This window comes from Lissotriton vulgaris, chromosome 9 (assembly GCF_964263255.1).
Source record: "Lissotriton vulgaris chromosome 9, aLisVul1.2, whole genome shotgun sequence".
In the NCBI taxonomy this organism is placed as follows: domain Eukaryota; kingdom Metazoa; phylum Chordata; class Amphibia; order Caudata; family Salamandridae; genus Lissotriton; species Lissotriton vulgaris.
This window is the reverse complement of record NC_141697.1, coordinates 607,014,457-607,302,814: the sequence shown is the minus strand read 5'-3', so window position 1 is coordinate 607,302,814 and position 288,358 is coordinate 607,014,457. Positions and strand designations below refer to the sequence as shown.

Sequence of the window (288,358 nt, the reverse complement as noted above, 5' to 3'; positions counted from 1 at the left end):
ATACTCTGATACCGCCAAGAAAGGTTGACTGGGATAAATTGACCGCTTGCCGGCAGAAAAAGGATGAAAGTGTGTCCGACTTCTTCACTAGGTTCGAAGAAGTTTTTTATTGATTTTAGCGGACAGGATTTGGCAACAGAAGGTGGAACTAGATTGTTCGTGAAAAGATTTGTTACGAACCTGGCTCCAGAAATTTCTGCACGATTAGAGGCGGCGGAAAGTACCTGGACTACCTCTACCCCTTCTGTGATTTTAAGTATGGCCCAGTACTATGAACATAGGGAGAACGACAGTAAAGAAAAGGTGGAAAAGAAGGCCAGAGACCTTAAAACACGAGTATTGCTGCAGCAGGTAGTCCGGGGACAAGGAGGGGGAAGAGGAGCCAGAGGGCCCATGTCCAGAGGGGCGGGTGCAGGCCGAGGCACGGGCGGGGCTCCGACTGTGGGCTTGAATCAGTGTTCCTACTGTAGAGAGGAGGGGCATTGTGGCGTGCCACAAGGATCTTCTCTCAGCCCCACCCTCTTCAACGTATACATGAGTCCCCTCGCGACCATCGCCCGCCAACACAACCTCAACATCATCTCTTACGCGGATGACACTCAACTAATCCTTTCTCTCACCAATGACCCCAGCACCGCCAAAACTAACCTACATGAAGGAATGAAAGAAGTTGCCGAATGGATGAAACAAAGCCGTCTGAAACTGAACTCCGACAAAACAGAAGTCCTCATCTTAGGTACATCCCCCTCTGCATGGGACGACTCCTGGTGGCCGGAAGCCCTCGGAAAGGCACCCATCCCGACAGACCACGCACGGAACTTAGGCATCATACTGGACTCTTCACTCTCAATGAATAGACAAGTCAGCGCCGTATCCTCTTCCTGCTTCAACATTCTTCGCATGCTTAGAAAAACATTTCGCTGGATCCCCACCGAAACAAGGAAAACAGTCACCCACGCTCTGGTCACGAGCCGACTGGACTACGGAAACACCCTCTACGCAGGCATTACCGCTAAACTCCAGAAGAAACTCCAACGAATCCAAAACGCCTCAGCCAGGATCATATTAGACATCCCACGCAACGAACACATCTCCGGTCACCTTAAAGACCTCCACTGGCTACCCGTCAATAAGAGGATCACTTTCCGACTGCTAACCCACGCACACAAATCACTCTACGACATCGGACCAGAATGCCTCAACTCACGACTGTCCTTCTACACCCCCTCCCGCCAACTACGTTCTTCCAGCCAAGCCCTCGCCACTGTACCTTGCATCAACAAGACCACCATGGGCGGCAGATCCTTCTCTTACCTGGCTGCTAAAACATGGAACTCACTCCCCGCTTACCTTCGCCTTACCCAGAACCACCTAGCATTCAGAAAGCAACTTAAAACGTGGATATTTGACAAGTAATCCTCCTCCCCTCTCTAAGCGCCTTGGGACCCTCTGGGTATGTAGTGCGCTATATAAATGCTGTGACTTGACTTGACTTGAATGCACAGTGTCCGTTGTTGCTTGCCCAGAACAGAGCAATCTGAGGACGAGGAGGCCCCGACCGGAGTGATATGCGTATAGAAGAGGGATCAGGCAAGTCTGAGCGAAATCATTTTGATAACCACCAGGGCAAGCAGTACTATCATGATGATTACAAATACGAAGATCAGGATGCATACATACAAGCATAGGACAGCCAGGGACAGAGTAGGGGCCAAGTGTCGATCCCGGTCAATCAAAAGGGACCTTATGTAAAAGGGGAAGTGATGGGGACTTCTGAGAATTTCCTAATTGACACGGGAGCAATGAATAGTTCTGTTGCTCGATCATTGGTTCCAGGGGCGGCTCTGTCCGGGCAAAATAATGTCTCAGTGGGGTTCTCGGGAGTCCCAGTTGTCAGTCCCATCTCCAAACCTCTCCCCTTCTCGATCGGTCCCGCCACCATTGACACTCCTCTTTTGCTGACCTCACATTGCGGAGAGAATTTGCTGGGCTTGGATATGTTAAAGAAATTAAATGCGACAATACATTGCTCTGCTGACGGGGTCTATCTAACGATACAACCCTACGCTGACCACATGAAACAATGTTTCGCTAAAAATGAACCCCTTCCCCAGAGTTTGATGGCATCCCAGCAACGCTTTGGTAAACAGGGGATGCTGATGTGGGTAAGTTGGATATTCCCCCGGTTCACATTACGCTGAAACAAGGTGCGAAAATGCTGCGTATCCCGCAGTACAAAATAGCACCCGCGGGAGAACGGACTTTGATGTCGATTATCCAGGACCTGATTGATAAAGGGGTGGTGGAAGAAACAGCTGCTAATGTTTGCAATAGCCCGATTCTCCCGATTTTAAAAAGAAGTTCTGATTCTGGTGAACAGGGTCAGGGTGCTGCTTACCGCTTTGTGATCGACCTTAGAGCTGTCAACAAAATTGTGGTACCACAGTACCCCGTGGTGACCGACATCACCATGATCCTTACAATGATTCCGCCAACTGCCCAGTACTTTTTGGTCATAGACCTGAAAATTGCTTTCTTTAGCATCCCTATCCATCCTGATAGCAGACAGATCTTCGGATTCTCGTTATCTGGATGAAGCTTCCGCTTCTGTCGCGCACCTCAAGGCTATACTGAAAGTCCGAGTATATATTGCCAAGCCCTTAAAGCTTTACTAGACGACCTGGACTTGCCAGAAGGCAACGTCCTTTTGCAATATGTGGATGACCTGCTCATTGCCTCGGACACGGAAGAGGGATGCAAAACAGCCACTGTTAAATTGCTGCACCATTTGGCTGCTAAAGGTAACAAGGTATCCCTGTCTAAATTCCAATACTGTCGACAGGAGGTGTCCTACCTCTGTCATCTACTATCGAAGGAGGGTAGACGACTAACACCTGAACGTATTACTACTATTTCGAAAATGTCTGTACCTTGCACGCAGCGCAAAGTTCACGCTTTTCTTAGCATTACCTCTTACTGTCGCCAATGGATACCTAATTTTTCCCTTCTTGCTAAACCTCTGCTGCATCTGACTACTTAAGAAGTGCATGAACCCCTCCCCTGGACGGATGAATGTCAGCACTCTTTTGACTCTTTAAAAACTGCTTTATGTTCTGCTCCTGTCTTGGGCACTCCTGACTACCGTAAACCTTTTGTACTATACGTGCATGAGGTCGACGGTTGCTCACTTTCGGTGTTAACGCAGGACTTTGGTGGTAAGCAAAGACCTTGCGCTTATCTGTCAGCCACACTGGATAATGTCGCCAGAGCACTTCCTAGCTGTCTGAGGGCCACAGCAGCTGTTGCAGTGGCAATCCGGCAGTCAGAAGGACTCGTTCTAAATTCCAATCTGACAGTGATGGTGCCGCATGCTGTGGACACATTACTAAACAAGACAAAAACATAGCATCTTACTAGTGCACGCCTCACTGGATATGAACTAACGTTGTTTGCACCACATATCACGATCACTCGATGTGCAACACTAAATCCTGCCACATTGTTACCACTCCCTCCGAGTGAACTTACCGATGACACACATGATTGCATTTATCGCACCGAAGATGAAACTAAGGGCAGGATCGACCTCACTGACACTCCTCTAGATGACCCTCAGGGGGAGTTATTTGTGGATGGGTCTTGTTTTAAGCTAACAGATGGAACAACAACAGCTGCATATGCAATCACCACTCTAAAGACAGTAGTCGAAACATTCCGAGTACCTCACCGGTCAGCCCAAGCTGCTGAACTTATGGCCTTACTGCGAGCCTGTGAGTTGAGTGAGGGACTCAAAGTCAATATCTACAAAGACAGCCAATATGCCTTCGGCGTGTCCCATAGCTTTGGGCGGCTGTGGAGGGAGCGGGGTTTTCTTACTTCCCATAGTCAGAAAATACAAAACGGTCCCCTGGTTTTGCGGCTGCTAGAGGCCCTCACCTTGCCCAAGAAATTAGCCATCATCAAATGCAGTGCGCACAAAGCAATAGTGGATGAGGTGGGGGAGGGAAATGCTTCCGCGGATCAGGTGGCCAAACAGACGGCACAGTCCCCAATGTCGACTTTGTTTGTGAACTCTTCTGCAAGATGGGTGGAGGAATCTGAATTGTTTGATAACACCATGGAGAGTGTGAGACTATTACAAAAGGAAGCTACACCCGCAGAATTAGAGAGATGGGAAAAGGAAATAGGAAGACTGGATGAAAATAATTGTTGGGTTGATCTGACAGAAAAGCAAAGATGGTTACTGCCCAATGCACTAGTACAGGCCGTTGTAACTATGGGGCACAGCCCTGCACACATAGGAGCAAAAGGTATCTGCGGGCTCCTGGATCCAGTTTGGAACAACCCTAATGTCCAAAGGACGGCTGTCCGGTTGGTCCAATACTGCATGGTCTGTTTACAACACAATCCAAGGAAGGGAGAAAGTGTCCTGAGTGGGAATTTTGCATCCCCAACGCTGCCTTTTGAGGTACTCCAAATGGATTACATTCATATGGAACGTGTCAGCAACTTTAAATACGTCCTGGTGGTGGTTTGTGCTTTTAGCAAATGGGTTGAGGCCTACCCCACTAAAGAAAATACTGCTATGGCTACAGCAAAGGCCCTTCTTAAAGAGTTTGTACCCCGCTTTGGTTTGCCCCGTTTGATCTGGTCGGACAATGGGGGGCACTTCCATGGGGCCCTTGTCAAGCATATCTGTGAGGGCCTACAGATTAAACAAAAGTTCCACGCTGCCCGACACCCACAATCAGCAGGGCTCATGGAGAAATACAACGGTATTCTCAAGTTAAAGATGGCAAAGATTCAGGAAAGCACAGGGATGAAATGGCCTGACACCTTGCCTTTAGCCCTTATGCCACTACGTGTTACCCCACACACCCGATCTGGTCTCTCCCCGTATGAAATAATCTTTGGCAGGCCCGCAAATGTATGGGGGGTACCCAGACCACGATCCTTTTCTGACATTGAATATCCTATGTTGATCGATTACCTCTATGCTTTGACTAAAGACCTTCGTTCTGTTCACCAGCAGGTAGCCTCCGTACTGCAGCCGCTGCCAGAGGGCCCCGGACATCGTCTACAACCCAGCCAGTGGGTTCTGGTTAAGAAGTTTGAACGTGACACCAGCTTGGCTCTAAGGTGGTCCGAGCCACAGCAGATTCTGCGTGCCACCCGGACGACGGTTAAAGTGGATGGGAGGAAACACTGGATCCATGTCTCCCATCTGAAGAGGCTGCCGCTTCCACTTCCCTCTGATCAGCAACACCCAGGGGGAATTCTGACGCAGGAAACTGAGAAAGCTGTTGCATTCGTACCCTTCTCCGATGCCTGTGAGATCGAACCGAGGCTAGAGGAGGGAGTGAGCAGATCAGATGACTTGGTCTCCGCTGAATCTGCAATTGCTTTGAATCCAGTTGTCAGTACCCCGGCAAGCGAAAGTTCTCATGTCCGAAAGGTACCTGGTGTACTATTCTCTGATCAGGAAGTTCCGGGTCATATGCGATACAACCTGCGACCAAGGAAAACAAAAAACGGTGCCTCAGACCCCAACACTAGGAGATAAGGAAAGATTCGATTGAATAGATAGGGTTTGCTAGCTTGTTGGTCTGAGGTGCTGAGCGAGACACTGGACTGAACACGTTGAGAGCTGGAACTTTGATCACTGTGCTCTGTTCAGAAAGAAGATCGGCTATTGTCAACGGCCAGGTTGCCCCGACAAAATAAAGTCTGATCACCACTCTTCTATTTGCTTGAGATGAACGATAGGAGTCTACCTGTGAGGCTCTGACGGACACAGGGAGAAGAACCCTCTGGCAGGACGGACTGCTAGGCCCGAGCTTATTTTTGGACTTTTAGCTAGGAATGTACCCTTTTGGCCGTATCATTTTAGAAGAAGAATTTCCAATTACACCACGACACATACCGTTTTATGAGCCTATGTTTTCCACATGGCCTACGAGGGTCAAAGTAGCATTTGTAGTAGTTATAGCCTTCATTATTGCTGTGTTTATGGGTTTGTTTGTATACTTGGAACATAAATACCCTTTGCAGAATTTTCTACCGTCCACTGTTGCCCCCTCTGAGCATTTGCTGTACACTTTAGCACCCCACAAAGAACGACATCGCCAGACCTATGCTAAAAATGTATTTGTTGAAATGCTTCATTAAACACACAGTGTTACCAACACTACTGATTGCTGGGTGTGTGGGCTTCTGCCATCTGTGGTGCATAACCACAATTTGTTTCTCTCACTACCTTTGTCCTATCTAGGAAGCTGTGAGGCCTGGTTCAAACTGTTTTCAGCTATATACCGTCATTGGGGTGAAACTCGCAGAGATTTCGATATTAATGAACACAATATGGTTATGGATTATATTGATGCGCACTATGGTTTTGACCAAAAGGGAAATGGGGGACGGGGGACAATAGACCCACAGGCATGCATGCAGCTGTACATAGTGGCTAGGAACGATACTTGGTTGCAGGAAGAACTTCATGACTTTAGAAATTTCAATGCTTCTCAATATTTCCAACTTTTTATCGAACAAAATGTTACAAGAGACCCTGTTGTACCCATTCCTATTTTGAATGTTTCCTCAGTATTCTGTGTGCAAGGAATAGGCCGTATACAGGTTGGAGATAGTATCTGCAATTACACCTATCGTCTAAAGAAACGCATCAGCCCCCGTTAATTACGCCACCCAATGTCTATTTCGTCTGTGGAGCAGGCAGCTTATTAAGACCGAAGTCGATCAGACCGACACCGCCTAACAGCAATTCATGGATTTTTTAGCAAAGGTTTAGTGCCATTCTGGGGACCCATCTTTAATAGCAGAGAAATAAGGAGATTGTCCAGGATAGTGGAAAATGTCATTAACATAGCTACTGACATCCTGGCCAACTTAACTGATGAGCTTCAGGCGACCAGACTTGTTGTGCTCCAAAACCGTATGGTTTTGGACGTTATCTTGGCTGATCGAGCGGAGCATGCCGCGTAATCGGCAGTTCTTGTTGCGTATATATGCCAGACTCCGCCCCCTCCGTTCACCTAGCCATTCCAAAATTGCATCGCATTGCTTCTGAAATGCACACTGATAATGGGTCCTGGTCATTGTCGAGTTGGTTCTGGGGGCTCCTGTCCACTTGGGGATGGAAGTTGTTATTGATTTTGGGAGGAGCCACTGGCATCATCTTCACCTGCTGCGTCCTGATGCAATGTGGACCGGCCTGTTGCTCTTATTGTGCCTACCGAGTTACTGTGTGTGCCTACCCCAGTCCCCGCCAAAATTTAAATGCTGCAAAAGGAGATTCACGAATTGATTGCCATTAATGAAGACATTTTTGAGGACTAATGCCTGCCTTTGTATTTAGCTACACCACGCTAAAAGGACGGTTTGAGGAACCGGAATCGATTTTCGGTTATACAACACATATAATCGATACTTTAAGATTAGCTTGATGTATCTAAACGATTTAGCATATGCACCCAAACATTAGCATAAATCCGTATTGCAGTATTTTAGATTTCTAGCTTGTACCACTTTCTGCATTTTTCACTCGCTTGACTCGACCGACGCCATTTTGTGGCCTCGCTCGAGTCGTACATTAGCAGACCCCATTCATTCCTTGCACCAAAGTTGTTCTCCTGAGAAATAGCCCAACTGTTGCAGAACTGCTGTTTCAGCTCGTTAGGCCCGTCAAGGTTGTAGGTAGCAGGAGAAGGCCTGATAAGCACATTCCAGAAGGGGTGCGGGCGGGCTGTCTCAGAGCTGGCAGAAGGGAGTCACCCGTTCGACCTTGCTAATCTAGGATGAGCTAAACCAAGAGTCCTTTGTGTGCCATATATGGGCTTTCCTTTCTGTACCAAACTGTAACAGCTTGTATTTTTCCATCTTGGGCCATGTTTCTGCAAATGCAACTGTATATATGTGATGTCCTGACAGTGTGCCAGCAGTCTTCTTGGCAGACCTCGTGGGGTTAGGTCGCAAGGAGCTCCTCTGGCAGAGTTTTGTTTGTCATAATAAATGCTTGGACCTTCTACACTGCCAACCGACTGATTATTGGTAATGGGAAAGGGATTGGTTGTGAATATAACTATAATTGGGAGGTGGTAAATAATTTTCGGTACTTCACTTCTCAGCTCCTCCCTTAACTGAGTCAGGAAGGCTGAAGACAAGACCACCCCTTGAAAGCAATTGTCGGGTATGATCGGAACAGGTGTAGCCGTTGGCGTGTTCTGTTCGTCTTCTTCTAGACGGGACAATGCATCAGCCTTGGCGTTCTCCCTGCCGGGACAGTATGTAATAATGAAGTTGTATTCATTGAAAAACAGGGTCCAACTGAGTTGTCTGGCGGTTAATGCACGGGCGGAGCGAAGGAACTGTAGATTCTGGTGGTCGGTATAGATGGTCACCGGGTGTTTGGCGTCTTTTAGGTAGTGGCGCCAGACCTCGAACGCTGTTTTGATGGCCAGCAGCTCCCGATCGGATATAGCGTAGTTTCTTTCAGCTGGTTGCAGTTTTCTGGAGTAAAAGGCCACTGGATGTAGTAGACCTGTTGTGACATTTCTTTGCGAGAGCACACCACCCAAGGCGTCTTGCGAGACATCTGCTTCCACCACATAGGGCTGTCCGGAGTCTGGATGTACAAGGATCGTTGCCGTAGTGAATCTATTCTTTAGGTCCTGGAATGCTTGCTCCGCGTGGTATCCCAACAGAACCAGACACCCTTCTTAACAGTCTGGTGATGGGGCTCACAATGCCGGAGAATCCTGTGATGAAATGACGGTAGTAGTTTGAGAAGCCCAGAAACCTTTGGACCTGCTTCACTGTGGTCGGGGATGGCCATTGTATGATAGCCTCCACCTTCTTATTGTCCATCTGAATTCCTGCGGGGGTGATGATGTGTCCTAGGAACTCAACAGCCATGACATGGAAGACACTTTTCTAGTTTTACCTATAGACCGTGCAGCTCCAATTGTTGTAGGACGGTTCTGACATGTAGAACATGTTCGGCTGTGGTCTGTGAATTGATCAGAAAATCATCGATGTACACGATGCAAAATTGGTCGATGTATTCTCTGAGCACTTCATCGATGAAGAACTGGAACATGGCTGGGACGTTGCAGAGTCCGAAAGGCATGACCTGGTACTCGAACAACCCATATTTGGTTCGGTATGCAGTCTTCCATTCGTCAACCTTTCGGACTCTGACAAAATGGTAGGCGCCCCTCAAGTCCAGCTTGGTATATATGGCGGCGTTCTTCACCTGATCCAATATGTTCGTTATCAAGGGAAGCGGGTACCTGTTCTTCATGGTGATGGCATTTATGGCTCTAAAGTCTATGCAGGTCTTCAAGTTGCCCTCCTTCTTTGCCACAAAGAACAGAGGAGAGGACACCGGTGATCTACAGTGTCGTATGAAGCCATTACGGAGACACTCGTCCAGGTAGGAGCGGAGGTGTTAGTTTTCTTTCTCCGTAAGGGAGTATATCCGACTGCAAGGAAGCGTGGAGCCAGGAATCAGGTCTATCCTACAGATGAAGGAGAGATGAGGTGGAAGGGTGTTTGCCCCTTTCCTATCAAACACTGCCGCATGATCCAGGAAGTCGTCCGGTATCTCACCATGGGATACCGCTGCGGTTCCGGTCAAGGGCAAAGCATGAACCCGTACTATTTTGTTCCTAAGTGATTCTGGCCGTGTATAACAAGAAGAAGCGCATACCGCAGAGTCCAAGGACATAAGTCCAGATGCCCAATCGATCCGCGGATTATGGTGCACTAGCCATGGAAGGCCTAGTATTACTCAAAATTGGGGTGCGTCAATTACATCAAAAGAGATGTTCTCGGACTGATGGTTCTCAAAGGACATGGTCACTTCCTCTGTCTGATATCGAATGAGGCCGGAGGTGAGATCCGTACCATCCACAGCCTTGACGGTTTCTGGCTTGGCCTTTTGTACGGCACTCATTCCCAGGTTCTTCATATACCGGGTATCAATGAAGTTACCAGTTGCTCCTGAGTCCAGAAGCGCGGTGACACACCATTCCTGGCCGTTCAATGCTCGCAGGACAACCTCCACACCCAGATGCCAAGTGCCTTGAAAAAAGGCATGGGTCGCGGTCTCATTGAAGGAACAACCCAGTAGCTGCACACCTTTGTCTAATGGGTTTCTTCGTTTCCCGGCTTAGCCCCCCGGGATATGGGCAGCGCAAAAGGCCGCCAGCCTCTTGCTCTCCCTGGCTTCACTGGACATTCTCTCACAAAGTGACCGCTTTTGCCACAATACAGACACTGGTACTGTTTTCTTCTTCTTTACCTCTCTTCTGTGGTAATGGGCCCCCAATACCACCTATTTGCATAGGTTCTGGTGTGTCGGTAGAGGACATCGTTTCTTTCTTAGGCTTTTCTTTGTACGCCAGAAACCGGTTGTCACTTCCTTTTGCCTTCTCGGTTTTCCGTTCCTGTAGCCTGTAATTCACTTCAGGACCAGGTCAATAAAAGGCCCGATTTCGTCCGGTGGATCGGGCATCTGGGCGATCAGGTCCTTCAGTTCGTCGCACAGTCCTCTGTAAAACACGGACACCTTCTTGGATTCGGGCCAAGGTGCTTCAATAACCAGTCTGCTGAAGGTGGTGATGTAATGGAGTAGTTCCATATTAAGAAAAACAAGTAGGGGGTCAAAGGGGAATTTTTAACGACCACAGTAGCTCCAACCCCTATATCAAATTGAGAAACAAATGGGAGTTACCTGGTCCAATTAGTTGCCTACGTGTTGTGTCATGCCTAAAAACCGCTAAACCAACATGTCATCACAATGATAATACTGGGTTTGAAAACATTCCCATCAGCCCACCATTGTTGGCGGAGTGTCGTCATGTGGGATGCAAATCATAAACCTTGATCTCTCCCAACGCACCTAGTGATGATGCGGAGATAGGTTTTGAAAAGTACTATTCTGAACCACAGTATTTCAAAGGTAGGACCGATGGAGTGCAGTGCTCGTGAAAAAGAAAACAAAGTGTGAATAAAATTGGCTCCTGTGACAAAAAATATGTTTATTAGGTATTGTCCCAGGGTCGAGAGTAAAAACAGCGCCTTATAGTCTTAAAGAATAACTATATCATGGCGTAGTGCATAGAGGTCGACATGTTTCAGCTTGTGTGGACAAATCGTCCAAGCTTTCTTCAGGACCAATTGATGTTACGCATCTGCATTATGTGAAAAAAGTAAAGTATATTAACGTTTTGGATTAATCCTACCAGGATTTGGAGCCCAAATATTCTCTGGTGTTTATCCAACTAATCGTGATTCTCCTAAGGAGGAAAAACAACAGAGTGTAAGAGACGCATGTGATATATTGGTGATTAAAACCACAACACAACAGAAGTAGACAAGGCGACAGAAGACTGTTCTTCGCCTATCAGAAGCTATATCAGTCTCCTGATTTGAGACTCGTTGACTAACAGGATTTACAAAATATTAGTTTGTCACATTTTTACTCACCCAGCATTCTGTGGGAGAACACCTCACCTCACCCGGCACCCACTCGGGAAGAAGGAGGCCCGCTCTGTTAGAGATGGAAAAGTAAAAGACCTAAAAAGACTATATGAGGTACAGAGTAAACATACTCCACTAATCCATTCATATATACTAACAAATACCAGTTAATTAAAAAAGGGGACTCAACCCTAAAAGAGAACATAGTTATGACCAAGCATGGAGGTGGCACTGATTGTTGAATGACTATATAGGTTCAATAGTAAGGTAGTAACCAAAAGAAGGCTTATCTGTACCTAGATAGAACAGTGTGTTAATTAAGAGCATGGTAATAGTGTGGCCAGAAGAATGGGTTAATGCATAAAGGACAACCAAATATCCAGTCTATAAATAATGGAGAGCAACAAAACTCTAAGCATATATCCCTTATTGCTAGACCTTAAATATCCAGGGAGCCATACCTGTCCGTCGGTACCTCTATGGCCAGCGTCTGAGCGGGAGTGGAGGTAGTTTGGGCTGTGCTTACCTCCTCTTTATATACCCGCTCTAATTGGTTGATAGATGACAGCTGACTTTTAAGCGCGAAACCTGCGCTTTATTGGTAGGTATATGGTTGTTAGTAGGCATGCGCCGCCTGACTCTTGTATATGGGATAGTGATTCGACATTCACCGCGCATGCGTTATTGACACTCTCAAATGCGCTCGTGTTTGTATGCTGGCGCGTTGTGTATAGAGCTGCAAGTAGTGTCAAGAAATTAACGCATGCGCAAAAGCACCGTAGTGAAACGCGGTGCGCATGCGCGAAGCAGAGACGTCGCTCGCGTGTGTTTACTCGCTATTCCAACAGTACTCATATTTACGTAGTAACCACTTTGCTGAATTGTAGCCCTCAGATGGATGTGGCGGTATTAAAAGGGAGGGATTGACAAGGGGACCAGATATGATTAATTTGGTGTACTGATAGGCAGATCAGGTCTATGAGTATGAGATTTCGTTAGAGCTGAACAGAGATCTCGTGTTCAGTATGATGCATCTGGGCATTGACTTCGCTCTAATTAGATGTAGAAATTTAGAGTTCATAAGGAGGGTAAACAGTGATCCTAGTGTACACTAATACGACTGTGTCTATTGATAACTATTTAGGATGTAGTCGAAGAATATATTAAGACACTTAGTGTTGGGAATACAGATAAGTCGTTTAGTGCCTAGTGCAAAGGTGGTAGTTATAAGGAAGCCCATGGTATGTCATCATTGAGCCCCTTAGAATCACTTTGTAGTTGAAAAACCCACTTCTGTTCTTTTTTGAAAAGAAATTTTGAAACATCACTTATGTGGGTAGGGATATAAGGATGTTTTAAAACTACCCATCTCATGTCATCTGCTGCAGAAACCGGTTGTCACTTCCTTTTGCCTTCTCGGTTTTCCGTTCCTGTAGCCTGTAATTCACTTCAGGACCAGGTCAATAAAAGGCCCGATTTTGTCCGGTGGATCGGGCATCTGGGCGATCAGGTCCTTCAGTTCGTCGCACAGTCCTCTGTAAAACACGGACACCTTCTTGGATTCGGGCCAAGGTGCTTCAATAACCAGTCTGCTGAAGGTGGTGATGTAATGGAGTAGTTCCATATTACCCTGCTTTAGGTTGAGCAGTTCATTGTCTGCCGCCTGAACAAAGTTCTGACGAGCGAACATTCGTCTCATTGTCTCCTTAAATACAGGAAGATTGTACAGCATAGGGTCGTCGTTCTCAACCAACGAAATGGACCATTGAGCGGCGTCTCCTCCCATGTAGGAAAGTATAAGTGCTACCTTGGAAGCGTCATCAGGAAAGGCCGCTGCACACGCCATGAAGTGGATGTGACATTGGTGGATGAAGACGCTATACTTGGTGCTTTTGCCATAAAAGCGTTCGGGTGGCGCCAACTGGACAGGGTGTGGTGTCAGTACCTGGATGGTGTTGTCAGGGGTAGCAGGGTTGGAGGCACCATCAAAGGTAAACGTGGGAGGACAGGTCAAACCTTCTTGCCTGACTCTGGAAGTGGAAGGCGTACCCCAAGGGTTAGCAGCTTCTGCAGCCACCTGTCCTTGCAGGGCTACCATGTCTTGTCAAAGGCTAAGGTTTTCTACCTGGATCCCCGCTAACAAGGCTGCTATGTCCTACAGCGTGATTTCGGGATCACTCATGTTGCCCGGGCAAGATGTGTTATGTGGGCTTTGGATTCTGTCAAGGGCCCCACAAGTCTTACCTGTGACTTGTAAGGAAATCCTGCAGAGACAACAGGAGCCACTACCACCGCACCCACCTTAACTCCCAAGCTGGCTATACACAGGTTAAGGACGTTGATGGGCACGGGGAAGAAAGCCAAAAAGAACGCTGGGATGAACTAGGTAGCTTGATACTGAGTCTCCCTCTGTTTGAGGACCACCATGTACACGACCACTGTATAGGGAAAATAAGAGCCCCCTATTACTACAAGACACAAGCATACAGTCTAATCCCTTGCTTGCTTCTCCCTTTGTGTACATATAAGGAATGGTCAAGTACCTGTAGTGGAAGTCCTTGAGCGTTAATCAGATATCCACGCTCCTGCGTAAGTAGGAGACAACCAGCATAGAAGCTCCCAGCGCGGTTTAAGAAAAATCAGCAAAGCGCCTATGGCGCGGAAAGGAAATAACTAATGCGCTCCTGCGCGTAAGTGATGTGGCCTTAACAAAATCAGCAAGGCAATGGTAAACAAAACAATGCGCTCCTGCGCGTGGGTGATGTGACCCTAAACAAAATCAGCAAGGTAAGGCAAATGTAAAACAATGCTCTCCTGCGCGTAAGTGATGTGACCATAAACAAAATCAGCAAGGTAAGGCAAATTTAAAACAATGTGCTCCTGCGCGTTAGGGAAAACAGAGAATAGGTCTACACAGGTGAGTGTAGCAAAAATCAGCAGAGCGCGTGTAGCGCGGAATGACAGCAAAAACAGTCGCCCCCGTGAGCTACGGTGTCGCAAGAACACCGGTTAGGGCAGAGCGTACTAATGAGTGGTAATTCCAAGAAAAGGCTCTCTAGCGCTAGCGCGACTCAGAGCAGTCGGGTACTCACGCTTCCTGCAATGGAGAGTCCGAGAGAGCCAAGCACAACAGCGTTAGCGACATCAGGGAGATGCAGGCAGGAACACACTCTTCGGGGCTCAAACGCTGAGGAATCCTGAATCCAAAGCGCAGAGCAGGCGGAAACCACGGGTCTTAAGTGGTTCCCCCGGAAGCGCTTCAGCGATGCCGGCAGCCTCCGGAGTACAGCTAGACTGCTGACTCCCTCAAACCGGAAGTGCAGGAAAGCATACATCGCCCAAAGTACGGAGTAGCGTCCTCTCCGTATGTACGCTGGAAACGCTGCCTCCCGGTAAGGACACCCCCACGAAACATGACAGGTTCACTATCAATGTGCCTAAGTCACACCAGTCTTCTTCTCAGACGCTGGGAAAGAGATTCCAGGACATTCAGGCTTCAATTTCAATCCTTCAGCCTCGGTCCTGGAGTTTAATGAGGTCGACTCTGGGAATGATCGCTCTCTGCATCCTGGTGGTCGAGCATGCGAGGAGGCATGTACGGGCTCTGAACTCCCAGTTTGCCCAACATCAAGGGGACCTCACGGAGCACATCCAGATCTCAGAGGAGACTGCCAAAGAACTGCAGTGGTGGCTACTGAACTGTGAGTGGTTGAGGGGCAGACCCAACCTGTTACTCACCTGCAGCAGACAGGGGTGACTGATGCACTGCTTCTGGGTTGGAGCAGCCATCTGGTAGAGGTAGAGATCAGGGGCTTCTAATTGCCGGTGGAGTCTCGACTCCTTGTCAACCTTCTGGAGCTGAAGGCCATCCGTTACGCACTGCAAATCTTCCAGCCATCCATCAAGTGGAGGCAGGTACAGGTGCTCACAGAAAACACCACTGCCATGTGGTACTGCAACAAACAGGGAAGGGTTGGAGTCACAGATCCTGTGCCAGTAGGCCCAGTGCCTCTGGAGATGACTAGACCACAGAGGAATTTTCATAGTGGTGAACCAACTGGCAGATTCTTTAAATGTCAGGGGACACCAACTTAGCAATCAGCACCTGGTGGGTCACGAATGATAGCTACACCTGGAGGTGGTGCAAGGTATTTTCCATGAATGAAGAGAATCTTCGCTCGATCTGTTTGCCACCACCAAGAGTGCGCTATGTCAGCACTTCTGAATCTGCCCTCTGATCAGTCTGCTCCTTCGGGAGGATCTGCCATTGCAGTAGAATAGTTGTTTACTTCATCCTCGTATTTTGCAATCTCCATATTCATGCATGGAGATTGATCGACGCTAGCTGAACAACAATGACCTCTCTCCATAGTTGATGTCATCCTGGCAGCCAGGCGTCCCTCGATAAAAATTCTTTGCGTCGGTCATTGGTAAAACATTTGTGGTTTGTTGTGGCGCTCGCCAGATTGACCCACCTCTTGTGGTACTGCAAATCCGGACCCCGCTGTTCCACAGATATCGAGGTCCAACACTCGTGTCACAAAATATCGTCGTACCATGACGAATTTGGTATCTACGGACCGGTAATGATTAGGACATTATCCCTATGCATTTGCGTCACGATTGAGTGATGCTAACACCCTTAAATCGTAGTTTCCGTCCCGAACCCTCAGACTCCATTTTGTAAACGGCATCCATCTTATGGCTTGCCCTCATATAGTCAATTGATTAAGACTGAGTTTGATCTGAAAGGACACGTCCGCCGTAGCTGACTTCCCCATGACCTGGCCGAAGCTGACTCCACTGCCTCTAGCCCAACCTGTTTTGGCAGCTCCTCGCCCAGTGGCCGAGTAAGATATCATCAAGGGTCAACATGCCATAAACCATTCACTACCTACAGACCATGTTTTCCATACACATACACCTGTCCATGATTCTTGTTTATGACCAGTTTTACGATGGGAGGGTGCCCAACCTTATTGGTGTTTCATCGATATCTGATGGGAATTCTGGATCTGGAGGGATAATCCATCACAAACTGGACATCTAAAATATGTGCTGACCAGCATGGCTTCGCTCTTTGTATTATTGTAGAAATATGTGTCTAGCCATATCATAAACCCAAGAATTCTTGCCTGCAGCTGTTATTTATGTATATAAGGAGAAGGCTTGTTCTGTAAAAACGAACAGTCTCCTGAGAACTTACGGCCCGTGCTGTCGTACTTCTAGGACGCATGTTACTTGGTTGCAACCAATAAAACTCGATCTCTGACTTCAACTAGAAGACTCTGTGTTTCTGTAAGTCCAGAACAGGGAGAACTCCGAGGTCTTCGGGTGTGGTCCCCTGGCACCACCAGGTCTCTAAAAACCCGGCACCTCAGTTGGCGCCCAACTCGAGGCGATATCAAGCGGTGACGGTCCAAGCCAGATGTTCGTGAGGAGCTTCGTGTGAAAATTCCGGAGGACGGCCAGCCACTTCAGCCACCCCTGCATGTCGATGTGGTTCCGAAGGTCTTTGCTGCGAGGTTCCCCGCGTCCCGACGGCTACGAAGGACTGCTGCCCTGACTATCGCCCTGTTTTGGACCCAGTGATCCTTGGTAGAGCGAAACGATAGAAGAGTCTTCTAGTGACGTCACCGATCTTCAATATTCAGTTAAGTATAAGTGGAGCGTCTCCCAGTCCTTAGTTTGGTTCTTAGTTTTGGTATCCCAGAGATACGGTTTGTATTGGTTCTTGCAAGTACCAAAACCGAGGGATTCGTGTATTCACGACAAAATCATAGTTAGATAATCCCTTGAAGTTTGAAGCTGGACTAGTGAGCGAAGATGCCTGGTCTTAGCAGACTTGGAAACTTGTTTTGTCTTGGTTGTAGTAAGGACTCCCGATTAGAGGATTCGTGTCCGGTTCCTCCGATTGGAACTCCAACATATGAGTTATATATAAAGCATGGAGTAGGTCCTATCACGTATAACGAGGTATGGATAAAATACACCCGCAAGGATGGTGTTTTAAAATGGCCCCAATATGGTAGTTTTGACTCAGAAATATTAGACAATCTCAAGGTCAAATTGTTCAAGAAGAAAGCCCGGCCGGCGATGTTTGACTCTTTTCGCTTATGGCGCAAAGAAGCCAAACAGAAAGAAATAAAATTAGCAAAGAAAAATAAAAGAGGCATGTCGATGGTACAAGCTGCCATCGCATACAGGGATAATGAGGAAGAGCAGGAAAGTGAACAAACGCTCAGAAGCAAGAAACTAGCAATAGATAAATGCTACCCGATGTTACCACATGAGGGACGAGACTCAAAGGGAACATCCGAGAAAGATCCATTAATGTCCCATTTATTGAACTCACCACCCCCATATACATCGAGTATTGTTGGACCACCGAGGCGTATTGTTATACCGCGCCCTGGCGCACGAAAAGCAGCTCTTGCACAAGCACCAGCTCCTCTTCAGCTGGTTCCTACTTCTCTGGCGCAGCCTTCTCAAGGGCCGCCGCCTTTGCTACATACTCCATCTACTTCTACGACTTTGCCTACTGCTCCAACTATTCACTATGATACTACGTCTGCTACTGCCTCGACTTCCTCTGCTGTTGCTTCGACTTCCTCTTTACATCAGCCTGTCTTTTCTGGCGCATCTGCCTCGCCGCAAGCTTCTCCTTCTGTCAGACAGAGAGTGGCAAGTACTGTCACTGGTCCATTCTCACCCTTCTTTGGGTCGCCTAAAACGACCCCTAAAACGGGACGTAGACAGTTGCGTAGCCAACTACCCGACTACGAGGAAAGAGAGGTACTAAATGAGTTAGCACGCAAATGGGTTACTGACACTGCTAAATATGATGTTCAGTCCGTTATGGAAGTCTTCCGTCAGTGGGATGCACCCACTCAAAGATATGTATTTGAAGAGATGTGTGTATATCTGTGCGAAGATTTGGAGACAAATGATCCCAAACGCAAAATGCAGGAATTATTTCGTATGCGCTTTAAGTTCTATGAAGGTATAATTGTAGGTGCCGATGTTGAAAAAGCGATAGGCCTGTTATTGTCCTATAGGAGTAAGGGAAATGTCTCTAGATCATTGTATGAAGATGACGTGTCAGATAGGAAAAAGGCGCAACAGTACCCCATGAGAGAGGTTCCTCCAGTATGGAGGGAAGGTGATGCGAATGCACAACCACCTGTTCCACCGCATTTCCAGTGTGTATGGGTACATGTCCCCTGGAAAAGATCCGAAGTTTTAGCACTCAAACAGACACTACCCGATCCCCGTAAAAACCCAGCAGGATATTACAAGGAATTATCACAGACTGCCAGCTCATGTATAATGAATTTAGCAAATATAGACATGTTGTTTGGGAATGTTGTTCCGCATCCTTTATGGAGTAAAATTCGTCATGCAGATCATGATCAAGAACTAGGTGACTCATGGGCTAATATTACAGCTACTGATGCTAGACAAGTTGGTGGTTCTAAACCCGAGCCTTTAATAGCAGATCTTCCCGGTAGGATTATCGCGTACATGAAAACGTTAATGCCTGAATTGCGCGTGAATTGGGACAAGCTGTCTGCATGCAAACAGAAGAAAGATGAGAATGTGTCTGACTTTTTCACGAGATTTGAGGAGACTTTCACCGATCATAGTGGTCAGGATATGGCTACCGAGGGTGGTCAAAGATTGTTTGTAGACAAATTTGTACATAATCTGCTTCCTGAATTGTGTAATAAATTGAAAGATTCAGAGAGTGCTTGGGCTGTTTCCACTTCAGCGCAGATTTTAGCCACAGCCCAGTACTACGAAAATAGACGCAAAGACGAGCTAGAAAAGGCAGACAAGAAGACTAAAGAACTAAAAACTAAAGTCCTTCTCCAGCAAGCCTATCCGCCTCATACTCCTAGTCAGCCCAATTACCAGCAACCACAGCAGTATTCGAGAAACGCGCAAGGAAACGAGTTTTCCCATCAGCGTTCTCCGTATTGCCCGAATCAATGTGCATACTGCAAAGAAGAGGGTCATTTCAAAAGTAACTGTCAAGCTCTTGCGCGATGTTTGAACGGTGTTTCCGGCGCAATAGGTAGAGGTGTTCAACAGGCTCCTAGAGGTAGGGGCCGTGGAACTTTCTCCCAGAACACCATTTCTTTTCCGCCTCAGAATTCTATGAATAGCTTTGACCAACAGAATAATGCGTCTTCCAGGACAGCTCAGTACTATGCAGATGACTATTATGCAGAGAACGAGAATGAGGGTCATAATTGCTAGGACAGCCATGGACAAAGAGAGGGAGTTGTTTCAGTTCCAGTAGATCAGAATGGACCTTATGTCGAGGTGATTACTTCCGGAGTGTCGGAACCATTTCTGCTGGATACTGGTGCTACAAAAAGTTCTATTATGCACTCAAAACTTCCTGGCGCACCTTTGTCCGGCGAAATGAATGTTTCAGTAGGTTTTTCTGGCGCCCCTGTTAGAAATCCGATCTCCAGTCCCATGCCCCTTTCTGTTGGCCCATGCGAATTAGAAGCACCCCTCATTCTTACAACAGGTTGTGGCGAAAATTTGTTAGGTTTGGATTTGCTGAAGAGATTATATGCGACTCTGTACTGTTCTCCTTCGGGAGTACAACTCACCCTTGGTAGGAAAGTGATTTCCCCGATCTATTTGTCAAAAGAAAGAATTCCGACTGAATTGTCATCTCTTCCAGATGTACTTTGGGCGAATGGTTCTAATGATGTAGGTCGTTTGGAGATAGCACCGTATGTCATAACATTGAAAGCTAATGTTAGGTTGCCACGTATTCCCCAATATAGAATGTCAAAAGAATGTGAAAAGGCTTTGTTAGAGATAGTCTGCGATCTAATTGCGAAAGATGTCATCGAAGAGACTACAGGCAACATTTGTAACAGTCCTGTTTTGCCTGTTTTAAAGCGTACCGATCCTTCACAGCCCCCTGTGTACCGATTTGTGATCGATCTAAGGGAAGTGAATAAGATCGTTGTACCGCAGTTTCCAGTCGTCCCCAACATTACTGCCTTATTGACAATGGTTCCAGCCTCAGCCAATTGGTTTTCAGTGATTGACCTGAAGAACGCCTTCCTCAGCATCCCGATTGCCGAAGAGAGCAGAGATATCTTTGGCTTCAATTTAGGAGGACGAAGTTTCCGCTTTAAACGCGCTCCTCAGGACTACTGTGAGAGTCCATCAATATTCAGTCAGGCTCTGAAAACACAACTCAATACGATTGTTCTACCTGGTGGCGCGACTCTGATTCAGTATGTAGACGATTTACTGATCGCTGTAGATACTGAAGAGGTTTGCAAGCAAGCTACGCCGTCACTGTTGCGTCATTTATGCGACATGAAACACAAAGTCTCGCTTTCCAAACTGCAATTTTGCCGACAAGAAGTAACCTACTTAGGTCACATCTTATCGAAGGAGGGAAGGAGACTGACCCCAGAAAGAATACAGGCAATTGCAGAATTGAGTGTCCCAAGGACACAAAGAGAAGTGCATGCCTTCTTGGGCATTACATCGTACTGTAGACAATGGATACCGAACTTCTCACTGTTGGCCAAACCCTTGCTGGCATTAATGCGTAAAGACACACCCAATCCTTTGCCTTGGTCTGAAGATTGTCAGGCGAGTTTCCATGAGTTGCGTGAGGCGTTATGTTCGGCTCCTGTGTTGGGCAACCCCGACTACAGCAAGCCTTTTACATTATACGCCCATGAGAAGGAAGGTTGCGCATTATCAGTCTTGACGCAACGCTTTGGGGACAAACAACGCCCATGTGCGTATTTCTCCGCGACTCTAGATCCTGTAGCTAAGGCATTACCAAGTTGCTTGAGGGCTACTGCCGTAGCGGCTGTCTGTATTCGACAGTCGGCTGGGTTAGTCATGAACAATACTCTGACCGTTATGGTCCCACACGCAGTAGATATCCTACTAAACAGGACGAAAACGCAACATCTAACTAGTGCTCGACTATCCAGCTATGAATTGACCCTGTTAGCAAGTCACATTCACATAAAGAGATGCGATACACTCAACCCTGCTACGTTATTATTATTATGTTTCTAATATAGCGCCTGAATCGACCCCCGAAGGGGTATCTCCGCGCTTGCCTTGGGAACCCGTCCTGGCTTTTTCCTGTGAGATAGCCCCTACAGGGCATCCCCAAGGTGAAAGCCAGGCATCCCGCCGCGGGGGCCGTTGTGGAGATTAAGCAAGCTTAATGCCCAGAGTTGCAGAGTGTGAACCCATGATTAGGTCAGGCACCGAAGCGAGAATTATCGAGTCCATGGACATTTGAGCTCAAGACCCTACGTTACTACCCATTCCACCAGCAGAGACAGATGAGGTCGACAAACATGATTGCTGTTTTAGGACAGAGGAAGAGACAAAAGGGAGAGTAGACTTGAAAGACACTCCCCTCCCTGAATGTAATGATAATTTATGGGTTGATGGTTCATGTTTCAAGTTGCCAAATGGTGATACGACTGCAGCATATGCCGTGACAACATTACACACGATTGTAGAGACAGCTCGCATCCCCCAGAATTCTGCACAAGCAGCAGAGTTAGTCGCACTCACAAGAGCGTGTGTGTTGGCGAAAGGAAAACGAGTGAATGTGTATAATGATAGTCAGTACGCCTTTGGCGTAGCCCATAGTTTTGGAAGATTGTGGCGTGAACGTGGGTTCCTGACATCACACGGTGCGAGAATTCAACACGGACAGCTAGTACATGACCTTCTCGAGTCACTGACCTTGCCCCTACAGGTTGCGATTGTGAAGTGCAGCGCGCATAGGAAAATCCGAGATGATGTTGGTCGAGGCAATGCATTTGCCGATGAGGTCGCGAAAGAGACTGGAAGGAACACAATGAGTCGGATATATGTTGTAGGTCCTGCTAGATGGACCCCTGATGTGGGTATGTGTGAGGACACAATCGCAAGCATGAAATCTATACAAGCTGATGCTACTGAGAGAGAGGTGAATGAATGGAGAGTAAGCAAGGGTAGGTTAGACGCGAATGGTTGTTGGGTCGAACTGTCAGAACATCAGCGATGGTTGTTACCTAACGCCTATGTGCTCGCAGTGGTAACGATGGCCCATGGAATAGCACACATCAGTGTGAAAGGAATATGTAAGCTGTTGGCCCCAGTATGGCAGAATAGTGGTATCCCAAAATGTGCAGAGAATCTGGTCAGAAATTGTATGGTGTGTTTGAAACACAATCCCCGTAGGGGAACCCCAACCCCAGCTGGTCATTTTGCACCTCCAACGTATCCGTTCGAGGTCTTGCAACTCGATTTCATTCACATGGAGAGGTGCAATAACCTGAAATATGTCCTTGTTGTCGTTTGCGCCTTCTCCAGGTGGGTAGAAGCGTACCCCCTTAAGAACAACACTGCATTGTCAACTGCCAAAGCCCTTGTCAAGGAATTCTTCCCTAGATTTGGCATGCCTAGAATTGTCTGGAGTGATAATGGAAGTGAATTCGTGGGACGAGTGATGAGGAGAGTGTGTGAGTGTCTAGGCATCCACCAGAAGTTCCATGCTGCAAATCATCCCCAATCGGCAGGATTGGTAGAGTGCTATAATGGCACGTTAAAATTGAAACTGGCCAAGATCCAAGCCAGCACAGGTCTCAAGTGGCCAGACGCCCTGCCTTTAGCACTCCTGTCTACCAGGATGATTGTCCATTCCAGATTAGGACTTAGCCCACACGAGATCGTGTTCGGGCGCCCAGCAAACATATGGGGAATACCGAGGCCTAGAAAGCTCAGTGAAATAGAGTACCCTGCACTGTCTGACTATTTGCACGAACTGACAACTAAACTGCATGTTTTACATCAACAGGTCCACAGCTCCTCTCCACCGACGTTTGACGATCCAGGCCACGCCATCGAACCTGGCTCCTGGATCCTGATTCGGAATTTCAGACGAACCATGAACGAGGAGCCTCGCTGGACCGGACCTTTCCAGGTTTTGCTGTCCACCCGCTCTGCAGTACGTGTCCTCGGGAAGAAACACTGGGTGCACGGCGCCCATTGCAAAAGGGTCCCGTTGCCCCTTCCATATGACCGATGGGTCCGGCAAGGAGTCGCTGACTCCGAAACTGAGTCTATACCTCGTTTTGTCCCCTTCAGCGATGCACGATTAAAAGGAACTGGTACCGACAAAGAAAGCGATTGTATTTTGCAAGGATCTGTGCCACCGTTGATGCAGTTGGACACTACAGAACCTGAAACATTGTTTGAAGATCACACCGTACCTGGGAAAGAACGATATAATCTGAGGTCAAGACCAAGGAACTGATATAATCGAATTAGTGCGGTTTCCCCCCTTTTCCCCATGAACTATTTTTGATTTCGCAGCTCTCTCGCCCAGGGAACTAGCTCATTTTTGATTTTCGAACCGCCATCCGGTTCTGCTGCTAGGGCCGCGGTTGAAGTCTGAGGAGTGCAACCGGGGACGCCTAGGTCAACGGTTCTGGTCAGTCTGAGGGAATTACCCCGGACTGGACAGAGCGCACATCTTGGCAGAAGCAACCTCCCACCGCGGGCAGCAACCAGAGGATAGAGTTTCCAGGGGTAGAGAGACCTGCTAGACACATGACCTTTGAAAAGAAAATATGTACTGTAATGACAAAAAGACGAACTCTAGTGTTAAGCATCTCAATGTTGTGTAGTATAATAATGTTTTTAACTGGCTATGCTCTGTCCGTTTTTCGAGTTCCATTCATGCACAACACACAACACACAGCTCACACCTTCTCCTACTGTTCCCACACACTCCTTTCACCCTCTACCTGAACATGAGTCTGCCAGAAGACTAGAATTCGTAAACAACTCATTTGTCCAACTCCTCCACCAGCACCAATCTGTGATGAACACTACGAACTGTTGGATATGCGGACTCATGCCACACACTACAGATAAGGGCATCCCTTACTTCATCCTACCATTCAGCTATTACGGTTCTCTATGGGCTTTCCAGACCATGTTCCTGTTCGCCCTAGAACCATACCCGCCCCGTTCCGCGGAGAGCGATTCCAGCAACAAGGCACTAGTGGTAGGAATAAGAAATATGAGTAGGGATGTTGACACGTATCAAATGATTCCTAAAGATGAACTCACTCCCTACGGCCGTTGGAACGTGACTAAATCCGGGATCACTTTGAGTAAAAGCCAGAAAACAAAGAAATCCTCCCCAGTCTGGATAGTGCCCCACCGAGGTCACTTATGTCTGCAAGGTATTGGCAGGGATCCCAAAGCACAGTTGGGGAAGAGCGTATGCACGGAAACATATGTGTTTGCCTCCCGAACTTCCCCTCCATTCTTGGCGGCTAAAGGCACCTATTTCGTCTGCCATGACAAAGCCTACACATGGTTGCCCCCTGACTTCTCGGGCACATGTTTTATCTCGTTTCTGCTGCCACCCACCTACACGGCCGGGGCAGATTACCATCGGACAAGGACAGTTAGGGGTGTCGTGAGTCAAGACGACACTGCGGGTCAGGAGTTTGGAGACTTCGCAAAGGGTTTTCTGCCATTTTGGGGGCCCATGGTGAACAGCAGGAACATTCGACAATTGACGAGAATAGTTGAATCCGCCGTGACTGAAACGGCCGGTGCCCTTAGCAACCTGACAGCTGAGCTTCAGTCAGATCGACTTATGACCCTTCAGAACAGGGTTGCCCTAGATGTCATACTTGCAGACCGTGGTGGTGTATGTAGAGTGATCCAATCTAGTTGCTGCATTTTCATCCCCGATAATGCTCCAACAGTATACCAGGCCATCTCCAAATTACACAAAATCTCTGATTCCCTTCACGTGGAGAAAGGGGATTGGTCCTTGCTAGGGTGGTTCTGGGAACTGATCTCTGCCTGGGGATGGAAAACTCTGATCTTCATCGGGATGATCTTAGCCGTTCTGTTTACGTTCTGCCTGTTTGTGCAGTGCGCTCCTGCAATATGTGGCCTCTGCGCCACTTCATGTGTAAGGAAGCCTGTATCAAGGGACGAATTGAGCAACAGAATGATGCTACAGCAGCATCTCCATGAATTCATCAATACAGATTTGGACTCAGATTAGCGTGAGTTATTGCCTAATATGAGGGCAAAAGGAGGGTCCGTGGTACTGCAAATCCGGACTCCGCTGTTCCACAGATATCGAGGTCCAACACTCGTGTCACAAAATATCGTCGTACCATGACGAATTTGGTATCTACGGACCGGTAATGATTAGGACATTATCCCTATGCATTTGCGTCACGATTGAGTGATGCTAACACCCTTAAATCGTAGCTTCCGTCCCGAACCCTCAGACTCCATTTTGTAAACGGCATCCATCTTATGGCTTGCCCTCATATAGTCAATTGATTAAGACTGAGTTTGATCTGAAAGGACACGTCTGCCGTAGCTGACTTCCCCATGACCTGGCCGAAGCTGACTCCACTGCCTCTAGCCCAACCTGTTTTGGCAGCTCCTCGCCCAGTGGCCGAGTAAGATATCATCAAGGGTCAACATGCCATAAACCATTCACTACCTACAGACCATGTTTTCCATACACATACACCTGTCCATGATTCTTGTTTATGACCAGTTTTACGATGGGAGGGTGCCCAACCTTATTGGTGTTTCATCGATATGTGATGGGAATTCTGGATCTGGAGGGATAATCCATCACAAACTGGACATCTAAAATATGTGCTGACCAGCATGACTTCGCTCTTTGTATTATTGTAGAAATATGTGTATAGCCATATCATAAACCCAAGAATTCTTGCCTGCAGCTGTTATTTATGTATATAAGGAGAAGGCTTGTTCTGTAAAAACGAGCCGTCTCCTGAGAACTTACGGCCCGTGCTGTCGTACTTCTAGGATGCATGTTACTTGGTTGCAACCAATAAAACTCGATCTCTGACTTCAACTAGAAGACTCTGTGTTTCTGTAAGTCCAGAACAGGGAGAACTCCGAGGTCTTCGGGTGTGGTCCCCTGGCACCACCGGGTCTCTAAAAACCCGGCACCTCACTCTAGGCAAACTGTCTGATATTTTATTGTTTGCGCTGTCTCTTGCACAGCAAGACCTTACTCTGGAACAGTTTAAGATTATCTTTCGGCCCTCTCTGCCTTTTTAGGGTTGCCTGGTCAGCCCTTTTTATTTAAAACACCTGTTGTGAAACATGTTTTGAAAGGGCTGCAACATATGTTTCCCCCATCTCCATAAGTGATGTCCGAATGGGACCTCAATCTTGTCCTTACATATCTGATGTGTTCTCCATTTGAGCCGCTCCACAGGTGTCCTTTACAGCTTCTCACCATCAAAACTGGGTTCCTAGTCGCCATCACCTTAGCATGGAGTGAGTGAGCTTCAGGCTTTGTGTGTTCATCCTCCACCCTCCACCTTCTTACCCAACAAGCTAGTTCTGCGTAATAGGGCATCCTTTCTCCTGAACGTTGTGACCCAGGCCAATCCTTCACTCTGCCGGCATTCTATGCTCGCCCTCACCCCTCTAAGAAGACGGAGAAGCTTTATCGCTTAGATCCTAGGAGAATACTCAATTTCTACAGCGATTGCAACAAAGCCCACCTGGTGGACGATCACCTCTTTGTGGGGTTCGCTGGATTAAAATATGTTACACACTTGCAAAGAAGCAGCCTCCAGAAGGACTGCATGCCTATTCAACCTGGGCCAAAGCTGCTACCACTGCATTAGTATGCACCATCCCTGTCCTAAACATCTGCCAGACGGTTACGTGGGTGTTTCGCAATGTGTTCATGAAAAACTTTTGTTTAGACAGCCAAATCTGCAGAGGACACTGTGCCCTCTCGGTTGTGCATGACTTTCTGGTTTGAGTCCATCCATAGCCTACCTCCCTTAGGTACTGTTTTGGTATCTATTCAACAAGTGAGGAATCCGTGGCTATAAGTCTCTATCAGAAGAATAAATCACTTTCCTTTGGTAATGCTCTTTCTGGTATGGACTCTAGCTAGCCGCGGATTACTCACCGACCTTCCTATCCTCCCAGCCTGTGGTGGGACTCTACCATTTAATAAGAACATTGTAACAGATCTGCAGACTAATAGATCAATTTGCTCTAGGGATCCGCATCTGGAGAAACAGTCAGTCTTGAAAACAACTGTCATCAGCGCCCAGGAGTGGCAAATTTATAGGCCCCACACATCCTTTTGGAGCAGAATGGTGTCAATGCAGAGCTGCACAGTGCCACCGTCTGGCATGTAGGGGTACTACAAAATAGTTTGCAGATCCAGTCGGACACTTAGGGAATATTCAAAATGCGACGAATCTGCGGCTGAATCGAGTCTGTACCAGAAAGAGCATTACCGAGGATAATTAACTTGTTTATCAAGCATGTTAGCTTGTGAATCTATGAAAGATACAAAATGTGAAGTATTGTAATTACAGAATAAGGTTTTCTTATTCTTAACTCTGAGGACATCTGGTCATTTTTAGTGATGCATGTTGGTTTAACGAATGCCCCAACAGCATTCAAAAGGCAGGAGAACAAGGTTTTATCTAGTCTGGAGAGCTTATGTGTGGCATACTTGAATGAAACCGTAAACTTGGGAGCCACTAGGATGCAATTCAATTCAATTCAATATTGCTTTATTTCGATTTTGGTTGCAAATCATAAAAGAATACAAAAAAAATTAACATATATATGTGCATAAATAAATACAATCGAATAACCATTTATAAAACAATTTTTAAAATACGATATTTACAGTTTAAAATGTTGAACGATTGGCAACCAACAAATTGAATTCAGTTAAAAAACTTGGCGTTACTTATTACAGTATTAAATTTCAGATTTAAGTGTTATGAAATGTACAATCTAAAGTCATGCGGTGGCGGACAAGACATTTGAGAAAGCTAGCCATTAAAAATACCAGCCGCTCACCCTGTAGCAGTTGTAGAAAAAGCAATGCTGGACGATATTGTTTAAAACCAGTACTCCTTAAAAGAGGTATAAACCATTTTTTCCTAAGTTTACAATAAAAGTTGCAGAAAAAAATGGTGTGGGAAGTAGATTGGGAAGAGACACCGTCACAAGGACAGGGCGACAGCACTTTTGCCCAATTGTTTCTGGAGGGAAATGCAACCAATCTATAAAAGGAATTCATCCTGAACCTTACAAGGAGATGACGCTCATAACTTGTGGTGTTATAGGTGAGATACGGCTGTATAGTGGGTACCGCTTGTATAAGCAAGGTATGAATAACAGAAGGTTTGGTGATCTCACTCATCAATCTCAGATCCTCTAGATGAGCCAGGCGTTTCTTTTTTAAAACCTTTCTTGGTACCTCGCGAATTAGGGAGGGGTTTAAATAATATTGATCCCACCCCAAATCATGGAAAAACCTCGCTATATACCGCAACCACCTTGAGTTATTAGCGTTATCCATTTTCAAGCAGTCAGAAAGAATAAGTTGGGTGAAGGTTGCCTTGTCTGAGGTCCAAATCCTATGCCACAATAACAAGGGTTCAATTTTTGCTAGGTCCGTTACATATGCGAGACCCAGCTCGGTGTGACAAGCAAAAGTACCCGAGCTGCCAGGCACTCCAAGAAGGAACCTTAAAAAAGAGTTTTCTACCCTTTGGCTACTATCAAGGGCCACAAAGCCCCAAAGACCAGCCCCATACAAGGCCACAGATAGACATTTGGCTTTGTATATCATGATAATTTCTGGGGGAGCTCTCTTTCCCAACTTTCTGGTGAAATTAATTAGGGCTGCTGTGGTTCTTAAAAAAAGCAGTTTTCGTGTTTCCACGGCTGCTGTCCACGAGAGTTTGTGGTCTATTGTTATACCCAAGTAAGAATATTTATCAGTAATCGCTATTTTTTCCTTTTTGAGGTAGATCCCCCTCATTTTATTTTTACGACCTGAACCTACCCTCATGACAAAGGTTTTACTGATATTTATTTTCAGATCCAGACCTGCCATAAACGAGGAGTATCTGTCCAGGTTCTTTTGAAGTTCGAGGGGGGTACGGGCTAGTATGACTGTGTCGTCAGCATAAAGTGCGGGAATTGGGTGATTGCTCACCATTGGAAGATCCTGGCACCCCTTCAGCATCTCTCTTTCCAGCCTATTTGTATACAATGTAAAGAGGAAGGGCGCCAGGACACACCCTTGCCTCACCCCTCTTTCTACTGGAAACTCCGCCGTCAGCTCCCCCCCATCCCATAGTGGACTTTTGCTGTGGCGTTTGAGTAAAGTTCTCTAAGGAATTTTACTTCATTCGATGGTGCCCCCATGTCGATCAATAAAGACCAGAGTTTGGAGTGGGCGACGCAATTGAATGCGGACGATAAGTCCACATAGACTATGTACAGGTCTCCTCCTCTGATGGAAACATATTTATCAATCAGGAGGGAGAGATTTAAGGCCTGCTCGATAGTCCCTAAGCCTTGACGAAACCCGTATTGTAGGTCTGAAATGATTCGGCCATCATCTGCCCAATCTTGTAGTAGTTCTAAAATAACTCGACCAGCCACTTTACCTAGGGAGTCTAAAAGAGAGATTGGGCGATAGCAAGAAACCGACCCTCTGTCCCCTTTTTTAAATATGGGAACTAACACGGACCTCGACCAGGATTCCAATAGACCAACGTTGCAAGTTGCATTCAGAACTCTGGTTAGAAGGGGGGTCCAAAGGTCCATTTGGGTTTTGAACAGATCGTTTGGGACACCATTGGGACCCGGCGCCTTCCCATTTTTGGTAACTTTCAGAGCCTGTTCAATTTGCATTGGTGTAAACTGTAGGTCAATAGGATAAAAGCTGGGTGAATCATTGAGTCTGGGGTCCTGTGGGTTTTGGGGATCCGAACTAAGAGAAAAAATTTAGAGAAGTGTTGAACCCAATCTTTCGATTCTATTGCTACCTCTATTTTTGGGAGCTTGTTATTGTCGGTTAAAAAGGGGATTTGACCACTTGCCAGAAGGCAGCCGAATTCTTGTAAGTGCAGCTTTCGTGCAATTGGTCCCATAATTGTTTTTTTAATTCCTGTTTCCTAATTTAAAGAGCAGAGTTGTATTTCTTCCGTAAATCTTTTACCTCTTGTGGGATCCTAACTGATTTCCTCAAGGCTGTTTTTAAATTAGAATAGGCAACCGTACAAGCATGGTTAAACCAGCCCTTTTTCTGTGTGGATTTATATTTTACTTCGATCCACAAAGCCTCATTAATCACTTTTATAATTGCCTCGAAGTTGGTAATGATTTCTTGATCTGTTACGTCCAAGCTAAGACATTTTGTGAGGTAAGGGAAGGCCCTTACTACCACTTGCTTTGTTATTTCTGTGGGGTCTATTTTCCCCCATATCAAAGCGTAACCGTTTATTCTGTTTAAGGCCAAGTTGTTTTGTGCTAAAATGGAACTATAACCGCTCCTTGGATTCTGGGACAATGGCATTGAGATGCTAATTGGAGTGTGGTCACTTGATGCAGTTTTATGTGAAGTGAACACTGCTTCTTCCGACATTTTGCCATTTGAGACCAGGATATAATCTATGACTGTTTGGTGTCCCCTCCCATGAAATGTTGGAGTGAGTAACAAATCTGCCTTGTTAAGATTATTTGCTACAACTAAGTCTAATTCAAACATTATTTCGTTGAGGTGATTACCTAAGGTGGAATGCCTGAAGTGTGTGATTGGATTACTGGCTTCATCTAGGATACCACAAATGTCATTTCTTCCAGAAATACATGGTCCCAGGTTGAAGTCCCCCCCCCCCCCCCCCAAATAATTACCTCCTCCTTGACTGCCTTTCTCTTGCGAGCTAATATTATAGAGCGAATCAGGGATCCCACATTCAGTGCTTCGAGATCTGACAGGTTGTTATAGAAATTTACTACAAGGAAGTTATCCTTGTTATTGAAGCATAGCCTTAGAATCTGAAAATTTGGATCTAATTTAATGGGCACAACTTCAGTTGTGTTGAGGAGGTTTGCAACAAATTGTTAAACCTCCTTTCGCTCTGCCTGAAGTAGATGGTTGGGCTGGTGAGAAATAAGTCTTAAAACCCTCCATATGTATCACATCACATGCCCAGGTCTCCTGTATTGCTATGATGTCAAATTTGGGAATGAAGTCCACCCATTTCTCGTTAGTCACTTTGGCCCGCTGCCCTGCCACATTCCAAAACAGGACTGTGACACAATGTTTTTTCTCAGCCCCTTTATGTCCACCAGTGTCTGTTGTCAGTCTATTAGTAATTTTAGGGATTAAGTCCTGTTCAGAGGTGGAAACTACGGAAGAATGGTTCTGACCCGCGGTCAAAGTTGCGGGATCAATCACTATATCCTGCAAACAGGTTTGCTTTGGGCATTGGGTGAGTGAGATGGCATTAGGGGATTGTTCTATAGTCGTAAACGGCACCTTTTGTGGACTGCCAGAAGTATTGTTAGGCAAGATCCCAGAATCGCGTCAGTCAACTCCCTCCATGCCTGAAAAAACAGCATAACGATTGTACACGGGAATGGGATGGTTAAATTGCTGATGGGAAAAGAACGTAGAACAACCTTCCAGATTTAAAAGTGGAGGCCTGAACCAGTCATTCTGGTTCCGAAATGGGGGCCCTGTGTGGTTACTCTGGGGATGAAACAGGGGCCTGACATTGCCTACAGGGGCCATTGAACCTCTGGGATAGAAGTATGTCAAATCACGTGCAGTAATTACATTACTGCCATTTTGGGGAATCCAATTGATGATGTGTCCAACAACTCTTTCGTCTCTAAAATTTATTACTATAATATCCCCCTTTATGCCTTTTTTTCTTTTTCCTAGCCAAGGAAGATGTCTGACATACAGAATTTTGCCGTTTATATTTGGAGGGAGTGAGCGATTCTGTCTTAGCCAAAATATGACTTTGTTTCTCAGTTGGTATTCGGCTTCTGTGCCACCCTCCTCTAGGGGTGGCACACCAGTAAGAACCACTACATATGGGACTGCTTCCGGCGGCAGTTTTACTATGAGCCTTTTAGGTGGGATTTCTCTCACAGCATTTTCTTGGTCATTCACTTTTGGAACACTCCGAGGAGGGTTCAATTTTCCACTCACTAGGGCCCCCTTCTCTTTTCTTTTTAGGTTTAGGTTTGGCTCTGTTGTTTTAGGGGGGATTGATTTTGTCACTTTAATTTTAGGTGGATTCGCAGTTTTTGTTTCTTTTTGAATTGTGATATTAGGGGCTGGGACAGATATTGGGGGGGCTGGTGTGAACTTTTGTAGGTCCTTAGTGGCCTCTTTGATTTCCCCGATGGCTTGTTCCAGCTTTCCCAATTGTAGGGCTATTCTTTTCAGCCTCTCTGCTAGTGGCAATATGAGGGATCTAATTAAATGTTCCATATTGCCCACTAGATCAGTGGTGGACGAGTCTTTTAATGGAACATGTGGTGGTGTAACTGCTACAGATGATGGGGATGGATTATCTTAAGAGCTTTTGGTGTTCCCCAAATTAGTATGGGTGGTCTTGTTTTTGTGTGAACCACTGCCCCTCTTTCTCCTTTTTTTCGGGGGCGGACCTTGGGCTTGATTCGATTTATGTGTCTTTTTTGCTTTTTGAATTGTCTTAGCTTTAGGTAGAGGAGTGTCTAACAGTACTTCGAATTCTGGGGTCAGGTTAGAAGATGTTGAGACATTTATTGTCAGGTGACTAGATTGGATTCAGCACAGCCCTCCTTTTCGCAAATGGGACTAGGGACGGGTGAAATAGCTCGCTGCAACGTGCCCAGAGACGAACTCTTATGAGCTCCACTGAGCGGCGTCTCTCAGCACGTCGCTCTGCAAGCATAGTTTCCCTGTCAGTTTCTGTGCCAACCCTGAAAATGTAATTATCGAGTGTGCCTCGATTAGTTCCTCCAGGCAATTGTGATTTTTCCTTTTGAGGGGACGACATTATAACAATCAGTAGTGGCTGGGAGAGCCTAATTAAAACACGCTTCAACTCTAACAATGATCTCAGACCAATCTCTAGTAAAGCATTTTAGTACAAGGAACCATTTACAGTTTTTTTAGGTGGATCTGCTTACTCAGTAATTGTAGTGGAAGTCCTTGTGCAATCATGGACATCAATATGATAACGGAAAGGGAAGGGGCCCAGCCCGGCCTCTGAGGGCCTGAGAGGGCCCGCCCTTTGCCCGGGCTTTGCCCGGCGCTCCCGCGCAGCGGCAGACAGTAGTCAAGATATAGGGCGGGCAGGTCCCAGTGGCCGGGTCTCGCTGGTAGCGCTGGACCAGGTGATGACAATCAAGCAGGGACTCTTGGGAGATTGAGTCCCTGCTACACTGCTCCTCAAGCCTCACAGCAGACACAGGCGTTCCTGATTGTTGGATTCAGCCGCCCAGTACCGCCAAACCAGGTAGGGAAATCCTTAACGGCGCAGCGGAACCCGCGAAGCGGGTGCGGCAAGATGTAGCATTAAAGCGTCAAGCCAGTCCTTTTACAAAAAAAAACAAGCGTTCCTCTCCTAGTGAAGCAATCTCACAAGGTGTCCCAGGGTCAGCAGGATAGCGTGGAGCTTTTGACCCGTGCAGGCACCAGTGGGCGGGTCTCGCTGGTAGCGCTGGACCAGGTGATGACAATCAAGCAGGGAATCTTGGGAGATTGAGTCCCTGCTACACTGCTCCTCGCGCCTCACAGCAGACACAGGCGTTCCTGATTGGTGGATTCAGCCGCCCAGTACCGCCAAACCAGGTAGCGAAATCCTTAACGGCGCAGCGGCACCCGCGTAGCGGGTGCGGCAAGATGCAGCGTTACAGCACCAAGCCAGTCCTTTTACAAAAAAAAAACAAGCGTTCCTCTCCAAGTGAAGCAATCTCACATGGAGTGCCAGGGTCAGCAGGGTAGCGTGGAGCTTTTGACCCGTGCAGGCGCCAGTGGGCAGGTCTCGCTGGTAGCGCGGGACCAGGTGATGACAATCAAGCAGGGACTCTTGGGAGATTGAGTCCCTGCTACACTGCTCCTCGCGCCTCACAGCAGACACAGGCGTTCCTGATTGGTGGATTCAGCCGCCCAGTACCACCAAACCAGGTAGGGAAATCCTTAACGGCGCAGCGGCACCCGCGAAGCGGGTGCGGCAAGATGTAGCGTTAAAGCGCCAAGCCAGTCCTTTTACAAAAAAAACAAGCGTTCCTCTCCCAGTGAAGCAATCTCACAAGGTGTCCCGATGTGAGTGTCCACAGGATGCAATTCAACATCTACTTTCCAGTCCATAAAGCTATCAAAAATTAGCTATCATTTTTCAGCAGAGCAAAATGTAAAGGAAGACAACCACCACTTTTAAGAAAGCTGAATTCAATCTTCCATTACAGAGGGGGCGTGGTTAAGGCACCGATCAAGATGACCGCCTAGTGAGCTTTCTCCGTCTCACCGGGAAGTCTCGGATCTTTTAAAATGCCCTTCCTGACATTTTAATTGTCACATCTCCTCTCTATTGTGCAGCGGAATGTGAGGAGCCTGCGGTGAGCATTTTTCTTCAGTTACCGGCGTCTACATGCTTGGTTTATATGCAGTACCTTATTTATCTCAGACCGACCAACGCCGCCATTTCAGATGCGAGCGTTTCTTCACGCTTCTGGCTGCCTCTGCTTCCACTCTATGCACGCCGTTTTTGATAGCCTCGCAATACTGCACTTGTGCGCTGCAGCGGTGACTATGGCTGTCTCCTTTTTTACTCATGCTCGTTTGTGAGCCTTGCTTTGTTTTTTTATGCTGCTCACAGTGTTTTCCTCACGGCGACATCTCGGATACGAGCATCCTTGCTCTCCCGTTTTTTAGGATGTGTTCTGACTCTGCACTCTTCATGCCGCCTCTGCCCTTACTTCACCATCGCATCTGCTATGCCTCATAATATTGATTTCTGGACATGCTTAATATTGGTCTAGTGCTAATTTCTGCAGATTCAAATGCCTTTGATATAACCTGCACTGTTGTACATCACAGCGACCCCATTTTAGGATTACTTTGACTCTTTATCATATATGCAGCAAGTTGGAGACCGACTTTCAAGGAATATTTCTGTATACTATGTTACCTGATGGAAGTCTGCCTGGAGTGATTAATTTGTAGTTTCACATGAATGATGCAGCGCTCTGCAATCTTCTTTGACAGACCTTTTCTTGGTTTCTTATCTTCTCAGGACTGAGTAACTTGGGAGATGCTGTGCTTTTGAAATTTTCCTATGCATATTGTTTTTTATTCCTTGGCAGGTCTGCTCTACTAGAACATGGCACCTTTTTGTTTTTGACACCTCTGTTTTGGTGGAATTTTATGCCATATTTACAACTTGCCGTTCTCTATACCATTTTTTGGAGTAGTTTATAGACTGTTCTGCTGCATGTCAATATTTTGGAGGTATTTTGTCATCTATGGTTTGACTTCGTAAACCACAATTTGTTTTTACAGTTTCTACAACCGTTCGAACATCCACCTCTTCAACTCATACTCCTACTATTGCATCATCAATAGCTGGCGCTGCTCCTAACCGTTCTACAACTTCCCAAGCCACTTCTAGCAAATCTTCTCCTCCTAATATTTCATCTAAGCGCCTGAAACATGATCCTCCCTCCCCTGACAAACCTGCCTCTCCTATCTCCATGGAACTCATTTTGGAGGAAATACGGGCATCGAGTCCTTTTATTGAGGAAAGCAATAAGGACATGCAACTTTTGAAAGAGAATTGGTCGACTATGGATACAGGTATTGGAGATACATACCAACGCACAGCGCATATACTCTCTAGGGAAGTCTGTCCTCTGCCTGCAACAACACACCGAGGACTTAGAAAATAGAAATAGAAGGAACAACCTCCGTATTTACGGTCTTCCGGAATCCCTGGAGGGGGGCGACCCTGTAACTTTTTTCAATCCTTCCTTCCAAAGCTTCTGGATATGCCGGCCACCACATCTCTTAGTATTCAAAGAGCTTACAGACTTGGTCCCCGCTCGACCACTTCGACGAAGCCCCGTGGAGTTATTCTTCTTTTTCTGAAATTCACAGATCTACTATCAGTTCTTTCAGCGGCTACAGCGAAACGGCAGGTGTCCTGGCTTGGCCAACGAGTTTTCTTCTCTCAAGATGTTTCCAACGCCATCACAGCACGAAGAAAGGAATTTTTATCTCTACGTCCTCCTTTACGTTCCCTTGGAGCTCGATATGGCCTGTTTCACCCTTACTCATCACAATCGAACATGGACTTTTCAGGATCCTGGTGAACTCAAGAACTTCATTCCCATCCAATCTAATGGTGGCATAGACACTTCTAATCCTCCAACTGGTTGATAAATTTGTCTTTAATGCTGTTGATTCTGTAGATGTCCTTTATTGGAATGTTCTAGTTGTTGTTCTCTAGTTTAGTATGTTTCTTAAATTTTCGGAGTACTGTTCTACATATGGTTCTGTTTGTTTCTATTGCATATTTCTCCCGCTCCGTCTTGTTGACAGTTTTCTCTCTATTCCCTTATATAGAGTTATACCGTCTACCCTGTACTTCATGTGACTCCCTCACTGTTGTCTTCAAGACCTGGTGTGATCCGATTCCTGCTGTTCGTGCGGTCCGTCTTGTTGCGTGTCACCACTACCCCACTTCCCTTTGTATTTTCCCCTCAGGTATGTTTCTAGCAGTCGTCCTTTTGGATATGTACTGTCTATTCTCTTTTTTCCTTCTTTTCCTCCGAATGCTCTTTTTTCTGCTCCTCCTTTCTCTACCCGGTCCTCTTTTTGCTATTGCTACATACTCTTCCTTTCTTTGCCTCTTCTTTTCTTTCTTCGGCTATATGCTGTATACATACTGTTTTGTATTTTTGGATATAATTGACCTCTTTTCCTAGAACATTTAGAGTTATTTCTTGGAATGTGAAAGGTTTTGTTAACCCTATTAAGCGACAGAGTTCTTTCTCACTTAGCCTCCTATACCCCTGATATAGTCCTTCTACAAGAGACTCATCTCAACGGCCTTGAATCTCTTAAACTAAAAAGGAATTGGGTTGGTACAGTTCTATTTTCCCCCCTCTAATAATAAGAAGAATGGAGTTTCAATTCTTATTCATAAAAAATTGAAATGTAAAGTTGTGTCAGAAGAAAAAGATACTGAGGGAAGATGGATTTTTGCTAAGCTAATAATCGATTAGATTCCTTTGACTGTTTTTAATGTATATGGCCCTACACAACTTGATTGTACATGTTGGCCTCTAATCACGAACAAATGTATACTACATAGAGATGACTTATTTCTCTTAGGTGGTGATTGTAATGAAATTCTGGATCCATTTTTGGATTGTAAATCTGCAGTGCGATTTATTCCCCACAAGACCCATAAACAGTTTTTAGATACCATCCAACACTCATATCTTACTGACTCTTGGAGACTCTTACATCTGGACATTTTAGATTATTTTTTTTTTCTCCTCCTCATGCCGTTTTTCTCGACTGGATTATATCTTTCTTTCTTCATTTTTATCTCAAAACTTACTGTCTTCCTCCAGTGAACCTATTGTTATTTCTGATCATGCTCCCATTGTGACAGACCTAGATTTACTTCCACCTCACACCAAATAATCTCATTGGCGCTTCAACTGTGCCCTCCTTTCTGAACCTAACTTCTCTTCCTCTTTCCGCTCTTTTGCTAGTGAATTCTTTCAAATTAACTGTGACCCTACCACTCCCAAGCACATTCTCTGGGACACTTTTTACACCATGTTTTTATTGGTTTTACAACATGGAAAGGAGCAGCTGTCTACATATCGAAAAAGATTCAATATCATTTTCAGTACAACAATCCGGTCACGACTATGTCCTTGCACATTCTAATTTCTGTTAAATATTAACAATCTAAGATTCGACAATCCCATCCCCACCCGCCTAATCATCTCCGGAGTCCTCATCATCATGAACTATATCAGTAATAGGCTCGCATATGTCCCCCCTATAAGTGTTCCAGGCCACCCACAACTTTGTCCATTTCCCCGGGCAATTCCTGTTTACATATACTGTTCTTTCCGTGATCATTGTGGCATCCATGTCCCCACACCAAGACTCTAATGATGGTTGGTCAGTGGCTCCCCATTTTTGTGCTATGTTACGTTTTGCAACCATGAAGCCCTGTGCCGCCCAAGTTTGACCATGTCTCGTCAGATCATTTGGTTCCCATATGTTGAGGAGGCATCTTCTCGGCTCAGGTAGCAAAGAGACTTGTAGGGTTTGGGATATCGTACGCAGGACTTTACGCCAATACTCCACTATAAATGGACAGTCCCAGATCGTATGGAAAAAGGTACTCTCCTCCCCGCAGCCGTCTAAACAGTAAGGGTTTTGTGCTCTGACAATTTTATGTAGTGTATGCCTAGTGAGGTAGGAACGGTGAAGTATTTTTAGTTGCACCAACCTGAGTCTAGCTGGGATTCCCACCTCTCAGGGCAAGGCCAGGGCCTCCTGCCATTCTGTCTCGTCCAGGTCTTGAACATTCGCTACCCATTTATCTTTCAGGGATGTCGTGGGATCAGGAATATTGCTGAGCAACTTGCGGGATGTGAGTGATGTGGCATGTTGTTGCATGAAGTCTGTAAGGAGTCTATCCTCCAAGGTGGAGGCCTCAGGCACCTCAGTGCCCGGTGGTAGGTGTGTCATGAGAGCGTGGCGGATTTGTAGATAGCAAAATGTTTCAGTGGGTGCAAGTTCGTACTGTTGCTGCAGTCTATCGAAGGGAATGACCGTTCCTCTTTCCCAGAGGTCACCCACTGTGGAGATACCAATGGCATCCTAGTGCCGGAATCCCTTGCTATTTCGAAGTGTGCCAAACTGTTTCAAGTCCCAGAGTGGGGTAAGTTTGGTAATGACACACTTCCAGCCAAGACGAGCCTGCGCTATGTACCATAATGTGACGGTGTGTCGTGTTGGGCCTTCCAGCGACTGCACACTTTTTGGGTTGTATAGGGCCGCTAACATAGTGTCCGTCCAGAGTTGCGCTCGATTGGCCATGAATGCTGAGTCTGTATGGGGGCCGTGAAGCCATTGGTTAATGATCTTAAGATGAGCCGCCCAGTAGTAAAATTGGACATTGGGGAGCGCTATACCGCCCATCATACCAACCACGATGAAGCCTCTGGGACTCTTTTAAAGCCACTGCAAGGGGTTTTATTATCGATTTCGTTTCCAGGAAAAAACTACAATTTCTTCAGAAGCTCAAACTTTCTCTAGCACTCATTAAACGTTTGGAACACCAATTTTATACATCCTCTGACAAATGTATATCACCAGAACTCCTACGTTCAAAATTTGACTTTAATAAACTCACTGCTGATAATGCCTCATCCATTCTTCTTCGCAGTAGCGTACGTTACTACGGTGGCCGTAATAAATCTGGTAAGCTCTTAGCTAATTATCTCAAATCTCGTAAAGAACTTACTTTTATTGACTCCATTTATTTCTCTGATGTTCTTCTCCATAAAGATAGAGACATATTAGATCAATTACAATTGTTTTATCAACAGCTTTACACTCCAGAATCTCCGCCTTCCTCTTCTCTTATTCAATCCTGCTTTGGAAAATTACCCAAGCCTGCTACTTCCCATCTCAATTTCCCAGCTCTTGAACTGGATCTCTCCTTACAAGAACTTTCTACGGCTTTATCTTCTCTTACTAAAGGTAAAACACCTGGTCCTGTTGGCTTTCCTGTTGAATTTTATTTACATTTTGCTGACCTCTTATTACCTAAACTCCTCTCACTTTTTCAAGCATTTTATTCCTCCGATAAAGCTGAAGGCTCCTTTCAGGATGCTACCATTTGCCTAATCCCAAAAGATGGCCATGACCCCAAATATTGTAACAATTACCATCCAATTTAATTAGTTAATGTGGATTATAAATTGTTTGCCAAAATACTTGCCATACGCTTAGATCCCCTTATGCCTCATCTTATTGGAAAAGAACAGTGTGGTTTCGTTAAGGGTCGACTCGCCTCTGATAATTCCTTGACTCTTTCTTAATGTTTTAAACAAAGCCCCTTCTCTTTCAACTCCCTTAGCTGCTATATCTGTTGATGCAGAAAAAGCTTTTGACGGAGTAGATTGGTCCTTTTTGTTTGCTTCATTACGCTGGCGTGGTTTTGGCCCCAAATTTATTTCTCTCATCTCTTTGTTATACTCCGCGCCTAATGCCTTGGTCCTTGTGAATGGTCAGCTTTCTACGTCTTTCACTCTTCAAAGAGGTGTGCGTCAAGGTTGTCCTCTTTCCCGGCTTCTCTTCATTCTCGCTCTGGAACCTTTTCTTTCTTCCATTCGGAATAATACATCTATTTTTGGACTCCCCTATGGCGATGATCAATTAAAACTCTCAGCATATGCGGATGATATCCTTTTGTTTATTTCTAATCCAGAATTGTCTATTCCTCCATTATTATCCGAATTTGACGATTTTTCCTCTGTCTCGGGTTCTAAGATCGATTCCGATAAGACTGAAATTCTTCCTTTGAACACCACCTGTCTTCCGCATATGTTCTTTTTGACTGGATTTGCTTGGAATAGTACAAAGATCTAATATCTTAGAATTTGGTTTTCTAAATCAATCTCATCTTCCATCTCATTAAATATGTCTGCAGTTTTATCCAGAATCGATTAACTATTTTCCTCCTGGAACCCCCTTTTCCTCTCCTGGTGGGGCGGTCTTGATTCCATCAAAATGATGGTCGCTCCTATTCTTATTTATACTTTTTCTATGTTACCTGTTCACATCCCTGATCTCTATTTTAAATGTGATGACTCCTCTCCCTAAAAATTTCTCTGGAAAAATAAAAAAGCTAGAATTTCTCTGACTGCTCTTCGCAGGCCTAAGTCTATGGTGGTGTCAACTTTCCAAACTTCCGCCTTTATCAAAAATCTTTCTGTCTGCGACAAGCTTCCCGTTGGCTTTCCTCCATTTCTTCCCCCTTTTCTCCTCTTTGGCTCACCATCGAACAAACTTTATTATTACCCTTTTCCTTTGAAGAAGTTTTGAGCTTCTCTACCAAAACCCCTTATACCTCCCCTCCTATGTTTAAACATACTTATTCTCTCTTAAAACCTTCATTTTTTCCGCATGTCAATTCACAAGAATCTTTTTTAAACACTCCCATTTGGTATAACTCACTTATACTTTTTAACAATAGGCCCATTTGTTGGACTTCTTGGAGATCAAGAGGCATTATTTGGGTTAATTATCTCTTTGATGGTGTCTCACCTTGTTCCTTCCCCAATTTCAGCTTTTGTTTCACGGTCCTTATTCTTTCCTACATACATTTACTATTCTCATGGACACAATTCTTGATCGCTATTATTCTCTTCCTTCAACTTCCCCAACTCCCCTCTCCTTATTGTTCTCTCTACTCTTCCTAAAGCTTCCCTGATTTATAAATTCTTTTCCTCTCCTAACTCAGATCGCCCTAAAACCAAAGTGGAACTTTTTTGGGAAAAAGATTTTGATTGTGTTTGGTCTGTTGCTCTTTAGGACAAACTTTGGTTAAGATCTTTAAAAATATCTCGCTCTGCTTCTCTCATGCAATCTTTATTTTTTCTATATCACAGACTTTATTTTATCTCTGTCCTCTCTCTCTATCCCATTTTTCTTCCTCCTCTGACTCTAAATGCTGGACCTGTGGCTCTTTACATGCTGATCTCCCCGATTTATTCTTTTTCTGTCCTTCTGTATCCATTTTTTGGCACAGAATTTGGTCTTATCTTTCTCGTATTTTCACTCTTTCTATTCCGCTTTCTATCACTTATCTTTTTCTGGGCAGTCTTTCAGAGCCTTTAGACCTTCCCACACACTCATATGGTCTCTTTGATCTCATGATTGCACTTGCATTTCAACATATTTCCTCCAATTGGAAATCCCTTACAAAAATGTCAATACAATATTGGTGGAACTCCCTATGTCATTTCCATAGACTCGATGTTGCCTTTGCTTCTTCTTGTAAACCTAACCGCAATGTGGACCTTTATTGGTTACCTCGTACCACATATTAAGACCAATTAGCTCATAACTCCCCCATTCATACCGCATCAGAGAACTTTAAACCCCCTTGAAGGACTTATACTCTCTCTCTTTTGCTTATTTGATGTTTATGCAATTTGACTAGTATTTATAATTTTATACAATGTATGTTGTTGTATGGTCGACTGTTTTATTCTAATTTCATTTTATTGCCGCTGTTCTTTATATCATTAATCTGTTGTAGCATTGCCTTTTCGTTCCCCTCCCCCTCCTATAATAATTTTGAAATCACATAAAATGCTTTTATTTCTATGATCTGACATTAGCAGTATTAATCCCTTCAGTTTGTATTGCTTATATTCTCTCTTTTATTGCTGATGTCTATTGTTGATTATCACTTCTGCTCTTCAATAAAGCTTTCAAACACAAAAAATCTTGCATTACAGGTATATCTTTCCTTCAATCACGCAACCATTGTGGTTCACACAGAATAGCGTGATGCATTCCTACCAATTCATCATCAGCATAGGGACTAACAGGACCCATCCCTCCAGGGATGATGACCGGTTCATACCACCCATGTCAGGCCCAAACTCCAGACGCACTGTTTCGATCCTCTTGGAAATCAGCTTTTAAAGTATCTCAAGATTAATTGAAATCCACTGGAAAGTTCAACTCTACTATGCACACGCAGTCAGCCAATCAGAGAACTGTGCCAATAGTAGTCCTACAAGAACCCATTATCTCATGAGCTCTTGCGCCATCTTTCCTCCCTGTTATTCTCCTCTTAGGCTACCCAAGACAGGCTTGCCAGGTGCTCTGCTACTTGTGCACCAGCTGCAGTCCTCAGGTTTCCATATGCAGATTCACAAATACCTGTAGGAAAGGTGGCCCAGAAATGGGAATCCAGGCAGTAACGGCTAGTGGTATATGTAAGTGGTGGGGCGAAGAGCAGCAGGTCTTGGGGCTCATGGCAAGTTCGACAACAACTTAAAGACCCTCCACCCCGACACTCACCCTCGTCAAATTAGTTAACCTGTACGTTTGAATGAAACAAAAACAAAAGTACTTACATTTCAGGTGCAGGAAAGACGCCGGGGTACCGGGACTATCGTCCAGTTGATGTCTTCAGGGAAGACACTCTACTGCTGAAACCACGGAGTCTGAGTCGGAAGTAAAGGGCCAATGACTCATAACCACTCATAGAGCTACTCTCATGCCGTTTGCAGCATGAGAGTAGTGCCATGATTGGTTAGAGTAAGTTGACACAGCGCTCCTTTTCAGAGTAGGAGCCTATGCCTGCTGTCTGCCCACCTGTTATACAGCTGTTACTGGTGTGGGCTGAAGTGCGCATGTCAGGCTGGCAGTTGCAAGACGGCCGGCCAATCCGTCATGTGCACTTTAGGTTTTAAGCAAGTCATTCCTGCTGTCAATCAGCAGCAGGAATGGCCCCATCCCCCAGACACGGCACGCACTTCACGAAAATGGTCATGTCCATTTTTACCATTTTATTTACATGATGTTTTGCTGCAGCTGCTACGCTCGCAGCAGGCACAGCGATGTTCCTCTGCCCTCGAGGAGGAAACAACAGCTGAATCCAGGGGAAGTGTCATTTGACCATAGTCAGATGTAGCTAGTCGACCTGAAAAGTCTGAGTATTGGTGGTATGATCTAGTAGAAATGCAAGCTCCCAACATGCATAGCTACCATGAAGCCTTGGTAATGATGCATGTGACCTATACAAATGTTGTTGGCGTGCATGTGACCTATACAAATGTTGGTGGCGTGCATATCAACTCGAATATTGCTTTACAACACATGCTTCTGCTCAATATCGTCTTGACTATTGCCATCTCTCGACAGCTCTTCTTGTTGATTCTTCCATATTGATCCTCTAGGAGCTCACCTGTAGAGTACATGCTGTTGTTTACAACGTAGGGCTCACCTCGTTTGAGAACTAGTAAAACCGTACACATCAGCTGTGCACATAAGCTATAGCTATATCTTTCCATCATTTGAAACCCCGACAGGTGTTCACCAAATGTGCTATAGGAAGAGGAAGCCAATGAGAGGGGGAAGACTAGACACTTCTGAGAAAATAGTCAAACGGAACGGGTCTGTCCAATCACAAGGGCATAAGGCATTGACTTCCTTAAGAATTGGCCGCCTGACTCACAAAGGGCAGCCTTTTAAATTTCTGGATCAAGATTGTGGTATTTGCTTTTCAAAGAAAATCAGCAGTATGAGTAACTAATGTATGGTAAAAAATAAAATCTGAAAAAATGGCGGATATTAAAAAGTGTGTAAGAAAGAAACAAATGTACGTCAGACAATCTGAAATACAAAAATATCATCTAACAAGTATTGTGTCCCAAATACCATTCACAAAAATATTGTCCCATTGGATGTAAATTACTTAGTAATTACAATGAGGCCTTGTGCTTGCCTCGTGTTTGCTTTGTTCATCCTAAATTAGCAGGGTATGCCCAGACATGGGTCCATGGCTCACTTTGCCACTGGATTCAAGCTAGCCTGGCTGAGGGGTGAAACCCCAAAACCGGTCCTAGGATGCTTGTTTCCGGTCCAGGGAAGACCTGGCTTGGCAGTTCGGGCTGGACTGTTCCATGAGGAACAGGGTCAAGACTGATTTGCATATGGCTGGGTCTGAACTGGGGTGGCGAGGTGAGCTGAAGAAGATGGATCAAACTCAGATCTGTGACTGGGGCTAAGTGTCTGAAATGTTTCAGTGCTCCGTCCATCATCTTCTTGTGTTTGCTTAAGTTTTGTAAACATTACTTAGGACATAATATGTTTGGTGGACATTACAACATACCAACAACAATGCAAAACAACCACGTTATAACAACGCATTTAGCACTAGTGAGGCAAGTTGCAACTAATTGGAAAACACATATAAGTGTTCTACTTGTACGGTGGTTGTAGGGGTTTGTTTAGATTTCAGGAATGGGAAGCGTTCAGGGGTAGCAATGGGTTTGTACGATTCGAGAATGGGTATTGCAAATGGGAAGGAAATACATTTTAGGGTTTATGCATGGGTAGTGTTGATGAGTAAAATGGGGTTTCCAGGTTCAGAAGGGATAGCATTAAGGGGTGATAAGTGGTTTTAGAGCTCAGAGATAGGTTAGGTATATGGGTAGTAAGGGGTTAGTAGTGTTTAAGGATGAGAGATGCAAAGGGGTAATAAGGAGTTTATAGGATTTAGAGAAGGGTGGTATAAAGGGGTAGTAAGGTGTTTAGGGTGCATGATTGATGGTGCAGAGAGCTGGTAAAGACTTTTTAGGATCAGGGATTGAGGAAGAATAGGAACAGTTAGGGGTTTTATGGTCAGGGATCAGTAGCGCTGGGGGTATTAAAGGTTTTTTCTGTTTAGTGAAGGGTAAAGATGAGGGTTACTAAGGATGTTTCAGGTTTTAAAAACGTGTAGTTTCAGGAGCAGTACAGATTATTTTTTTTAATATGTATATGTGATATATTGTGCCTTAAGGTGTGGTTGGAGTTGTAATGGTAAATGCCATTGTAGTGAATGAGAATGCTTTTTAAGTGTAGTAGTTGTTGTACATGTGTGGTAAGTGTAGTGTGCTGTGTTGGTGAGGCCCATTATATCTCCCGTCCCGTATTAGTTTCTGATTTTTAGCTGGGGCTTTGAGGGATGTAATGTTGTATGCAGTCTAGTAGCTGGGATGGGAGGAGCTTCGGGGTGGAGGGAAGAGGAGGGGCGAGCACAGGAAAGGGGCAGTTAGAGTAGGGACAGGGTCAAGAGAAGAAGCAGAAATAAAGCTCTGATATATATATATACTTTGTCTGTCGTTATTGCTGCCACGACATGACAACTGGCGACGAGGGTGGGATTCAAGCAACCTGCCATTCCTGCTAAAGAACAGTAACAAGAACTGCCCTGTGCCAGACACCAGCAAGACGAGGTCGCCGTCGCGACGTCTGTGCCTTGAAGTCACCGCCGCCTGCAGTCCGAGGCCAGCGGTGGAGGAGTTGTCCCACGACCAGGAGATCGTGTGGAATCACTCGGGAGCAGGGGAAAATAAAGCGCTGCCCCTCCGGTGTCTGACGCGACTTCGCGCCAAAATCGGGAGTGTGTCTGGAGGACTGAAACCAGAAGGAAGGAACTGGGAGCCCACCCCAGCCTTCCTGAAGTGACCTGCCCGAGTGAGGAGCGCGGCGGGAAGCAAGTGAGAGCTGCGGAGGCACCGGGATAAAGAGCCAGATTCACGCCGGCATCGGGTCTCATCCCCGATGCGTGAGGAACGGCACGCGGCAAGCACGAGACGCTGGAGCTCGCCCCTGGCCTACCTGAATGGTGGAAAGTGGCCTAGAAGTGGAGAACGAAGTTGCCACGTCCTTGCTGATGAAAGAAGAGACCCTTGGCGAGTGCCCGAGAGACTGAGTGTGACCGATGCTGTTGAGAAACCCAAGCCTCGTGGGTGACTGGGGGCGGCCATTTTGAGGTCAGGCAGTTGCGAAGGACACCCCTGTGAAGTGAATGGGCGGCCATTTTGGAGTCAGGCAACCCCAGAGTAAGACCAAAACAAGCATTGAAAAGACAAAAACAAGCATTGAAAAGACAAAAACAAGCATTGGCAAGTGCAAGTACAAAAGCAAACAAGCATTGAAAAGACAAAAACAAGCACTGGCAAGTGCAAGTACAAAAGCAAAACAAGCATTGAAAAGACAAAATAAACATTGAAAGGTGAAACAAGCACTGAACGTTGCAAGAGCACACTCCAGCCAAAATAAAAGTGTGACATTGACATGCCAATTCAGCCATGGCACCGTCACCCGTCAGGAATGGAGGTGATGCAGCAGCAGCTGCGGCTACCCCGGTCGTGCCCATCGTCTCACATCTACGTCCCCCGAAGCCACTAACCTTGGTGGCGGGTGGAAGCATGGGCCCCCGGTGGCAATAATGGCTAGAGGACTTTGAAGACTACCTAGAAGGGTCGAAAGTCACAGGAGACAGAGACAAGCTAATGGCACTCCACAATTTGGTCGGCAAAGAGATCGGGAAGGTCATCAAAGAACTACCGACAGACGACAAAGGGACCTATGATAAGGTGCACGAGGCACTCAACAGAAAATTCGTGCACAAAAGAAATGTGGACTATGAAAGGTATGTGTTTCATCAAGCGAGTTAAGACAAAGACGAAATGATGAGCACGTTCATCGCATGCCTGCGCCGCCTGTCACAATACTGCAACTTTGACTCCTTCTCGACTGAAGATGCCATCTGACTAAGAGTCATTGAGGGCTGTCATTCAGAGACCCTTCGCAGGCGCCTATTACGGAAGAGTCATAATCTGGACGAGATTGAGGAGATGACAAGAGTATACGATCAGGCGGAAGAACACGCCAAGAACATGGAGACAGGCCCGGGCGATTGGAAGGAACAAGCATACTGGACGCAAAGCTTCAGCAATCGGAGAATACCAGGTGATCACCAGAGAAGGTCTCGTCCAGTGTCCCGACGTGGCCATCAGAGTCACCGACGACACGAATCCAAAAGGAGAGAAAGGAAAACGGACTACAACAAAAAGCCTGAACGTCCACGGAAATGTTATAGATGTGGGTATGATTTCCCACACACAGACTCCTGTCCCGCGATGGGCCAACAATGTCGAAAATGCGGGCGCATGAACCACTTCGAAGTAATGTGCAGAGTCTTCAACAAGGAAAGGAAGAGTGAAACAACCAGATCCCGACCGGAAGGAAAGCGACACTACGCGAAAGCCGTGCAAGACCGAGCACCGTCGTCGTCCGGGTCGTCACACTCCAGCAAAGAATCACGCAGATCCCAATGGACCAGAAGGTCATCCTCGAGGGAGTCTAGGTCGAACTCAAGAGAAACGACATACACAGATGAATACATATGCATGGTAGCCGACACAGACCAACTAAAGAAGTACCCTCTGTTAGACATTAAGGTGGGGACTCATGCCACCAAATTTGTACTTGACTGTGGGGCATCACTAAACTAAATGCCCGTGACTCAATACAGGAAGATGAAGCCGCCGCCAGCCTTGAGCCCCGCATATGTCAGAGTGTTCACTTGGATGGCGAGAAAACCACTCCCCTGTCTGGGCAAGTTTGCAACAACGCTCAAACATGAATCCACGGCAGTACCGGCATACATCCATGTCATTGAAGGACCTGAGGCTGACTGCCTCCTCAGCCTGCCCACAGCAGAGAGACTTAGACTAGTAGAGATACTCTATCGAGTACATGACAACCCAGACATTGTGCGAAAATTTCCAAAACTGTTCAGCGGGCTTGGCAAAATGAATGAATGTTCTGACTCCGTCAGAAGCGGTCGCTCCCCACAGCCACTGGCCCTTGCTACAATCGTTGTGCTGTGTACATAGCGCCATTACCTAAGACTGCTCACCGCTGCCTGCATTTGGTATCGTACTGCTGCCTGCATTTGGGAGCGTGCTGCTCGTGTTAGCATTGTTTTACATAGTAGCGCCTGCACTACCACATTACAGCATAAATTAGCCGTCTCGCTTAACGCTCGCCTTATTTGAGAACTTGTAGCATTAATTGATGAAATTACTGTGATTGTGCCTCTGCCCACGAAGCTTTCACTGTTGTTGACCCTAACCGGTTCCGGTTTCGATTCTGTAGCCATTTTGTTGTTGTTGTGCCTCGGAGCCCGTCCCCTCCACCCCGCACCCGCCTCCCAGCTGACCCTCCTACGCGCAGCGTACACGCGCAGCAGTCGCGCCCCATGCGCGCCAAAGGTAAGCCCGTCTGCGCCCGTCCGCGCCTGGAACGTGCCAAACCCCCTGGTCCCCGCAAACCGCACTCCTCCCGCTTAACTTATGACGCCGCCACCCTCCTAGCCCTGAGCCCCAGACGCACACCACAATGTTACGAGGCTACCCCAGGACGTACCCACGGTCCCTTCACCTGCCACTCCTGCAAGTTCTCCTGCATCAAGACCCACACCAAATCCACTAACTCCAAACACAGCTCCGACTCTAACCACATGAAGTGCATCTTGCTGAACACCCGCTCGGTTCACAGACACGCCACTGAACTCTGGGACCTACTCGACACTGCTTCACCGGACATCGCCTTCCTTACAGAAACCTGGATGAACACCTCTTCTGCACCCGACATCGCCATAGCCATCCCGGACGCCTACAAGATCATCCGAAAAGACCGCACCAACCAAACAGGTGGAGGCATCGCCATCGTCCATAAGAACACCATCAGAATCACGACCAGCCTCGACGATAACCTTGTAACCGCCGAACACCTCCACTTTCAGATCCACACCGACCCCAGGACCACACTTAGAGGCACCCTCATCTACAGACCACCAGGAACCTGTAAACAATTCAGCGAAGACATCACTGAATTCATCAGCCCACATGCCCTCGCCTCCGAGAACTACATTCTACTGGGAGACCTCAACTTCCACCTGGAAAAGAAAAACGACAGCAACACCACCACCCTTCTGGACAACCTGGCTAACCTTGATCTCAAACAACTTGTTGACATCCCCACCCATGTAGCCGGTCACACGCTCGACCCAATCTTCACCTCCTGCAAGCACATCTCCTTCGATTACACCACAACTCTCCACTGGACGGACCACAGCTGTGTTCACTTCAGCTACAAAACTACCCCGACCCACAACCCCCCACAATCTATTCCACGAAGAAACTGGAACAAAATCACCCCCGACCAACTCCTCACATCGCTCAAACAAAACCCTCCCGCCCTCTCTTCGGACCCAAACCAAGCGGCCTCCAAACTCAAACAATGGATCACTCACAGCGCTGACGAACTAGCACCCTTGAAAAACCACCAAACCAAACAGGGTAGCAAAAAGGCCCCCTGGTTCAACGAGGACCTTAAGAAATCCAAGAAACTATGCCGTACTCTCGAGAAAACATGGAGAAAAAAACCCAACCACTGACAACCTGACCACCTTCAAGACAGCCACCCGCAAACACCACCAACTGATCCGATCCACCAAGAAATCAGCATTCAAGGATCGACTCGACATCAACGCCCAAAACAGCAAGGAACTATTCAACATTGTTAAAGAATTTACCAACCCCACCGCAGCCTCAAACGACATTACTCCCTCCCAAAACCTCTGCGACTCGTTATCCTCCTTCTTCTACAACAAAATCGCCGACATACATAACAGCTTTGAGATCATTTCCAAAGAACAGTCCACTCCACCCACCTCTGAACCTAAATCGCCCTCTAACATCCTTAACGCCTGGAACTCAATCACCACTGAAGACACCATCCACCTAATGAACTCCATCCATTCAGGTTCGCCAACTGACCCCTGTCCCCACCACATCTTCAACAAAGACTCCATCATCGCACCCCATCTCCGTGATGTCATTAACTGCTCCTTCAACTCCGCTACCTTCCCAGAAAGCTGGAAACACGCCAAACTCAGCACCCTCCTCAAGAAACCCACAGCAGACCCCTCTGAACTTAAGAACTACCGCCCCATCTCCCTCCTCCCATTCCCTGCCAAAGTCATTGAGAAAGCCGTCAATAGACAGCTCGCCGCCTTCCTCGAATCCAACAACTCCCTCGACTCCTCACAGTCTGGCTTTTGAGCCAAACACAGCACCAAAACCGCCCTTATTGCAGCAACAGACGACATCCGAACTCTACTGGACAACGGAGAAACAGTTGCCCTCATCCTACTCGACCTCTCCGCCGCCTTCGACACACTCTGTCATAGCACTCTCATACAACGCCTCAACAACATCGGCATACAAGGAAATGCCTTGAACTGGATCATCTCGTTCCTCGCTGGGAGAACCCAAAGAGTCCGACTCCCCCTTTCAAATCAGAGGCCAACGAAGTCATCTGCGGAGTACCACAAGGATCATCACTCAGTCCCACCCTCTTCAACGTTTACATGAGTCCCCTCGCATCCATCGCGCGACAACACAACCTGAACATCATCTCTTACGCTGACGACACCCAGCTGATCCTTTCCCTTACCAAAGACCCTAACACCGCCAAAACCAATCTTCATGAAGGCATGAAAGAAGTAGCCGAATGGATGAAAAACAGCCGCCTAAAACTTAACTCAGACAAAACAGAAGTCCTCATCCTAGGAACATCCCCCTCTGCCTGGGACGACTCATGGTGGCCATCGGCCCTGGGCACGGCACCCATACCCACAGACCACGCACTTAACCTAGGCTTTATCCTAGACTCCTCCCTCTCGATGACCAGACAAGTCAACGCCGTCTCATCCTCTTGCTTCAACGTACTTCGTATGCTCAAAAAAATCTTTCGTTGGATCCCCACCGAAACAAGAAAGATTGTCACCCATGCACTGGTCACAAGCCGACTGGACTATGGAAACACCCTCTACGCTGGAACCACAGCCAAATTACAGAAAAAACTCCAACGCATCCAAAACGCATCAGCCAGACTCATCTTGGACATCCTGCGCCAAGCTCACATTACCGGCCACCTGAAAGACCTCCACTGGCTTCCCGTCAACAAGAGAATAACGTTTTGTCTCCTCACCCACGCACACAAGGCCCTCTACAAACTAGGACCCGAATGCCTCAACACACGACTGTCCTTCTACACACCCACCCGCCAACTAAGATCCTCCAATCAAACCCTCGACGCAGTTCCGCGCATCCATAGATCCACCATGGGAGGAAGATCCTTCTCCTACTTGGCGGCCAAAACCTGGAACTCTCTCCCCACTCACCTACGCCTTACCCAGAACCACATCTCTTTCAGGAAGGAACTTAAAACCTGGCTTTTCGATAAATAATGCACCCCCTCCCCCAAGCGCCTTGAGACCCCCTGGGTGAGTAGTGCGCTATACAAATTCCTGAACTTGAACATTCGGTTACACATAAATTATCAGGTGCGCCCTGTTGCTCAACACCCAAGGAGAGTACCTTTCCACCTCCAGCAAGCAGTGGAGGACGAGATCCAGGAACTGCTCGAGGCAGACATCATCGAGAAGACAGATGGCCCCACACCATAGGTATCACCAGTCGTGATCGTTCCCAAGAAAGGCACCCCTGAGAAAGTAAGGCTGTGCGTGGACATGAGGCTTCCCAACACAGCGATAGAACGGGAAAGACATCCAGGGCCACACCTGAGCGACATGATAGCGGCACTAAATGGGGCCCGAGTATTCTCGAAACTAGACCTCAACAAGGGCTACCATCAGCTCGAGTTACACGAGAAATCACGATGCATCACAACGTTTGCAAACCACCTGGGCCTCTTCCGCTACAAAAGACTAAACTTCGGAATTTCCTCAGCAGCCGAAATATTCCAGGAGGTCATACGCCAAACCATCAGGCACATCACGAACTCACTAAATTACAGTGATGACATACTGGTTTATGGTTCTAACACCCAAAAACATGACCAAGCCCTAGACCGAGTGTGCCATGCTCTCCTGGAGGTGAACTTAACGTTGAACAAAGACAAGTGTGAATTTCACCAATCCACTCTCAAGTTCTTCAGTAATATATTTTCAGGGGCAGGAATGAAGCCAGACCCCGAGAAAGTCACCGCTCTCAATACCACCAAGAGCCCCCAAGACGTCAGTGACATTCGATCATTTTTAGGAATGGCCAGATACTGCTCCAGGTACATCAAGGACTACGCGACCATTAGCCATCCACTTCGTGCCCTCACGAAACAAGGACAACCATTCGAGTGGACCCCCCAGTGTGAGAGAGCCTTCCAAGAGATCAAACAAGCAGTAGAATCAGCGGACAATTTGGCCTACTTCAACACCAAGCAGAAAACAGAAATAACAGTGGACGCAAGTCCCGTGGGCCTGGGAGCCATTCTGGCCCAATATGATGCCGACACGGAACAGCGCCACATCGTGGCTTATGCCAGCCGAAGCTTGTCCGACACCGAAAAGGCCTACTCCCAGCCCGAGAAGGAAAGCCTGGCGGTAGTGTGGGCCTGTGAACACTTTCATGTGTTTATCTTCGGCAAGCACTTCACCATGATCACCGACCACCAGGCCCTGGTCACCATTTTTGGCAACCCCAAAGCCAAGATGCCCCCCCGCATTGAAAGATGGGGTCTGAGACTGCAGGAGTACACGTTCACCATCATTCCCAAACCCGGGAAGGGTGAGAATCCAGCGGACTATATGTCCAGACACCCGCAGGCATCTCATGAGTCACGTCCCTCGATAGCGGAGGAGTATATCCACTTCGGGGTAGACGTAGCCCGACCACCGGCAGTCCCCATAGACGCCATCAAAGATGCAACGGTGCAAGACAATATCCTGCAAAAGGTAATGCGCCGGTTGCGCACACACCGTTGGAGACAAGAGAGTGGGGATGAAGCAAGCGATCCTCAAATACGCCAAGAAATGCAAGCCTTCCGACACATCAGTGATGAGTTGTCAACCACCTTAGAGGGGCTCCTACTGAGAAACCATTGGATTGTAATTCCAAGACAGCTACGGCAAGGGGTAATCAACCTCGCACATGAAGGACACCGTGGAGTAGTTGCCACCAAAAGAGCTTTGAGAGAGAGAGTGTGGTTCCTGCAACTCAATCAAATGGTTGAACTCACTTTGAAAGACTGTCATGTCAGCTGGTAAGATCCGGAGAGCCTCCAGCTCTTCTCCAAATGACTCCATTGCTAGAAGGAGTATGGCAGGAACTGGCCATGGACTTCTTTGGACCCCTCCAATCAGGCCAGTATGTGGTAGCCATCATCGATGAATATTCAAGATTCCCAATAGCTCGGTTTGTACCCTCCAAAAATGCATCCAGCACAATTGCCGTGCTGGATGAGGTGTTTGCTGCGTGGGGTGTCCCCAAGGAACTCAAAACAGACAATGGTCCGCCGTTCAGCAGTCATGAGTTCCATGAATTTGCAAAGCATCTAAACTTTCGACACCGAAAGGTTACGCCATTGTGGCCGCAGGCCAATGGCACCATCGAAAGATTTATGGCCACCCTCAAGAAGACTTTCCAGCAAGCCACGCTCGAGAAAAAGGATTTGCAGACGGACCAAAATGAAGTGCTAAGGGCGTACAGGACCACCCCACATGCCACCACTGGGAAGTGTCCTGCCACCCTCATGCTCGGGCGACCCATCAGGACAAGGATCCCGACATGGGAAGGAGCTCTAGCGCCGGTGTCCCCAACTCGCACCCATCAAGAGACCGCGAGAACTGATCAAGCAGAGAAAAGCAGAATGAAGACGTATGCAGACGCAAGACGGCGCGCGAAGTCTCCCTCTCTCCAGACCGGGGACTGGGTACTAGTGAAACAGGAGCAGACCAAGAAGACAGACTGTCGATTCAAGAATGAGCCCCTGTCTATCACTCAGCAGAAAGGTACCATGATCACTGCAGAGTCTGGGAAAAGAAGGATTACTCGGAACGTGTCTCATTTTCAGAAGTGCACACCCGGCTTGAAAGAAGCGCTTGAAAAGGACACAGCACCACGCGCTGGTAGCGGACTAAGTCAATCCAGTCCCATTCCAGGATGTGAAGGGCCACCGGAGAGTGCGCCTATGGACTCTGGACCAAGCCTCAGACCACGAAGAGACATAATCAAGCCAAAAAGATTAATTGAGGAAATGGACTAGGAATACTTCCAATTTCTTTATTTGTTATTAACAAGGGGGGAGATGTAATGTTGTATGCAGTCTAGTAGCTGGGATGGGAGGAGGTTCGGGGTGGAGGGAAGAGGAGGGGCGAGCACAGGAAAGGGGCAGTTAGAGTAGGGACAGGGTCGAGAGAAGAAGCAGAAATAAAGCTCTGATACATATATATATACTTTGTCTGTCGTTATTGCTGCCACGACATGACAAGGTCTTCCGATACTTCTCTGGCTGTTTCATGTACAATTCGAACCACCCAGAGTGGGGGTTGTGGGTTCTCCTTTCTTGCTCATAACTATTGGGAAAAGGTACCTGTTCACATCCCCTCATGTATCGCCTTTCTGCTTTTAAAAAATCAAATTATAACATGGCTTTTTAACATCTTTTTGTAAAGGTCAAGATGAGACTAGCTTCTGCCTCCTCTTTTAGCTGTTAGCGCCAGGATAAACCGTACTGAAAATGCTATGTATTTAGGGAATTGCCAAGATTTTGAGATTCCTTAATATTACCCAATAGCGATTCAGTAAATAGTGAATCACCATTCGGTAATATCACTCCATTTGTTCCTATGGGCTGTAAGGCACAAAGGTGCAAATGGTTTTACATTAACTACTTTGCGATTACCTAATTTGTAACCGTAAATTATATAATGCAAAGTCAAGGCTGTCCGAGGGCCTAAGGCCACCCTGAAGCACCCCCAAAAAAACATAAATGTGCCCCTGCAAAGCGCTTGCACTACATGGTACTTTCAAAAATTCAGTTTTGTGCATTTTTCAAAGTTTGCACATGGTTACCATCAACATGAAGTCAATGGTAATTGCATTTTCCTAAACGCACAGTTTGCATTTGGAACATGCTACATACATGTGCTAAGGGAATCGCAATTTGCGACTCACTACTTGTAGTTGCAATTTTAGGTAACTGCAATTTTTGCATTTACCAAAAAATTGCGACTACAAAGCCTTTCATACATCATGAAAGGCTATTTTGCATTCGCAAATGGACGATTTTACCAAATCGAAGTTTGTGAATGCAAAAAAACTTTCATACTTGTGGCCCTGAGTGAGCTGTGTTTTGCGCTATACTAAATCCCTATAACATAACATTTATATCATATGATATTTTTGTATGTGATATTCTGACAACGAAATGTTAGTACCACACAGCAAGAAGCATATCGAAGGTGGTGGTAGTGTCACTTTTAGTAATTAATGTCAAACAATCAATTTTCTGAAAAAGATAAATTTATCAAAGATCATTCTAAAATGTACAGATAAAAATGAAAACGGTTATGGAGCATGAAATTCTTTAAGAGTAAGTTAGATAAAGAAGCTCGTCATTTTCGTGAATGAGGAAATAGAAGTCTGTCTCGTTAATGGAGGTTTACAGTTATAGGCTTTTCACTGGTCCCAAACCCTTCAAACATACTGAGCATTACCGCTTAGACAATCGGTTGCAAAAAGCAAGCACTTGCGCATCACAACTCAGAGTTTCATAAAAAAACACTATTCTGTTTAATTCACCTCAAAACTTCGGGTTCAGAGTCCTTTTTTTATTTTAACATGTAAGTACCACAAAATTAAGCTTCGCCGGCACCAAGGAGTTAAAACGTTGTGTTTATTGAAGATACGTAAACAAGAAACACATTCAAAATACATACATATCATGTTACTACTAAAACACGCCCATCTACCATATATGTGCTTTTATACTTTGTAGTTGTAAAAAAAAAAAAAAAGTATATATTTTTACAAAAATAAAGTTCACATGTTAAACAATTTTGAGCAGGGTAAGGCTGCTCAATCGTTTTTCGTGTGAATATGGCTAAACTAACCTTTCATTTATTTTATTCTGGAAATCTTGAAAGATTTTTTTGCGTTGCCCTGGTGTAAAATATAGCGAATGCTTGATGGACAAACCATTTAAAGTGCTTTCTCAGGCACAAAATCATACCCAGCCCCCTACTTTACATAGGCTTCACAGTATGGATCATAGCACGAATGGTCTGGCTGGTGGACGGAAAGTACAAAAATGAGATAATTTACAGATTAATAAAAAACATTCAGTTGTTTAAAATAAAATAAAAAAAGTTTCCTTAAGTCAGCGAGGATTTGTACAGATACAGAGGGTTCTGCCTATAGTGGCACTGCCAACTGCTATTGGAAGGCTAAAATGTATACATTTCACAATACCAAGAGACTGGTGGGCATAAAAGCTCACGAGGACCAACACAGTCCCCCGGCTTAAGGCACTAACAAAATGGTGAATTTTTAACTTGTTGCAAGCAACCAGAAAGACTAATAGGTAAAACTCTGCTCTACCAATAGGCAATTGGGCTTGAACACCACAGTGCTAACACACGGATGGGTAGAAACATCCCAGTACCAAGAGATGAAAGTGTAGGATTATGCCAGTACCAGAACACCAATGGGCACCAAGTCTGTGGCACTAAAATACTTATGGGTACAAACTTCCAAGCCCAATTGCATCCAGAGGTCCAATGCTGCTCCTGATATCAATAGATCAAGCATCCTAGTATCAGATACTAATAGACACAAACCTACCAGTATAAAGAACCATCTGCTGGGTACAAACTGATCTTTACAGTCAGAAGTCTGAGTGCAAACCCAGGAAACTAAGCGTAGCTCTACTGGGAAACAGCACATCAGCAAGACTGAAAATGAAGAGTCAGAAACAGAAGCTAAGCGTTCTCCATCTACACATCAGAACTGTATGGGTCCTCCTGCAATTCAGGAAGAAACTGAGCATTATTCCCATTCGATCAGAGAAATCCATCAACTGCCTGCCATGTAAACAACTGCATTGTACCTCGTGGTCCTGCCCCAGTTTAGCGCTCTGCTGCTTCTTAGCTAGTCCATATAAACAAGTATCACGACATGCATATCTACAAAATTGTACAAATTGCCATTTATGGGCACAACACCTTCTGCGCCAATGCTTTCCACAGATAGGTTTGCTACATTTATTCTGCCAAAGATTTTTAGTTAGCCCAGCAAACCATCATAACTTATCAATTTTGCCAGATTTCATGTTTTTTAATATAGCCTGTTTTAGGGGAAACTACTAATTTGTTTCTAAAACGGCTGTTATGAAATAAATACCCCTACAATATGTTTTCTGGGGCCCTATTAATTTAACGCTGGGGCAGACCTGAGCTTTCTGCTGAGAAAATTACCACTCTTGCACTCAGCCTGGAAAAGCCAAACTGAATGTATTATATGTATGTACTTTTATGGACATGATTTACATGTCTCCGAATAAAGTTTTTGACTTTGACTTTGAATTATGCATTGATGATGAAATACTGCCCAAAATACTGAATTACCCAGTTAAGACCAGCCATGCCAAACTTAGGGCCAGATTTAATTCTTGCCAGTAAGGAAACTCTATCATGAAGGACTATCCTTACTGCCAAGAATGCCATCCGCCAGCCAAATTTATTTGCAGGCAGGCGGTAGGATTAATCACAGCGAGGATCACTCCGTCTCCACCATGATTTGCCTATCACCGGAAAACCCTAGTGCTGAGGAACAGTGAAAACTGCTAAATGCTCCACTCACCAAGGAAGAGGACTTCTATGCCAAGGGGAGTAGTTTATTTTCAAACAGAAAAAAATGACTGTTTGGTGCAGAGCTCCTTCCCACTGATGAAGCCCTGCACCCAAAAGGAAAATGCACTGATGGGAGCCTCTGTGGCGGCGGGTCCTGCCAATGCTTCATAAATGACCAGCAGGTTGGCGGTCATTTATAAATTTAGAGTGCAGAGTCGTCTCCACCTGGTGGATGTAAAGTCCTCCGCCTGACCAACAGGGATTACTCTGTACCCCAAAATAAAAATCCGGCTCTAAGTCTGCAATGAGGACTACAGGGTCAGGAATTTGACTACCAGGGCTCTCATAAACAGGAAATGCCAGAAACCACTGTTATGTGGCTATAGGCTCACAGAACCACACAGTAACATAAGAAAACACAAAGTCTAAGCTTTAGATTGTCTCAGAATTATGATTCCCTGGTCAAGCGGGCTCTAATATTCCATGTTGCTTACACTCGCCTTTATACTGCACGGTTATCACCCAACAATTGACCCTAGCTAATAATTCTAATTTTTTTTACTCTGAAGAGTAAAAACTTGACAGAACAGCCCTTTTCCTCACCTAAGAACGCAGTCAAATGTGACGTCAAAATCAGACGCTTGCAAAATGGAGGAAAAAAATACTAAAAACAACAATACTGTTTATATAACGGACTGGCCAGACTATACCTCTCAGCTTCAAAAGTTAAAGTCGTGCTTTTTGTTTCAAATAATAAAAAAATATATGTTCTTATTTTCTATTTACTGCTGTTCATATACAAATAACCAGCCACGTTGGTGGAATGCTTTGCGGAAGTTCGCCCTTGAGTGTACATATTTGAAAAGGGAACAATTTCACACATTAGAAGGGACACAGTGATCAACCGCTGAGTCAAAGCACTCCCAATTTAGAATTGAAAAACTGGTAGATGAAGTCGTTTCCCAAATATTACACAATGGATCACTAAAGAAACAAACTTTAAAGCATAATTTCTATATACAACGTGAATTTTTCACAAGACTGCTGTACTGTACTTTAAAAGACCAAAGATGACAAAACACACGCCTACTTTAAAATTATTTGAGTTAACCCACTTTTCACAGCACGGTCTCATCTTTTTTTCTTTCTGCCTGCTGTGAAATATCTATCTTGTCCAAGAGTTTTGTTGATGTGTCCCCCCCAATGGTCCTGTGATCCTGCCTTTTCCATCTGGTTCGACCACCAAATGTTCGGCACCAGAGCCAGATAGACCTCATCTCTTTCAGAATGTCTTGCTTGATATTTTCGCTGACAAAGATGTTAATGAATGGATCGAGAGCACTGCTGAGGCTGGTCAGAGCGAAAGAGATGCGGTAACCAGGACGGATGCTCCTCTCGATTTGGCAGGTGCATATGTCCTTGTCGCTGATGTAAGAGCGGATGAAGAGCACCACATGGTAAGGAAGGTAGCTGACCACAAATATAATGGTCATTGTCAGAAGAAGACCGGTGAGTTTCCTTTTTTGTTCAGGCTTCTGACTTGGACTGTAATGGATCACCCGTATTATGGAGCAGTAGGAAAACACGAGGAGGACAAGAGGAATCAAGAACACCACAAAGATCCGGAAGTAGTTGACATGAGCAACCCACCGATCCATAGGATACTTTTCATAGCACAGCTTGACATTCTGGCTTGAGTTAAAGAGTTCTTCCCGGCCAAGGAACACAGCGTGAGTCCCAAGAATGACAAGCCAGACAATAAGACATACGATCATGGCAGCTTTCATGCTCCGCACTACCCTGGATTGAAAGGGGAAGGCTGTGGCCAAGAAGCGATCCATGGCAATGCAGCTGAGGAAAGTGATGGTGGTGTAGAGGTTGGCATTGAAGAAGAAGCCCACAATCTTGCAGAGGAGATCGCCGAACTTCCAGTCCTCAATGGCAGTGTAAGCGATCCAGGTGGGGAGGGTAAAGATGTACATGAGGTCCGAGGCACAGAGGTTTGCCAGGTAAACACTCACGACATTCTTCCGCTTGATCTGCTGGACAATGACCCCAATCGCTGTCAGGTTCCCAATGAGGCCAACGATGAAGACCAAGCTGTATATGATGGGAAAGAGGGTGGTTTCATACGCATCTGGGTAGGAGCACGAAATGTCTGCACACCCCATAAGTATGTCAATCAGTTATTCATAGACCTGCAAAGCAAAAACACATGAGATTTAGCACAATAGGCAAACTTGAGTCAGAAAATTATGGCACAGAGGCCATCAGCAGAACACAAATATTTATTTCCTTCTTTAATCTTTATTCGATTTTCCGAAAGCAGATAATAAAAGATACACAGGTAAAAGCATACAATAAAAAGACAAAAGGATTACAATTTGTACAGTAAGATTCATTAAACCTTCCACTTAAGAGTGTGCGGATATTGATTCAGCAGCATAAGTAAATAGCAGCATATAATACACAGGGGCTCACTACTGACATATTTATATTAGAATTAGCCATCTTTCCGAATGTCATTGCACAACATCAACTCTGCAGAATTTAATGATACATAAATCAAAATTCGTCATCTTAGTAGAAGACCAGCAGCTCAAAGTGCAATTATATATACAAACACTATATTTAAAACAGCATACGTGTTATAATCATTAAGTTGCTGAAAAAAGAATAAGGCGGCTTTGCACTAAGAGAATGTATGCCTACACAACAGCGTCACATGGCCAGATACCGATGTCAGCAGAGGAATATTGCACGAGTGGAAAACATAACAGCCAACATATGGAGGCTATCCTAAATCTAGCCAGTAATGTTCTCTCATACACATTTGTATTATCTCTAACCAGAGGTTTGGCCACTTCCACGGACTCCTTAGTTGTCTGCCTATGCTTAGCGCAGATATCCTTGACCCATTATTTACCCTTTTTAGGTCGAGCCTAGGCAGCGCGCATGCGCTATCTGGAAGACCTGGTGTAATGACTACACAAAGTGCAATCCCGCCCGCTGCTTGGGATTGGTTCACTCCTGCATCCCCTCTTGCTTGCTGGCTCTTCATTGGTAGGTGCTTCCTATACATAATTTCGGTTTACCGCCCAGCAGCACCGCCCAACTACAGTTTCCATACACCGAGTGTTTCTATACCATTTTGGGGGCTACTTCTTTTTTTTCTGTTTGTTACACTGTGGTTGCTTCTTTCTGATACGGTGTGCTACCCTTTATTTCATCATAACAGTGCCCACATCACTTCACAACCCGCCCGCGCTTACCTTTGATGTACACAGACACTGTGCTTAATGTTTGAGCGCGGGGCCCAGGTTTATATGCGTTTTCTTGTGTACTGATTGTGCATGATCGTTTGTGACGTGGGTCCAATCGTATAGCGTCTACATGGTGGGAGCATGTGCGCAAATTACTTGGAAAAAGAAGTGTTTTGTTGTCTGTCTTGTTAATGTTGTTACATGTAATGCTATCCAAGCGACCGGCTCCATGCCTACGGACACCCACGAAGTTCGGAAATACAAATACTTGCCTTTTCCCTCTGTGCTGCCTGCGTGCAGCTGACCCAGCCTGTGCTTAAATTCTTCTGCAAGGCTGTCCATGCAGCCATTAATTACAGTGCAGAGGGCTCCAGGGACAGGGAGGAGGAGGGCAGGGGAAAAGACAGGAGTTGGGGGGAGGCTGTAAGTTGAGCCGCAGACTGCAGGGTACTCGCACAAGTAATTCTGCCACAAAAGTGACCCAAGAGATGCGGCCTAAAGTGAAACCAAAACAATTAAATGTATCCCTTTTTATAGTCCGCTATGATAAGAATTTCAATTGTTAACTCTCAGCTGAAGCACCAGACTCCTCTACCGTTCCTCTCACACAGACATGGGGTATAAAGGTTCAGTTCAGTTCAAGTAAGCTTTATTCGGCTTCTGAATTTAAAACCATAAAAGCAGCAGAGAAAAGATACAAACATACAAAGAAATAGTCCAGCAAATCAAAGCATAGTTAAAAGAAAAACAGACTGTTTAGGACAAGCTAAAACAGTTTGACGTATCAACTATTCAAGATCATAATCCAAAATACACAGAATCCTCCTTTATCATCAGGTATGATAGTAATTTGGTACACCGGGGCCAGGATAAAAGTCATGCAGATCCCAGATACGGATGGAGCCATCTCCAACTTTGTGTTGGGTAGAACGTAAAAAGGGGGCAATGTGTCTGTCTTTAAACTTAATTAAAATCAGATCTCCTGGAACATTTTTGGGCAGAGAACCAAGCCACCCCACCCTCCTGACGCTCAATATCCCGCCGTCTAAAACAGATGGTAAATGTCTATGGTTTTTAAGCCAGAAAATGGCTTTATTCATTAGGTCCTGCTGTAGTTCACGTTTACCCGGGGTGAGTTCAGGGACCCCAGAAAGCACGGTAACGTATGGCGCGGCTTCCGGGGGTAGGTCCATTTGATGCCTTCTTTCCGGAAGTCTGTGAGGGGTATGTTTTAGATTAAGAGGAGCGTTGCGACCACTTAGAGTGGGTGGTATAGGAGGGGGGTCACAAGTGGGAAGTATACTGGAAGCATTGTTCATAGGCCTTTCATGGATGTTAGTAAGGGTAGAGCATGTGGATATCATGGTGTTGGCATTTGGTGGGAGGGACCTTATTACAGTGTTTTCGATCCTGGTCAGCCTCTCCCCCAGATCATTAATTGTTGCGACCAGTGGTGATAGAGCACTGTTTAACATTCGTTCAATTTGGGCCAGCAGGGTCAAGTGAAGGGGGGATACGGGGTCATTTGATCGAGTCTCCGCTTTATCCAAAGTTAGTGAGACAGGGTTTGGGGCGGATGAATGGGGGCTGCAGAAAGTTGGTTCGGGGGATGCGGGGGTGTGAAATTTGCTTGTTCAATGTCTCTGACCACTATAGGGGGAGTTAATAAATCCTGGGCATAGTTTGTACCGCACATGGCATTCAATTCTTCCCAGATTGACATCGTGGTTAGGAGACAGGATACCGAGGGCAACAATGTACAGATCAAAACAATAGAGGGGGAAAGGTTAGCATCTGACTGTATTCAAAATCAAAAGAGACTAGCTAGGTTTAAGCAGGAAAGACTCAAAAGGAGTACGTATGTCAAGGGAAACCAGTAGGTTTTATTTGAAGGCCCTCACCCACCAACCTAGTTGGTGGCATGCTTCATCATCGGGCCCCACCGCAGTGGCACCTAACGTGCCCCGGGTGTGCTTCGACGCCAGGTTACTGCGGAGCTGGTATAATTGCTGAGTGTGCAATGTGGTGAGTATGAAGGTGAAAATCTAAAAGGCCATACAGAAATCCCAGCACCCGAGGGTAAAAAACTATTTTAATAAGACTGGGTATCTGTTGGCTCGTTAAAAAGGCAGACGGACACAATGGAGTATGGATTATGACCTCCAGTGTCCTGTGTGGTCTACATGTTTCAGCCTGGCCTTTCTTAATTTGAAACAGGCTTTCCTCAGGACCAAGTGAGTATGTGTGGGGGTATTAAAATAAATTACAGTGAGTGTGTTTCAGGTTCTATGTGTAGCACACACTAAGGTGCTATATGGGTGAGAAGGGGATTCCCTCTCGCTTTGCTACATATAACATAGAGGGGGAGACATACAGACGTACAGGGTAGAGTCATATTAGCATATTGTTGCCAAAAAACACAGTCGTCATTCCACCGTCTTGTAAGGTGAGTGAGCGAACTATACATGGCTAAAGTGTGGTCTTGTCAGTGGCAAGACTCAAGTGAAGGTTATCTAGAAGCCGGTTGTAGTGGTGGTCTAGAAAACGAACATATCAATGTGAGGTCCATGTAAGTGAAAGAAAAACAATTATTATCCTCACACAGTGTTTAGCTGATCAAAGCCTCCTTGGGTCGCCTGGCAGAGAAAGAGACCCTAAAAGAAGGTGGTATTGGTTTTAAATAATTATCCGACCTGTAAGGGAAAACCTCAACACCTTACCCCAACAGTAGCTGTAGTGCGCAGCCTCATTTACTCACGAAACTGTCGATCTAGTTCCTCCCTGGACCTGTAATCCTTCTGCGGCGCCCGGATGTGAATGAGGGCTGGCCGAGCCTGTTTATTTATAGGTTCAGTCATTGGTTACACCTGGTTTAAGGTAGAAACAGAGGGAGGGGTAGCCGCGCTGAAAGCGCCATGTCACGCGCGCTCTGCACATGCGTTAGGAGAGTAGCAGTCCCTGTCCGGCGCGTGCGCCTACTGGAAATGTCTATCCGCGCATGTGCGGGTAGTTCGAGGCTACCGCGCATGCGTGGAAGGTGCCGCGCATGCATCGAAGGATGTGTTAGCGCTCATGGTAGCGCTAGGATGTATTGAAACCTTTTATGAGGGGCAAAGGATGTCAAAAATGATGGTGACACTTGAAGGAGGCAAAGGAATATTATACAAATGTGAGAAGGATTAGTTTGTGCACAAAAATAGAGAGGAAGGAAGTCTCAGACATTGAGTGTGGGTAAAGCACAGAGAGGAAAAGGAAGACTCAGTTATTGATTGTTAAGCGAATTCCAAGGTATGGAATCATTAAGTCCCTCAGTATGGGTTGATAGACGATAAATCCAACGCTGTTCCTTTTGGAAAAGAAAATTTTCATTGTTTTCAGTTATGGGGAATTGCTCAATCACGGTCCAAGTGAAGTCATTGGGTGTGTGATTGTGGGACAAGAAATGGTCAGTAAGTCTACTAATGTTTTTACCACATCGGATGGTGCTGCGATGTTCAGTCATTCTTGTCCGTACCTTCCGGGTAGTCATACCCACGTACCTTAGGCCACACCTGCATGTCATGAGGTACACCAGGTTAGAGGAATTGCAGTTGGTAAACTGGCGTTGTGTCCATACCTTGCCCGGTTCTAGGTCCAGGGTCTTTGAGGGGGATGTAAGGTGGCACACGCTGCAATTATTGCACGGTTGGTGTCCCGTAAGTTTTGGTAAACCCCAAGCATTGAGGATGGTGTTGTCATTAGTGGCACAGTTCGGTCTGGGTCTGGTGTGTACTAGAGAGTCTTTCAGATTCTTAGCCCTTTTGTATGCGAATCTGGGTTTTTCCCAGTTTCGGTTGCCTGAATTGATAATCTTCCAGTTCTTGGTGATTATGTTGGAGACCTGATTAGACACGGTATTATAAGTGGTGACGCATGTCAAAGTGGGTTCTCCAGGGGGCCTTGTTGTTGCCTCAAGCAGAGACTCCCTATTTTGGTTTCGAGCCCTCTTGCAGGTGGAGTTCAGAATCCTGGTGGGGTATCCCCTGTCTTCCAATTTGTGGATTAAAGTGGCTGATTGTTGTTTGTAGTCCTGAATTCGGCTGCAGTTGCGTCTCAGTCGTAAAAATTGACCATAGGGGAGATTTTCCCGTAGAGGTCTAGGGTGGAAGCTGTCGAACCTCAAAAGTGAGTTCCTTGATGTAGGTTTGTGGTAAGTTGTGGTTGTCAAGCCGTCCGTACCTGCTTTTATGGTGAGGTCCAGGAAGGCTAATTCGGAAGCACTACTAGTGCAGGTAAACCTCAGGTAGTTGTCACGAGTATTGAGCCACATGAGGAATTGATCCAGGGATTCCTGATTTCCTTCCCAGATTACCAGAATGTCGTCGATATATCGACGCCATACATTGATGTTAGTAGCGTAGGGATTATTCACAGATTGTATGTGTGTCTTTTCGAAATGGGCTACGTAAAGACCAGCTATGCTGGGAGCGAAAACGCTCCCCATGCTTGTGCCATTGGTCTGTAGGTACAGCTTGCCATCATACTCAAAATAGTTGTCTTTTAATGCCAGAGTGGCACAATCCATTATGAAGCTGCGTGGAGTATGGTGGTTCCAAACAGTTTCAGTTAAGACTTCCTCCAGTACTGCCAATGTTGCGTCCTGCGGTAAGCTGGTGTAGAGGCTCTCAATATCCAATCCGACAAGGAGTTGGGTTTCCGGATTGTAGTCGGTTTCCTTGATTACATTTAGAAGGTGTTTCGTATCCTTGATGTAAGAAGGTGTGAGTTGTACCAATGGATTTAAGAAAAAGTCGCAAAAGCGTGACAGGGGCTCTAGGAGTGATTGGTTCCCAGACACAATGGGTCTTCCCGGTGGTGGGGTTACTCCTTTGTGTATCTTTGGAAGGATGTAGAAGTATGGGATTCTTGCATTTTTGCAGCACAGGTAGTCGGCCTCCTGTTTTGAGATGTGTTCTGCGTCCCGGGCATTTTTCACCAAGATCTGTATCCTCTGGCTTAGTTCCTCAGTAGGGTCTTTCCTGAGTGGTCTGTAATTCCTGGTGTCACTGAGTAGTCTGAGACATTCGGTGTCATAATCTGTTTTATCCATGAGCACGATACCTCCCCCCTTGTCGGCAGGTTTTATGACAAGGGCAGGGTTAGCCTGCAGGCGTCTTATCGTTTCACGTTCCCGGTAGGACAGATTATTGAAGGTGTTTCTTTCTTGTATGTTCTCAACCTCAGTGTAGACCGCCTGTTCGAATGCAGCAACCTCAACAGGTATACTTGCAGGTGGAGGGATGAAAGTGGATTTTAATCTGAGGCCTGTCTCGTTGGGGACTTCCTCCTGAGGGTCGTTGGACTCGGTTTTCTTTTCAAAGAAGGCTTTCAATTTTAGTTTTCTAAAGAACTCGGCCAGTTCCATATGCAATTTGAAATGGTCCAGTTTGGCTGTAGGGACGAAAGATAGGCCTTTATTCAAGACTGCTGTCTCTTCTTCTGTCAATTCTGTGCTAGAGACGTTGAACACCAGCTGGTCTTTTGTTCTTACCGCTGTTACTGTTTGCTCGGTCCCGCCTGTTCCTTGGTTTTGTTCCTCGTATTCGAACTCACTGGTTCCGCTTCTGGTGTCCAGTGGACCTGTGGTGCATTTCTTCTTTTTCCACGATTCCTGCGGCCCTGTGATAAAAAAGGATATCTTTGGTTTGGATTCCCTTGAAAGTATGGCATCTGTCCTGGTGCGTACATTGGAGGGAAGCCATAGAAAGGAGGTGGTATTGGTCCAAATTGTGGGGGCCCAAAGTTGTGGTTCTGTGGTGGACCCTGCCAGGGTTGCTGCCAGTGTTGGCCTCGTCGCCCTCTTCCTCTAGATTGATTGGATTGATTGGATCCGGTGCTGGAATTGCTAGAGACCGAGCTATTGTCCCCGGAGTTGTCGGAGTCTTTCCTGGCTGGGGTATAAGTATCATCCGAATAAGGGTATGTCTTAGTAAAGTTGAATCTCTTCAGGTCTTTCTCAAAATTTTTAATTTTTGTCTGAGTTAAGTATTCTTTGTAGTCAGCCATCTCTCGGTTTTGATCTTCCAGTTTCTTCTTAAAACCAGTTAGGGTGGTCTTGAAATGGTTCTCAGTTGCCTGGATTTCGATCAGGATAGCATCGGAGAGTCGCTTGGCGGTTTTTATGATGAGGACGAGCCAGTCCCTGGTGCAATGCCAGGCGATCTGGGCCCAATCCTTCCTGAAAGTGGCGTCATCTAGGAAGATCCTAGGGGCATTGGTGACTATGAGACCTCTTGGAGCAGTGTTGGTGCGTAAATACTGTGCTAGAATTACGCCATGCAGGATGGTTCGTATTTTGTTCCTTTTCTTCTCAGTCAGTGCATCCCAGTCAGAGGACTGTGCAATAGTTGTGGAGACATTGAAGTCTGCCGCAAGGGACGGGTCGGATAAGATTTCACTGATATCATCTTCAGTGTAAGTTAGACCAGTGTTTTCTGCCATGTTGATGTGTTGTTTTTAGGAAAGTTGAACTCTCACAGCTGTGCGCTGCCTAAATATCACTAAATCAAAGGAGAGAGGGAGGACTAGGTAAGCTAGTCTGGATCCCCGTTTTTATATATTCAAAATCAAAAGAGACTAGCTAGGTTTAAGCAGGAAAGACTCAAAAGGAGTACGTATGTCAAGGGAAACCAGTAGGTTTTATTTGAAGGCCCTCACCCACCAACCTAGTACAGCTAGGAGAGTTCTCAGCTGTGAGAGTTCAACTTTCCTAAAAACAACACATCAACATGGCAGAAAACACTGGTCTAACTTACACTGAAGATGATATCAGTGAAATCTTATCCGACCCGTCCCTTGCGGCAGACTTCAATGTCTCCACAACTATTGCACAGTCCTCTGACTGGGATGCACTGACTGAGAAGAAAAGGAACAAAATACGAACCATCCTGCATGGCGTAATTCTAGCACAGTATTTACGCACCAACACTGCTCCAAGAGGTCTCATAGTCACCAATGCCCCTAGGATCTTCCTAGATGACGCCACTTTCAGGAAGGATTGGGCCCAGATCGCCTGGCATTGCACCAGGGACTGGCTCGTCCTCATCATAAAAACCGCCAAGCGACTCTCCGATGCTATCCTGATCGAAATCCAGGCAACTGAGAACCATTTCAAGACCACCCTAACTGGTTTTAAGAAGAAACTGGAAGATCAAAACCGAGAGATGGCTGACTACAAAGAATACTTAACTCAGACAAAAATTAAAAATTTTGAGAAAGACCTGAAGAGATTCAACTTTACTAAGACATACCCTTATTCGGATGATACTTATACCCCAGCCAGGAAAGACTCCGACAACTCCGGGGACAATAGCTCGGTCTCTAGCAATTCCAGCACCGGATCCAATCAATCCAATCAATCTAGAGGAAGAGGGCGACGAGGCCAACACTGGCAGCAACCCTGGCAGGGTCCACCACAGAACCACAACTTTGGGCCCCCACAATTTGGACCAATACCACCTCCTTTCTATGGCTTCCCTCCAATGTACGCACCAGGACAGATGCCATACTTTCAAGGGAATCCAAACCAAAGATATCCTTTTTTAACACAGGGCCGCAGGAATCGTGGAAAAAGAAGAAATGCACCACAGGTCCACTGGACACCAGAAGCGGAACCAGTGAGTTCGAATACGAGGAACAAAACCAAGGAACAGGCGGGACCGAGCAAACAGTAACAGCGGTAAGAACAAAAGACCAGCTGGTGTTCAACGTCTCTAGCACAGAATTGACAGAAGAAGAGACAGCAGTCTTGAATAAAGGCCTATCTTTCGTCCCTACAGCCAAACTGGACCATTTCAAATTGCATATGGAACTGGCCGAGTTCTTTAGAAAACTAAAATTGAAAGCCTTCTTTGAAAAGAAAACAGAGTCCAACGACCCTCAGGAGGAAGTCCCCAACGAGACAGGCCTCAGATTAAAATCCACTTTCATCCCTCCACCTGCAAGTATACCTGTTGAGGTTGCTGCATTCGAACAGGCGGTCTACACTGAGGTTGAGAACATACAAGAAAGAAACACCTTCAATAATCTGTCCTACCGGGAACGTGAAACGATAAGACGCCTGCAGGCTAACCCTGCCCTTGTCATAAAACCTGCCGACAAGGGGGGAGGTATCGTGCTCATGGATAAAACAGATTATGACACCGAATGTCTCAGACTACTCAGTGACACCAGGAATTACAGACCACTCAGGAAAGACCCTACTGAGGAACTAAGCCAGAGGATACAGATCTTGGTGAAAAATGCCCGGGACGCAGAACACATCTCAAAACAGGAGGCCGACTACCTGTGCTGCAAAAATGCAAGAATCCCATTCTTCTACATTCTTCCAAAGATACACAAAGGAGTAACCCCACCACCGGGAAGACCCATTGTGTCTGGGAACCAATCACTCCTAGAGCCCCTGTCACGCTTTTGCGACTTTTTCTTAAATCCATTGGTACAACTCACACCTTCTTACATCAAGGATACGAAACACCTTCTAAATGTAATCAAGGAAACCGACTACAATCCGGAAACCCAACTCCTTGTCGGATTGGATATTGAGAGCCTCTACACCAGCTTACCGCAGGACGCAACATTGGCAGTACTGGAGGAAGTCTTAACTGAAACTGTTTGGAACCACCATACTCCACGCAGCTTCATAATGGATTGTGCCACTCTGGCATTAAAAGACAACTATTTTGAGTATGATGGCAAGCTGTACCTACAGACCAATGGCACAAGCATGGGGAGCGTTTTCGCTCCCAGCATAGCTGGTCTTTACGTAGCCCATTTCGAAAAGACACACATACAATCTGTGAATAATCCCTACGCTACTAACATCAATGTATGGCGTCGATATATCGACGACATTCTGGTAATCTGGGAAGGAAATCAGGAATCCCTGGATCAATTCCTCATGTGGCTCAATACTCGTGACAACTACCTGAGGTTTACCTGCACTAGTAGTGCTTCCGAATTAGCCTTCCTGGACCTCACCATAAAAGCAGGTACGGACGGCTTGACAACCACAACTTACCACAAACCTACATCAAGGAACTCACTTTTGAGGTTCGACAGCTTCCACCCTAGACCTCTACGGGAAAATCTCCCCTATGGTCAATTTTTACGACTGAGACGCAACTGCAGCCGAATTCAGGACTACAAACAACAATCAGCCACTTTAATCCACAAATTGGAAGACAGGGGATACCCCACCAGGATTCTGAACTCCACCTGCAAGAGGGCTCGAAACCAAAATAGGGAGTCTCTGCTTGAGGCAACAACAAGGCCCCCTGGAGAACCCACTTTGACATGCGTCACCACTTATAATACCGTGTCTAATCAGGTCTCCAACATAATCACCAAGAACTGGAAGATTATCAATTCAGGCAACCGAAACTGGGAAAAACCCAGATTCGCATACAAAAGGGCTAAGAATCTGAAAGACTCTCTAGTACACACCAGACCCAGACCGAACTGTGCCACTAATGACAACACCATCCTCAATGCTTGGGGTTTACCAAAACTTACGGGACACCAACCGTGCAATAATTGCAGCGTGTGCCACCTTACATCCCCCTCAAAGACCCTGGACCTAGAACCGGGCAAGGTATGGACACAACGCCAGTTTACCAACTGCAATTCCTCTAACCTGGTGTACCTCATGACATGCAGGTGTGGCCTAAGGTACGTGGGTATGACTACCCGGAAGGTACGGACAAGAATGACTGAACATCGCAGCACCATCCGATGTGGTAAAAACATTAGTAGACTTACTGACCATTTCTTGTCCCACAATCACACACCCAATGACTTCACTTGGACCGTGATTGAGCAATTCCCCATAACTGAAAACAATGAAAATTTTCTTTTCCAAAAGGAACAGCGTTGGATTTATCGTCTATCAACCCATACTGAGGGACTTAATGATTCCATACCTTGGAATTCGCTTAACAATCAATAACTGAGTCTTCCTTTTCCTCTCTGTGCTTTACCCACACTCAATGTCTGAGACTTCCTTCCTCTCTATTTTTGTGCACAAACTAATCCTTCTCACATTTGTATAATATTCCTTTGCCTCCTTCAAGTGTCACCATCATTTTTGACATCCTTTGCCCCTCATAAAAGGTTTCAATACATCCTAGCGCTACCATGAGCGCTAACACATCCTTCGATGCATGCGCGGCACCTTCCACGCATGCGCGGTAGCCTCGAACTACCCGCACATGCGCAGATAGACATTTCCAGTAGGCGCACGCGCCGGACAGGGACTGCTACTCTCCTAACGCATGTGCAGAGCGCGCGTGACATGGCGCTTTCAGCGCGGCTACCCCTCCCTCTGTTTCTACCTTAAACCAGGTGTAACCAATGACTGAACCTATAAATAAACAGGCTCGGCCAGCCCTCATTCACATCCGGGCGCCGCAGAAGGATTACAGGTCCAGGGAGGAACTAGATCGACAGTTTCGTGAGTAAATGAGGCTGCGCACTACAGCTACTGTTGGGGTATGGTGTTGAGGTTTTCCCTTACAGGTCGGATAATTATTTAAAACCAATACCACCTTCTTTTAGGGTCTCTTTCTCTGCCAGGCGACCCAAGGAGGCTTTGATCAGCTAAACACTGTGTGAGGATAATAATTGTTTTTCTTTCACTTACATGGACCTCACATTGATATGTTCGTTTTCTAGACCACCACTACAACCGGCTTCTAGATAACCTTCACTTGAGTCTTGCCACTGACAAGACCACACTTTAGCCATGTATAGTTCGCTCACTCACCTTACAAGACGGTGGAATGACGACTGTGTTTTTTGGCAACAATATGCTAATATGACTCTACCCTGTACGTCTGTATGTCTCCCCCTCTATGTTATATGTAGCAAAGCGAGAGGGAATCCCCTTCTCACCCATATAGCACCTTAGTGTGTGCTACACATAGAACCTGAAACACACTCACTGTAATTTATTTTAATACCCCCACACATACTCACTTGGTCCTGAGGAAAGCCTGTTTCAAATTAAGAAAGGCCAGGCTGAAACATGTAGACCACACAGGACACTGGAGGTCATAATCCATACTCCATTGTGTCCGTCTGCCTTTTTAACGAGCCAACAGATACCCAGTCTTATTAAAATAGTTTTTTACCCTCGGGTGCTGGGATTTCTGTATGGCCTTTTAGATTTTCACCTTCATACTCACCACATTGCACACTCAGCAATTATACCAGCTCCGCAGTAACCTGGCGTCGAAGCACACCCGGGGCACGTTAGGTGCCACTGCGGTGGGGCCCGATGATGAAGCATGCCACCAACTAGGTTGGTGGGTGAGGGCCTTCAAATAAAACCTACTGGTTTCCCTTGACATACGTACTCCTTTTGAGTCTTTCCTGCTTAAACCTAGCTAGTCTCTTTTGATTTTGAATATATAAAAACGGGGATCCAGACTAGCTTACCTAGTCCTCCCTCTCTCCTTTGATTTAGTGATATTTAGGCAGCGCACAGCTGTGAGAGTTCAACTTTCCTAAAAACAACACATCAACATGGCAGAAAACACTGGTCTAACTTACACTGAAGATGATATCAGTGAAATCTTATCCGACCCGTCCCTTGCGGCAGACTTCAATGTCTCCACAACTATTGCACAGTCCTCTGACTGGGATGCACTGACTGAGAAGAAAAGGAACAAAATACGAACCATCCTGCATGGCGTAATTCTAGCACAGTATTTACGCACCAACACTGCTCCAAGAGGTCTCATAGTCACCAATGCCCCTAGGATCTTCCTAGATGACGCCACTTTCAGGAAGGATTGGGCCCAGATCGCCTGGCATTGCACCAGGGACTGGCTCGTCCTCATCATAAAAACCGCCAAGCGACTCTCCGATGCTATCCTGATCGAAATCCAGGCAACTGAGAACCATTTCAAGACCACCCTAACTGGTTTTAAGAAGAAACTGGAAGATCAAAACCGAGAGATGGCTGACTACAAAGAATACTTAACTCAGACAAAAATTAAAAATTTTGAGAAAGACCTGAAGAGATTCAACTTTACTAAGACATACCCTTATTCGGATGATACTTATACCCCAGCCAGGAAAGACTCCGACAACTCCGGGGACAATAGCTCGGTCTCTAGCAATTCCAGCACCGGATCCAATCAATCCAATCAATCTAGAGGAAGAGGGCGACGAGGCCAACACTGGCAGCAACCCTGGCAGGGTCCACCACAGAACCACAACTTTGGGCCCCCACAATTTGGACCAATACCACCTCCTTTCTATGGCTTCCCTCCAATGTACGCACCAGGACAGATGCCATACTTTCAAGGGAATCCAAACCAAAGATATCCTTTTTTATCACAGGGCCGCAGGAATCGTGGAAAAAGAAGAAATGCACCACAGGTCCACTGGACACCAGAAGCGGAACCAGTGAGTTCGAATACGAGGAACAAAACCAAGGAACAGGCGGGACCGAGCAAACAGTAACAGCGGTAAGAACAAAAGACCAGCTGGTGTTCAACGTCTCTAGCACAGAATTGACAGAAGAAGAGACAGCAGTCTTGAATAAAGGCCTATCTTTCGTCCCTACAGCCAAACTGGACCATTTCAAATTGCATATGGAACTGGCCGAGTTCTTTAGAAAACTAAAATTGAAAGCCTTCTTTGAAAAGAAAACAGAGTCCAACGACCCTCAGGAGGAAGTCCCCAACGAGACAGGCCTCAGATTAAAATCCACTTTCATCCCTCCACCTGCAAGTATACCTGTTGAGGTTGCTGCATTCGAACAGGCGGTCTACACTGAGGTTGAGAACATACAAGAAAGAAACACCTTCAATAATCTGTCCTACCGGGAACGTGAAACGATAAGACGCCTGCAGGCTAACCCTGCCCTTGTCATAAAACCTGCCGACAAGGGGGGAGGTATCGTGCTCATGGATAAAACAGATTATGACACCGAATGTCTCAGACTACTCAGTGACACCAGGAATTACAGACCACTCAGGAAAGACCCTACTGAGGAACTAAGCCAGAGGATACAGATCTTGGTGAAAAATGCCCGGGACGCAGAACACATCTCAAAACAGGAGGCCGACTACCTGTGCTGCAAAAATGCAAGAATCCCATACTTCTACATCCTTCCAAAGATACACAAAGGAGTAACCCCACCACCGGGAAGACCCATTGTGTCTGGGAACCAATCACTCCTAGAGCCCCTGTCACGCTTTTGCGACTTTTTCTTAAATCCATTGGTACAACTCACACCTTCTTACATCAAGGATACGAAACACCTTCTAAATGTAATCAAGGAAACCGACTACAATCCGGAAACCCAACTCCTTGTCGGATTGGATATTGAGAGCCTCTACACCAGCTTACCGCAGGACGCAACATTGGCAGTACTGGAGGAAGTCTTAACTGAAACTGTTTGGAACCACCATACTCCACGCAGCTTCATAATGGATTGTGCCACTCTGGCATTAAAAGACAACTATTTTGAGTATGATGGCAAGCTGTACCTACAGACCAATGGCACAAGCATGGGGAGCGTTTTCGCTCCCACCATAGCTGGTCTTTACGTAGCCCATTTCGAAAAGACACACATACAATCTGTGAATAATCCCTACGCTACTAACATCAATGTATGGCGTCGATATATCGACGACATTCTGGTAATCTGGGAAGGAAATCAGGAATCCCTGGATCAATTCCTCATGTGGCTCAATACTCGTGACAACTACCTGAGGTTTACCTGCACTAGTAGTGCTTCCGAATTAGCCTTCCTGGACCTCACCATAAAAGCAGGTACGGACGGCTTGACAACCACAACTTACCACAAACCTACATCAAGGAACTCACTTTTGAGGTTCGACAGCTTCCACCCTAGACCTCTACGGGAAAATCTCCCCTATGGTCAATTTTTACGACTGAGACGCAACTGCAGCCGAATTCAGGACTACAAACAACAATCAGCCACTTTAATCCACAAATTGGAAGACAGGGGATACCCCACCAGGATTCTGAACTCCACCTGCAAGAGGGCTCGAAACCAAAATAGGGAGTCTCTGCTTGAGGCAACAACAAGGCCCCCTGGAGAACCCACTTTGACATGCGTCACCACTTATAATACCGTGTCTAATCAGGTCTCCAACATAATCACCAAGAACTGGAAGATTATCAATTCAGGCAACCGAAACTGGGAAAAACCCAGATTCGCATACAAAAGGGCTAAGAATCTGAAAGACTCTCTAGTACACACCAGACCCAGACCGAACTGTGCCACTAATGACAACACCATCCTCAATGCTTGGGGTTTACCAAAACTTACGGGACACCAACCGTGCAATAATTGCAGCGTGTGCCACCTTACATCCCCCTCAAAGACCCTGGACCTAGAACCGGGCAAGGTATGGACACAACGCCAGTTTACCAACTGCAATTCCTCTAACCTGGTGTACCTCATGACATGCAGGTGTGGCCTAAGGTACGTGGGTATGACTACCCGGAAGGTAAGGACAAGAATGACTGAACATCGCAGCACCATCCGATGTGGTAAAAACATTAGTAGACTTACTGACCATTTCTTGTCCCACAATCACACACCCAATGACTTCACTTGGACCGTGATTGAGCAATTCCCCATAACTGAAAACAATGAAAATTTTCTTTTCCAAAAGGAACAGCGTTGGATTTATCGTCTATCAACCCATACTGAGGGACTTAATGATTCCATACCTTGGAATTCGCTTAACAATCAATAACTGAGTCTTCCTTTTCCTCTCTGTGCTTTACCCACACTCAATGTCTGAGACTTCCTTCCTCTCTATTTTTGTGCACAAACTAATCCTTCTCACATTTGTATAATATTCCTTTGCCTCCTTCAAGTGTCACCATCATTTTTGACATCCTTTGCCCCTCATAAAAGGTTTCAATACATCCTAGCGCTACCATGAGCGCTAACACATCCTTCGATGCATGCGCGGCACCTTCCACGCATGCGCGGTAGCCTCGAACTACCCGCACATGCGCAGATAGACATTTCCAGTAGGCGCACGCGCCGGACAGGGACTGCTACTCTCCTAACGCATGTGCAGAGCGCGCGTGACATGGCGCTTTCAGCGCGGCTACCCCTCCCTCTGTTTCTACCTTAAACCAGGTGTAACCAATGACTGAACCTATAAATAAACAGGCTCGGCCAGCCCTCATTCACATCCGGGCGCCGCAGAAGGATTACAGGTCCAGGGAGGAACTAGATCGACAGTTTCGTGAGTAAATGAGGCTGCGCACTACAGCTACTGTTGGGGTAAGGTGTTGAGGTTTTCCCTTACAGGTCGGATAATTATTTAAAACCAATACCACCTTCTTTTAGGGTCTCTTTCTCTGCCAGGCGACCCAAGGAGGCTTTGATCAGCTAAACACTGTGTGAGGATAATAATTGTTTTTCTTTCACTTACATGGACCTCACATTGATATGTTCGTTTTCTAGACCACCACTACAACCGGCTTCTAGATAACCTTCACTTGAGTCTTGCCACTGACAAGACCACACTTTAGCCATGTATAGTTCGCTCACTCACCTTACAAGACGGTGGAATGACGACTGTGTTTTTTGGCAACAATATGCTAATATGACTCTACCCTGTACGTCTGTATGTCTCCCCCTCTATGTTATATGTAGCAAAGCGAGAGGGAATCCCCTTCTCACCCATATAGCACCTTAGTGTGTGCTACACATAGAACCTGAAACACACTCACTGTAATTTATTTTAATACCCCCACACATACTCACTTGGTCCTGAGGAAAGCCTGTTTCAAATTAAGAAAGGCCAGGCTGAAACATGTAGACCACACAGGACACTGGAGGTCATAATCCATACTCCATTGTGTCCGTCTGCCTTTTTAACGAGCCAACAGATACCCAGTCTTATTAAAATAGTTTTTTACCCTCGGGTGCTGGGATTTCTGTATGGCCTTTTAGATTTTCACCTTCATACTCACCACATTGCACACTCAGCAATTATACCAGCTCCGCAGTAACCTGGCGTCGAAGCACACCCGGGGCACGTTAGGTGCCACTGCGGTGGGGCCCGATGATGAAGCATGCCACCAACTAGGTTGGTGGGTGAGGGCCTTCAAATAAAACCTACTGGTTTCCCTTGACATACGTACTCCTTTTGAGTCTTTCCTGCTTAAACCTAGCTAGTCTCTTTTGATTTTGAATATATAAAAACGGGGATCCAGACTAGCTTACCTAGTCCTCCCTCTATCCTTTGATTTAGTGATAGCATCTGACTGTACCTCCTCCTGTAGTAGAACCAAGTGTAGTGGCCCGTCCCGTCCTCCTCTGGCCTCTGAGGGCCACAGAGGGCCCGCCCTTTGCCTGGGCTTCGCCCGGCGCAGTCCCGCGCGCGTCCCGCGACGCGGAGGGAGCCTCGTCCTTTTTCTGCGCCTCCAGGCGCGTAGCTACCGGAAATGCCCCTCACAGGCTGCTGGGAGCTGTAGTCTGCCGGCGGCCGTGCAGGTGGAAAGCTACGGCGGCGTGCAGCACTCACAGCATGTGGGCCCCAGCAGCAGCAGCAGCGACGGAGTGTGCCTGGTGAGTCCCGGTGAGTCCCTCCTGCTCCGTGACCCGTGGCTCTGGTCCTGGACTGGAATGCGTCCCCCCGCTCCTCAGTGGGAGCCTCGTCCTTTTTTCTGTGCCTCCGGGCGCGTAGCTACCGGAAATGCCCCTCACAGGCTGCTGGGAGCTGTAGTCTGCCGGCGGCCGTGCAGGTGGAAAGCAACGGTGGCGTGCAGCACTCACAGCATGTGGGCCCCAGCAGCAGCAGCAGCAGCGACGGAGTGTGCCCGGTGAGTCCCGGTGAGTCCCTCCTGCTCCGTGGCCCGTGGCTCTGGTCCTGGACTGGAATGTGTCCCCCCGCTCCTCAGTGGGAGCCTCGTCCTTTTTCTGCGCCTCCGGGCGCGTAGCTACCGGAAATGCCCCTCACAGGCTGCTGGGAGCTGTAGTCTGCCGGCGGCCGTGCAGGTGGAAAGCAACGGCGGCGTGCAGCACTCACAGCATGTGGGCCCCAGCAGCAGCAGCAGCGACGAAGTGTGCCCGGTGAGTCCCGGTGAGTCCCTCCTGCTCCGTGACCCGTGGCTCTGGTCCTGGACTGGAATGTGGGGTATAAAGGTACTTTACAACAGGCTATTTCAATGTATACTTAATAAACATTATGTGTGTGATAGTCATTGGGGAGTCGGTTTTGCAAACGCTACAGAACGGGCTGACAATCATCCCCCTCGGCTGCCGTACAGTCATAGAAAAAATAAGGACCAGTTACATTCCACAAGGTCACATTCATTTTTGGTATGCACAGGGAGATGAAGTGATTTGCCCACAACCACACAATCTATTTCTCTTGCTTCACTGTTCTCTCTCCAACTTTAACAACCTACCTCGAAACACTCTCTCTAACTCTACCTTTCTCAAACTCTCTTTCACTCTCATGCTTTCTTTCTTCACTCTACCCGTCACGTATATACGAAAATAACTGTTCCTCTAGATACCATCTCTCGCTTTCTATCACTTTTGCTCTCACGCACTCTGTCTCACATAAGTAAATGAAAAAACATCAATTACAGCACCAATAGCTCAAAAGAATGCGAGACCTGTTGCGTTGCAAATCCTAGTTCATAATGGGCTCGGGGTGCTCTGTCGCGATCACGGGTACACATACAGGCACCCATCCTCACCTTTCCCGGTTTCGCCTGTCACGTATGAATGAACTACGTATCCCACAAGGCTTAGGGGATAGCAGAAGGGCAGGAAAGAGTGAACACCTAATTAAGCCTCCTGGAGGATCGGTGCTTGACAAACTGCCTGCGGAGCCCGAGACCTGTGTAGCTGTTTCTATGTTTCCCCCAGTGTTCATGCCAATCCTTCAGAAGCTGCCGGAATTGGGAACACGCTGATGTAAGCGCAAGCGTGTTTTCAGAACCCTTTCGCACGTTTCCTTCGTGTGCGGTGCTTACCGCGGGACCGGATTAGAGCCTGCGTCTCTGTTCACAGGAGCTGAACAAGAGATGCTGAAGTATGCGCGCTGATTGGGAGCGTGGCTGAACACTCCCTTCAGGCGAATCACTGTCAGACCAGAAGCACCTTGAATAGACGGGTGCTGTTAGTCCCGGTTCAGGAAACGAACCGAGGAACTACGTTTGTGTTTGATTAACTTTGTTTTCTGGATCCTGGTTTTGCGTTAGGTAACCAAGGAACTGCAACGCCTCTTCTCTTGTGAATGCGAGTTCACCCTGAGTGCAGTGAACAACGTGAGAGTCGGAGACTGCGCATAAAGGTGCTCTCCTCTCACAGCACGCGTGGATCCTCCCTGCAGTACTCCGCCAGGAACCTTCCAACCTACGATATTCAGGTACCCCTCGAGAGTCGGAGACTGCGCATCAAGGCGCTCTCCTCTCGTGGTATCCTCATTCTTGCCTGTATTTGAAAACCTAAGGGAGTGCGTACTTTAATGGGCACACCGTCTAGTCCTCTGGAGAGAGACCTGGGAAGTATATCCTGTAAGTGTGTTAGGGGTTGTTTTCTACCGTACGTTTGTGGGAAGTGTGATAGAGGTACCTCTCATTCTGATCTTGTCTTCCTCTATATACAGGGATCCCAGAGGGTGAATAGAAGACGGTTACCTATCCCTGTGACGAAACAGGATTTCTTTGTTATTTTGTCCCATTCCCCTTTTCCCTTGAATACTCCTCTACCCATAGTGTGGTGATAGCATTGTGGTGAGAATAGTGTTTAGGGGGCATTGGGAACTGCTCTTCACGGCATCGTTCCTGCTGGCCGTACTTAAGGTTAGTGGTATTTTAGTCTTGGTGCTACTGACTTCTGACAGCTCTAACAAATGTACACAACCAATGGCTAGAAAGGAGTCTTTAATAAATTTTAGCCGTGGAATTGTCAAGCCACAGATGCAAGACAACAATCTCTAATGACCGGTTAAGCTCTGCTTCCTTGTTTGCCCAGGTTGAGTACCAAAGGACCAGGGTGCAGCATTAAAAATGTCTTGCACATATTCCACACCTAGCTCCTAGTGCAGGGAGAAATGCGGTGTCGAAGGGGGAACTCTGAGGAGCCAACGGCAGAATCTGTTCTCTTCTGCCTGCATCCCTCCCACTAATCTACATCCCCAGATACCCATGCCGTATGTTACAATTGGCAAAAATTCCGGTTGTGGATATCTAAAAATTGGAGCAATGTTGAACAATGTCTGGCCTCATAAATCTAAGACTACAATTGCGTTTAGATGTAGGTGTGATTCGAATGGATAAAATATTAAGTGGCAAAAACGGCAGTAATAATAAAAAATAAAAAAAAATCTCTGCTGTCCTCCCAGAATGAACACATTAAAAGGACTCCACTTCTGAATTTTGTCAGTTGTCCTGATAAACTTTGTTTTTTGCCTTACTGACACCCACTTGGTGGGTGCTTTATGCTTTATGCTCCAAGGGACTTTGTATCCAAGTGTAGGCCTGGTCAGCCATTTTACACGGCTGAGGGTTTGCAGCAGCCTCTAGCGTTACCCATGCAATGGCCTCATTCATCAAAGTGCCAGGGGCAACGATTGCAAAAACATCCACCTTTTGGGTTCTGAGGGCTATAAGGAGTTTGGTCCGGAGATAAAGAGGGCCATTGAAATATTGGGCGCAGTGGTAATAACTGAGGACTTTGAACAATGTGCACAGAGCAATTGGGAAGCAGTGGAATGTAGCTAATTACTGAGAGGTAGAAATGCCGCCTTGAAGGTTGTAAATAAGGCACACCGCGCCATTTGGAACTATCTGGATTTGGGAAAGAAGGTCTTCCGAGAGACCACAGTACTGCAATTTCCATAATCAAGGCGAGAGAGACTAACAGCTTATACCACAATTTTTCTGAACTTCAAAGGTAGAAAGTAGTCCATTTTGTTGAGGAGCAGAACTTAAAAGAAGCATTTGGAAGAAGTCTTTGAGATTTGAGGGCACTGTCGCAAGTAAAGCCAAGATTGCGAACAGAGGCAAAAGGAGGGATCGAAAAGCTTGAGGCCACCATGAGGAAGGGCACGTGGACAGAAAAGGCCTCACTGCCAGCAGCTCTGTTCTGTCAGCATTCAATTGAAGGCGGTTAGATTCCATCCAAGCAGGGACATCTGAAAAGCACTGGCGAAAGTCCGGTTGAGAGTGCAGGAGATCACATGAGTCACATAGTCATACAAGTTGAGCCCTTAACCCGATCCTAGCACCTCAACAGCAGTCTGTTTCCTGCTGAGGGCTTAGAGGAAGGCCTAGGTGTAAGCTTTAAATGCCTTGTTTATTTTCTAATTCTGACACCGCCTACAGGTTCCAAGGACAGTCAGGGATACCAAGTGGGAGAAAATCTGAAAAAGATACTATGCCCAAGCTCTGTAAAAGAAAAAAAGAGAAGAACAGGATCACATGGTTATCTAATAAACCCGCAGGTTTCTTTGTTTGTGGTTAATGTGTCACTTGTCAATATGGCCTCAACAAAAAAAGAAAATGTAAATATAACACCAAGAGGTAATATGATATTCGTACATTCATCAATTGCAATACCACATATACTGTATATGCTTTAGGTTGTGCATGCATCAAAGTATATATAGGTAGCAGCATTAGGAGTTTAAAAACCAGAATACAGGAACTGCACTTTAAAATATACAGATTCCCACAAGGGGCGGGAATAGGGAACTACCTTTAAGAATCTTTAATCTTTAAGAAAAGCTGAGGCGGGATGGATCTGTATATTGAGGACTATGACTCATGGGTTGAACACCAATAATGAATTGAATCATTTCCTGTAATATTGTACAGTAGAAAAGAAAAATATTACATGGTTTCCCCAAAAAACCGGCTGGATTTTTTGTCTGTGGCTCATGTGTTGCTTGTCAATATGGACTCACTAAGAAAACAAAATTCAAGTATAATACTCAGAGGGAATATACATCTACAATAAATGTTCTAGGTCCTGTAAATTTTGAGGTAGCTAAAAATAGCGCAAAAACTGGGACACTTGGTTCTTTGCAATTTTGCAACTTTTGACATTGAACCACGGTTACAAATCAGTGCATTATGGATATTATGTTATTAGAAATAAAGATAAAATCGACTTTTGCACAAATTATTTTAACAACGCACTCGCGCTAAATCAGACTGTTTCAAAATGGCGCGTGTTTTCGGGTAACATAAAAATGTAATATTGCAGGCTAAAATACCGACCCAAATTGCACGTTTCTTCAAAAAAAATTACCAACATAGATATAGCCTTTACATAACAAAATACGCAATCATAGACTAGTACATATTGTCCGTAAACTCATGAGCGCAGAAAAGACTGCTTCAAAATGGCGCGTGTTTTGAAAATCTACATTATTGGACATTAGACCGACCTAAAATGGCGTGATTTAAATACATTGCGAAATTAGAATACCAACTCTTCTAAAGTGATTATCCATTAGTCGAATAAATAGCGTAAATAGAAAGTAATTTCAAACGTGGGTGACATTATTAAAATAAAAAGAAGCACCATGTATAAACATCGATAAAATAAACTAATTCTTGTTCTTTACGATGTAATAATACGTGGACAATCGGCATTGTATTATAAATGAATTTTGCAGAATAATTTTCCTTTTTAACTTAATTTTCCCTTTACCAAAACACAATATCAGGGGAATTATGTAAAAAGTGGACTTCCAAAATTGTGCCACATTAAACCAAAGAGGTATACTGCGGCCGAAAAATTAAGCACAGGTGAACAATGTTGATCAATTAAACTTAAGTATAAAAGGCGGCCCGTTTTTTCAGGTTGTGTGCTACCATCGAAGACGCCACGCTATGGAGCCGGCTTAGAACGAATTATAAGTGAGTACTGCGGCGATCTGTTAGATTTTGCTTTCCTGATAGGGATAGAGGCTTTCTTACTCGGTCCGGGCAATTTTTTAATTTTAAACATCCAAAGTGGCCTTAGTAATATCTCTTTTGGGGAGAATTGTAAAATACACAGACTTTCAGAATGTATGCCTTTTTTACAGAGGTAGACAATGAGACTTCAGTGATATGCTATATAAGAAACCACAACATTGCAAAATGGCGGCCATGTATGATATAGTGTTTTTTATAGCCATGAATATGACCCGTTATTTATGGCCTGCACTAGATTTCTATTTAACGCCCACAGCATAAACTTTTGAATCTCATGAAGAAATCCGGTCATGTGTGGCATTTTTTTTATAACAAAATGTTTTATACAAAAAGTTTTAAAGAGGGCACTAACAACTAAGCAAGCATTCATGGAGAGAATGCTTTATATATATCTATACTACTATTATAAAGGAAGAACTTTGAACCTTTGAGGCGGGTAAACTCGGGAACCACAGCGCCAATCCACACACCTGATACATCGTTGTAATTGTCAGGGTGTGCAGATGGACATAGGCTATATAAAGTTAAAAAATATACGTTATTTATAAAATTTAGCGAAAAAAATAAAGTAGTCCCGTGGAAGAAGCGCCGGCCGCGACCTGCGTGCTGACGTCAGGAGTGCGGGTAGGAGTGGCGTCCAGGAGCGCGAGGAAGAGCGGCGGACATGGCGCGGGTAAGAGCGGCGGACAAGCGGGGAGGAGCGGTGACGAGCGGTGGACAGGCGGTGAGGAGCGGAGGACAGGCAGGGCGGAGCGGTGACGAGCGGCGAGGAGCGGCGGAGCGATGAACTGAGGAGCGCGGGGAAGGAGCGGCAGCTGAGGTAAGGCTCTGGGGGCCCACAGACAATGTCGGGGCAGGTGGGGGTCGGGGCGGGCGGGGGCCGGGGCCGGAGGGGGCCCTATACACTCATGGCGGGGGACGGGGCGGGCGGGGGCCCTGAACACTCATTTCGGGACAGGCTTCTATGTCGAGGCGGGTGGAGGTCGGGGAAGCCTGATTGCTCCCGGACAAGGTCGGGGCGGGCTGCTAGTATATATATATAGTGAATGTTATGCAAGAATAGGTAATTAAAGTTGGCCCTCAGTAAGACTAATACACTAGGACATAGCACCCGGTTTTCTTTCTTTCTGTGACATAGTGCTTCAATAATTGTCTGACGCCCAAACGGGAACATTTGGAAAATCGATTATACAGCGCTTTATTAACCAAATAAGAATAACACTAGTTGAAAACAGAGGAAGAATTTTGCAAAGGTATGTTTAATTAGGAACAAGTATCTGTTGACAGGATAATTTCCCTATTGGATTAAAACAACAATAGACTAAACTAAGGATATGCTCTTTTTATCAGACACTTTAACCAAAACTGGATTGGACGGAGGATACCTTTCCACAGATTTAACGTTAAAAGAAGAGTTCTTTATTTTGGTAAGATGATCCTCTTGAACTTATTAATGACCTATATAGTCACTCATGCCAGAAACCCACCTACAAACTGCATAGCTAATAGATCTTCAAAGAAGGCCCCAATGTGTGTTATCTCTTGTCAACTACTGACCATTCTTTATTTTATGAGACATAGTGGTAAAACTTAAAACTTGAAATGCCAGCAGAATCAGTATAATGTCAAAGACAATGGTCAAACCTTTACTTGATTAACTGTGCCGACAATGATTGTATATAATGTATAAAGTGTTTAAAAGATGGACATAAGGGAAATATGTTTTAATTGTAAAAATTGTATATATTGTATATTTTGTGTATAATAATTGACATATGTTTTATTTGTAGTCCTGAAGAAGTCCGTGGAGGACGAAACGCGTTGGCTACAGTGTTTTATGAAGATTAAATAAAGTATGAACTTCAAAACATCACTGATTCTGCTATCAAATTTTTCACTATTGTGCTTGATAAACTATGGGTATTGTTGCATAATTGTAAAAGAAATTTGTGTGCTGGATCAAAATTTGTTTAAATTGAAAGTTAGGACAACTTGTGTCCTGGGAGGTTTAGGGGATATTGAATCTCTGATCCGTGGCACCAACAAAACTAAAGAAGGCAATACTTAGGATAGGTGCAATTGTGCTATACCCCTTTCCCCAGTTCTTTTGTTCATAATTGTTCTTTGGGTGTGATTAGCACTATCCGCCAACACTTGTTATACAATAGGAATGGATTTTGACGATAAACGTGAGGAGATGTTGGGAGATCTATTTAAATCAAAAGAACCCAACGCCACAAAAAAGGTGACTCCAAAAAATGAGGGCCTAAAAGAAAAATTTTATAGATTGGAAAAATTGAAAAAGCAGGAACTCGCTAAATGGTGGACGGAGCGACCCTGCGTAAATACATTGAAAACAAAAAAATCCCACGTGGTTTACGAATTTTAATTTTTCCTAACTAGGAGGATCTAGAACAGGATCTATTGGATGACTGGGAGGAAGGACTATACGATGCTTCATATCGCATGATGAGAATACTTATTGTCAATTCTGAGAGGAAGGTTAGCAAAATAAAAGACGAAATTACAAAATTAGAGAAAGAAATTCTTGAAAAATCTTTGAAAGATGCAACTCTAAAAAATTATGAGATCTTAAAAACAGAGCTAGCCGCCTATCAAGTGTACTTGAAAGACAAAAAATTGAAAAAAATACTGAGAGATGAAAAGGATTATGCTAATGGTCGCATCTTTACCTTTTCAAAGAAATATGATGATGTGACCCCAAAAGTAATATCAAATGAGGAAACTCATGAGAAACCAATATGTGTCTCTTCTAGCAGTACATCACTCTCCTCTGTGGAAAGCGACCCAGGAGAGGGCACTAGTAAACAAGAAACCTCTGCCTCCTCTGCTTCTTCACTTTTTTTAAGGGAAGTTCAGTGCTACAGGCTAGGAAACAAAAAGAAAAATCCAAATTCAGAATCAGACTGGGAGGGAAGAAACATAAAGCAAGGTGTACAAACCAGATTGCAGAGCAAGGCACACATGAAGAAATAAATGATGATGTGGATTCCAACTCTGTACATAATGCACACAGTATTATCAATTTATCTGACAGAGTTTTAACTGTAAATGAAGAAACTTTGCTGTTAAAGGGATTGAACTTTTTTGTAACAAATACTTGCAACTTTGTGGATTTACATGTTGACCTATTCAAGTTCATCAGAAAACCGAGATTAAAAAATGTTTGGGAACATCATAAAAGTGTGCAGAATATTCCATCAATCAATCTGAATATCTCTGAAATGTCCATTACCGATTTAAATGTTACCCATCTGCTTTTCACTCTGAATGAAGAGGATGAGAATGTTGATATTACAGAGACTTCTAGATCTTTAGAGATTGTTGAGGATCTTTCAGCTGATAGTGGCCTAAAAACACAGTCAAAGTTTTTACCTCTTAGACCGCAGGATCAATCAATCAATCAATCAATCAATCAGTGACACTTGTAGAGCGCGCTACATACCCGTAGGGTCTCAAGGCGCTGGGGGGGGGGGGGGGGGGGGGGGGGTGCCGCTACTGCTCGAACAGCCAGGTCTTCAGCTTCTTCCTGAAGGAGAGGTGGTCTTGGGTCAGGCGCAGGTCGGGAGGGAGGGAGTTCCAGGTCTTGGCGGCCAGGTAGGAGAAGGACCTTCCTCCCGTAGTCGCTCTTCGGATGCGGGGGACGGCGGCGAGGGCGTGGTTGGCTGATCGGAGGTGGCGTTTGGGTGCGTAGAAGTTGATCCGGCTGTTGAGGTAGCTCGGGCCCTGGTCGTGTAGGGCTTTGTGTGCGTGGGTGAGGAGGCGGAAGGTGATTCTCTTGTTGACGGGGAGCCAGTGAAGGTCTCTCAGATGTCCGGTGATGTGGCTGGTTCGTGGGATGTCGAGGATGAGTCTGGCTGAGGCGTTCTGGATCCGCTGGAGTCTCTTCTGGAGCTTGGCGGTGGTACCGGCGTAGAGGGCGTTGCCGTAGTCCAGTCGGCTGGTGACGAGGGCCTGGGTGACGGTCTTCCTGGTCTCGGTGGGGATCCACCGGAAAATCTTCCGTAGCATGCGTAGGATGTTGAAGCACGCCGAGGAGACGTTGTTGACTTGTCTGGTCATGGAGAGGGAGGAGTCCAGGATGAAGCCCAGGTTGCGTGCATGGTCTGTCGGTTTGGGTGCGGTGCCCAGGGCGGGAGGCCACCAGGAGTCGTCCCAGGCGGAGGGGGAAGAGCCCAGGATGAGGACCTCCGTCTTGTCCGAGTTCAGCTTCAGGCGGCTGGTCGTCATCCACTCGGCTACCTCTCTCATCCCCTCGTGCAGGTTGGCTCTGGCGGAGGCGGGGTCGTTGGTCAGGGAGAGGATCAGCTGGGTGTCGTCGGCGTAGGAGATTATGCTGAGGTTGTGTTTGCGTACGATGGCCGCGAGGGGGCTCATGTAGACGTTGAAGAGAGTGGGGCTCAGAGATGATCCTTGAGGGACGCAGCAGATGACTTCGGAGGCCTCTGACTTGTACGGTGGTAGGCGGACTCTCTGTGTTCTTCCGTCGAGGAAGGAGATGATCCATTCCAGCGCCTTGTCCTGGATTCCGCTGTTGCTGAGGCGCTGTACTAGGGTGCGGTGGCAGACCGTGTCGAAGGCCGCGGAGAGGTCTAGGAGGATGAGGGCTGCTGTTTCTCCATTGTCCATCAGGGCTCGGATGTCATCGGTGGCGGCGATGAGGGCGGTCTCGGTGCTGTGATTGGCTCGGAAGCCGGACTGTGAGGGGTCGAGGGATCCGTTCGTCTCGAGGAAGGCGGCCATCTGCTTGTTGACAGTCTTCTCGATGACTTTGGCTGGAAACGGGAGGAGCGAGATGGGGCGGTAGTTCTTGAGTTCGGTGGGGTCCGCTGTTGGTTTCTTGAGTAGAGCGCTGAGTTCGGCGTGTTTCCAGCTCTCAGGGAAGGTGGCGGTGTCGAAGGATGTGTTGATGATGTCTCGCAGGTGGGGTGCGATGACAGCGTCGGCCTTGTTGAAGACGTGGTGAGGGCAGGGGTCGGTCGGTGATCCGGAGTGGATGGAGTTCATCGTGCGGATGGTGTCTTCGGTGCTGATCGGGGTCCAGGCGTGGAGGGTGGTGGTGGGGGGTGATTGTTCGGTCATGGTGTGCGTTGGATGGTTGTTGAAGCTGTTGTGTATGTCCGCGATCTTGTTGTGGAAGTATGAAGCGAGGGAGTTGCAGAGGTCTTGCGATGGGGTGATGTCGTTGTTTCCTGCGCTGGGGTTGGAGAGCTCTTTCACGATGTTGAAGAGTTCCTTGCAGTTGTGTGCGTTGTTGTCCAACCGTTCCTTGAATGCTGTTTTCTTGGCGGCGCGGATCAGCTGGTGGTGCTTCCGGGTGGCAAGCTTGAAGGAGGTCCTGTTGTCCGGTGTAGGTTCCCTTCTCCAGACTTTCTCGAGGGCTCGGCAGTTCTTCTTGGAGCTCTTGAGTTCGTCGGTGAACCAAGGGGCTTTCTTGCTGCCGGGTCTGCTGGGCGGGGTCTCCACTTCGTGAGGTTGTCGGCGGCCTGGCTGGGGTCCGCTGAGCTGGCAGGAGGGTGCTGGCTCAGGGAGGTGGCAAGCTGGTCTGCTGTGATCTTGTTCCAGCTTCTGCGGGCGGCCTGTTGCTGGTGGTGGTGGATCGTCGTTCTCTTGAAGGTGAAGTGGACACAGCTGTGGTCCGTCCATTGAAGCTCTGTGGCGTGGCTGAAGTCGATGTCTGTGCTGGATGAGAAGACTGCGTCGAGCGTGTGTCCGGCGAGGTGGGTGGGGGTGGACACCAGTTGCTTGAGTCCCAGGTTGGCGAGGTTGTCCAGTAGGGTGGTGGTGTTGCGGTCGTTGTTGTTCTCCTGGTGGAAGTTGAGGTCCCCCAGGAGGATGTAGTCAGAGGAGGGGAGGGCAAGCGGGCTGACGAAGTCGGCGATGTCCTCGCTGAATTGTGTGCGTGGTCCAGGGGGTCGGTAGATCAGGGTGCCTCTGAGGGTGGTGTTCGGGTTGGTGTGGATCTGGAAGTGCAGGTGTTCGGCGGTGGTCAGGGTGTTGTCGGTGCTGGTCGTGAGACGGATGGTGTTCTTGTGGATGATGGCGATGCCTCCTCCCATCTGGTTGGCGTTGCGGTCCCTCCGGACGATCTTGTAGCCCTCTGGGATAGCGATGGCGATGTCGGGAGCTGAGGAGGCGTTCATCCAGGTCTCCGTGAGGAAGGCGACGTCAGGGGCTGTGGCGTCTAGGAGGTTCCAGAGTTCGATGGCGTGTCTGTGGACGGAGCGGGTGTTGAGCAGGATGCACTTGAGGTGGGTGCTGCTGGTGTTCGGCTTGGCGGGTGCTGGTGCGAGGCAGGTCCGGATGCAGGTGAACTTGCAGGCGTGGCAGCTGAAAGGTCCGTGGGTGCGTCGTGGTGTGGCTTGATGGCATTCTGGGAGTCGGCCGGAGTTGAGAGCGATGAGGGTGGCGGCGGAGTACGTCAGGCGGGTCGGTCAGGGTCTACGGGGGCCAGGGGTCCTGGCGCTGGTCGCGATCCGGTCGCGGACGGGCGCAGACGGGCTTCCCTTTGGCGCGCCTTCGGCGCACAATCGGCGCGCCCGCTGCGCGTTCGCACGGTCGCCATATAAAGGCGAAGTGCGCGGGTGGGCGGAGCAGCTGGGAGGCGGGAGCGGGGAGGGAACAGAATGAAAAAAGGGGCGGGGCTTGCGGTGGTGGGGGGAAGCGGGGAGCGGGGAGGGAAGACGGAGGGCGGCGAGGATGTCTTTATTGATGAGCTCTATGACAAAGTAACTCATGAATTACATCAGTTAAAAGACAAACATATGTTTCACTCACATTGTAAACACAATCATAATGTAACAAAGAAGGATAGGGACATATTGAATACACTGCGGAACGACCCCAAAATAGTTATACGAGAAGCAGAGAAGGGAGGAAATATTGTACTGATGAATCAAGTAGACTATCTGAATGAGATAGATAGACAGCTAGCTAAAGCTGAATGCTATACCATACTGAAAGACAATCCCACAAAGAAAATTGAATAAAACATAAATGCCTGTTTGAGGGACTGGCATGAACCTGGTCTGTTATCGGACACAGAGTACAAGTATTTACAAGCACATAACTCCCGGCATCCATGTATTTATATCCTCCCGAAGATTCACATGGGGGGGGTTCCACCAGGAAGGCCAATAATATCCGGGAATGGTGGACCCACTGAGCGTCTCTCACAGTTTGTGGACGGATATCTCCAGCCCTTTGTTAAGAACTTGCCTTCCTACATTAAAGACAGTGGGGACGTTTTATGCAAACTGGAGGATTTTGTTTGGGACAGCCCAGATCTACTCTTTGTAACATTAGATGTAGAAAGTTTATATACGTGTATAAAAAGTGATTGTGGTATAGATGCAGTAAAACATTTTCTATACAAACGTAGTACAAGCAATTTGGAACATACCCTCATGTTGCTTGAAATGACACGTATGATTCTTGAAATGAATGCTTTCCTACACAATGGGGATTGGTTCCTGCAGAAACAGGGCACATCAATGGGATCCAGGTTTGCTCCGTCCTATGCAGGCCTCTTTATAGGCCTGTATTAGGCGGAGCATGCCTGGGGACCTGGGTCACAGCTATGGAATAATAACAATCTTCTATGGCAGATACATAGACGACATTCTAATGATTTGGAATGGTGACATAACTGAATTGATGGCCTACTTTGACTTCTTGAACAGGAATAGATTCAATGTAAAAATGACCATGAACTATTCTAATGAATCCATTGAGTTTTTGGACCTTCGGACCTTTGGACCTTCGACTATATGTCAAGGGAAACAAGATGGAAAGTGACATTTTCAAAAAAACTACAGCATGCAATAGTATCTTGCATGCGGAAAGTGCACATTCCAGAGGCACAATAAATGCTATACCTTATGGAGAAATGACAAGAGCTCGCTGCAATTATAGCGAAGAAAAAACTTCCCAAAACAGGTCAAGGTAATGAAAAATGCCTTCAAGGAAAGAGGATATACAAATGAGTGCTTGGACAAGGCAGAATTAAGGACTAAAACGGTGGATCGTAAGACTACCTTAAAGAGCAGTGTAAATAAGAACAAAAAGGAGAGTAGAGAAGAAATCCTGTTCATAACCCAATATAATGTATATAGTAACCATGTGTATAATATTCTACGCAAGAACTGGCATATAATCATACATCGATCCAGCTACCACGCTGCTCTAACGGGACCCATCGCTTCGTCCCAGACGCTAATCAAAGCGGCTCCTTTTGTGGAAGGCACACTCCATCATGCGTTTTGCCAGAGAATATTAAGTGCTCACGATCCAGCCTCCTGCTCCGGCGAGAATCGGGACATTGCCCACGCTCAGGAGCACGGCCTCTTAGGCCTTGTAAATATAATTAATCAGGCAAAGCTCTCTTATTGTAGTCCTGATGATGATCCCAACATAATCCTTGGAGATAGGGATCGAAACGTTCGTCGACTGTTTACACAGTACTGCTCCTTTTTCGATTTATGATTTGTGTTGCAGTTACTGTGGGATAGAGCTTACTTAAAATTTATTGTATTGCAAGCTGCCGTTTCTCCTGTTTGTTTGCCTGTCACTTTCTCCCCTATGTATTGTCTTTTCCTGACTTGGTACAGGCTTGTGCCCAGTTATCATTGTGTGACTTGTTTCACCTCAAATGTATGAATTCTTTGAATCCTTTAAATAAATGCTTCTATGTCCGGCTGGACACTGAAGAAAAACACACAGTCTTTATTTTTAGCCTGTGTTCATCCTTTTTCTATTTTGAAGCTAAGGACCATTGTTAACTATAAAACTAGTACTACCCGGGTTCCTTTGCTACCTTCACGGGTTCCCTTGTTCTAGATACCAATATAATCGCATCAGGCCAGATGCCCTTGGGTACAATACCAGCAAAACCTAAAGTTGTGTACAAAAAGGGAGAAAATCTGAAAAAGATACTATGCCCAAGCTATGTAAAACAAAAAAAGGAGAAGAACAGGATCACATGGTTATCTAATAAACCCGCAGGTTTTAGCAGCATTAGGTGTTTAAAATCCAGAATACAGGAACACATTAGAGCCATCAGAAAACAGAAAACCAGAATACAGGAACACATTAGAGCCATCAGAAATAAGGATGAAAGATACCCGCTTTCTGTACATATACAAGAATGCCATCCCACTGAAAGTGATATCTGGTTTCATGCACTTTAAAATATATAGATTCACACAAGGGGCGGGAATAGGGAACTATCTTTAAGAAAAGCTGAGGCGGGATGGATCTGTAGATTGAGGACTACGACTCATGGGTTGAACACCAATAATGAATTGCATCATTTCCTGTAATATTGTACAGTAGAAAAGGAAAATATTACATGGTTGCCCCAAAAAAACGGCTGGATTTTTTGTCTGTGGCTCATGTGTTGTTTGTCAATATGGACTCAATAAGAAAACAAAATTCAAGTATAATACTCAGAGGGAATATACATCTGCAATAAATGTTCTAGGTCCTGTAAATTTTGAGGTAGCTAAAAATAGCGCTAAAACTGGGACACTTGGTTCTTTGCAATTTTTCAATTTTTGACAATGAACCACGGTTAAAAATGAGTGCATTATGAATATTATGTTATTAGAAATAAAGATAAAATCGACTTTTGCAAAAATTATTTTAACAACGCACTCGCGCTAAATCAGACTGTTTCAAAATGGCGCGTGTTTTCGGGTAACATAAAAATGTAATATTGCAGGCTAAAATACCGACCCAAATTGCACGTTTCTTCAAAAAAAAATTACCAACATAGATATAGCCTTTACATAACAAAATACGCAATCATAGACTAGTACATATTGTCCTTAAACTCATTAGCGCAGAAAAGACTGCTCCAAAATGGCGCGTGTTTTGAAAATCTACATTATGGGACATTAGACCGACCTAAAATGGCGTGATTTAAATACATTGCGAAATTAGAATACCAACTCTTCTACAGTGATTACCCATGAGTCGAACAAATAGCGTAAATAGAAAGTAATTTCAAACGTGGGTGACATTATTAAAATAAAAAGAAGCACCATGTATAAACATCGATAAAATAAACAAATTCTTGTTTTTTACGATGTAATAATACGTGGACAATCGGCATTGTATTCTAAATAAATTTTACGGAATCATTTTCCTTTTCAACTTAATTTTCCCTTTACCAAAACACAATATCAGGGGAATTATGTAAAAAATGGACTTCCAAAATGGCGCCACATTAAACCAAAGAGTTATACTGCGGCCGAAAAATTAAGCACAGGTGAACAATGTTGATCAATTAAACTTTAGTATAAAAGGCGGCCCGTTTTTCTGGGTTGTGTGCTACCATCGAAGACGCCACGCTATGGAGCCGGCTTAGAACGAATTAGAAGTGAGTACTGCGGCGATCTGTTAGATTTTGCTTTCCTGATAGGGATAGAGGCTTTCTTACACGGTCCGGGCAATTTTTTTATTTTAAACATCCTAAGTGGCCTTAGTAATATCTCTTTTGGGGAGAATTGTAAAATACCCAGACTTTCAGAATGTATGCCTTTTTTACAGAGGTAGACAATGAGACTTCAGTGATATGCTATATAAGAAACCACAACGTTGCAAAATGGCGGCCATGTATGATATAATGTTTTTTATAGCCATGAATATGACCCGTTATTTATGGCCTGCACTAGGTTTCTATTTAACGCCCACAGCATAAACTTTTGAATCTCCTGAAGAAATCCGGTCATGTGTGGTGTTTTTTTTATAACAAAATGGTTTTATACAAAAGGTTTTAAAGAGGGCACTAACAACTAAGCAAGCATTTATGAAGATAATGCTTATATATATATATATATATATATATATATATATATATATATATATATATATATATATATATATATATAGTGAATGTTATGCAAGAATAGGTAATTAAAGTTGGCCCTCTGTAGGACTAATACACTAAGACATAGCACCTGGTTTTCTTTCTTTCTGTGACATAGTGCTTCAATAATTGTCTGACGCCCAAACGGGAACAATTGGAAAATCAATTATTCAGAGCTTTATTAACCAAATAAGAATAACACCAGTTGAAAACAGAGGAAGAATTTTGGAAAGGTATGTTTAATAAGGAACAAGTATCTGTTGACAGGATAATTTCCCTATTGGATTAAAACAACAATGGACTAAAACTAAGGATATGCTCTTTTTATCAGACACTTTAACCAAAACTGGATTGGACAGAGGATACCTTTCCACAGATTTAACGTTAAAAGAAGAGTTCTTTATTTTGGTAAGCTGATCCTCTTGAAGTTATTAATAACCTATATAGTCACTCATGCCAGAAACCCACCTATAAACTGCATAGCTAATAGATCTCCAAAGAAGGCCCCAATGTGTGTTTTCTCTTGTCAACTACTGACCATTCTTTATGAGATATAGTCTTAAAACTTAAAACTTGAAATACCAGCAGAATCAGTATAATGTCAAAGACAATGGCCAAACCTTTACTTGATTAACTGTGCCGACAATGATTGTATATAATGTATAAAGTGTTTAAAAGATGGACATAAGGCAAATATGTTTTAATTGTAAAAATGTTATATATTGTATATTTTGTGTATAATAATTGACTGTATACATATGTGTTATTTGTAGCCCTGGAGAAGTCCGTGGAGGACGAAACGCGTTGGCTACAGTGTTTTATGAAGATTAAATAAAGATTGAACTTCAAAACAACATCACGGATTCTGCATTCGAATGTTTCACTATTGCGCTTGATAAACTATGGTTATTGTTGCATAATTGTAAAAGAAATGTGCGTGCTGGATCAAAATTTGTTTAAATTGAAAGTTAGGACAACTTGTGTCCTGGGAGGTTTAGGGGATATTGAATCTCCGATCCGTGGCACCAACAAAATTAAACAAGGCAATACTTAGGATAGGTGCAATTGTGCTATACCCCTTTCCCCAGTTCTTTTGTTCATAAAAGGGTACCAAGTGGGCAAGCCAGTGGTAGAAGCTGTTACCCGGCTATTCCTATAAAACTGTAAAACTCTACTCTCATATGCAAGTCTTTGCTACTTAACAGTTGGTCTTTCTTCAGACTCTGAGGCCTTCTTAACCTCCACACATGGCAAACATCGTCTCTGAACCTACATAAAGCTGTTCATGAGTGCATTGTTGTGCATTCAGAGTCTTCATGGCCTCGGAACACACAACGGTACGCTTCTGAATGGTTTTGTCCCAGTTCAATGCAGGGCCGGCTTTAGGGCTGTGAGACAGATGCGGCCAAACTAGGCACTGGTTTGTGTGTGTGTGTGTGGGGGGGGGGGCTGACCAGTACGGGGGGCACTAACCTCGGGGTGGGGCGCTATGTTTAGCAATAACAGGATTTAAAAGCACCTGCTGTACTGTTCCTTGTGCTTCCAGCTTTCAGGCAGCAATACAAATGTCATGATAACTCAGGATTAATGTTCCTGCTAGAAAGAGAGATCTGAGTTTTGTGTAGCAGCAGTTCTGACTTGCCATAAAGTAGCGCAGACAGTAAATATGCAGGCTACAAAGAACAGATCTGAATTTTACATGGCTAACAGAGTGGATTAGTAAAGTCAGCCTTTAGCAGCGCTTTAAAACAAATTAAATGTATGTGAGAGAGGCTATAGAGCAGTGCTTGATTTTTTTTTAAAAAGTTCCAGGGTTCTCCTCAAGAGGCCACTGCAGCTTGCATCACACATTGCCCCTGCTACGCTGCCAATGATAGTGCCAACACAACTACTAACCATCACACTCCTACAAGTGTGACAATTCGGACTATTTCAGGACCCCATGGCTACAAGAACGACTTGGGCGGCAGGTAATAGTCATTTCAATGTATATTGAATTAATAATTAACTGTTGTAGTCGTCTCTAAATTAGCCAGACAGCGCAACCTTGTGGCAGACTGTCACAAGATCCGGTGTTCACAGTTAAGTGCCGAGCAACAGAAACCACTGACTCAAATTAAGCACTGCCATGTAGAGATAAGATGCACTTTTGCTGGGTGGTAGTGAGAGAATCCGAGGAGGAGTTCATTGGGAGGGGGGCCACCAAAAGAGAGGTTCGCATTAGCCGCCACCAGCGCTAAAGCCAGCCCTGGTTCGATGACTGTTTGCCATTAGTGGAGCCATTAGTCTGGGTACAGACAACATTGTTTGTCATGGACGGCATTGCAGAACGGTATTCCTAACAGTAAGCAAGCACTGGCACCTCCCCTTGCTTATGTCTAGATGTCTTTCTACTCCATTTCAATTACTTGATCATGAATCAATAGCTTTCCTCTTGGTTTGTGTGGGGCTGTCCTATCCCTGCAGCATTTCTGTTGTGCTACTGTTTTTCAATAGATGAATTTTATCTTTCCACTGCTGTAGTCAGGGAGCTATATTCTATTTAGAATTTTTCTCTGCCATTTGACTTTTGCCACTCAATGGGAGTGAACAGTCCTTCCTGTTTTCCTACTGTATGTTACCCCCACATTGGTCTCTCTTTCGTTGCGTTGATTACCGCTTTGTGTTTCCTCGCACCTCGCCTGTCCAACTATTTCTTCCCCCACTCCCATCCCAGTCACAACGCTGGTGCTCTTCATTACCTTTTTTTTTTTATTTACCCCTTTATCTAGTGCTTTAAACAGGCATGTACTGTCCGGTATGGAGTACCTGCACTATTTTAATTTGAAATAAAGAGTATCAGCACTTTCCAATACTCTAAATACGGAGTACATGCACTTCTAGCAGTGACGACTGCTGTGACATTGACATAAAAGTGGTGGGCATGATGTAAATCGACAAGAGCAGCGCCGAGATTGGCCTGAGTGGGCTGGTGTAACGCTCAGTTAGGGCCTGGGAGCCTCTGCTTGTGATCCACCCAGCTGTGCGGCACAGCTGTTACAATGATCTAAGTGTGCATGACCGTTTGGATGTTCTCAGATGGCCGGCTAAACTGTCATGCGCACTTGCAGCAGTGCTAACCACCCCTCCGCCCCCCCTGTTGCAGATGCTGTCTATCAGCATAGCTCGGCACCGTCATTCACTCGGCTCAGCCTAGAAAAATACAATGATAACCCGTGTTACTGTCATTTTATTTTTCATATTTTTCACTGCTGAGAGTGCAGTGGAGCAATGCTCCTCCACCTTAATGGAGGAGCATCCGCTGACTACCAGATTTTCATTTAAAGCACTGCCGTTATTTTTCTCTGTCTTTATTATACGCAAAAATATCTGGCTGCCACCGCGTGTGCATGTCTGACAGACCGGTCTCCGTGAGCCTGTGCAGTAACCAAGGGGTTCTATGGGCAGCAGTAATGAATCAGCTCAAACTGGCGTGAGTGACAGCTCGACTAAGCACCTGATGGGAAAGGCACTGGCAGGGGTGTGGCTGAAAGTATCCATTAGGAGAACATTCAAGTTTTTTCTGTCAGAGCAAATACTGCTAGAATTTCTATTGGGGACCACTTTAAATAAATCGCAATGAGGGAGAGAGAAGTAACTTTTAGTGTCTTCGGCACATCCTCCCAAGATCACATCCATGGAAAGCACCTGCTCCACATTTACATAGCCAAATCGTCGTTGCATCTTGCTAATTTAATATACATTTCTGAAAGACCATTTTTCTGTGAGGACCAAGAAGGCAACACATTTGTTTTTCTTCTCTCAAATTACCTTATTATGGTACTGGCGGACAACTTACAGACTACATGGCATAGCTGGGCAACAAGGTATAAGCAATGGAAAGTCACTCCTTAGAATGGACTGGTGCTCTCAGTCCAGCTGCAGACAGTGCGGATGGCAGGAACCCCACTAAGAAGAATCCGCCATATTTCTCCTGGCTGCAGCCTCTTAAAGTTGCGATACTTAGTCTTTTTCTGAAAATAATCTGTACATAGACCTCAGGCTTGGTTCTAGCGGGTGGGCCAGACTCTGCTAAACAGGACCTTTGGCTATCCCTCAAAGCAGAAAAGGGCACAGAAGAAGCACCTGTATAATGTTTCCTCCATGTCTGCGGACAAATATTGTGATTTGTTTTCACTCTGTTTACTTTGATCATCAGTCAGGGGTCATCAAAGAACCTGTAGAATACATTTTAAAGTGCATTGTTTAAATAATAGCTGTTTTAATTATGTACCGATAGAGAGAGAAAAACCAGCTTTAGATGATTTTCCCTATTTTTGTACTGGCTGAGACATTAAAATACAGGTCATGCCAGTAAAAACAAAAACAACCTGGTGGCAACCCTAGCTCTTGTCTGAGGCAAGCTGCAGTGGGGAGGTGTGTGTTGGAGGAGACAGGACAGGGGTTTAGCGGCCAATGATGCAGCAGGTGCAGTGCCACCAGGCCTCCTGCACCTCAATTATGGTTGTTTCTGTGTGGGGGTTCTGAGAGTGTTGTGTAGTTTAGTCTGTGTACAATGCGCGCTGTGATATACTGTAGAATGGGGCATGCATTAAACTATTCAGATAGGTGCAGTTCATGCTTCATTGGATGAACAGGCATAATGCAGAATTACACAATGCCTACAAGAATATGTGCGTCTATCTCTTCTCTCCCTGATGCCGTAGTACAGTCAGGGCTGGCTTTAGAGCTCGGGGCGCCCAATGTGACAGTCATTTTTGGCAACCCCTCACAGTTCGTAACAGTCACCGTTCCATATTAGGGTTGTATCATATGAACTACAGTGACAGAAAGATAACTGTAACAAAAGCAGTAATCCACTCAAGTATCCACATAAAATACAGATCTGTGACTTGCACGGTACACATTCTTTGCAGCAGGCATTTAACCCTGTGGGCTTCTTTATGGCGAGTCAAAACTGCCCCTAAACAAAACTTTGATCTCTCCCTCTCTCTCTCTAGCATGAACAGTTATCTAGACATTTTTAATGCTGCCTGAAAACTGGAGGCACAAGGAACTCTGCCAAAGGTGTTTTTAAATCGTAAATCATTGCTAAACACAGCCCCCACTCCCTCCCCAGTAGCAGTGGGGACGCAACAGTCGCACTGACCTAAAGCCAGCCCTGGGTACAGTAAATAACAGTTTTATCTCAAGTCAGAAATTGTGCTGGACTGGATTTATTCACCAGTGTGTGCATTTCGTATTCTGATATCTTGTCACAGAACATTGCATATTCCCAGGTTATATTTGGGGCCAAGGGAATTAAAGAATTGTACGGCTATGGTGTTTTCTACATAATTATGGATTGGCCACATTTGCCATACAATCCATTATCTGATGCATAATCTGCAGCTTTAAAAAAATCTTTCTAGCTCAACTGGATCAAAAGTTGCTAAAAGTATTGCAACTTGTGTTTAAGTACAGTTGAAGGTCCTTTGCCAAGGCTGGCTGGTCACTTTTCTGATGCTTATTGCTATATGAGGGTGGTAAACTTATACTATTGAGGTGCAATCTATTCCCATATAGTAATAATCAGCCAGATGCATCAAACAGATGGAATTGCGATTCCTAAATAGCGATTTTTAAGGAATCGCTATTTAGGAATCGCAAAAGCCAATGTATGTAGGAATCGCAAAAAAAATAGCGATTCCTACACATTCCTTAATTGCGACTCGCAAATTGCGAATCACAATTAAGGAATACCTCCCCATTCATTCCTATGGTCCTAGAGGCCCATAGGAATGAATGGGAAGACATTCTCAATTTGCGATTCTCAATTACGAGAATCGCAAATTGAGAATGCAATTTCAAGGGTGCCAGGGTGTCAAAAGGACACCCTGTTGCACCCCTGAAATTGATCTGTGCACATATGTTGTGCACACACATGCCCTAAGGGCAAATTACCATGAAGTGTAACTTCATAGTAATTTGCTACTCCTATTAGCGAAATCGCTAATTTTTTTACTTTGATGCATTGCATTTAAGTAATCTCAATTTGGGATTCCTTAAATGCAATCGCAATTTAAGGAATCTCAATTTAGAGATTCCTTACATTGCGATTTTTGCATTTGGGATGATGCATCTGTGCTTAGGCCTGTGTACTCAAACAGTGCACCCCCAGCCACCATTTTGTGTTCACAAGCCAGTGAGGCCAGCCTCCAGGATTTTCTACATCAGAGGGTGCTTCTGTGAGCTGTTTAAACTGTATTTACTGGGGCCTGTGCACTTCGTTTTTTGGCCAGCAGGGGGAGTAAAGCTTTATTCAAACAGTACTGTTAGATTTTGAGTTAGTGAATCCTTTACCTGCTGAAGTCCAAAGTTGCGGATTGAGCCTGTCTGTCTCCTAGGAGATTCTAAACAGGAGCAAGCAGCTTCCACCCCCATGGCCAGCAAACCTTGTCTGAGGTTGATGGGACCCTATATGGTGTGCTGGTGGTTGGCACATGTGTACACTGATTGGTGGTTGTATCTGGTGTTTCTATTGGGTTAGGGTTAATGTCCTCATTGTTTGGGTATTTGAGGGTTCTGATTGGTTTCTCGGTATGTGATTCAAACATTGCAGGGTTGGGGCTAGGGTTCGGATTTCTATAGGAAGTAGGGACTAGGGCTTCCTATGTTGTTGGGTGTTGGGAGTAGGGTGGGACTAGGGCTAGGGTTAGACCTTTAATTGGAAGTAGCTATTTAGTGCTTCTGGTGTGATTGGTTGTTGGACCAGTTGTGGGACTAAGAGTAGGGTTAGGCTTTCTATTGGAAGTAGGGACTAGGGCTACCTGTACCATTGGCTGCTTTGACTTGAGTTGGGACTAGTAGTAGGGCTAAGGCCTTTATTGGACGTAGAGATCAGGGTTTTTGAACTGATTGGGTGCTTGGACTAGGGTTAAGATTGGCTGTAAGATCCTGGTCTCCTATTGGTTCTAGATGTTAGGGCTAGTGTTGTGATTGGATAGTGTTAGGGCTAGGGTTCCCATTGGCTGAAGGGGTCACCTGATTACTAGGGCTATAAAAGGCCAGGCTTAGGGCGTCTCAGCCGGGGCGTCGAGGCTAAGGGTGGAGAGGACAAGGGTAGTTGCCTGTTTGGGCCTGTTCGAGACTGGTCGGGACTAGGGCCAGAAATGCTGCGCTTTTTCTCATTAAAAAAAAAATCCTTCACTCTTTTATCTCTCCACTATCCTTTTTCTATCAAAATTAACAGACTAACATGTTCACTTCTCAAATTCCATATTCAACTATACTAATATACTGCCCAAATAACTGAATACCATATCTACTACTCAAATTACTTCATATTTATACTATATTCATTTTCAACACTAATCCTTTATGGGTTCCGGAGAGGCGTGCTACTCGCCAAAAAAGCGCTTTAACACCCATCAGGGGTAACAAGTGCTATATGAATGCAAATCTTTCTTCCCCTTTTATCCATCCCCTATCCTTCTCACTCTAAGTAACAGACTAATACCCACCACTGAAATTACCTCATATTTCACCATATTAATTCACCACTAATCCTTTATAGGCTCCCTGAATAGCATGCGTCAACAAGCGAGCGATAAATAAATACTAACCTTTGTCCTATTCTATCCTTCTGTTATCATTCCAAATGCAAATCACTGACTAACCTATCCGCCACTTAAATTGTACTTTCATGTTTCACTATACTAATTCAACACTAATCCTCTGTGGGTCCCGGAGTAGCGTGCTACCCGCCGAAAAAGCACTTCGACGCCTCGTCAGGGGTAGTAAGCGCTATATAAATGCAATTACAATACAATACAATGTCTCGTGTCTCATGACAACTATTGACCAATGCTGCCTCTCTCAGGGTGCAGCCAGGCTGGTCAACAGTCACTGCGAGGCCTGGGGTCACCACATAAATGCAGGTCTCTTCGATGCTTCTTCCATTCTGACCAGATGCAAAAACCGCACATATTTCGAAATATGGTCTCTGTCACCATCTAGCGGCCTGACCACACATGGCCCCTCATTATTAATGAAGAGACTTGCTCGCAATTAAAAATCTAGAATAAATATTGTTTAAGGACAGTGGGGTAGGAATGTGCCTGGAGCGTCATGCCCTCTCTGCATTCCCCCTCCCCCCACCTTTTGTGACACCCCTGCAACAGATGTACTACATGTATTATTAGGATCAAATTGGGAAGCTATTTTTTTCAAATTCGAAGTTGCCTCCAAAATTGACAAACTGTCTTTATGGAGAAACGTGCACTTACAATTGACAAGATTTCCAGAAACCATGAACCAAACGATACCACTGTGCCAAAGCGAGATGTTAAAAGTGCTGCAAACGTGGTGGTACCTCCCCCAACTTGGCCCTTTCACACAGAATACAAACTTCCACGTTAAGAGGAAAAAAGCACAATACACTGGATTCAAAATGAGTGAGAAAAAATAAGAAACCTCTTCCCGTGCTTCGACAATCATCTGTCATCTGTGATGGGGTCAATTTACGCGAGAATAAACGCGCAGCCATGATATCCTGTGACTGACAGTGCAACTCCATTCCATCTTTTAGCAGCAAATTGGGAGGCCTTTCTTGCTACCCGCGAAATGATTACCAACCCCAAACTTCAGCAGTGCCAAAACAGCTGTGCTAACTCTGTAGAGGGCTCGGATACCGGAGGGTCAAGTTCGCGCTTTAAAAAAACCTCAATAAATAAATACACATATGTTGAGCTGTGGAGAATACACCGTGCAGGTGTACAGGTCTCAATTTCTGCTCTCCCATACAATTTAATTAGTACATTATGATTGTGGGCTGTCTGGATGTTAACACGGACGTTGATGGGATTACAAAAGAGAAACAATAAAGCCTAAGAAAAGATAACAGAATGCCACATTTTACCGCCTACCAAGAGATCCAACGTTTCGAATTCAGGGTTAGGTCTTCTTCAGGCCACAGTAAATCCAGTCTCTGAGTTGAATAAGTTTTCCTTTGGGGTCAGTGCAACACTGAATGAAATATTGGCAACATGTCCGTGCAAATACTTCAAAGTCGGTCTGAAGAAGCTCATATGAGAAGGCTAATTCTGGTAAAATGAGCAGCTACACGTAACACCAGCCGGGGGAAAATGTGGCAACCTCAGAGGAAACCCCGATAAGACGCTTCCTGTTTAGAAAGGAGTATATTTATCATCTTTCGACAAACTTTAGTTTTAAAACAGTTTTTCCATCTCACTGTAAATTTTTTTAAACATACAACCCGAAAATATATATTTAATTTTAACTTGTTATCGCACGCAAAGACATTGGAGAAGAATCCGATTTGCTTACCACTGAAAGCAAAAGGCATTCTGTGCTGCACGTTTTAAGGTTGGACTTTAGTGTGTCCTTAAAAGGTTAAACACCAAGGACTGAAAAGCAAGCACAATGATGGCTCAAAAATTCAAAAAGATTTTGGATGGATTTTCTGAGTCCCTGTAGGTCAGTGGAAAACATGTTGCTTGAATCCCTCTGGCTCCAAGTCGCTAGAGGAAATCATATGGCTTGAAAAATCATTAACTAAAATTCATCAGATAATCAGATTCTTACGAGACAGGCCCCGTGTGAGCAAATTATCTGTTGATTAGCCAGATCTTCAGGGGTCTCCTAGGACTTGAAAAAAAAAATCGGTGAGCAAATTCAACCTTCAATCGCAGTGATGGCGAAAGCCGACCACCAAAAGTGACAGGTTTGTTACACGGAGCAGAGCCAGATGGGCAGAATGGAGTATTCATCTTGGGTTGGGCAACAAATTTAGAAGCAACAAATATTGGTGGTTTTGTGATAGATGGCCCTTCAGGTGATCACCGTCGCCTTGAGGAACATTCAGCTTACGCCGGCACCTGGTGCAAAGGAGAACAAGAGAGGGGAGAATGCCTTGTGGGCAGACAGACAGGTAACCAGGGGCACGGTCACAAATTGTACCAATTGGATGCAATGAGTCCAGCGATCCAGATGGTCAAAGAAGTGATGCTGTGGTCGTTGGTACTCAACCTTACAAAAGACGCCGGCAGCCATGCTGGGGGCAGCATTGAATAATTTTAAAATCGGTCTTTGGTGCTCCCAGATTCTTTTGCCAGTGGATAAACGAAGCTGGTTTAGGTCTAGGGGACAGACAATATGGTAACTCAAACCTACATAACCAGATAAGGGTCACTGCGGCTTTTCGCAGCACTGGCATTCTCTTTGAAAGAGGTACGTCTATTGCCCTTTTAACATTTGCCCACAGCGGGATGGACAATACCGAGTAAATACCAAGGCTTTATCCACCCAGAAATATTAGCTGTTTGGATGCAGGTTTAGCAGGAAGAGCTCGAACACATCTTTACTTATTAATATATATAGCTCAGGCGCAGTTTGGTATCAGTGCCATTTATAAACAACAATCGATGGCAACTGACAACCTTCCAGCAACTACAAGGTTGTTTAGCAAATGGGTTGATGATGGTAAGCAAAGGAGGCACAATGTAAAGAGAAAGCCAGGTAAGTCAATAAAAGGAATTCAAAAGTAAGGATTCAGTGGACGGATAATGGGTCTCATTTAAGTGCCTACAACACGGAGGGGGAAAAATGTACTAACACTTGCACCACATTTGATTAACAAAAGGGATGCAAACCCAGTGCAAAGTGTTGGAATGGGATTTACTTTTCAACACAAATCGTGATTTGCATTGAAATGGAGCCTGAAGTAGCGTTATGTGCTACTTTGCGTCAACGGGACGTTCCATGGGTGGCACATGGGCGTTCACATGCAACTACCCATGGGGTTTGACACAAATCACTAGCTACTAGCTTTAACAGGAAGGCATTTGTGCCAAAAATGTACAACTCCTCGAGGCAGGTGTGAAGTTTGAGAAAAGATTTATTTTCTCAAAACGTCCCAAATTTGCATGTGTGCTGCACTGTACGGCAAGTGTTGAACTATGTCAAAGAATACTATTATGCAATGGAAGGATTCTCTTCCAGTACAAACCCTACACTTGACCATTCACTCAGTCACACACACACATGCACTATTGTGCAAGGATATGTGCGTTCCACAGGCAGCCTAACATGTACCAGGACATAGAGCGAGACAAACATGCAATGGCACTGTTCTGCTCTCTTCCTCATGCAACACAGTACAGCAACTTTAGTTGTACTTCAATGGACAGCAATACATGCAGTCTGGGAGCCTTCTGGGTGATGGTACAATGGTGAAGATCCGGTGGTGAGATGATTGTGTAACTTCGCCATATTGTACCCAGCGCACAGGTCTGCAGTAGATTTCTGGAGCTCCCTTTGGCTCTAGAAGAAGAGTCAGGCCATTACTTGGACCCTCTGGAGCTAATGGACACGAAATCATGCATCAATAAATTAGCAGTGCTTAACTTGTCAATAAAAAGTGCCAGGGCGCAAGATATTTTTCAGATGGCCACTGCAGTTTGCATCTCTTAAGATTCCTGCCAGCTACCAGTACCAATGGCACCTCTTTATTGCAGTCCTACAAACCTGACAATTGTGACTACAATAGGAGATCCAAACCTGTGGGAGTGACCTGAGCACCTCGGTATTACTATTTTTAAAAAGGTATATTGAAGTAATAAACCCTTTGCTCATATGCTATTTTTAAACATAGACTGATAGCACCATCATGTGGTACAATGTAAAATATGTGCTGGCGTTCCAAAACAAGTGCCAGTGCTGAGCACAGGTAAACACGGGCACAAACTAAACACTGCAAGAAGGCTGCATTTATAGTAACAATCACTTAAGCCAGGGGGTTGGTGAACCTAGTGGCTTTGTTGGGCCACGGGGCATCCATCTGGTGATACTTTGACCAGATTCTGCCTTTTCAGTTAATGGGCTGTGTATGTTTCACAGGTCACTGGAGGTTGTTTGGTACTGTGAACTTTACATTTACACCTGAAGAACAGCAAGAGCCAACACTTCTATGTGCATAGGTATTTATAAGTGTGTGTGCACATACATGTTTCATTTAGAAAAATCAGGCTTCCAATTGATTACATCTGGGGCTACCAGGTAGGGTAAAAATGCATCCATGGCCAGTCTTTGTATATGAATGGGAGTCACAATTTCCTTGCCATTTACTCAATTATAGATTCTGCATCTCAGCCTCAATTCAGGGCTGATGTATAGCTGCCTTTTGGGCAGAGGTGAGCATTGGCCAAATGGGCAAAAAAACTCCCATGGGCAACTAGGATGAGGTCTTTGGCTTCTGGAAGCATTAAAGACTTCATGTTGAGGGCACAAAGGGTATTTGTTTTGATGTTAATGTTAAACGGCTGGCCACTAGTGATCTGTTTAGGCATTGTGAAATATTTCACCTCAAAGGTGGCCCTCCCCAACTGGACCACCCCCTTGCAGGACCTCTGCAACAATCTTTCTCAATTCATCAGAAACAAAATCACTACCATTTGCAGCAACTTCAACCCACAACTAGAGTAAACAGACCTTACCATACACCGACCCGACCCAAAGAGACAATGCTAACCACATGGTCTGTCATCACCCCAGAGGAAGCTGCCACCACCATGAAGTCCATCAACTCAGGGGCCCCAACGGACCCGCTGCCCCACCATGCCTACTCCAAAGGACTGCAACCCATCAGCGCCATGACCGCATTCATTCTGAATGCCTCCACCTCCTCCGTTACTTGCTCAGATGCATAGAAACATGTAACCGTCCGCCCTTTGCTTTGGAAACCCTCTACAGACTCTTCAATGCTTGCCAACTACAGACCTATCCCCTTGCTCCCATTCTTGTCCAAGGTCTTAGAGAAAATAATCAACAGACACCTCCACGAATACTTCAACGACCACCAACTCCTTGATATCATGACATTCCCATGACTCTAGATGGAGAGGAGACACAGTGGCCTTGATCTTCCTGGACCTATCCGCAGCATCTGACACAGTCTATCACCCCATCTTTATCAAACATCTAGATTACATCGGAATCCAAGGACACACACTCCCATGGACCTGTTCTTTCCTGACTGGAAGGACCCAGTCAGTCAGCCTGGCACCGTACACATCAGACACCAGTGACCTCATCTACAAAGTTTTACAAGGATCCTCCCGGAGTCCAACTTTCTTCAACACATACATAATCCCTCTAGCCACCATGGTCTGCTCTCACGATATCAATGTCCGATGCTACACTAATGACCGCCAACTCATTCTCTCCTTCACGGACAAGACACCCAGTACCTGGATCAAATTAAATTCCAGCTTGATTGAAATCGCCCACTGGATGAAGACCATCTGTCTAAAGGTGAACACCGTTAAGAACAAAATCATGACCTTCGGGAAGAGCACAGCACTGTGGGACTCCAATGGTGGCTAACAGATCACACTAAAACTCACCTACACCACGAGCTCTGGGATCATCAATGGCAAACTCAACATGACCGCTAAAGTCAATGCTGTCATTGATACATGCTTCTCTGCCATGAAAATGCAGAGAAAGATTTTCAAATGGCTCCCAATTAACAACTACAAAATTGTCATGCATGCCCTGGTCACAAGCAAGCTGGACTAAGTCAATTCATTCTATTCAGGGATCAACAAAAAACTCACCAGGAGGCTGAAGATCATTCAGAACTCTATGACCAGAATCACTCTCAACCTCACACACTGCACTCACATAACACTGCACCTCAAGAAGCTCCACTGGCTCACCTTTCACAAACTAGCACAATTCAAACTTTTCACCCAGACGTTCAAGTCACTACATAACACTGGCACAGCAAACCTCAACAATAATCTCTGCTCTCAAAACCCCTCCATATACCTCCACTCTCATCTGTTCTCCTACGTGCACAAATCCCTTTCATAAGAAAATCCAGATCTGGTGGTCAAGCCGTTGCCTACATCACTCCTAAAGCGCAGAATGGCCTGCTGCTGCACATAAGATCCTCCTCCTCTAATTCTGCAATTCATTGAAAATCTGTTTTTTCGAGTAGTCCCACTGGGCCTTAGATGTGGCCAGACTCCTCTGCTCAGCGCCAGCATATCCTCCTGGGTAACTTAACAACCATAACAAAAACATAACATAACCTAAACTATAACATCCCATAACAAAACATAACCATCCCATAACTATAACAAACGTGTGTTTTGCAGCATATTCTGACTTGCGGTGGGTTTTAATCTACATGATTGGTCACATTGGGAATTGGTGTCGATAAGTCTCATGCTGGAAGGCCTAGGATGGGGAGGAGGGATGTACATTGCTCTGATGACTTACAATTGGCACTTGTAACTTATATTGACTTTTCCTCCTCCCAGTACTTAACACTGCTTCTGCTTTCCAAAGGATCTGAAGGAGATTTCAGCCCAGAGGGAACTTGCGAAGGCTCCAATGCATTAAAGCTTGCGCGCTCCCTCTCAGGTGTATGATATACTTTTATTTACTTCAAGTGCTCTCTCTGTCCTCCTGCTACACTTATCGAAGTGGAGCAGGTATAGAAATAATATTTCATATAGTAAGTTCTCCACAAATATAAATGATGGGATTAACTACTATTCTAACTTCAGGCTTAGAATATTTGAGGAAAATGTTTGCTTCTGGATGCCCCAATCTGGTTTCAGTGAGCAGAGAGACTAAACATAGGAGTGTAGTAATGTACATGCTAGTGATATGTGCACATGCCCTGTAAAGTTGTTAGGAATGCATCAATGAACTGATCACCGACTTTACTGATGTTCACATGTCCACATCTGCCGAGCTCGAGGCACTTCTGAATGTTCAAACCCTCCTGCAAGGCAAAGGCAACTGTACTGATAGCAGATGTGCGGTCCTAACCAGAGGTCAATAATTGTGTGCCATACAAATCAAGTTTCACCTCAGTGAGGATGCCCAATTAGGGCGAAACTGGTCTGAAGTTGCTTGTAACCTTATGTGGAGGGGACCTGGCCTGGCAGTTTTGTCTCAAATTTTTCTGCATGAGCAGAGCAGAGCATAGTATTGTATTGTATATAGTTCTTGTATAGCGCAACTGCCACCCTACGGGTAGCCTGGCGCTTTTTGAGAGAACCTAATCAGATGGAGCCGGCCGATGGCAGGGCTGAATAGTGGGTACTGAAATCTCAGATTTTGGCAAATAGCCAGGTCTTTAGGCTCCTTCTAAAACCTATCAGGGAGTCGGCTTGCCTGATGTTCTGGGGCAGCTCATTCCACAGCCGGGACGCTACTGTGCAAAAAGCCCTACCTCCCATCCTGGCTCTCTTGAATCTGGCAGTTGTTGCTAGACTCAGACTAGAGGAGTGAAGAGGCCTAGTGGGCTTGTACCATGTAAATCTCTCCTGCATTGGTAGGGGGCCCGTACTGTGCAGTGCTCTATAGGCAATACACAGTGATTTAAATGTGACTCTGTCCCTCACGGGCAGCCAATGGAGGTCTCGCAGAGCCATTGTGGTAGAGGAGCTACGTGGTCTATTAAGTGCCAGCTTGGCTGCAAAGGTCTGGACTCTCTGCAGTCCCTGCAAGATATATGAGGGGGCACCTAAATATAGGGAATTGCAGTAATCCAGTTTGCATAGGAATATACTCCTTACCACCAGGGGCCTGGTCTCGACGGGGAGAAGAGGGAGAATCTGTCTAAGAGCTTTTAGCAGACCAAAGCAGACGCTGATAGTTTTGTTAGTTTGCGATACTATTTGAAGATCTTCATCAAACAGTACTCCCAGATTACGCACTGTCTTAAATGGGACACATAAATCAGCCCCCGGGGAGAGCCTAAACTGACACTGTGGCTGCTGATTCAATTTCGCAGTCGAGCAGTAGACTATCTCCGTTTTCCCCTCGTTAAATTGTAGGGAATTTGCATTGAGCCAACCAGAAACCAGATACATGCATTCCTTGGATGTGTCCATAGACACTGCATGTTTCCCTTCAAGGGAAAACACCAATTGGATGTCGTCAGCGTAATTGATCAGGTCGATCCCATAAGATTTTATAATGGGGATCAAAGGCCGCAAATATATGTTAAAAAGGATAGGGCTGATCGCAGAGCCCTGTGGCACTCCTTGGTGAACCAGGGATTTAGGAGAAGCATACAGAGTCATGGTCACTACCTGTTGTCTACCTGACAGGTATGATTGTAGCCATGTCAGAGCTTTGCCCTTCACCCCCAGTTTCTCCAGTCTGCCTAGCAGGACTGCGTGGCTTACCGTGTCGAAAGCGGCCGACATATCCAACAACACTAGTATTGATGAATTACCATTGTCGGCTCGCATTCGCAGTGTGTCCAGCATGGTAGCCAACGCAGTCTCTGTCCCATGGCCTGGGCGGAACCCAAACTGATCCTTATCCAGTAGGCAGTTATCTTCAAGATAGCTCGACAAAAATCTACTAACAGCCTTTTCCAGGATTTTATAGGGTAGGGCAGGAGGGATATAGGCCTAAAATGAGCTGGGATAGTTGGGTCCAGTCAGAGTTTCTTAAGTAGGGGAGTTACCGTTGCCTGCTTCCATATCTCTGGCACTACTCCTTCCTCCAGTGACTGGCAACAGATCAGTCGCATCCAGGGAAATAGCTCTGGCCCATACTCCTTCCAGATCTTATGAGGAAGGGGGTCTAAGGGGGAGCCAGAAGATACACTAAGAGCAAGGCTGTTAAAAAGCTCTTCTGTGAGAGGTTGAAAACTCTCAATAGATGATACTGCCCATGGTTCCTCCTCGATAGTCAAAAGGAGAGTGTCCTGACTGCTGGCTTTATCCTGAACAAGTCCCCCCACGATTTTGGCAATCTTTTCTTCAAAGAAGATAGAGATTTCGTCACAGAGCTTTTGTGTTGCAACCACCCTGTTGCTCGTGCAGTCCGGGTTGGAGAGCTCCCTTATAATATTAAAGAGAGTTTTTGTGCTGTTCGGTGATTGAAGTATAGAAGTGGCATAAAAAAGAGCTTTTGATTTGACGATGGCCAAACACCCAGCGCTGAAAATCAGCACAAACGGCGTAACAGAACTCAGAGTGTCAGACTTTTTGGGTCACTAAGCAGAACTATCAAAACTCCGCCCAGGCCTACAAAGGGGGCCTTTTGAGGTCATATTGTAACAGTTATTTCGAAGGGACATTTTGAGGAAAACATGGACGTTTTTTAGAGACAAGTGTAAAATATGGATTGGCTACATGTAATGACACAAAACAAAATTAACCAGAAAGCAAATTAAATTGCAAAAAGTCAGGTTAACTGTGGTCTGGTGAGTTGTTTTTTTTAAACTGGATTACGTTTTGGGTGCTCACTATCACATGTATGCATTATTGTTAAAGTTAATAAAGGTCTGAAAACAAAAAATAATGTGCCTGATGGCAGAGACCTTGAAAACGAGTACAGGAGCAGATCTATTGACACACAGTGGCAGCTCAGAGAAGGTCATTTTTAGGTCTCACCTAAAACAGTGCATGTGTTGTTCGTTGCGAGGCATTCTGTTAGCTTACAGTGGGCTTAGAGCTCGCCCATTGTTTACTATTGGTTGGCCCGCTGTCACACTCATTTGCTTGCTAATCTGAAGGCTTTTGTGGACTTCAGTTGCCCGTCATGAGCTTGTCCCTCCCCTGGAGTATGGGTGCATTTCTGTGCCCTTACAACTGCTCGTTTCTTAGGTGCTATTTTTTTCTTTTTACTTAAGAGCTCTACCAGAGTGCATGTGTTTTCCAGCTGCCTCCCATGTGTGTTTGTCTCACCCCAGACCCCGTCTCCACGTTGCTCTGTCTCACCGTGTGCTTCGCCATTCCATGTACTCTGTGCCTCCTGTGTGGTTTCCATCCCTGAGCTGCTTTCTACCACCCGCATCTTCCATTTTACTTAGCTGCTCGCCCACCCGTGCCCCGATTTGCTTCCATGATTCTCCCTATTTTTTTATTCTTTCAGTTACTGATTTGAAAACAAAAAAGCACCTTCAAAATGACAAGGCAGTACACTACAAAAGTTGCTGTGCAGCATAGATAAAGCGCATTGGCAAAGCCAACAGGTCCCAAAGGAGAGACCAGCTGGCTTTGCCAGTGCTGGTTTTATCTACGTTTTTGTCTGGCTACTTAAGACGACTGCGTCTAATTTTGGCTCTCTAGGACGTTTCTCACTTAAAGCTAATTATAAAACAAAACACATTTTCTCTCTCCCCAGACTAGCATGGTACTAACTGAATCACTGAGAAGGGACATTTCAAGATATCATTTCCCTCATTAGACATAACGTCATCGTACATCAAGGAATAAATTAAGTCACAGGAGGAAAAGGAGTACATTGTAGTAAAAAGGATGCACAGTAGTTGGGGGGGGGGGGTGCTTAAAGGGATTCAACAAGGTTTTTTTATATAAAAAAAAAAGAGAGCTGTAAGAAAGGCACATTTTGGATACTCTTCCCACGTTCCAATATTTCAAGTTGAGTACTGAATGTTAAGTACTCCTTTTGAATAATATTTAGACCGCAGAAGTATGTTTGTACACAATGAAAAAAAGTAGTAGTGGGTTATTGACTGAACCTTTTACAAATGAGTGCAGATAATATTAAAATGTAACAAACTAAGTGTTGCTGGTGCTGTTATGGTACATAGCACCAGACTACCAAAGGTGCTAAAAACACATTGGTTCCAAAGTTCCTCTTTGTAAATAGAATATGCCATAGTACAAAGCACTCAATAAATAGTCAAATAGAAAACAGTTCGAAGCCTTCACAATGCTTAGTGTTAGGTCAATACTGTGTCAGACTTGAAGGCAGATGTTTGTGGTCTATAAACGTGCATTTGGAAACAGCAAAAGACAACCGACACGTGTTTTGTCACAAGGTGACTTCTTCAAGGCTACAAAATAGTTTCCTTTTCTGATGTTACAAAGTTGTACTGATCTATTAACTCGGCTGACTGAAAAGTGAGTGAGAAGTCTAGAATGTATTCTCAGATCCTAAAGTTCACGAAATAGTGGGTAAGTCTGGAAGTAAAGGAGTCCCGGAAGTAAAGGCGTCCCGGAAGTAAGAGGGGCACCTTTACTTATGGGACGCCTAACTAATACACGTACCACAAGACACATCAAGAACCTACCAGAGATTCTCTTAAAGGGCTTGATCTTTAACATTGAGGTCATCGGAGTGACTTATTTTCAAATGTCACCATGTTCGGCTCTACATACCTACCCTACTCAGCTGGACCACAGTTCTTTTCCTATGGTCCTAGAATCACAGGAAACTGATTGTATTGAATACTATTGCTGTAAGAAACATACCCTAACTGGCAACCTCAACTCACAGAATATCATGGCCCTTTCACAGATCCACGTCATTACTTCAATAGGTTTTTTACCTTTCACTTCAGTCAATTAAAGCATTTATTGTGAACTCTGGAGTAAGTTTTATATCACTTTTTTGTTACCTTGCTCTGCTGCCCTCGACATCCTTGGCTTCTCATTTGGGTATTTAGAATATACTCTAAGATTGAAAACATCTCAGAGCTCCTCCCTCCTAGAGAGTGGATGTTGCCCGTATCGTGACTAGGTATCACAATATGAGGAGTTTCCCCAATGATGAAACATACCACCTTCAGGTGGGTGAGGTAAACCATCCTATAAAACGGATGCTCCTTTGTCGTTATGAGTACAACAAATTGACCAACACTGCTACCATAGCCTGAAAATGAGAATGACGATGGGGAGGTAGAACTCGATTGTCTGGATGTCACGAACTATGCACCAAGCCGAGACCAGATATTTTGGATGAGCCTTTGCCAAAGACAAATTAAATACTGTTTGTGGATGGTTCATGCCTAAGAGATGATAGGGGAACCCTTAGAGTAGCTTACACAGTCTTTACTGTTGGTGGAGTATTGGAAGCCACCTGGCTCAGTGGTGTAGCCTCAGCACAAGTGGCTGACTGATTGCTCTTACAAGAGCCTGCTGTGTTTCAGAAGAGCTGAGTGACTACTTTTACTGACAGTATGGCTTCAGTGTGGTCCATGATTTTGGACAAGTATGGTCTCTAAGGGAATTTATGACGTCATCAAGTTCTTGCATTCAAAATGGTGAATATGTCTTGAAACTGTTGGAAGCATTGCAATTGACTAAAGAAATTGCAGTTGCAAAGTGTTCAGCAGACAGGAGCAGAAATGACTATGTGAATGCCGGCAATCATTATGCTGTTGAGGTCACACAGTACTGTGCTCGTGGGTCTCGAACCTTTAATAGAGAATATGTAAATGAATCTGAAAACAAGACCAACTTTAACAGTGGCTGACACTCGGGAAGAAGTTGAGGTTGCAAGAGGAAGTACCAGAAGCAGAACAACATGGTTTGATCAGAGCCTGCTGTGTCAAGAGGGATGATGAAATAAGGATATCAACTTAACCCCTTCCATGCTTGTGACAGAACCACTCCGTCACGAGCCACGGGTGGCGTGTGCTCATGACGGAGTGGTTCCGTCATGCATGGCAGCTCCGCCCACGCGGCACTGATTCCCCGCCTGTGCGGGCGAATACGTGAGTGGGCGGAGTCGTGATGGAACCACTCCGTCATAAGCACAGCCCGCCCGTGGCTCATGACGAAGTGGTTCCGTCACAAGCATGGCAGCGCCGTGCGACCCCCCCTCCCCACCAGCGCTGCAGCGGAATTACCGCCGCGGCCAAGGGGTTAATGGAAGACCCGTGCTGCCTGATAACTTGTCTCCAATGACTAAGCATTTCCATGATCTCACGCATTGGGAAGTGAGGCAATGGTTAGGCCATTTCAACAGAATTGGTTCAACCCTTGATTCAGATTGATCGCTGAGATTTTGTGTCACAGGTATGTTCTATTCCAACAGATTAACGTGGGTAGGAGGACTCAGTGATGACACATAGGGAGCTCAGGAGATGCATTCAACAGGATGCAAATGGACTTCATCGAAATGTATGTGTGCAACAGGCTGAGATATGTCCTAGTGTTCGAGTGTATTTTCCCACTTTGGGTTGAGGCTTACCCAACAAGAAGAAATGACATCTTACCGTAGCCTAGTTGTTGAGGGAACTCATCCCCAGGTTCGGGTTTCCAATTTTATTGGAGCCAGACTGAAGAACTCATTTTAATAACGAAGTCCTGAAAATGTTGTGTGCATTACAAGTGGAGCAGGGACTGCACTGTAGCTATTGACCTGAGTCATCTTACATTGTGAACCAAGTGACCAGTATGCTGAAATCACGGTTAGCCAAAGTGTGTTAGCATCTACATCTGTAAAGTGGACGGATATTTTCCCTTTGGTGCTAATGAGTTTCCGCGCTATCCTGATTGGAGGACAGGATTTCCTACTCATGAGATCATCATGGGTTGAGTTGCAAGATTGCCTGCAGTGCCTGCAAATGCACTTGTAAATATTACAGATGATATGACTCTTGACTACTGCAAAGGGCTGGCCGATTTGTTTTTTTCTGTGTCTCACCAGGTTGGAGCTGCCATCGCTCTCTCACATCAAGAGCAGTGCCATGGCCTTAGTCCCTGTGACTGGTTCTTGGTGAAGAAACATGTTCATAAGATGTGCCTTGAACCTCGCTGGAGGTGCCCTTTCCAGGTCCTCTTAGTGACCAACACTGTCATTTAGGGGCCGATTCCGATTCGGGAAAAAACGCTCCGAATAGCCGTTCAGAGCGTTTTTCCCGTACGAATTGTATCCTGCAACGTTCCCCGTACGTACGACGAAGTATGATTCGTACCAGGAGCCGTACTCCGTACGAGTCGTACAGAGACCGTACGACTCTAATCTCCGTACAATTTTCCCTCAGAACCCGCTGTACACGACATCTGTACGGTTTGCGGCTGGTTTTTACGACCCAGCAAGTACGATACATGTCGGGTACGCAACATACAACCCTTTTTCTACGGGAGCTGAAAACAGCCGTAAAAGCAGAGTTTGTCCCGAAACAGGTACGGAACGGCCCCCCCGGGTACAGTGCGTACACCCCATGCTCGCAGGGGTACGGTGCGTACCCCTGCAATCATGGGGTGTACGAGCCGTACCCCATGTACGATGGGTGAACGATTCGTATGGAGAGGGCTCCGGATACAAATCGTACAGACGTTTTTTTTCCCGAATCGAAATCGACCCCTAAGTGTGTAGGTTTACACAACTGGATGCATGCCTCACACACTCAAAGTGGATTGCCCCCCTGATGATGTGATGGTGCCTCTCCCTGAAGAGCACCTGAAAGAACCAGAGGGAGGGGGGAGGGGGGGTGGTTAGAGAACGAGCAAGATACTCCAGACTTGTTGCCAGTCAAAGAGACTATAGTTTCCCGAGGGGGGTCTTGAAGTGTCTGCATCTGGAGTTGAGCTAGATGAAGGTACCTGGTCATTTGCGCAGCTGGACGCCAACCTTGATCCTAGCGAATGGCCGAGTAGGGTAACCCGCCGAGGAGGAACTGGTGACGAATTGACAAAACGACAAGAAACCTTGAAACTAAATCTGTCTGTTGAACACATACCTCCTACTATCACAGAAGAGACGGGTAATCTAAATGGCAGTGAAGACAAACAGGCAACTCTGAAGAGATCAAAAAGAGCATGGGTGCCTTGCTGAAGGTATTGAGCCTGAGTGGACCTATTTTGTAGCCCAGAGTGTTCTATGATCTGGATGAGGACAGTACAGTGCGAAGTACACCTCAGTGAACTGGAGCCCATTGTGGAACATTGCTATTGAACTTACTTTGACACTGATTGCATTGGACTGTGTTTTACTGATATTTGGAACTGAATTTTGAAATTTCTTCTGAACTGAGACAATTTACTGAGCTTTGTCTAAAAGAATCAAGAAGATTCCCCAGGTCCGAGGCTGCAGAAAGAGCGCAAAGGTGTCATTCTAGAGAAGACGGAGTTGGGTTAGGGATGACTCATGAAGATTAACTGTAAAAAAGTTAAACCACAGTTTTGCTATGAGAAAATCAGTTTGTTGGTAGTTTTATATGATTGTAGCGATGTGATGGAAACTAGTAATTCAAATAGGAGTAGATTTATAATAGCTGTCATACTAATACCTGTAGCTGTCATACTAATACCTGTTGTAGTGTTCATCACGGATCACGGACATAATATGGAGGAGCAAAATATCGACCTGCCAAAATATTGAGGAAGAAATATAGAATGCCAAAATATCGAATTCCTATATACAAACCGGTAAGTACAAAAATAGCGAATCCAAAATATAATTGTAAAAAATATAGTTAGTCAAAATATCGACTTTTTAAAATGTCTTAAAAGTAATGTAAAATTAATGAAATAATATAACTAAAACATACTAAACCTTAAAATTAATAATTAATGTAAGTAAAAAAAGAAAGAAACATAAATTTTTATTGTTTAATACATATATATTAATGTAATATTAATGAAAAATATTCAATATTTTTAGCGTAGGATAGCGGGAGGGTAATATTTACTAGTCCCACTCCAGAGAGTGCAACAGTAGGGAAAGCGTTGGATAGCGGGAGGGTAAAAATTACTATTCCCACTCCAGTGAGTGTAACAGTAGGGAAAGCGTTGGATAGCGTAGGGGTAAAAATTACTATTCCCACTCCAGAGAGTGCAACAGTAGTTAAAGCATTGGGGTAATAATTACTATTCCCACTCCAGTGAGTGCAAAAGTAGGGAAAGCGTTGGATAGAGTAGCGGTAAAAATTACTATTCTCACTACAGAGAGTGCAACAGTAGGGAAAGCGTTGGATAGCAGGAAGGTAAAAATTACTATTCCCCCTCCATTGAGTGCAACAGTAGGGAAAGTAATGATTTAATATTTAAATAAAAATAAATTATCAATACCAATAAAAAATTAAACACTAAAAAATAAATGACCAATTATAAAATATGTAACACATAATTATAAATACCAATAAATATTTATTAAAAACGTAATTCCCTATTGATTAAGTAACAATTTAATTTTCACTACCAAAAATGAATAAAAAATACCAATTAGTAATTAACAGCAAATGAATTATCAATACACAAAAAATAATTTCAATTAAATTACTTCCCACCCTATTACCCTATAAACCCACAACCCGCTACAAATAATAAACCAATACAATTATTATAATTACCAATTAATCAATTAATAAACATTAATTACCAATTAATTAAAATTCATTACCAATTAATTAAAATTCATTACCAATTAATTAAATAATTATTTCTCAATGCCCATAAATAAAAATAAATAATTACTTGACAATTATATTACTTCCAACCCTAATCCCCTATAAACCCACAACCCGCTACAGAACTAAAACACAAAATTAAATTAAAAATTAATAATTCCTAAAAATTAATATTTAATTTACTATCATTAAATTACTTCCCACCCTATTCTCCTATAAACCTACAGAATTAAATTAGGCAAAAATTAAATAACATAAAATGAACTACTTTAAAAAAATTCAAACATACATTACAAAAATAATACATACTTTTAACACATATACTAACACTTGAAACACTAAAAAAAAACACGATATTTTTACCAGCTATATTAGGACTGTCGATATTACTAACTTCAATATTACAGAAATCGATATTTCTTACCTGAATTTCGATATTCTGCACAACTATTTTGGCAATTCTCTCCATTTTATATAAAAAACTTGATATTCGATATTTATTTTCCGATATTATGACTGTTCACCGTTCATCATATTGCTTTTTGGATTACTTCATCAACTTCTTCAAATACAATTAAATTTAAGCCTAGGCTCCCCCAGATTACCCCCGCTGTAACCTACAGGATTCAGGGTTCTACCACATGGTATCGGACTGCCCGGTGCTGATCCAGTCTAGTGGGCGGTGAGTGTTGCGCCGTCTGAGATTGCAGCACGTGCTCTTACACCCACATCTTAATCCTGCCTGCTGGGTCTATGCCGAAGGGGGACAAACATCTCCACTGATTCATTGGCCTGTCCTTTATATTGTTCAAACATCAGGTGGCCAAGGCATGGAAGGCAAGTGCCTCTCCAGACCCACAGTGCTCGTTTACTGTATTACTGACATGGACCCGGGCAGAAGCCCACACTTTCAAGCTGCTTCGCATGAGGGGTATTCTGCACAGGTGGGGAATGTTGGGTGACCTTTCTGCTTAACGTAGATGCCAAAAACGATGCGCACCCACCTGGAGTCATGCCTGCATGATCAATACATAGGCTTGTGGTCGCATGATCACAGATATGACGGTGCTACCGGCCAGCTTGTGAGTCCCACAGGGGACTGTAGGTATAAAGTCAGTTCATTAAATGACCTACCCGGGACACACATAGTGACCTGAATCCTGCCATCTTGCACCATTATCATCAGTCTCGCACGAAGGAGCCCTCCTGCTACTGTCTGATTACATCCTCTATTTGGATATTACCTATGATGGGTACTACCCTGGCTAACTCGCTACCCATAGGAAATGTACTCCCTCACATCCTAGTACGCTCCAGAGATGTTCTCTTTTTTTCACTTTTTTGTAGTGAACTGTTGCTCATGTGTTTGCTGCTGATATCTTCTCGATGGGTGTCCCAGTGCTGACGGTAATATCAATTCGTTGAACAATCTTGACTGTAATATATGATAATGTTTTACTATGCGGGGAACCACACTTGCAGCAGTTGTTGTACCATATGTAAAAATCTAATAAACACATTTAAAAACAATCTAGGCCTACCTCTAGTACCACGGCTTCAGTTGTAGTGAATTTACACACCTTCAATTTTAAGATGTTACACATAGATGCTCCAAGTGAAGATTTTACTTCTAATGCTTCTTTATAGGCTGCTTTACGAATATATTGACACTATGGGTGCTAAAAGTTTGTTATGTTCATACACAGTTACCTGCTTCATTAGATAGGGACATTCCTTACCACCATATTCCTCTTACCTATGGTATTACCTGTAGTATTCTACATAGGGCCTGATTAATTTCTTAGAAGACGGGGTACTCTGTCACAACTGTGACAGATATACCGTCTGCCAAAATAAAATCCCTTTATAGCTTATGGCAGTGCTCGAAAAATCATTAAGATTTTACTAGACCCGCAGGTAACTGTAATGTACCTGACCCGTGAACCGATTTCAACCCCATTGTCACACAGCTCACTTTACAAAATTCTCTAACTTCAGTCACAGAAAGAAAAATAAATGTAGAAAGACAAACTGACTTTTGACCTCTGTCTGTGAAAGCGTGGAAATGTGACAAGATAACAAGATTTAAAGGTATCTTTATTGCTCTTTCCCTTTGTGAGCAAGCAGAAAACCTGTTGGCAGCTCACCAGAACGGGAGTGTAAGCCCTAAAAATAGCTAGACCTGATTATATTTGGCTCGCTATTGCGAGGGGATTTTTCGAGCCCTATATGGGATTTATATTTCAGCGGTCGGGATATCAGTTACAGCTGTGACGGAGTAACCCATGCGCCGAGATTTAAATCAGATATATATATCGCTTTCACTTCGCTCGACACCTCTCTCACAGCATCCACAGTGGAATCCAGACTGTCCAGTAAATGAATAAGGCAGACCCAAAATTCAAGTGCCGTGATTTTAATTCAGTTTAGTAAATGAAACCCAGCAAGCCCGCATGACGCGTTTCGCCTCTAGCCAGAGGCTTGATCACATGATATATATATATAGCCATTTTGAGAATTATTTTTCCAATTAGGATTTAGTTTTCTCAGAGGTCCCTACGTAGAAACATTTAAATCCACATGCAAATGATTAAGAAATGGACACTGTGTTTTCTTTTCCAGCTCATAAGGAAGCTGGATACTGCTTATGCTCATAGACAAAATTTGACCTGTTCTGTCATTGATGTTGAACAGAGATTTATAGATGAAATAGGAGCAGAGTAATTGATGAAATAAAGGGAACCGGGCAAGGCTGAGGGAGAAATAAATGGGCAAAGGAAGAATTGGACCATTTAGAATCAGGAGTTCCACCCACACTGACGTTAGATTGGCAACATAATGGCAAGTTAAGTGCACATAGGGTTAAAACAGTGGTCCATGATAAACTTATGGGGAGGAGTGATTGTGAGCACATATTTGAATTGTAAGGAAACAGATCAGATTTTGGCAGGAAATTACCCTGTTATTTCTGGGGTTTATTATGTGTACAGAGAGCATGCTTACTGCTCAATGCCTAGGAATTGGTTTGGCACTGGTTATTTACCTAAAGTCTTCCCAGGCATTTACCATATGGAACATTTGGATGATCCGGTGTGCAGATTACCTGGTAGACCACAATGCAGCAGCAGTGTCTCTGAAATTGTAGAGGATATTTTTGGTGAAATGATCCCTTCCATTGGAGTAGCTTTGAATGATCAAGATTAAAAGGCTTTCTTCAATAGTAGATAAATTAGCTACTAGTATACCCGGATCCTTGTTAGATGTCAATACTGAGATGATAGCTATTAGGTCTATGGTTTTGCAAAACCGCCTTGCATTAGACATAATTTTCGCAAAGAAGCGCAGAGTCTGCAAGATGCTGAAGGTTCAACAATGTTGCACCTATATCCCTGACAAAAGTGAGTAGATCACAAAGTTCATTAAGAACCTTACTGCATTGAAGGAAGATTTGGGAGAGTTAGAAGCTACAACTGCTTGGGAAACAATTGGAAATGGATTTGCTGTGATAGGTAAGGTGTTTGGGAACATAGGCAGTGGGATGTTTGGTTCTATATTGAGACTCCCTATTGTCATTGTTGATTGTGTGATTTGTTTGTTTGCCATGTTAAAAGTGCACAAGTGTCTGAAATTGAGGAAATGGTAGGAACACGAATGGAGAATCAAAAGAAATAGAATGGATGTAGAACTGAAGGAGAGCCAATGTAGCTTTAATGATCAAATGAAGCACCTGAAAAACACCAGGCGTAAGATGAAAACCACAAGTTTCTGAACCGGTCTCAAGGGAAGATTCATGTGATATTGTGATGGCTATCCTAACCCTCCGAGGGAGAATTGAAGCAGCATAATTAAGATCCTACCCTGTTTACATCATGTACGAACATTTATATACCTATATAAGACATGTATACTGAAAGTTTGGTCTACTTGTATTAACGTATCTGACCCATTTAACCAAAATAAGTTAATTCATAATCGCATTAGACTAACTCCATAGAGTGATGCAATCCTGTACAACATATATTGATGTTTTACATTGATCATTGCTTCCATTGATTTATTATAATGTAATGTGCATCCATTTTGATTCTCAAGTTAACTTAGCTTGACATTAGGCCTTAGCTGAAAATGTTTGCTTTACCCTTGCCAGTATGTTGCTCTCTTTTCTTTGCAGGTGCATAATTGTGATTCTCTTTAGCTAGTAAAAAGCTCATTGATGTGTATTAGACAGCTGACAGTGAGGCCTGGGAGGAGAAAGTTGGCAACAATTCCGAGGGACCGATGGGCAGAGAAGGCCTTCTGTTCGCGGTGCACCAGGAGGAAGCAACAACCAAAGCCAACAGCTGCATACCTAATTAATTGGGGATGGGAACTTGGAGAGTACGTCGACTCCCTTTGAATGAAGTTACTGAATTGATTCTCAGTGGTGGAGGAGCGATATGGATGATCTTGAAGTAACTGTTTGTTTTTATTTGGTGTTTCCAGAGGTAGTTAGGTTAGACTGTCCTTTGACTCTGATGGAGAATAGACCTCTCTGATTGGTTTCCCATGAGTGTAAGCTTCATGCTGAACACTTCTCCCTTTTCCTTAAACTTCTACAGAAGTTCAAATCTATGCTGACATCTTCTATGCTCCCGGCTAGAAATCCCCATTAGAAATCTTGGCCTCAACCTAGGTTTAGATTAGGAAATTATTATTATTATTATTATTGGAACAATTGGATTTCTTTGCATTGAGACTGTTACTATTTTGTATCTCATTGTATTACAATTCAACTAACTGGCACATTTTGGCCTTCAAATTGTATTGTTCCATCTTCTCAATGTACTCCTACTTTGCATACTTACTGGTTGGAAACATTTTTTTAAATAAACACATACATATTTGAATTAATTGTTTCTTGGTCTTCATTGTGGAGTCATATTGGCCTCATAAATTTTGGAAATATATTTCTGATGTTAACTCCCTTACAATGCTTCAACTCGACTAACAAAAGTCCATATGTGCAATGGGAAATATATTCGCGATTTTATTAGGACACTTTGGTGCAGATATCCATGCGCTATCACGTGCGCTGTCTCTTCAAGACACGTGTTTCTCTATCAGAGTGCTTGGAGCCCTCCCACTACTTACTATTTCTTCACTTCATTCTCACTCTCATTTTCTTGCTATTTATTGGTTAGAAGCAACAAACTTCCCTCCTTTTCAGTGTGTTTGTCGCTTGCCCTGAGCATTGACGCATTACTTGTGTCCCTCAACTGCTTTTCCTTTTAGGCACTACTTTTTTCTTTCAGTTTCAGCACTGTATCAGAGTGCGCATTATTTAGCTGACTCCGCAGTGTTGTGTACTTCTCCCCCCTCAGTGCCCCTCCCACTCCTATCCACCCTTTTCAGTGTGGACTGCCCCACCAGCCCTCCCACTGTGGTTGTCCTGTTGTTGCTTTTCCTCACCCTCTCACTCCCCTCACTCCCTCACTCCCTCATTCAGTAGTTGCCCATCCCCCACCTTCTCTCCCTTGTTCCTTTGTCGCCTACATCCATCCTTTTGTTGTTGCCCATTGCAGTACTAACAACAAATGTAACAGGTACTAAGCGGGCTCTGGAAGAGCTTGTCTACTCGTATAGTACATGATCATAACTGCTCTGACATTAAAACCTATGGCCTGTGGTAGTCGCATTCCCTACCAGCGAGTGCTTCCTCTCTGGTACGTGGCAGCGCTTGTTTTGTCTGGCAGGCTTGCCTCCCCTCACCTTCACAAAGATGATGGGGGTAGTGAGTCTTTTGATGTCCAGAAGTAAAACGGAGGCCCCAGCAGGTAACTGCACAGAATGCGGTGCCGTACTGTACAGAATGCGGTGCCGTCTCCTGGCACAAGAAATAGACGCAATGTAGCAGTTAAAGTACAGCAATCAGTGACAGGATACCGCTTCTGTTTCACCTGAGGCCGCCATCACAAAAGAACTCCAAGCACCCTTCCAGTGTTGCTGGATATGGGCGTTTGACACAAATGTTGAACTTGCCAATTGCGAATGACTCTTTTAAAGTGATTAGTTTTTCTTTATTTAATTTAACTAATCTAATCTGTATTCATGATTATTTCTGAATTATACGTTTTACTTCAAGAACAACACATTGATATTGAGCCCGAAAGTTCAGTTCAATATCCAACAACTTACTTTTCAGAAACCTTGCTTCCTACCCAATGGTATGCCATTATAAAGTGATACTGGCCCAAGATGGCCACTGAGTTGCCTGCAGTAGAACAATGCTCCATGCATGTGGGGTTGATTGATGATTAAAAAAAGGGCAGGGAAGCAGCGTAATGCATGCTTGCGATTAACCATGAAAAGGTTCCATGGTTTACTCTTCACTTCCATTCTTCCATGGGAAGATTCCCATAGAGACAATTCCCTGATGCCTTGTGGCATGTCTTCAGCCTGTGTATGTAATCTCAATGATTTTTTCAAGAGTAAGATCTTTACTCGCAAATAGTTTTTCCTTGTACCTTTTTGCTGCTGATTATTAGAACCAAATGGTCTCTGTGCATCATCCTGAAAACTTCCATATATATTTGCTTCAGGCAGTGTCTTTAAACCGCCATCTGTTGATGAGGCATCTATCCCCTGCTTAAAAATCTATACCTTTCTAGAACCTCGTCCCTTTTCTTCCCAGTGTCCTTTTTAGCTGGAGTTAAGCCATTTCATTGTCCTATAGACTGGTGTGATTTGCACCTCGGGTAGTCCACCATAGGACATCTTACATGTTGATCATCTGTCGGTCATTGTCATCAGCTATGCATTCTGGAATGTTGACAGACGACAGCTGATGACTGACCGGAGAAGACGCGGCTGCGCTTTTCTCCTCACGTGTGTTAGAAATTGAAATAAAGATGAAATTTATTACGAGCTGGTGTGCGGAACCATCATTACATAGACGTTCCTCAAGAGGCGGCTCCTCCACTAAGGCGGAGCAGCGTTGCCCCTCTGCCTTTCAGCACGGCAAAAAAGGAAAAATAAAATCATAACGCGATGTTATTATCATTTTATTTTTCTGTGCTCTGGCAGTTTTGTGGCGTGGGGTGGGGATGGGGAGGGGGAGGAGTGGTGACACCCTCCCAAGTGCGTGCGCACTTAGCATGTACTGCACCCAGGCTGCAGCCTGGGTGGAGCACATGCCCAGGCTGCCATTACCCATCTGAGCGCCAAACCAGGGCACTCAGACCAATCACAACACTGCATTGCAGCGTTGTGATTGGCTCAGGGTAGCCTATCCTGCTTCCTGCTCCAGCAGAAGCCAGGAAGAGGACTGAAGAGAGTCTGCGGCCGGCCGACAGGCAAGTGATTTTAGAGAGACACCCCTCCCAATCTCCTGCCCTCAACGCCCCACTCCTGATTCGCGGGATCAGCCAGGATTGCCTTCCTCCTTTTCACCTACCATGGAACGAGATGAATGATTCAGTAATCTATGGGCTTCTGCCTTCCGTGTGTAAACACAGCCATCTTTCTTTTATTACCAAAATATGCCACCCCCGATTTCCACATACGCTTCAAGCCTTTCTTTCAGTCACAGGTGCAAGGAAGGTTCACTTAGACACATAAGAAAGCTGGCGGGTGGAAAGAACCTCCGTGACCTTGGTTTTGCTGGTGGACAAATACATAACACAATGCAACCACTCAAAGCACTAAGCACAGGTGTTTTGTTGTCAATAAGACAACAGACTTCACAACGGAGATGCTGCTCTACGTGCACGTGCAGCCCTTCATCTAGTCTTTTCCTGACAAATATGCGCGTGTGCCAAGCTTTCTTCTGCAACATCTTCCTCACACCTTCTCCCATCACACCACAATGACCCCCTGCCCCCACATTCTACTTAATGCCTTCACCTGGCCATGTCATATGTTAGGGTATTTTTAAAAATGTGTATATCTGCTTAAAAATATTAACTCTTCTGGGTGCATCTGTGATACGCCATAGTGCAAGAAAGAGCAATAAAAAAATGCTTTATTGATTAAGGGGTATGGTTTTTTAAAACACCAACAAGATTAATTAAAATTAGGATGTGGCCATCTAGGCTTTCGTGAGAGCTCGACCACCCTTCCTGCCCTCCCTTCCCTGTCCCTAATCGTGTCACTGCTACTCCACTTCTCGTCTTCAATGAATCAGTGCTTAGTTTGAAAAATAATGAGTTCCAGGGCCCTGACAAGGAGGCCACTGCAGCTTGCACAACACACGACCCCTGTTATCGCTGCCAAAACAACTATTAACCTTCCGTCTCGCCTTCAAGTGCGACAGTTCAGATTATTCCAGGAATGGCTGGGGAGGCAGATATTATTTTTTTAATATATATTGTATTCATAAACAACAGTTCAGATAATCTCTAAATTAAATGAGCAGCGCCACCATGTGGCAGACTGTCATAATTGGTGTTGACAATTAAGTGCTGGTGCTGAGCACAGGCAACCACGGGCTCAAAGTAAGCACAGTCAATGATTCTTCTAGTTCGTATGTAAAGTTCAGTATTTTACACTCTGGTCTTTGTTAGTTGTAGGTCAGCCAAGACAATGTTATGTTTGACTGTAAAGTGCTCCCGTACCTCACAGTACTTGGTTCATAAGTAGTGCTCATCATGGTGGCCCGTGGCCAGTGCTGGCAGGAGTATGCTGGGTCCAGTCCTGGGGCGCCAAATACTCCAGGGTGCAGCAGGAAGCTGGCTGACTTAATGGCATGTAAACACCAGCTCATCCATCCGACTTGGTCTAAACTGGTCCCATTAAAGACTTTGTAATCAGCCCTAAATGTACCTCTGCATAATTGTTAGCACCCAATCAACCCCCTGCCTTCCTCCTATCTTCCTCACACCTTCTGCCATCACACCGCAATGACCCCCTGCCCCCACAACATACATTACATTTTATTTCAGCCCAGGGCTCTGTCCCAGTCAATTCAACTTAGGGTCGGCTCTGCCCACAGCCTTTGTGTATCAGACTTTCGGTTGATTCTGGTGTGGGACAAAGAGGGCAATCCCAGAATCAATAACTAGGATGTAACTGGAATCATACATGAACTTAATAGCCCCTGGGACGTGTGGCTGGGTGGTTAAATGAGTCAGAGGAGTGGTGCATTCTTCCCCCTGTTGGGGGAAGGGGCTGAGGCCATCACAACTTCAAGATATGTCGAGTCCACCTTCAGAGGTGCCGCTTGGTCAGCGGTCAAAGTGCATTAAAAAAAGTATGGGAACTGTGATGCTGCACACAACAATGGCTGGATGAATGAACATGGTGGCTGGGCCAAAGGCGTGGCTAAAAAACCAATATTCTGTAACTTTTTTCAACCTTTCTCCTTCAAGTATCTAATTATAAAATAAGGCACAGCTTAAATGAAAAATAAATGCATGTTAATCAGTGGGAAATGCACTATATTATATCATGAAATGCGTTGCAGAGTATGTAACAAGACCCACAGAATTGAATCGGGTTGGTACAGTGGAGAACAGGTTCTTGTGTATGTTTAGTGCTCCAGGGTGGCAGTATGTGACAGAAAGCACTGTGAATATGCAAGTCATTATTTTAAATTTGCATTACACAGTATAAGATAGGTTGCTAAAAAATGTGCAAAGAAGTTTAAGAAAAAAAGTACTTCCAAAATATAGATGTTAGTAATAACCAGATCTTACATAGTGAAATTTTCTTTTATTATAACTGTCCTTTAAAAGCACACACTTCACAGTTAAGCTGGTAACTCTCTTGAAATACCACTCAAAAAGAATACATCGTTGTCATCAGGAAACTTTGAGTGATTCCATCAATTAAAGCCAATACTGGCTTCCAAGTTCCTACTATGTTTGCATATTAACCAGTTGCACACATTTACATTTCTTTCAGGCATGCAGACACCCTGGAAAGAAGGCTTGTTTAGCTGTCTGCAACTGCATGGGTTTCCAAGCACAGGAGCCTCCCTGCCATACACTTCTGGTGAAGCATTTCAACTGTCGGAATTAACTGTCCAGGGGCGGTTGCCTTTTCACTAATAGTAGAGGAACTCTTTTCTTTAAATTAAAAAATGTATGGACAAGTCATGCCCGTAAGATCCCGCCCACTTCAACCACTGCTCTCAGGATATATCTGGTTAGAGGGGGTGGATGACCCAATATACCCTTGAGGGCTCGAGCAAGCAATATATGTTATGATAGATACCGGCAAGGGTTTTATTTTGAAATTATAAATTATCAGCGTAATAGAGTCTATATTACTACTAGAACTCGTAACTGCAATAATCAGTGGCTGTTGTAGTTATTGGCACAATTTGGAATCGTTGAAATAACCTTAAATAGCTACCACACTAGCCATGAGGAGATCAAACAATTCACAAATATTAATTCTGTTCACCAAATGAAATTCAGAAAAAAGAAGAATGATGAGAAGCAACACAGGGATTATATTTCAAAGAAACTTATTATTTGTATCTTCAAATCAAATTCATATCTTACAAGGGTACATAATCAAATTAATCGTAGATAAATCTTAGGTATAAGGAAGCGACAAAATCATTCCATAAATACACAAGATTAACAATTCAGTCTGTATACTAGATGAAGAAATGACTCCTTGTTGGAATAACCAGTAAGTCAGATGTCGAATGTAGACATGGACTGGTGTGTCGACGTTTCGGTCTGATGTGGTTTTATCCAAAGACCATCATCAGGACGAAGAATTTAGTGCAGTGTGGATGACCCTTATATTAACCACATGGCTGCTAGGCGTTTTCCCGTCCTGTGCTGGGAATTGCTGTTTTACTTTATTTCATGACGAGCTGGCCTTGTCATCCGCGCACGGCAGGTAAGCGCCATGACGAGCCCAGCTCGTCATTAGCTTCGAAGGGGTTAAAAAACACAGATTGCACTGTCAACTTTCAGTAGTGCAGTTCAGTATGTAAATTCATACCCTTAGGGATTCATAAGCTTGTCCTTTTGATGGCGTTCAATTAAGGATTCCAAGCCAGGTTATGTTTCACGATACTTAAAACCGGAAACGTTGTTGCTTGAGAGAGAACGGAAGCAAACAGGCACACACGTCGGGTCAAAGGATATATCAGCCTTGGATGCATCCCACAGCATCATGCATGCCCGAGACCCATCAACTTCATTTAGAGATTCCGTTTGGCATAACCTTTACAGACGATTTTTTGGCTGCTATGTCTGTATTTCCCACTGATTGCTCCTCGGAAATCGAAGGGAGGGAGGTAGGAAGCGACACAGGAGAGGGAAGGACAGAGGGGGTGCAGGCAATCAACATGGACAAGTGAGCGCAGTTGCAAACAGCACAAACAAGTGAGGGCAGGAGGAATACGGGGTATACAGGGGGTGAGTGTACTCAAGTGAGCCCGCTGAAAAAGACTTACTCTGGTAGAGTGCTTAAATACGAAGAAGAAAGTTGTGCCTAAAAACAGGAGTAGTATAAGGACATAAGCAATGCGTCCATGCTCCAGAGGACAAACCCATGAAAAGGAAAGAAGCCTAAGACACCTGACCAATAAAAAGCAAGCAAATTAGAGTGACAATGAAGCCAAATCACGGTAAGCAGTGGGCGGACTCTTTGCCCACTGCTAGAAACAAAAGGTTTTGCAGATACAGCACATACATTGTTTAGGGGAGACCTAAAAATCCTGAACTGGTCTAGGTCAGTACTTACAAAACAAGCTTTTTTTAAAATACTGAAGTGATTGCTTTTGTATCATGAGCTCTAACCAAAAAGTAGCAGTAGTTGTATCAATCATTTATTTTCCATAATTCACTATAAATTAAGGATTAAGTAGCTGAAGTAAAACCACACTTTTGACTCACATAAATGTACATTCTTTCTTTTCACGGCTCCCAAACAACGACACATGGCCCAATTTTTAAATTGCTGTATTTAGAGCAATTTACCATTTGAAAAAGGTGACGCTATATGCTAATTGAAACAAATAAAGGTGAACAAACATTAGAGGTAAGGAGTAATGTGGTGCAAATAAGCCATCTTGGACATTCTAGTGACATTTACATTTGGCTAGTGGACTTTTGCCCTGTGTTTTCAAACATAATCTTGAACGGTATCACCAGTTCCATTTCATTCATGACATATGTATCTGTTTTCAAGAAGCTGTGGCCTCGATTAAGTTTAGCTGACCCAATTGGACTAAGGCATCAGATTAGAAAACATTGGCAAGGAAAGGACAAGAAACATGGCTCCTGATCACGTTATGTACAGGCCTCAAATGAGGTTTCACTGTTCATTTTGAGGTAGGGCCAAGACTGATTTTTATATGGCTGGTCGCTTAAGTGGATTAATAGGTGAAAAATGATGGACTAGAATGCAGACGGAAGTGATTGCGACTAGCTAAGACCTTTGCAAACATTCGACATCTTGAGGTGTCACCTAACACTACTTATGGTTATCTGGCTCACTCTTTCTTTCCCCACCCTCAGAGCCTCATTTTACACTTGAAGTCTGGAGCCAACCTGAAGAAGACTAGGGGGCAAATTTATGAAATAGTGGTGCGGTGCAGCACAGCAGGTCAACTTGCTGTGCTGCACTGGGTAAGGGCAGGAATGCGCCGTATTTAAGGCAGTTACTAGGAATGGAGACTGAAAGAAAATGCGGTGAATGGGAAGGATTAAATGAAAAGCAGAGTGGCATGGAAGTGGTGAGGAATGTGACACGTAAGGGATACCATACTGATAGCGAGTGGGTTGCAAGGATTGGAATAATTAGCCCTAAATCCTGAAGAACAGTATCAGAACGACAGCACCCAGCAATCAGACAGTTTGACAGTGGGCCAACCACCTCACCCAGAATACCATCCCCCCCCCCCCCCCCAGGTGGAGAATCGACTACCCCGGCATCAGTAGCAGATTAATTCTTATGCGCCACACAAAGTGGACAGTAGCCACATACGGAGGGGCTTGACTATCATTGGTGCAGCAGTTGCAGTGGTGCTGGGCCCATTGAACCAACATCATGACTTCCCTTCTCCCTAAATGTGGTTTAGAGAGTGGGTGGCATTCATGCTTAGATTGAAGGCCTGTGTCATGCTTGCCAAGTCACTGTATCCAGTGACCTCAATGTATATGTACATATCAGAATAATGGCAGTTTAATTAACTCTAACAGAAACCGTGCATGATATATATCCGAAGGTTCTAGAAGCTCACAATGAAGGAAATAGCAACTCAGCCCCAGACTTTGCACCTCACAAATTTCTTCAGCTCACGCATAAGCCATGCAGCTCACACCATGAACAACCAGTTTACCCACTGTTGGATAAAATAAGCAAATACAGACTATGCCTCCCCTGGACCTGCCTTTATGAAGACCTGGCTGGAGGTTATACTACAGTAAACTCTGTACTGAAGAAACACAAACTGCTTTGCAGCATGTAAGTAATGAAAGCCGCTGAGTAAAAGGGGGCAAGCGTATAAAAAGCAAGTTGACATCTGAAAAAATATATACGAAGGCAGAAATTATAGCAGAAATTAGCCTACCAGCCCTAGAACTATTGTGGACTACTTTCTAGGTACATGTGCACAATTGCAGGATAAAATGTCATCACCGACAGTGAAGAAAGCCAATATCTGACATAGGTTGACTCACAGCCCCCTTCTGAAGGCTGTAGTATTAGTCAGCAAAACGAAAATTACATTTGAACTGGTCAAATGATGAAGACAGCTGACCGAAGTCCCTCTAAGTATAGATCTATACATGCATTTTTATTATGATGTTTTAAAAACATGAACTGATGAATCCGCTAAAGCAGTTTGTACCCAACCCTGAAGCAAAGCTCCCAGGATGTAAGCAGTTGAAAGGTACAAGTCATTTACTCATAATGATGGAAAATAAGCTTTGCTTGAGGGAATGGGCAAACACAAGAGGAGGAAAAAAGCAACCGAATAAGAAGCAAATACATTCGATTGATTTTTAGCTGAAGAACCTAAGCCACAGAAATCAGAAATGCTCACGTTCTAAGGACAAGCATCTCGGTAAAGAGACTAGCAAGCAAATACATCTGAAAACGTGACATATGTTTAGGGATGTGGAGAAAGGCTCTGCCACCGGCCTTCTGAATCCAAAATAACACACTGAGAACACCACACCTAAAGCAGCACCCAATTGACTTTATTCAAGGAAGGTACAAAAAAAGAAGAAACACACACACAGTTGGGAGCACTCAGCCTGCAATACCCCCAACCCAAAATTGGCATCCTCCCCCAAAACATTCTGGAGACTATAATACCCCAACCCAAAATTGGCATCCTCCCCCAAAACATTCTGGAGACTAATAGCGAAAAAGGTATTGGAGGAAGCCCACGTAGCAGCTAGACAAACATTAGCAATGGACACTCCTTGCAATTCCGCCCAGGAGGCCGCCACCACCCTCATAGAAAGCCTCTGAACCCCTGCTGGAGGGGGAGCACCAGTCAGGGAATAAGCCAGCTCAATCAACCGCTTCAGCCAGTGACTGATGAACAGAAAAGAGGGCTTCTGTCCTTTAGCAGAGGACACCGGACGAGCGCACAACGGCTTCCAGGCTGGCCCGAAGCGCACCAAAAGGCCCTTCTCCTGACAGAGCTGCAGCTTCACCAGTCTCCGTGCTGCAAACCCGCCGACCAGGACAGGATGCAGCCATCTCGGATACATCCTTCTCAAAATCCGCCCGCAAACACGCCGTTGAACTCTGGGACCTACTCAACTCGACCTCCCCAGACTTCACCTTCCTGACAGAGATCTGGCTGAACCCCTCCTCTGTACCCGACATCGGATAGCCATCCCGGACGGCTACAAGATCACCCGCAGCGACCGCACCAATGGAGTAGGAGGAGGAATCGCCATTGTCCACAGGAACACTCTCAGAGTCTCGACCAACACAGACAACACCTTCAGCACCGCCGAACACCAGCACTTCCAGATCCACACCAATCCCAACACCAACCTCAGAGGAACCCTCATCTACAGACCCCCCCGGACCCCGACCACTGATCGGAGATTCCATCGCCGACTTAGTCAGTACACACGCACTCGCCTCCACAGACTACATCCTTCTCGGGGACCTGAATTTCCATCTCGAGAGCAACAATGACCGCAATTCCACCACCCTGATTGACAACCTCGCCAACCTCGCCAACCTTGAACTCAAACAACTCGTCACAACGCCCACCCACCTCGCCGGCCACACGCTTGACCCCATCTTCTCCACAAGCCCCCACTTCTCATTCAACCACACCACCGAACTCCACTGGACAGACCATCGCTGCATCCACTTCACCTTCCGGATGCCCACCACACATCACCGCACCCAATAGATCCCCCGCGGCTGCTGGAGAAGAGTCACCGAAGACCAGCTAACCACCACCCTCGCCAGGAGACCACCCGCTGACCCCACTTACCCCGACACCGCCGCCCACAACCTCAGACAATGGATCGACGACAGCACCAACACCCTCGTCCCGATCAAGAAAGCCTCCACAGTCACACCAGTAAGAAAGCCAGCTGGTTCACTGAAGACCTCCGGCCTCCAAGCAAACCTGCCGAAAGCTAGAGAAGAAATGGCACTGTGAACAAACACCGGACAGCTACACAGCCCACAAGAATGCCACCCGCAAACACCACCACCTCATCAGATCTGCCAAAAGGGCCTCCTTCAAAGACCACCTAGACAACAACGCACACAACAGCAAAGAGCTCTTCAACATCGTGAAGGAACTCTCCAACACCGACGACATCCCACCATCGCAAGACCTGTGCCACTCCCTTGCCACCTTCTTCCATCGCAAGATCGCAGACATCCACATCAGCTTCAACGTCACGACCGCTCCGACAACCACTGAAACCTCCGTCCCAAAGGCCACCATCCGCACCGACCCCCTGCTCTCCTGGACCAACATAAACAACGAAGATACCATCAAAATCATGAACACCACCCACTCCGGATCTCCATCAGACCCATGCCCACACAACATCCTCAACAAAGCCAGCACCACCATCGCACCCTATCTCCAGAAAGCCAACATCTCCTTCGAGACAGCAACCTTGTCAGAGAGCTGGAAGCACACGGAGATCAACGCCTTGCTCAAAAAACCGAAGGCTGACACCAAGAACTTCCGGCCCATCTCCCTTCTCAAGTTTCCGGCGAAGGTCATTGAGAAGACCCTCAGCAGACAACAGACCCGCTACCTCGAGGAGAACAGCATCCTGGACCCATCCCATTCCGGGTTCCGCAGCAACCACAGCACCGAAACTGCCCTCATCGCCACCACGAATGACATCAGGGCCCTGCTGGACAACGGAGAAACAGCAGCCCTCATCCTCCTGGACCTGTAAGCCGCCTTCAACACGGTCTGCCACCGCACCCTACGTATACGCCTCCACAATGCTGGGATCCAAGACAAGGCTCTGGACCGGACCACCTCCTTCCTCTACGGCCGAACCCAGAGCGTCCGCCTCCCCTCTTTACGGTCCAAAGCCACTGCGATCATCTGCAGCGTACCCCAGGGCTCATCCCTCAGCCCAACATTGTTCAACATCTACATGGCACCGCTTGCCCACGTCGCCGACTGCATGACCTCAACATCATCTCCTACGCCGACACCAGACTGATCCTCTCCCTCACCAAAGACGCCCTCACCTCCAAAACCAACCTCCACGAAGGAAGGAAAGATGTCGCAGAGTGGATGAAGAACAGCCGACTGAAGCTAAACTCAGACAAGACGGAAGTCCTCATCCTCGGCTCCACCCCCTCGGCCTGGGAAGACTTCTGGTGGCCGACCGCACTGGGAACTGTTTCAACACCCACCGACCACACACCCAACCTGGGGTTCATCCTAGACTCTACTCTCTCCATGACAAAGCAGGTAAACGCGGTCTCATTCTCCTAATTCAACCCCCTCTGCATGCTCCGCAAGATCTACAGGTGGATCCTGACCAAAACAAGAACGGTCACGCAGGCCCTCGTCAGCAGCAGGTTGGACTACGGAAACGCCTTCTACGCAGGAGCCTCGGCCAAATTCCTGAAAAACGGCTTCCACGCATTCAAAACGCCTCTGCATGCCTGATCCTCGACATCCCTCGCCGCAGCTACATCACACCCCACGAGAGACCTGCACTGGCTCCCCATCGACAAGAGGTTCACCTTCAAGCTCCTCACCCAAGCACACAAGGCACTCCACCACACCGGACCAGCATAACTCAACAGACGGCTCAGCTTCTACACCCTCAACCACCAGCTCCGCTCCACCGACCTCACCCTCGCTACAGTCCCCTGCATCCGAAGCAGGACCTCCGGTGGCAGATCGTTCTCCCACCTTGCCGCCAATACCTGGAACACCCTCCCCATCCTCCTATCGGCAAACCCAGACCTGCTAACCTTCTGAAAACTCCTCAAGACCTGGCTATTCGAGCAGTAGCAGCATCCACGCCCCCTCCCAGTGCCTTGAAACCCTCACGGGTGAGTGGTGCGCTTTACAATTGTTGTGATTGATTGACCAAAAAGAAACAAACAACGCTTCAGATTTATAAAAAGACAGTGTGCGCTCCAGATAGACCAGCAGTGCCCTCTTCATGTCCGACAGAGACAAATCCAAATCTCTGGAAGAGCTAGGAACCGCTGTCCGAGCCGGAAGAACGAGCTCATGGGACTTATGGAAATGAGACGCTGCCTTAGGCACAAAAGAGGCATCCAACCTCAAAACCACCCCATCCTCAGAAAACGACAGTAGGGTTCACTGGCCATCAGAGCACACAGCTCACCAATCTGCCTAGCGGAAGTGACCGCCACCAAGAAAATTACCTCAAAGGTGACAAACTTAGTACCAATCAACTCTAATGGCTAGAAAGGGGCAGATACCAGAGCCTTCAACACCAACAGTAAATCCTGTAAGGGAAACCGTGGCTTCACCACAGGACGGGCAAGAGAGAAACTGCACAGTAAGCGAACCACCAGATCAACCACATCAGCCGTATTACCCCACAGGGCCCGAAAAGCCTTAACGGTTGCCGACTGTGCATGCAAGGTAGCCACCAGCAGACACTTCTCAAACCCCTCCCACAAAAACTAACAAATCTGTCAAAGAATAGTCCAACTGAGACAGCTGGAGGGAACCACACCAGCACCAAAAATTATGATGGATAGTAACCACTAGGTGTCGAGACATCCCCCTGCTCTGCAACCACTCCTCTGAATTTCAAGAACGAGAGATGGAGTCTCGAGAGAGTCAGAGATGGGACAGACCATAGAGGAGAGGGGAAGCACAGAACCATCCACCGCCCCTGAACAGCCACCAGCCTGAGACTGGGTAACCACGACAACATGGCCAAAAGGGCACCACCACAATCTCCAACCTTGACTCGCTCCTCAGACGAGTCAGAAAATGGGGAGCCCGAGCAATTGAAGGAAAGGCATACAACAGGCGGTCGGGCCAAGGTACCGTCAGCATCCACCCCCAGGCCCCTCCCGGAGGAACCCAACAATGAAACTGAGGTACCGGAGCATTGTGCCATGTAGTAAAAACATCCAGGAAAGGTGCCCCAAACCTGGAAACCTGCTGAAAAAACTCCATGATGAAAGACAGCTCATGAGAGGAAGGGAAGAACTGGCTTAGGACATCTGTCAACCCCCCGGATATGCACAGCTCGCAGGGATTGAAGGAGCCACAGCAATGAGGGAACTGGAATGTCCCCCGCCCCCCGATTGTTCAAATACACCACAGTGACCATGTTGTCGGAATGTACCACCAGGTTGTGGCCCTCCAGCATGTCCTGAAACCTCATAAGAGCCCGGGAAATAGCCATCAGCTCCCCCCTGTTGGGGAAAGGCCACCCTTCCCTCAGAGACCAGCGGGCCCGATTCCCCCCACTGCATGCTGGGATATCCTTTTCTCGTATTTACGCTGCGGTCCATAAACAGCAGTCCCTAATTTGACTGTGGCGGCCGCCACAATCGATCATTGTAGGAGCACTCCTTTGCTCCACTTTGGAACATACCGGCATATGGTTATCTACTCCATTGCCCTCCAGTATATACTTAGAAGAGCCTAGATTTATGGGCCTCGCTTGGAACAGTGTGGTCGCCTTTAGTGGTTCTTATTTTCCATGCAACTTGATTGGAGTGTGTGGTCTGCTGCCTTATCTAGGACATATGCTGGTGCAGTGATCGGTTCTAGTGTTTCTGAATACTCCCTTTTCTGAAACAATCAATGGAGCTCTTGCCTTCACCGGCCAGAGGTACTCCAGGAACCAGATTCCACATTGAGAGACTGCCCCCCCCCCACCTCTTCTCTTTCTTACTTATGTTTTATCAATTTAGCGCCTGAGGAAAGTGTAATCATATCTGTTGGTCTTCACCGAGACGATTGTCAGCGCATTTCCAGTTAACAAGACTCGATCATAAGAATGCTTAAAATGTTTAACAATTATTTGTTTTGAAAAAATTATTTGACAATTATATGTATGCAAAGCAATTCATTTTTTGGATATTTCTCTGCTTGTTTGTATGTTTTATTTGTTTGTTTATAAGCATGCCTTGTTGTAAATGTTTGGATTTGGTCTTCTCGTCTTGTTGGCGGTTGGTATGTTTGAGAGCATTTGTTGAATGATGGTCTGTTGAGAGGTGTATGGGCTCTTTATTCCGGGTAGCAGCAGGGAGAGTACTTTGGGGCTTACATTTTTGGGTGTATCGTCCTCTGTGTCCTTCGGGTTCTTTTTTATTGTTAAGTCTTGCACTTTGAGATGTTTAGATACATGCATTTTTAAATGATGATACTTTCAATAAATAAACTATTTTTGATATATAAAAACTTTTTTTGATGTAGGCATTGATTGTTTCTTTTATGTTTAATTAAAAAACATTTATCATGGAGAGATATATCAATATACTTTTAGACTCCATAGATGATGCAGTTAGCATCCTTTAAGTATGACAAGATACTCTACTCAGCCAAAAAAATCATTTACTGGCAGCCTGTTTTTGTTCTCTTGGTATATGCATTTACTTCCCTGGTTTGTCTGCCTGTGCATTCACTATTCAGGGGTCCTCTTTTTTGATTCATTTACTGCGACGAACAGTTCCCCAGATTCGCCCTACAACCAAAAGCCCTGGCATCCGTTGTTAACACCAACGAGGGGTCCGGCTGCAAAGGCATCCCCTGCTCCAGATTGTCCAGGACAGTTCACCACTCCTGCTGCTGGCACACTTCCAGGGACAATGGAACCACAAGATTAGGGTGACCAGAATTTTAAAGCCAAAAAACCGGGACATTTCACAAAAATAGAAGGACTGCAGTTTCACTGCAAGCGAGTGCACAGAATAACAGCGATCCTCAGCAGAGAATTACTGAAGAGGCAGTTAGAACATACATAAAATGCAACTTTTAAACCCAGAAGCCTTCCTGTTAATTAAATTGCTTTCTTGAAACAACTGCTACCTATCCCTGCTTTGTAAAACATAAAAACGCACCTCCCACCGTTTTCAGTCGCCCCTCTCTAAAAACCGGGACAGGTGCTAAATTTCCTGAAATCTGCCGGGACAGCAGGTGAAAAAATGGGACCTTCCGGGCAAATACGGGACGCCTGGTCACCCTACACAAGATCGAAGTTGCTGGAACGAGGATCCCACACCAACAGCAGAAATATCCATATTGTGCGGAGGTGAAACCGAGCCCAAGGTACCAAAAACACTGTTGCCACCATGTAGTGCATCATCCGTAACCACAGGAGGACCGCCAGACAGATTTACCCATCACCTCCTGGGCCAAGTATTGAAGCACTCGAATCCGGGAGTACTCAGAGAACCCTGTAGCGATTGGGGTGAAATCAAGCTCCAATGAACGTCAGATCCTGAGAAGGCACCAACTGAAACTTCACTTAATGCAGGAGAAACCCATGCCCTTTGAGAGCTGCACATACCACCTCCAGATGCCCCCAAAGCTGCTTCTCCGACGGAGCATGAAGAAGCCAATCGTCCAGATAGGGGTATAATTGGATTCCGGGGAGATGAAGGGAGGCCAGGGGCTGACCGCAGGCCAAATGGAAGAACCAGAATCTGGTAATGAACCCCCTTGAAGCAGAACCTCAGAAACCTCTAGAAAAGGGGATGAAAGGGCACATAATAGTATGCATCCTGCAAGTCCTAGTTGCACATCAGATGGCCCTTCAGCACCAATGTTATAATCCTCTGAAGTGTCTCCATCATGAAGGGGAGACGTAACGCATATTAGTTCAGAGCCTTCAAATCCAAAACCAGACGGAAGCCACACATAGTTTTGCCACCAAAAAGATGATGGAGTAGAAACCCCTTTCAACCTCCAAGGAGAGGGGGTGAGGGGGAGGCCCCCAAACTGATCCCTCCTGTAGCAGAGAACAAATCCCCAGAGACTAGGCCACCTGTTTTCCTATACTGGAAGGCCAAGGAGTCAGAAGGACCACCGAATCCGAAGGGACCGTCCCAAACTCTATCTGGTATCCCTGCCTCACAATGTCCTACACCCAGGTGTTGGAAGCAGACAGCTCCCAAGTCCAGAGGAATTGCTGGAGGTGACCGCCGACAACAAAGTCCTGGTCCACCATACAGTCAGGAACGAGACTTCAGGGGGGGGGGGGGGGCTTGGCCTTTCTATCCCTACCCCGCCCCAGAAGAATTTGTCCTTGAGACCTGGGAAACTGCTTCCTGGAAGAGGAGTGAAAAGGAGGACTTTGGCTTAAAGGACAGTTTTACACCAGCAGCGCCTATGCGGGAAGAAGAATGTTTCTTCTCCTTGAATAACCAATGCAGCTTGTTTTCCAATTCCACCATGAACAACAAAGTCCCCTGAAAAGGCAGATGGAGAGCCACGCCTTTTGGACATAATTCGTTCTCCACACCTTAAGAAAGATATTCTTGCAGGCCACCACACAAGCCCCCTCGGAAAGGGCTGATGCCGGGACCACATCAAAAGAAACATCAGAAAGATATTTCACTTAGCGTTTAATCTGCTCCAGAAGACCAGAGCAGTCAGAGGCATCAACCAAGAGCCGGAACAGAGCCTTGAGATTTGTCAGTAATGACTGTGCCACATAGGTACCATAGATTGCAGCACGATGAGTCAAACTGGACCTGGAATACACCTTATGAAGGGGAGGCATCCACCTTCTTATCCACCCCATCATTGATGACCGCATCCTTCACCAAGGAAGTCCGCCCCACCAAGCTGGCCACAAAGATGTCAAAGGGAAAGGCATCAGGCAGGTCTTTTGGCATATCCTGCAAGGGGTATAACTTAGACAGTAAGTGGGGCAACATACTCTTGTCCAGGTCCCTCCACTCCCTCTTGAGGACCTTAGAAATGTACTGATGTACGGGGACATCCAACAGCGCCGTACTCTGGAATTGCGGCAGCAAGCCCCCAGAAGAAGTAGAAGGCACCTCCCCATCCGGGAAACCCATATTAGTCTTCACATGCCTGATTAAACCAGGCAGCATGTCTTTGGAAATATACTTCCCCCTTAAACTCTTCAGGACCTTGCCCCCTCCTCCTTGGACCTAGACAAAGAAGGAACCGGCACCATCCCCTTAGGCTTAGAGGAGTCCATTTTCCAAGAGGGTCTCTCTGATCAAACTCTTCAACCTAGGGTCCCCACACTCCTTGCAGAGCTTAGACCCAGGAGGGAAGGGGTAAATAAGGAGGAACTGGACAAAGAAGAGGAAGACTCACCAACATGCTTCCTCTTTCTGGCATGCTTCCCCATGATCGCCACAGGCAGGCAGCAGAACAGTACCACACCAAGCACCAGCAACAGTTCTGGATAGAAAAAAACGCTATGTGGTACTCACCGCTGGGCCTGCATATACACTCTATATCTCCCCCAACAAAAAGAGAAACGGCCTCCAGGACCGACCAGGCGCGCCTGGACCCAGCATACTGACAAACAGGAAGCCAGGCACAACAGGAGCACCCCCTTCGCCCTCAGCTCCTCCGTACCATTCGCCAGCCATCATACGTCTTCCAAACGGGCCCGGCCGTCAGGAAGCTCGTAGGAGACCCGGAACCACTCCAGCCACCAAGGGTCAGACTTCTTCATCTCTGTATCTCCTGTCAAGCCCGGCAGACCCACAGCCACCGTATGAAGGCTCAGGCAAACGTTCCCACAAAACACTGCCGCTCGTGCCCAGCAGGAGCAGCCCAGCAACCTCATCCCATTCTATCTGCAGACAGAAAAAAGAACAGAACGAATGCTGGGTAAGTACTGTTTATGTACTCCCTGCGGGAGGGGGTGAGGTAGGGGGGGGGGGGACCAGTATTCTTTGTGTTCTCTTCTTTTGTCTGGGAGATGGCATATCTCCATATGTCATGAATAGAACGATGACTTGGGGTCCTAGGGGTAATGTGCTTGCTACACAGCTTAAGGTATGATCGACTTGTCAGTTTATTCAGCAGGTTGCTATCCCAGAATATAACCTGCAACTGAGCTCACACTTTCTGTTCTAAGGAAGACAGCTCAATGGGTTGAGGAACCAACTGCAGAGATGCATGTGTAACCTATAGGTATCCGCTTACATTCTAGTGAGCTGCTTAACGATCCTTTCAGTGCTGGGGTTGGGGCGTAGCAAGGGTGCCCTGGTTCAGTTGTAAAATGCAACCATAACTGTGGTGTAGTGCCCTGTCTCCAGTATCGACAGACCCGGTGCCACTGCTCCTGTTGCACTAATATGAATGGGTACGCACCTGGTCCCCTTAAGATAAATTGTTGAGGCACCAAACATCACATCCATGTTTACTAACCTGTAGGGCTGCATCAACCCTGCTCCTGCGGGCCGACCACACCCACGACTCCCCGCCCACCTCTGCAATAAACCCAACCAGAACCAATAGGAAGCTTTTGGTCGAGGATGCCTAGCACAAAGGGTGACCACATCATGGGACTGAAAAACCGGGACATTTCACAAACACAGAGGAAGGACTAGAATTGTACATCAAGGAAGAGGCAAAGAAGGACAACCCTCAACAACACAAACACACCGAAAAAGCACTAATTAATTACAAAAAAAAAGGTAATTTTCAAAACCAGCATCATACCGATTAATTAAATTGCTTACTAGTAACAACTACTATTTAGCACTGATTTGGAACACCTAAACAGTGGCTCTCACTGTTTTGAGATGTCCCTCTCTAAAACCGGGACGTAACCCAAATTTGCCGCATCCGCTGTTGAAAACAGGGACTGCCCCGGCAAATCAGGGACGCCTGGTCACCTACTGCGGTACCACACACACAAGGAGGGGCACAAGTTGGTCCTGGCAAGCCACAAATATTGCTACAATGCCAGGATAGAGAACGTAGGGCAAAATAATGCCAACAAATATAATTTCTCTAACGACGGCATAAATCACTGGCCAGGCCCTGGCGCAGACACCTGTAGTCACATTGACACAGATAATAAAAAATGTTTAAACTGTTTCACTCCAGGTCACTTTTTGCCTGACCAGAATGCTTCTTATCTCGAGCTCTTCTTTTGGCAGGGAGGTTTTTGTTACACTCAAGACTCAACGGAGTAATTAAACGAATAGCCACAGTTGCCTTCGTATACACCCTGAGCAAAGGTGGTACATTTGTATTCGAAGTAAGTACAAGAAAATGAGGGACAATACCAGGACAGGCACCGTGTGCGACACACAAAGAACTCCACCAAGACAGGTTAGCTCGCCATTTCCTGGTCACTCCTGTGCGCCTCCCCTCAGCAGTTCTTTAACCCTGTCGTCGCTTTTTTCCAGAGTTAATTCAAGACGTTTAGAGTCTGTGAACCACGAATGCAGATTCATGTATAGACCTGCTACGTGCACCCATGTGTGCATGCGCTCTCGGATTTTCTCCGTGGCACGCGTGCGCATATCATTCAGTGCAGGTTTTTTTGTTGCTATGCATTGTGGTACTTGTAGTCCTGGTATCTAATGGGAAAGCCGTACTACATGTACCAGAAATGTAAAACAAAAGCCTGGAACGAATAATCTTGCTCGCGCATGGCCCGTTTTGGCCAGTTCTGTCTATTGAAATACCAAAAGGCTACTTAAAATACTGAATTCTACACATTATGTAAGCCATGTAAACTGGATCTATATTGGATCTTCGGACTACAAATGTCAGCATTGTTTCACAAGACAGAAACAGATGGGAGATTAAGTTAAAATTACATTAAGGTAACATTTCTAGGAAGTTTCAACGGACCCACGCCCAAAAATCATGGCTGGGGGCGGGGCCTTAGCGTAAGAAAAATTATGAGGCAAACGTAGATAGGCAAGCACCCTGCCTCAGGCCACAAGAGGGCGCTGAAGACACACGCATCCAAAGTAAAGTCGTGCAGGCACTAAAATCCACATGTTTGATTAAGCACCCCCCCCCCACCCTCCACCCTAAAAAGTATTTTTCTCTGGACGTCTGTTCTTGCAATAGAACAAAATGTTTCCAATTTAAATTCGTATTTGGAAATAAACATTTGAATGGATTGGAGGGTGTTTTGATTATTAGTAGGGGTGTACATTTTAATGAGCAAGTTGAGGTGGTCACCTCTTAGGTGTGTTGCTGTACAGATCACTTAGGTTGACTAAAGAATGGTCGATATTTGGTGACGTAAATGGGATGCGATTCTCGCGTGATGTTGGCGGGCCGTGCATTTAGTTATGGGGGTGGGGGGAGGTGAATTGGGAAACAAATATGTCGAGGGAACCTGAAGGAGTGGGGAGTTTGGGTGTGAGGAAGGGGTCTTTGGTTGGTGACATACACTGGAGGTGAGAGAGTCGGAGAAAAGAGTACTGCAGATGGGGGCGTTAAAGGCGATGCTCTTTAGTGGAGAGAGGGTTGGGAGGAGTTGTATATTGCAGGCAGGGATGTTCGTGCAGGGAGTGACATACATTTTAAGCCCTGAAGCTTTAGAGAGACGAATGTAAACTATTGGCAAGTGAAACGCACAGGACGCAGCATACATTTCCAAGTTTAACTTGGCCAGTAATTGGAGCTACCACAGAAGTTATCCCATTTTCCTTTCCCGCCTCTTATTCTTCTGAGCCATAGCCCTATCTCAGGGGCCATATGGAGGCACTTCACCGGTTTTCACATTCATCTCACAGCGCATCTTTAAAATTGTCAAACCTGGTCATTCATAAACAAGCCTGGCTGGACTACCACTCCCAGAATGCATGTGGTTAAGAGCCAAACGAAGGGAACACACCCACATCTTGCTAAATTGAGTCTCGAGATATTTCTTAGCTAAATAAAATTAGGTCTGTTGAATCAGTAGGTGCCAGTCAAATTCATTTTTTTAAAGAATCAACTATCAAAATGCTATCCCCCACATGGAATAACCAAAGAACGTTTCCCTGCCTCTCTTTTTGAACCCTTGAAATTACAGGAATTCTCTGTACACAATACAATGGAATACAGTCAAAGGTGTGTGTGAAAACAAAAATACCATTAATACAAAATAATAAGTTAATACTTTTGAACAATGATAGTCCCCTCTCAGCGGGATACACACAATTACACATCATCGAAATATGCAAAGATAAAATAAGAAAAAACAACTTTTAAAGAGGGAAACAAGTACCCTTTACCACCCTCCCAAAAAAGTGTTCAATTGTGCAAATATCACTTAAAATTCAGCTAGAAGCAAACTGTGATTTTTAATACAAAACAAAGGGTGTTTAAATATATATATTAGAAAAGGTGTGCAGCTTATGTGCCAATGGCTTTAAGACAACAAATATAATGCTACTGCGGTAATTCGACTGTCTCCTATTGTACATTTTCAGAGACCTCCATCTCCACTTCAGAGGGTTTTCTTATTTTTATACTTTGACTGGCAATAACTCAAGTGGGAAAAGGAGTCTGAAGGCCTGCAGGTGATAAAAAAAGACAGTGACCTGCTAAAATAAAAATTACAAAATGGAAGAACTTATTTAAAAAGAAGATGCATGAAAAAACATGTATGAATGGTTGCAATAGTAAAGAATCTAAAATGTGACCACAGGAATCAATAATATAGGACATTGCAAAGCCCCTGGGATTTAAAGGATAAGTGGACAGTCACAAACTCAAGAAAACCTTAAACTTAGAAATGAGAACTATTGGGAAGAAGAAAAGATTTTGGATTGTATGAAGGATGCTTTTTGCAGATGCAGGTGAAATAAAGAACAATAAAACATCAAATTTGGAGTGCCACGTTATCTAGTTTTGGTTTTCCTTTTATTCCAGTGTGTGTCTAACTGCACTTATAATGATAAACTCAATACTAAAGTTACCAGAATGTAATGAGAAAACCCCCAAAAGATCGATAAACTACTCTGGCAAGACCTGGAAAACTCAAATTCGCCAAAATTATCATGGGGATCTGGAGAATCAGCCATTCCCAAATTTACCAATATGCATTTTTTAAGATGGTGGTTCAATTTTGTATTACATTTTTGGGCAAGTCAACCTTTTTTTCATTTGTGGGGACGAGAAAGGAAGTCTTAAATAAGAAAACCATCAAACGTTAGTCGATGTCTGAGAGTTCTGGAAAATACGTTTAGTATTCTGGTACCACCCACTCTTCAAATCCCAAATGTCACTGCCAAGTACCTCCACATCACAGGCAACACTTTCAGACAGTCCTTCCCCCCCCCATATAACCATGCATTGTGGGATGGCAAAACTGGCAGAAGTGAAACAGAAGTACTAGCATGAATAGTGATGTTGGCTATAAGTACACAACTCGCTACATATGCTATGTTGAAACTTAGCAGGTCCGCAACTTCTGGATGAGATGTTACGCAGGCTATGTGCCAACACCACAACCATCCAACTCTCATGCCACCTTTGCAATCCCAGAAGTAAATGGGTGAACTCTCGGTTTACTACTCAAGATTCACTGTACATTGTAAACATTTTAAACGCTCAGCCCAATGTTGCAACTTTACCTACAACCTCCAGACCCTGGCCAAGTCGCAATTATTTCTCAAAACTTCATTGTATTTCAATCATGCATAAAATCTTAAAACTCAAATAAAACCAATTTAAAACAGAATTAAAAATCAAAGAATTCTGTGCTGGTTTATCGATGTGCTTAACTGCCAAATCAACAAACACTATTGTAAAATTGTCTGGTTTCTGTATAGAAACAGGCTGGAAATGCAACGTCTTCAAACAATAGCACCTAATATTTATGCACATGTAGTATATACATTTATGTACAGCTTGCCCCCGTAATGTGTAAATAGCACATACGTTACACAGTTTAGTGCACTTAATTCGCAAGCTAGAACAGGGAGACCAAGCAGCAGTTCTTGTCTGACCAACATAAGGTGGGTCTTCCCAAACATCAGAAATGATGTGAGTGGGCAATTTGCCCAGGGTCGGCCTAAACCTTTCTGTGGTCGACGTCACCAGCAGCACTTCTTCAGCACAGATGAGGTCTTTATTTGTACACTTCATTTTTACACTTAAATGTGTTCATGGAACAATTCTTGCATTTTATTTCACTTCCCGAGGCAGTTTTGATCCTTCTAGGAACACTGTGATCTTGGTCACATGCCCTTTTCTGTGTCCTGGCCAAAGGATTATCTTAGAGGAGTTCATCGCATTTGATACAGTTTCTTTGAGTTCCAAAGCTATATGTCTTTTAAATGATTAGCGGAAGCCACTTCAGTAAAACACTATAATCGTAAGACGATGATGCAAGAGTTACTTGTTTTTACGTGAGCTATTGAACATTCATAGCTTAGTCTGGGATTTGCCCTGGCTGATCTTGAGAAGGCCTTGGTCAACGTTCTTTGGCGGTTTATTGGGCTCACAGACAGTTTTTAAGTATGGCCGTCCCTCCTTATCCTGCTGGCCCTTCAGTCTCAGCCAGCGCCATGTGCCCCTCAGCTGTTCCAAAATGTCCTGCTTTACACTGTCGCTCACGAAGATGTTGATGAAGGGATCGAGAGCACTGGTGAGGCTGGTTAGGGCGAAAGTGATGCGGTAGGCAGGACGGATTTTCGACTCTAACTGGCAAGTGTTGATGCTCACATCGCTGGCGTACGAGCGGATGAAGAGCACCACGTGGTAAGGAAGGTAGCAAACCACAAAAATGCCTATCAGTGCCAACAGGAGGCTGGTGATTTTCCGCTTCTGCCTCCTCTCCAGGCTCGGACTGTGATGGATGGCCCATATGATGGAGCAGTAGGAGAACACAAGGAGCACAAGAGGAATCAGGAAAACCACAAAAATACGGAAGTAGTTAAGATGGGCCATCCAATTGTCCATGGGGTACTTCTCGTAGCAAAGTTCAATTTCTTGAGTTGCATTGAAGAGGTCATCCCTGCTGAGAAATACAGAATGCGTACCTAGGATGATGACCCAAACAATGCTGCAAACTATCATGGCGGCCTTCATGTTCCGCATCGTTTTAGAATGGATGGGGAAAACCGTACCCAGGAAGCGGTCCATGGCAATGCAGCTGAGGAAGGCAATGGTGCTGTAGAGGTTGGCGTTGAAGAAGAAGCCCACAATCTTGCATGTGAGTGCACCAAACTGCCAGTCCTCTTTGGCCGTGTAGACAATCCAGATGGGGAGGGTGCAGATGTATATGAGGTCTGAGATGCAAAGGTTCGCCAGGTATACACCAAGAACATTCTTGCGCCGGATGTGTAGGGCTATGATTCCCACAGCTGTCAGATTTCCACAGAGGCCAACAATGAAGACGACACCGTAGATGATTGGGAAGAGAATGGCTTCATACTTGTCTGGATACGAACATGTTACATTTTCATCAGTCATTGCGGGTCCAATCAGGGATCTGTTACTGACAAAAGGAAAGAAATTCAGAACATAAGACAGAAAAAGGGAGTACAAATCAACAGCACTAAGCTCTGCCGTCCAGCTTAATTGTAAAGACTTTTGCTTTGTACTTTTCCAACAACTCAACCTCCCACATTCAAACACTTTGCTCAACCACTCATCTATCAACTGGATCGACCACTGAACTTGCTGCTGGATGACCAGAAAAATGTCCTTCTTTCCACAATGGTGTTACCTAGGACTCCGTAAGGCAGCAGAACTTAGCACCTATACCTAAAGAGTGTGAAGTGTGATTTTATCCGGCTATCAATAAAGAAAGTGATTTTCAGTAATGAAGATGGAGTCTGTGCATTATGTGACATATTAATGTTGACACTTGTGAAGTGACTTATAAATTGATAATTAGCACAAGCAGTAGGGCTGAGTCAACTGTTTTTTGGAGTATAGGGTTTAGTCGCACGAGTAGGGACTGGGCAAGGGAAGGGGCGAGGGGTCAGTGACAGCAGTATCCAACTCAGTCTTTTTCAGACAAGTGTTAAGGACCTTGGTAGAGAAAAAAAGTGTCCCACTGTACCTAAATTGTATTATCTTCAATAATTATGGGGATCCCAACATTCAGAATTTAAATTATTCCCTAATGCAAGAAGACAGATTATATGCCACATTGCTCATGAATGACACCTCAAGAATAGCTATAAGAGTGTCTGGAGCTTCCAATTTGAAGCAGGTGGAATTGCAACAGGCATTGTTGCATTGCATGGTCTCCAGCGTACCCCTACAGACCTAAAAACTGAACCAATGAACCAAATTGGGACTCATTTACTACAACAAAACGATGCATTTACAGCCATTGAGAACTAGAGACCTGGACCCTCTTGCCAAGCCCACCAGAGACACATCATGAAAGATTACACATAGACACAGGTTTACCCAACAGGTCACATCCGCCCACCTTGCTCAGCACCACCATGATGAATTCCCTCCCACGCCAAATCTTGGGGAATTCCTTCCTCCTCCAAACCGTGTTACTTAAACTCGTTCAGGCAATGGATGGTCAAATAACTACGCCTCGATCAACTAGCTCTCCCACCTCCCCAACCAGGAAAAATGCACAAACCAAACACTGAAGGTCTACACTCGTGAAGCTCCAAGGGGACATACAAACAGGCAGCTTAGCAAACACATTTCCTGTGACCTGCGAAACTCTATGGAATGAGGGCCTTGCGGTACGAATACCTAAGTTAAAGGATTGCCTCAATAAAAGTTTCCAGATTAGCTCTGCCCTGTGATGCGCAGAGGGTTGTACAAACTTCCTTGTCAGGTTCAGACCTGCTCCACGATTCCATGCAACACTGGAGGTTAGTTCAGTGGCCAGAAGGGCTTGTTCAAACCTTTCGGAAGTGCAACCCACCACCGACGTAAGTGCCATGATTCCATATTTGATTTTTCCCAGCTCATTGGCTCTGCCGGCAATTAAGATTTTTTTCCACTTCATGATTTTCCAATCTTTCTTCACAAGCGCGAGGCTCAAAGGTTGCAAGATGGTGACCCTCTTCAGAACACATTAGCGTCTATTGACTTTTTAATTTGTGTTTGCCCAAAGTCGTCAGCCAGCTGGGCCCTTAGCGAAAAGTACATATTTGCCATGGATATTCTGGGCATGTGGCGCCCCATCCAAGGCCACTTTTGACCACTCAGGGCTCCCATTCATTCTTCATTCCGTGCACGGTGACACTGCATGACAGCTGGCAAATCGCACAAGTACTACACTAGAATTGGGAGTGCGGGTGAAATAGAGCATTGGTTTTCAGGTTCCAGAAGAATGGCTGTACCTTTATGTTCCAGATACACGCCTTCACTGTGAATAAGGTTTCAAATACAGGGTTTCTTTGCTGAACTTTGTCTTTTGGGCGCCTGATGTAATTCACAGTTCATATTCCTGCCAGAAGTTCAACTCACTGCCGTATCTTGCAGGTTCAGATATATGGCTGTACAGTGGCTTTCTAGTTTTAAATGCATGGCTACCAAAAGCCTTTCAGTACCAATATTTATGGCTGCTTTGTGCCTTTTAGGCTCCAGGTGAAAGGCATTGGGTGTTTTTCAGGTTCTAGATGGCGGACGCTCCATATTTGTGATGTTCAAATCCACAGTTGCATGGCTACTTCCATGTTGTAGATTTAAGAATGTGCTTTCTTTCAGGTTTCTAGGTCAGATGAAAGGATGTGCCTTACATGTTCTAAAGAGGAGAAGCCTCGAACTTTCTTGTTTCAGCTGCATGATTGCAATTCCTCTTTGGGTTTTCAGGTATATTCCATCATATTTCAATTATTTCAAATGCACAATGCCTACCTATAAGAAGCATGACACCAGACTAATTTGTCATGTCCTGATGAAGGCTAAAGAAAGACATTTGTAGCCGAAATGGTGCTGCAACAAAATTAAGATGAAACCATACTGGCACATCCGTTTGTGTATAAGAAAATAACACAAATGGGAATGTGAAAAAGAAATTAAAGGCTATCCTAATGTTTGGGGAATGGTGTACGAAGACATAAAAGGATGGGTATGTTGTTTTAGAAATTAATGTACACTTAGAGGCTAATTTAAAATCTATCCTATTCTTGCAAAATATGTTTAAGGACTGATACACTTTCAAAGAAAAGAAAATGACCAAGCATTTATATTTTCTTAGCTCCAAGAAACATTTGTCAGTGGTTTCTAGAGACTAAACATGGCGGAGATATTAGGGTCGTTTGGCCTTGTTTATACTTATTCAAATGCACAAAGGAAACAGCCGTGCGCTTTTCAGGTTCTTGCGGTGCAACTGAACAGTGGACAACTAATTCTAGGCACACAGTTGTGCTGGGACTTCCAAAACACCCAGCCTGCTCAAGCAACTGTTTTATAATGTCTCCCTTCTGTTCCAGGGCCGCGTGCTTAAAACAAAACAGATTAATGAAGACAAACACTCCCATATATTAATAATTGGTGCCTATGATGCCAAACAAAAATGGATACGGCTTATGGGTGGAGGGTGTCCAATCATTTGGCTTTAAATGAACCGGAAATTACATTATGTTCAACCAAAAGCTCAGAATGACCACCCGAACCAGAGGCAGTGGCCCTTGGCCTCATACGCTTGACAACGCCACCTCCCCCAGAAGCAGCATTAAATACACAAGCGGACTCTACCATCTCATTATGTTCCTGGAATATAAGCGGCCTCCAGCAAAAAATTAAGGATCCTGATACCTTTTCTTTCCTGTGTGAACATTCAGTAATAGCCCTGCAGGAAACTTGGGCCACACAAGGGTGCCCAGTCATCAGGTACATTGAGTTAAGGAATCCAGCACTTAGGGACAGCCGCTTTGGTCACCCCAAAGGTGGCCTGTCAATATATATTTCAAACACATTAAAAGGTCCAATCTCACGACTGCCCCTTGACGAAGAGTGGCTACTTGGGGTTAAAATCAATGCTTGGCGGAAACATCGTCCACTGCTCCTTTTAAACGTATACATCAACCCCAGCACTCGTACAAAAAAAGAGCATCTGACACGCTTAACGGAAATCATGAACGATATAGCCGCGGAACACTGGAACTCAGACTGTATTGTTACGGGGGATTTTAATACCTACTTATTTCAAGGGAACGTAGCAGACATTGATGGGCCCTTCCTACTTCCAATCACCGAGGCTATAAATCAAACCAAACCACCCATCCAAACTCAAAGTGGACTGGGCGAGCTTTGTGTGATGAAATTTTACAGTGCAGGTTACCTTGTCATCAACGGCAGAACAGTAGGTGACACCCCGCCAAACTGGTCCTGGACAAACGGCACCAAGCAATCCTACTTGGATTATACCATCTGCAATGCCGCCCTGCTTCACTGTTTAACCAACTTCCAAATTTATCCAAGAACCGAAAGCGACCACAGGCCTCAGGTTATTTCCTTTAATATAAACCCTGTGAAACACAAAACTGCACCATCAGCATGCCGGGGAATACATACCGAAAACCTAAAGCGCCTTAAGTGGACTGAAGAAATTAGCCCGAATATCCTCCAAGCAAGTGTGGACATCATAAGAATAGGAACCGAGCAAGAGGCAATCCCGACTTTAACCTGGACAATGCTCTGTTCCCACCTGACTCACCTTTTTCCAGCAAAGTATCAGGCCGAAAGGGTAATTCAGACACGTCCATTTACAATCTCACAGCATACCAAGTCACTTAAGAAAGCAAGAAACGCAGCCCTGCGGGCACTGGCTAAATCTCCGGGGAACAGTGAACGTACAATTCACTATCAAACTACTCAAAGATCCTTCAAGCTGGCGATCAAAAAAGATAAATGGTCTCACGAAAACCAATTTTGGTGCAAACTGGTGTGGGAGAGTAAGCAAAAAAACTCTAGAAAATTTTGGGCTCTTATTAACCACACTAATCCTAGCACATCGAGCTTTGGATCTGCAAACATCCGGGAATCAGACTGGGTAAGATGCCTATCTGACCACTTCAAGTCTCCAGAATACCCAGATTCCAAAGGAAGCAGCTCTTTAAATGAGATTAACCATGGGCCTGCCACCACACAGAGTCTACCCGCCGACTGCTTACACCCCGCCAACATGGACCTTGAGGTGACACAAGAAAGAGTAGCCACAGCAATGACAAAAGCAAGATCTGATGGGGCTCCAGGCCCAAACGGCCTGCCACAGAGCCTGTTTAAATCTGACATTGCCTTCTGGTCCGGAACACTAACTAATCTCTTCAATTATGCTCTGAGAACAGCAACAATCCCGGACTCATGGCGGGGCGCCATAATGCATCCAATTTACAAATCAGGATCACGTGCCCAACCGAGCAATTACAGACTCATTGCCCTCCTGGACATTGAAGCCAAGCATTATGCAGGCCTCCTACTGGAGGATCTAAGGTTATGGGCAAAGGACTATAAACTGTTGCCAATGAATCAAACAGGGTTTGTTGCAAACTCAGGGACCAGCACTAATTTGCTAGCAATTTCAACTATAGTCGACAAGGCACTAAACACATCTAGGTTAGTGTTTTGTTGCTTCGTCGACTTCAAAGCAGCATTTGATAGAGTCCCTAGGGAGGCTCTATGGGTAAAATTAAGAAAGTGGGGGATTCCAGAGAATCTATTACAGGCAATTATCGAACTCCACTCGCGTACATGGGTTCGAGTGAAGCTCGGGTCCGGCACACATCTCTCGCGGAACATAATGACAACTAGGGGCGTGAAGCAGGGATGTGTGTTGGCCCCCCTTCTCTTTAACCTGTTTATAGCAGATCTGTCGGCGACCCTGGACGATACCAACAGCCATTCTCCAAAAGTCGGTGGCTTGGGTCTAAGCAACCTTTTGTACGCCGATGACCTTGTCCTTTTTAGCCTCACCAGGGTTGGCCTACAAAGGCTCCTTGATAAACTGCATGACTATACGACTATTAACCAATTAGAGGTCAACTTAAAAAAAACGCAAGTCGTTCCTTTTGGTAAGAAACGACACACAGGTGGTGGTTGGTCATTCAACAACATAAGCCTCGTAACAGGCCAGTCATATAAATATCTAGGCGTCCACCTGGATTCTAAATACAATTTTAGAAAGCAGCGTAACGAGATCGCAGTCAAAGCAATAACCCTTGCGGTATCACTAGGCAAGCTTGCAAAAAATCTCTCAGGCCCAACCCTATCGTCTCTTTTGGAGGTGATGAGAGCAAAAATTGGCCCTACTCTATCGTATGGCATAGAGTTATTTGGGGGGAAAATGAATACAGCCTTGAACCAGCACACAACCAAAATTTATAAAAAGGTTCTCCAGCTGCCAAAATCCGCATCTGCTGCACAGATAAGACTGGAGATGGGACTGATAAACTATGATGCCTCCAACATCGGGGCATATCTTAATCTCTGTCACAAACTAAGACAAGCGGACCCCAATACATTAGAATCCCTAGTCTGGGAAGAAATAACCCAGAAAAATCCAGGTGGAACATACGGCCGTCTCTTTAAAGACGCCATTCAGCAAATGTCAGCAAGTGATTTGTGGGCCCTGAATCCTAGTCAGACAGCATTCAAAATAGGGATCAAAAAGGGTGCGAGAATGAGATCAAGTATCATCGATAAAGCACTCTTTTTAAAACGCAGTCACGCCTGGGCTCTTGTAAACTCTTATAGACGGCTAGCCCCCGCCTCCTATCTGGCCTGTACATATTCACTCCACCTAAAACGCAGCCTTATCGCCATCAGAATGGGCGACTGGCGATTCCTGAAAGATTTACCCTCCTGGCGACGCACCGCTGAAGATTTAACTTGTAGAGGGTGTGGCAAAACAGCTGAAACTATGTCGCATGTGATCTGCCTCTGCCCAGCTTTTAATTCAGAACGCAGGCGGAGACTAAAACCAGAATGGAATAGGCTGGGTGCCAGGACTTGCAGGCAAGCTATCATGGTAGCTTTAAATCCGGAAAACACATCCCTAAACATAAGACTCATAAACTTCATTCTGCAAGCATACCGTAATTTCAATCAAAAGAGGCCCTGCTAAAGTGCCCCTCCCACTTTCCAACTCTTAGGGAGGTTAAAATAAAACAACCAGTAACCTCAGGAATGTCGGCTGCTTCCTAAAAGTAGGATACCATTGATGCCGAGTATAATATAAAAGGGAGGAAGAGACGACTTTTTTCCCTATACATCATGCTTCAAGCTACTCTATTTTATTTAAAGAGGCTTAAGAGAAGACAATTTCCGTTTTTATAATGACTGTCAACTGACCATGTTTTTATTCTTCAAGATTTTTTAATCTTATTTATTGATACACAATGTGAATTTTGTAACCTTCTTTTAAAGATATATGTGTTATATCTAAATAAAGATAATTAATTTGAATTTGATTTGACATTATGTTGTAAGAGTGCAGCAACGTGAAGTTACAGCTTTCCTACGTCAGCAAGTCACGTGGAATGGGCTTACTTTTGCGGTTCTTTTTAAAATCGCGAACCCAGCCCAAGGGAGTTACAGCGCTTTTCAGCAGAAAAGGGATACGATACACGTTCTAGGCGCTGTGAGACTGAGCGATTTGCCCAGAATCGGACGACGTTGACCCGAAGCTGGGACATCGCTATGTAAACAGTTTTACCACTCACTACACTTTTACCGGCAATGGAATACAAGTCCCGCGGTGCCTCGGCCTCTGGGGTCGGCAAAACGAAAATTACACAGCCCTTGTTTTTCAGGGCGGGTAGGTTTTTCGGGCAGGCTAGGTAATCGCTGGGGTCAGGAATGTCGCCAAGCAGCGGGGAGCAGGTGAACTGTAGACCAATGCCCCGAGGCTAGCCCGAGGTTTGTCTTCACAAGGGCAACATCTTTAAAATGATGGCGAGTTCAGAACTTTGCCATGACCTAGACCAGCGATCGAAGTGCATATACAAAAGTATGGGGACTGGGGGGTGCGGGATCAGCAAGCGTGGGGGTAGAGATGTGTCATTTCACCTACCTACAGGTAACTGCATCTAATGCACACACCTTAAATAAAAAAATTAATGCAACTTAAGTTTATCTGTGAGAAATGCATTTATCTGGTAAGAAAGCTCGGTTGGTTAATGCAATTCTTTTAGATGTCTGTGGGTGCGTGTAACCAGATAATCAACGATTTGAATCCTGGTCGGTGCACTGTGGAAATTGTGATGTGTATTTAAAGTGCTAAAATGTCCAAGTCTGTGACAGAAAGCACCCTGAATATGTAAGTCTTTAGTTAAAAAAAAAGATATTACACACGGTATATGAAAAGTTGCACATAGTATAAATAACATGTCTCAAAAAGTGAAAAAATATTATGTTTAAATATTTACAGTGCTTTCAAAAGTTAGTTTTTATAGTAATACTCTGACAGCACCAGTGCAAATCTTTTTACAGGTTTCCTTTAAAAGGAAAAATAACAGATTTGATAATTTACAGCTTAGACTACCTCCCAACCAAATATGGCGATTGAACAATTGCATACTTTTTTTTCCAGGTGCAGGGATCTGGGAGAGGCGACTTGTTTCTTTTTCAGCTGCCTCTTACTTCACAGAGACGTCCATCTCCCACTTCAACCTTTGGCAACTCAGGGACAGTTGTGTTTTTAAAGTATGGGAATAGTTTTGATCAAATTAATAAGGCTTGGGAATGTCGTTCTCCCATTCCCCTGCCCACTTCGACCTCTGAACCAGACAAGATATCACATCCGGGTCAAACCTTGTTTACATATCTTTGATGCAATCCTGTGGATCTCTGACCTTCAAGAGACATTTATTATACTGACAATACTCGGATGTTGGACTAGGTTTCATTTGAGACTCTTCACATGCCCATCATACTTTCCCCACTCAGGTCTCTGCTCATATGTTCCTCCCCTCCTTCATTTTAGCTCCTTTGTGCGATTGGCCAACACAGAAACCAGCACCAAAATCACACAAAGCAGTCATCGGACAAATGCCCACAAAGTGACGGACTTCACAGAAAGGAAGCAGGAGGGTTCTCATAAGGGAAGTTTGGAGATAAAGGGCATGGCGAGGAGACCAGCTGCGTGCACCAATGCAAACCAGAACCCCTAATATGGCATCTTCTTGATTCGCTAACCCGTCAAAGCCTAGGAGCAGGCAAAATAGAGGACTGGCACACATTTTAAATATAGACTTTGTGTACTGCTCTGGACAGATCGCGGAGAGGCGACCTCTACTTGTTATCACGTACCATCAACTCACCTTGGCAATGGTAAAGGTAGACAAAATGAAAAAAAAGTAGTCTGAAACTCAACACAGACAAAACGTAAGTGCTGATATTCGGCAACAATCCCATCCCATGGAATGACTCAGGGTGGTCGGCGGAACTAGGACGCTCACTCACACCGACTGACCATGGACGAAACATCTGCATAATAATGGAGAGCAAGTTTACCATGAAATTCCAGATCGACGCAATCTCCTCTGCCTGCTTTCTCACATTCCGCATTACTACGGAAAATCTTCATGTGGCTTCCCATCATGGGGATTTCGACAAACGAGGAGGGAAAATACATTTTTATTTTCCCTTGTGGTCGTCTGTCAAATAAACCCCCCCCCCCCCCCCTCCCTCCAACCCGGCCATACCGCTCCTTACCTGCACGGGCCGCGGCTGGTCCAAGAGTGCCTCCCTACATGGACTGACCTATAGCTTGAAAGTTTCAATCTGCCATTGTTGACAAAGATAGCAGTAAAGGACGCAATTAATCAGTTGTGTACACAACTGGGGAAACTGGCCTTTTATAGAACTGTCGGCAAGGGCTTTGTCCCAAGTGGTAGCAGAAAGGATGCTTTTTTTATCAAAATAATCTTGGGTAACCGGTTGGCCTTAATTTTGGAGGTGGCCAGAGTGTGTATCATGTTTAAAAAAAAAAATAATAATCTCTTTATTGACTTTCAGACAACCGCGTGCAAAGCGGCCACCCTACCGCAACAAAAAGTGTGTGGCATGGAAAAGACATTATAACAAACTACTGGCCAAGGCACCAGGCCAATCCCTGCAGAGATTATATGCACAAACATACACCAGGTGGGCCCCCACCATGTGATTCAGAGTCTACTTTATAGTGCCCATTGTCCCCGGGCCCAGTTTCTCTTGCTCTCTCTCATGGAACATCTTCCTCCACGTGTTGCCAAGGTCCCCACACCTTCTTGAACTTTCTGGGCCAGTTGCATGCCTGATACACCATTCCCCCCACACCCCCAGAGTTCACATCATGGTTGATTGACCCACACCAGCATGAGAGGAGGGAACGAGGTCAGGTTGGGGGGTGACCTCCTCCTAAATGGAGGATTTGGGGGCAGGGGGTGTTCTTAGAAGGTTTATTATACAACTCAGAATTTTCAAGGTATGTGGATGATAAACTGCCATAGGACGCCGATCAAATGCGGCTCAACAGTTACAGAGAAACATAAAGAAACCTCATGTCGAAATTCGTGCATCATACCGGGTTATTTGGGTCTCTCAGCACTACATATTTTGGCTGTTTAGGTAACTAAGGTATGAGGAAAGAAAGCAATTTGGCGCAAAATCACTTCAGTACTCCGTGGCTGCCAACAATCGAAGGCAGGTTGCCTAGTTGCGGAGGCCATCACATGGGCACTGTGACCTAAGGAATAGGGAGTTGAAGCGATTGGCATAAGACTACACACCTTAGCCTTGCAAAGCTGCCAAGATTAGAATCCAGGTCGCCTTGTTCCAGAGACAATCATTTGGGCACTGTAAATTTAGCTTCAGTGTGTGGTGTGTTGGTGGACGCCAACTGAAAAAGGTAAATGTGCTATGCCTGACTGTGCCAAAGAGACAGGTTGACTATAGGTGTAAAACCTTCAACTGCCTGAGGAGCTGGCACTGCCAGTTACAAGAGAAATCCATTTACCAAATACTAACGTTTTATTTATTCCGGTCCTCCAAGAAATAGGTTGCTGTGGTCATTCAATGTCTTCCCCAATTCTAGCCCCACCAACAACAATTCAAAGTGCTTCTGGCAGCTATCAAACTGGGACTTCTGCATAACATCAAGGAATTAAAAAAAGATATTAAATCAAAACAAACGCAAACCCTTGCCCAGTGGCAATTTATTTTGATGCAAGCAAACATTGGGAGAGAATCTAATGCCTTCTTAGGAACACCATTTAACGAGTGTGGAAACGATGTCTGAATCTAATGTTCTCGGACCCTTGACTTCTTGGTATCACAATATTGATATGTACTTTCTTTGAGGCAACCATATTTATTTCACATTTTCAAATCAAATGATGGAATTATTTCGCTCTACTATGGGGACCTATTAACTTATTCAACCAAACGGATATGTACTACGTAGATTGCCCTGAAGAAGTTCCCCATGGAGCAAAACACATTGCTGGCTTCAAAAATTACGATAAGTCAAAAATAAAACTATCATGGCATGCAATATTCTGCAGGGATGGCAAGATAGCTCAGTGAATTGAATGCTCACCAACAACAGCCACTATAAGCTGCTGGTTCCAAGTTTGAATTCTTGAAAAATCAACTTAGCCTTCCGTCTTTCTGAGGTCAGTAAATGGTTTACTTTTAAATTGAGTAACTGTATCTTCAGTGGCAAACCTTAAATAATTATGACTATATCTACCAAGTAAAGAAATGGCAGTAGTGAGGTATATAATACTACAAAAACAAGTTAGTAGTAACATAAGCAGTCACGCTGGCCTGATTTGGGACTTCGGAAGGCTCTCATTTTGCCCATTACATCTGGGTCAACTCCTTCGCTTCCGCAATCCTTCTACATAGGCCTCCCCTTACAGTTGGTAAAACGTCCCACCTAGTTAAGCACCGGAGGGAAAGCTACCCCTGTAGTGATAGACATGCATGAGGCGGGACACAGGCAAACCGGAATTCATGAAGGTTAGCAGTAAGAGAAGCGACGAACAATGAAATATTGTATTCTCCCTGCCCAGGGTGTTTGAGAGTTGGCCACACAAACTTTCTTGGCTTTCCAGAGCTTGGAAGCCCGCCCCACACTTCTGGGAGGTATTTGAAGAGAGTCTGAAGTAGGAAGCAGCAGCAGTGGAACAGCAGGACAATATAATATTCCCAGAAAACTTCTGAAGAGCTGCGGAACAGCAAAATGCACATTTAGAAATGATGAGGCTGAAAGTGGATACAAAGTATCGTGATCAAATTGTATTAGACTACAGACAAATGATGCGAGAAACAATAGGAACTTTACGACCAAAATGGATGCGCTCCATCATGACGTCAGACCTTTGGAAGAAATTGCTGCTAGAGCGTTAGGCTCCACCCCCCTTCAGAAGAGACAAACGGGTGTTGGCTTCACAACAAAGGCCAGCACAAGCTAGCTCTAACACCTAGCAGTTAAGTTCATCCCAGCACAGTTGAGGGAAATGAACATCCATCCTTTGGCACGTGGACAAGGAAAGCAGACCGGAACCTGAATGCAGCGAAGGAACAGACTTAAATGCCAGAACGGAGCACAGCATAGGTCAGGTAACACATCGTGACAGCCATGCATAAAGGACACTGGCGCACAGAGCAGGTTTGAGAAAAGCGGTCGATCTTAGAACGAGCACAGGCTGCTCTGCATTGTAAGGAACACTGGGTGGACTGGAATCAATGTACACTTTGCATTCTGGAAAGCCTAGCCGGACTAAGTAGATTGCAGGTGTTGGCCCTGCAATCTGACTGTTCTAAGAGTATCTGGGATTCTTTGGTCATACAGTCACTCCGTGGCAATACCAACAAGACCACCATCTGTTGAAGTGCTATTATAATGAATCTAAACAAAATGAGGAACTGCGCTGAGACCACAACATCCTGCCCATCCAACCAGAGATATGGCCAAAGGCTGTGCTCAGAGGGAGTCACTTGGGGGTTGCTGGTCAGGGGGATGGGTCTCTGGCCGGACCTGCAGCAGTCTTCCAGCTGTGCACAGCCTTTGCAGTGGAGGGTAGGCCACCAGCCAGAGGCAAGGTACTTCTTCTAACCCCCCCCCCCCCCGTGCATGCCTGGAAGCCATGCTCAGCGGGGGAGTTGGCTGTATAACAATAATGTTTATAAAGTGTGTATATTTATCTTGAGAACTGCCAAGAAAATGTTGATGTACTGCAGATTATGGAATAAAGCAGAAATAGGGAGCTGTTTTTATAACACAAGTGTGAGACAAATGACCTCTAAAGTGACACTCCACTGTGCCTACCTCAAGAATGTGTGTAGTGCATTTTACCAAACCTCAGAGGATTGTCCATAGGGCCTCGCATAAGTAGTCTTTTCGGTTTCAAATGCATAATGGTCTACCTCTTGACTGAAAATTGCGGTCCATGTGAAGCCTTTTCAAGGGTGATCCTGTTATGGCAAATCGAATACAAACTTTTTAGAGGGTGCTCAAGAATTGAAAAGGGGGGTTACCTCCATCCTCTGAGACATTTTGTTTGCTGGGTGAATACTAGTAAAGAGAGGATAGAAAGCGTTCACCAGATGTGGAGGACTTGAATGATATGTTGAGTGTCCACCATGTGGTCAAAGGTTCTGTCCATTTTCATGCGATTGGGGATAGAAAATTGGACACAAATGTAAGGTATTGAATTACTTAAAGTTCACAAACTATAGGACGTTGTCACAATGATTGCATGAGGTCATTAATTATGTCGTTTGAGGTATCAGTGATGTAATTGAACGTGATGAGTGTAGTAATATGTAAGGTCATAAGCAGTATATGGTGGGGCGCAAGTTATAGTTGGCTCAGTAAACTAGAACTGATTAATTTTAATGTTACATAAATTAGTTTGTGTGTTAGTTCAACCAACAACTATGTAGTTACTTTTTAAACTGTTTTTTTCAGACAACAGATACACACAATATATGCACACATAGCTAGCTAATGTGTGTGTGTGTATATATATATATATATATATCAAACGATGTAGGTTCACCTTAAAACACCAGTTGTTTTTCTGCTTAAGGAAAAAACCAACTAATCCCAAAATTGCTGGCAAAAGGTACATTTTTAATAACGTGGAGGTCCCAGCAGCGTTAGCAGATGACGCATTTCGGGCGGTTGCCCTTGTTCACATAAAAAATATTTCCCATCATGCCCTCTTTTTAAACCCCTTCATATACACCATGTGATATATATATACACACACACATACATACATACACACCCACATATCTATAACAGAACGTTTATTTGATTTATCAGTAGGTGTCTTAAATTAAAAATGGAAGATGGATACAGAAGTTTAAGAGCTTCGAGACACACAAAGTCAGCTATGGCAATAGTAGAACAATTGGCAAAATTATGCACACAGCACAAAATGCATAATTTTGTCAAATTCTAATAAAAAAATGACACTTTTGCACACACATTGCACATAAAGTGATTTGCCAGTACCTTGGGCAACATTTTTTTTTTTTTTAACGGAAGGGCACAACTAGTGTAAAAGAGACGTATGAGATACTGGTTAAGAGACATGCGAAAGCAGAAACTATTGCGCAATTAGACATTTTCTGCACAAACTACCCCCGGAGCTAAAACTACATGAAATCACGTGATGTGGCATTTTTTGAGAAACTTCGCAAATTCCACATAATGCAAAATTTGTGGATTTTGCGAATTCCAGCACGACCTTAGTTTGAGGAAAGGTGCTCTGTACATGACCGTGGAGCCACATGGGGAGCCCTGCTTTTGCAGTGACCTTCAGGACATTGCCGAATCAGCCGCCCCAGGAGTGCACTTTACAACTCAGGAGCACTGTTTATCCTAGGCAAATACTACCCTAATCCTATCCTGGCACACGAGTTAGCAGGAAAGCACAACAATATCAACGCCCAACCCCCCCGCCCCGAATGGGAGCACATTGGATTTACGGTGAAGGGATGAACTCGGCCCAGCAGGGGGTAATCGCAAGGATTATCGGATATCTCTTTGTGTTGATGTTTGTGAGGCAACACGCTTAAACGGTTATCTCGGACACAGCGTGCACCAAATTCGGTAAACCAATCAAGTCTCGGGCAGCGGAAAGCTTCCTTATTCGACGAGGCAACGCCTCGGGCTGCATCTCAGCCAGAACCGAAATCCCTGTAAGCAACATTTTGACAATAGCCTTTTTTGCCTCAACCGGTCAGGTGTCCCTGGTGCGTTAATTTCACCCGTTTGATGGTTCTGGCATAGCCAAGCCATGTTTCCCTGCCCTTCAGTCTCAGTACAGGACAGTGTCCGAGAAAATACAGAGGGGGCAGTCAGGGGCGTAGCTTGGTCTGTAAAACTGGAGAGGTTAACATACCCACAAGCAGGAGTCAGGGCCAAAATGAGAATGCAAACTGGCCCCAGGGGGAGTGCTGGTGGGATGGGAAACACTGCTGCTGCTTTTGTTACAGGTTGCCGATACTGCAGAGGTGCTGCAAAACCGACCCAGAGTAACAAAAAAAAAACAGCCCCAACCTGGTCCAAAACAGCCCCCCACTCTTCTGGCCCACCGGGAAAATGCCCGGTGCCCACTACAGCCAGCCCGGCACTGCAGGGCGCTTGAGAGGGGCGTTGTAAGCAGTGGAAGGGGGCTAATGTGGATTGGTAGGGTATTAAGTGAGAGAAATCACAATATTTTGTAAAATATCCAAAATTTTTGAAGCCTTTCAAAACCAAGAGAGGGAGAGAGAGTATGTGTTTTTGTCCGTGTGTACGCAAAAAGTCTTGGTGAAACCCGACAGACACCTCACCAAACCCGACTGAAAGCATCTGTACCCAACTATTTACCAGAAAATAGATTAGGGGGTGTAACACCCCAAACACCACTCCGGAAGCTATACCTCTGGAGCAGTGTCTCAGGGAGTGAGTGAAAGTTTCAGAAACACAGTGTCGGACTAAAGAATAGTGCATGGTGTAAGAAACGTGCATAAAGGGCAGTATGCGAGGAGAATAAGTGGTGGAATGGAGGGCAGTATCCGAGGAAGCAAAGCAGGGGAGGCGAGTGCAAGGAGAAAAGGGGGTGCAGAGGAGGACTGTCTGTGCCCGAGAGAAACAGGTGCAGAAAGACAGTACTTGAGGAAAGCAAAGTACAGAGGGTGTCAGAGAAAAGAAAGATGCAGTGGCAAGAACACGGTGCAAAGAGGACAGTGTCTAATAAAGAAAGGTGCAGAAGAAGGCAGTGTCTCAGGAACTACATAGGCTCAAGGGGACCGTGTTCTTAGAGAGTCGAGTGCAGAAGAAGTGAAGATAGGAGCAGAGATGGACAGACTTTAATGAGACTGAGGTGTGCTAGAATACAATGTCTTCTAAATACAGGTGCAGAAGAGTACAGTGTTCAAGAAGAGAAAGGTCTGGTAGAGGACAGTGTCTACTAAAGACAGGTAGAGAAGAGGACAGTGTTCAAGAAGAGAAAGGTGTGGGATGGAACATATAGCCAGACAGGCTCTGAAGTTCAATGGTTTCCCGCCCTCTCCAAACTCCCCCGCCTGCGCGCCCTGCACCCGTCCATCAAAGACCCAGCCTGTTCCAACTCTTTTTGAATTAGAGATGGTAAGATCTCTAGGCAGTATTTATTTTACAAACAAAACAATTTTTAGCAGACATTAAAAAATGTGCACAGTAACCACATTATTTACATATTGTTTCCAAATGAAAACCTAACCTTAACAGAGACGCTATTACAAGGGAGTAACCTAACCATAACTAGTTTGGTCCTGTGCAGCCTACAACCTAACCGATTCGGATTGAGATCATGACTGGTTCCGCGGTCCATCCTCTTAAACCTCCTCCCGCTCCTGATGGGAGGTCCCTACCTTCCCACACCCGTACCGGGAGCTCTGGTGCAAGAAGCCCGATTGCCCTTAGGATACCTACCTCAGCACCCCCTGCCCTTAAGTTCTTCGTTCCCCAAATGGGCCTGTGCTAGGTTGCGCCAACTGTGGCTGCGCGGGTGGTTGACCGGTAAGGACAGCGTTTCAGCAACCACCCCCAACCCCCGTGCCACTGCAACTTCCTTCTGAGGTGTGCAATTTAAAGACGAGCAGAAAAACTGTTGTTTGTTAATGCAATATACATTAAATACAACTAATAACTGCCACCCAAGTCATTCTTAAAGCTTTGGCGGCCTCAAACAGTCTGAATTGTCAAACTTGTAACAGTGTGATTGTTAGTAGTTGTGTAAGTGCAGTGTCAATGTGTGAGGCAAACTGCGGTGGCCTCCTGACCAGGGCCCTGGAACTTTTTTCTAAAGCAAATTAAGCACTGGGTAGAGGACAGTGTTCAGGAAGAGTAAGGTGTGGTAGAGGACAGAGTTAAAAAAGAATATGGTTTTTGAAGAGTACAGTGTCCAGCTAAAGACGGCTGCAGGAGGGGACAGTGTTCAAAAAGGCAAGAGTATGATGTGCAAGGTGACAGTGTCAATGGTGACAGTGTCAATGGTGGTACCCCACGCTTTAGCTTGAAACATCTAAAACTAAAGTGCGGTGTGCGACCATTGCTACAAAAGTCAATAAATAAAAAACAAAGGCAGACGGACACTGCAGTTATTTGGCATAGCTAGGAGAGGTGTGGCGCTGCGCCAGGGCGACTGACCCTGGAATCTGGGGATCACGGTTCGATCTCCGGGGCTGGCGGCAGATTAGCCCAGCACCATGTGACTCTGGGCAATAGCTTGCTTAATCTTCCTGGCGGCCCCGAGCGCCTAGAGACCCTTACGGGTGATTGTTTGCGCTTTACAAATGTAGATTATTATTATTATTTTAGAAGACAAACGTGTTCACAAAGGGATACTGAATGGGCAGCGTCCAATAAAGAAAAAGCAGTTCGGTGGCATGAAAACATATTTTAAGGCCTTCTTGAAAACCAGACAAATATTTGTATATGTTGTTTCTGAAGCACGAAGAAAAAGGCTTGGCAAGACTTCCACTAATCTCATAACCACACACGATAGCCCTTATCTTATCACCAGCAAACACAGCAAGTGCTGATTTCAAGGCCAAATCACTGCGTGGTAAAATGGAGGCCTTGAGAACAGGCGACAGCCAACCACGAACAAAATAAACAGAGTAGACTAAACTGTTTATCTTTTTATATAGCGCCCAAACCACAGTTTTGCAATTTTTAGGAACTGTAAACAGGCGTGGTTACCCTGTTTTAATACTAAAATTATTATTGACCTTGGAAAGATGAAAGGCTCATTATGTCGTCGATTACACACGCGCTGCCGTACACAGAAAGAAGAAACGCCACAATAAATCCACTCCAACCGAAGAGCATCTTACGCGTTCACACGCGCTTTACCCGCGTTAGGAGGGATTGTTCAACAATCTTTATACAGTGACACAGAACTGGTGGAACAGAATTTGCAATGATGTTTAAGAAAGAGGATATCGGAAGAAAACAAACAAGTCATTTCACAGCTCTAAAAATAGAAGATAAAACTTAATCTGAAAGCCTATTTTATTTGTGGACAACAAACATACAATTCTGCATCTTTACACACGAAAAAAATCACTCACCTTCTAATTTTATCCGTTTCTGGCATCTACACAAGCTAGCATTTTTGACCATATTTTGAGACTCGGAACAGGCAATCAAACTGTTTATTTTGTTTGTACATGTCGCTCTTTTCTTCACACTAGAAGGACCTTGAAAGGCCCAGGCTGAAAGGCCAGGTGGCAGGAAACAGGGCGTGGCCTTACTTGGAAGTAATTGGATTTCCCATAATTAATAACAGCTTGCAGTGCTTGCCTCCCCAAGTCAAGTCAAGTCAAATGGATTTATATAGCGCGCTACATACCCAGAGGGTCTCAAGGCGCTTGAGGAAGGGTGGGGGGATTACTTGTCAAATATCCAAGTTTTCAGTTGCTTTCTGAATGCTAGATGGTTCTGAGTGAGACGGAGGTGAGTGGGGAGTGAGTTCCAGGTTTTAGCAGCCAGGTAGGAGAAGGATCTACCTCCCATGGTGGTTTTATTGATGCGAGGAACGGTAGCAAGGGCTTGGTTGGAGGAACGTAGCTGGCGGGGGGGGGGGGTGTAGAAGGAAAGTCGAGTGTTGAGGCAATCGGGTCCGAGTTCATAAAGTGATTTGTGTGCGTGGGTTAGGAGGCGGAAAGTAATCCTCTTATTGACGGGGAGCCAGTGGAGTTTTCAGGTGATTGGAGATGTGGTCTTTACGTGGGATGTCAAGTATGAGTCGGGCTGATGCGTTCTGGATGCGTTGGAGTTTTTTCTGGAGTTTTGCGGTGGTGCTGGCGTATAGGGTGTTTCCATAGTCCAGGCGGCTTGTAACCAGTGCATGGGTGACCGTTTTTCTGGTTTCGGTGGGGATCCAGCGAAATGTTTTTTTGAGCATGCGAAGAATGTTGAAGCAAGATGATGAGACGGCGCTGACCTGTCTGGACATCGAGAGTGAGGCGTCTAAAATGACGCCTAAGTTCCGTGCGTGATCCGTCGGGATGGGTGCTTTTCCAAGAGCCTCTGGCCACCAGGAGTCATCCCAGGCGGAGGGGGAGGTTCCTAAGATAAGGACTTCTGTTTTATCTGAGTTGAGTTTTAGACGGCTATGCTTCATCCATTCGACTACTTCTTTCATTCCTGCATGAAGGTTGGTTTTGGCGGTATTAGGGTCTTTGGTGAGTGAGAGGATCAGTTGGGTGTCATCTGCGTAGGAGATGATGTTGAGGTTGTGTTGGCGTGCGATGGCCGCGAGGGGGCTCATGTATACGTTGAAGAGGGTGGGGCTGAGTGAGGATCCTTGCGGTACGCCGCAGATGACTTCAGTGGCCTCTGACTTGAATGGTGGGAGGCGGACTCTCTAGGTTCTTCCGGTGAGGAACGAAGTGATCCAATCCAGTGCTTTTCCTTGGATTCCGGATGTTTGAGGCGTTGTAGAAGGATGCTATGGCAGACTGTGTCGAAGGCTGCGGAGAGGTCGAGGAGGATGAGGGCGACTGTGTCTCCATTGTCCAGTAGAGTTCGAATGTCGTCTGTTGCGGCGATGAGGGCGGTCTCCGTGCTGTGTTTGGCTCGGAAGCTGGACTGTGAAGGGTCGAGGGATTTGTTGGTTTCGAGGAAGGCGGCAAGCTGGTTGTTGACGGCTTTCTCGATGACTTTGGCCGGGAATGGTAGGAGCGAGATGGGTCGGTAGTTTTTGAGTTCGGTGGGGTCAGCTGTGGGTTTTTTCAGAAGGGCGCTGAGTTCTGCGTGTTTCCAGCTTTCCGGGAAGGTGGCGGAGTTGAGGGAGCAGTTGATGACGTCTCGGAGGTGTGGTGCTATGATGGAATTTGCTTTGTTGAAGATGTGGTGAGGGCATGCGTCTGTGGGGGATCCTGAGTGGATGGAGTTCATCAGGCGGATGGTGTCCTCAGTGGAGATTGGGTTCCAGTCATTAAGGATGTTCAAGGGGGGTGAAGGTACGGCGGAGGGTTGGGAGGGTTGGTCTCCGGGTTGGTTGTCGAAGCCGTTGTGGATGTCTGCGATTTTGTTGTGGAAGAACGAAGCTAGGGAGTCGCAGAGGGCTTGAGAGGGGGTGATGTCGTTGGAGTTGGCGGAGGGGTTGGTAATTGCACTGCACAGGGCAGCTTCAGGGGGCCTAAGGGTAGAAAGGAGAGACCTTGGAGGCGAAACCTTACAGTCTAAATAAGTATGGGATGTAGGATCAGTGCAAATATTTTAAGGCACTCCAAGCAAAATTACATGTTGCCTCTGTAGCACTTCCCATCTAGTAAGAACAGCCATCATTTTGAGAGAATTTGCGCTAAAGAGGTGATGGGTGGCGCCTAATAGCCAGGGCCACTGGAATCATGAATTTACAGCGTTTCCCTCATAATACATCATCTGCTGCAAAATCTGCAGACTTGAACAAAAAAAAATGTTTCTAGCTCATACCAATCAAAAGTTACTAAAAACGCAGCAACACCTGTTGCCACACAGTGGGAAGCCCTCTGAAAAGGTGGACTGGCCATCTTTAAGTTACTTATGGTTATATTTGGGTGTTCAACTGGTACTAATGAGGTGGACCCTATGCCCAGACCGTGTTAACAAACGTTGTAATGACAAAATAACAAAGTAATGCCATCACAAAATGTACACATTAGGCTGCATAATTTTGCCTTTTTTTGCTGCATAATTTAGTCAACCCTGAAGCATAATTTGCCCCCCCCCCCCTGCCGCATAATTCCAGTGGCCCTGCTAATAGCGTTACTTCAGGTAAGGCTCAGGTGAGGCCTCGCTAGAGGCCCTCGAGCCTTACCCCGCTCTGATAGAGTGCTGCAGATACCCGAAGAAAAGAATCAACTGGCAAGAGGCTGGAGATGTCTCTCAAAAAAAGTGTAACCCTTAGGTAGCCAAATAGGACAGGGTATAGCCAAATAGGACAGGGTAAATAAAGCTTAAGAAAAACAATCCCCCAAAAAATAATTGTTAAAAAAATTAACTATGGAGAGTCATAATTGAAGTAGCAGTTTGGGATTAAGGAATTTATTCAGTGAATTCTAACTGATTGGTAAAAACACAGATTAAAAGAAATATAACCTAAGCACAAAAGGGAATATCGTTTTTATTAGGAGCCTGGAGATGGTCACCAGTGAATGCATCATCGGCGAGGCCTGGGGTATCGCTTTCAATGTTGTCAGCCTTGTCCCTTAGAGGCTACCTTACTTTTTCTTTTGCAAATAAGAATCTAGGATCTAAAGAAAAACAACCACATTACCACTTTCAGGTCACATATGTCCATACTAGCCAGTAAACACCAAAAGCAAAGCAGAGTCTTGTGTCTTACATGGATAGCCATTCAATCCCATCAGGCACCACCTTTGATCAGAGGGCAGCTGCCAGGGTGGATCAAGGCCTGCACCAGAAGTCGCATGAAGAGAAAGGCAAAGGGTTAAATCTGGGCTGTTTGGTTAATGGAAGACCTTGTGGGCATAGGGACTTCTCAGGTAACGGTGCATTATGGTCCAATAATGCCTGTTCTGGTGAACCATAAACCACGGATTGAAGACAGAGCAGTTTATAGGTCACCAGAACTCGTAAATGATTCCACTGAATACTATTAGACGTTGAATGTTGTGCATTTTTAAATCTGGCACCTGTCAAGTCCTTTTGATTTGACTACAATCTTAATATATTCATTTATAGGGTCCTGCAGCCAGCCCTCTTCATCCACTGGCCGGTTCCTGAGCAGTTCAAATTTTCTATCCATCTGCTACAGCATACAGCACAAATGGGGCAATGGGTCAGCCCATTTGGGAAACAGCCATTACGACACGGTCATAACCACGCATCACCATTACCACGCGTTCATTAGAACGAACATCCCTTTACTGCGCATGTCTGTTACCATGAATCCTTTACCACGAATATGCCTTTACTATGCATGCCTTTACTACAAAATCGGGCATGCGTGGTCAAGGCATGTTCGTTGTAAAGACGCATGGTTATGACCGCATTGTAGTGGCTTATTAAGACTGATGTGCAAATGTAACTCTGTGGCGCACCTGAACCCGAAACCACTCCCCCCCCCCCTGTCCTACAGAGGTGGGTGCCCTGCCCTCACCCCCAAGGCCAGAATGACATCCACCCAGGGGCAGCTGCCCCACAGCAGTTCAGGTGGAAATTTACTGGCTTGGCGGCACAGAATCGGGCAGGCCACCTGCCGAAAAGGGAAGGATGCCTCACCTGCTGGACTGGGCCTGGCTCGCCGTGGTGCGCACCGGCCTCGCTGGCCACCAGTTCAGCTGGCTTCAGGCTGTTTCGCCGGTTCTCCCTGTCCCTTGTGGCATATTGTGAACAAGATGGAAAAACCATGACAAAGGGAGAAAGCAGGAAAGGATGAGATAAAGGAGCGGCGAGTGTCGGGTGGTTGGAAAAAAGAGGTATGAGGTGGAATCAAGACTAGGCAGCCTTGGTATTCGGTACCCCGGCCTTTGATAGTGCCGGCCGATGGCTTACTCCGGCACTTATTCTTTTATAAATTAAATAACGATTCATGTTCATCCACAGAAATCATTTTTGTGCATGCAAGTGCAACCTACATGCCTAACTAATTTGCTTTATGCTTCTAAAGCCCCCACGGCCTTTAAAAACTCATGGGGTTAGGCTACTTTAGATTGACTTACAGGTCATGTTTTGTGGGACTAAATCTGCAAACTGAGCCATTCCAGGATGTTATATCTTGAATGATCAGAACGCCAAAAAGTGCTCGTTTGTGGGTATTCTCTGCCCATTCCCAACCGTGAAATAGAGATTTACTCCTATAAAGGGCAGGAGTCATTCCTTTGCCAGGATTGCAATGGGAAGGGATCACACCGGATATTGGTGAAGGTGTTAGGGAGCAGATTCTACACAGAGAAACATTTTCTCTGTGCAGTAAAAATAAGAACACTAAAAGCTGTTACATGCAATTGCAGTCATGCAAGAGGTTTTTTGTTGCGCAATTGTACACACTGAACAATTACACAAGAGGAAACACATTTGTGTCTGTGGAAATGTTTTCCTGGAGTACTACTAGAAAGCATGTTGCACAGGTTTCCTACAGTTCATTCAAAAATAGCACGTCCAAAAACTGTGTAAATCTAAATTCACAGTTAGGAGTAAACCTACATGTGTAGATTTATTTTTAAATAACAATTCTGGGGGTGAAGTGAGACAAAGACCGAGCTGGAAAGTTGCTGACACCTGAGAGCAGGGAGGGCTTGGCGGGACTAGATGGGGGTGACATGCTGTGAAGAAACCTGTGTGTTACACAGGTAATCGAGACCTTTGGAAGGGAAGCCAACCACTGCATCAGCAAGGATTAGTCTCAGACCTTGAACAAGGGCCTAGTCATCTGCCGGTAAACATTGCACAACCTATCTGGGAAAGACACCTGGAGTATTACTCAAAAATGTCTAAACCACTAACATCAATAAGGAAACTGAAGCGAAACACACTGCCACTCCCTCTAAGCCACTCAGGTACGCTGCACTCCTGAAGAGCATTGTAAACATTTATGATAAATGTCTGTCATGCGTCATGTAAATCTGCTTCCCACCCAAATATCTTTTGTGCAATGAAATCCTCTTTATATTATGATCTGTTCCGATGTCCCGCCTTGACGCTATGTACACTACTTTTAACAGGGCTTCTACACAGAAACTAGGATAAATTACGAGATTAGAGTTTTCCCTGTCCTTGCTGCCTTCATGCAGGCTGGATTTACTTTTTCTACTGCAAATAAGAATCTAGGATCTAAAGAAAAAATCCACATTTCCACTTTCAGGTCACAAATGCCCTGATTACCCAGTAAACCCCAAAAGCAAAGCAGAGTCTTGTGTCTTACACGGCTAACTATTCAATCTCATCAGGCACCAACTTTGATAGGTTCCACACCAACTGCAAACTGGTAATCTCAAAATATTGGCCAGGAAGAAGTGTCAGGAAGGGCACTTCGGAAAGTCAGATTAGTACCTTGACATTCCCTAAAAACATGCCTGAGACCAAGTCCTAGTCTTGAAACAAGAATAATCCTTTAGATTTGTCTGCATTAAAACCTAAAGGAAATCTTATATTTATCGTCCAGGTTTCCATGCACTCTCAAACCCTTTTTCCTTCAAAGTTTATACCATTCTCGAACCTCATGAACTCGCCAATTCTCCCTGAATAAGTTACTCACCCGGTTATAGAATGCTTGTTTAGTATTTTCATAATTGAATGTATATTTTTTTTAAATGTGATTTTACTGCACCTATAAACTAGACCCCCTAGCTTTAGCTGTGCATAAAACATGGTACAAATTATAAATGAATGATTGTCAATTGCACGTGTCCCAAAGGAACAAGACATGGAACAGCTTGATGCCTGGACAGGTGGACAATGCACAAAACTCCTTCTGCAAACGCATCTTATTCATATAAAAAATTGGTATGTGGGGATGAATAGCAGAGTGGAAAACTGGCCTTTTTGGAGCCATAATCCCAGCCCGTAATCTAATTTTAATGGAACCTGGACTAGCAGATATTTAAAATTTCCCAACTCTTTTCATAAGTATCTCATCCATACCAGTATTCGCCTCATGCATTCTGGTAATTGCAGTCTTTAATTTATAATGGAACAAACCGAATTACAAGCAACAAAAAGGACAATGCAATAACTTGGACTGGATAAGGTAGCTATGTGTTGAAACTGCTCTGGAAATTCTAATGGGCACTTATTTCCCCTAGTCAAAAGTGAAAACCAACAGCTTTCCTTACTGAAGAAACTAATCCCTCTTCCACACACCAAAACTGGGTAAAGCCAACTATATCAAGCCAAATTATGCACAACGCAGTAACACAACCAAGCCAGTCTTAAAAACATTCCAGTGGCTTCCGGTGGAGTCACCAACAAAATGTAAGATGGTCTGTACCATCCACAAGGCATAATGGAGCTATTGACCTGGCTGTGTGCCAAATCTGGCTCCCAGGTACACCCCAATAGGAACATCTGATAGGCCAATTTCAATCAATCAAACATGGAGACATATCACTGGGAGGCCACGGTGCAAAAATAGAATTCTGAGCACCACAAACCTGAGAGAAGAAACAAAGAATTTGCAGATTGAAAAAGAAAAATCTTGAAAACTGAACATTTGAAGGCACCATTCTGCTAAATACCGAGTACCAATTAAGGCACCGAGTTAGGAATTGTGGGTGGCTTCTGTAACTCTAATCTAGCTGGACGCTACCTGCCCTACATTTCACACTACTGCAGGAGTTCAAAATTTCTTCTTCAATGCTCTGGAGTGGCCATAAGGCCACATTTAATGCTATATAAAATTATTAACACAATAGAGCGCTCATGGGTTACTCATCTTTGGTGCCCTGTTAAGTATATTTAGCCTGGTAGTGGTGTCCCGAGTGCGGTCTGGAGTGAAGCAGCACCCATGGTGACCAGGGGGTTGGCAGGGCATAACATGTGATGCAGATTACTGGGTGAATAGTCACCTCATTAAACTTTTAAGCACCATCACATTTTTAGATCCACATTATAAAGACAATGGGGGAGAGATTACAGAGGTTAACAACCTGGACTTTGAAATCCTTTTTGTAATTTGTTATCAAAGGTGCTTTTGTGTTTGGCAAAGAAGGAATTTTTGCATAAGAAATAGGTCTCAGAATGGTGGAATAACTGTGAACAAGGCAGAAGAACTGGAAATGGGCTCCTCTGGATCAAGAACTGGTAACAACATACTAGTCCATGCGAAATATGAAGGGGAAAAAAACATATGGAGCTTCAGTCCCAAGAGTCCCGCATTAAGTAAAGTCAAAGGGTTCAATGCCCCCAATATAATAACATTTAATAAACTGCCGTTTGTTTCACTTCAATGCTTATTTTAAAATCTAGCTTACTATGGATGTTTTAGAGTATATAAAATATGAAGTGCTGATTTCTCTTTGATTAATTATATTTCTTGTTTCTTTTAGGGTGAACCAGGATGTCGCACTGAAGTATACAAAAAAAGCAATAGGTGGGATGCTTGAATTAATCTCAGCCACAGGATATTACTTTGGGCTACATGTAGGTCCCCCTTTTTGTGTTGCCGACAGTGCCACCTCAGATTAGACCCTGCCATATGCAAATCAGCCCTGAGCCCGCACCAACAGGAAGAGCCCAGCCTCAACTTCCAAGCAATGTCATCTCTGAACCGGAACATAAACAACCCACGGCCGATTTTGCCCTACTTGGCGCTCATCATCAGTTGGGTATAGCTTTGCTCCAGTCATGCAGTGGGAAGGGAGAGGGGGGTCATGCCATTGGATGACAGGCACGAGAGAGATCGCTGCTCTGCCACACATTTTTCACGTTAGGGCCACACGTGTTAACCGTTGTTGCTCCTTCACTTTGCCACTGGTCCATGCGCGAATCCCCCTTGCACTTAATTATCTTCACACTATTGAGAGTACCTGGGCCTTGAAAAGACCTCCGCCAATTGCACTTTATTGTGTACGCACTGCGATCCCGCCAATCCCATCACACACTTCACTGGTTCCACCCCATGAGAATGCCACGGTCTCAAAGGGATTCCCGCCCCCATTACACACGCCGCTAGTTTAAGAACCTGAAAGTACAGAGGCGGGAAGAATTCTCACCTTCACTCGCTCCTCGTCGGGATGACAATATGGGGGTCCTGCGGTCTGCAAGGAAGCCCTCCCCACGCCTAGTTCTCTTTGCACTATTCAGAATATTATGGCCTGGCTAGAACCCTCACGGCCCCTACCCCTATGTTTCATGAAGTTATCAGAAGCGCTGCTGGGACAGGGAAGTTTTCACCCCGCCGCTCCCCTCATACGTCTCTATACGCCCCACCCCCACAACTACCAGAACATAGTGCGCTTTAACAGTCTTCTTAGAGTAGTGCATTGAAGACAGCGGTTTTGCAAGGAGTACTACTAATGCGCCCGCTCACGCGACCTCGCCTAGTTGACTCAATTATGCAGAAAAAAATAGGAATGTGTAGCGTAATACAGACGTTGTGCGTGATATTTTATAATTTGATTTAACTCTTTTCTCATTTTAACACAAATACAGACAATGCAAACGTTTCACCTGCTTAGCGCCTGAATTTAGCAGTCAGAATCTGAAATGTGGCCATTTAACTTTTAAAAAGGTCTGCCACCGCGTGGCACCCCATCTGGTGCTTTTTGTTTTTTCATTATTAACTGTTGACCCGTTTGCAGACTAAAAAATATAAAAAACGAAACTTCCCGATTTACATTTAACAGCAAATGCTGGATTATGTTGCAAGTACGGTAAATACATTAGAGACACAGAAGTAAATATTGTCAGAGTCAGTAGTTCTAATTTTGTGTACCGAAAGGGGACAAGGGTTTTGTTAGTTTCAGATAAGGACTGTGTAAAGTAGCAGGTTGTAAATAACACTATTGATCAGCAGGCTGGGTTAGAGACACAAGTGAATAGATGTGCCTTTTAATTGCTAATGTTAATATTTGCAATGGTTTCAGAGATAAACAAAGTACATTACGGCACACCACGAAAGGCATAACTGGAGTCTATAGTGAGCCACGAAGCGGTCAATCATCCCCAGGTCACAAGGCGACTTTAAGTCAATCCTAGTTTTTAAGACAACCAACCCTAAGCATGCTAGGAGTTGTAATTTCCATCTGAAATGTGGGCCTAAAATCCCCAAGCCAGCTTAGCGTACTTCAAGAAGAACTGGAAGCCACAACCAGCCCATGCAACAATTTTCATAATAGCCATAGAATCCTACATGGCCTGCTAGCCTCCTAGAACCATAGGCCTAAACTGGCTGCAAGTAGTGCTTAATTTGTGCTGGTGTTTTCCGGTGCTCAGCACCGGCACTTATTTTTTAAACACAGGCACATATTTATGAGAAACCATCCCATTATGGTGCAGTGTGTGTATTTTTAAGGAACATTCATTAGTGAAGCATTAAGCTATTTGACATGTGCTAAAATAAAAGTTAACACTTTAACTTAAACATGCAGTTTAAAGTACTGTGGGTTGTGCCAGCTGCAGTGGACCGGTAAGTAATACCTTGGGCTCTGGCTCTTAACTTTTTACAAATAAATCACTGGCTGCAAGTAATGACTAGGACTTCCTGCCAGCCAAGTTCTCAGTGAATAATGGGAAAATATAATCTACAATCCCCAGCATGCTGAGTGCTGGGGGTGGGGGGGACAGTACAGTCTGAGAGGTGGCTGCATGACATTGCACTGGAAGGCAGTACTGAAACAGAATCAGTTTAAGATTTTTATCTGAACGTATCAACTTAAGGATGCCCAACTTCCCAATGGCATACAAGTTATACCTGGATACCTTTTTTGTAAGTTCAGAGCATGTTGCCAGGGTCAGACTGGCCGTAGCGGGCACCAGGCTTTTCCCGAAGGGCCGGAAGGGTGGGGTCTTGTTTTGGACGGTTGGGGGCCTTTTTTGATACAGTGGGCGGTTTTGCAGCAGTGCTGCAATATTGGCCCCCGTACCAATAGTTGCCAAAGTGTTTTACATGCGCACTCCCCCCACCCACCGCAGCCAGTTTAAGTTCCCAGTCCGGCCCTGCATGTTACCATCTGAGATTTGCATTTTCCATGTTAACCTTTTAGGAATAAATATAGAGGGGCCAAGTCCCCAAGGTAACTTAGACTCTAGCGTGCACAACTATGTGTGATATACATCAATTTCAACTATATTATATTTATTTATAAAGTTTTGTATGTTTGAAATGTATGTATATCACATATAGTTGCGCACGCTAGACTCCAAGTTACCTTGGGGACTTGGTCACTCTAATTTATTCATTCATCAGCTAGGCAGGCATACCACTTACCGGGTAAATTGCAGTATTAAACATCAACTACATAGAAAAATTCAGTGTGCACAAGTCACCTACATTATTCATTAACCTTTTAGGTATGGCATGAGTCAAGCCTTTTGATTTACTAAAACTATATGTATAATATGCTTAATTATATGGAATTACAGGTAGCCCTCCTCTTCCATTTTCTGTTATTGGGTCATTCATATTTTCTTTCTGCCAAACACAGAATGGGACAGTGGGCGAGTCCACTGCAGCCATTAGCTAACTTCACAGTGAGTGACCGCATGCTTCCTTTTCACAATGAAGGTATCCACATACAAAGTAGTTCCCTTAGTGCCAAGGACTACTCAAGGCAATGTGTACCTTTAGAGACCAAAAAAATATGTGTTTAGCCACTGTTTTATTTTTAAAGATTTACGAGAACCTGCAGCTTCCCCAAACATAGTTTTGTAACCATGACAAAACAATCATTAACAATGCAAAAAGGTTTACAACCAATACCTTCACCAATGCTGGTTAAGGATGGCCTTTTGGCGGAAGTGGGTGTCACACAGGACATGGTGTGTGAGAAGTTGGCCTGATATATGATGATCACTATTCTAGTGAGCACCTTGCACCAGTCCAAACGACCCTTATGGTGATTGGTTGTAAGTCAACCTTATAGACCAGCTATCCTAGTGGTAGCATGGACAAAAGCAGTCTTAGGCTAAACTCAAGAGGGCATGTGAAGCCAGCTGTTTTACCATATGCAATCCTTTTAACATCAAATGAAAGGACACTACACAAGTTATATATTATAAAATATATGTATTTATTACTAGAATATTCCCCTGTACTCTTTATGAGCACAGAAGCACAGCGTTAAACAAAGAACTTCATATAACATACAAAAGTTGCACAAATATGGATAGGCCTGGTGGCCACTCAAACCATATACTAAAATAGTGGTATAAGAACCACGTCACGAACAATGGTAAGGCCTAGGGCCTTGAGAATCGCTGGGGCTACACTGGACTAATGAAGGTTAGGTCGGGGGGGCCCACAGGATACGGGTGCAGTGTCTATAGGCAACCGTGTGCACCAATAGAAGTCAAGGTGCTTAAAAGTTAGAAAGTTACTGTTTTAAGAGACTTCCGACTGGACTAGAACTTAACCACTTAAAACTAAGACACTAGAGGTGTAAACCACTACAGGAGCACCGGAGTACTCTCGTTACCTCACCCACAGGAAGCGGGTGCATAGGTGTCAAAGTGCGTCGGGTTTCGTCGTGGAGTTCTATGGAGCCTGGAGGAAAAGAGGCTGCAGGCGACCAGGAGAGAAGAGTCTGGTTGGATCCAAGGGTGGATCGAAGATGTAGAGTACCTGAAAGCAGAGGGGACAGAGTCTAGGTCACTAGCCAGTGACCAGGATGGAACCAGGCGATGTCGGGTTGCGATCAGGTGATGTCGAGTAGTTTGTCTCCGCTGCCACGTGGACCAGGATGGATCGACGATGACCAGGAGGTGGACACGGACTGTCCCACGAAGGCTCTCGCTGTCGGCGGTGTCGGTTCTCGAATTGGAGTCAACAGGCCTTGGCAAATGCAACCCACGCAGGAATCGGAGATGGCTTCTGGATCGGACCAGCAAGGTCAGATCGGCGGCTCCTTTTGAGGAGAGTGAGGGCCAGTCTGGAGCAACCAGACCAGCAGTGTAAATTTGAAGGGTCGTCGCCACAGAGGCTACTAGCCAACGGGCAAGTGACAGGACAACGCGTCGAGCAGGAAAAATGCAAAAGGACCCCAGGCAGCACTCAATGAGTGTGGAGGGGTGATCTTTGGTGCAAAAGCTGCTCGGGAGTGGGGCTTCTCAATCCCCAATGCACAGCTTCGAGGGTGCCTCCGGAGCTGCACAGTAAGCACTTCGCTGGCTTTCCAAGATTGCCTGTCCCACGTCTCACGTCGCCTCCACGGGTCTCAGCTTTGCTAGTACTGTGGATCGGCTGTTGGAAGTCTGGGAGTCCAGGTCTTGTCGGTCTCTGTCGTTCGAGCTCAGGCGGGAGCAACGGCAAAGAAAACCTTTGAGCGCTGATGGTGCCTGCTTGTGCAGGGTGGTCACTCCTTGACCACAAGGGAGATTCTTCAGTCTTCTACGTCGAGTAGGATCTCGAAGGGTCCAGAGTTTCGTATCAAAGTTTCAGTCAGGATGATCAAATCTTTCATGGCACAGCCCCTACCTTTATTCAAAATCAAGGGGCTGGATCTCCTGCTAGGTCCCTCCTGTGGGTGGGACCCAGGAAGGGGGTGGTTACACCCCTTTCCCTTTGTCCAGTTTCGCACCAGAGCAGGGGCTGGAGTGCCCCAGCACCGGTTTGAGCTGGACTTTGCATGGGACACCTTGTGAGCCCCAGGCAGTGTCTAGTTTCATTCAGCCCTCCCTGCCTCAATCCACTATCTCCTGTCTGAGGTGGTGTAACACCTCCCTGTGACAGGAAACCTTTTGTCCAGGCCTCCCCTGCCGGATTTTCGGTCAGCAGCAGGAGGCCAGACTTGTGTCTGTGGCAGCAGCATCCATTTTGTGATGCGGAGGCTCTGGTTAGATTTAACCGCGTTTAAGGAAAGTAACATGTCTTCTCCCTCTAGAAGGGTGGAATGCTACCCCTGTCGCCAGGACTGGCGAGGGGGGTAGTATTCCAAAGCGTATGACACCTTACACGACATGTTTTGATAAAACCAAGCCATAGTTAGCAAGTAACCGCGAGGATTACAATGCACTTAAGAGTATATGGTATGGCAATATCCCAGAACAGCTATAAGGACATGGTTCCGAAACCTGCAGACCGGCTCAGCTCATGCTAGAGCACCATCTCACATAAAACCAAGAACTCTGCCTCCAGGATTGTTAAGGCCTGCATAGGAGTGACTTATAGGTGTATATGTGTCCAGATATAGGTTTAGACATAGGTATACTATATCTAAGCAAGGGGTGATTACACTACCTTGCCCCAGCTGAGTGATCAGCCAGTCGTGTCAGTTTGGATGGCCAGCCAGGGGTGGCAAAAGATATGCTGCAGCCCCTGGTAGGCCTTGGATGCACCTATGCCCTGGGTACCTATAGTACACTGTACAGGGGCTCATAAGGTGACCTAGTATCCAATTGGAGATGTACCTAGGGTACATGGAATCCATTTTAAAGAGAGAGCAGATAGCCTGGGACCCTGATTAGCAGGATCCCAGGCCAACTAAGTCGAAAACCAGCTAAACACTAGGCAAAAAAATCTGGGGTAACCATAGTCAGGTATCCACCTTCCTACATGGTGTCACTTGGCAATTACATACAGACACTTGCTGCATGCCAAGGAGTAGCAAATGACCAGGACAGAAAAATAGAGCTCGAAGGGGGTAGCATAACTAACATTCTAAACAATCAGATGCACACATTCTAGTCTTATCACCACCATACTAGCATGAGTCACAATGCTGTTCATTCATTCATAACCTCGGATGCCTGACCGTCGTTTTGAAGTGACCTTATCGCTGCTTTAGGCGCTTTACAAACGAGAAAACAGAATATAATCGCACGTTCCTTATGTTGTGGATTGACCGGCGGGGGAGGACCACCACTCCCAGAATTCCCGCGGTTGACGGCCGCCAGCGTGACGCTCGCCCGGAGGCGCAGAAAAGGTGCTGGGGCTTCCCACAGGGCGGGACGCTCCCATTCGAAGCCCGGGCCAATGGTGGGCCCGTCTGCACCTGAACGAGGCCGGGCCAGGCCCAATCTCTTGATTGGTCTTACGCAAAGTGGCTTCAGCTGGAGAGACACAATACCTGAGGAGTGTTTCACAGATAAGTGCTTAGAGTGAAGTCGATGGTCAGTGTATATTGGGTTACGGTAGCTTTTTCCGAACATCGTTGGAGGTAGAGGCTAATTATCCTATTATATGGCAGAAATCTCCTGTAAAATCTAAATATGGGGAAGATAAAGGCTGCGCACATTGATCATTCCAATAGTAACAAGATGGCTACTATTGACTCCTTTTTGGCAAAAGCGGTGGGGACCATTTCAAAAGAGATAGACAAAGAAGAGAGGAGCCTATCTATGGGCTCTATTGGTCCTCCCGCACCAGTACTTACGTCAGGAGAAGTAGCTGACACGACAATTGGGAACCACCGGGCTACTGACTGACAAATCACAAGCCTCGGCCTTCTGTGATATAATGCAAGAGGGGGGAGAAGAGCTTTCTAACTCGCCTGCAGCTAGCAATAAAGCGGGGACAGAGGTAGACGTTTCACCTGTACCTGAAAGACCCCGAAAAACAAGAAAGAGATTTGAGCCCATAAGGAGAGGTGCCAGTGGTACAAACTAGTTTGACAAGCATGATAGATATGGGGGATTTCTGAAGCACTTTGACGAAAAATGTTATAGACGTTTTGACTGACTTGGTATCGCAGCTCTGGGACAAACTGGACAAAGTTTTAACCGAGACCAAGGATTCATTTAACAAAGTGGAGTGTTTGCTGAAATCTTTGTCCAAAATACCCCCTCCCACAATGGTGCAACCTCAGGCAGACTGTAATATAATTGAAGGGATACACAAGAAGTTGCCTGTAGAGAAAGGGTTACAGAGACAAGTGACGGTCCCTAGTAGGATACCCTATGGTAACTCTGTTCACCATATGGGTAGCGTAATTGGGGGAGCTGGAGGAAGGGAAGAGCAACCTACCAATGAAGGGGAGACAGAGCATGCCAGGGCCATTCTTACCAATACAAACAGTGTAGGCGTGCCGATAATGGACTTGCCGTCGGAGTGTTGCCCCTACACTGGGATCTTGGTGGGGGTTAAAGGTCTGGGTACACATAACATGGAAACTACAGAAAATGTGATCAACAAGGTAGCTCATTGGCTATGGACACACAGCAGGTTTAATGTTTCAGATCTCACTAACATTCTGATGGCAAGAAGGGTCGACTGGATGAGCCGGTCGAAGAAAACTTTCAGGGGGGACATCGTGATGGTCTCTTTTAGATTCCAAGCATTGGCGCATAACATCGAGACACTTTCCTGAGTTACCTTTCCATACCTTTAGATTTTTTACTACAGACCTACACCAAACTTCACATAGAAGTATCCCACCTATGGGTGGGGGGGGGGGGGGGGGGGGGGGGAGGGTCTCGTAACAACACCAAATGTTTATGCCCCTTTGTCAGATTTAAATTATTTGGATTGACTTGATGAGGACACAGCACAAAGTACATCGCAGATAACCCATACTGAATCACAAAAGCAGGACTCTATGCCCAGGGAACACCATATGAGTGACATTCCAGCTCAACCTGCTGATAGCAAAAACAACAGTTGATGGACAGAATGCAGAACAGTGTCAGACATTTACCCCAGTACAGAGCTCTGGGCCTAAATCCATCGGTTTTTTGCTCACCACACCATCCCAGTTTAGACATGGCCATATGCAAATCAGCCTTGACCCTGTGCCTCATGGGAACAGTCCAGCCCGAACTGCCAAGCCATGTCTTCCCTGGACCGGAATCAAACATCCTAGGACCGGTTTATGGCCATCAGCCGTCTTCAGCCAGGACAGTCTTCCCTGCGGATAGCATCATCCTTCCCTTGCAGATAGAAACAGGAGGGGGGACCAGCTCCTCCCACATTATATAATGACCACTGTGCGGGAAATATTAGTTTGATATCTTGGAATATGGCAGGCCTAGCTTTCAAGTTTGAAGATGAGAGATTAATTGTATAACCTCCTATAAGATCACATGCTTGCTGGAGACTTGGGAGCTAAAAAATAAATTAGTCTTAGAAGGTTATAAGACATTTTTCCAGCAGAAGGGTCGCACTCTGGACGTGCAAAAGGGGGGCTAATTATTTTTAGAGCACTTAACATCAGAGCATTTGCAAAGCGCGAAGCTCGAGGAGCGCGCCATTAGGGGCCGGCTTCCTCGCCACTCCCCTGCTAGAGTAGGCGGCCGGGCTAGCCCAATGGGTGACCGGCCGACGATCTCTTCCGGGTCGCAGGTGACGCACGTCTGGTGCGGGAGAGGGCTGAGACTCGGGCTATTTAGGTTCCGGGAAATGGGGGCCCGGTCTCTTTTTTTGTAAGTTAGTGCTGGGGGAAAAGTAACTAGTATAATAATAGAAAAATTTAGAATGTCAATATTAAAAAAGTATTATTGATTTTATCAATTTTAATATGTATTGTTTAGTCATGTTAATGAATGTTGAAAATTAAACATGGCCGTTTTACACCCACTCTTTCTCCGATGTATGAATTTGATTGTGGGTCGTATCATCTGACTTGGCGGGCGGGGCAGGGGAGCATGCTGGGGGGGTCCGGGCCCTATATGGAACGACTGAAGTAGAACTCTAGAGTGGCACAGGGCATTAAGATAGGGGTGGTGAGAACATTGCGGTTCAGATTAGTACATTTTTATAATGCAAAAAGTAAGACTCAGGGTCCCTCAAGTTTGACGGAGTTATCTGGGCTTCTGAAATCATCAATGGGCGATGATTTCGCACAGGACAATCTTGTGTTGCTTGGTGACTTTAATTGTTATCTGTGCCCCGATATTAGTCAAGCTCGAGTGAAACCTCTATTTCACAGGCTGCAGAGGAATGGCATATGGAGCATTCCCCAGACAGTTGAGAGTTGAATGCTCTTTTAAACACTTATGATTTAATTTTTACATTGCAAAATGAACTCAGGAACCCTAATAGTTTTCAACCACCCTCTTATAAAGGAAGGGGTCAGGCCACAAATATTGATTTTATTTTTGTTTCATCATCCATGGGTCATATAATACAATCCTCCAGGATTTTGGAGAGTCCCTTTAGTGATCATAACCCTGTGATTCTGGGGCTAGGGGCACAGGTCCGGAGTGTAGCACAGGTCAATGGGAGGATGGGGGCAATGACTTCAACAGATCAGGGGAGGCGATTGTGGTGGTCGCAGGTGGACACTAACGCTCAACAGCTCCCTATTCAAACTAAGGCAAAAGGAGATTATGATATGCCTCGAAGAAGGCCCCTTAGGCGAGGATGTACTTAGTTCCTTTATTGCCATCGCACAGGCAGTGGCTGGCTTATTAACTGTGCCGGCAGTCCCTCCCTGCTCCGATAACCCAAGATGGTTTGACAGTGGGCGCTCTAATGCACTAAGGAAGATAAAAGCAGCCCTGAAAGAGATTCCGTGTAATAAAGATAGGGTAGCTAGTTCCCCTAAAAATTATAAAAGTGTGCTAAAAGAGCGGAGGTTGTCATTACAGAACTAGGCCTGGGAAGAGCTGGTTCCAGCTAGCGAGTTAAAGGGCAGTACTCTTTTTTTGGAAGGTCAATAGTCTTTGTTTCTCTGAACCTGATAAACCGAGTATGGTTCATCATATAACCCAGGATCAATGGAAGGTACATTTCCAGGTTGTCTATAATCATGGTGACGGAGAACAAGATATCGATGACCTGGTGCCACGCCCAGGCATTGTGCAGATTAACTTCCTATTGGATGAGGTTAAAACTGCTATTGAGGGACTGTCTGGGAACAAGGCCCCAGGACCGGATTGGGTCCCCCCCGGACCTGTTTTGGAACAATTCAGACGTCTGGGCTCCGATTTTGACCACGGTACTTAATGCAGCAGTAGCGACATCAATGCCTAAGTCATGGTCCTCTGCTATTTTTGTACCCATCTTTAAGAAAGGTGATAGGGACAACCCACAGTGTTACTGCCCTATATCTCTGGTAGATAGTACTGTTAAGGTTTTGGGTAGGGTTCTATATAGGCTATCAGAATGGGCAGATAGTAACAGAATTATTTCAGATGCTGAATGTGGCTTCAGAACAGGCAAAAGAGTAGACCAATGCCTCAACCTCTATCTGTTGACATCAGAATATACAACCGTCAAAGAAGGTTATATTTACTTGGGGTTTATGGACCATACTGCGGTGTTCGATAAGAGTGAACAGTACTAAATTGTGGCTTCTATTAGATGAGATGGGCGTCGAGAGGGCAATAATAAATGTTTTAATGTCTTTATATGCTAACACAACAGCTGTAGTTCGTTTTACACAGGAGGTGAGACTCACTGATAGTTTTAGATGTTCAAGAGGAGTGCGTCAAGGGTGCATACTTGCCCCTTTTTATTTACATTGTACATTAATGGGCTAGAATCCCACCTGATTTCACTGCACGCTGATACCCCGAGAATAGGACCTAGACCAGTACCAGTCCTGTTATATGCGGATGACGCAGTACTTATGGCTCGAACACCTAGAGCATTACAAGTGTTAATTGATGGGTTTGTCTCCTTCATGAATACGCTAGACTTTCCCCCCAATTTTACTAAATCATTTGTTATGGAAATAGGGCGCCGGGGGACTAGTACAAAAACGTACAAGGCAGGCACTGCTAGCTTAGCCAAAGTCCCTACTTGTACATTTCTGGGAGTTGTATTTGATGATCAATTAAAATGGGATAACCTCAAGGAGGAAAAGGTAAAGGTGATGAATAAAGCCCTGGGAGCTATTGCAAGTTATGAATATAGGTGAGGTACATGGTCCCCAGGGGTGATTTTAAAATTATATCAATCATTTTGCATTTCAAAGGCTTTGTACCGGAGTGAGATTTGGGGCTATAAGGTAGCTGATAAATTACAAATCGCCCAAAAGAAATTTTAAAACTGATTTTCAAAGTGTCACAAGTAACACCTGCATATACTGTACACGAGGAATTGGGGGTCAAATATATTACAGACCTAGGTGCAGTCAGGCCTTTGCTCTGCTGGGTGAATGTTTGGTCCAATGAAGAGGGTTCTCTTAATCAAGCAGTAATCGTGGATTGTATCTCCTTTGTTCACACATTAAAAATTCCCTGGTTAAGATACATCAAAGCATCATTCAGTGCCCTGGGATGACCAGATATATTTGCCTACGGTAAGACACCACGCTTTAGTTAAATCATCGCCAGGTATGGCACCTTACCTCTCCATATTATCTAGTCCCCATGAGCGTTTTTTAATTACCTGTTTTAGACTGATTATGTTTCACCATTTAGTTGCCTCTCCTCTTGATTTTGTAGTACGTACAGAGGATAGATGGCCCCATGGCTGCGACAGTAGGTCTCCACAGGATATTTTACATTTTATCTTTTTATGTAAATATTTTACGCTGCCCAGACGTCAATTTCTTAAAACCATATTTGAAAGATATGGGGTTCAGACAAGCTTGTGTTGCTCTTTTACATTTGCAAATCATGCAAGATATTCGTACACAGTGTGTGGTTATTCATTTACTAAAAGCAATGATAAGATCAAGAAAATCCAGATATGATTGAGCTCGGGAGTGACATTGTGGAACTAGGCTGGGATGATGGTAGAATTAAATGTACAGGAAAGATTTTAGGGTTGTATTTATGTCATGTGGAACTTATGTAACAAATAGTGCCGTTATTTGATATCTCTAAGAGTAATTTTAAGCCAAGGTTTGTCCAGTTTCCTAGTAGAATGATAATGATATTGGTATGATTACTGTATGAGGAAATAGGTTTATAATGAATTTAATATTGTTTTTAATGTATGATTTCTTTTATGGCATTCTTACTGCCGAATAAAGATGGTTTATTATTATATTAACCATACATATTCAGCACACGAGCTCTAGTCTACATTGCAAAGGTTAATTTATAAAAATAAAAAATAAAAAAATAAAAAAAATCAGGCCTGCATATTTGGCAAGTGTGACACCCCACACAGACCTGCCTTTTTTTAAGCCAAAAGCATTTTGCATGTCAAATCAAATAAACTTTATTCGGTTTTTGTTTATAAAACCATAAAAGTTGCACAAATACAGATACAATAAAAACAATTCAAAAAATGAATACGTAATTTAAAACAATTATTCTGTACAGCCAATTAATCAACTGGATTAATAAACATGCCCGGTTATACTGACTTTACACATCCATACAGGTGCTGGATTTCAAAAAAGCTTTTAAAAATCCTACTATAAAAAAGATACAGTCTTCTTTCAGAAGTTGAAGATACAGAAGGGTCGGGCAAGCCTGTCTAAATGTCATTCTTTTTAAAATAGGAACCAGAAAGTGCTTACGGGGAATTTCATACAATTTGCATAAAAACAAGAAGTGCAGCAAATCCTGCGGAGACTGACCGTCGCAGCCGCAGGGAGCTAGCACTTAACCTCTGCTAAATCCCTTAGGTCTGGCTAACAAAAAGTGGAAGAGGTTCATCCGGAACCTAGTTAGCAGAAACTTCTTGTGCGTTGACAAAAACCCCAAAAGGTAAGGTTCCGTCGTCTGGGTTGTTTTAAGCATTAAATACATCCGGACCCTAGGTTTCAACACCTCCTTTGCTTCCCTGTCTGCTTTCCTTAGAGTCAGAAAAGCTATCTTGGTTGATTCCACATCCTTCGTGACGGTAGGGTCAGGGTTGGTGAATAAATCACCCGCCCTATCCCTTCTAAACTTCTTTTGATATACATAAGTCAGCGAATAAGGGCCGAGTTATCAAGAGACATACACTCTCTTAGTATTAGATGGTTGAGATTTAAGTCTTTATTCAGCCAACACTTAAGCCAAAAGATCAAGGGTCGCAGGACAAGAGCATCACTTAGGTAGGGGACCCCTAGTTCCTCACGGACCGCTAAGTTAGAGGTTCCACTGGGAACACATAGTAAGCGTTCCTGGAAGTCATTCTCCACTACCTGCAGGGAATCTACGGCAGTGTATCCCCAAATTTCACTGCCATAGGTGGCTATGGCCAGGCTTTTAGCTTGATAAACTTGCAGCATAGCTCCTGTAGATTTCTTCCCTATTTTAGAGGCAAAGTTACAAATTGCAGTGCTTACACGAGCCAGATCCCCATTTTTTCCTCAAGATTAGGGGGCCCCACTTAAGTTGGTCGTCAAATAGGACCCCTAAATAGGAAAATGCTTTCGAACAAGGGATTTTGCATGTCAGGTAGCACTTACTACAGAACGTGAATGTTAAGACTAAACTTACCAAGTATTACAATACAAAGTGCAACTGGCAAAAAGCCAAGGCCTGGTAAGTGTGTTGCACAGACCCGGGAGCCGGCATGTTCTATGTTTCTGAGTATGGACAGGGCCTTCGGCACTAAAGCTAACAATCTCAGGAAAATTCTGCCTGGTTTGGTTTTTGCTCCGCAGGCCTTACCACAAACATTCCACATGGTGCAGATATGGCAAAATATTATGGGGTCTCAAGCAAAATATCAGGGCTCAAGACGGGGTACCAACTGGGTGGACGGGGTACCACCTGGGTGGACAGAGTCCCCCACTTTTTTTTACCGGGGGTGGGGGGGGGGGGGGGGGACGCAGTCCCACCTGCCAAACAGCTGTACTTCCCCCTTGCCAAAGAGCTGGACTTCACTCTTTGGCCTCTCTGGGACGAGGAGCTCGGCACCTTGCGTGACGTCACTTCCTGCCGTGACGTCACTACCGGTGACAGCGCCCCCCCACTTATTTTTTTACGACTTGTGCCCTGCAAAATATAATTGATCATAATGAGTTTCTTATGTTCCGTTTCTCTCGTTTCTAAATATGCTGAAAGTTGGAACATCTAGGAACCCGTAGGAAGGGAAATTATGGAACTTCTAGTGACATTAAACACTTGTCTAGGTTCTATGCTAGGCTTGCCGAGGAGCCTACACCAGGTAGTGGAAGTCTTGAAAATCGTTGTATCCTAGAATGAGCTTGACCCCGATAAGTTCATCCACGGTCCTACAAACCTCTGCGTTTGAAACAATCTACCCCATTGTGTTTGTAAATTGCATCAGTACAGCCCATAATGCACGGGAAATGCTGATAGCAGGGGATAACGTTGCCGTTGCCGTTGCTAGGAAACCCGAATAGAAACTCGAAATGTCGGGTTGGGTTTATGTTAACTCGATGTGCTCTTTCTAGGCACTATTCCATCCCAAAAACTCGAATTAGAACCAAAATAGGCACGTAGTGCCAAACAGGTCCAGGCGCAAGCATTGGTTGATGCAATAAGATCCCACGAGTCTAGTAGGAGCTGCCTACTTTGGATCTGGAGAACCAGGTTCGAGTCTCTGCGTCAGCTCAACATTGTGTGATTCTGGGCAGATCACAATGTACCAATGTCCTTGGTGCTCACATGTACTACACCCCAGATCCCTCTGCCAACCAAAATCAGCGCATGTTCACACTTTATTGCAACGACTCCCCTGGCTACGTTTTACCGCAAAATCGAGTTATGCGGAAAAATTCTTCCGCGAAAAAACACAACCGATTTTAAACATATTTTACAAATAAGTGACAAATTGTAATTAGCTGCGAATCCCCACACAATTAAGTTGTACAGATTTTCTCGGAATTAATAATAATCATAAAAATACTCAGAAATGCGATATTTCCAATTCTTGGCAAATCAGTTAAGTGGTGGCAGATGTGAGCTGCAGGTTAAGAAGACTTGTAGTCTTTCATCCTTTAAAGATGACAAAAATGAGCAAATTAAATGGAAACATTTTAACACCTACTTAGAAAAGGCAAACAGTACGCCCAGTAAGTCGTGCCAGGTATATAGTTCAGAGAGTCAACGCTCACCGCTGACGTCAGCTACATGAAGTCAATTAAAATGTCAGCAATGTCATGTCAACGCAGTCTGTCATCTTTCTGAGGTTGGTAAACTAAATGCCATTAAATTAGTTGCAATGAATACCTGAAATTTACAGAACTTCGAATAGCCTGCAAGTTATTGATCAGAGTGGGGCGGCATGGTGGGCGGCTGGGCTATTAAGACCTCTCGCCCCCCGCCCCCATCCTCCAACAAGCACTTGTATAGCTGCCAACTGGCCCCATGGGGTTTATGGCCCGTGGAGAATTTTTAGTCAATCTTGAAAGCTGGGACTAGCAGTGTTGTACTATAGTGGTAAACTACAAAGCTCCAAATCCTAGCGTTCAGAAAGTCGGAACCTGGCTTCACGCCCCGTGCAAACCATGGGAGGCAGCTGGCTCCATAATAAGGGTCTATTTTTCTCCTACTAAACAAGGAAAAGTGCCATATGCAGCAGAAACACAATGTATCCAGGTCTATGCTTTCATTTGAAACCTCTATGCATTCTGGGACTTTTAGTTATTACTTCAATTGAGCTCGCTGGACACATACTGCTGACAATAATGAAGTGTAAAAGTAAGACCCAAGTTTATATCCTTAATATAACCTCTCCCTTTGCGGCCAGAGGAGGGGTGGGTTTCAGGTTTTGTTTAGTTTAGAACAGCATTATGGGGTCCAGAATTCTCATGCTGTTCACGTCAGGGAGGAGTAGCTTATCCTTTCCTGGTTTTCTGTTTTGTATCCTGGTGCTTGTAGTCTTGCACGTGGACGTGTAAACGACAAGTACCCGAATGCACAAGTGAATCATTTAACGAATGAAGTGCTGCTGGCGGCTAATATGTGAAACCCTGAGCTCTGGAAGCTTCATTACCCAACTGAATGGCACTTTTTCGACCATAGAACGATAAAGGGCAGCGTGCACCCACCTGGATTCCAAGATGTCACCATGTGATCAGACACGGGTCTTGCAGAGGATGTATTAGTCTGGCGGAGCAGTCAGGCCCGTGTGGGCGCTATATAATTATTCAAAGCACTCGACCTCCATCTTCTACTACTGTCTAGTGAAAACTTTAGGTTTCTTTGTGGCCAGTTACTATAAGTAAGTAAAGTAAACTGGATGGCCAGTTACTGTTAATCTTGCAAAAGGGTTGACAAAGAAAAGGCAAACATTACTAATACTGCAGGACAAAGAAAAACAAATCGGACCCGAGAGCTGTTTTCATCTGGCGCGGGGAAGCACTAGATTCCAACAAAAACTAAACTTCAAAGCGACTTATCATCTGCCCCCCCAGAGCGGACACCCCCACCCCAAGTCGGATATTGTACAATCCCCACGCGCTCCACCCCACCACAAACTCTTACCTCCTGTGTGCGTCCCCTGCGCCCCTCACAGAAGGGTCCGCACGAAAAAATCGACCGAAAAAATCCTGCACATTTTGAAAGAAAATCTTTCGGAAGCCCTCGAGCTCGCTAGGGGCTCGGTGCGTCTGGGGAGGCGGCGGCTGAGAGGAATGAGCCCGCGCTACTTATGAGGCAATTCACAGGCAGCCGCGCGCGCACAGCGGCCCCGGCTCCCCCCGCCCCCTCCTCCAATGAGCGCGCCCGCAGTGCCCGAGAGGCAGGTCTGCACAGGACCCCCGTGACTCACGCGGGAGGAGGCAAGGAGCCGGGGGCCGGCTGGCGCTCTTGCGTGGAGGTGCTAACTGCCGCCTCCCGGGCCCTCCAAAGGCGGGGGGCAGGAAAGCTAGGGCAGCCCGCGGCGTGGCTGAGGGGAGCTCAGTGGGACAACGCGCCTGCTGCAGGTGTTTATGGAGATGTCCCCTGCCTTCGCCCAGGCTGCAGCTGCAAGGTCCATCCTAGGCATTTATACGGCATGTTTTAGGGGGAAAAGGCGCGTTTGAAGGGAACCGGCTGCCTGTGTAGTTGCAGGCTAGTTCAGTGGGATAACGCGCCTGCTGCAGGTGTTTATGGAGATGTCACCTGCCTCGCCCTGGCTGCAGCTGCAAGGGCCAGCTTAGACATTTACACGGCAGGTTTTAGGGAAATAAGGCGCATTTGAAGAGAAAGTGCTACCGGTGTAGTTGCAGATTAGTTCAGTGGGATAACGTGACTGCTGCAGATGTTTATGTAGATGGCAACCGAACCGCAGTGACGTAAACAAAATGATTGGGCCTCCTTTAGGATGTGAAGAGGGGTCTCTGCGACTCCCATATCTCACAGATCTGGCCAATGGGCTGAATGGGGCCCCTTGAAGGCACCCCTCCCTCACCCCCCCCCCCCCCCCCCCTCTTTCCACACCAGGGTCTGCGTTATGCCTCTGGTTATCTGCTCCCTCCCTGGTTGCAGCTGCAAGGGCCAGCCTTGGCATTTCCAAGGCAAGTGTTAGGCTGCGGAGCAGGAAAACAAAACAAAGTTGTGAGAGCGCTGCCCAAGTGATTGATGGCAGGGTTGTTCAGTTATATAACGCTCCGGCTGCGAAGATTGGTGCGCAACATTACCTCAAATGTTTAAAAGCGATTTCCAACCTTTTCAAGTCGACAAAACGTGCATTGAACCCAGTTAGCCTGCAGCTGGCAGGTTTGACCCCTCCCCTTTGGGTGGGAATACGTTTTTGACATCTGTCCTTACAGCCTTGGCTACATAATAGTTCAAGTGTAAACACGCAAAATAGCTTTGTTGGTATATTTTCTCAATCTCTCCGGAATATTCCTGACCAGAGACCGATTTCCCGGTTCCTGTGACCCTGAGCAGGATAAGCACCGTTATATAATTCAGTAAGGTAGCTCAGTGCCGGCTTTACAGTTATTTTTTGTGCTGCATTCAATCGATGCATATTAATTCCCAGGGGACATATAGCATGTCCTCCTCCTTAGAACGACATAGCCAATATTATTAGCTACCTGCGGTATATATATATATCCAACATTTACCTGCTTCTGTACTTCCCAACTTTAGCAATGTTGGAGTCAAGCCCCTTCTTAAGCTTAAATCAAGGTCAAGCACCTTTTCGCTGAGTGCAGTTGACAGGGGTCCGGCGGTGGAGGTGGTTGGTAGCATTTCTTAGGTCGGCACTCTCTCCGCTCACGATAGGAGGGCAAGGGTGGTCAGGACCAGGCTGCGCTCTAGTTTAGGATTCGTGTCTAGTGTTTTTTGGGGATTCGGCGCTAGAGGATTAAAGGGAGTAATAGCAACACACCTGGCTGCAGTTCTGGGGCAGTGGTTGATGACGTAGAAAATTGGGGGGGGGGGCGGGGGGGTGTAATAGAAATATAGTTATTGTAAATTTGTCGCTAATGAGCAGGTGGTTTGGGGTTGACAGGTTATAGGAGTTTAGGATAGAATTGAACACAACAACTAGAGGGGAGTGTAACCAACAGAGTGCGCTCAGGCTTTGAAGGGAACATTCCTCCAACGGAGAGAGCCCTGATGATATTCCTTCAGGATGAAACGCGTTAGCTGGATTGATAGGGTTATGTACCTTGGTGTTGAGAAATTGGATTGAACATTAACATTGAAATTGGTTTTCCAAATTATATCACTCAGTGGATTTTCTTGGTGCAACACAAAGAAAGCACTATACAGGAGCATACAGCTTTGAACTTTATTTACATTGAAGAATTAATTACACGCTCCTTTTGCATGAATTGTTGGAGTTTATGATAGGTGCACTCATGGTTGGCCGTGGTAGTAGTCGGGTGGATCAGCCTGAGCCGGTGGCGGCTGGTGACATTTAAAAGTGGTGAGGCGTAAAATAATTGTACTGCGGCGAACGTGCAAGCCGGAACCACCTTTGGGAGGGGTTCTCACCCCCCCCCCCCCGAACATTTTGAAAAAAGGGAGGGCAAATGGTGCATTTTCAAGGCATTTTGTGAGAAAGTAGGAAGGTATCACCCTCGCTGGAGCCTTAAAAGGGTGAGATAATTTTTAAGGCTGTAGCAAAATTACTTATAATCGGGGCAAATTTGCCCAGCATTTGTGAACTGCCCACACATGATTCCAGATACAATGCAGATCGCCAGAGGTCGCTTAATAATTTTCTACTCTAAGTTGCATTTGCCTTATAGTTCAAAAGGTACACTGGGGAAAGCCCTATTTAAATAAATTCTGTGTGCAAACTGAATGGACTCAGAATTGCTCCTCCAGTAACAGCTGCATAAAATAAAAAAAGTACCTTTCTCCGGAACACGCGCAGCCGCCGCCTCAGCTTCTGCTGCTCCTGGCGCGTTTTACCTAGGCAGCCTCCCTCCCCTTCCCTAAGCCAATCAGAACGCTGCAATGGCAGCGTTGTGATTGGTGCAGTGAGCGGACAGCCATAATCCAGAGTAGTCAGCACCCACATATTTAGAGGATCTTACTAATGTAGTTTAGAAATGTAAAAAGTCTATGGGTCGCACACTTCTGACCTCACCAGTTTTAGTTTAGAAATGTAACATTAGACTGGGAATCAGTGCAATGTATAGTGATGTTTTTATTAATTAGAAACTAATGTTGTGCCTTAATCAAAATGCAATGCTGCATAACGTAGAAATGTAATCATATGTGAAATGTTGCATTAACAATGATTCGCCTTAATGAAATTATATATGTGCCTATTAATGAGTGGATTAACATGGGGTTTAATGTGAAAATTATATTGTTTGCAGAACCAACATTTTATAGTGATGAAATGTAATTTCATGTCCTGTTAGAAGTGTGTTTAAAAGTGCAAAGGCCTGGGACATGTCGAAGCCAGTAGAGGCCTAACTGTATTTTTCTTTGGTTAGCCTCAGTCAGAAAAGAATGATTTCTCTCGCTTGGGAAAAGCTGTCCTCAGCAAATATTAAATAGTAACTTCGAATGTTGTAAGGATGATCTCACGTATTCTAGCTTGCAGGTGCAAGGCCACAAGGCTCATTAGGTAGAAAGGTCCATTGTTTAGAAGTTAGGATAGTGGGCGCAAGTGCAGAGACGCTGCCAAGGAATTTGGGAGTGCAACATTCAGTGTAGAAGGTGCCTGCGACCCAAGGACACACCAACGGACGCTGGATGGAGAGGTGCCATAGCGGAAAAGTCTGAAGATCTGTACCTGCCAGAGGGGTGTACCTCTGGGCGTGTCAACTATTTTTGGGATTTTGCATTAGGAACAGCACCCGAGGGTGGAGAGGCAGTCCGGAGCAGAGGCTAGACTAGGGATTAGAAGGTGAGCTTGGGAAAGGCATGATGTAGGTAGTTGTGAACTTGAGGCAGAGTAAGGTGTAAGAAGGAGCATCTTAGAACGAGCTCAGAAATTGAAGCAACTTATTGAGAGGTGAATGTACTTCTTAGGAAGTCATCACAGCTGACACCTTTATTCTTGCTGGGTAATTCGTTAAGTAGGGATATCACCTTTTTTTTTTGTAAAAGCAGTCTTGACTTTCTACATTGTCGGTAATGGTATGTCTAATGCTTCTCGAGCCGACCCTGATTTTTATTCTGAGTCGTCAGACTCTTGCGTAGGATTACCTTTGTATTAGTGCCAGTCTATTTCCTGAATGTTTTGCTGAGATGTTTGTATGTCCAGTTGTTTTTGGCTTTGTAATAAAGCTTAAACATTTTCAGGTCGTAGTCAGTCGTCCTTTGAGTCCAATTTGGATTGCCTTATAAAGTTGTTATGAGCTATGTTTGTGAAAATCTTCCCTTTACACTTCTAAGACAGGGAAAAATGTTTAGTCGACCTGACCTGGGATTCTAGAAAATGGTAAGAAAAATCTAGATAAGAATCCCAGCTTCCCCACAGCCTACATAGAGAAAAGGTAGAGTATGCATGGCTGGTTTGGTCTGCCCTGGGGCTGACCAAACAGTCAGGACCCACAACATGGGCAAGTCACCCCCCCACCCCCCCCCCCGCCCTCGAGCAGGACTTTCCACCTGCCTTCCCCCAACCAGGCACTTCTGCTGTCTCGCACTGCGAGAAAGCTGTGGGGCGACGCCCCCATACCCAAATGGAGGAGCCTACATTGGTCAACGAGGAAAAGGGATGGAGGACTGGTGGAAGCTATCATGCTGTCATGGCTGGTTAAGATGACTCTTGCATAAGGAGTGTTGCTATTGGGGACTGGAGTTATCAAAGGGTGTACTTAAAGGGAGAAAATGTGGGCAGTCAGCCACAGGAAGTATACGTGGCATGCTTAGGGGTGTGTGTTTGTGCTGGACGGGTAGAGTTGGACAGGTTATGTCATGCATTTGTCTGTAAGACAGTTGTTAGTGTCTAAACAATTTCCGATACGAGCCGGTCTCATTAAAGCAGCCTTTCCACATTCAAAGAGAGTGTGGTTCCTGCGTCTGCGCCGCCTTACCCGAATGAGGTGAGAGGAAGAAGGGAAGCTACGCCTTGGTATCAGCGGCTACTCCGCTATGGCGCAGGAGCGTCGCCCTCCCTGCCAGCAGCCAACAAATCAAAACTAAAACGATAATAAAACCTTGTTTGTTATTGCTTTATTATTGCCTTCGGAGCTGAAGCTTGGAGACAGAGCCTAGGGGGAGTGTCTTGCACCGTTATTAGTGCTCATGATGGTTTGGCTAGCCGTCTGTGGACGGCCAAACTGTCATGGGCACTGAAACTCTCCAACCCGAGCTGTGTTGCAGGTGTGGAGGGAGCAGGCACAGGCTACCTGTCTTACTGAGAGTGCAAATCGAGGGCACTCAGGCCAATCCTGATGCTTCTCTCATGCTGCCAGCAGCATTAAAGCAGCTTCAGGATTGGCCGCAGTGGACTCTGGGGGCATTTGCCTGTAGTGGAGAAGAGTGTAATGCGGCAGGTAAGTGTTTTTTGTTTTTCTTTATATGTCTGGTCACCCGTCCGTCCACCCCTTCTGACCCCCCAACCCCACCACTGCATTGAGATTCTGGCCTCTACTGCCTGCTATATTTATCCAAGTAATGTTTATTAAGAGTAGCCCACGCCTGGGACATCCACGTCCTGTGGCTTCCAGCAGCAACTGCACAGCAGAGGCGTTTGGAACCCATAGGGCGAGAATGCGTCCCTGGGCGTAAGAATAAACAACAACAAGCAGTCCACATATATACATGAAATCAAAGAATAATAGTTTCAAATACCAGTAGTAAACATAAATGCAGGACTAAGTGAAATACACCATTGCATGAGGTCATAGAGCTGAAGTGGGCGAGAAGGGACTTCCAAGGGTGCCTTGTGGGCTGAATACAATATGTAAATGAGGCTGAGCTACCCGTTCTCTAAAACTAACTTCCATCCCCCGTCTGTGAAATATAAACACTGTGAACAATTAAAAGCATGAAAACCGTACAAGCAAATCCAGTACTTTCCCTGAAATGTCAAAGTATCATACGTATTTAAATGGCGGCAAAAAAACTTGTTTTTTGGAAAGGTTTACACTGCCTTCCCTTCGTTATGTATAGGAAGGGTGGGAGGGGCTAGAGTTGGGAAGAGCCAACAAATAGACAGAGAAGCCAAGCCAAGGGTCTGGCTGGGTTCTAAGCGCCTGTGATAGAGCCAAGCATTGAAAATGTTTGGCATGTAAATCGTGAAACAAACATCATATGATAAAATCTCTAATTTTTTTAAAAAAAAAGTCAATTTAAGTAACACGTGGAAGCATTTCACCTCCGTGTAACAGATCATATCACTGCTTTGTGAGACTTTTATTACAAATGTTTGTTTTTAAACATGTACCTTGAAACATTAATGTCAACCATGCCCTGATGACAATGCCATTACTGAACAAAGAGGTAAATCAGTGGTCATGTGCACCGTAAATGGGACCTATGTGATACATGAAGCAACATTATAGCCTGTTAAACCAAACACAGGAGGTTTTTCTATAGCGCATCCTGAACTTGAATTTTTCAAGGTGCTCTCATATCCAGATCTCCTCTACTGGGGTGAATGTATGACATGGCTCTGCATTATGTTCATCAATTGATCTTTTTGCATTTGTCACCCGTGTGGGACGGTTATGCCCTGACGTGGGTCCAGTGATCTCCTTGCCAATGGAGTCAAGCTATCCTGGCTGATGACTGAAAGCCCGAAACCGTTCCTAGGATGCTTGTTTCCAGTCCAGGGAGGCCCTCCCCTGGCAGTTCGGACTGGACTGCTCCGATTGGGCACAGGGTCAAGACTGATTTGCATATGGCTGGGTCCAAACTGGAATGGCATGTTGAGCAAGAAAAATATGGCTTTAGGCCCAGATCTCTGTACTGGGGTAAATGTATGACATTGTTCTGCATTCTGTCCATAAATTATTCTTTTCTTATATGACATCATAAGCCGGGTAAATAAAATGATTAGCCGATACCATACAATTTGATCAAGTGGACAGCCACAATTAAGCTCAGGGTTTGCAACTTCATCCACTGTTTTGCTACCTTTCTTCTCTCCCATTTACATCAAAGGTTAATGCTTTGTCTTTAATTTCTGGTGCACGATGTAGGAAGGTACATCCTGACTATGGTTGCCCCCAACTTTTTGCCCTGTGTTTTAGCTGGTTTTGGACATAGTCGACCTGGGACCCTGCCAATCAGGACCCCAGGCCTACTGCTCTCTCTTTAAAATGGATTCCATGTACCCTAGGTACATTTCCAATTGGTACTGGGCCACCCTATCAGACCCTGTAACTCAGGGCATGGGTGTACCCAGGGCTGCCAGGGGCTGCAGCATGTATTATGCCACTCCTGGCTGGCCTCTTAAATTTGACACAACTGGCTGCATGACAGCTGGGGCAAAGTCGTGTAATCACCCTTTGCTGTAGGTGTAGTATACCTATACCTAACCCTAAAATGGACACACAGATTCCTATCAGTCACTTCTATGGCAGGCCTTGACAATCCTGAAGGCAGAGTGCTTGGAATCAGGTGAGATGGTGCTCTGGCATGAGCTGAGCCTGTCTGCAGCTTGCGGAACCAAGTCCTAATAGCTGTTCCATGATAACGCATACCATATACTCTTAAGTGCATTATAATCCTCGCGGTTAAATGCTAACTTTGGTATTGCTTTATCAAAACATGTCGAGTAAGGTGTCATACGAATTGGAATACTAACCCCTCGCCAATTCTGGCGACGGGGTTAGCATTCCACCCTTCTAGAGGGACACGACATGTATGTAACTGTGAACCCCGGTTAAAGTTAACTGAAGCCTCAGCTCCACAAAATGGATGCTGCCACCACAGACATGAGTCTGACCCCCTGCAGCTGGGAGTCCTTCCAGCGAGGGGAGCCTGGACAAAGGGTTTCCTGTCAGGGGCGGTGCTAGCACCGTCCCAGACATGGTTTTGTGTATCCTGGGTAGGCAGGGCTTTACAGGAAGGTGACTGCTGAGTGGCACCCCGGTGCTCACTACGCATAGGCCGGTCTGAACCAGTTCCAGGGGCACACCAGCCCCTGGCCTGGGGAAGTCCGGCATGGCTGAGGGGTGTAACCACCCCCCACCTAGTCCCACCCATAGGCAGGACCTAGTCACCGGGTCAGCCCCCTTTTTTTAGTATAAAGATGGGAGCGGGCCCCCTGTTAAAATTAGATCATCTTTGAATCAAGAATACTTTCTACGAAAGGACTTCAAGACTCTTCTTAAGATTTCTCCCTTGTGACTAAGGAGTAGTCACCCTGCATCAGCAGGCACCATCTAAGAACTCTGCGGTTTGCTGTAAGTCCTTCCTCAAGGAATCCGACGGCCCAGCTCGACGAGAAACCGGCTTCCCTGGCACCTCTGACCTCTACCCAAGTCATCAGCTCAGCTGTGATCTGTGGGTGCGACGAGACCTCGAAGGACCGGCCATCATCAGAACCCGCACGCTCTTAAAAACCAGCACGACCATCGAGGTAACTCTCTGGTGAGTGCTCTGGGGTCCGAGAAGCCCCGACCCTGAGCCGCTCTAGCACCGAAGTACAGTCTCCCAGCATCTCCACGATCTGCGTGGGGCCCTTCTGCTCGCTGCTCAGCACGTTGTCTGGTCACTAGCCGCTGGCTTGTGCCCTTCTGTGACGACGACCAAGAATCAACACTGCCGGTCTGGTTGCTCCGGACTGGCCCCTGCTTCCATCTTTTGAGAAGCACCCCGGACCCTCCTGGTCCACCCAAGACGCCGACATTGACATCCGTCGTGGGACAGCTCGCACCTCCACCGTGGTCGCCGACAACGCCTCCTGGTCCGTGAGACTGCAGAGCCTAGCGTCGCCCACTCACCTGGTCGAGGTGACGGCCAACTGGTGCCTTCCTGGTACCCTCTGACTACTGGCTAGTAGTACGAACTTGGTCCCCTCTGCTTTCAGGTTTCATCAATCTCTACGAACTATACACCACTGGTCGCCGGCCAGCAACTCCTTTTCTTCCGGCTCCTGGCTCGTCAGCGAAGACCCCGACGCCTGTAAGACTTGTGCAGCCGCAGCCCTCGTGGCTAGGTAACTCGGCATTTCGGTGCCTGCATAGCCTCCTTACTCTAGGGTCCCGAGTCCCTCGCTTCCGACTTGCCTTAACCGTTCCGTGTCCTCGGACACTTGTCTTTAAACTGTGCACTTGAAGTATTTGCTAAAGAGATTTGGTTTGTGCTTAGTACCCTGTCCTCATAAAGAGTACAGGGCTGTTGTGATTCTTAATAAATATACTGTTTATTTTCATAACACTTGAGTGGTGTCCTTTCACTGGGTGTTCAAGGGGTACATGTGTGGTAAACAGCTGGCTTAACGCGCCCTCTCGAGTCTTTAGCCTTAGACTGCTCGTATCCACGCTACTAGGATAGCTGGTCTATAGGTTGACTTACAACCAAACACCATAAGGGTCGTTGGAACGATACATAGCGGTCGCTAGAATAGCGAACGTTGCATATCGGGCCAACTTCTCACATTGGTGAGCAGCGGGTGGGATTTGAGCTTGCTGTTGTTTTACCACACGTATCCTAAGAATATCTTGTTGAAAGATCGCACAAGTACTGTTAGTACATATAACTAAAGCTTAGAATACTCTGAGTTCTACTGAACCAGCTGTTGTAGCTCCTCAAGGCTTAGCACACCTTGGCTACAACTCTAGCAAGGGACCAGTAGGTAACACATAGTGTAGGTAGGTGCATCACTTACACCACACTAGAAGCAGTATGTCGGTCACAGGAGGAAACACTGAGTCTCCCCTTGTGTCAGTTGACCTTCCACAGGTCATCCCTTCAAAATATACTGCTCTTAGCTTCCATGAGATGAGACAAGTGTGTACTCTCAGGAAACTAAAACAGGGGTCTAACCCCACCACTTCCTTTCTGATTGGTCTCTTAGAGGCCTATGATGCCAGTAGGGCTGGTAACCCAGACCCTTCTAATCCAGAAGGAAGTATGCCCTCCTTACAGGGTCCCTTTGATATCCATCCCCTCCATGAGGCAGATGATGCTGAGGAGGAGGATGAGTTGTCTGGGGATGAGGCAGATAAGGGACAGCTAGAAGTCAGTAGACTAAGCAGGTCCAACTTAAGCAGACATGAGCTTGGTACTGGGGGACTCCTGGGCCCACTCTCAGGTCAGCTTAACATTGGGAATGGACGAGTTAGGTCTCTATCAAGAGGCTCTAACAGATCCTTTCGAACCAATGGCTCTCTCAACTCTTCTCACAGAGGGATGTCTTCCCCTAAGAGGAGAGTGTATGAAGCTGAAGAAAGGGCAGTCAAACTGAGGATTGAAAGGGAAGAACTTGCCCTGGCCAAAGAGAGACTTGCCCTTGCTAGAGAGCAAGAATTATGTGGGCTAGTTCCCACTGGTGGCAGCAATAAACCTAGCAATAGGGAAAGGAGTTTTTATACAAAGCACCTGAATAAGATAGTGCCCCCCTTTAAAGAAGGGGATGACATCCACAAATGGATTACTGCTTTGGAGAGAGCCTGCACTGTGCAGGGTGTTCCCCAAAGTAAGTGGGCAGCTATCTTGTGGCTCTCCTTTGATGGTAAAGGTAGAGATAAGCTCCTCACCACAAGGGTGGAGGATGCTAACAATTACCAAGTCTTGAAAAATGTACTGGTTGATGGGTTTGGTTTAACCACTGAACAATACAGGATGCTGTTCAGAGACACCCAGAAAACTCAGTCTCAAGATTGGACTGACTTTGTTGATTGTGCCACTAAGGCTTTTGAAGGCTGGCTACTGGGTAGTAAAGTTACTGATTTTAAAGGATTGTATAATCTAATTATGAGGGAGCAAATCTTAAATAATTGTCAGAACCAGCTATTACATCAGCACCTGGTAGACTCTGAGTTGACCTCTCCACAGGAATTGGGTAAGAGGGCAGACAAATGGGTCAGAACCAGGGTTAGGCCTAAAAACCAGGGTGGTGACCAGAAAAAGGAATCAACCAAGCCTCAAGAGAAGGGTGGGGATAAATCCACAGAGAAGACTTCCCAAGGGCCCCAAAACTCCAACAAGGGTGGTGGGTCCCAGAACACTCCTTCAGAGCAAAAGAAACCTTATTGTCATACCTGTAAACAGGTGGGCCATTACAAAAGTGATGCCAGTTGCCCTAAAAATGGCAATAAGGGAAATGTACCCCCAGGTAATACTCCTAAACCTCCTGTTACCACTAGTGGTAATCCCCCAGGTGGTGGGAGTGCCCCCACGAATGTGGTGGGCATTACTTTGGGCAATCAGGAGGACTATGGCTTAGCCAGGTTCCCTGACCACACTCTTGTCTGTGAGACTGGCATGGGGTTTGCCAACTTCACTACTGGACCCCACATTTTGGGAAAGTATAGACAAGAAGTTTTAGTGAATGGTCAGAAAGTTGAGGCATTCAGAGACACAGGGGCCAGCCTCACCATGGTGAGTGACCATCTGGTCCCCTCTGCTCAACTGACCCCTGGTTTTACTTATCAGGTGACAGACATTCATGGAATGAAGAGAAGGCATCCCATGGCAGTAGTCAAGCTCAGCTGGGGTAATGTCACAGGGCCCATGAGAGTGGCAGTGACAGATAACCTACCTGTAGATTGCTTACTGGGGAATGACCTGGAACTCTCAGCATGGGCTGAGGTGGAACAAGAAACTCATTCCAGAATGATAGGCCTATCCAGACAGGTTAGTGGGGCAGTAATAGCTACAGCCCCAGTCCCAGCACCATTCCTCCCTGAAAAGGTTGGAAGGGCAGTGGTAGCCATTGCCCAGGCTCAGACAGACTTTCCAGAGCAGGATAGGAGGGCTGTGACAGTCACAGCCCAAACACAAACTGAGTGCCCTCCTGAAAAGGTTGGCAAGGTTGAAATGGTCTCAGCCTCTACTCAAACAGACAGTGAGGTTGTGAAGCCTGAAACAATGGATCACTCCACTCAAACAGAGAGCATTGAGGAGGAAGAAGAGTCTTCCCCCTCCCAGACACTAGGTGAGAGCCAGCCTCCTCAGGGAACTGACTCTACCCCTGTTGAAGGAACTGCCCCAGAGGTAGTCAGGCCTAGCCTGGCAGAGCCCCTGATGGCAGTGGACCCTTCCCAGGTGGGACCCAGTCTGGAGCAGGTAACCTGCACCTCTCTACCCTGCCTCAGTCAACCCAGGGCTGAAGAGGCCAGGGAGGCCAGTGGTGGACCCCAAAGGGCCCCCTGTCCAAAAGAACCACTTAATCAGCAGATTAGGGTCACTGAAGCTGGTAAACCCAGCCAAGTGAAAATAAGTCAGACTCCTGAGGGATCCCCCTTAAAAGTAGTTAGGGAACTCCCACAGCTGGACACTGTTGGGCACAGCCAAACATGGGGCCTAAAAACCCCAGACCTGACCTGTCCCTCCAGTAAGCCAAACAGAGGGACTCAGCCTCCAGCTTTAGGTAGCCAGAGGCTGACCCTGAGAGCTCAGTGCATCTCAGCTAAAGAAAGAAAGGCACACATGATGAATGGTGATTGGAGGAAGTTGAGCCCAAAGGTAGAGGAGCCTCACTTCAGTACTCCATCCCCACATCAGCCTTCTTCTTTCCCAAGACACACCAGAGACAGAGATTCCCTATGGTGGAGACCCTCAGATACCCTTAGGGTGAGGGGTTGCCTAGTGGACCATGACACAGGGGGAAACCAAGCCAGAGCTGGTACTTCCTTATATGGCCACTTAGGTAATAGAGGCTTACCTGGACAAGGATAGCCTTATCTCCTTTCGTTTGGGGGGGGGGTTGTGTAGGAAGGTACATCCTGACTATGGTTGCCCCCAACTTTTTGCCCTGTGTTTTAGCTGGTTTTGGACATAGTCGACCTGGGACCCTGCCAATCAGGACCCCAGGCCTACTGCTCTCTCTTTAAAATGGATTCCATGTACCCTAGGTACATTTCCAATTGGTACTGGGCCACCCTATCAGACCCTGTAACTCAGGGCATGGGTGTACCCAGGGCTGCCAGGGGCTGCAGCATGTATTATGCCACTCCTGGCTGGCCTCTTAAATTTGACACAACTGGCTGCATGACAGCTGGGGCAAAGTCGTGTAATCACCCTTTGTTGTAGGTGTAGTATACCTATACCTAACCCTAAAATGGACACACAGATTCCTATCAGTCACTCCTATGGCAGGCCTTGACAATCCTGAAGGCAGAGTGCTTGGAATCAGGTGAGATGGTGCTCTGGCATGAGCTGAGCCTGTCTGCAGCTTGCGGAACCAAGTCCTAATAGCTGTTCCATGATAACGCATACCATATACTCTTAAGTGCATTATAATCCTCGCGGTTAAATGCTAACTTTGGTATTGCTTTATCAAAACATGTCGAGTAAGGTGTCATACGAATTGGAATACTAACCCCTCGCCAATTCTGGCGACGGGGTTAGCATTCCACCCTTCTAGAGGGACACGACATGTATGTAACTGTGAACCCCGGTTAAAGTTAACTGAAGCCTCAGCTCCACAAAATGGATGCTGCCACCACAGACATGAGTCTGACCCCCTGCAGCTGGGAGTCCTTCCAGCGAGGGGAGCCTGGACAAAGGGTTTCCTGTCAGGGGCGGTGCTAGCACCGTCCCAGACATGGTTTTGTGTATCCTGGGTAGGCAGGGCTTTACAGGAAGGTGACTGCTGAGTGGCACCCCGGTGCTCACTACGCATAGGCCGGTCTGAACCAGTTCCAGGGGCACACCAGCCCCTGGCCTGGGGAAGTCCGGCATGGCTGAGGGGTGTAACCACCCCCCACCTAGTCCCACCCATAGGCAGGACCTAGTCACCGGGTCAGCCCCCTTTTTTAGTATAAAGATGGGAGCGGGCCCCCTGTTAAAATTAGATCATCTTTGAATCAAGAATACTTTCTACGAAAGGACTTCAAGACTCTTCTTAAGATTTCTCCCTTGTGACTAAGGAGTAGTCACCCTGCATCAGCAGGCACCATCTAAGAACTCTGCGGTTTGCTGTAAGTCCTTCCTCAAGGAATCCGACGGCCCAGCTCGACGAGAAACCGGCTTCCCTGGCACCTCTGACCTCTACCCACGTCATCAGCTCAGCTGTGATCTGTGGGTGCGACGAGACCTCGAGGGACTGGCCATCATCAGAACCCGCACGCTCTTAAAAACCAGCACGACCATCGAGGTAACTCTCTGGTGAGTGCTCTGGGGTCCGAGAAGCCCCGACCCTGAGCCGCTCTAGCACCGAAGTACAGTCTCCCAGCATCTCCACGATCTGCGTGGGGCCCTTCTGCTCGCTGCTCAGCACGTTGTCTGGTCACTAGCCGCTGGCTTGTGCCCTTCTGTGACGACGACCAAGAATCAACACTGCCGGTCTGGTTGCTCCGGACTGGCCCCTGCTTCCATCTTTTGAGAAGCACCCCGGACCCTCCTGGTCCACCCAAGACGCCGACAGCGACATCCGTCGTGGGACAGCTCGCACCTCCACCGTGGTCGCCGACAACGCCTCCTGGTCCGTGAGACTGCAGAGCCTAGCGTCGCCCACTCACCTGGTCGAGGTGACGGCCAACTGGTGCCTTCCTGGTACCCTCCGACTACTGGCTAGTAGTACGAACTTGGTCCCCTCTGCTTTCAGGTTTCATCAATCTCTACGAACTATACACCACTGGTCGCCGGCCAGCAACTCCTTTTCTTCCGGCTCCTGGCTCGTCAGCGAAGACCCCGACGCCTGTAAGACTTGTGCAGCCGCAGCCCTCGTGGCTAGGTAACTCGGCATTTCGGTGCCTGCATAGCCTCCTTACTCTCGGGTCCCGAGTCCCTCGCTTCCGACTTGCCTTAACCGTTCCGTGTCCTCGGACACTTGTCTTTAAACTGTGCACTTGAAGTATTTGCTAAAGAGATTTGGTTTGTGCTTAGTACCCTGTCCTCATAAAGAGTACAGGGCTGTTGTGATTCTTAATAAATATACTGTTTATTTTCATAACACTTGAGTGGTGTCCTTTCACTGGGTGTTCAAGGGGTACATGTGTGGTAAACAGCTGGCTTAACGCGCCCTCTCGAGTCTTTAGCCTTAGACTGCTCGTATCCACGCTACTAGGATAGCTGGTCTATAGGTTGACTTACAACCAAACACCATAAGGGTCGTTGGAACGATACATAGCGGTCGCTAGAATAGCGAACGTTGCATATCGGGCCAACTTCTCACACACGAGGTCAAGAGTGTAGGTGGCAGACAGAAGCCACATGAAGGCTCAGCTTGTTTTGGACTTGAGAGCCCAAGATGCTCTACAGTGGATCCAGAGATGGCATCTGGCTTAAGCCTTCACTGGCACTCCCACCTTGGACTTTTAACAAATCATTTAATCAATCATTATGGGAATTTTCGATTTTCGTCCTTGTTCATTTCAACTACAGCAATTAAAATTAGAAGTTTACAAGGATTACTAGAAGCAAAATCTGGAGTGGAATTGTATGACCCAGATGATTCACCCATGGTCCTTACCTGTATGCTTAAAAAAGTAAACTTGCACCCACTCAATCATTTTGATCAAAATATTTGATGTGTGCTCTTGAGTGCTCAAAATATTTCTAAGAAATCTTCATAAGATATTTCTAGCAGTTTGCACCAAATTGGCCCTATTTCAGGTGTGGCACCTTGAAACAATCTTGACCCAGCAGCATGGTACATTATGGGACTGAAAGAAGACAAGAAAGGAGATACAACGCATGGTTATACACTACATATTGTTTTTAAGGCAGCATGAGTTTCAAAACAGCCTGTAAAATACTATCGAGCACTCCAGGAAGGTGAAGGTACTATATTCAAAATTACGAAATATTAAAACACTAAATTCTATGTCAGGACCGGAGGCTTCAGATTATGCTATATCTTCCTTCGCTTTATTAACATAAAGACTCCACAGCAGCTTAGGAAAAAATATATAATAGTAACCAAATGCTTTAAACATAAAGCATTGACGGAATGTTCAACAAATCAAAACAACAACTCCCAAGAGTCTCTTTGTATAATAATAGTCCATAGTCCTTCCACTCTGTCCATCACCGCTATAAATCCGGCCTTCTCATCCTCTTCCCCCTCTTTCTTCGCTGCTCCCGCAGCCAGATAAGTGCTTTTCATGTTTTTTCCTTTCGGTGTTTGCTGATTGTGTTGTGTGTACGATCGTTGGGGGACTCACTACATGGTTTATTCCCTTACAGAGTCCCCGGTCGCGGGAACGCTCTTTCGTTCCTACGCGATCTTTCTTTCCCACTTGTGTGCGGTGCGTAAGTAAGCCGCCAGGGGGCGTCCAGACGTCTCGCCGACCCTTCGGCGCGCCTCCGCAGTGCCAGGAGCCGCGCCGTGGGGTCTGCCTGCGCAGGAGCCAACCCTCGCGTACCCCTCTGACACCTGGTGCTCCGGGTCTGTACTTCCCTGCTCCCGACGCCCCGTGGGGGTCTGTATTGCGGCTCTGACCGCGTGAAACACCTTCGGGTGAACTTTGTGCACCTCTTTGATTGAAGTGTGGCTTAGCGCGCTTGAGGGGTGCGGAGACCCGGTCCCGGCGAGGAGGGTCTGCGCTTGGGGGTTGGTGCAGCCCACCTGCCACGTCGGTTGGCCAAAAACGTGATCGCAGCCAGTTGGCCTGCCCATATCTGAGATCTATCTCGACTGCCGCCCTACAGGGTGCCCCGGATTTGCCCTTGTGGTCCAGGATGGAAGGAGAATACGAGGAGGAACACTACTCCTATCTGCAGGACGACGAATTTTACCAGGCGGTGGACAATTCGATTTACCGCTGCGTGACGGAGGTGGTAGGCCCCATGGAGGACCGCCTTTCCGCCCGCATCGTGGAAGAGTGCGCGAAGCTGGCATCAGCGCATGTGCCTCCGTCCCCCGATCTCCCGGGGACGTCCGGCGGGTTGCCACCCGCCCCGAAGAGGCCTTGTAAGGAGGGGCCCTCATCGGAGGCCCAAGGAGTGGACAAGGGCGCGTTTGAGCGTCTTCGGGACGCCTTCCTGGCGAAGGCAACGGCGGTGACAGAGAATATGTTCCCCCTTGACCTCTAAAACTTTAACGGTATGTATCCAATACTTTAATTCTATTATTTTCATACATAAGGGCAAACAACAAGAAAGGTTTTTTTTATAACTTTATCATTTTATTATTTTTTTCTTCTTTTTAGTTATATTTCTTAGTACAAAGATTATTTTTCCATTTATCGTTTTATCACATCAGTTAATATATTTTATCAAAAAGCACATAGTATAAAACACATCATTTTCTAATATCATCAGTAAAAAAACTATTTACTGCAGGGAAAACAATATACAAAACAATCAACACTCTCACAAGTACATACATCCCTTACTTATCATACATACTGCATTCATTCTTGATTCTGCGTCTGAGGGATCGCAGGTGGAAATGCAAATTAATACGCAAGGTGAAGGCAACGGCGGTGCCCCCTGCTCCCTTGGTGGACCCTGGTGCTTCGGGGGACGTGTCGACGGCCCCCGCTTCTCCGGTGTACGACTCTCCGGATACCGATGACGACGGGGAGTCGACCCGATCTTGGCTTCCGGCGTCCTCTGCCAAGGAGATGCCACGAGATGAGTCGGGCATGCTCGACCCGGACGAGATCGTCCATCCCCGCTCCGCGGCTTGGACACCGGGAGAGACTGTGGCGAAATTTGTAGCGGGCAGGCTGCGCAAGCCCCTGGAAAAGGAGGCGAGAGGTTGCCTGCGTGGGGAGTGCCCTAGGCAGACTTTGGAAGGCAAGGTGGCCATGACCCCGGAGTTGGATGCCAAGATGGCCACCTTCCTGGCGAAATTTATGAAGGACCCCAGGAAAGGCATCGATCGGTCCTGGCGGGCCTGCCAGGATAAATTGCTGGATGCGGTTGGGCCCGCCACGAAGATCCTCGATATGGCGGAGGAAGCTAAGGCGAATGGCACCGTCATTTCTCCGGAGGTGCTTTCGAATTGGGCCCAGAGGGTGATAGTGTTCTTGGGCAACGCCAACTGCGCCCTATCTACGGAGAGGCGGCGTTCGCTCCTGATTAAATTGGACCCGAAGTTGGGAGACCTGGCCTCGTCGGAGGCGGGTGCTGTGGCCCAGGGAGGCCTCTTTGGCGAACCCTTCATCAGGGAGCTGGGCAAGTTCGTGAACACGTTCACGTCGCTGGATAAGGCCCAGTCCAGCATTAAGAGGGTGTTTCACCAACGTTTCTCCGGAGGGGCCGGTCGCGGTAGGGGCCGCACGATCGGCCGTGGCCAGCAGACCAACAATAAAGGACAAGGCTCCGGAAGAGGCCAATACCAGACCTCTGCGAACTTTAACAACTTCTACCCCACCAGAGGGCAGCGCTTCGGCGGCAGAGGGTTCAAGAAGAACTCCGGACAAGGAAATGCCCCCGGTAAGTGTCCTTTGTTTGGATCAAGTTCCGATTGGGGGGCGGCTGGCGACCTGCTACGAGGAGTGGGAATTGCTCACTGCCGACGCTTGGGTCTTACAAACTGTACGTGGGTTCCACATAGAATTTTACGACCAGCCCACGCAAGCGATGCCCCCACGCCCAATGGTCTTTTTGGAGTCCGACGCGCGGTTGATAGACGGGGAGGTCTCGGACTTGCTACGCAAAGGGGCCATCCGTCTATCAACGCGCCACCCACACGGGTTCCTCAGCAACGTGTTTTTGGTGGACAAGACAGATGGGGGCAAGAGACCTGTGATCAATCTCAAGGAATTCAATGGGTGGTTGGTCTACCGACATTTCAAAATGGAGGGTATCCACCTCCTTCGAGACGTACTCCTCCCTCGGGATGGGATGGTGAGACTGGATCTCAAGGATGCCTACTTGGTCGTCCCCATCCATCCCCCTCATCGTTGTTTCCTTCAATTCCTATGGGACGGCAAGGTGTTCGAGTTCACCGCACTGCCGTTCGGTCTGTCGTCGGCCCCATGGTGCTTCACAAAGGTTCTCCACCCGGTAGTGGAGTTTCTCAGAAGTCAGGGGGTCCGTATGTTAGTGTACTTAGACGACATCCTCCTCATGGGGCAGTGCCCGGAGGTGTTGGCGGGCCAGCTGCGACAAGCTGTCCATCTGCTTCAGAGACTGGGGTTCGTGATCAACGGCTCCAAGTCGGTTTTGGTTCCCACTCAGAAGATCGTTTTCTTAGGTTTCGTGGTGGACTCGGTGCAGGCGGTCTTGAGCCTGCCGGGTCGGAAGGTCGCGAAAATTCGACACCTGCTTCGGCAGACGATCGCGAGGGATCGCACGTCCCTGCGCCATATCGCCAAGGTGGTAGGACTTCTCTCGTCCTCCATCCAGGCGATTTTCCCGGGCCCTCTGCATTACAGGGCTCTCCAACACTTGAAGGCGCAGCACCTGCGTCGTGGGATGTGTTACGATCAGTGGGTCCCCCTCACGGACGAAGTGAAGGAGGAGATGTCCTGGTGGCGGTCTCACATGGAGGCATGGAATGGTCGGGCGATCTTTGGTTCGGCCCCGGACCTGGTCATAGAGTCCGACGCCAGCAGGTCGGGCTGGGGCACCCGGTGCGGGGATTTTTCCACCGGCGTCGCCTGGTCTTCAGAAGAACAACGGTTGCATATCAATTGTTTGGAGCTCCTGGCGGGCTCCTTCGCAGTTCGTTGTTGGACCAAGGATTCGGTCAAGGCCTGTGTCCTGTTGCGGATGGACAATATTTCGGCGGTTCGTTATGTGAACCATCTAGGGGGTCCTCGTTCCCGCGCCTTGGCGGATCTAGCGAAGGACTTCTGGGACTATTGCCTGTCACGCCACATTGCGGTGACGGCGGAATATCTACCGGGTCAGTCCAACCAAGTAGCGGATTGGCACTCCAGACACCTCAGGGACGCCAGCCAGTGGAAACTGGATCCGGAGGTCTTCCGGTGGCTACAAACTCTCTGGGGTCCCTTTTCAGTGGACCTGTTTGCGTCCCATCTCGACCACCAGCTGCCGCGTTTTTTCAGCTGGAGGCCGGACCCTCTGGCGGAGGCCACGGACGCCTTTCTGCAGGATTGGAGTCGGGAACAACCGTTTGCGTTTCCCCCGTTCTCCATGATCATGAGGGCGGTGGCCCAAATACGCCGCCAGGGAGCGGAGTTGGTGTTGGTTACACCGCTCTGGAGGTCTCAAGTGTGGTTTCCGGTTCTTCTGGAACTTTCTTGGGATTTTCCAATCCTACTCCCCCTGTTTCCTCTGCTCCTGACAAATCCGGATCGGGAACCGCATCCTCTCATCACGCAGAGCTCTCTTCGCCTCGTGGCGTGGAGGCTCTCAGGAGACGCTGGGCGCTCCCAGGCCTTTCGGCGTCTGCTGAGCACTTGCTCTCCAAAGCATGGGCCGATAGTACGACGAAGCGCTACAGATCCGCTTGGCTTAAGTGGATGCGTTGGTGTCTACGAAGGGATTTGGATCCCTTGGTCGCAGGCCTCGTTCCCGTGCTGAATTTCCTGGCTCACCTAGCCGACAAGGGCTTGGCCTATAGAACGATCAATGCTGTTCGATCGGCGATTTCGGCGGGCCATAATAACATCGATGGCCACCCAGTAGGGGAACATCCTTTTGTTTGCCGGCTTCTGCGGGCTATTCGCCTCGCGTTGCCTCCTGAACCCAGGTACTCCGTCCTTTGGGACGTCAATTTGGTTCTGAACTTGTTCTTGTCCTGGCCGGCTAATTCATATCTGTCTCTCAAAGAACTGTCGGCGAAGTTGGCCATGTTGTTATGTTTGGTTTCTTGTAGACGCGTCTCTGATGTGCGCGCGCTGGATGTCTCTGCACGCATTTTTTCCCCGGATGGGGTTACTTTTACCGTGGGCCGACGCACTAAAACGTCGTCGCGGTCCATTTCGTATCCAGCTTTTCTTGACACTCCTAAGTTGTGTGTTGTGTAATGCCTCAAAGCGTATGAGGATCTGACCTTGGATTTGCGCCCTCCGGGCGAGCGCCAGTTGTTGATTGCCCTGCGAAAGCCACACAAAGCTGTCTCCTCTCCCACTATTGCTCGGTGGGTGCGATGGGTCATGCAAGAAGCGGGCATCAATACTTCTCTTTTTGGAGCACACTCCGCCAGGGGGGCCATGGCCTCTAAGGCATTCTCAGTGGGTGCGCGTTTGGAGGATCTAATGCGAGCGGCGGATTGGTCCTCGGATTCCACCTTTAAGAGGTTTTATTTCAAGCCGGTGGTGGATTTGGCCCAGTTGGTGGTAAGTAAGCTTTGAACTAGCATAATCTGAAGCCTCCGGTCCTGACATAGAATCGAAATTTGCCTAGCTTACGTAACGGTAAGTTTCAATTCTATTAAGGACACGGAGGCGAGGATTATCCCACCCAGGCTACAGTGGTGTCTCTACCCACCCGTATGGCAGTAAGTAAAGCGTTTTCCTTTACATTGTCGGTACTGTATAAGTCACTGAATGCTCCTCGCCTTATTGTCGCATTCCTGGACCCTCTCGCTGATGCTGTCTCTTTTTCGGCAGGCAACGAGGGTGCTAAACAGGATCAATGAGGCTCAGGCGTGATCTGCGCGAAGAAAGAGGAGGAAGAGGATGAGAAGGCCGGATTTATAGCGGTGGTGGACAGAGTGGAAGGACTATGGACTATTATTATACAAAGAGACTCTTGGGAGTTGTTGTTTTGATTTGTTGAACGTTCCGTCAATGCTTTATGTTTAAAGCATTTGGTTACTATTATATATTTTTTCCTAAGCTGCTGTGGAGTCTTTATGTTAATAAAGCGAAGGAAGATATAGCATAATCCTCGCCTCCGTGTCCTTAATAGAATTGAAACTTACCGTTACGTAAGCTAGGCAAATTTCGATTCTGGATTCCGAAGTAGCGTGCTACTTGCAGAGAAATAGCTTCAACACCCCATGAAGGGTAGCAAGCAGTATATAAATGCAAACCTTTTCCCCTCTTCTACCCCCCCACTATCTTTCTCTATCCAAATAACTGACTATCATATCCACCACTCAAATGATTTTCATATTTCCACATTACTAATTCACCACTAATCCTTTATGGGTTCCCGAGTAGCGTGCTACTCGCTGAAAAAGCACGTCGAAGCTTGGTCAGGTGTAGTAAGCGCTATATAAATGCGAATACAAAACAATATTACAGAGCCCTCTTGCAGTCACTAAGGGCACCATATTGCAACAAACAACGGTTTTATTGCTTTGAGAAAATTGCCTGGAACTTTGAGAATACTTGCACTGAAGCTACATTCACTTTGGGAATAACTAACTGAATTGTCACGCCAAGCTGGATCGTCCACAAGCGCTAAGGAACGTGGTATGTTTTACCCAATAACATTTCCTAGCCATGCCCTTTGTATTGCAAGCTTCTGTGCAGAGAGTGATTTTATGTGTTCTCAGAGTCCTACTTTCTTCGTCATCTTTTTCTTTTAGCACTTGAAAGCATCTGACACGAGGACGTGGCTACATTAGCACACATTTTGAGATGTGCTATGCTTCATTGAAGCACAGCACATCTCAAAATGTGTCATTCACAAGAGTCCTAGGAACATGAATGGAGAAAAAAGGAAAACAGGCTATAAAAACATTGATAAAAGCAGATGACCTATCACATAAAATGTTTGTTACCAACGCAAAGCAGTGTTCAAAGGGCTCTGCTGCCAATATAAGGTGGATTCCTCGTGGATACTATCACCAACCATCGCTGCCAAGTTGCATATGTGATGTTACACCATCCACCAGCCACAGCTTTGTTGCACCCTGGGACTTTTAGTTTTACTTTTTCCATTCTAATTGTGAGCGCCCAACAGTCAGTCCTAGCTTTTTGGCTAAACCGCCCCCCATTAACTACAAGCATTTACAATGCAATGGTTTCGCCTTTGGAAAAGTTAGAGCTATTGGCATTGTAAATGACAAAATTTGTATTTATATGTTGGTTTTGAAAACAGATAAATAAATGGCATTGTCATTTACATTGCCATTAGCCTCTGCAGTCGCTCTGCAGTCCCTAGCACTCCATAGCACTCCCTAGTCACTCTGCACTCCCTAGCCCTCCCTAGCCACTCTGCACTCCCTGGCACTCCCTAGCCCTCCCTAGTCACTCTGCACTCCCTAGCCCTCCCTAGTCACTCTGCACTCCCTAGCACTCTGCACTCCCTAGCCCCCCCTAGTCACTCTGCACTCCCTAGCACTCCCTAGTCACTCTGCACTCCCTAGTCACTCTGCACTCCCTAGTCACTCTGCACTCCCTAGTCACTCTGCACTCCCTAGTCACTCTGCACTCCCTAGTCACTCCCTCGCACTCCCAGCCATTTACAATGCAACGGTTTCGCCTTTGCAAAAGTTAGAGCTATTGGCATTGTAAATGACAACATTTGTATTTATGTGTTGGTTTTGAAAACAGATAAATAAATGGCATTGTCATTTACAATGCCAATAGCTTAATCTCTCGCAAATGCAACACACACACACACACACACACACAGAGGCCCCCACACAGAGCCCCCCCCCACACCCACCCACAGAGCCCCCCACACACCCACACAGAGTCCCCCACACACCCACACAGAGCCCCCCACACACTGTGAGCCCCCCCCCACACTCACACAGAGCTCCCCACACACTGCGAGATATGTGACTAGAGGCCTCAAGGCAGACCGGTTTTCTCAGGCTCCGATTTAAAACACCCCGTCCTATCTTGCAGATGGACGGGGGAGGGGTGCATTTTCTAATTTCTACTCCATTTCAATAATCCTACAGTTTGGTAGCTGCAGAAGAGGCTATAACTATTTCACTCCCATGAGTGATATTGCAGGTCTCTAACTCTTTATTTTAGAGATCACTATTTTTTTTTTCAAATAAGCAAAGTTTATTGCAATCCTTGTGGGAGAGCTAGTATTTCTTTAAACCTTTGCTACAAGCACTCTCTGTACTGCACTTGTCCTATGTTCAGAAAGGTGCGCAGTTCTCCTAGTTGCACGAGTTTGTGCGGCACACGTTGTATAGCTGCATGTCACCTGATGCCATTTTGCAGGCCTGTACTTAACGGTGCTCAAATCTTTCAGCGCATCTGCGTAGGTGTGTGGTGCATGCGCCTGATTACATGTGAACCTTATTTGAGGTGCAGGCGCTGGCAGAACCTCAAAATGTACATATCTACTACTTCACCCCGTTAAACAGTGACTTTGTCTGACATCCCGAGACCACTAGCCACCAGGAGCCTGCATAAAATATCAAGAACACTCCTCGCGCAGGTTAACGTGTAGGTGGGGCGTCTTCTTCGGAAAGGACTCCTAAAAGCTGTGTTAATATAAGCTTGTGTTCTTGTGCAAAGTAACTGGTGCTAATGTAAAGCGTTCCTATACCTTCCGGTCGAGTTTGCGCTCTATAGAACTGCAAAAAGAAGCTGCTTAGCTGGGCCATTAGCGAGATTAAAGACTGCTTGTGGCATGTGCATGCACAATCGGCAACAAATCTCTTTCTTATCTGAGCATTAACACTAAAGGAATGTCTCTTTATAAAACGTAGTTTCCGCAGCACGTCATTAAACAGCACACAGAACAAACCGTGCCACCGGTGGGCTTTCAGATATCACTCGGAGACATTTTTAAGTTCAGGCGCATGGGATTCACAACAATTAGAACGAATCACATTATTGGTTTCTCCTTTCTTTGTGTGATGATATATTTTATAGATTGGGTGCGACTGTTTGGCACCCACGAAATCATCTCAGTGTTTTAGTTAAGGACATGAATACAGTTCCCGACATGGACCTGTCTCAAAGTGCGTTTTTAAATACTTTCAGGTCCGAGACCAGGAGGGACCCGGACCACTTAAAGCATTGGCATGTTCTTGCCCCTGTTTGTAGAAACGCCGAACCGCCATTAATACACTCAAACATTGTCAAAATTGTTTTTTATTGTTTTTTATTGTTTAGGCCGAGGAGTAGGGGGACCGTGAGAGGAAGTTAGACCAAGAAACAGCGCAAAAAATGTTTGACATCACCCAGGAAACATTGATGTAGACATTTCCAGAACAGGCGCGTGACAGATATGAGAAATGTAAAGACATAAAAATGCAAAACAGCAATAATCGTGACGTTCCTTTTACTGCACGGAGTCCAGTTTAGCTCTGCATTCTACGTCACCCCTGCAAGAAAATGTTCAAATCGGCCTAAAGAGGACACGAGCCAAGAAGCTGTCCCCGGCCCACTCTCTGGAGGGGTTGGCGCCCTGCTCCGGACATGAGGCAGAGATTAAGGGCGATCGCTGGGCGGAGCCAAAAGGTGGGCCTGAGCGATGCCGCACCGGAAGTCAGGACGCAGGGGGCCTCCCACTAACCCCACACCAGGAATGACACGCCTGGAATGAAGGGCACACCCCAGTCATGTAACACCCCCTTCCCCCGCCACTAGGCGCATCCCTGTCCCCACTGCTCCTCGGTCCTCCCAGTCCCGCTGGCTGACCCCTTCCTCCGGAACGAGGCCCGGTTCAGCATCTTCATCTTGAATACCCAAACGTATAGAAGCCGCTGCCTCCTGATATGTATGTAGCCTACGAAGGAAATGTGGCTTAGACGATAGTTGCGAAGTTAGGCCGGGTCATTGAAACTTTGCACTGATGTAAACACCTTTAAAAATGCACCTTTTTGTTGCTTCTGTAATTTGGAACGGAGCAGAAACATTTCGCCTGGCCACATTGCAAAAAAAAGATTTCCACACCAACGGAAAACAAGAAGCACGGGCACACGGACGGGGGAGGGGCGGGAACGGGCACACAGACAGCAGGAGGGGGTCGGGAACGGGCACACGGACAGCGGGGGGGGGGGGTGAAAACTGGATTAAAAAAAATATTTAAAAATGCCGCTTACCTGCAAGGAAAGAAATCGCGCAGCCCACCGCATCCTGGCAACTTCAATCTTGCAGCCCACTCCTGCAAAGGACACTTTGAAACTGACCAAAACAGGACGAGAAAAAAAAAATAACATCCGCCCACCGCCGGAATGACGTCACAAAGGGGCTGGATGAGAAAAAATCTCAGGAACGCCCACGAGTCGCCTCACAGAATGACGGACGCCTCGGTCTTCCAATGGCTAGCCTCCATTTATGGAGCTAGCCAATGGAAGACTGAGGCGGAACAAAGCCCACATACTGCAAAACAAAAGACTTCGCCTGCGCGAAACGCTGCTTGCGCAGCTTTCGACAGGCGAAACCTAAAAACGCCCCCCACCGCTGCAAAATTTGCCCCCACCCTTCTAGCCTCCTTGGGAAATGCCCGATGTCTGCTACAAGCAGCCCTGCCCTGTGCCTAAATACCTAAGGCTGATTCAGGGTGTCTCAAGGGACAAGGGCCACTTGGCTGCTACATAGTCAGGAGAACTTTCAAGAAGTCTCACGTTAAACCGCATTCGCTCATCCAGTCTTCTTTATTTTGCATTGTACAATTTAGTGCTTGAAGTATTGCTTCTGCCTATTAATAACGAAGAAAGTCGAGTAACAGTATTGAAATTAAACAAGCATTGGCAAAACCCGCAGGTCTAACACTGGCTGTGAGCCTTTTGGCTTTCCTGATGCTCGTTCTGTTTTATCATGATTTTGCAAAACTTTACTGTTAGCCTGGCTGAAGAGGTCTCAAATCTAATTAAAAATATATTTTGGTCTCAAAAATCACACATTGTCATTGTAGGAGAAAAGTGCCGGATACGTCGGCCAGATAACCCGGACTATATCCAAGATACCTGCGTACAGTTGAAACGGACCATGACCGACATCAAAGGCTTCATGAGCTGCTTCAAATGTAATGAATGTTTCATTGGGTATAAATCCTGCTGTGTTAATTAACCCGCTCCCTCCAATTATAACGTCCACCATGGAGGTCAACCGGCGGAATGCTGGCAGATCCCAGAAGTGAAACTGGCGTGCGAAGGTGGCAGCGTGCGAAGGTGGCCCATCTCAGTACCACTTTCGTCACTTGCTCCCATAACAAGAAACAAAGGATTATGTATGGCACTGTGGAACTACTACTTCCACCACTTTGGAGCAATGGCAGCAGTCTGAACAAAAGAGATGGAAGCTGTTCCTCTATGTGTGGGGCCAGTCACCTGCAAGTTACCACCACTATGGAGCAGTGGCAGCAGTCGCATTTCTCTGGAATCATCTAGGAGATCCTTCTTCGAGTTTTCCTTGCCGGACAACCAGTGTGATGCATGCTGCAATTGGGATGCTAGGTAATACAGCTCCAGGTCGGGTAATGCCAGCCCACCCTCCTCCTTGGTGGATGAAGAATCTCTTGGGACACTCTGCTCCTTTCTCCCACCCCCACCAGTGCAGTCGCTTGAGCACTGCTCATGGCAGGAGCTCCAAAGAGTGCTGAAGAGCGTATAGGCTGCATGGCAAGAACACCATCTTCGTCACTGCTGCTCACTGCATAAGGGACAGTGGGGGAAAGTTTCAAAATTGTAGTGATTTAGCTAGACCTTCTGCCACACAGTCAAAATTATATTGTTCCCTTTTCTGGACTGAGTGCACCCCCTGTAGTCCCAAATAACGGAATTGATCAGTTTCCCAATGGAACATCAAAACTGGGAGCCTAGTAGGGTTCTGTGTTGCTATCCCATGTAAGGGGAACACCAGAGACTTGTTTGGATTGATTTGCAATCCTAAAAGGCCTCCAAAAGCTTCCAGCCATTCCAGTAGCAATGGCAGCGACTCCCTTGGAGCAGTCAGGTAGAAAAGTGTGTCGTCAGCATAAGGTGTAATGAAATGGTCCACTTCTTCCACTCTGATACCCCACCCTGCCATATGCCATTGGAGCATTGTGTTCAAAGACTCCAGTGCTATTGCAAACATCAGAGGTGACAAAGGGCACCCCTGCTTATGCCTGTCTGGATCTTCAGAGGCGCAGAGTACAATCTGCCCAGTCTGACCCTGGCTGTTGGCTCTGGGTAGAGCAACCTCACCCAATCTCTAAAACCTTGCCCGAAGCCTATTGCCTCATGGACCGCAATTAGGGAGCGCTAATTCACTGTATCAAACGCCTTGGCAATATCAGTGGAGACAAAGGCTAATTCTCCCTCTCTGCCCTCAACTTCTTTCATGATATGCATTAAATGCCTAATGTTCATGGTGGTGTTCCGGCCTTGTATAAAATCACATTGGTCTCCGTGGACCAGTCGAGGAATCACTGGACCCAACCGCAATGCAATAACTTTACAAATGGTTTTCATGTCAGTATTTATCATTGTGATCGGGCTTTAGTAGCATTGCAATAAAACCTTCATGCATGGATGCCGAAGCACCTTTTTTTCTTGGGCCTCCAGATAGACTTGGAGTAGACTGGGTGCCCTTTCTGTATTAAAAGTCTGACAGAATTTGGCAGTGAAGCCGTCATATCCAGGCATTTTTCCAGTTGGGAGGGACTTCAGAGCCCCCAGAATCTCCTCTAACATGAGGGGAGTGTCTAGCTCCTGAACTGTTGCGGCTCCCAGCTGTGGGATCCGTACCCCTGCCAGGTAGTCTGCTACTCGTTCTCAGTCCAGGTCACTGGTACCTGCGTATACAGTCTCCAAATGATCCTGAAAGACCTCAATTATGTCACTCTGGATTCGCGCCTCAGCCCCTCAGTGATTTGTACGGTGAAGCACAGGGGAACAGTGTAATTCACGATGAAGGATCCAAGCCAAAAGTCACCCAGATCTATCTAACTCCCTATGAAGCAGGTGTTGGAAAGATCTCAAGGTGTAAGGCTCAAGCCTATCTCTAGTCTCAGTCACCGGCTTCAGTAACTTCACCCCAGTCTCCTGTCCACGGGACAACCCCTGTGGCCGCCTCTGCCAAAGCTTGTTCCTTTTGAAGGAGTTCTGCCTGTAGCATACATCTCACTTCACAAGAAAGGCCCACAAATCTACCTCTCAGCAAAGCTTTCAGTGCCTCCCACTCTGTTGCTCGACTGAATACCTCGACATGAACTGAGCGACCACTCAGTCAGAGATTCCACTATGGTTTCCCTACCAACCTGGTCCTTGAGGATCTTGATAGGAAATCGCCATGAAAAGAGAGACCTGGGGCTGCACTTCCACTGGAATTGACACGCTAGTGGTGCATGGTCAGATAAGTATCATGCCAGGTGTATCACGCCCTGTATCCTAGGGGCCGTATGCTTGTCAATAATAATCAATCCAATCTGCTGGAAATGCCATGGGCGGCAGGTATATTCCTGGCGACTAGGGTAAGTATCTTTCCAAACACCATAAAAACCCAGTCGGGACACGAGTTCCACCAACCCCGCTGCCATCCTAGCTTTGGTACCCTGTCAGGGAGGGTGGCGCTCCATGTACTCATTCACTACACAATTAAAGTCACCCACCTAGAACATTTTGACCGCAGTCATAGTTGTAATCACAAACCTCAGCGTAGTATAAATGGAGGCATCATCTGTATTTAGAGCAAACAAACTGACAATCACAACATCTTCCCCATCCAGCGTACCCTGACCCAGTATGTAACGACCTTCAACGTCTGCCTCCATATAAGACAGTGCAAAAGGGACCCCCAGGGCTATCCAAACCAACACCCTTGTAGAGAACAAAGAATTGGTAGCATAATTTATCTGGCCCTCCATGTTTTTTTCACGTTTGTTTCGCTTCCGTCTCCATCAGGGGGGTCTCAGATTAACCCATACTTTATGCGGTAGTGGGCAGAAGAAAAATGTGAATGACAACAGCCCAACGGATGAAGAAGGCTGGCTGAAACATCCAGATTTACAAAAATAAAGGTGGCATATGTACAGAGCTGGATTTATTCATGCGCAGTGATTGTTATCTAAAAAGCCGAGACTGACTGAAAGTGTCACACATGGCACTGGGCCACTTGGCACCTATGAGTACGCCACCTATGAGACTGGGCATTGTTGAAAATGGAGATGGCCGGGTCATGGCACTGTGGAACGTGGGTTACTAAAGGAAATGGCTTTAGGTCAAAGACATACTGGGCCAGATGTGCAGGTGATTCCCCATTTGCGGCCTGTTGGAGTTGTAACACAAAGTTTGTGCCTGGTGTAGCATTGCCACCCCACTCCTTGAGCTTGGAACACCATGTTTACACTCTGGGTTTTTCTACTGCGCTTAATTATTACCCAGCCATCGCAGTCCAGTACTGTTACAAATTGTTAATCTACTACAGGGCTTTAAGTGGGCCGGGTCCTGCACTTGCTCAGCACCTGCCGTTGTAAAAAGCAGGTGCTGAGACGGGTCCCTATCAGGCTCTCCATGTTTGCCCTCACCCTCAGGATGAAAAGAAAAATCTGAACTCTGCAGCAGTGCCACCCTTCACTGCCTTTGATGTAATTTCGAAAATACTTGTTATAGTTCTTTCACAGCCTCATTTCGAACGGAAGCATTTTTAATATTATATACAACAAAGTCATAATTGTTGCTCATCTCTTACGCAACTAACAACCATTGACAAAGCCAATAGTCCCTGTTTGTTGTAAGTATAATGTTGCATGCTCTATTAAATATCTGGATTCAATGACAGAAACAGCAAAATACCAGTCGTTCGGCACACTAGGCTAAGCACAGGCACATTTTAGCTTAGGTGTTTTAAAGTTATGCCCTTAATTGCGTAGGCCACGCCCCTTTGAGGGGATTCCTCCCAGTTTTTTCATCCCACTTAAAACCCTGAACTACTATCAATTCATTTTCAAGTATTCCTCTATATTCAAGTGGACATCTGAGGGGACCATCGATTGTTTTTTTTTTTTTGTTTTTTTAACAGTGACAGACCCATGTTCCAACGATTATCCCCTATATTGTTATACGTGGTGAGTCCCAGCCGACACTACCGCCCGCCCTCCCTTTCTTTGACTGACATTTATTATTCCGGTTTCAACCAGAGTGCGTACCATTGAGGATTCCTGAGACGTTTGGTGTGTAATTTAACATAGGATAGGAAGCTGTGGTCAGGGTGAGTCGAACAGCTCGTGGCCTACTCCAGTCAAAACCAAGGTATTGCTTCAGCGCGCGAGTCAGCAGCACTTCCTTTTCTGCTGTCTGATAGTGGAGGGGAAGCCGGAAGTGGAAGAGACACCTTTTTATGGGGGCACGCCCTGGGGTGCCCTGTCATTGCACACGGGCGCAGGGAAGTCAGCCCACGTGCAAGCAGAGGAACTGTGAGTGATGAACACACGACCTCAGACGGAAGCTCACTGACAGAAGGTCGTGAACGGATATAAGAGTATGGGGCAGGGATGTAGAAAGCAGGAATCGATCTAGGCGCTCGGACATTTTTCATGTCAAAGAAAGGAAAAGTTTTTTTCCCCAAGATTAAATTTAGTGGTCAAACAGGGAAGCCGGGATTCTGTCCACGTTTTCCAGACTCAGAGAACTAACTACATTTCAGGGCCCATTTCAATGATACTGAAGTAGAAGTTAAAGCTGATCTGTCATAGGGTGGCTTCCAAGGGAACGAGGTGGTATTTACACATGTACAAACCAGCCAGACGATAAAAGTAAGCAGAATATCACTCTTCAATGAAGAGCCCTGGCAAAGCCCACAGGTCTGGCATTGTACTCCAGCCTTCTCTGGCTCAACCTCCCACCCCCCTGAATATGGAACTCCCACCCATCCGAGATCAGCACCAATCCATCAGCAATTTAATTAAAAACGGGGGTGAAAATTCAGATGAACACATTTTGTGCCACAGAGAACCTCCACACCACAAGAGGGCACCCCGATAGGGCCCGCCACACCTCAAGAGGGCACCCCGATAGGGCCCGCCACTGACCAATCTCAGTATTCGACGGCTAATACAACTGGAGACCACTCGGGCAGAGCGCCACCAATAGAGAATTCAACGCAACATTTGCCCCCTTGGTGAATCAGAGATGATTGTTCGAGCTATAGGCTAAACTCACATCGCAATGACATGAATTCCGTAGCGGCTATGCTTTTATTATCTGAAATGTTCAGACTAGGACATGACGAGGACCCCCATTTGGAAACTCATTGAACCACCATCCTCTGCGCTCTATGTAAATATTATAGAATTGATGACGTGACCACTGGTCGCGCTAAAGACTAAATCAACATTGACGTGACATGGGATCATCTAAAAGTTCATGATATAACTAGAGACACCTAGTTATTTATGTGTTTATTAACCTCACTGTTCAGACTATTGCACGCCAACTACCATTTGTAATTTCTTGGAAACTGCTTTCATTGGTAGACTATGTAGATGTGATTGTATTGTACAGCACTCGCACATGGTCATGTTATGTTTGCACTTCAGAAAACTCTTAAATAAATTAATAGTTACTCATAGTAAAGTTAGCAAGTGGCTGAAGTGGGCTGACCCACTGCCCCACGGTGTTCACTGTATATGATTCACAGAACATGTGAATGCCACAACAACAGTCCAGTGGAGGAAGTGGGCTGGCTGAAAGAATAGATAGACAGACATATAATTTTACTGAATTCAAAAAGTCTTGGCAAACACTCAACCAAAAAATAACTCCAATCATTAGGTACCAATTATAATCGACCAGTGATGTGACTTAAACCTAAAGAAAACCACCAGCACCAACCCATTTCAAACAATCCCCGCCAATGGTAGGTAAACACATCTTCTGTATTCCTTCAAACAACTATCGGAAACTGAATTTATGGATCTTGTCAAAGAATGAAGGCCATCTGGCTGCCTCAGACTCTTGACCACCACAAATCTTCAAGAACATCCTCTTAACAACCTTTGCTGCCACCCTAGTCAGAACACTCATCAATAACTCCTTAAGAAAAGGTTTGTTTCCAGATGACTTACAAAAAAAAAAAATCAAACATACAACCATTGTTAAAGACAAAAAAACCTGCTCCCCAAAAGCCCCAAACTTCTATAGACCTATTGCAAACAGACAATTCCTGAGCAAACAGAAAGCAAGAGTAGCCTTCCCCCAGATAACCATTCATTGAAGATAACTTCATACTTTGACTTCCAAAAAGGATTCAGTCCAAGAAGAGGCACTGAAGCTGCCCTTATCGCCTTCTGGGATGACGGTAAAAACACAGTAGACCATAAAGTGGGTCAACTGCACTACTTCTCTTGGAACTTCCAGCTGCCTTTGACACAGTTCATCATGACCTTCTAATCCAAAGGCTCCACAAAGTCAGCATAGAGGGGACTGCTCTTGATTGGATCACATCCTACCTTCAAAATAGAACAAATGTCATCCTTTCTCATCCAAATCCTACATCTTAAAAGCAGGAGTTTCTCAAGGCTCTATTATCTCACCCATGTTTTTCAACATCTACATTTGATCAATACCAGCAATGGTCAATCAATTTCGGTTCACCTGCTATAACTAGGCAAATGGTACACAAATACTTCTTAACACCATCATTGCTGCAGCAATTCCCCTGCTGTGCTGGAGAACTCCGAAAACAATGCAATCATGAGGAGCTCAGCTCGTCATGAGTGTACGAGAGGTGTACCTCATGACGAGCTCAGCTCGTCATGAGCATCGAAGGCGTTAAACTAGAAAGCCCCAAATATAGTGAAAACTCAAACATCTTCAGTTGCATATGAGCCGTTGATCAGTAGATGACATGGAGCCATCTCAAACTGAATGTGTATAAAAATGAAATTATGTACCACCCTGCTCCAGGCCATATGGTTTAAAACTACCTCCTAAAGTATTTAAGGAGTTAGGAAAGCTGGATTATCATGTGTCTGGACAAAGTTGTATCTTTCTGATGAGGTCCAACTAGAGCGAAACCAAAGTCAGGGGTTTCTTCATCAGCTAGGAGTAGATGGCTCTGTGCTAATCCTGTGCTTAAAGACTTTGCAGTTGATGGAGCAAGGTGGTGAAACAAAATTTTGTCCACCCTTGTGAAATCATACTCCAATAATCATAACTTGTATTATTGAAATGTCGTGCATGAATAACCAACAGAATAAGACATGCATCTACACAAATACACGTGGGAAATTAATCTTGCTTGTGTTGCAATCATAATTAACTAATTATGCAATTTCGTCATGTTAAAACTAATAAGCAGCTTTTAAATTAATGGAATGCGGCCTAAATGTGTTTTTGTGTCTTTGTGCAAAAACTAGAAGTTAAAGTAAGTATATTGCGCTTAAATGTATCTATTTTGCTAGGTAAATACTAATTGGGAAAACCTTAGTAAGGGGGAGGTAAACAGAAGGGTTAAACAACTTAAATTAATGCTTATTTGTGTTTGTTTCTATGATAGTTCCCATTATTGTATCGTGAGGCCTAAGAGAAAATGGAGTCACTCGATTACTGTGGCCACAAAAGTAAAACGCATGCGCAAGAATTAAATGCGAGCAGCTTGAGCCCGGACTGAGTAAAGTTCAAGGTTGTTCTGGACTGGAAGTGCAAATGCCTGCCAAGTGATGAGCACAGTGGTACAGAACGTGGGAAAGTTATAGGACGTTGCGAATAGGGAAGCGGACTAGGCTGGACATGGGGTAAAACAATAGACCCCTTTGAAGAAGTGCCTACGGAAGGAAATCTAAGTTTCGATGATGAGATGCTGCTTGTCCATCCCAAAACTGTCCAATCAGAACTCAGATTTAAGGCGAAAGATACAATTTTAGTTAGATAGAACTAGTGAAAAAGGTATAAAAAGTGCTGATTTTAAGGAAGGAGATCGCTTACTTCCATTTCTTCCTGAGATGCTGCCGGACTGATGATTTTTCCTTAGATGCAAGAGATCTGCCTAACTCTGTTTTCTTTTACAGGGAAATGAATTTTGTCTGAAACTTTAGCTAGGGATGTTAGGAGAATAGGTGGATGGTTTGGTAACTGTCTTTTGCTAAATATCTGATCTATTCAAATAATGAAAATGTTTATTCTTGAAGTTTTCTAAAATAAATGGTTTAAATGTCCTAAATCTAAATCTTTATATGTTAAATATTGAATTTTCTGAATAAATAAACAAAAGTGAACAATATTAGACCTGCTGAATTTGCTATTAATAAAAATTAGATAAATAGAGAATCAAGCTGGTCTTGAGTTTTCCTACGCCTAATTTTCTTAGTAGCAGATCTATAGATCTCAATGGTGGTGTGTCTAATAAAATGTCTTATTTTATGAAACCATGGTAAAAATATCTAAAACTGTAGGTGTAAATAGTATAAATATGCAATTTAGTTTTTAGACACTCCACTACGATACAGCAGCTTTTCCTTTGATTTTCACCGATCCATGAAGTAAAGAATAAGTGTTTAAGAGTGATTCGCAGTGTTATGGGCCCCACTGTTTAAGAGTATGTTAGAAATTATACTTCAGGGAGAGGTGACATGTCTTTGGAAATTATATCCGGAGGAGCGCTGCATCAGTAAATTAACTTGGTAGCAGAGCATTGGTTGCTATAGAATTAGCTAGGATTATGTACAGAATATTTCATATGAGTTTTTAATGTACAGAATTATGACTAACATCTGTTAAGTTTGCATTGCGTTATATGTGGCCCTGAAAAGGCTTCCGAGTGTGGCGTGAGCTAGTTCCTCTGTCTGCAGGCAGAGGAAGTGTGGCAAGTGAAGTCGTACAGTGCATTAGTCTGTTTCAAAGGGTAGTATCGTCGTATACTACGGTGGTATCTGCGCATATCACAGGTGGTGTTGTCGTACATAACAAGTTTAGGGACTTTAGATGTGAAAGGATAAATGCATAGCGAGGGCAGTCTATGAAATCTTAGCCTTCAAGTACAGGGATCATTGTGTTTCCTGGTTTAAAACTTACTGCTTGGAGAGTAGTAGGACTTAACCCGAGCTCGAAAGAAGGGTAAAGGAGTTGCGTCTACTTTACTAACAAAAGAAAAATTATGTGGTGGGTTAGAGGTAAGCGCTGCCTACTGGAAATACAGAATTATTGTACACATAAATAGGGATTTCCGTATGAACGTGTGTAAATGAAGTAGCAATATGCGTTCTTGTGAAACTCTGGGATTGACTCTAAGGAGGTGAAAAAGATCTCTGTATTTGCTTTCCTGGAGAAACAGGTTCGTTATTGCCTGGTAGAAGGGTATGGTAGAGGGTTGTACTACTTTATCGGCGAGTCTAAAATCCTGTGGAGATAAGTGTTGTCTACTCCAATTGTGGGATATTTGAGCGATTGAAAATCTATCACTTTGTTTTAGCGAAACAGATTAGTGGAAATTGTTCTGTGTAAGTCAATAACTGATTTTGTAAAATATCTTATAAATACGGCTTCTTGAAAAATCCTTGTAAAGGAGGAGTCAGTCGGCGCTGCAGAAGTCAGAGCGCTGGTGACGTCAAAAGTGTCGCACTGGGATTGGTCCTTGTGACCAAGACAGAGTAGGAGCTGATAGGTTCATCACGAAAAAGCAGCAAAGTGATTGGTTAAGCACTAAGAAAACGTATCTTGTTCTAATTGGTGCGTTAGTGTGAACCGCGCTGTGATAGGTTGGTGTTACGGAACAGCAACAGGGAAGTGTGCGATCTTTTGAAAGACAGAGAATTTATTGAAAAAAATTCTTACGATTAGAAAGAAGAAAAGAAGAAACAATCATGGTTTAAGAAATTAAAAAGTGTATTTGTAGAGGATAAGGAAATTGTGGCCAGAGAGGGAAAAATACTTCCTCCACCAAAAATGCCCGCTTGTTACATGTTGTCAAAATATGGTTATCATACGTGTGTTTGGTTAGAGAACTGGGCAAGGTATACTAGAAATGATGGTGTATTGGCATTCCCAGAAGGAGGATCATTTGATGTGGCAATTTTGAGAAATTTAAGAGATAAAATGATTCATCTTGACCCGAGACCTAGACCGACTCAATTTGAAGCACTAGCTGAATGGGAGGATGAGATGCATGAGTTGGAAAGTGAAAGATTGTCAAGACATATCAGACCCAGAGGAAGAGGTAGAAATATTTGGGGAGAAACACATGAGAGTGGAATGCGTAGATGGAGAGATGCTAACATGTATGATGGTATGTATCCGGTCAGATTAGTAGATGATTATGAAGGGCGGAAATGTACAGAAAAGAGAAAGAATATAGAAACAGGGAATCAGAGCTATGGTGAAAGTGAATCAGAGGATGCTGTATTGGAGGAAATATTAAATAGAAGACCACCACCGTATCAACCAGGTTCTTTATGTACTACCCCGAATGCTCCAATGATAAATGGGGGAACTAATGAAACCCCAAAACAATTTTCAAATTTTAGTGAAGTACCTGAAAGAATGGAAGTGAGATATAATCCGAGTACCTCCATGACAGAACCAAGACTTACTGGTACCCCCAAAAAGAGTAATGAACGAGAAATAGGAAATAGTGCAGAAAGAAGAGTTAAAGAGCAAGTTAGTACTGCTGAATATATAAGATCTACAAATGCTTTGACAGAACAGATACAGGAACTTACAAAAAATATGGAAGCAGTAACTGTCCCAGTAACGATAGGATCTGTCATTCCAGTTTTTGAGAATCAAAGAATTAAAGAGCCAAGTTTGACAATCCCTTTAAAACAGTTTGCAGAAAATAACAGGAAATATTTATCCTGATTTGTCAGAAATTAGGCGAACTAATAATGTGAATCCGCCTGAATTGACCCTTAATCAGAGTATACCATACAGATACCCGACTGGAGCAGAAACTGACTCTGCTACCCCTGAAAGAAGTGTAGAGAAAATAGATTAAACGCAAACACCTATTGGACCATCAGAAAGAGAATTAAGTGATTGGATTAAAATTTTGGAAATTAAAGGAGCATGAACCTAAAGTTTTGGATGTAGCAAAATTAAAAGTAGATATGGAAGAATTAATTATCTGAACAATTGGAACAGAGAGACTAAAAACGTACCAAGATGATGAACTTATGTTTATGTGTAAAAGTATACCATGGAGAGCGAAATCCATACATGATCAGTTGGAAAATTTGGCTAGTGAACTAGAAGTGAAGTTTGCAAAGATTAAGGGGCCGATCAGGATCGCGGACGGACTTGCGTCCGTCCGCGACCCCAGAGCAGGAGGGAACCTCCGCATGGCATGCGGAGTTCCCTCCTGTGCAATTAGGATGTGACCGCCACCCTGGCGGTCACATCCTCTATTTTTAACATTGCGGCGGGTGCAGCTTCAAGCTGCACCCGCGGCAATGTTAAAAATGCACGCATTGCTTTTGCATGCAGAAAGAGGCAGGCACCGTGCGGTGCCTGCCGCTTTCTGCATGCAAATGCAGGGGGGTACCATAGGTACCCCCCATGTGCACCCCCCACCCCCCCTTCACCTAGGGGGCCCGCAACGGGCCCCCGCAGTGAAGTTCCGTATGCTTTTCCACGGCGGGAAACGCGCCGCGGAAAAGCATAATTCACTGCCCATCCTAATATGGTGGACGGTGTCTGAGAGACACCGTCACCATATTAGAGCTTTTCCGCCGCGGTTGTAAGCCAACCGCGGCGGAAAAGCTGCGGACGGAAACCAGGACCCACCAGCCATCCTAATGTGGCGGTGGGTCCTTGGTCAGTCCGCTGCGGTTTTTCCGCATCCTCGGGGCCGGCGGTGGCTTCCGCCGGCCCCGAGGATGCGGAAAAACCGCAATCCTGATCGGCCCCTAAATCATTACAGAAATCCTATAGAGTAGATTTTTCAGAAAGAGACATTGAAAACATTAATACAGCAGGAAGATTGTCCCAAATAAAATAACTAATTGTTCTGTTGAGAAAATGGGGCGATGTGAATAAATGGAGAGCCAAATGGGCAAAGAAGAAAGAGGAGACTAGTGACAAATCTACATTAGCGTTTCCAGTTAGGGAAAAAGAAGCAGTTGTAAATGAATTCCCAATGAGAGAAATACCAGGAGGAGGATATGTACATGTCCCATGGAGCAGACAAGATATATTATCGTTTACAAATGATTTTCCTCGATTGAGAGAAAAACCGGTAGAATGGTATCGACAAGTAGATAGATTTGTGAAAGTCTCAAAAGTACTGTGGGTTGATTTAGCACACAGCTACTAGACCTAGGTAAGACATCCTGCCCGTCTCCCATCACCTGTAGCTTTCCCCTACCCTGCCCCTTCCGGCACAAATGCCCCAACTGTCCTTTCGCCCTCTGTCCCGACAGGACTCGTACTAGGAATAGTACACCAACTACCAAACAACCCCCCCCCACCAACACCTACTCCATGGGTTTGGTGAACTGTCGCTCTCTACCCAGTCACGCCAATGACATCTGGCTTCTACTGTCTACCTTAGCCTGGGACGCACTCTTCCTAACAGAGACATGGATTAAAGACTCCTCCAACCCTGACATCGCTCTAGCTCTACCCACTGATTACAGTTTCACGGGACTCAGCCGTGAAGGCTCCAAAACAGGAGGAGGAATCGCGGTGATTCTAAAGAAGCACCTGAAAATCACCTCAAGAAAAATCTCTAATATTAACCCCATTGAAGCTATGTACTTCTCTATCACTGACTCCCCCACGGCCGTCTGCTCAGGGATCTTGGTCTATAACCCCCGAACACCTCTCAATCGGCTGTCCAAGAGCTGTTGGCTGCAACAGCAGATCTCTCCCTCAAACATCCCCACTTCATTGTTCTGGGAGACTTCAACCACCACGTTGATGTAAGTAGCTGTAACCGCGCCTCCCAACTCCTCGAATCCATGCAAAACATCAATCTTACGCAAAAAGTAAAAGGCCCTACTCACAAAGCAGGCCATACCCTTGACCTTATTTTCTCGAACAGCGAGAAACTCCAAATCCTCCCTTCACAACCCCTACCATGGTCCGACCATTTTCTTATACCCTTCGAGCTACCCCTGACTCTAGCTACAAAACAAGAGTCCTCCATCAGATCTCAGGGCAGAAAATGGCACAAACTTACACTTGCTACCCTAGAACCAAATTACCACAACAGTCTTAGCCCTCTCCCGGACGACCTCAACAAAGCTGTGACCACACTAAATAGCGACCTCACGTCCGCCATCGAGAAAGTAGCGCCTCTTCAAAGCCTGTCCTCCCGTAGAAAACAACCATCGGCCCCTTGGTTTACGGAAAAACTACGGGCACACAGAAGCATGTGCAAAAAGCTAGAACGCCAATGGAGACAGAACTACGATACCGGAGCTAAAGCCCTCTATCGTCAAAGCCTTAAAGAGTTTCGTAAACTCAAACGCCAAACCATGAGCACTTACTTTTCTGAAACAATCGACAAAGCAAAAAACTCGACCAAAGCCCTATTCAATATAGTGAAAGAATTCACTCACCCCAGTGCACTCTCGACCCCTGTGCCCATGTCACAGACACTATGTGAAAACGTATCCAACTTTTTTGAAGAAAAAATTGCCAATATAGCGGCAGCAATCCTGCAGAAAGATTCCGATACCACCAAAGACCCAATCCCCAATAGCACTCATGCGTTTACCTCATTCCAACCACTTAGCAAAGAACTTGCTCTAAAACTATTTCTGGAATGTAAATCTGGCTCACCTCTGGACCCAGCCCCAGCTCTTATCATGAACGAAATTGCCCCCATCATCATTAACCCCCTACTTGACATCTGGAACTCCTCACTACTCACTGGGGTTGTTCCCGCAGCCTGGAAACACGCCATGCTGATCCCTCTCCAAAAAAAAACCGGCGTCGACCCTTCCTGTCTAAATAACTACAGGCCAATATCACTTCTACCCAAACCCGCAAAAGTTCTGGAAAAATCTGTCCAAAAACAACTGTCACACTACTTGGAATCCAACTCCCTATTCCACGACACCCAGTCAGGTTTCAGACCGGACTACAGTACCGAGTCGGCGCTACTCGAGGTATCTGAATCGATCCGCGAATGCACGGACAAGGGAGAGGAGGCCATGCTAGTCCTCCTCGACCTATCCGCAGCGTTCGATACCATCTCGCACAAAAAACTCCTGACCCGCCTACAAGAAGTTGGTATTAGCGGACCCCCACTTGCATGGATAAAATCCTCTCTCACAAACAGAATACAGCAAGTGATGCTAGGACCTTTTCTCTCCTCCAAAAAACTGTTGATCTGGGGCGTCCCACAGGGCTCTGCCCTCAGCCCGCTCCTTTTCAATGTATACCTCAAACCTTTGGCCAAAGTTGTAGAATCCTGGGGCGTCAAAGTAACCTTCTATGCTGACGACACCCAACTGGTGTTCTCCTTCAAAGAACACACTGAAAAATCTTTTACCAACTTCCGCCTCTGTATGCTCAACATCGCAGTCTGGATGGCCGCCAACAACCTGAAACTCAATACAGACAAAACCGAGGTACTGTTCTTCAATCAAAAATCGCCTATACCCTCCAACCTCTGGTGGCCGTCTGAACTCAACCCCCCCCCCCAGAACCAGTTCAAACCGCACGCAACCTTGGCTTTCAATTCAACACCTCCCTCTCCTGCAAAACTCAAGTCAACAAAGTCACCTCAGCCTGCTTCGGCAAACTCTGAATGATAAAAAAAATCATCCCATACCTCCCACTGGAGTCCCGCAAAACGGTGGTCCATGCCCTGATTACCGCTCATCTGGACTATGCCAACAGCCTATACGTAGGCGCCCCCACTTACCTCATCCACCAACTTCAAAAAGTCCAGAATGCGGCGGCCAGGCTTGTCTGCAATGTCCCCTATCGCCATTCCATCACACCCCATCTAATCAAACTTCACTGGCTACCAATAAAACTCTGTATCCAATTCAAGGCCTTAACACTGGCCTTCAGAGCGCTCAATGACAGAGGCCCATCCTACCTACGTCACAGAATGAGGTTTTCACAAGCACCAAGAAACCTGAGATCTAATCATCTTCGCCTCATGATCTGCCCCCGCTTTCGCCTCACACGTACAGGGGGAAGGGCCCTGGCAGTAACAACCGCCAAACTATGGAATCAGCTACCCACTGAACTAAGATTCCTGACGTCCGAACCCCTATTTAGAAAAAAACTAAAGACCTGGTTATTTTCACAGATCTAAGACCCCTCTGTACTTCCCCCCGACCCTCCTGAGACTATGTCTTCAGCGCCGGGACACCTCCGTCGGAGGTAGCTGCGCGCTCTACAAAATTCAAAATAAATAATAAATAAATTTAGATGGATTGTTTGATATAGTTGTACCAGCAGATTTGTGGACTGAATGCAAAATCACTGTAAATTGGCCGAAAGAGGGATATCCTTGAGACAAAGTAACAGGTGCTCCATCACCTGAAGTAATGAGAAAATATGAACAAGTGATTGTGTTTTTGAAGAACAAAATTCCACCAAAAGAGACAGATTGGGTAAAAATAGACAGAACTACCCAAGAACCGAAAGAATCTGTACATTCATTTTATGAAAGACTGTCATTAGTATTTAAACAATATAGTGGTTATGAAGAATTGAATGAGAAGGATATGAGCCACTTTATTTACAGATTTGTGTATAGATTGAGACCGGAAATTGGAGACATGATTAGGCATAATATGAGAGGTTGGCAATCAGGAACTGTGGATGACGTTTTAAGAAAAGCAAAATATTGTAGTGAAGAGATTGATGCAAAACAAAAGAAGCTGAAGGAAAAGGCTATATGGTCACAAGTAAAGGTAGCAGAACACCAAGTGGCACAAATGGAAAATAAAAATAGTGATACAAATCAAGAAAAACCGAAAGGAAGTTATCCCAAAACGAAATTAGTAGGGAATATAGATGAACTTAAAAAGAAGTTACCGTGTCATAATTGTGGCAGGTTGGGACATTGGAAGAAAGAGTGTAAGTGTCCGCCAAGAGTTAACACAAAAATTGCATAATTGAACCCGCAGGTGCAGAATGAGCTAATTCAGCAACAACCGCAACAGTCGCAGATAGTTAATCAGCAAAGTCAGGTGCCACAACCGCCACTTCTACACAGTGTAAATCAACAGAGATACAGTGCAGAGACAGGATTCAGCGGAGTCGAACAGGTAAATAGATCGTCTAGAGTGAATGTGAGTCCTCAGTATTGGGTGCAAGAAGAAGGTGGGAGTGAGTCGGATGAAAGTTTCTGACGGTGCCTGAGAGAGGGAGAAGAGTGTGTGCTTGGAGCCACTCTTGAAGTAGATCAGTCTGGTCCATTTGTAAGCGGAAAGGTCAATGATGTAGAAATAACCTTCCTAGTGGACACTGGTGCTACTTGTTCTACTGTTAGGTCAGTGGAAATTCAGAATCTGCCTCTCTCGGGTGAATCGATCCAAGTGGTAGGTGTTGCCAACAGACAGATTAAAACATCCCTGACACAATCAGTTGAAGTTAAAATTGGAAATTTTAAAGATATGCAGCGATTTGTGGTGTGTGACAGTAGTCCTGTAAATCTGTTAGGAAGAGATATACTGTGTAAGATGAACTGTGCCATATACTGTTCACCAGATGGCATAGAATTACAAACCCCAGATGAAGATTGTCTGTATAAAATGACCATGCTTATGATTGAAGCAGAGCAGAATAAATTGTTTCCCGTCTTTAACTGAGAAAAGATACCGGATGAGTTGAAAAAGGTAGTGAAAGAAAAAGTGTGGGATTTCACAGGTGAAGATATTGGATTAATGAAAGATGTAGATCCTGTTAAGGTTTCGATAAAAGAAGGTGCAAGTTATCCGAATATTCCTCAGTACAAGATGACTGCAGAAATAATTGAAGGAATAACCCCTGTAATACATAAAATGATTGAACAAGGTATTTTGAGAGAGATCGAAAGTACTCCTTGTAATTCGCCAATAATGGAATTGAAAAAGCCAAATGGAACTTTCAGAATAGTACAAGATTTGAGAAATGTTAATAAAATAGTTATCCCATGTTGTCCGATCGTACCTAATCCAGCAGTGATTTTATATCAAATTCCTCATAATGCAAAATGGTACACTGTAATTGACTTGTGTAATGCGCTCTTTATGGTTCCATTGCACCCAGAGAGTTCACCAATTTTTGCGTTCAGATTCGGAGACCGTATTCTGGCATGGTGCCGAATTCCTCAGGGGTATACTGAAAGTCCATATATCTTTAATCAATTATTAAAGAAGTCATTAGAAAGTTTGAGTATGCCTGGAGAGTCAGTACTGGTTCAATATATTGATGATCTTCATGTGGCATCAAAGACAAAGGATGCATGTGTGATAGACACTATTGCACTATTGAATCATTTGGCTGAAGAGGGACATAAGGTGTCACCATCAAAATTGCAATTTTGTCAGCAGGAAATACAATATCTAGGTCATAAAATTGCTAAAGGAATCAGACAGGTAACTACAGAAAGAATCAGAATGATACAAGGAATGTAGCCACCAAAAACCAAGAGACAAGTGAGAATATTCATAGGAATGGTAGGTTATTGCAGACTATGGATTAGTGGATTTTCACTAATTGCAAAGCCACTCCAGAGATTAACAAGAGCAGATATCAGAGACCCTATAGTTTTGACTAAAACTGAAATGGAATCATTTGAGCATCTAAAAAGGAGTTTATGTGAAGCACCAGCTTTAGGGATGCCAAATTATGAAAAAGAATTGGAGCTATACAGCAGTGAGCGAGAAGGATGTGCATTATCAGTTTTGATTCAAAAACATCGAAAACTGAGAAAACCTATTGAGTATTTCTCAGCTGTTTTGAACCCTGTTGCAAAGGCATTGCCAGGTTGTCTGAAAGCAGTTGCAGCTACAAGTATTAGTTTGGAACAAAGTGAAGGAATAGTGATGGGATTTCCTGTAAGAGTGTATGTACCTCATTCCGTGAAAATTCTCCTCACTAGAACGAAAACACAATATTTGACCAACAACAGAATGACCAAGTACGAAAAAGTAATTCTAGGAGCAGAAAATCTCTAGATGTGTAAATGTGAACCCTTCCTCGTTATTGCCTGACACAATGGAAACAGAAGTGAGGAATGAGGTTGATCACAAATGCTTGGATGTTCTTGAATACTGTACCAAACCAAGAGCAGACATCAGAGATGAACCTTTGCCTGAATCAGACTATGTGATGTTTGTCGACTGTTCATGTTTGAGAACAGATGAGGGTGCTTTAAGTGCAGCATATGCTATCTGTACTGTGGCAGATGTACTGGAAGCTTCTTGTTTGAAAGGAATTCGATCTGCCCAAATAGCAGAGTTGATTGCACTGATTCGAGCATGTGAGTTGGGAAAAGATTTCAAAGTGACCATAGTGACTGATAGTCAGTATGGCTTTGGAGTTGTTCATGATTATGGACAACTGTGATCCCAATGAGGTTATATGACTTCTGCGGGAACACCCATACGTAATGCCGAATTTGTATGAATGTTGTTGGATGCCATCCAGCTGCCAGACAAATTGTCTGTGGTAAAATGTGTAGCACACAAAAAGGGGGATGACTATATCACCCAAGGTAACAGGTATGTAGATGCAATTGCAAAATACTGTGCCAGAAATCTTGCATCAATTAATAAGCAACGGGAGAAAGAGAATGTTCCAAGTCCTTTAATGCTAACCTCTGTAGTTGAAACGTGGCAGGAAGTAAAACAAATGCAGGAAGAAACGGATTGGGAAGAGAAAAATTTCTGGTTAAAAGCAGGGTGCAGACAAAGAGAGGAAGATGAAATCTGGGTTTACAAAGATGAAAGACCAGTAATGCCTGATAGCATGATCTCAAATATGGCCCGAATGTACCATGGTCAAGTACACATTGGAAGAGATGCCATGCTTCGCTTGTTCAGACAGACATGGTATAACCACAAGTTTAGAATGATAGCTGAAAGTTTGTGCCCGAGATGTTTAGTCTGCCAACAATTTAATCCAAACAGGGAATCAATTGTGAGTTTGGGAACCGTAGGGAGGTCCATTTACACGAATGCAATTGGATTTCATAGAGCTACCGCCATGTAACAGACTCAGATATGTTTTGGGGATCCTCGGTTTGTTCTCTCGATAGGTAGAAGCCTTTCCTACAAGACGGAATGATGGGCTAACTGTTGCAAAACTGCTTTTAAGAGAGATCATACCTCGGTTTGGCTTCCCAGTGACAATTGAAACTGATCGTGGTCCACATTTCCAGAATGAGCTCATACAAATGGTATGTGAAGCACTGAACATTCGTCAGAGACTGCATTGTGCTTACCGAACTGAGGCTTCAGGAGTGGTAGAGCAAGTCAATGGAACAATAAAAAACAGAATTGCAAAAATGTGCCTAGCAACAGGATTGAAGTGGCCTGATGCCTTGCCACTTGTTTTGATGACCTTAAGAAGCATTCCTGACAGGAAAACTAGATTGAGTTCACATGAGATCTTGATGGGCAGGGTAATGAGACAAGCGTATGTACCAGTTGATAAATTGTTAACAATTAATGATTACATCATACTGGATTACTGCAAAAACCTGTCTGATGTAGTAACTTTTGTGTTCCATCAGGTGGGAACCAAATCAAACACCAAAGAGAAAAATCCAGCACATGATCTAGTCCCTGGAGACTGGGTGAGAATAAAGGTACACCGCAGAAGAAACTGTTTGGTGCCGCGCTGGCAAAGACCAAGACAAGTTGTTTTGGTTAGTACTACTGCAGTCAAATGTGCTGGAGTGAAGAGATGGGTACACGCAAGCCATACCATACGTGTGCTTGAGCCTGAAAATCTTGACGAGGAAGGTGAAAGCACAACTGATTCAGATTCAGAAGGTGAACCAGAGACTGAAGATCGACAGGAACGTCGATATCTAGAAGTATCAGATACTAGTTCTGCATCTGAAGGAGAAGGAGAAAGTACTGAAATACCGAATTCTGAAGATCGAGAATTGGTAAAGACAGATACCAGTAAAGACACTGAGCAAAGTGAAAATAAAACTGGTAAAGAAGGAAATCCTGAGAGACAGACTGAAAGCTCTGAAGGCAGGAACGAAAATCTTGACACTGGGAAGGTGGAAGCAGCACATGAAGAAGATGAGATTCTAAGTACCAGCTATGGAGATGTTCCTAACAGAGTGAAAGAATGGTCTAAAGGTAAATCTAATTCTGAAAAGGAGAAAGACACTGTGAAAATCATTATCAATGAAACTGTTGAAGACACTGACAGTGAGACTGATGACAGTGCAGATGAAACTCCATTGAGAAAGAGTCCAAGAAAAAGGGCTTGGAGAGTGGAGCATAACACCACAAAGCCGAAGACAAAAATATTTTGTAAAGGAGATAATTGGCCTAAAGGGAGTGAAGGACTGAGATTTAAACTGGTTAACAGAGAAAGACAACAAGAACAAGTGAATGAAATAACCAGTCAAAGAGAAGCATTGGGAAAGAAAATAGAAGTTGTACAAAGGCCAAAGAGAGTAAGAAGACCAAATCAGAAGTACAAATCACCTGAGTGGACTTATATAGTACTAACTCAAATTGAGGAAGTAAACAGCAGTCACGAGAATTTGAGTTACCCAAAGAAAAATGGGAAAAGTGAGTAAAAGGCTGAACCAAGAGGAACAATTATAATTGATTGAAAGTGAAATTTTGAAATATTCAGAAGAAGGAAAGGATAGAAGGACATTGTAAGTGGAAAGAAAACATTTTGTAAGTGACACCAAAGTTTGTAAAGACATTAGGTCGAAGAAAATTTGTTAGGAGCATTAGAACTTATCGGCGACATAAGGTTGAAGAAAACTTGTTAGCCAAATTTGCAGTGTAAAAAAAAATGGTTACTAATGAGCATAAAACAAAATGTTCTATTTTTAGAAAATGGTGTAGAATGTGTTCGTTTTGTACTGTCTTATTAATACTGATATGGATAATTTTAGCTATTGTTATTACTTTCCAAGATAGCTTAGTAAAACTGAAACATAATGGGAGTTCAAATGTAGAATATGTTTAAAGTAAACAAAATAAGCAGCATGTATATAGGCCAGAATTGCATCAAGATAGCTCTATTAGTGATTACACGAAAAACACCTTTTCAAAATTAACTGAATATGTTAGGACAATGGATGCTAGTGACTGACTTATGTATGTGTAAAATTGCCTGCATCTGTTTCTGAGGGGGTGACCTACCATCATCTCCCACTTACATATGGAATTACATGTAGTGTGATTGCAAGCTTGTTTTATCAAACAGGTAAATTGGAGTGTCATTATTCCAATTCAGATGAGGTATTTACAAAATTGAAAATAGATAGTGCATTAAATAAGAAAGGACCTGCAACAGTTATGGGAGAATATTTTTTTAGAAGTAGATGAATTGAGTCATGACTATGCATTCAAAAACAATTTAACTTGCAAAATGAGAGCAGAAGAAAAGGCATTTTTAGACATGGTTGAAGAAAGACGTATTGCTTATAAACGTAAACAGAAATTGAAGCATGAAAAATTAAAATATTGGACATTTAATGATGAAAATATTAATGAAAGAAATGTGAATGTACCAATAAATAAAGACACTCCAATGTTAGGGAAATTTTGTATTAGGAGAGACAATACCATGTATGACAATTATTTTGTGGGAGCAAGTCAATGTAAAGATAGTTATCGCATCCTAGGGGGATGGGGATTTAAAGGTGGGAATGATCCTGTTTTTCCTGGAGTTTACTTTATATGTGGAAACAAAGCTTATTATAGGTTGCCTGACCCATTGGTATGGGACATGCTATGTGGATTTGGTCTTTCCTAAAATTTTCCATGTAGATAGAGGAACAAATGGAATTCATGAGATAGGTAAACCTTTAAGTCGTAGAAAAAGAGAGAGTGTTAAAGAGATAATAGATGTTGTTTTTGGAGCACTGATACTAGCAGTGGGAATATCTTTAAATGCAAATCGAATTCGGAAATTGTCAACAATAGTAGATAGTTTGTCAACAGATACAGCCGGTGGATTCCTAATGGTACACACTGAAATGATTGCTATGAGAACTATGGCAAAATAGTCTTGCGCTTGATATAATATTAGCAAAAGAAGGAGGAGTTTGTGGAATTTTGAAGGTACAGCACTGTTGTACCTCCATTCCAGATAAAAGTCAAAACATTGAAAAGTATATTACAAATATTACGGAATTGCATAGAAAAATCGAACCACTGGAGGTTGAGGTATTATTGAACGACTTGGTAAAAGATGAACAGCAATTAAACATTGTTTTCAAGAAATAGGTAGTTCAGTTATAGGTAAAATACTAATGCCAGTCATTTTGATGATAAGGTTATGTTGCATATATAAAAAAAGAAGGAATGTTAGAAAATCATTAAAGAAAATGATTCAGAAAAGACGAGAAAGAGAAAGAGAAAAAGGTGATATAGAAATGGAAGAGTTTCAAGAGAAAGTTTTTAAAGAGACAAGAGAAAAGGATACTTAAGTGTAGAAATACTAACTAGAAGAATTTGGAACATGTTCTGGGAAAAATTAAAAATTGCAATTTTTGGGTGGTATTTGGTGATAAATCACCAAAGGGGGGAGTTGATGGAGCAAGGTGGTGAAACAACATTTTGTGCACCCTTGTGAAATCATACTCCAATAATCATAACTTGTATTAATGAAATGTCGTGCATGAATAACCAACATAGAATAAGAAATGCATCTACACAAATACATGTGGGAAATTAATCTTGCTTGTGTTGCTATCATAATTTACTAATTATGTAATTTCGTCATGTTAAAACTAATAAGCAGCTTTTAAATTAATGGAATGTGGCCTAAATGTGTTTTTGTTTGTGTGTCTTTGTGCAAAAACGTGAAGATAAAGTAAGTATATTGTGCTTAAATGTAGCTATTTTACTAGGTATATACTAATTGGGAAAACCTTAGTAAGGGGGAGGTAAACAGGAGGGTTAAACAACTTAAATTAATGCTTATTTGTGTTTGTTTCTATGATAGTTCCCATGATTGTATCGTGAGGCCTAATTGAAAATGGAGTCACTTGATCACTGTGGCCACAAAAGTAAAACGCATGCTAAGAAATGAATGCGAACAGCTTGTGCCCGGACTGAGTAAAGTTCAAGGTTGTTCTGGACTGGAAGTGCAAATACCTGCCAAGTGATGAGCACAGTGGTACAGAACGTGGGAAAGTTATAGGACGTTGTGAATAGGGAAGCGGACTAGGCTGAACATGGGGTAAAACAATAGACCCCTTAGAAAAAATGTGGACGGAAGGAAGTCTAAGTTTGGATGACGAGATGCTGCTTGTCCACCCCAAAACTGTCCAATCAGAACTCACATTTAAGGCGAAAGATACAATTTAAGTTAGATAGAACTAGTGAAAAAAGTGCTGATTTTGTTTTTAATTTCAAATCATATTTTATTTATTAATCATAACAGAGATGATAGCGGCAAGAAAACATCAAAAGAATTACAATCATGTTGCCAAAGTACCGCAACCAGACATGGGTTATTACACAAAACAATACGTATACAGTAAAGAAAAATAAAGTACCATCCTTGCATTCACATTTTTGTACATAGTTCCGTAGAGCCCTCTGTCCAAGCCAAGCCATATCACACCATGTATGTTGCACCATTCCTGCTTCATGGTTCTAAGGTTGTCAAGCCCGTGAGCCCAAGATATAGCCGTCACAGTTCACGCAGCACAGAGCCCATAATTCACTGAGAACGGACCTCATCGTATGGAGCTTCAAGGTGGGTCAAAGATGAAGGAGGCTCGGTCCAGTGAAGACCATAATTTTTTGTTGGTGACCTGCCATGGTGATGAGTGTAACGCGGGGTTGTCAGTGCCCCTAATGCAGGACAGCCATTCCCTCCAGGCATTGAAGGAGACCTCACCCGTTGATTTCCAATTACACAGGATCACCTTACATGCTAAAGTCAGTAGGAGATCCAGGAGCTGGCGGTCATGGTCACCTTTTAGTGATGATCTAATGCCCCTAGTAGAATGTAGATGAATTCCCTCGTAGGGTGTATGTGGAGCGTGTGTGCAATGTAGTCAAAGATTTTTGCCCAGAAGGCGTGGAGCATGGGGCAATCAAACATCATGTGCGAAAGGTCACCAATACCAGAGGAGCAGTTCCAGCAATCCGGTGTGCCCCGTAGGCCAATCTTAAATAGCCTCTGTGGGGTCCAAAATGCTCTGTTGATAATCATATATTTGGTTTGTGATAGTATCGGCGATACCTTGTGCGTGAGTGCTGATGCATGTATCCTGACCCAGTCTATACTTATGCCAGTGTTGTTTGTTTCTGATTCCCATTTCAACTCATTGCGCTTCATTGATTTGCTGGCCGTTGGCGCGAGTAGTTTGTATATTTTAGAGACAAAATGTCCAGTGGATTGAAAGTGGGGTAGCATAGTTTTTAGCCAAGGTTTCACTAGTTTGAATGTTTTAGTGGATAGGGCCGATTTTAGTTTTAAAAAGGCATAAAAGTCTATCGGCAACAGGGAGTGTCTGGCCTGTAGAGTCGAGAATGGCAATGGCATATTATCTTCGTACAGATCAGAGATCACATTAAGACCTTTATCGGACCAGTGGTCCCATACGACAGGTGATCCACTGATTTTAATGGACGGGTTACGCCATAAGGATGCAGAGGAGGAATTGTGGAATCGTTGACCATTGGCATGAGCGCGATCTAACCGCAGGAGGGCTCTCTTGGTATTGAGCATGATGTATTTAGAGTTCGTGAGATGTGAGAGGTCCATTGTTAGGACTGCAGATAGCGGGGTTTTGCCCATAATGGACTTTTCAATATTGATCCATAAGGGCGTGTAGACAGGATCCTCGATAAACCAGGAGGCTCCTTGCTTACAGAGAAAGGCGGTCTGGTAATTCCTGAAATTTGGCAACCCTAATCCCCCTTTAAGCTTTGGAAGTTGCAATTTTTTCATGGCAATTCTCGGCTTCTTACCTTTCCACAGGAAGTCCGAGATCAGTTTTTCAATCCTATGTAAAAAGTCCTCCGTGAAGGTCATGGGGAGCATACATGCCATATAATTCACCAAGGGACTGATCATCATTTTTAGTGTTTCAGCCCTGCCCCACCACGAAAGAAATTTAGGGGACCACCCATCCAACAGTTTTTGTATTTTCTTGTAGAGTATCTCCTCATTAATTTTTAAGGTGGATATCAAGTCTTTTTCAAATTCCATGCCTAAATATTTAAAACTCTTCGACTGCCAGGTAAGCCCGGAGTCGCCCAGGATGGCTTTATCACATAGATTATTCAACGACTTCACCTCAGTTTTATCCTTGTTCAAGGAGTATCCAGAAACAGCTGAGAAGTCATCTATTGTGGACATTAGCGCAGGGATAGCCTTAGCAGCTTGTTCGCTCATGACTAACACGTCGTCTGCATAAGCCGTGAGTTTAATTGTACAGTCAGTGAATCGGATTCCAGCGATGTCAGGGTTTTCCCTTATGTAGTACAGAAAAGGCTCAATAGCCAGGAGGAATAAGGACGGGGACAATGGACATCCCTGTCTAGTACCCTGCTCTAGACCAAATGGGGAGGAAAAAGCGCCGCCAGCTCGTACTCTAGCAGAGGGACAGGCATAGAGGGACATGACTAATTTAGTGAATGTGGGACCCAGGTCAAATTTATGTAGTACAGCATTTAAGTAACCCCAGTCTACTTTGTCGAACGCTTTTTCAGCGTCTAGTGTGATGGCGATGGTGGGTGTAGCTAAGAATTTCGCCTTCTCAATGACATGAGCCAGGATTCTCGTATTGTCGCTCGAGAGCCTGTTCTTCAGAAAACCGGCTTGCGAGGGATGTATAAGAGACGGCAGGACTCTTTGAATGCGATTTGCTAGAATTGATGCTAGGAGCTTACAATCTAAATTTATCAGTGAGATAGGCCTGTAGTTTTTGGGGAGTTTGTGGTCCTTGCCCTCCTTGGGTATTACCGCAATCACAGCCTCTGCCATAGTCCCCTTAACTTTACCTGTATTGGTGATTTCATGAAAGACCTCTAGGAGAGGGGTGGAGAGAATATGGCCAAAGGACTTATAAAATTGTGCTGTATAGCCGTCAGGCCCAGGGGCTTTCCCCTTTTTGAGAGACTTGATCGCGCCAATAACCTCCGATTCAGAGATTGGTTCATTCAAGGAGTCTCTTTCCGCAGCCGTTGGTGTTGGGAGCGTGCAGTTGGAGAGGTATTTCTCCATTTTTACGCTGTCTACATGCATGTTCTTAGCATAAAGTTTCTCGTAAAAGCCCTTGAAGATATTCGCAATCTTAGTGGGGTCAGAGTTAGGAGTCCCATTGTCATCGAGTAAGGATGCAATGGTATTCTTTTGGATTTTAAATTTAAGATAAGCGGCTAATCCCTTCCCGGCTTTGTTCGAGTCACAAATTTTGAAACGCTTCCTCCTGTCTAACCAAATTCCCGCCTTTTCACTAATAAGTTTGTTATAGGTGTATTTCTGGTTGGACAGTTCAGTAAGAACCTCAGGGTTTCTATTTCTCAAGTATGTGTGCTGGAGTTTTGCAATGTCCTCCTCCAATTTTAACAAGGCTGCAGTGCGGTTCTTATTAATTGCAGACGACATTTTTATAATAACCCCCCTTAAGTGGATTTCAACGCATCCCATCGAGTGGTGTCTGAAGTGTCCCCTCTCTTGTTTAATAACAAAAAGTCTTTTACGGCAGTGTCAAGGGTTTCTTTGTGCTTTGTGTCAGTGATAATGGTGTCATTGAATCGCCACATAGATTGACGGGTGGTCGGTTTAATATTAGACAATGTAAGGGAGACGCAGGAATGATCAGATACTAATCTGGGAGCAATGTCCGCGTCCTCAACTCTTGCCACCGCATTATTAGATATGAGTATATAGTCGATTCTTGAGAACGAGTCATGCGGTGGGGAATAGAATGAGTAATCTCTGCCATCAGGGTGCATCAAGCGCCACGTGTCCACCAAATGAAACCTATGGCACAGTTTCATGAATGCCTTATGGGCCTTCCCCGGGCGAAAGGCGCATTTAGAGTCTCTATCTAGTATTGGGTCGTGTGGGAGGTTGAAGTCGCCCGCCAAAATATGGACTGCTGTGTCGGGGATGGAGTTTATCTGCTTCGTTAAGCCTACCCAGTGCTGATTTTAAGGAAGGGGATCACTTACTTCCATTTTTTCCTGAGATGCTGCCGGACTGACTATTTCTCCTCAGATGTAAGGATTTTTGTGACATTGTGACACTCATAGGCTTTTTCCTTTGAATTTTTCTTCCCTTTACTTTTTGGGTGGGTTTGTTTCTCTTTGTTTGGCCAAGTCCGATTTTATTGCTCAAGAACCATTGTTTGGAGTATATTGTTTCATAGAAAAGCAGACATTTGAGGTGAGCAAATTTAGAGTGTCGCTGGTGTTTCGAGTGCTCTATACTGGAGCTGCTTTCCACTGAACCTGAGATCTACCCAGAATTCTCTGCTTTTTTGTATATATATATATTTTTTTACATCCATGTAGATCAATATGTTATTATATAAAGTGATGGGTGTATGGGTTTATTTTTGAATAATAACATCTGTCACAATGTGGAGATATTATGACAACAATGTATCTAAGTGCTTCACCGTTAAAAATATCGATGGACAGAAAATTAAAAAGAAAATAATAATTGATCATTTTGTTTGCAGCAAAAAAACAGAATGCCAGAGTTTGTAACTATTTATCCATGCATATACACGTGGGTCTTTATATAGTAAAATGTTATACCTATTGATTATTTTGCAGATGCTGAATATGTTAAAATCTCTATGTATGCATACCTTTCTTTGTGGGTATGTATCTATATATTTATATATTTTCCTCTCACTGTGGCGAAAAAAATTACACATCTCCCCAAACCACTACTCTATGACTCATCCTAGATTTTATTCAAACTATCCCACTACCGCCACTCTTAGACTCACCACAAACCTCTCCCTCTACTATAGACTCCTAAATAACCCTTTCAAAGAAAGTCTTCCACCTTTATCCTATTCATCCAAATAACACGCAGACATGTATACAACTCCCAAAAACAAATTATGATTCCTTCTACTAGTCGACCACTCATTTTTGGGCTAAGGAGACATCCTCCACAAGACTGGACAGTCTTCCTAATGACCAGAAAAATCAAAACCTCGGACTAATCATGGACATAAGTATGTCCCTGGAAGTCCAGATTAGTACAGTAATCAACACATGTCCTTAACCTAAAACGGTACGTGATGCCATGCATGACACTACAGCCAGTCCTGGCTTTTCACACAGTAGGAAATGTTAAGGCTATTACAATAACCTTTAACCAATTCGTTTGTGATATTTTGTGTAAAAAAGTATTTTTAGGTTCCCCACTGGCTGAAATTCCAAAGTCACAAAAAGACCTATTTAGTTACAACCAAAATTCACAGGCATAGTTCCAGTCTCATCAATTCGGTTTTGAAACTGCTACTTTGTTGTGACATCACTACAGTTAGCACAATACACATCCAAAAACATGTAAATCCACAAAAATAAATAAATAGATAGATATAATAGAATTCATAGAGTGCACTACAACCTGCAGGTGCTTAAGCGCTATAGCAGTACAGATAGATCAACAAAAGCAGAGCAGCCAAGAATCAAGGATTCTGAGAGAAAAAAATCTGTTATCCCCCTGACTGCATAAATTGCATGTTCTTTCTTTTATGCTAAGATTTTCTCTTGCCCCTGTGACATTCCTTAGTGGCAGTATTTTTAATCTCATTAGGAAAATCAGTTGACTATCCTCCAGATTCAATTGCAGATATGTTTGCATGCGTTTTATACGACACAAAATGATAACCAGTTCACATCTACCTTTCAGAAGACAAGATACCATATTGAACTCGATTTGGAGGGTCTAATTTTGAGTTTGGCGTCAAACCCACACTTGAGGTTCAGTGGCAGGACTGCTGCTCCAACGGTTGGATTGCCGTATTACGGGTACGGCGGTCGGACTGCCACAACTGTTGGGGATCCGCGATCCCCGGTGGGGGTGTGTGTGGCAGTCTGATGCCCCAATTTGCAGGCGGTATCGCTGTGGCACTGGCAAGCATATTACGAGTCTCCTCATCGCTAGCAGTCTCATGGCGAGGATCACGCCATGAAAATGATGGTGGTGAGGAAACTTCAGGGGGCCATGTAGGCCACCTGTTGCTTCAGAGACTGTGGTGCATGCGTGGGTGCATATGTTGTGCCCACTTCGGTCTGTATGCACCATGGGTTCCTGCACAGCATGGGCTGCACGACTTGATGCAATCCATGCCGTGCATGAACAGGCTTTGGTGATTTTACTGCACTGGTTTGCTAAGGCTCATATAGGAGCCTTAGCACAGTGCTGCCCGACAGACCACAAGTAAACTCGTAATCTGGAGGGCAGCCGACGGTCGACTTTGTCGGAGTGGCAGCGGGCCTCTGTTGTAGCTACCCGCTCTTTACCCATGTCCTGCTACTGCTTACTACATTTTTCTTTTTGGTTAAGCACTCCACGAAAGTGCAGTTTTTTCCAGCTGTCTCCCACTGGTACTTTTCTTCTTCCCTTCCATTGCACTCTGTGTTGCTCTCCTTTGCCCCTGCGCTTCTCCCTGATCCCTCTGTGTTGCACTCATCCTCTTGGGCTATTCTCCACATGCCCTTTGTGTCTGCTATTCATTGGTTCCCCCTTCCCTCTACCACTCTACACAGCTGCCCCGCACACGGTGTCATGGTGACAGCAGCATTGTGATTGGCTTAGAGGGGCCTGTGTGTGCTTTCTGTTTCAAGCAGGAACAGTAGAGGATGGAGGCGAGGCGGAGGCCGGCATGAAGGCAAGCAACTTTTATAATTTATTTTTCTATTCCCCGCCTTAACCTAACTATTCAATGGAAGCCGCCACTGGGTCATGTGTCAGGCTATGTATTCTGACAAACTACTGCTTATTCTCTTAACCTGGATATTGGTCTTTACTTTTCTTTGTCTGACTGCAAAGTGGTAGGATTTGGTGAAGTGAAACCATGTGAAAATCATCCTGGTGTGGAAAGAAAGGCTGTAATTTTTTCTTTTTAAACACTCAACAACATTTAATTACTTCTAGATAAACTATACAAATATGGCACAGTATATTCACAGTTAGGAAAGCACAAACGAAGAGCTTTTTTGTATTTCTGAAGTGTGGTGGAAACAAAGAATTTAATAGGATCAAAAAAAAAAAAAAAACACTAGCCACTTCACTTGATGGTGGGCAAATGACAAATATTTCCACACATTGTGGGCGCTATACGATTGTATCAGTAAAACTGTAGGTCTGTGCAAACAATGAGAAATTCAAAGGAAAATGTGTGGTCTAGAAATGACAGTGCGGTACCAGACCATGTTTTAGTAATACATTTGAGACAGAGTACTCCAAATTGCACCACCAGCTACATACACTGCCTGTGCCACTTTCCCGCTGAATGGACGTGGCGCATTTGCTACACTTGTTCTTAGTGCGATGCCTTGATTTTTTACAACCCCTATGACTTCAGTGGTTTAACATTGACGGCCGGATACCTGTGCTGCAAATAGTTCCAGCACCACTGCCTTCGCCCAGTCCTGAATTTGGAGCTAGAAGTTTTAAGTATCAGGGTCTTGTCATTTTATATTTCCCAATGTCAGGCGAGGTTATTTGCCTGGTATTTGTAGTCCTGGACAGCTTTTTTTTTTAAAAGGAAGGCAGTGAGCGATCCTCAAGTTACATAGGGAGGGATCGGTTGTATCAAGATTACAAATAAGCACTGGCAAAGCCAATAGGTCTAGCTTTTGCACGCTTGCCTCTATTTCTTTTTTAAAACATTTGCAAACAAAATATAACAAAAATGTAAAATATGTATAAATAAAGCAGTGTCCCATCAGCCCAAGCACACTAGTCCTGGCAAAGAATTGCACTACTTCACAAGTGGCTGAGCAATGTGCAAATGTAATCAGGCAAAATGCTGTCATTCACCGTGCAAAAGAGCCTTGGATGAAGTCAGAGGAACTCTTGCCCCATATTCGATGCTCTGTTGTTCACACATAAAATGTGAATGACAGATGGACAGACCAATGGACGAAGAGGGCTAGCCATAAGCCTATACAAGCATTCATATATATTGTTTATATTATACATTTCTTTTTGGAAAAAACAAGGCTGTCAAAACAGCTAAAACTGTCTGAGGGGCAGACCTAAAAATAGGAGAGGAATCTTCCACCTTGCCCTTAGCCTCCTCGTTTAGTTCCAATTAAATTAGCAGAATCTGACTTCCCCCCCCCCCCCAAAACACTAGTCTATCCAATACATATTTTTTTTTTTCTAATCAATTTTATGAAGACATTTTGAAAAGGAAAGTACAACAAAAATACAAAACAACATAAGGTATTACAATCCCCATAGACATGGGTATCTTCTACACGATCCATACATAGCAATATTCATACATTTTAAAATAACCTGGGACTTGTTTACATATTCAAATCGTAGCAGTTACACAAGTCAAATTTCCATACTCGGTAGTGATCAATAGTTAGAGGTCACGTCATCATTGAAACTATTTATTTTCTAGTTGGATTTCAAACAGTCCCTTCTTAAGGCGCTTGTGAGGGTTCTGTAATTGTCTTTCTTCTAAAGAGAAGAATAGGGGAAGGGGAAACATAAGTAAAATATAAGAAGGGAAACTTATAAGAGACACATTAATCTCTTTTTCCTTAGGTGCAAGAAGGCAATTGTTCTTACTTACTGGAGGAAAATATGGTAGTCCAGTACAAAGACACAATGTTTTTACCAATTTCAGATGTAATTAAGGCTACAAGCGGTTGTGGCTAGCCAGGCGCAATTAACATATGTATACTTCCTGTCCAGCGGTCGTCCCACCCTCGAGCAATTGAATCATGCGATGCAATCTAGTCCCATTTGTAGCCCAAGAGTATCTGATGTGCAAAAATGTTGTAGGTGGGGCAATGGTGTTCTCCAAGCTGCAGCTTAACCAATACAGTCTTAATGCATGGGTATGCAGGGCAGTTGCCTGGGGACCTACGAGCAAAGGGGCCCCATGCAAAATGTAACACTAATTTTCCGTTAAACATTTTTATTCCTGTGAGTAGTTGTGTAGGCAGGGCACAGTGCACTGCTTTGCCCGGGGACCTATAATGCTGTTAAGACGGCCCTGAGATTATCCTGCAATAAATGCAGAGTATGACTAGTGGCTGTATTTCCAGGTTCATCAGCTCGCCCCATGCATGAGATACTCTTCTGTCAGACCTGAATGTTAAGTCATCGTCACTCAGTATGCGCAAACGTGTACCCCTATACTTCGTATGGAGAAAGCAAAACTGCGATTAACACGTGATACTGTGTGAAAAATTTGCATTTAATTACCCTTACTGACCCATTATGCGTGTGTTCTATGTTGTGGAGCGCAGTCATTCCATGCCCCACTGTTGAAACAATATTTGAGTCCTACTTCTATGTTTGTGGAATAATACCATGATGTTTGTTTTTCAAAAAATGGGCACTCTAGCAAAGTGCTGTTAGTTAAAACAAAACAACAAACATTCCCACAGACAAGAGGTCACCAATGCTTTTTGCCAATGTTGTACAGCATCAGGAAACAAGCATTTACAATGCAATGGTCTCGGCAATATTATAGGTAGAGCTATTGGTATTGCTCATTATTTTTTTTTATCTTTTTTGTATCCCTAAATAAATGGCATTGTCATTTCTATCGGCATTAGCTTTTTTTGCATATGTGATACCTATTGCATTAGCAGAGAGAGAGTGAGGTAGTGAGAGAGAGAGAGTGAGGTATTGAAATAGAGAGAGAGTGAGGTAGTGAGAGAGAGTGAGGTAGATAGAGAGTGAGGGAGTGAAAGAGTGAGGGAGGGAGAGGGATGTTGTGAGGTAGTGGTATAAGCATAGAGTGATGTAGTGAGAGAGAGAGAGAGGTAGTGAAAGAGAGTGAAAGTGAGTTATGTTATTCTAAACTTTTTAAGCGCACAGACACCCAGGGGTTTCATGGCGAGTTAGTGAGATAGAAAGAGTGAGGTAGTGAGATAGAGAGTGATTGAGGTAGTGAGTTAGAGAGAGAGAGTGAAGTTGTGAGCTAGAGGGTGAGGTAGTAAGAGAGTGAGGTAGTGATGTTTTGAGAGAGAGAAGTTGTGAGATAGTGAGGTAGTGAGATAGAGTGGTGTAGTGAGGTAGAGAGAGTTATGTAATGAGAGAGAGGTAGATAGAGTGAGGTAGTGAGAGACAGAGACTGAGGTAGTGAAAGAGTGAGGTAGAGGGATGTTCTGAGGTAGTGAGATAGAAACAGGGAGTGAGTTTGTGAGGTAGTGAGATAGAGAGAGAGTGAGGTAGTGAAAGAGAGTGAAAGTGACTTAGTGAGATAGAAAGAGAGAGTGAGGTAGTGAGATAGAGAGAGAGTGAAGTTGTGAGGTAGTGAGATAGAGTGAGTTAGTGAATTTTTGAGGGAGTGAGTCGTGATATACTGAGGTAGTGAGAGTGAGATTGAGATAGAAATAGAAATAGAGTGAGCTAGTGAGATAGAGAGAGAGTGAGATAGAGAGTAAAGTTGTGAGGTAGTTGTGAGCCAAAAAGAGGGAGGGATAAAGCAGCCCTGGTTGTAATGCAGTGGTTGTAATGCATTCCTATATGAGCCACAGTATTGCCGCCTGATTGTCTGACTTTATATAAACTCTGCAGAAATAATCTGAAAACAAAGGGGAACTTATAGTAACGCATTCGTGGCTCAGTTTGTTCGTCACCAACAGACTGCTTTGTAGATAGATGACAGGGTTAAGGGACCTGTTGCACAGATCTAGTCTAGCTGCAGTAAGCTTCCGGGCACTGTACTGGGGAGGTATGTCCAGCGTTAATGGACTTGCTCTGGTACCACGTTTGAAACAACGTGAAGCAGCTCCGAGTGTTGATGTGCCTGTTGCGGGGGTCGTCTTGTGACCTGCAGGTGACACGTGCCAGGTGTGGTGAAGAAGCTCAGCATGTACACTAACAATATAGTCTGGAGCACCAGCCAGTTAGGCTAGTAATCCCAGGATAAACGTAGACTCTGTTTATTTTGCCTACAGGTAAACAATGCAACAGAGAATGCAGCCTTCCATCTACACTGCATCCTCTTCCCCCTGCTGATAGAGCACCACACAGAAATGCTTAGACTAGAACGCTAAGTGGAATTTTGGACATGTTTTGAACATCTAGCTCACATTTTCTCAGCATGTATTCCAAACACAATGGAGTGGGAGGCGATCTCTGAGTTCAAGGATACTACGATCAATGAATTACCAATCTTTTGGAATCAGAACAGTAATCAATGGGATATTCTCGGGGTCAGTTGACCCAACATCTAGCTAACAGTTAATCTCATCCAAAAAGTTTAGACACGAACCTCAGAATTCCATTTGATAGCTTCCTCGCATGTACCTTAGCTTCATTTTATCTAAGTACCATGAACATCAGTTAGGCACCATCATCTGAGTGCTGCTTTTTGGGAAACAACCAATATCATAGTTGGTACCATTTTTCGTACATTAAACTGCAGCTTTGACTAGGTCTTTGTCCTGGAATCTGATTTTCATAAGGGGTTAATTCTCTTAGAGTCATGATATGCCTCAACACACTGCTCTGAACATATGCAGATTTATAAAATATTGCGAAAATAGATTTGATTTCTCAATCATTTGTGAACCTTGCCAGTCTGGTGCCTGTCCAGCTATGCCATTTGATTCCTGGACTTGCTTGGATATTCATATGTTTCAGGGGAATTGTTCCTATAATCTTCATTCCAGTGAGAATTCCCTCTAGTGATATATAGATCCCCCAAATCATTAGACTTTCATCCAGGTCTCTGGTGGTCAATACAAGAAGGGTGCTCCTAATTATAAGAAATGCTTCAGTTTCTACCCTCTTGGTCATTACCACTTTCCATACTCTGTCTACTCTACACCATAGGAGGTGAAATCGTCTCTTGCCACAAGACCTAGAAGTTTTCATACATGTGGATCGATTAAGTCGTAGGCATTACAAGTACTATATGATCCAAGACTTTTTCCCTTAAGTAATAAGCCTTACCAACTAGCATGCATTTTCCCTGCAGAAATGCATACCGACTAGCCTGTGTTTTGTTTCTGGTAGAAATAACGGGTCAAGCCTTGGAAACACAGAGTGTATGTCTGGACAACAGCAAAACAGGATTTCGTTAGTTGTGATCATTTCACACATTCTTTAAGTCGACTGGCTCAGAGAAAGGTACTATCTCTGTGGGGTTCCCAAGTACCGGTCACATTTCCTCTAGTCTTCCAAGGATTAGACTTGTGAAAACTTATTATTGAAGTCTCCTACAACGGTTAGCATACTCCGAGTATTTGAGAGCAGGATCTGTATGGAAGAGAGCTGGAATGTCAATCTTAGGATCTAATCAAGAAATTCTGGTGACAATGGGAGGTATACATGTTTGGAAGCGTAAAGGGCAGATCCTACCATGAGCTTGTCACCTATTGACCCGCTTGATCTTGTGACGCCTAATCAATTGGCAAGAGAAGTGATTTTGTAAAAAAACGTAGCCACGCCCCTTAATCCACTTACGACCCGTGTGTGTTTCTAGAAAGTCACAAATACCTAAGAGATAGTGCTATGAGGTATGGTTTAGGTCGTCAAAGATAGTGAAAATTCCTCCTCTTAGTGTTGTCTCCTGGTTATTTACATTTCAGGTAGGGGCATTAGATCTGGGCACCCTCCCCTGTTCCAGCAGTAACTACCTAGCACTCCAGCGAACCCATCAACCAAGAGTGTGAGGTTTGTCATTTTGAGCTTGAAGCTTAGTAAACCTTGCGTGGATGGAAAATTTACCACCGGCCCTGTACTCACCTGGTTTTGACAATATTTTTGCAACCAAATGACACAAAATTGATATTTTGACCTCACTTCGGAACACTTTTGTAGGTTCCACTGCCCTATCTTGCAAGATCTCCTTACTTTTATGTAATGCGCTAGTTCACAGTTTTGAGTCATTTTCAAGAGCTGTAAATGACACGTCTTACTATTGCCGCAAGTATTTAAAGCAGTTAATTTATGTGCCTTGGAAGGATGAAAGGCCGAGTTGATTATGCCATCTGCAAATCCCAACAACTGTCAATAGCAAGTGCTTAATTTGTGTAATCACTTCTCAGTGTTGGCAACTACTTTCTTGAACGTGTTTAGTTGAGAGCAGCTAGCATGACATTACTCCAAGGGGGGGGCAGAGCAGGACGACGGAGCTGCGGAGGGAAGGGGGGGCAGAGCAGGACGACGGAGCTGCGGGGGGAGGGAAGGGGGGGCAGAGCAGGACGACGGAGCTGCGGGCGGAGGGAAGGGGGGGGCAGAGCAGGACGACGGAGCTGCGGGCGGAGGGAAGGGGGGGCAGAGCAGGACGACGACATTTCTTTTTTTTTCTTTAAATCACAAATAAATGGCATTGTCATTTACATTGCCAATACACAGCACTCTGCACTCAACAGCACTCTGCACTCAACAGCACTCTGCACTCAACAGCACACAGCACTCAACAGCACACAGCACTCAACAGCACACAGCACTCAACAGCACACAGCACTCAACAGAACACAGCACTCAACAGAACACAGCACTCAACAGCACACAGCACTCAACAGCACACAGCACTCTGCACCTGCACTCACTGCTCTGCACCCTGTTGTGGTCCTCCCAGTCTAAAAGGGGCAGCGTCAAAATGTCCCAGTATGGATGAGAGCGTGTGAAAGAAATCAGGGGTATCCACATTAGGGACATACACATTCACTGGTAGTACACAGTGGTCAGCCAAATGACCAGCAAGGACAACATAACGGACCTCCTTATCAATGAAGTTATTGATAAGGCTGGAGGGGATGCTTTTATGAATGTACACCCCTCACCCCTGTGAATAAGTACTGTAGCTAGAAAAATATCTGTGAGATCCCAAGGTTTTTGTAAATCCGGGGGAGTCCTGTGGAGGGAGCTGTGTCTCCTGCAAGAAAGTAATTTTTGACCGATGTCTATTGAGATAAGCCAATACTTGCTTGCTTTTGCGGTGTTTATTTTAGCCTCTGACGTTCCAAGCCAGAAATGTTATCTCAGCAAAAGAAGATCGCCCTTTTGAAGTCACAGTTGTAATGGAATATGTATGATTTGCATAATAAAACAGCGAGAGTAATTCATTCCAGGCATTTGTTAAGTGCAAAAACAAAAGACAACAACAATCTACAAGTAAAATGAATACCAAACTGCTAGGTAGATCCCGAATAAACCAACAAGCAAATAAAAAACACACAAATTATGGTATGGTATTCACAAGAGTGGACAACTCTACGAAACGGAGCCCACAAGAATAAACATCTGATGTGATACATTATATGGCTACAGGCATATGTGTGATTGTCCTGTCTAAGACATTACTGTGAAGGTGAGTGTAAGAGACTGCTCAGCAGATGATCATCCAAGAATAACACTATTTAGAAACGGAGTACAAGCATCTCAGCCAGGGGGAAAAGGCCCACACTCTGCAAGTCCTGCAAATCTGCCAAGACACGATATGGAGTGGATAGCGGCGACCGGGCACTGCTAGATGGAAGGTCCTTACAGAAGGAAAGTTATTCAGCTGGGGAATCAAAGAACCTATCCTTTAAGTCTACATCCACCCAGAGCCAAGCAGGGTATAACATACCATATTTGAAGCCTTTTGTGCACAGGAGAGGTTTGACATCTTGATATAAGGATCTGGCAGATACTGTAATGGGCCCCACTCGTGAGCAAGACGGAGCACTGTATCTCTGGCCCCAAAGTTCAACAGGCAGACTTTCGTTCTTAGCAGCAACTGCTTTGAGAAGTCATTCCACCTTATCCAGACATTTATTAAGGAAGGTAGTGCTATCCTCCAGGCCTGCGATACGCTCCTCCGCCCCATAAAGTGAGTGCTGTGATGTTCAATTCCTTCTCCCATGCGATCTAGGCGGCTGGTTAATGTTTTGAAATAGCATCTGTTGAGTAGAATCCAGCCCGCAACTCTGCCATGATGGCATTTGTCCTTGTTAATTGCTTCACAGCTCCATGATCAGACACTTGCTCCTAGGAGTCTTACATGATCTTCGCTTTATCAGACTGTTTGTCTCTCTCAAATGGGAGCTTACATTGTTTAGGATCCCCCCTCCCCATGGTGGCAATAGGGGATGATTAGCAGAGGCTTTTGCAGAGGAGGAGGTGTACAGGCCCAGTTCGAGGCACTGGATTGAAGCGCCCCACACAGCAGTTCATCGTGGTCAAAAAAGGGGCACCACGAAGGCACTGGCTGGCAAAGTGCGTTAGAGTGGGAGTGATCCAGCACGTGTGGCGCATTGTCCCCCAAGGAGCCTCTAATGCAGTTCAGGAATGTAGGTACGTGGACCAGGGAGACGGGTCTGGTAGGCAGAGGTTTGTTTTATTGTCCGGTGATGCAGGGGTTTTAATGTGTGGAAGCTGGGCCAGTATGCTCCCAACAAGCAGGGCCCAGAGTGGCGAGTACGATGTGGCTAGAAGCGCTCCAGCACAGCTGGGGGCTCACCCCCCCCCCACCGCGCCCCCAGAGGGGAAACAGCAATGCCCAGCGCAGGGTATCCAGACCCCCGAGAGAAGCAGGGGTCTTAGGGCGGTAGCACACTAGAGCTGCAGGCAACGCACAGGCAGCAAGTGGTGGCCCGACCAAGGCCGCAGGATAATATAGCCTGGGATCTCCTAAAGGTATGGAGAAACTCACCCGCAGCCCTGAACTTGAACCCCCGTCGCACCCTACTACAGGGCGAAGGATGTCTCTGACGGGGGGGGAAACCTCACTGTGTCTCCTCGCTGCACGGTCGCTAATGGAAAGCCATGGCGCCACCCAGCCCAGTCTCAGCTAGGCCACCCCGGAAGCGAGGCTGGTCAGTGTTCGGTCTCAGCAGCGCTGGATCAGGAGCCCAAAAACACAGACAACATCAAGGACCACCTACCTGATGCGATTTGTGATGCAGTGGCAGGCCCAGCAGGGCTCGACAGCCCAATCCTCAGGTTCACCCGGGCTCCTGTTGCTGCTGGACCTCCGAGGAAGGCCGGGTCGGCTTCGCGCATCAGGATGTGGCTGTCTCCGCTCACTAAATCAAACAAGCGGGGGGAGGAAGGGGTGGGGGCCGAGAGCTGCAGCAGAGGGAGGGGGGAGGGGGAAGAGGCGAGAGCACAACGGAGGAGGGCAGAGGGAGGGGGGAGGCGAGCGGATTCGAGCAGCTGCTAAAAGCAGCAGGGAAGGGAGGCGAGCAACTACGAAAACACGACCACGTCTCTCCGAGGCAAGGAGACAATGCCTCGGAGAAACGCACGGCCATTTTCGGAATCGGGGGCGTGTTTTTGCGCCCTGAGTGACAGACGACGTCACAGGGCTAAAGAATGCAAAAAATCACGCCCCCGAATCCGAAAAAGACGGAGCTTCTTTGGATGGACGGCTCTCTCCTTCAATGGCTGGCCTCCTTTTAGGAAGCCAGCCAATGGAGAACGAGCAAAAAGAGGGAGGGATAAATGCAGCACTCTAAGAATCATTAGATCTCCGACATCCGGTTTCTGCCTTACGGCAGAACCGATAGTCCTCGACCTAAAAAGAAGAGGTGTGATGACACAAGCACATGCATGATCACATGCGTATCAGATGCTGGCGGCAGCATCATTCTAAAGGTGCGTGTATGCTCATTGACGTATCCCTGTGTATTCATCCCCATACATTCATACACCTAAATGATGACACAGGTGCCCGATCCAAGATGGTAGAAGCCATTTTGAGGGGTACTTACAAAATTTTACTAGTGCAAAAGCACTTTTGTCACAATGGAATAGCCCGGCAACAAATAGCAGACGCAGGGCCATCCCAAAAATTAAAAATACTGATTTTTTTCTACAGCGGTGAAGTGTGCTAAAGAGTCCGTATTGGTAGTGGATGGCAAAAAGCAAATGGGACTGTGTGAGGGAGCATATAACAACAAGCCTTTGCAATGCAATAGGCCTCGCATTTGCGAGATTTTGAGCTATTAGCATTGCAAATGACAATGGCTTTTATTTATGCGTTTTGAAAACCTGCAAGCAATGACAAAGTTCACATAACTAAAAGCCATTGTCATTTACAATGCTAATAGGTCAAAGTTTCGATAACCCAAGTCGGCTGCCATGTGTTACATAGTGAGAGGGCGCTCACCTATAGAAGTGAGATCTGACTTGGAACGCGAGTGCTCGCAGCTGTTGGTTGCTACTGAGATGCCTTCGGAAACGGAAAAAGGCAATTGTAGAGGGAAGGGGGGAGGGGGTTGTTATTGAAAAAAAGGCATGCAGCCGCCATTGGCTGCTTCCCCAAGTGAAAAAGACCATGCGCGCACGCCATAGTAAAAGCGTGCTGTGATTGCAAAATCAATAAACAACACGTACAAAAAGGGGCAAGTTCAGAAGAAAATAAAGGCACACTGCACACACGTTTGCAAAATAAAAATCAATTCATATAAGCAGGGACAAGTTTCAAAGAAAATAAAGTCATGCGGATGCTATAGTAAAAGTGTGCCACGCTGCCAAATAAAAAAAATTAACTTATATGAAAAGGTGCAAGTCGGCCCTATTTGTCATAGAAATGTAAAAGCGGGCGCCTTGCTGAAACCGTTGCATGGCGCATGGAGGCAATACGGGCACACTTGCAGGAAAGCACGTCATTGGTGGAATAGGGGAAAATCATTAAAGAAAATAGTGCTCACAGGCTGTAGATAAAACAGCACTTGCACTACGGATAAGACAGGAAAAAACAAAGAATGCGATTCCATGTATAGAAGAGGAAGGGATAATATATACAGAGTTAAAGGATATCCTATTGATATTTAAAAAATACTATCAGAAATTATATGAGAAGGACACTTTCAATAGTGATCAAGAGGACAGGTGTATTGACAGAGGACCGTGTTTGGATGATACAACAAGAAAAGCTCTTGATAAAGATATTACGTTAGAAGAAGTCTTATCTGCCTTGCGAGAATTAGTGCCAGGGAAAGCATCGGGCCCTGATGGGCTTCCCTTGGAGGTTTATGAAGCTATTGAAAAAGAGATCGCTCCTCTTCTAGTAGATCTTTTTAATGGAATATTGTACTCTGGGGTGGTCCCCGATTCATGGAAGGAAACTAACATTATAGTCTTTCATAAGAAAGGCAAACCAATAGAGAAACCGGGGTCATATCGACCTATATCCTTAATAAACGCTGATACTAAGCTATATTCAAGGATTTGGGCGAAGAGGCTGGGCAGGATCATAGGCGATCTTGTCTCTCCATGGCAAAATGGTTTTGTCCCTGGGCGTGGCACGACAGATCACATATCTAGAGCAATAACCCTGTTTGATGCCCAGGAAGTCATGGGGGATGGGATGGCCATGATTCTGCTCGACGCAGAAAAAGCTTTTGACCGGGTGGAGTGGAGCTTCCTCTGGAAGATTATGGCTGGGAGGGTGTTTGGTCCAAATATTGTTAGGGCTATTAAAGCTATGTATACTGACCCAGAAGCGACAATTACGGTAATGGGAGAGAAAACAGACACGTTTAAGATAAGTAGAGGGACACGGCAGGGCTGTCCCTGCTCCCCCATATTATTTGCTCTATATATCGATCCGCTTATTCAGAAGATTCTAGAGAACCCCAGAATATCCCCGGTGATTTACAATGGTTATGAAAACAAGATTTTAGCCTATGCCGATGACCTGGCGGTTATCACAACAGACCCGCAGCAAGCACTCCCAGAACTGGTACAGATGGCTAAACTTTTTGGTAAAGGCTCTGGATATCTCCTGAATGAATCTAAAACCCAGATAATTTGCTCTAGAAACATATCAAGACCCGACCCTAGGTATGTTGATTCTGCTTTATATTTAGGGGTTAAGATAAATGCTACAGTGGGTAAGATAGTGGAAGAGAACTATCCTCCCCTTATTAAATCCATAGAGGCAGAACTGAAAAGGATGGATGCCCTTCATCTTTCGCTGGTCGGGAGAGTAAATGCTGTAAAAATGGCGATGTTCCCAAGGGTGCTTTATCTTTTTAGAGCAATTCCCCTATATATTGAGGAGAAAATTCTGAAACAACTAGAGTCTGTCTTTATCAAGTTCATATGGCAGTAGGGCAAGGTTCGACGCTCAACGACCCTTATGTCTCTTCCGTGGGAAAGGGGTGGGATGGCACTTCCGAACTTGAGACTATATCATTGGACCTGTCTCCTAACCCAGATGCCAATTCTGTTTCAATCTGACACTGATGTAATTATTGTAGACAACCAGGGTCCCCCTTCCATCTTTCGATTACTAATGGGGGAGAAAGCTTTGGGATTACTGTTAACCGAACTGGAATATAGGTTTTATAGAAAGGCACGATTTAAGGTCCTGCTTGGTGCATGGTATGTTTGGAAATCAATTTAATTTTTTTTTCATATTCCTAAAGTCAATCCGTCTCTTCTCTTGTTTACTCTAGCCTTTTTCCTCATTTAAACAATGACGGGATACTGCAAGTCTGGAAGGATTTAGGGGTTAAGACTATTGGAGATCTAATGGTAGGAGATAGGATAAGCGGGTTTGAGGACATGCAAAGGAGATATGGCCTCCCCTCAAATCATTGGCTTATATATGGCCAAATCTCCGGCATTTTACAGGCTTGTAGACCATAGCTCAAACCACTTGTAGATTTTCCTGTGGTTGAAGGTATGAGAAGAAGATGTAGGAAGATTAAAGATACGTACAACATGTTGGTGTCCAGATTACAGGACGATGTAGGAAAAGTGGAAAGTGATTGGGCAATTAAATTGGGAAACCCGGATGTAGATTTGGACCTAGCATTAATCTTGAACAAAAAGATTTTTCGGGCGTCCAATCTACAAGCACAACACTTTAAAACAGTCTTTAATCTATACCATATACCGGCTAAATTATTTGCCTGGGGTGTCAAGAATGATGATTGTTGCCCAAGATGCGATAAGGGACAAGCAGACCTAATACATATGTTCTTTACATGTGAACGATTGACCCCTGTCCTGGATGGAATAACAAAATTCTGGGAGGGGCTGCTAGGTCATAAGGTCGATCTATCCCCAACACTAATGCTATTTGGCTCAGATTCTAAACTGGTTTTAACAGATGACGAGGCTGCTTTGGTTTTTATGTCGGTTGCCGTACTTAGAATTAATATTTCGGCCGGTTGGAAGGATGTAACAGCCCCGTCTTTTCAGATGTGGATCTCTAGATTCTTGGCTAATTACAATATTGAGTCTAGCCTTTATGAATTTAAAGGCGCTAAAAAAAGAGAAATGGGAAGACGATTATGGGCCCCGGTTAAGAAGTGGATGGATGATAGAATAAGAATCTGAAATGTACTGTATTGCTATATTTATTGATTGATTTTTATACAATTTTTTACCTCCACATTACATTACAATACTGTGTTCTTTAATTGTTCATATATGTATCAGATGTTCTTAAACCTTGCATATGATAATGTATTTATGTATTTCCTTATTGCACCATGAACTCCAATAAAAAAAAAAAAGACTGTAGATAAAACAGACCGTGTAACAACACAAGTAAAAAGTCCAGTCCTCGTGGGAGGTTACAAATGGAGACAAGGCGGTACTAAGGAGGGACTACTAAGCCTATTCATTAATCAAAAGCAACAATTTTGAAAGGACAGTAACAGGAGCCAATTGAAAAGAAGAGCGGGGAAAAGGGCGGAGCTTCAAGTCCATACCTGAATACAGCATACTTCGCAGTGCTGCCCAGGCTCGACCTAAAAATGGTTGGGTCGGAGAAAGCAACACTGAAGAGGTAACTGACTCAAGTGCTGCTTCTCCCTTTGAGCACTTGTTGGCAGAGGCTAAAAGGGCATGTGGGGAAAAGATGGGGCAAAGCGGTGTGCATAGGGCGGGAATGTGAGACAGGGAGTAGCACGTGAGAGAGCAAGAAAACTCATACACTTTCATTTAGTGCTTAAAGAGGAAAATTGATTCCATAAATGTGAAAAGTGGAAGGATACAAGTTGTCCTATCAAAAAGGATAGTAAGAAGCTATCCTCCAGGAGAGGAAAACCAAGAAGAGGAAGGCACACAATGGAATAGGAAGCAAACAAACGTGAATGACAATAATGCCAACCAATGGTATGCAATGGGCGGGCTGTAAACCCACAGTCAGTTTCTGAGATAGTCTACTATAGTTCTTTGACAAACAGAAATCTAAAATCATTGATCACCGTGATATGGCAGGCAACATTCAAAGATCTGTAAATCTTCTGTTTCTTTTAACTCTTCATTCAGAACCTTGTGGTCAGGACGCAGATACACGTGAAAACTATTCAACGTGAATGCCTTGAAGAAGGTTTGTATTTACCCCTTCTATACAATTCTAAAAATGATCCCAACTAAGTCCAGTGTGTTTTTTGCGCATGGATACTTCTGTAGAAAATCAGAGCCCATGTAACATTGGAGTTTAATGAATAGGGTGGACAAGTATAATGAGGTAAATAGCTTCAAAAACATAGGTACAAACATGATTGTGCTTTACCGGAGCTGAAGAGCCTGTAAAAGTTGAATATGTGCCCTGATGTGATAGACGGGATTCTGGACTACCACCATTAGAGTCGTTTGAGGATCCCTCTTTATTCTGAGAGCTAAAAAGGTCCTTGGAAAATAGACTAATACTAACCAATATGGGGCAAAGGGAGTAAGCATAGAAAGTGAAGCTGACCCTCTCAAGACAGGAGAATTATTCTATTAATGTGTGATCAAACAACTTATTTTACAGCACAAAAGGCATAGTACTTGAATACTCAATATAGATCACAAACGTTTATTGTCAGGCACAGTTCTCAGAAACAATGTCTCGCCTCGGCAGCAAAGCAAGGCCACAGCTACAAGGACACTGTGTTCTGGTTCCCAAGTGCAGTTTGCTCTGGTGGGATTCAGAAAACCCCAAACACATCCAATCGTGTACACTACCCACTACCCTACAGCCTACTGCAGTTTCTCCCTTTGTCCACTGTGGCCACTCTTGGCTTGCATGGGTTTCTCTGTGCTTCAAGCCTAAAAACCCATATGGCTAAAGAGGTACTCCTGATTCCATAGGTTACTGCAACCTAGATGTAGAGTTGGTGGTCACTTAGTACGTTATTAACAAAGTGTATTCAGGCGCTTTTTCATTTAAGAATTGCCACCCTCCAGGCCCTTTTGAGACTGAAGTTGAGATGTACCTTGAGGGAGACATCCTTCTTAAGATTGAAAGCATGGCACACACCTTCGCAGGAAGGTGCACGGTATGCTCCAATTCTGTGTGGATCCCCAAGTTTTGTTGATGTTTTATCGGAGTCAGGAAAGATGCACATATTTTCAGCAATTGAGACAAAATAGCATTTTGACAGTTTTAGCACTCACCCACCATGAAAAAGAGCCATTCAGATAGAGTGGCACCAGCACTAGGTGCCACTCTAAGCTTGACCTCACTTTATAAAAGCACTGGCCATGACTGGGGAATAAGATTCTACCTGTGAACTCCAATATAAAGTATTTGAACCCTGTCACCCGTTACTCAGTCATGGATTCTCAAAATGATAGCAATTCAGTTTTAACCGAAAAACGTGTTCACATTTATGGGTTTCATAAAAATATTTGTCAGTTATGAGGCTTATGTTATTGTAGAGAACTTTCAAGGGCTTTCCTTTAATTTGCCGTGCAAGACAGTTATGGGTCAAAACTTCAACAAACACATCGACTGTAGTTTGACTGCTTCAGTACAGTGAAGGTAGGTATCTATAGGCTGTTCTAGATTTAGGATTTCCTACTCCCCATCTACATACCTTGAAAATGTACAGCTTTGAACTCCGCCTCAACATACCTAGACTAATGATATATCTTCATGGTTTGTAGATGCAAAGTTAAAAATAGCCAATGTATACTAGCCTATAAATACTTATTTCACAAAATGTTAACAGTTGATATTCTGGAAACAGTATGCATGTGGGACGATATTTTAAACACAATATTCCAGTAGTACACCCTGACAAAGATACAGCTCAGTGAATATACCAGAGTCACCAATCTTTAAGAAATACAAAATGAAAAATATCCAGAATGGAAATTTGTTTGCTTTATTAATTCTATAAATCTATTTTGTTGTATAGTTATTTGCATTTTATTTTAAAGAGGCTTAAATAATTAAAGTGTTCTCATTTTAGCACCATTAACTAATGTGAGTAATGACGATAAAGATAATAGAGGGCTGACTATACTTTAAGATTCTGTTTAAGGCCAGCACCTGATTTTTTTTATTTTGATTTATTTTACCTTTGGTAGAGAAGTTTTTGGAGAAAGTAACTCAGGAGACCCAATGTTCCTGCTCTAATCTTGAGTGGCAGGCCTTATCCTTAACAGGCCGTAAGGTCTTAAGAGCAGCCAATTTTAAAAGAATGGCGTTTCTGTCCTGCTGGTTGGCCTATTTCACCCCTAATGTGTTGAATAAAATCTATCCCGAGGTGGAGAATAAGTGTTTTCGCTGCTTGGCAGAAGGTGAAGAAGGATGGAAACATACATTCTTCACCTGTTCAAAACTAGGGATGCTCTGGGATAAGATTTTTTCAGCCATAAACTGGGCATTCCAGAAATCACCCATCCCAACAGAGGCAGTCCTCTTTGGTATAACGAGCAGAGAGATTAATGCGTCAAAATCCGAAGAGACTTTTTTAGCTATTTCGCCGCTGGTCGCTCGCTCCCTAGTTTTACAGAATTGGAGATCGACAGAAGCTCCTTTATATAAGAAATGGCCAAATAAGATGAAGTGTACCAGGGCTTTTGAAGACGCTTTTGCAATGTGTGTGGGGGCAATTAAAAAGTTTACTGCGACTTGGCAATACTTAGCTGCTATAGAAATATAAATCAGGTTGTTCTTTTGCACTTTTTTGCATTTTTGCACTTTAGCAGTCTTGCACTTTAGAAACCCAGAAGATTTTATTTTAGATAGCCATTTGGGAATTGAGGAGAGAATGGAGCTACAATAATATTAAACTGAAGGTAAAAGTAATATGGGGCGAGAACTGTGTGCTAGTTCATGAATACAAATCTGTTCTATGAACTTGCATATGATTTTTTTTTCTTTTTAAGCATTTATTGTAGCAATCTAATTGAAAAAATGCGTCCATGTGTGTTTAAACTTGGTTTTTATGTATTTGATGTGATATTGGGGCTAGCCTTATTGTAGCTTATTGTGACGATTCAGACTCTGTGGATGCCCCCTCGGGGCACTTTTCCCCTCATTGCTCTCCCATTCTGTGTTTTCAGAACGTCAACGACAATGATGACTGCGGCCCCTTTAAATCCTATGCCTGGGCCACTCCGATGAGGGAGTCACGTGGTTCCAGCGCTCTAAATAAGGAAGACGCCGAGGAAGAAGGTCGTCGCACATCGGGACCACGGATCGGACGCCAGGAGGAAACACCGGTGAGGACCTTCTTTGTTTCACCGTCGGAGAACGGAAGGACGGAGCCTGAGATCGGGAAGAGGACAACAGCCGAAGCTGCCTGCGACGCCGAGGAGCCGAGCGCCGGAACAGAAGGGCAGCCAGACCCTACCTGGCAACGCGAGTACGCCAGCCACGGCCACCGGGGGTCGTGGCTGCACAAGGTACGAGACAAACTCCAACTCTCTTGGGGTCGGGGACTGGAGGACGGGAAAGGAGGAGGAAAACCGGGTGGAACCGAATAACTGGTGTTAACACTGTGCATAGAGGACGGGGCACAAAAACGTCCGTTTAAAGAACTGCGCGCACACTGGTGAAGGTTCTGGTGAAGAGCTTCCCCCCCACTTCCCTTGCTTCCTGCGTAGCTTTAACGCGTGAAACCCCACATCTGACAGGAGTTCTTGTTCTTTTTGTTTTGTTTCACGGTATCCGAGGAGGTCTGTCAAGCCTGAAGACCGGGGAACTCCGTTTGGGTGAAAACCTGAGGAGGAGAACAGAGTGTGACCAAGTTGTATTCCTACCACCATCTTTTGCTTTGGACCCGAACTACATCTCCCAGAACTCCTCTGTTTAGCCTGGATTTGAATTAGTTCTCCCTGACTTACCTTGATTATTTGGAAAGCATATATGCCTTTGACTCTTAATAAATCCTGACATTATAAGGCATTTAATTTGTCTTGGTCTGCTTCTACACTGCTCTACACTTATATGTATTTGTTTACTTGATTTTTATCCTTGTTGATCTTCTCAATAAAAAAAAAAAGAGTCTGTTTAGGCCAGCACCTGATTTTTAATTTTTTTATTTCTTTTATTAGGTTTTTACATAGGTTACAACAATTGTCAATTAAGGTCATCACCTGATACATAAGATTTTATAATTGCATTATTATACTCGTTGAATATGTTGGTCTGTTTGCATTTTAGAGGCTATAAATAGTTAAGTTATTTTAAGGAACACTTCTTTGATGGCCTTTCAATTTTTCTCTCTCTGAGGTATGTTGATGTGAAATTCTAACACTGAAATAATTCAAATATTTTAACTCGTGTTGGTCATTTGTAAAGTGAGCCTGTAAGGGAGGCATGCCAAACAGGGCTAACGATTTGATTGAACTGAACAGACCGGCAATTATTTCAGAAAGGCCTCGGGGGGGGGGGGGGCTTTTTTAGAATCTGAGACAGTGATGTTCATCTCAGAGGGATTCAGGAGGGAGTCTGGTTAAATTGAAGTCAAGTAGGAGGATCTCCAATCACCCTGTGTCTGCTGGTGGAGTCCTGTGACCTGTACGATGGTAGCGTTGGTGACCCGGCTTGTCTTAAAGGAGTGCGCTTGGTTAGCCTGGACTTCAGGAGTGAAGTCTTTGCCATTACAGACTCTATGGGAGACATAGATGGCTTTCAAAATAATATAGGACGCTACTGCTAGCAGCCAATGCTCTTCCATTGGTCATCTGGGGGGATTGTGTGGTTTCAGATTAAAAAGTATCCTCTGTGCGTTGGTTTGTTTTAATGGTGTACAGTGTATTGACAGGGTGAGCTAAGCCAGGTAGACTCTTGGCCCCGAGACCGAGAAAGAGGCCTTCACAATGCCAAATGCTGCACATCAGGGGAAAGGACGAACTGCCATTAGGGGAAACATCATCAGCTACAAGCATTTCACCACTTCTACCAGACCTTCTACAAATCAAAACTGGTGGACAGCACAGGATGTATGGGGGAAAAGCTAGAAAGATGACTAATAGAGCAGGTGGGGAAGATGGACGGTCCTATCACAGCTGAAAAGGCTAATATGGCTTTACAACGCCTGCAGCTCTTCAAATCACCAGTGCCTTAAAGTTTCGCCCAGTCTTTCTGCAAATGCATATGAACCAGCTTGGTTGGGATTGTAATGAAAGAAAACAATGAGATGGGAGCATTGGGAGTGGGGACACCCACAGTGGACGAAGCTAGGGTTTCAATACTTTTAAAGTGCAAGGATCCAGAGAAATCCAGCTCTTACAGATCAATCTCAGATGCTGAAAAGCATTTGAAAGGGTAGAGTGGATCTAGTCGGAAGAAACGGTGAGGGCTATGGGCTTGTGGTTCATGGTGATTGCAATACTGGTCACTGGAAATTAATGGCAGGGATTCCCCACAATAACTACTGAAAGAGAGACAAGACAGGGATGTCCTTTGTCACCCCCTTTTTTCTAAGAAAGCTTGGAAATACTAACCCAGAGGATTCAGAATGCAGGTGAATATCTCCGAATGACATCTTGGTGGCAGTGGCTGAGGCAAAGCAGCCATAAACACCCTTGTCTGGATGAGCTACATATATTCTGTGCTGTGTTAGGGGAAAAGCTAAACATGAGGACATCTGAGGCCATGGGCTAAACTTTCGAGGGGGGGGGGGTGAGACCTAGTCGAGGACCAATTCTCCCTCTGCCTGGGGCTCATCCACTTATAAATATATAGGAATTCACCTAGCAGTAACTATCCCAGGGATACACAAAGCCCATTTCCCTTCTTTCCCCACCCAAACTCCCCACAATCGCTACCCACCCAAATGTTAAGAAATATGGAAGGGATTACAGAGTTGGCACAATTCACTACCTATTTAAGCATGGCCCCATCACATCAATCAAAAGGAAGATCGTACCAAGTGTCTTGTTTTTGTTGTCAGTCCCAATCCAGCTGGAGCAGAGGTTATTGAGACAGATGCAGAAAGTTTTTGTGGGTTTCAATTGGGGAGGGAAGAGGTTGGGAATAGTGTCCAGAAATGCACTTGAACCAATGGCAGAAGGTGGTCGGTTGCACCTGATCTCAATGCATATTACTGGGTCTTCCACCTCAGTGCCTATTGGAGAGGTACAAAAACAAAACAGAGCTCCATTGGTGTTTCTTGGATCATTCCCTAACAGTAGGCCCAGTGGCATCAAAGCAAGCATGTCACCTTCTCCCAACACGCTACTGGGGAGCCTGGACTTCAGTCTGGGTATCAATATCAAATATCCTGGACGCTGCAACGCTGGGATATCAGCAAAAGTCTTGCACAGCGATATTGCCTCAAGATGGCGCCTGTGATGTAACAGACCCGCGTTTAGTAGAATCGGAGTAGAGACTGCTTCATGGGAAGCCGATCCATGAAACCTATTCCCGATTAGCGGCGCAATCGGGGGCTCCACTACCCGCTTCCACGGTGGACGCCCGCAGCTGAAATTGACCAGCTACACAGTAGGCACAGCTCTGAACATTGGACCTACTCACAACACGATCCTGACATATGGCAAGCCTCCACCCGCCCGTGTCCGCTGGTGTGGCCCGTCCACTTTGTGTGAAAAGCAACCCTTGGCCGCAGCGGACAGGCTAGATAGCTTTCTCGGAGCCCAAAGGCACTTGTTGCCGAAGATAGAGGTGAGTGGCCCCTCTCTCCCCCTGCGCGAGGCAAAATGGCGGTTCCCACCACACTGCCCACCGTAATGGGAGATGTGTCCCAGTGCGCTTTCAGGGTCTGCTCTATGCCTCGAACGCCTTGGGACGCCGGGGAGATAGATCTACTGTCCTTTTTAATTAACTAATGGGAGTCTGGCCCTTCCCTCCCTGTAAAGTTCAGTCGTTCTCAGCACACTCACGGTGTGGATAAGGGTCCCAGGATGCCTGACCCCAACATGGCCGACAGTGGTGACTCATTTTCCCCCTTGCTGAACTTCTACTTACTCAACCCTTCCAGGACTGGAACTGACCTCAAGAGGACGTCTGGAATTCTTTCGGACCATGGCTCCTCCCGCACTATTCTGACAATCCCTGAGTACACATGACCTCTATTCTGTCCGCGGAGTCCGAGTATTATGTTCGAGGCCCGGTGGAGCTGCTCTGTTCAGCTAATGAGGAGATTGGCCTTGGTTCCCCCCCTGACCGTCACCTGCCCAGCCGGACCTTGGGCACAGTTTCTCTCCTTCTCTCTGTCTCGCCCACCCCTCCCCTCATCGTATTTCTGCCGTTCTGCTTTTTCCTTGTCTCCTTTCTATCCATCTTACTGACGGATGCCCGTTGGAGCCTCCTTGAGAGCTATTAGGGCGACTGGCTTTGGATTACCTACCTGGTCGTCACCTACCCATGCGGTCTTTGGGTTTACTTTCCCTTTGTCTCTTATTCCGTCTTCCCCCTCGTCCTCTCCCTTCTAACTCCCCCTCCCCTCTCTACTTGTCTCCCCTTCTCCCCCCTTAATGTGTCGCATACATTTGATGTAACTTGTATTGTTATTATTGTTGTAACTCTGTTGACCTTATGTAAAGCGCTCTGATACCTACGGGTCTAGCCAGCGCTATATAAAACTGTTTAAATAAAATAAATAAATAAATACATAAATAGAGATGCATTCAAGCATTTCCAACTTGTTCAGTGCATCATAATAATGGACTGCCTCCTTAATTGGGCCATTAGGTTGTTCGAGTAGTGGAAGATGGACTAAGGCCTGGGGAGAAAGATATAGATAAACAGGGATCCGACACTGGTTAACACAACAGGGCATATAGGAGGCAGCAATGCACCCCTTTACCAAGTTTGAGAAACTGCTGAGAAAAGTATTGAATGACAAACATTTGCCCTCTAGAATATGTAAAATTATAATAAAGACTAGAAAGCCCCAAGGAGCAATCGTAGATCATTTTGCAGAAAAAGCTGCAGCTGACATTCACAGAGAAGCAATGGAAGACTATTTGCCACATTTCCTACAAATACACCACCTTGGAAGAGCGGATGGAAATGGTGAGAAAACTTCTATTCCGTAGGCATTGAATCCAGCAACGCTTACATTCTATGAATAGTGAGAGGACAAAACACTACTGGAGGAGGTGTGGATATGTGGGATCACTAACTCACATTATGTGTGATTGCCCAAACGTGAAGGTTATTAAATGGGACATATTCTATGTAATGGAAAATATCATGTTTGCTATACAAGAGAAGGAATGGCATTTTAGTGAGGGGTGGGGCCCGCTATTGGACTACTTTGCTGTAGACTACCCATCGATACTTGCTCAAGAACTCTAAGAGTATTGAAAATAACACTATGCTATGGGTTCAGGGAGCTGCTAACAGAGAGAGGTCGGACATGGATAAGAAGGTCAACTGTCTTGGGGTAGTGGAAAGTGGAAAAAGGGAGACATTGCAAATTGTAAAATTTAAATGAATCAAAATGTATTGAACCTTAAAATTATCTACCTGATTTGCAAAGCATTTGGGGCTAAAAACAAAACAAGCATTTACAATGCAATAGGTCTCGCATTTACTCGAGTTTAAGCTATTGGCATTGTAAATGACAATGCCTTTTATTTATGTTTTAAAAACAAAAATGAAAGGCATTGTTATTTGAAATGCCAATAGCTCAAACTCGCGTAAATGCAAGACCTATTGCATTGCAAATGCTTTTTTATATTTGTATTCCTTTGAAAAACACATAAATAAAAGGCGTGCTCATTTACAATGCCAAAAGCTTAAAATCTCGAAATTGGGTGTCCTAGTGCATTGAAAATGCTTGTTCTATCGGATGTCATTCCACAACCACTGTAATGCACGATAAACTGTCTTACAGTCAGCAAGCAGCCTGGAAGCATTAATGAGCAAGTACTGACAAAGAGTGTCTCAGAAAAAATTGATGCAACAGGAAGGAAAACACTTTTTCCTGTACCCTCGTTTTTTTTCAGATGCTTTTGTCAGCGTTCACTGCTTAGTACACATATAAGCATAAGAAAGGCCATTGGCACACATAGAACCTTCTCAAATATTGGCTTTGCCAGTCCTTGTTTCAGCACCATGGACAATAGAAATGCTGACAGAGGATGGTGCGTTCTTAGGCAGGCGTCGGGTTGCGTAATGTAAACAGGGTCACTCATATCTCATATCACGGTTTACTCAGGGAGCCACAACGTCAAACTAAAGTCGGACATTGAAATCCCTCCCCCGCCTCAACACATTTGTCCTGCAAGACCCCTTAAGGAACACCCACAGGAACATCTCAGACCCCATTTTAGTGTGTTACGATGCTTGGCCTAGAAGCGGGGAGCAGGCTGCAAGCCTTTAGCCAGAATGTTACTGGGGTAAGTCCCTTCACAGCGCTGCATGGCGCCTCAATAGCTTGAAGTTTGGCGCTGCATGTGCACGCGGCCATAAGGCCATTAGCATCTCCAGAAGAGCGGGGCCGTGGTAAAAGACTGGGTTTCCAAGTGACTCATATATTGTGTGAAAGTAGGGGCTGTGCAGGGATAAGTGATCGCGGCTTGTGCTGGCCATGGAGAAGACTGACTCTTCCAGCCACAAATCTATGACTAACGGGCTGAGCTATCTTTTCTATCTTATAACTGTCGTGGGATCGCAGTTCAAGGAGAGAGGATGTGAAACTTCAGGACCCCCCCAAAAAAACGAAATCAAACTACTTATAATTAAGAACAAGCTGTCGCCGTGAGAGTGAAAGCGCTGGGCAGGAGATGTGCGTACGCGTGCACAACTCCTGCACAAGCTGTCGGCGTGAAAGTGAAAGCGAGCCATGCGCGCATTCTGCTCAAACGCCGCGAGTGCGGACAGAAGATGTGCGTAAGTGTGGACAACTGCTGTCGACCTTCGGCAACCAAGTCGACAACAATAGATCTCGTCTAGGTGAGCAACGCATGCGCTGCGTCGCTAGCCGAGACCTAAAGAACACACTAGAAAGTCATATATCCATTTGCTACGAGGAAAAACAAAACATGCCTAAAGTACAGTCACCTAGATAAAACCACTCCTAGCACCTACAAGCGAGCACATATTGGCGGTAGAGTCCTGCAAAGAAAGAAGCTTAAGAACCTGGAAAAAAGACCAATCCTGCAGGACGCCTCAGTTTCAATAAACATCAAGCAAATACTCCACAAAAGCAGGTGCACGGCTGAAGTGCACCAATGAACTGGAATCCACCTGTTGCCCTTGCCTCCTATGTTTAAATTAAATGCAGGTGAAAGATTAAATGCAGGTGTAGGGTTCTGAAGTCGCTTTGGAGCAGTAACTGCAGCTATAAATAAAAGGGACTTTAAATACAATTATTGAGAAGGACCATCAACCTTAGAACCTGTGTTTTTGAGTTGAATTTGAGCATGAACTAATATTTAGTAAAGCAGGACCTTTCCTTCTACGTAGCATTCACTTGTCCACTTACCTTGGGCAGATCCACTGCGAGGCGGACACTGATGGGGTTCGGTCACATGCCAAGGGGAGCAGTCTCCTCCAGAAAAGCCGACTCTGCTGGGTACCTGAGAACAATGATCAGGAGAAACATAAGTGCAAAATATTTATCTGTGCCAGCGATGAGCGGCAAACCCACGCCTTTTTAAAACTTGTGTAAACAAACATTAGGACCAACCACTACAATCAGAAAAGAAGAAACCACTGAATGAAGTCACGCCCAGTTACCTCAGCCTGAGAACTGGAGACTTTCCAGGATCACAACCTTAGCTCTGGGACCTAATTGGTGCCCTCTCTTATGAGGTAAACGGCAGACCGGCCTAGAAAATTACACACACTTGCCCTAAATACAGAATAAAGAGCAGCACGGCCGAGTGGCCCAGCTGAGGGTAATTAACCTACAGGACCTTGGGTAATTACAAAGCAAAGGGCCAGGAACTGTAGGCTGAAAAATAATTTCCTATCCCAACCAGCTCTCTTCCATTTTATACAGAGTGCGCTTTTTCGAGCAATATGGCACTACAAAAAAAATTATATTATATATTTCACCAAAACTCCCGTCGCCCTGGAAAACGGGCCGCACTCGTCTCAGATTTGCATTCAGTATATTTATTTAAACTTTATCTTCAATGAGCATCGTTCGTTAATTAATCTGAAAATAGACGCTGAATACCTCCTACGCGTTTCGGCATTACAAATGCCTTGTTCACGGTAAATTGATACAAATGTTTCTCCCCTTTAAACTATTTTTTTTAAAAAAAGGATTTACATCATTTCCGCTGTGTCCCCGATGCCGACAGTCATTTTGGGACATGTAGTTTCTAATGCTCTATTGTGCAATTTTGTCAACCTCAGTTTGTGGAAAGCGTGTCATGGATCGTGCTCTCAAGACTATTTACATTGTGAAGAGTAGTTATCGTTTGTATTATATTTACACCCCTATTTTTCAGTTCTGTGCCAAATGTTCCCATTGTGATACGCTCCCCTGTTAGGGCTATTTACATTGTTTATTTCTTTGTTGTTTGTAAGTTACCAAGATTTGCCGACCAATTTTTGCTGTTCTATAAACGATGTTTCCAATGTGATGATCCTCAAGGTACGACATGTTTGTGAAATATTTTCTTTTTATGCGCGAATTTGATCCATGTTGCGTACACAGTTGTAAACGTTGCGGCCGTTTATTCTTGACTTGGATTAGCCTCATGTATTTGTTTGTGTCCTTGCTTGTGATCCCCATTGGATTCATACGCATTTCTCTTCCTACTCCTTCATCTTCATGCGCTTTGCGTCTTTATTGTTGTGCAAAATTTCAGCTTGTGCAACATCTCCAATTTTTCTCTCAATATGCTTGATATTGGAACTGTCATTTCTAATCTTTATTTGGATTTCTGGTTCATCAGGAATCATTTGCTGAATGATTTAATTTTCCATTGCGACATATTTTATCAACAAAACTTAATTTTCACAGGTGTATGTACAATTCTTCAGATTGGTTCAAGCCAAAAGGGGTCATGCTTCTTACATTGATGATATGCCTGGATTCCTTTTGGCGGAGGATTTTCCCCCTGTCAGTTACCCCCTCTTACGTTGGGGTGTACTGTTTCAACTCCATAAAATTTGAGGCTCGTCCAATCGCTTTTGTGTGCAACCTCCATATGCTTTGCTACTGTATTGCTTCGGTCTTTGTTTTTCGTTGCACGAACATGTTCAAGAATCCGTTTCTTCAGTTCGCATGTAGTGCTCCCAACATATCTGAGCGCACACAACACTTAATTATGTAGATTACATATTTGCTTTTACATGTGATCAGTTCACGAATTTTCCAAAAATTTTTGTTTGCCATTTGGAATTCTGTGGTAGGTTTGGCAATTTGACAGACTTTACAATTAAAACACTTAAGAAAGCCTTTTGTTTGGCGCCAACTTTCTTTCTGATCTTTTGCTCTGAAGTGGCTAAGCATGAGTTGGTCTTTCAAATTCCGTGCTCTGCGATAATTCACTGTTGGATGGTCCCCCAAAATTTTGGACATTGTGTTATCCATCTTCAAGATCTTTCAATTTTTCCGCAATATTGACATTATTGTCTTAGATTCCTGCATGAAGTTGTCTGTGATCAATCTGATAATTCCCTCGGTTGTTAGTTCTTTATTCGTGGAGGTAGCATTTTTCAATTTCAAACATTTATCTGTTTTTTTCAAAATAACATAGAAATTCAGCAGTTGCAGTTATACTTGTGCTAAGAAACTATAACTTGTGGCCTAAAGTTACATAACGGTACAAATGATAGTTTCTTCAGATAAGTATAACTAGAACTGCTAAATTTCTATGTTTTTTTTAGGGTAAAACATTAACATAACTATAAAGTCCCTGTAAACATGTTTTTTTTCTGTGACTTTCCATGTTTTTTTAACAAAGTAATATTTAATCACCTTACGTTCATAATGCCTGCCACGACCCCCACCCGCATGCACCCAACGGTACATGGCCGTGCGCAGCGGGAATATGGTGTGTGAGGTTTCTTATTTCCATTAGGGTTTGGATCCACGGATACTAGATGTCAAGCTGTGCACGACGGTGGATCAGCGAATCACCCCCTCCCCAAAAATTGTTTATTTTTTTGCCCATGAGGGGTCCCTCAGAGACTCTTCCATGGGTCCTATGGGGTCAGGATACCGCTATCCTGAACCCTTATATGTGTCTTTATTATGTTTTTATTTTGTTTTTCTCCCCAGGGGCCCAACCAAGAAACAAAATTGCAGCCGCAACTTTTCTTTCAGGTTGCGGCAAGTCAATCAGGGCCTTACTTTCCGCCCGGATACCACGCGGGAACCCGTGGATTCAAGAAGGATCCAAGCCCTAGATATCTATATTTTTCTTCCCTTAAAAGCTTAGTAACTACTGAACAGATTTCTGATGTCATCAGTGAGGTCATCAGTGATGTCACTGACCATGTAATGAGTGATGTAATATGTGAGGTCATAAGCAGTGCATTACAGGGGCGTGAATTATAGTTAACTTCGCTAACTATAACTGCTAAATTTCTCTGGTTTTGCATGAGTAAAATCTGCCCCCAACAATAACTTCCCCGTTACCTTTGTTTTTTTCAGTGAATTTCTAAAGTCTTTTTTAAATGCTAATTCCCATCTATAATTCCCTGTAACCTTTGGCTTTTTTAGTGCATTTCCATGGTTTTTAAAGAAGTAGGTACGTTTACAGAGTAGCGGAGAAAGGGGCTGGGCCCCCAACCAGCTCACAGGAATTCCGCTGTGTAGGTCTCACAGGAGGTACCATGAGGGTTTCTTGGCCCCCAAGGTCCTTCTGGAGCCAAGGAGACTTCATCCCCCAACTAGTAGTGTGCCAGGAGGAGCGTTTGCAGAGTGGCGGAGAAAGGGGGCATGCCTCTGACAACTTCTCAGCAATCCTGCTGTGTGGAACTTACTGGAGGTAACAGGAGGGGTAGTTGGCCCCCCACGGACATCCGTGGGGACCAACTACCCCTCCTATTACCTTCAGTAAGTCCCATACAACAGGATAGCTGAGACGTGATAGCAGGTCATGCCCCCATTCTCCACCACTCTGCAAGCGCTCCTCCTGGTGCACTACTAGTAGAAAGTGGCTGTCCCTGGGACTGTGGGGTGCTCCGGGGCCTCCTGTATTTCACTAAATCAGCCCCAGAGAGGTTGCGGTCCCCGGGGCTGGAGGGGCCCCCCATTATTATTTTGTATTGCACCCGGGACCAGGCCCAACCGGGGACCTAAATTAAATGAAGCACAGGAGACCTTGCTTAGTTTTCTTTTTTTTCGCCTGTATTCGCGGATCAACAGCGACGGCGCTAAACATTTTGTTTTTAAATGTGCTTTGTGTGGCCCTGTGGGACCCCCAGAAGAGGCCTAGGGGGTCAGGGGGTTTCTACTATCATAATACTAGCTTGTGCACGGAAAGTTTCAAGGTGATCCGTCAAGCAGGGGCAGCGAAAATAACATCTTCAAGCATTTTCCTTAGACTTCTTTAAGAAGCGCAGTCACAAAAACTGCTGAACATATTTACACCAAATTTGGTTGGAAGCTTGATCTTGGTCCACAGATTGTGCTTTTTGTGATTTGGTATACTTCCGTTCAGTAGTTGTTGAGAATTTAAGGTTTAAAAATATTTGAATCTTTGGGTCTGCAAAAGTCCTTCAAAAGTCTTGCAGGAGTGCCAATTTAAATATGGAGCATTCTGATTGGCCCATGGAGCTGTTTTCCCTTGGGCCATCTCGCTCCTGTGGGAGTCAGACTCCCACGGGAGGGAGCACTCTGAATGTCTGCCATCAACATGAGATAAATGTTGATGATAACCATTACAGGACTTGGGGACTTGGTACTCTGTCCTGCAGTTAAAGAAAAAAAATTGAAGAGGGAATGGTACTCTTTAGGCTCCATTGGAATCGCAGATGGACCCTCCCTAAAAAAAACAAAAGTTTGAAAATTTGCTATATCCTGCAGGACTCCAGTGGATCACTGCAAACAACAACAAAAAATATGGCCGCCCTGGGCCGCATTGTTTAATGAGGGGGCGGGCGTGCATGCTCCACCCTCCCCAAGCCATTATAAGCCAAGTAAAGCCCATCCCATTGGGCCACACTCCATAAGAGGAGTGCACAGGGCCCCCCTCCCCAAGTCATTATAGGCCCAAGAGCCCACCCCTGGGGCCGAAATGTCCAAAAAAGAGGAAGGGTCTGCATGCCCTCCTCCCCGAGCCTTCAAAGGCCCTGGGGACCCCATCCCTCAGGGTCGGTAAACTTTTTAAATGGGAGGAGGTGCTCTCAGTGAGTCTTTAATGGCGTTGGGGACCCCATCCCCAGGGGCCCGCTCACTTGCTGGGTCTCTGGCAACCTCCCATTAAAAACAAAAAAAAACAGCCATGGGGATGGTGTGGCCCAGGAAGGCTCGAGGAAGGGAGCCACATGGCCCCCTCATCTTTTTATTGGTTTGGTCCCGGGAATGGAATCCCAGCTGCCTTTTAAGGTTCAGGGAGAGAAGCTGCCTGCCCCCTCCTCCATTTTTATAATATTTGTTCCTGAGGAATGTGGTCCCTGGGGCCTATTAAGGCTCGGGAGGAGGGCTGTACGCCTCCCTCCCTGGTAATTAGTATTGGGCTGCATACCCAACCCCCTCCCCTTTATATTTTTGTTTTGGACCCAGGGCATTGGATACCCAGGCACTAAAGGCAAACCCTGTGCTGTGTACACCAAAGGCCGTGCGCGGTGGGGTGTTGGCTTTACGTATGGATACAAAATATTACTTTGTTTAAAAAAAAAACTAGAAATTCACTAAAAAACAAAAGGTAAAGTTTTAGTTAGGCGAATATGTCAGTGACAACATTGAACGTTTTGAACTAAAAAAAACACAGAAAATCACCAGTTACTTGGGCCCCGCCATGTACTGCTTATGACCTCATATTACATCACTCATGACTTTCTTTGATATCATTGATGACATCACTGATATCATCCAATGATTCAGCTAGTTTAACAACCATATTAATTTTATACCTAATATTGTACAGCCTGTGTCCAGCTAATGGGAGTAAGTGTTTACAAAATAAATGTGCTTCTAAAGCATCATAGGTGTGTAGAGGTAATGAAGACATTATAAATCTTTGAATTGAAGAGCAGCTGTGTGTGGAGATGACAGTTAGTTGATGACTTGTGACCAGTTTGTTCCACACAAGTTATTTTAATTCTGCAGAAAAAGTTTCCAACAGGGCAAATGTTCTACATAGTAGATACAATGTATTGTAAGCAGCCTTGAGTTATTAGACAGAATCACCTCTGCATGTCAATTGCTACACAACGTAGAAGACTATGTGCACCAAGTACTAACCTATGTACATGTGCTTGATTTTTCTTCAGAAGATGGACTATCTCTAACGTTTTTACCACAATATGAAGGCTGAAGGTGGTATGCTCTTTAGCACCTTCATATCTAGGTTATTTTATTCAACACCTGTCAAAAAAGACAATTCGCTTAGAGTGTACACTGTTCCTAGTAGAAACTTTTTAATACTCAGTGCTGTTTTTCTTAGGAGAGTTTCACTGTCTGCAAACAGTGTGGTACAGAGTAAATTCTCTCCATAGAGTAAACACTACTTACAATACCCACTATAACAACTTCATTTCTCGATGCGGGTTGAGTGACTGAGGGGTTTGATGCAGATAAAAATTGTCCATAATATGGCTTTTATTTTGGAACAGATGTTGAGTATCTTGAGGAGCCTGGCTTTCTCTGAACAGTTGTATACAGATTTAACGCACACGTTACTTACTTTCGGTAACAATATATCTGTAAGAAACATTAGTTAGTGTTAGATTTCTTACCTTAGAATATCCCTAGGCGTCACACTGGATCCGGAAAGTTTTAGTCAGCAGTACCCCTGCGCGTCAGTAGGCATCTTCCTGCGGCTCCACGTCCGTCGTTGTGATCGCCAGAATGACGTCGCTGGAGTACTTAGACGCCGCCCTCGCACGCTGACGTCAGTTCTGTATATAGCTTTCCGCGCCAGGAACGCAGAGCCATGCAAGAAACCGACACTGGTGCCATGAAACTAGGGCCCAGCCCAGGGAAAATCCTTAACCCTAGCTATCGGTTCGCAGAACGGGGAGGATGGGTGGGGCGGTAAGGAATCTAACACTAACTAATGTTTCTTTCAGATATATCGTTACCGAAGGTAAGTTATGTTATGTTATGTTATTATAGGTTTTATTAAGCGCTCAGCTACTCTAGCAGAGTGTCCCGGCGCTGACAGATCAGACACAGCATAACTCATCCATCGAGGGGCAGATTAGAGGCTAAAAAGCCACGTTTTAAGATCTTTCCTGAAGGATGCCAAATTCTCGCTCTTTCTCAGAGCAAGCAGCAGATCGTTCCAGGCGTGTGGCACTAGATGTTGAAAGGAGCGGCCCCCAATCCGTGCACGCCCGATTACAGGGATCCTCGCCAGTGACAGGGCAGCCGAACGTAAAGCTCTGGTTGGATGGTGGAAGACCACTCTCTTCCGAAGATAGAGAGCCCCAATGCCATGCAGAGCTTTAAACGCCATGGTGAGGGCCTTGAACTTGATACGTTTCCTGACTGGAAGCCAGTGAAGGGACTCCAAAAGGCCAGTGGCATGAGAACGGCGACCAAGGCCAAAAATGGCCCGAGCCGCCGCGTTCTGCACCACCTGCAGCCGAGACAAAAGAAATTCAGGCAGGCCGAGGTAGAGTACGTTCGCGTAGTCCAACCTCGATCCAATCAGGGCTTGCACTGTTGTTTTTCTATGGGCGATCGAGAGAAGGGGGAGGAATTTCCTCAGCATTTTGAGTATTCCAAAACACTGCCCCACTAGGCCGAGAATCTGGGATTTCAGTGAAAGGCAATTGTCCATCTTGATTCCCAGGTTCTTAACTACCTTGGAAATCAGTGGCAGGAGGAAACATTCCTGCAGGCCACCAGGTCTTCCAACCGGGATCAGGGGAGCAACCGAAGAAGAGGAGCTCGGACTTGTCGGAGTTACATTTCAACTGGTTAAGTTGAAACCAAGTGAATATTGCGCCCAAGCAGTTCTTAATGCTCTCGCCATCAAAGTCCATGTTCTTGCCGCAGGTGAAGAGAAGCTGGGTATCATCGGCGTACGATATAATCTGGGCACTCTGCCAGTGCAGCGAGGGGGGCCATATAGATATTAAAAAGCGTGGGGCTCAATATTGACCCCTGAGGAACTCCCACCTCTAGAGGCGGCACTGTAGCAGAGTACGGGGGAGCCCAGACTGTCTGATGTCGGTTGGAGAGAAACGACTCAAACCATCTGAACACCGTTCCCCGAACCCCGATCTCCCAGAGTCTCACGAGGAACCGGTCATGGGGAACGGTGTTAAACGCCGCCAAAAGATCTAATAATACCAAAACTGCTTTCCCTCCACTGTCTAGGATTTCCTTGATGGCTTCTGACACCTCCAACAATGCCGACTCTGTACTCATGTTGGCCCTGAAACCGGACTGGATATCATGCAGAATCTCATTAGATTCCACAAAATCGGCCAAGACTGAATGCACATGCTTTTCAGTCACCTTGGCCAGTTCCGGTAACAGCGAAATAGGCCTATAGTTGGCATGGTTACTGGGGTCCGAGGATGGCTTCTTTAAGAGAGGGAGAACCATCGCCTGTTTCCATGCTTGCGGTACGGATCCAGTTTCCAGAGACCTATTTAGGATCAGATTGACAGTCGGATTGATAACATGAGCAATTTTAGCTAGAAACTTAGCGGGGCAAGGATCACGCGGGGAGCCAGATCGTAATTTAGACAAAATCTCCAGAGATGATTGCAGCTCAATCGGGGGAAAAGTCATCAAAGTGGGCTGTCCCGCGATCACCTCAGAAGAGCCCAATGCTAAATCAAGCCGACCCACTCCCGCCGCCACAGGAAAAGTGTCCTGAATGCTAATGATCTTATTAGAGAAGAAGCTAGCTAGTTGGACCACCCAAGGCTGCGAAAAGGAGCTTTTAGGTGTGATGGCGACAGGGGAGGTGAATTCCTTCACTACCAGGAAAACTTATTTACTGGTGTTACTAGCCTTCTCAATCCTTCTGGCAAAGTATGCTTTTTTCTCTAAATAGATTTCCCTATGATAATCCTTGATCCTGCTCTTGTACGCTTCCTTTAGAGGCTCCAAGTAGCTTACTCTCCATGCTCTCTCTGCTTTCTTACAAAGCCTGCGGCTGGAGTTAAGAGCTGAGGTAAACCATGGAGCGGATTCGCGAGCCGAGGCCTTGAAGGAACCCTCGGGCTGCGCCAGCTCCTCCAGACAGCGCGTAAGCCAACTCTGAAAGATATTAATATCAGTCTCCACATCACCTGACAGGCAACATGGATGGTTCCTCAAATATTGGTCAATCATGTCAGGAGACACTTTATGAAAAGCACGCGGGGGCTGGGATAGATGCTCTTTATCCCTGATAGTGGCGCTAGATTTATGCAAAATACCAAAGGACACCAACAAATGATCGGTCCAAAGTACTGGTAAAGGAGGGGGAGACTCTAATAAGGGCCGTAGAAAATATTTGATCCAACGTATGTCCTTTGTTATGTGTAGGTGACATCAAGTAAGGAAGTAGGCCCAGTGGTTCCATGGAATCTAAGAGCTTGATCGTATCTACAGCATCCACTTAAAGTGGATATTGAAGTCGCCAAGGAGTATACAGTGTTTAAACTGTACGCACAGTGACGACATCACAGAAGAGAGTCCCTCATGGAAAGATCCAATAGGACCTGGGGGTCTGTAGACCAACAGTCCAGCGCAGGATTGGGCTGGTGATAGAGACAAGCAGAAACCTAACGCTTCAGCTCCCTGAATATCATCAGTTGGAATAATATTACATTTAAAGCGCCTATCTATCACTAGAGCAATGCCCAATCCTCTACCCAAAACTCGATCTTTCCTCAACATATAATAGTTGGGGGCAAAGCATTAGCTATGTCAGGCTCCGATGCCTCACCAAGCCATGTTTCTGTCAAGAACAGACAGGCTGGTTTAGAGTCAGTCAAATAGTTGAATAGGTCCTGAGCATGTTTGCTCACTGACCGAGTGTTTAAGAGGGCACAGCTAAAAGTAGGAACAGAATGGCCCTCCCCTGACAAGGGAGAGGCAACATACCCCTTATCCCCAATATTTCCAGTCTGCAAGGTATCGCAGAGTGACCAACCACAGCCGGAACAGGCAGAGGTGTCCTCAAAGAGGGAGTCCAGAGGAATACATTCCCTACAACCAGCATATCTCAGGCTCAAAAGTTGCACTGAAGAATACCTGAGAAGGGATTTATGTGAGTGTGTTAGGGAATCGCTGGACCGCCCGCTCCCGTCCGCCTCCGGGACGCTGTCGGGCGCAGACGGGCGTCTTTAGGCGCTCCTTTGGCGCGGTATGGGCGTGCCCGCTGACCGCGTCCGCTGCGCGGAGGTGTGGACATTTCAATTTATGCGCTTCAGCGCGAGTGCCTCCCTCCTTCCCCACAGCTAAGTAACTTGTGCATCTGAAAGAAAAACGTTGGTGTTTGATTCCTTATCTTAGAATAGATACCCAAGCAATACCAATCCCGGTGGTGGGTCTGTGAACCAAAATCACACCAGAAAGTCCTGGGGACCTGAACAGCCAAAGAAGCTCTCTCTCCGGACTTGACTGTCCAGGCAGGAATGCTTGGCAAACGTGTCCAGTGAGGCCAACATAGCTGCCTGACAAATGTCCTGCAAAGGGACTCCCCGTCCCAAGGCAATAGTAGCTGCCGAGGCCCGAGAGGAATGGGCTCGCAGCCACACAGGAGGTTCCTTTTTAGCCAAGGAGTAACATCTTGTTGCACAAAACGACCCACCGAGAGATGGTCCGCTTGTGCACCGCCCGTACCTTCTTAGCACCCACGTAGCCAATAAAGACTTGGTTGTCCACCCGGGACTGTTGTGTGCGGTTCAGGTAAAAAGAGAGCGCACGTTTTGGGTCCAGATGGTGGAGCCTCTCTTCCTTCTTCGAGGGATGCGGAGGTGGAAAGAAGGTGGGCAAGGTAATGGTCTGGCCGATGTGAAAGGCAGTAACGATCTTTGGTAGAAAAGAAGGACGAGTCCTCAGAACAACTTTGTCCGGATGGAAAGAGAGGAAAGGAGGCTTAGAGGAAATAGCCTGGATGTCACTCACTCTTCTGGCAGAGTTGATGGCAACCAGGAAAGCAGTCTTTAGAGTCAGAAGATGTAAAGGACAGTTCTGGAGCGGCTCAAAGGTAGCACACATCAGATAGGTGAACACCAGATTTAAGTCCCACTGAGGCATTACAAAGGGAACAGGAGGAAACATGTGAGCAATGCCTTTCAAGAATCTATTTACAACAGGACTTGAAAAGAGAAGGCTGATCAGGAAGCCTCAAGAAGGCTGAAATGGCCGAAAGATATCCCTTGATAGTGCCCAGAGCAGAGCCCTCCTGGGCCAGGGAAAGAAGAAAGAGGAGAACCTCTGAACGAGGGGCAGAGAGAGGATCCACAGCCTTTGCTGTGCAACATGCCACACATTTGTTCCACCTGCAAGCATATACTGTTTTTGTGGAGGGATGCTTGGCTGCCAGAATGACACCACAGACGTCAGGAGGCAAGTCAAATGTCATCAACGGTCGTCGCTCAATCTCCATGCATGTAGGTGGAGGCTGGACAGGTTCGGGTGGAGGACCGTCCCCTGTTGCTGTGACAGAAGGTCCTCCTGAAGAGGCTGTCGAATCGGGGAATCGATTGACATACTGAGTAGCTCGGGTTACCAGTATCTTCGTGCCCAATCCGGAGCCACAAGGATGACTTGGGACCGGTCACGCCTGATCTTCAGCACTCTGGACAGAAGTGGTATAGGCGGAAAGGCGTGCAACTGACCGCAACTCCACTTGTGACGAAAAGTGTCTCCGAGCGAGTGCCTCCTTGGAAATTCCGACGCGCAGAACTGATGACATTGTACGTTCTCTTCAGTGGCGGAAATATCTAACCAAGGCTCTCCCCACTGCTGAAAGAGACCTTGCGCCACGTCCGAGTTTAGACGCCACTCGTGATCCATCATGCCCCGGCGGCTGAGATAGTCCACCCTGGCGTTCAGGGAACCTGTCAGATGTTGAACCACCAGGGTGATGCCCAGATGTTCCAGCCATGTCCAGAGGCGCAGAGCCTCCTGACATAGGGTCCATGACCCTACCTGTAGGAGAGTAGGGTCTGCTTTCCTATGGTCACTTCAGATTTTAGCTTTTTGCTTCACTGGTTTTCGACATAATGTGGCTGTGGGCCTGCTAATCAGACCCACAGCGTGCTGTTCTCGCTCTAAATTCACATCCATGTACTTAAGGTACATACCCAATTGGACATTGGGTCACCTTATCAGCCCCTGTACAGTGTACTATAGGTACCCAGGGCATAGGTGTATCCAAGGCCTACCAGGGGCTGCAGCATATCTTTTGCCACCCCTGGCTGGCTATCCAAACTGACACAACTGGCTGATCACTCAGCTGGGGCAAGGTCGTGTGATCACCCCTTGCTTAGATCTAGTATACAAATATCTAAACCTATATCTGGACACATATATACCTATAAGTCACTCCTATGGCAGGCCTTAACAATCCTGGAGGCAGAGTGCTTGGTTTTATGTGAGATGGTGCTCTAGCATGAGCTGAGCCTGTCTGAAGCTGTCGGGACAAACTCCCTTAGCTGTTCCGGGATATTGCCATACCATATACTCTTAAGTGCATTATAATCCTCGCGGTTACTTGCTAACTTTGGTTTGGCTTTATCAAAACATGTCGTCTAAGGGGTCATACGCTTTGACATACTACCCCCTCGCCAGTTCTGGCGACGGGGGTAGCATTCCACCCTTCTAGAGGGAGAAGACATGTTACTTTGCTTAAACACAGTTAAATCTAACCAAAGCCCCAGCATCACAAAATGGATGCTGCTGCCACAGATACAAGTCTGGCCTCCTGCTGCTGACCAAAACTCTGGCAGGGGAGGCCTGGACAAATGGTATCCTGTCACAGGGAGGTGTTACACCACCCCAGGCAGGAGATAGTAGATTGTAGCAGGGAGGGTTGAATGACACTGCCTGGGGAGCACAAGGCTTCCCATGCATAGTCCAGTTCAAACCGGTGCTGAGACACTCCAGTCCCAGCTCTGGCACGAAACTGGACAAAGGGAAAGGGGTGTAACCACCCCCTTCCTGCGTCCCACCCACAGGAAGGACCTAGCAGGTAATCCAGCCCCTTGATTTAGAATAAAGGTAGGAGCTGTGCCCAGGAGCATTAGATTATTCTGAACGAAACTTTGATACAGAACTCTGGACTCTTCGACATTCCACTCGACGTGGAAGACTGAAGAATCTCCCTTGTGGTCGAGGAGTGACCACCCTGTGCAAACAGGCACCATCCAGCGCCCAACGGTTTGCTTTGTTGCAGTTCCCGCCGGAACTCGAGCAACAGAGATCAACAAGACCCAGCTTCCCTGACTTTTAACAGCGCGATCCATAGTCTCAGTGAATCTGAGACCCGTGGAGGCAACGTGAAGCGTGGAGCCGGCCATCTTGAAAAGACTGCGAAGTGCTGACTGTGCAGCTTCCGAGGCACCCTCGAAGCAGTGCATTGGGGTTTGAGAAGCCCCAGCCCCGAGCAGCTTGTGCACCGAAGATCTCCCCTCCACACTCATTGAGTGCTGCTTGGGGCCCTTTTGGATTTTTGTGCTTGACTCGTTGGTCCGGTCACTTGCCCGTTGGTTAGTGGCCCCAGAACCAACGAACCTTGAAATTTACACTGCTAGTCTGGTTGTTCCAGACTTGCCCTCGCTCCCCTGAAAAGGAGCCACCGCTCTGACCTTGCTGGTCCGAGTAAGAAGCGATCTTCAAATCCTGCGTGGGTTGCACTTGCCAAGGCTTGTTACCTCAGATTCAGAAGCCGACACCACCAACAGCGAGAGACTTTGTGGGACAGCTTGTGCTCCACTCCTGGTCATCATCGATGCCCCAGAGTCCACGTGGCAGCGGAGACAAGCTTCACGACAACCACCTGATTGCGCCCAACATTGCCTGGTTCCATCCTGGTCACTGGCTAGTGACCCAGACTCTGTCCCCTCTGCTTTCAGGTACTCTACATCTTTGATCCACCCTTGGATCCAACCGGACTCTTCCCTCCTGGCCGCCTGCAGCATCTTCATCTCCAGGCTTCATAGATCTCCACGACGAAACCCGACACACTTTGGCATCTATGCACCCGCTTCCTGTGGGTGAGGTAACGAACTAACACCGGTACTCCTGTAGTGGTTTACACCTCTAGTGTCCTAGTTTAAAGTGGGGTAATTCTATTCCAGTCAGAAGACTTCCAAAACACTAACTCTATACCTTTTACGCGCCATTGACTTTGCATTGGTGCATGCGTGTGCTTTAAGCACTGCACCTTGTCCCGCAGGCCTCTCCGGACTTCATCACTGCTAGTCCCGATTAGTCCCAGCGATTCACAATGCCCTAGGCCTTACCATTGATCGAGAGGTGGTACTTATACCACTATTTTAGTATATGGTTTGAGTGGCCACCGGGCCTATCCAAAATTGTGCAACTTTTGAATGTTTAACTGTGTTTTTGTTTAAACGCTTGTGCCTCTGCACTCATAAAGAGTACAGAGGATTATTCTAGTAATAAATACATATATTTTTATAATATATAACTTGTGTGGTGTCCTTTCATTTGATATTACAGGATTGCATATGGTAAAACAGCTGGCTTCACATGCCCTCTTGAGTTTAGCCTAAGCCTGCTTAGTCCATGCTACCCCTAGGATAGCTTGTCTATAAGGTTGACTTTACAACCACCACCATAAGGGATTGTTTGGAATGATACAAGGTACCCACAGAACTGTGGACATCATACATCAGGCCAACTTCTCACACTATCCCCGCCCTGTTTGTTGCAATACCACATGGCGGTGGTGTTGTCCGTGAACACCTGCACTACACTTCCCCGGACAGAGGGAAGGAATGCCTTCAGTGCAAGTCGGATCGCCCGCAGCTCCAGAAGGCTGATATGGAGCCAAGACTCTGACGGAGACCAGGGGCCTCTGATCTCCGCCTCTCGCATGTGGCCACCCCATCCCAGGAGGGATGCATCGGTCACCACTGTGTGCTCCGGTTGGGGAAGGGATCTGCCACTGACCCAATTGCGGTCTGTGAGCCACCCCTGCAACTGTCTTGCAGTGCCCTCTGAGATCAGGACATGGCCGGACAGGTTGCCCTGATGCTGTGCCCACTGGAACTTCAGGTCCCACTGCAGAGCCCGCATCCCCCACCTGGCGGGATGTACCAGCAGGATGCAGGAGGCCATCAGTCCCAGAAGCTGGAGGGTCAGCCTGACCGAAACTCGGGATAAAGGCTGAAAGATCAGAATCAGAGCTTGAATATAATGAACCCACTGCTCGGGAGGATAAACCTGAAACTGCCCAGAGTCCCGAACCGCTCCGATGAAGAGGAGCTTCTGAGAGGGACTCAGGTGTGACTTTGGCACGTTGATGGAGAACCTCAGCGAATGCAGGAGGTCGGCTGTAGTCTGGAGGTGGGAGACGACTGCCTGGGGCGAGCCCGCCTTCAACAACCAGTCGTTAAGATTGGGGAAGACTGGTACCCCTGATCTGCGCAGATGAGCTGCGACCACCACCATCA

The 288,358-nt window shown here is 45.4% G+C and overlaps 2 protein-coding genes across 6 annotated transcripts; both read right to left on the bottom strand.

Annotated features, from left to right (window-relative positions):
- Nucleotides 1-56,729: 56,729 nt before the first annotated feature.
- LOC147691952 (G protein-coupled receptor 4-like) lies at nt 56,730-273,210 on the bottom strand. Of its 3 annotated transcripts, none has more exons than XM_086938234.1 (3): nt 273,114-273,210; nt 58,431-60,901; nt 56,730-58,358 (listed from the first exon to the last, which is right to left on the bottom strand). In XM_086938234.1, exon 2 carries the CDS (start codon nt 60,872-60,874, stop codon nt 59,822-59,824), a length of 1,053 nt encoding a protein of 350 aa, XP_086794360.1. In that variant the 5' UTR covers nt 60,875-60,901; nt 273,114-273,210; the 3' UTR covers nt 56,730-58,358; nt 58,431-59,821. The 3 variants fall into 3 exon arrangements, with proteins under 3 accessions (XP_086794360.1, XP_086794361.1, XP_086794362.1); XM_086938235.1 differs by lacking the exon at nt 273,114-273,210 and adding an exon at nt 191,598-191,730; XM_086938236.1 differs by lacking the exon at nt 273,114-273,210 and adding an exon at nt 143,638-143,750.
- Nucleotides 144,462-273,203, bottom strand: LOC147691953 (G protein-coupled receptor 4-like). 3 transcript variants are annotated; one of them, XM_086938239.1, is made up of 2 exons: nt 273,114-273,203; nt 144,462-148,805 (listed from the first exon to the last, which is right to left on the bottom strand). In XM_086938239.1, the coding sequence occupies exon 2, from the start codon at nt 148,778-148,780 to the stop codon at nt 147,731-147,733; it is 1,050 nt and encodes a 349-aa protein (XP_086794365.1). In that variant the 5' UTR covers nt 148,781-148,805; nt 273,114-273,203; the 3' UTR covers nt 144,462-147,730. The 3 variants fall into 3 exon arrangements, with proteins under 3 accessions (XP_086794365.1, XP_086794366.1, XP_086794363.1); XM_086938240.1 differs by lacking the exon at nt 273,114-273,203 and adding an exon at nt 191,598-191,742 and having other exon boundaries at nt 144,462-148,799; XM_086938237.1 differs by lacking the exon at nt 273,114-273,203 and adding an exon at nt 191,598-191,725.
- Nucleotides 273,211-288,358: the final 15,148 nt, after the last annotated feature.

What these genes read in the sequence shown, in the direction of transcription:
- LOC147691952 (XM_086938234.1), bottom strand. Translation starts at nt 60,874, where the DNA reads ATGGGGTGTGCAGACATTTCGTGCTCCTACCCAGATGCGTATGAAACC.
- LOC147691953 (XM_086938239.1), bottom strand. Translation starts at nt 148,780, where the DNA reads ATGACTGATGAAAATGTAACATGTTCGTATCCAGACAAGTATGAAGCC.